This window comes from Zalophus californianus, chromosome 13 (assembly GCF_009762305.2).
Source record: "Zalophus californianus isolate mZalCal1 chromosome 13, mZalCal1.pri.v2, whole genome shotgun sequence".
Lineage (NCBI taxonomy): Eukaryota > Metazoa > Chordata > Mammalia > Carnivora > Otariidae > Zalophus > Zalophus californianus.
In genome coordinates, this window is record NC_045607.1 from 35,060,061 (window position 1) to 35,346,723 (window position 286,663).

Here is a 286,663-nt window from a genome sequence, read left to right on the forward strand (position 1 = left end):
TTAGTCCATTTACATTTAAAGTGATTGTTGACAATGCAGGTCTTACTTTTGTCATTTTGTTATTTGTTTTCTATATGTCTGATATCTTTTTTGTTCCTGAATTCCTCCAATACTGTCTTCTTTTGTTTTTCATTTAATCTAGTGTGCCATTTTGATTCCCTGTTCATTTTCTTTTCTGTAAATTTTTAAGATTTTTTTCAGTGATTACTTTGAGGATTACAGATAACACCTAAATTTATACCAATCTAGTTTCAACTGATACCAACTTAGCTTCAATAGTATACTTAATCTTGCTCCTATCCAGGTCTCTCTGACAGCTCTAGGAGAGTATCCTTCCTTGCCTCTTCCTAGCTTCTGAGGTTCTCAGCAATGCTTGGCATTCCATGACCTATAGATACATCATTTCAAACTTAGCCTCTGTCATCACATGGCCGTGTTCTCCCTTTGTGTCTCTCTCCTCCTCTTATAAGGCCACCAGTCACACTAGATTGGAATAGGGGCCCACCCTACTCCACTATGACCATATCTATATAACTAATTATACCTTCAATAACTCTATTTCCAAATAAGGTCACATTCTGAAATACTGGGGGTTAGGACTTCAACATATCTTTTTGGGAGACACAATTCAACCTATAACAATATGTCTTCATCATTTTGAAGGACTCACCTTTACCTCACTGATTCATTGCAGTCCTAGAAGTCCTATATGTGCGTGCATGTGTGTGTGTGTGTGTTTCCATATATATATATATATATATATATATATGACTTTCTCTTCCAAGACTGCAATGAATATATATATATACACACATATATGTGTGTATATATATATATATATTCATACATCAGAACATTTTGTTGAAAGAAAGCAATAGGTGAGCAGAAAATAAAGAATCCTGAACTGGAAGTAAAAAACAGGGATGTGGTCCCAGGTGTGACATGGTTTTACTGTGTGAACTTTATCTCTATGTACTTTAATTTCCTCACCTATAAAATGAGGAGCCAGACTTAATGATTGCCAAGGTAGGTCACTTTGAATTCCCAGATTCTAAGATCTTCAGCATATGCGTTCAGTGTTAACAGAGTGTTCACAAGTGTTACCGTGGGCTTTAAATTGTTAAACTGATTCCTCAGACTCCTTAGGTCTCTCTGGGCTCGTTTCCAATTACCCTCCCATTGTCCATGAGATGGTTCAGTTTATTTTGAAAACACCTGGAGGATTCACTAGCCTTCATTCCAAGCGTCAAATATGAAGACCCCATTTAAAGCTCCATAATTAGAGCCGATGTTTCTTCTAACGCAATTAAATGCTCTCATTTAATCTTGGTGCCAGGAATGGTGTGGGGTTTCGTCTCAGAGAGATGCAGATAGAAGCATGTCAGAAGGGAGTGGGAAGATTGAGCGTTGTGCCGTATGATCTCCTTCATCATCCCACCCATGAGCTTCCATACATCCCTGCCCCACTTTATCTGCAGCAAGTACTCCTCCAGGGCAGGTACTCTGTCTTATTCACCTCTGACTCCCCACACACATGTATGAGCCCCCAAACCAGGAACTGGCCCAGAATCAGTGTTGGAGGGAGGAAGGAAGGGAAGGAAATCAGTCATAAGACAAGTTTTATCACTGCTCTATTTCCATCCCACTCCCTCCTCTGGCCCCCTAAACTCAGATCTAGGGACTCTCTTTCAGCTTTTTTTAAACTTTTTAAATTTATTTTTTTAAAGATTTTCTTTATTTATTTGAGAGAGAGACAAGGAGAGCACAACCAGGGGAAGGGGCAGAGGGAGAAGGACAAGCAGGCTCCCCACTGAGCACGGAGCCCCGGTCCCAGGACCCCAGGATCATGACCTGAAATCAGACCCTTAACTGACTGAGCCACCGAGGCGTGCCTAGGAACTCTCTTTAAACAAAAAATGTGGTAAATATACATAACATAAAAAACATACTATTTAGCCATTTTGAAGTGTATAGTTCGGTAGCGTTAAATATATTAACATTGTTGTGCTACCATCAACACCATCCATTTCCAGAATATTTTCATCTTTCCAAACAAAAACTCTGTATCCATTAAACGCTACCTTCCTATTTCCCCCTCCCCCCCCCAGCTCCTGGCAGCCACCACTCTACTTTCTGCCTCTGTGAATGAATTTGACTATTCTAAATGGCCTCATATAAGTGGAATCATATAGTATTTGTCTTTTTGTAACTGGCTTAGCATCATGTCTCACTTAGCATAATGTCAAGGTTAATCCACGTTGCAGCATGTGTCAGAATTAGGAACTAACACTTCCCAAGAGCTGCAGAGCCCTTAAACTCTCTTCCAGCTCTGAGATCTTCAATCTCTGTAGGAAGACACAGATGTTTTGGTTAAACATGAGTAAAGACTAGACTAATCCAGCCTTCCAATCTTTATCATCCCATCTTTCCAACCAGGTTTTTGGCCTGCTTGGCCCTCATTCATTTACTCACTTAACAGACAAGTTACTTGAGCTCCCGCTAGGTCCTATCTTTGCTCCCAGCTTCTAACATAGAAGTATTATGGAGTTCATGAAGACAAAGAGTGGAGGATTCATATGTAACTAAAATAATGAGAAAAGCCTCCAGAAGTGACTCCATAAATCTTGTAAGAGGAGTAAGTGGTAAAACCACTTGTGGAAAAACCAGGACAGAGGAGGAGCGGGGTGGGCAGGAGGCTCTGCCAGAGCAGAGGCCCAGAGGCAAGACCTAGCTTCATGTGTTGGTGAAATTGTACATGAGCTGTCTGACTGGAGCACAGCCTGTTGGAGGATGTAGGGAGAAGGGGAAAGCACCATGAAAGAATGGCCTGGGAAGCTACAAAGGAAGGCAGAAGCCAGAACTCAAAGACCATGTATGCTACATAGGGAATTTGGCTTTATTCTCAGGAAAAGCAAGACCCATGGAAGGTTTTAAGAAGGGTAACATGGTCAAATGCATACTGTATTCAATCTGTCTGACAATAGTGTGAGACTAGGGGTAAGACACCAGTTAGGAGAGTGTTTTCTTAGACTGGGTGAGGAGTAACACAGTCATGGTGAGATGGGACAGTAACGTGCTAGAGCTGGTTCATAGCAGTCCGAGAGAGCCAGTTGTCAAATTTTCAGGAATTTTGCAAGCCGGTTGTTAAACACAGTCATTGTTAAAAATTAAATTATGTAACCTTACAATTAAATAAATTATATATTTAAAATAGAAATAAATACTCAAAATTCACTACTTGCTAGTTAATACAACATTATCTTTGCTGTTACAGCAGTTTACATCTAGATCTGTACAGTAGAAACACTAGGTAATGTATGCTACTGCTTTTCTCTTCCCAGCAAAGCTTTCAGTGACATCACATTGGTAACTTGAAATTGGCCATCGAGGGAATATTTATACCATGGGAATTAGTAGCTGCTTTAAATCAGGACTTTTTTTTACCCCCTAAGAGCCAATTATTAAACATTTACCAGGGCACCTGGCTGGCTCACTCAGTAGAGCATGCAACTCTTGATCTCGGGGTTGTGAGTTCGAGCCCCACCTTGGGTATGGAGATCATTTAAAAATAAAATCTTTAAAAGAAAAAAACAACTATACACAGTGATTGGTTGAGTCATTGGGTAGCTGGTGGAATCATTTATTGAGACAGAGAAACCAGAGGAAGAACAGATTTTTTTTAAGGGAACCACTTTTAGACTGGTTGATATTGAGTGCCTTTGGACACCCAGGTGGTGAAGTCTGGTAAGCAATTGGACGTAGAGGAAAGGCACTCAAAAGGGAGAGACCAGCATATACATGTGTTGTATATTTGGGAATTTACAGCCAACAGATGACAACTGAAACACTGGATGGAAATGAGCTTATTCAGGGATGATGTGGAGAGTGAGAAGAGATGAGGACACAACCGTGGAGGTTGGACCTCAAGTTTAAGAGGCCAGCCAGCCTCTTAAAGGCTGACCTTAAGAAGGTCAGCCAGCAGCAAAGGATCAAGGGGGAAAGATCAGATACCAAGATAACATGGTAAGAGAAGTAGGAGAAAACTGGAAGGCAGTGGTGACTTCCAGAAGAGACTTTGAAAGACAGGATCGATTGTGGGGTCAGATAACACCAAGTGAAAACTGAAGAGTCCACCGAATGCAGCAGTAAGAGGTGCCCAGAATCTATCTTCAGAGCAGTCCAGTTGAAGAGGTGGGAACAGAAGCCAGAGTGCTCAGATTTGAGAGGAAGTGGGAGATGAGCTTACAGACAGACATGTGGCAAGTCTTCGAAGGCCACACTAGAGAGGAAGCAACATGAAGATTTGAGGAGGGGCACCTGGCTGGCTCAATCGGAAAAGTATGCAACCTTTTTTTTTTTTTTAAAGATTTCATTTATTTATTTGACAGAGAGAGACAGCGAGAGAGGGAACACAAGCAGGGAGAGTGGGAGAGGGAGAAGCAGGCTTCCTGCAGAGCAGGGAACCCGATGCGGGGCTCAATCCCAGGACGCTGGGATCATGACCTAAGCCGAAGGCAGATGCTTAACAACTGAGCCACCCAGGTGCCCCAACATGCAACTCCTGATCTCAGAGTCTTGAGTTCAAGCCCCACATTGGGTGTAGAGCTTACTTAAAAAAAAACCAAACAGGTGGGGCGCCTGGGTGGCTCAGTCAGTTAAGTGGCTAACTTCAGCTCAGGTCATGATCTCAGGGTCCTGGGATTGAGCCCCGCATCGGGCTCTGCACTTGGCTGGGAGTCTGCTTGGGGTTCTCTCTCCCTCTCCCTCTGCCCCTCCCCCTTTTTGCCCACGCGCACTCTCTCTCTAAAATAAATAAATAAATCTTTAAAAAAAGAAATGAAAAGAAACAGGAGAGACATGAGCACATTTATGGCTGTGGGAAAGAGAAGAAGAGGTCAGGAAGGCAGGAAAGACTGGGAATGACCGATGAAGTGACCTTCCAAGATAGACAGAAGGAATTGGAATTGGCAGTTTCTTGTATAATGTGCACATGAATCACTTATGGATCTTGTTAAGATTCATTTCTGATTCAGCAGGTCTGAGATGGGGCTTGAGATTTTCCATTTCTAACATTCTCCTGCTGAAGCCAGTGCTGCTGGTCTGTGAACCACACTTTGGGTAGCAGGGGGTCTAGAGTTCTGAATTGTAATTGTGTGTTCTTTTGTCTGTCTCCCTCCATGGACCCTGGAGCAGAATCCTTCCAGATAATCCCTATTGTCTATCACAGTCCCTGTCATATAAAAGTTTGTTGAGTGTATTGAATATGTGAAGATTTGTATTTGGCATTATCTACAATTATGAAAAAGTAGGGAAGAATACTAAAAGTCCAATAACACAAGAAGGCACAAGTAAATTATAGTACGAGGATACTTGGAAATATTCTTTTTTTTTTTAAGATTTTATTTATTTGTTTGAGAGACAGAGGGAGCGGGGATGGGGGGGAGGGCAGAGGGAGAGAGAGAGAAGCAGACTCCCCACTGAGCACAGAGCCCTACTCCGGCCTTAATCCCAGGACCCCGAGATCATGACCTGAGCCAAAATCAAGAGTCAGATGCCTAACCGACTGAGCCACTCAGACACCCTGACTTTGGGACATCCTTAAGTAATTAAAGTGATCATTGTGAAATCCATATGATAATATAGGAATTCCTATGATAAAACTTTAGAAAGTAGGTGAGTTTTTACTTACATTTTGATTGCCACTGTGTGACATTATGCATTTGGACAAGAACAAGAATGGCACAGAAAAGGCAAGTTAGATATATTGGAGCAACAGGATCATGAATGAATTTTTACATTTATATTTCTTTTTTTTTTTAAAGATTTTATTTATTTATCTGACAGAGAAAGACAGAGTGAGAGAGGGAACACAAGCAGGGGGAGTGGGAGAGGGAGAAGCAGGCTTCCCACGGAGCAGGGAGCCCGATGAGGGGCGCGATCCCAGGACCCTGGGAGCATGACCTGAGCCGAAGGCAGATGCTTAACGACTGAGCCACCCAGGTGCCCCTACATTTATATTTCTGTCAGTGTAAGAGTTCAGGCCAACAAACAAACAAACAAACAAACAAACCCACTGCTACACGTGTGAAAGAAAATCAGACATGGATATTCTTTGGGAAAATCAAAACAGAGAGGAGTAACCTCTACACATGATAGCTTAGATTTTGGATTGTGCGGATTCTTTTAAAATATGTATTAACTTTTCTTTGCACATTCTTTTATTCTGACTTGACAGCTTCTCTCTTCCTTTGTCCCTCTTTCCTTCCTTTCTTTCCTTTCCTTATATTTCCCTTCTCCCCTCCCTCTTTTTAAGACATCGCTCCCTTAAGGAATTCCCATTCCCAGTGATATCTCGTCAAAGGAGCACATGAATAGCTGACATTATGTAATGCTTTGACATTTGGCATTCCCAAGGCATTACCCCACCCCTGATGCAGAATAAGTTGTCAGAGCATGAAATTGGTATTTTTACATATTCTTAATGTACAGATGTCAGTCTGAAAACCATTCACTAGTATTATGATTACATTCTTTGTCTCATTTTCTTTCTATGCCAAGATCTGTTCCTGTGATTTCTTTTCTTTTGGGAGTTTTAAAGAGGGAAGACAAAACTTTAATAAGCCAGCTTACTGATTCTGCCAAAAGGTAAAAGTAAACTTGTAAGTCTCTCACTACTTTTGGCAATGATACTTCTGGCACAGGAGCAAAGATGTAACAAGAAGGACCAGATGTAAGCCAGAAACACAATCAGTGGCCTGCTTGATGATGGGGCCAGATTCCTCAGTGTGTTCCAAATCAAATCTGCTTGCGGTTTACAAGTTTGTTATTCTGTGTTAATCACAGAAATGAATGGCCCAGGCTTATGGGAGAAACAGCATGTCTAAAAATAATCACCTTGTAGAAAATACACAAGATAAGAATCGGGAGGGGTTTAGAGACAGTCCCATCCATCTTTCTATATATGCCCCTATAGGATTCCTGACAGATGGTAAACTGGTCTCTGTTTGAACACCTTCAGGGATGGACATCTCACAACCTCACGTAGCAACCCATTTCATATTTGGCAAATACTGTTCAGCATCCTTTCCTCTTTCCAGAACAGCACCAACTTCCTTTGGGGAAATGCTACTTCTTCACTCCATGCGGTTCTGACAGGTCGCAGGGGTGGTGTGCTGCTTCTCCTCGTCTGGCTCCGAAGGCTTCCCTCTCATCCTTGACTTCTCTCTCCAAGCTGTGATATTGGCAGCCTCTCACCCCAGGCGCTGGTCAGAAGCTCTGCTGACCCTCCCTGTCAAATCAGGGCATTTGATGACTTTTCATGGCACTTCAGGGACTGAAGGCAGCCTTTGTGTTTCCCTCACCTTCCTTTTCCTCTCAGGACCTTGAAACCCCATGGCCTTCAATCATGCCTTGCATTTTGAGGTCTCTGGTCCTAAGCAGCCTGGCACTCTCCACCCGAATGTGTTCCAGGCCAGATGTTATGTCCTCAAGAGATAGGTTCTACTGTGCCACTTGGCACCTAGAGCAGATGATCTGAAGATGACTGTTCACTGTTGAAGGCAGCAGCCCAAGCGACCACAAATCCACTAAAATGTGGGCATCTTCCCAATGATCCGGAGAACAGCCACCTGGGATGACCATTTACTATGTGCTGGGCACTCTGCCAGATCTTATTTACTTTTTCATTTTCTGAAAAGATTTTATTTATTTATTTGGCGCGCGCACACACACACACACACACACACACACACACACACACAAAGAGCACAAGCAAGGGGGAGGGGCAGGGGCAGAGGGAGAAGCAGGCTCTCCGCTGAGCAGGGAGCCCAATGTGGGACTAGATCTCAGAACCCTGGGATCATGACCTGAACCGAAGGCAGTCGCTTAACCAACTGAGCCACCCAGGCACCCCTACTTTTTCATTTTTAATCATTATAACACCCCCTGCAAAGTGGACATAATTGTCGCCATGTTTCAGACAAGGAAACAGACCTAGAGAAGTCACACAGCTTGCTCCAGCTTGCACAGGTAAATGGTGAGGCTTACACTGGGCTTGAGGAGCCATCCCTCACTCCTCTCCCTTTTCCACTACTGCATATATTTTTAGAAACCAAAGAGAGAGAGAGAGAGAGTATCCTTCCCAGCTGCAGAGCCCTGGTGTGTTCTGCTGGTTGTAGATGCAAGAGGCTCAGTGTAGGGTGACTGAGGTATTCAAGTGGGCATAGATATCTGTGACAAGAAGGTCCTAAAATGATGGGCGAGTGGGAAGATTCCCATTTTAAAAGTGTGAAGGCAAAATCATGGGCTTTGATTTACAGAGCACACCTACCTCAGAGCGTGTTGAGGAACACTCTCAACCAGTGAGAAACTCTCAGAGAGTGAAAAGGTTTACCGAAGACCACACAACAAATTAGAGCCTGAGCCTAGAGTGGATCCAGGCTGTTGACTACTGACAAGAGCTATCTTTGAATTGAAAGGAGATGGGTGGCTCAGTTGGTTAAGCATCCAACTCTTGATCTCGGGGTTGTGAGTTCAAGCTCTGCATTGGGCTCCACGCTAGGCATGGAGCCTACTTTTAAAAAAAATGGGGTGCCTGGGTCCTGGGTGGCTCAGTCGGTTAATCATCCAACTCTTGGTTTCGGCTCAGGTCATGATCTCAGGGTTGTGGGATCGAGCCCCTGTCCAGCTCCACACTCAGTGTGGAGTCTGCTTGAGATTCTCTCCCTCTGCCCTCCCCCACTCGCGTGCTCTCTCTCTCTAAAACAAATAAATAATATCTTAAAAAAAGAAAAAGGAATTGAAAAGAGAGGGGCTAAATCCTGGGCAGCACCAGTCCCTTCAGCCAACATCAGCTTTGGATGTTGATGTGACACTTCCAGTCCTCTCCCCATCCCACTCCACCCTTACACACATGTCTAGCCAGACTCCCTCAAGAATCTTGTTGCCCAGGGGTACCTGGCTGGTTCAGTCAGTAGAGCATACAACTCTTCATCTCAGGGCGGTGTGAGTTCAAGCCCCACACTGGGTATAGAGCTTACTTAAAAAAAAAAAAAGAATCTTTTTTTCCCAACATGCAGATCCTGGACTGTAAGAACCCTAGAAGCTTCTAGCTCAGATTCTTCAATCTACTGATGGAGACAGCAAGGCCAGAGAGAGGATGAGCATTTCATAGTCACATAGTGAATGGTTCACGTGTTCGCTCACCAAACATTTATCAAGAACTTACAATCTGCTGGGCCCTGTGCTGAGCGCTGAGAATGCTGTGCGGAACCAGCCTGCCCTGGAGCTCTCAGTCTAGAGGAGAGGCAGAGGTGACAAACGATAAAATAAGTTAATTGATCAATTATAAATTATGTTGAGCGCTGTGAATGAAACCATGAGCTGTAATCGAAAATAACTGGGGTGGGAGGAGACCTATTCTAAATAAAGTCACCCAGGGAGGTCTCTCCAGGAAATGACCCTTCAGCGGAGACCTATAAGATGATAAGGGGAGGGCGCCTGGGTGGCTCAGTTGGTTGAGCGACTGCCTTTGGCTCAGGTCATGATCCTGGAGTCCCGGGATCGAGTCCCGCATCAGGCTCCCTGCTCAGCAGGGAGTCTGCTTCTCCCTCTGACCCTCTTCCCTCTCGTGCTCTCTATCTCTCATTCTCTCTCTCTCAAATAAATAAATAAAAATCATTAATAAATAAATAAACAAATAAAATCTTAAAAAAAAAAGATGATAAGGGGCTAGGAATGCAAAAAGCCAGAGAACATTCCAAACAGAAGGGGTAGCATGAACTAAGATTCTGAGGTAATAATAATACATAAACATTTACATAACATTTACTATTATTCCCAGCACTATTCTAAACGCATTACATGTATCACCTCCTTTGTTCTTCTTTTTTTTTTTTAAGATTTTATTTATTTATTGAGAGAGAGAGAGAGAGAATGGTAGAGAGCATGAGAGAGAGGAAGGTCAGAGGGAGAAGCAGACCCCCTGCTGAGCAGGGAGCCCGATGCGGGACTCGATCCCGGGACTCCAGGATCATGACCTGAGCCGAAGGCAGTCGCTTAACCAACTGAGCCACCCAGGCACCCCTCCTTTGTTCTTCTTGACAGATGAGGAGATGAAGCCCACCAACACTATGTAACTTGCCCATGACTGAGCAGTTAGTAAGTGGTAGAGCTGGGATTCAAGTTTAGTAATATGGCTTTGGAGTCCACATGCTCAACCATTTTACTGACAAATTTGAGGCTGGAGCCCAAGTCTCCTGACTTCTATTTCTTTTTCTTTTCTTTTTTTTAAGATTTATTTATTTATTAGAGAGAGAGAGAGAAGGAGATAGAGAGAGCATGAGTGTGTGGGGGAGGGGCAGAGGGAGAAGTAGAGACAATCCCAAGCCGACTCCACAATGAGCACGGAGCCCAATGCAGGGCTAGATCTCACAACCCTGAGATCATGACCAGAGCCAAAATCAGGAGTCAGACGCTTAACCGACTGAGCCACCCAGGTGCCCCTCCTGACTTCTATTTCAATGCTTATGCCATAGTCATATCCATACATGTATGTGTTTACATGCACACACGCATGGACACACACACTCCCTAAATTTCCCCTTGAGGAATCTGAATATAAATAAAGGACACCCCAAGTCCCTTTTTCTTTCTTTCCTTTTTTTTCCCTTAAATCCAAGTCCCTTTTTCAACCAAGAGTTGTTAGAACTGGAATCCTAGGGGCGCCTGGGTGGCTCAGTGGGTTAAGCATCTGCTTTCGGCTCAGGTCTTGATCTCAGGGTCCTGGAATCGAGCCCTGCCTTGGGCTCTCTGCTCGGCGGGGAGTCTGCTTCTCCCTCTCTGTCTACCTCTGTGCTCTCTCTCTCTCTCTGTCTCAAATAAATAAATAAAATATTTTTTTAAAAAAGGAAAAAAGAATTGGAATCCTATATGGCATTCCCATGTTAGGCAGTGGGGATGCAAAAACATGGAAGAAGTGGTTCCTACTCTAAATTAGGAGCTCACAGTCTAGTGGGGTTGGAGAGGGCATGATTCAGAGCAGTCTTCCTGAGGAAGGTGATACTGAGCACTTTTTCTGGAAGGAATGGAGAGGGAAGGGCAAGCTGGATGAAGGGAACAGCAAGTACAAAGCCACACTGATGTGAGAGAGGTTGGCTCAGTTGCATAAAGCCTGTGGTATGGTGTGTCAGAGAGAAGTCCAGAGGGAGAGACACAACTGATAGCTGAGCCGGGCCCAGATTACCAAGGGCCTTGAATATTGTGCTGAGGAGTTTACCGCTTCCCCTGAAGGACCAGAGAGCCATAGAAGAGTTTCAAGCAGCATTTTGCTTTTCATCGTTTTAAGCCCACAACACCAACTATGTTCTTTTCATAGCACCGAAGGATTATGTATATATTTTTAAAGTCCATTTATTTAAGTAATCTCTACACCCAACGTGTGGCTCGAACTCATGACCCTGAGATCAAGAGCCGCAGGCTCTACCAACTGAGCCAGCCAGGCGCCCCAAAGGAAGAAATACTCTCACTTTTCTCTTTTCCCAGCCTCTGCTTCCTGTCTGGTGCCTCCCATCGGCCCGACCCGGAAGGAAGGACAAGAACTGGGTGGTGAAGCCTAAAGGGGTCAGCCTGTCAGGGCTCCGGAAAGGGGGGAGAGGGGTAGAGAGTGAGTTAGGAAGAGTACCTGTTTCTCTTGAAAACACTCAGTACCTTTCTGAAAGGTTAAGAATGACAAATAGAGGGGGCGCCTGGGTGGCTCAGTCGTGAAGCGTCTGCCTTCGGCTCGGGTCGTGATCCCGGGGTCCTGGGATCGAGCCCCGCGTCGGGCTCCCCCTATCCGCGGGAAGCCTGCTTCTCCCTCTCCCCCTCCCCCCGCTTGTGTTCCCTCGCTCGCTGTGTTTCCTCTCTCTCAAATAAATAAATAAATGAAATCTTTGGGGAAAAAAAAAAGAATGACAAATAGAGAAGAGAGAGGGAAAGGAATTCCAAACATGAAGACTTCGTGGAGGAGGAGCATTTGAACTGGGTCTTGAAGATCTTCGACAGGTACAGAGGGGAAAGGGGCCCTCCAGAAAAAGGAAAGCGCATGAGTAAAAGCTCAGGGTATATTCAAGGAGCCATAAGCTCTCAGTCCATCATTGCCAGAGCAGAGGGCAATGCACAAGAGGAGGGGAGGGTGGCATCCAGAAGAAAGGTGGACCAGGAACAAAAAGTAGATTGGGCTAGATTAGCAAAGCCCAGCCTCTAGAGCCAGACTGCCTGCTTTCTATCCCAGCTCAGCAGTTTGCAGTCTGTGTCACCTTGAGCATGCTACTTAACCTCTCTGCTTCAGTTTCCTCCTCTGTAAAATGAGCATGATGCTAGTGTGTACATGACAGTACCCACCTTGTAGGCTTGCTGTGAAGATTAAATGAATTAAAATATAGGAAGTGCCTAAAACCGAGCCTGGCACCTAATGAGTGTTGTTTGTGTGTTAGCTGCTGCTGCTGATGGTGGTGGTGTCATTATGAGGACGATCTGCCTCCAACCCCTGGGTTTGGGAGCAGCTCCTGGAATGTGACCCAAGATCACACAATATTTCTAATGCAACTGTGTGACACAGGTTCCTCCTTCCCAGCATGACCTGGCTTGCTCACATACGTCTGTGAAACCTAAACATGAAGAATGTGTGCATAAATGGGTGCAGAGCCGTCAAGAGAATGCATTGCCTTGTCTTTGTTTCAAGGCTATTGTAAAGCAATCAATGAAAAAATGGAAAGGACATTGGCCTGGGGTTCAGGAGAGCCAGGTTCCTACCTGAGCTCTGCCATTAATTCAGTAGGTGACCTTGGGCACGTCCCTTCCGCTCTCTGGACTTTCTTTTGACCCTCTGTAAAATGACAGGGGAGGATTATGATGATGTCTTAGGGGCTCTCTTCCAGCTCTATCATTCTGTAATTCTAAATCCCTTTATAACAAACTCTAGGAGAGGAGCTTTGCTCTTGCAAATGGAGTGTAAAGTTAATCCTGCCTGTGCTGAGGCTAACTAATGTGCGTGTGTGGTTTATCCTACTTCATTAAACACTGACTCCCCACAGAGCAATGCAGAAGGCAGCGCAGGCAGGTAATACTGGAGTGTTGCTGAACTGGGTCTCCTGATGGAAAATGATTTCCCCCCACTCTCTCAGGTTCATCAACACAAAGCCTAGAACCCCCATTTTCCACACTGTTACTTTGTCACATGTGTAGATTCAGACCCTCACAGGTATGGCAAGATGAGTTCTGATACTGATTTATGTGCACACAGCCCACAGCCCACCACCACCACCAGCTGCGGGCAACACCATCATTTTACACAGGAAGAAATGGCATCTCAGATCAGTGGACTTGCTGGGGAAGGTACAGGGGGTGGTGTGTGATGGAGGATGTGAGGGCAATCCTGCTGTTGACTAAATGTCGGAATGTTTGCCAAGAGGTGGGAAAAAAGGAAAGGTAATTGGGAAGCTCTGAGGCTAAACATTTGTAAAAATTCTTGTAAATTCCCAGGTCACTTTTTCCTAAGTCTAAAAAAGCCTTTTTCTAAGTCTAGATTGTGTCTTGAGGACAAAATTGAACAGTAACTGTCTTGGACTCCCTCAGTTTTTCTTCTTTTATTGTGAAATATAGTACAGATACTGAAAAATGCATAAAGTACTTATGATAGTTTAACGAGTAATTAAAAGCGAACCCTGGCAACTCCCACCCTAGTCAGGAAACAGAGTGTAATGGTCAGTGAAAGGCAAGACACAGAAAAGACATCCAGTACGACCTTATTCACATGAAGTTAGAAAACTGACAAACTCGATGTTTGGGCAAAGTAACCAAACTTTTTGCTCATTCCCACACTGTATAGAACTGGCAAGCCTTCTTCCTCTTTCACCTTCCTGAGCATGGAATCCACTAAGGACCAAGAGGCACAGAGATACTGAATGTTACAGCTGGAAGCCATGTTACGTGACTTGTATTCACTCATTCATTCATTCATTCATTCCTTAGATGCTCTGGGGTCTTACTATGTAGGGGGCTCTGGGCTGGGAATGGGGGGGTTTACAGCATGGAGGTATCTTGCACAAATACTGCCCCAAAGGGTCAAGAAAAGCTGGAATAAGCTGAGTCTGAAATGGGAGGAAACAATAAGGGTCTTGGAAGTACCTGGCTGTCAGCCAGGGCATACGCTCGTGCTCCCCTAAAAAAGAGCCAGCTGGAGCAGGACCCATCATGAGGGAGGGACCAGGAGAAACTACTTTGGCCCCAGAAAGAATGAGTAGGCCACTGTGGATGACCACAACCAAGCCTTTATGCCAAACTCTGTTTTCAAAGGTCAAGTAGGTGGTGGTTTATGCACAAATGGATGAGTGCCAAAGGGGTCAGAAATTAGGCTCCAGGGGTGCCTGGGTGGCTCAGTCGTTAAGCGTCTGCCTTCGGCTTGGGTCATGATCCCGGGGCCCTGGGAAGGAGCCCCGCATCTGGCTCCCTGCTCTGCGGGAAGCCTGCTTCTCCCTTTCCCACTCCCCCTGCTTGTGTTCCTGCTCTCGCTCTCTCTCTAACAAATAAATAAAATCTTTAAAAAAGGGGCACCTGGGTGGCTCAGTCGTTAAGCATCTGCCTTCGGCTTAGGTCATCATCCCGGGGTCCTGGGATGGAGCCCCGCATCGGGCTCCCTGCTCCGCGGGAAGCCTGCTTCTCCCTCTCCCACTCCCCCTGCTTGTGTTCCCTCTCTCACTGTGTCTCTCTCTATCAGATAAATAAAATCTTAAAAAGAAAGAAAGAAGAAAGAAAGAAAGAAGAAAGAAAGAAAAAAGAAAGAAAGAAAGAAAGAAAGAAGAAAGAAAGAAAGAAAGAAAGAAAGAAAGAAAGAAAGAAAGAAAGAAAGAAAGAAAGAAAGAAAGAAAGAAAAGAAAGAAAGAAATTAGGCTCCAGAATGTCAGAGAAGGATCCAATGCCCTTGTTCTGTGAATGACGAGAATGAGGAGCAGAATAAAGTGACTTTTCTGCACGTCATCTGGGATAGCTTGAGGGGAACCAGGACTAAAATCCAGGTTTCTGCCTCCCTGACCAATTCCTCTCAGCCCAGATGAGAGCAACAGTATTTTTTAGGATGAATTTTTAGAATCATGGGTTTTCATGGTCATGAAATCACGAAGAAGAGGACACAAGAGCTGGAAATGATCTTAGTGCTAATCTCTCTAGTCCAGTGGGTTCAAACTAAGCTGGTCATCAAATCGCCTGAGGAACTTATTTTTAAAAATACAGGTTCTGGGGACGCCTGGGTGGCTCGGGTGGTTGGATGTCTGCCTTGGGCTCAAGTCATGATCCCAGGGTCCTGGGATCAAGCCCCACACCAGGCTCCTCGCTCAGTGGGAAGCTTGCTTCTCCCTCTGCCTGCTACTCCCCCTGCTTGTGCTCTCTCTTTCCCTCCCTCTCTCTCTCTCTGACAAATAAATAAATAAAATCTTTAAAAAACATAACAGATTCTGGGACCCTAGTCCCCAGAGATTGGGATTTAATAAGACTGGAATTCAGGAAGACCTTGGCCATCTGTATATTTTCTTTACAGGCCCCCGTTGATGCTGATGATGAGCAGGTGGGACATTCACAAGCCTAGAGAACTCTCTCCAGTTGACAGAGGAAGGAACTGAGGCCCAGATTGGGGAAGGCAGAGTACTTGTGCTAGGTGACACCTCATTTCATCCTACACTCTTCAATTATCCAGGAGAGAACAGAGTCACACTGCATATCTAGGAGCCTTGATATATTAATAGTGTTTCCCCCAGTATTGTTTTTGTGGTTAACACACTGTATTTTTTGAAGCAGCTTAAAAGATTCCTCGCCACGCGGCAAGGCACTCGGCTTTGTGCAATGTTTACAATGACTTTGTTGTTCATTAAACAAATTTACCCAGACTAACCCAACATGGAAAAAATCATCTTGTTTACAGTGAGATCCTGACAAAAATATGTGTAGCAAAGACAGACAAACACACATAAACCTGGATTGCCGAGTGGGACATGATTTGCTGCCGCATCCAATTTTTCTCATTAGAACTTGTTTTATTTGAACATGACTCAGTACCCCGTGTAAATGCAAGGCTGTTAATCTTATTACTATATGGAAAACAAATTAATTAGTATGCATGCTATTGGAGATGAGTTGTAAGGTCGGTGTTGGAAAGATTAGGAAAATACACTCATTACTCCAAATGATATCTGATATACATGTCTGACTTCCACTTCAAGATTGGTTCCATTATATGGGCAACAAATATAGCTAAATAAAAATCAAGCTTTTGTGCTCAGCATCTAAATGTTGGGATTGGTCAGAACATGCATACTGGCCTTTGTTTTAAAACAAAGGTCAGTGTGGGGGCACCTGGGTGGCTCAGTCAGTTAAGCGGCTGCCTCGGGCTCGGGTCATGATCCCAGGGTCCTGATCCCAGGGTCCTGGGATCGAGCCCCGCATCGGGCTCCCTGCTCCGTGGGAAGCCTGCTTCTCCCTCTCCCACTCCCCCTGCTTGTGTTCCCTCTCTCGCTGTGTCTCTCTCTGTCAAATAAATAAAATCTTTAAAAAAAAAAAACCTCATTAAAACAAAGGTCAGTGTGATGAATGACTGCCTGTCACTCTCCCTCTGTCCAGACTCACCTGCAGCACGTACCTTCTCACGTACTAGCTCCTGCTCCAAGTCAAACCCAGCTAAGTGACCTTCTCTTTCTTCTACACGGTCACCACACTGCAGACACTCCTCCCTGAGCACTTTCTACCTTTTTGCAGTGATCATCATGAGCACACCTCATTTTCCCAGGGGACTATGCCCCTTGAGAGTGGAGACTGTATTCCAATGGGAGATTCAAATGCATCCTGATCAGAATACCCTGCTACAGTGGGAAAAAAAAATACAAAGAATGAGAAAGCTCTATATGTCCCAATGGGGAACAATCACCAAGATGTATTAAGTGTACACATATGGAGTACGTATGTGAAAGTATACTGGCAACATCGATCACCAGATTCCCAGAGCGGGAACCCTGGGGTAGTTGAGGGACAGAGGTAGGAAGAAACTTTTCCTCACGTTCCTTTTGTACCTTTTGAATTTGAGCCATGTGTATATATTACCAAGTCAAATAAATAAATAAGACTAATATTAAATTTAAAAATAAAATCCAGTGAAAAGGAAATATTTACTCAAAAGAAACCCCAAAACACCAGAACAAATAAATAAGAACAAATGTCATTTGGGGTATTAAAGACTTTGGGAAGCTCTTTAATAGATAAACCTGTTTAGGGGTACCTGGGTGGCTCAGTGGGTTGAGTATCGGACTCTTGATTTTGGCTCAGGTCATGATCTCAGGGTCGTGGAATCAAGCCCTGCATCGGGCTCCATGCTCAGCACAGAGTTGGCTTGTCCCTCTCCCTCTGCTCCTCCCCCCTCCCCTGCTCTCTCTCTCTCAAATAAATAGAATCTTAAAAAAAAAAAGTCTGTTTAATTTTAACTCTGTGTTACCAGACTTGTATCACCAGAGAGCTCAAAAAGAAACATAAAGTATCCAGCGTTTCCCAAATGATTTTGACCCTGAAATCCTTTTTAACATATTCACTTTTCAATATCTCACAAAACACAAGTGACCCACTAGTGTGCTCTAGGCAACATTTTATTTTTATTTTTTAAGATTTTATTTTTTTAAAGATTTTATTTATTTATTTGAGAGAGACAGAAGGAGAGACAGTGAAAGAGTACAAGTGGGGAGGAGAGGGAGAAGCAGGCTTCCCGCAGAGCAAGAAGTCCGACGCGGGGCTTAATCCCAAGACCCCGGGATCATGACCTAAGCAGACCCCAGGATCATGACCTGAGCAGAAGGCAGACGCTTAACTGACTGAGCCACCCAGGCGCCCCTATTTTTTAAGATTTTATTTGTAACTAATTTCTACACCCAACATGAGATTCAAACTCACAACCCTGAGATCAAGGGTCACATGCTGTAGCTACCAGCCAGTCAAGTGCCCCATAGGCAACATTTTCAATTAAAGGGTAGAAAAGAGTGGATACTGACTTCTGCTGTCAACTCCCTGAACAGACCTGGACAAGTCCTTTCTCTTCTCTGGGCCTGTTTCCCCACTCTAAAATGGATCAGCTGTACGGGATCATTTCTAACATTCCTTCTAGCTCAGGAGTTCAAAGATTCCCTGGCAACGATACATCAGAGATCTCCTCCAAAGCAAGCCCACTCTTTGAGTAGCAATTGGAGGCAAGGAGGTTTATGAGGCTTGCTAAAAGAACTTACAAGTGCATGCGATGTGAATGTATTTTCCCAGCTTCTCCCCAACCCACGGGGATAACAAAAACAAAGCAAAACAAAACAAAACAAAAAGAACCCCCCGAGAATAGTCCAGGAGGTTATAAGAAACCAATGCAATCATCTTCAATTCATCACGGCTACTGATATTGCCAAAGACTCAGCACTTCCATTTTTCACTTTGCCTCCTTGGGCAAAACTGTGAATCAAGACTATTTCCTCAGCTATAAAGTGGGTATAATCATTGCTTTGCTGCTTTCCTCAAATTCTTGGTAAACACATTTAATTTATGACACCAACAAAGCTAAGAGAATAGAGAGCCAACGACCGGTTTGTCAAACCATTTATTTGACGAGTAAGAATGTTGCTTATTAAGTTATCTTTTGTTTTTCAGAAGATTTCCCTTGGTTGGGGCAAGACTGTGGTATGAAAGTATCATACTCATCCATTACTGGAGGCAAAATAAATTTATGAAAGCCTTTCACAAAGTGATTTGTCCATATATATATCAAGAACTGGGCAAGTTCTTGAACCAACAAATCTAGATCTCAGGATTTTAGGAAATAATAATAATAAAAAAAAGGAGAAAGTGAGAGGTATGAAAATGTGTACTTTGAGATTATCTGTGATAGTGAAAAATAGAGTCTTTCTAAATATATAACACCAGGGAATGATATATCTACTTAAAAGCGTATTAAGCAGCCATTAAAATAATTATTAAAACATTTCTTTTAAAATAATTATGAAGACTATGTGGCATTATAATCATAAACTGTTAAGTGAGAAATGTGTGAATGTAAGCTGCAATTGCACTAACGAATTACCTATGTAAATTTTGCCATCATGTAAATAAGGGCAGAAAAGGAATGCTGAACAGTTCATTTGTTAGGATGGTAGGATTATGGATAATTTTCTCCCCTTCTTAATTTCCTTTATTGTTATAACAGTGTAAACCGAAAAAAAAAATCTGGAGAAAAAATACAATGAAAGCAACAGATAGGTACATTTTGTCATATCCTTTGTAAATCCTTTCATTGAAGAAAGGGATTAAATGTGGTTTACCATAGAAAATGATTTTAAAAAACCCCACATATTGCATTTTTTTCTAGACCCTTCTACCCTTCTGAGAATAAATTAAAATTTAAACAACAGAGTTGATTTTTTAAAATCCAGGATTATCTCATCATTCTATTTAAAACATATAAAGAAGGAAAATCCACTCTTTTCTTTTTGATGAAATATTTCCTCAGCCAAGTTCCATAGGTCTGTTCTTCTCTGTCGGTGGAGCTTGGGTCCTTACTCCTACATTATGCATTTCCCAGTCTGCAGGACCTCCATTAGGATGTATAGACACTGGTGGAGAAGGTCCATTTGCATTGAAGGAGCCCCAACTGCTCCTGCTTTGAGAAATGAGCACGCTAATTTCTGCCCACGCTGCAACCTGGGTCCATTGCCAGGATCCCCTGAGATAACGTGTGTAGGGTGACACAGAATTGCTTTGTAAATCCTCCAGAACTGCATACAGTTGGATCTTTTTTCTTTGGGAGTCAGTGCAACATAATGGAGGACACACAGGTGTAGAGTCAGGGTGAGGGTAGTGGCTGGGGGAAGACTAGGTTTTAGGAAAGTGGTATAATGTTAACAATTAAGAAATTTGACTGTTAAGTCAGAATGGGGGCTTTCAAATTCCAGCTCTGCCATCTCCTAACTTGGTGATCCTGGGCAAGTTTCTATGGCTTAACTCATGGTGATAATGTTGTAAACCATGATGCACAGTAAGTAGTGAGCACTCAAGAAATGTCAGGTACTCTCATCAGTACTGCCCATCCCAGTAACTCACTGTGGCACCTTTGGCAAGTCTATTTCCTTCTCTGGGCCTTAGTGTCTCCATCTGTCAAATGGGGCAAGGGCTTGGATTCAATGGCTTCTCAGGGCTGTCTTAGCATAGACAGGCCAAGCCTGCGGTTTCACAGTGGTGGTTGTACCAATGTCCTTTTAAAGATAAATATACAGGGACGCCTGAGTGGCTCAGTCAGTTAAGCGGCCGACTCTTGATTTTGGCTCAGGTCCTGATCTCAGGGTCATGAGATCGAGCCCCTGAGCCCGTGTCCAGCTCTGTGCTAGGTGTGGAGGCTGCTTAAGATTCTCTCTTTCCCTCCACACTCCCCTCCCTCTAAAAAAAAAATAAATTTACATAGGAATCTGTAGCCAGTAGGGATGCAGCCATGGGAGTGGGTTTTCAGAAGTCTTCTGCGGATGGGGCTCTCAGCTTCATAATCCTGCTTCTGCTTTACTCTTTTTTTTTAAATTTTTTTTATTTTTTAAAAGTCATCTCTGCATCCAACCAGAAAGCCCAGGATTAAGAGTTGCATGCTTCGCCAACTGAGCCAACAAGACACCTCTGCTTTACTTCTGAATGTGCTTCCTTCAGCTGACACTACCAAACCACTCTTTTTGGGTGGGATTATTCATCCAATGGCATAGAGGGGATGTTGAAACTCCCCTCCCACGGTTTGAGAAGATTCACAGGAACCTTCACTGTGTTACTTTGTTCTTTCATGAAGGCAATGACCCCCAGAGGGCAGAACTAGGACCAACGGACAGAAGTTACATGAAAGCTGGTATGTGCTCCGTGAGGGAAAGGAATTCCTGGCAGCCATTCCACAATGAGAGTAACTAGTGAGCTCACTGTCCCTGGAGGTATTCAATCTCAGCCTGAGTGTTTACTGGGATGCTGTAGAGAGACCAGCCTAGATGCAGCTCATACAATGTAATGAGGTCCTCTACCCCAAGCCCATGCTGTTAATGAACTATTTACAGATTTAACTAGCTGCACATTAATTGATAAACTACTGGTTGTACCATCTTAGAGATCTGGCCTATTTTAGTTTCTCTCTGAAGAGAATGCCCAGTGGAAGACTCCTGGGATTAGGGTTTTGTGGAGAATCTGACAGAACACAGAATTTATGACTCATCTTTCTGTGCCTTCTTTCCCACAGAGTGAAATTCTTTCTATAATGTACAAGATGTGTGTGTGTGTGTGTGTGTGTGTCTATAGCAGAGTTCACCTCATTAATGCACTGTTGACTGCAATTATGCCTTTTCATTTTCCCTCTAGGATCTGAGGATTTCTTACCTGTTCAGCTCAGCCCAGCTGTGTGTTTCCCCAGCAATTCTACATCTGACATTGTCTTTTCAGAAATTTAGCAGCAATATCATGACAGCTGTTAATCTATGGCTCTGGAATGTGCTTGAGTTGAATTTTGTTGGTCTTTGCTTTCTTTCTTGCAGTGCTGGCAAAGGATACTTTGAAAAGACCTGTACAATTTTGTAACATGAGTTCTGTCTGCCTCCTCCTATACAAACCTTCACTCACAGCTCCTGTCAAATGCTGGGCTCCTCTACCAAAGGAGAAATATATTTAGTCAACCAAACAAGATTGTCTTTCTTTTTCTCTCCCTCCCTCCCTCCCTTCCTTCCTTCCTTCCTCCCTTTTTCTTTCTTTCTTGAGAGAGAGAGAAAGGGGGGTGGGCAGAGGGAGAAGGGGAGAGAGAATCCCAAGCAGACTTCCCGTGAGTGCCGAGCCAGATGCGGGCTCCATCTCATGACCCTAAGATCATGACCTGAGCTGAAATCAAAAGTTGGTCACTTTACCGGCTGAGCCACCCAGGCGTCCCCAAACAAGATTTTCTTTAAACAGAGGCACCTGGGTGGCTCAGTCGGTTAAGCGGCTGCCTTCGGCTCAGGTCATGATCCTGCGGTCCTGGGATCGAGCCCCACGTCCGGCTTCCTGCTCAGCGGAGAGCCTGCTTCTCCCTCTCCCTCTGCCTGCCACTCTGCCTACTTGCGCTATCTCTCTGTCAAATAAATAAATAAAATCTTAAAAAAAAAAGATTTTCTTTAAACAGCATTGGGCGATGTAAACCCATCCTAACAGTACTTCATGAAGTAAGAGCCTAGCTATTCTGTCACTGGATCCTCACAACAGCCCAGAGACGTAGGCTGAGTGGATGCCAATTAATCTCCCCAACATACAGGTTAGCAAAGTGAGGGGCAGAGAGGTGACATCATACTGCTAGGATGTGGTAAAGTAGGAGTTAGAGTTGGGACTGCAGGGGCCCAGTCCAGAGAGGATCTCCCCTTTACCACATTTATCCATTCATCAGATTCTCAAATGAACATCTTTTATGTGCAAGTCCTGTGTTGTTCTGGGGTTTTAGAGACAGATAAATTACTGTCCCTGCTCTCATGAGAGAAAGGCAAGAGGACAAATTGCTAGGATAGTGTGACAAAGGCATTCGCAGAGGCGTGGGACCCAGAGGGACTCCAATATGGTCACTCACAGAGTGACTCTAGGCATAACACAGACACAAAACCTCACAAAAGCAGGCAATAGTGATGTCTGCTCAGCCAGAGAGGCTCAGCAAAAAAGAAGGTCTTGCAAATTTCAGAGGGAAGTTGATATGTTCCCATGGTACCACCTGGGAATGAAGGATGAGTGGGCCAAAGTTTAAGGTTGCTCTGACGCAGGGGTTTCTGGGTGGCTCAGGTGGTTAAACATCTGACTCTGATCTCACCTCAGGTCTTGATCTCAGGGTTGTGAGTTCAAGTTCTGTGTTGGGCTCCACATCAGTCATGGAGCCTACAAAAAACAAAATTGCTCTAATGAAGGTTTTACTGTATTTCTTAGGGACTTTGTTTTCTCAGCTGGTCCCAGTTCCATCACCAAGGAACACTCTACACTCCCACTCTGTCAGTTCCTAAACAGGCCAAGCAAGCATTTCCTACCTCTAAGCCATTGACCATGCTGAACCCTTGGCCTGTAGCAAACACCTTTCTCTTCATCTTTTCCACCTCAGTCTTCCAACCTTGGATCAAATACCAGCTCCTTCAAGAAACGTTCATAGATTCCCCCTAGCAAGGAAGGACTCTGCCTTCATTTTCCTCTTCATTTAAAAACCCAATCAGGTTCTACCTTATATTATAGGTTTATTTCTCTGACCTGACTGTGAGTAACTGGAGGGCAAGAGTCCCTTAAGACTAAGCACTGGGCTCTTTTTGTTGAATGGAACTGAATGAAAAATGGGAAGAGGAGACTGGTTCTTTAGGGACACATTGGGGATGGTTTGTAAATAGAGTTGCTGATACTTTGGGAATCTGGGTACTGTGATCCTGACAAGCTCCAGATTCTCAGTGTTTAGATAGGTGGAGGCCTGGTGAAGGAGGCAGGGATGAGTGAATCCCAGAGGTTCAGTCCTTGCCCTGGAATAGCTTTTAAGCCGGTGCTTCCCAATGGATGGCACAGGGACCATCTGACTTCCCCAAGGAAGTTATTAAACATTTGGGTTCCAAGCTTTGTCCCAGAGCACTAAATCAAGCTCTTCAGAGTTGGGGCCCAGGGATCTGCATGCAATTCTCACACTGAAGTTTAGAAATTAGTGGTATTAAGCAACAGAATGACATACCGCTGGAAGAGCTAGGGGCCCAGAGGTGGAGCCCTGCCTGAGGGAGCTCATAGCCTGGGAGGAGTGGTCAGGACTGGACACAAATGCCCTATTGCCAATGCACAGGGAAACAGGAAAGGGAGAACTCAGGGGAGGGTTTCCCACAGCTGCAGGATTTACTAAGATGTGTCAGGAACATTCCAGGCTGAAGTTTCTTTGTTTTTCCCCAGGCTGGAGGTTTTTTTTTTAATGAACTTTGCAAATTTCTCAGGTCAAAGTTGATACAAATTAAGCTTTCTTGTATATCTTTCCTTTGGTCCCATGACCTTTCCCTCACCTCTCCCTTTGACCCTTGGGGTCCACTCTAGTAAGGGGAGAATATCTGCAGCTACAGCTCTGGCCATGGTAAGGGAGGTGTGGCAGAGGCTTGTCCATCTTAAGCATCCTCCTTACTTTGCCCCACTCCCCAAACCACTCTGAACTCCCTCCCTCAAGAAGCCTTTGCCTGTCCCCCACCCAAGCCCTTGGTCAGCTCTTTTTGTAGCTTCTTGCTGATATGTTGGTATCCAGGCTATCTAGTAGCCTCATCTGCAAAATGGGAATATAAATCGTACTCTCCCCATCCTTATTATCTAGCAAAGTTCTACTCACCCCTCAACACTCATCTAAGTCCCTCCCCCAGAGAGGTCTCCTCCGACCTCCTCCCCTCCACCATTCCAGAGTCACCCTGCTCAGTTCCCCACAGCCCCCTCTGCTTACCCCCATCCTCACACTCTTATGGTCCAAGTAGAGATCGGTCTCTCCTCTGGATAGGGTCCGGGGCTCAAGCAACATTGTGCCCTGGCTCCCAACACAGGGTTGAGGGCTCCTTCCCAGGGTGGCTGTGAGGGTCGAATGACCGCCATGTTCACTCACTGAGGGCTTCTCCACAAATGTCCTTGCCCTCCTCCCTGACACCCATGACAGTGGAGGGCACTGGGCTGGCCCAGTAGGCCAAGGGTACAGGGCCCTCCACCTGCCCCCCAGTACCTCAGGCATCAAATACCCCCACGGGGTCTGGAGAAAGAACAGAAGGCTATGTACTTGGGGCATGGACCCTTTGGCCCCGGGAAGCACGCGGCTCCCCCTCCCCCAGGCCAGCTGGGCAACAGCTTTCACCTGGGTGGCCAGAAGGGCTTTTAGGGGCAGAGCTTTCCTCTGTGTTCCCGAAGCTGCCCCTGCTGGCACAACCCAGGCATTTAGCCTGCACTGAGAGCCTCAGAGTAAATGCAAGAACCAAGTGCTCCCTGAACAGGGGCAGGCTTTGGTGAAAGGAGCGCCGACAAAACCCAGCTCTGAGCTTAATTAAAAAGAGTGCTTAATCCCTCCCCCAACAAATGCAGATCTCCCACAAAGGAGAACAGGAATGCCAGTGGCCAGGAAGACCCACAGCCTTATAAACAAGCGCTTCGGGCTGTGCAGAGCAGCTCTGCCATGATCTGATACAATGACTATTGTCAAGGAGGGCTGTTTTTCCATGTTTTTGTATCCTTTTCTTCGCATCTTCTTTTGCTACCTAATTTCATGCATCAGAGGTCAAAAGACAAAAGGTCAGTCTTGGGGTAGTGGCAGCAAACTCCCCACCACCAGGAACGTGTGTCCAAAGAAGCGCTTTGAGGCACCGCCTGCCGACACCGGCAGGTTTTCATCTCTGCCTAATTCTCTTGTGTCACCTCACGGGGTACGCGAGTCTACGTGCAAATTGCATGAGAAATGAGACACCAACTGCTGTACCAAACTAGAAAAAAAATCACCCCCCTTTAAATTTACCAAACTATTTCCATCTCATACCTTGTTTGTAAGAATTTGTGCCTCACAAGAAGCCCATCTGGAGCTCTTAGCCTGCCTACCCACAGAACCTTATATATACACGTGTCAACTTACACTGTAAAGAAAGAATCTGAATAGATAGTCCTTAGTTGTTTTTCTAGGAGAACTTATTATGAAGATCTCTCCAAAAAATTACCAGTGCTCGTCCTAAAAATTGTTTTACTGAAATCTGAGCAGCATTTTTTTGTAAAAATAAATCGGTATGATTCTTCTCATATGCATTTAGTATGGATATTTTATTCTAGACCTCCAATTTTTTTCAGTGCTCCATTTTGGATTCTTAAGTAGTCGTGTACTGCTAATTTCCTTGTGTCAAAGGTAGACACATGTGATTATAAGGAAAATACAGCATCATGATTTCCCACTAGAAATATTTTCAGGAATTAAGGGGAAAACGACTTTCCTGTTCTATGTTCATATGCCCCAAATGGCTTTCATCAGATTCAAAATAAATTTAGGGGACAGCTTTAGTTTTTCCTTTTGTAGACAATTTTTTAGTCAATTGGCATTCAATGCCTGAAGGTCTGGCCCTCATGTCCAGGACAAAGTAAAGGATAAGCTAAACACTCTGGGAAGTGTCCCTGGTAACTAGACACTAGGGCTGGCTGCAGGGTTCACCTAGAGGCCCTCTGGGCCCACGCCCAGCCAGCTCTTCTTTTGCATCTCTCTGAGCTGGGTCCTGGAGGAAACTACCAGCAAACAGCTGTTCAAGTGCTAAAAATAGGTAATTGGAAGCAAATCTGGAAGATTTTTAGAGCCCAGTTTTATTTCAGGCATGTTCTCAAATCCTGTAGTTACCCACCCCCCCATGACTTCCCCTCAAAAGAAAAAAAACAAAAACAAAAACAAAAAAAGCCGTCCACAACCTGTCAGGAGACTGAGGTATTCACTTGGCGATTTGCAAGGTCACACTACAGGCTCCAGGGAAAGCGCTCCAATCCTGCTGTGATCCTCGGCTCCAGCTCTGAAGTTGTTACAGAAAAACGGGGAATGAAGTAAGTGAGAACATTGAAGGGCCTACTTATGCGCGCGCTTCACTTCCGTTTAACACTCTGATCTACGCCCCAAAACTAAAAGAATCGTTTAACTTGTGCACGCACTCAAAATCGCTTGTGAAGTAGGCTCTTTTATGTTCCAGTACTTCACGGAATCAAATTATATCACATTAAAATGTTATTACTTGAAAACATATTAAAGGGGATGTAAGTCTGGGCCGGCGCATGAATATTTAAAGCTCACATTACACGGGGAACTAGCGGAAGAAGAAGGGATAGGAGAGCTAACAGCTCATCGTATAAATATTGATAGAAATAAAACGTCCTACGTATAAACTTTCTTTAGCAAATTAGGATTTTACTATTTACAAATTATGGTATTGTTAAATTTAAAAGAAACTATAAGAAGAAATAAACTGATTTACACTTGTTCTCAGAAACAATCAGTGCCAGTAAATCTTTTCAATGCCCCGTTTTGGATCTTAGGTAATAGTGGATTGCTGGGAAGTGTAAGCAAATTTTAAATACAACTGACTGCCCGTTTTCCATAGTCACATATTGCGAATGTAACTTCAAGAGAGTAAGTTTTATCTCAAAATTCTCCAAGAATTGCCTTGAAACCTCGTCTCTGTGCATATGTATACGGTATACACTTGACGTCTGCCATGTGTACCTGTGCACTGGAAACCAATAGTGGAACTGAATTTAATTACTGGATTGAGTTGAAATGAACCCATGCAAACGACCCAGGTCTGCCCTCTTTGAGGCTTCTCTCTATAACGCTTTTAATTAAAGCAAGAAAAGCAGTAAAGTAAGACAATAGCGATAACCCACCATGAGCACCAGGTTCCCCGAACACAGCCCCATCGTGTTTTCCAGCGCTACCCGACTATTTCTGGGTGGCAAGCCGCTAACACATGGTGCTACCAGCAGCCAGACCTCGAAGCCCTTTATACGCAGAGGACCCCCCTGGCAGCAGAAATGGGCGTTTTGACCCAAACCATTCCTCATCCCTTTTCCGCCGGCGCCGCTAGAAAACTTGCCGCGGCGACTGGCCTGCGTTACGCGCTTTTTGCGCTCTGCGCCCGGGGAGTTGCCAGTGGAGGGGCGCCCGCATCCACCCGAGCGCCGCCCCTAGGCAAGCCCCAAGCTTATACCGCGAGGGACCTACTCGCCGCGCCTCGGCGTCCACCCTCAATCCTGACACCATCCAGACCCGGCAAACGAAGCAGGGCGGGGCTGGGCATTAGGGGCGCCGCCTGCGGAAAGTGCGGTGCCACGTGCGCGCTGCAAGGACCCCGAATCCTGCAAGTCCAGCTGCGGCCACAGCTGCTCCCAGAACTGGGCCCCCAGCTTTAGGGCGGGGCCTCCTCTTCGCCTCCAGTCTGGACGTCGGCTCCCACCCACCCTCAGCGCAGGCCCCAGCCGGGAGCCGCAGGGTCAGAGTCGTTCCCCGCGGCTTCTCCCAGGGCTCGCCCAGAGCGAGGCCCAGCGGCGGACCCCGCTGGTCCAACCTTTGCTGGATTCCGGGCTGGGGATCTCGGAGGGGAGCGATGGGTCGGACCGAGCCCCAGTCCCGGCTCCACAGGCTCTGGAGTCCCGGGCGTTTCCTGGAGGAGTGGAAGAGCCCGAGCTAGGCTCCTCTCCTCCCGAAGTCGGCCTCCCCCTCCCTAGACTGCAGCGTCTTAGCTGGAGGGAAGCTCACAGCGTGCCTAGGCCAACCCCTTCTGCGACTCTTTTCTTGTCCTGTCACTCTCTGTTCTCGGTTTCTGCTTTCTCCCTCTTACAGAATACCAGAGCGCGAGGGGGCCGGAGAAGCCTCCACACCAGCCCCTTCCCTGGGCCTCCAATCTGCCCTTCCCCACAGTCTTGTCTCTCCCTCGACATATTTCTGTCTCTATAGATTCTCCCCTCATTTCCCTGCAGGTTTAACCAGCGTGTCTCTCTGCCTCTCCCTTTCTCCATGGTGTAGTATTAAACAAATCCAGGTGTATCGAGGGTGGAGAAATTCCGGCAACGTGGACGGAAAGAATGCCTTATTCTGTCCTTGCAACATTTCCGGTCACTACAGTTTGGCTTCCCCTTGAGGTGGTGCCAGCGCCGGTAACGCCATGCAGGCCGCAGCTACCGCGGCGCCGGCTCGCTCTCTTTCGCTCTCTAGCTGTGTATGCGTATGTTCGAGTGTGGATTTATGTGTCTGTGGTTGCAAACCAGGGCAGGCTTTCCAAACCGAAAGCTGAGCGGAGTTGGGTTTCTAGGATTCTAGGGCTGCGGGCAAGGGAGGTGGGGGACTTTTCGGGGGGTCCCGACGCCCATCTGCGCCTAGACTCCACGCGTCCCTAGCCCCCTGCCAAGTATCTCTAGGGCCGAAGTATCAATTCCGCGTCGTCCGAAGAGGCTCTCCACCTGCTCCGCGGCGGGGATCCGCCCCTCGGGCCAACGCTGCTGGAGTCAGGGAGGTCCGAAGCAAGCTGGCCAGGCGCAAGGGGAGATCGACCCACAGTGGACAGGGTGCGCAAGGGAACGGCGGCTGGGTCTGGGTACCCCGCGGGGGTGGGGTGTCTCTGTGAATTCTGAGCCTGGCACTGGCGCCGCGCGACCCGCAGGGTTATGACTAGGGGCGGGCGCCCCCTCGGGAACGCTCATTTGTTTCGCCTTGGTCCGGAGCGCGCAGAGTAGGACAAGGCGGCGCTGGGGTCAGGTATTTCGGAGCACCGTGAACCCATCCTTTCTGATGCTTGGCCTAATCCTCTGCCCTTCCTGGGTGCAGACAGGAACAGAGCAGTACCCGGTGTCTCCTCCCTAATCCAAAAGCCCCACAAAGCCAAAACACACATGCAAAACTCACCAAAGCATCTCACAAATACAAAAACTAAAGCCAACACACGAAAATATAAACCAAAACCCCCATCCAAACGCTCGGCTCGTAAAAACAAGATAAAAATCGAAGAAAAACAAAACACAAACACAAAATTCACCCAACGCAAAACACACAGACGACACCCACTAATACAAAATCAGAACACATCAAAACACCGCGCAGAAGCAACAGCCTTCAAAACGACACACAAGAAGACACCCTCCAAGGACAAAGTACAAAACACATAAAATTAAAACCCACAAGACAGAAAACAAAAGCCACCAAAAAGACCAAGACCCATAGAACCAAACCCTCTAAAATGAAATCCACGAAAAAACTACACGCAAACACCCGAAACAAAAGACTCTCTCATAGATTATGAAAAGAAAATTCACGGGAAACAAACAAAAACAAAACAAACCCTCTAAATAGAAAACAACCCCAACAACTCCCGCCCCCAGCCTGGGGTAAAATGTCAATTCCGGGAGGGCTTTTGATCTCTAGGCGCGGACAGGCCGCTCCTCCTCGGCTCTGCGACCCCGCGCGGGCTAGGCGAGAGGGCGGGAAGCAGGAGCTGGGGCTGGATAGCGTAAGGAAGAGTCGGGCGCTCAGAGAGGGCCAAAAATCAAATCGCCGGGGCAGGGACCCCGACTCGAAGGCTGCAAGAAGGAGGCGGCGCAGGGGGACTGCGCAGATTACTTGGTGGTGGTGGGGGGGTGGCGGGCGCCGGGGAATCCACAGCCACGTTTCCGATTGTGGCGAAATCGGCTCAGTGGATAAGAGATGTCCGGTTCCCGCCAGCCTCCCCCACCCCCCTTTTCTCGAGCTCTGGGCTCTTCCCCCTAGGTTGCGGCCCAGCCTCGTGACCACCCCCTCCAAAAAACAAACAACACTCTCGCTGAGGACGATTCACTTTCCGAAACTGCCATTGTCCGGAGGGCCAAGAGTCCTCCCGCAGAGCGCTCCCCCGCCCTGGAGAACCTTGCCCCCGCGACCACCCCACAGCGGGGCCGCACAGACATCCAGTGGCCAAGCCTTGCAGCTGGACTCGGGACGGGGGGAGGGGGGTAAGGGAGTGAAGTTTTAAGCCTGGGTCGAAGAGAACGGGCTGGACATGCCACACCACTGCCCGGTCTCTCTCGGGCTGATTTCCCCTCTGGACTCAAGTCCTGGGGCTCGGGCACGCAGCAACGCCTCGGGGCTTGAGGGAAAAGGGATTCCATTTATGGGCCGGGGTAAGGTGTCCAGGACTCCCGCCAATCTCCAGGACCTCCTCAGCGGAGGCCCGGATTTTATTTCCAGCATTTCACATATGCACCGGGCCAGAATGGGACATGGTGTGGGAGGGAGCTCTGGCACTAGGAGGCTGAGTGGGAACCTGGGAACTTTAGGGTTCTGGCACTACCCTAAAGTCAGGGACCCGGCAAAGGTATTAGAGCTGCAAATTGGGGTGGGGGTGGGGTGGCTGAGAGCTCTGGGGGCGGGCGCCGCCCTAGGGGTGAATCTGAGGAAACTGGAACGCCCTCTCTCTGCCTGGCGACACTACTTGCCTTTGCACCCCCTTCAAAAACACCTGCTGGGCAGGGTGGTTAATTTTTTAAAAAACAAAAACCCGGCCTGCACCCGCCTACGCGGCGGGGCTTACACCTAGAGGGGTCACCCGCCTCGCGCACCCTGCGCAGGGCCGCGACTCCGAGACGCAGGGATTTGTAGAACGTGCGGCCACGAGGCCAGGGCTTCCCGGCTTGCCTTCGGTCCGCACCTTCCCGTGGGCGCGCGGGCTAGCGCCCGGCTCCGTTTAAAGCCTTCCTTCCCTCCCCCCAACCTATAAAAGTGCAGGGCGGCGCGGCAGCGGCACTGCTGCTCTCCCGGCCTCCCGCACTGCTCCGGCCCGGCCCGGCCCGCCCCGTCTGGCCAGCTGAACAGGCCCCGCCGCACAGCGCGGACACCCTTTCCCTGCTCCGGCCGGCGGTGCGGGGCGGCACGCTGGGGGCGCGGCGTGTCTGGGGACATCTTGTGATGTTGGCAAGAACAGGACATGATCTCACATGGCGAGAAGCTCTTTAGTTCCTTAATCATTTCACGGTGCCTTCGGACGCTTTTTTTCCACCTAAAACGTTTAGTTTCAGCTCAGTGATCAGCTACCCCAGCTCGGCGGGGGAGCGGAAGGCTTGAATTATTCCGACCTGTGAGCGGCCCCTGGCACCAAAAAAAAAAAAAAAAAAAAAAGAAAGAAAGAAAGAAATAAAAGAAAATAAAAGAAATTTAAAAGAAAATAAAAAAAAAAAACGGGAAAAAAATAAAAAAGAAAAACAAAAAAAGTGGAAAATTTTTTCCCCTGTCCACTTCAAGTTCTGAAAAATCAAAATGGATTTAGAGAAAAATTACCCAACTCCTCGGACCGGCAGGACAGGTAGGACCGCGATTTGGGCTCCAGGCGTGCCAATTCCAGGACCCGGCCAGGTCTGGTCCTCACGCGCACGTCGGCCCTGGGGGAGGGAGTGAACCGCATTTTCTCAGGGATTGACTGCGTGTCTATCTGCGGCACGTTTGTATGTCTTTTCACCAATTTGTTCGCACACTTCTGCATCAGCTCAAGTGTCTGTGAGTTTGTGTTTTTTTTTCTGTTTCTGAATGTTTATGTGTGTGACTATCTGGGGGTCTGAAAGTTCGTTTGGGTCTGTGTGTTTACATAGGGGCTCAGAGTGTGCATGAGTGACACTGAGTTTGTATGTCCCCGTATATGTATTTTCAAAATGTGTGTGTTCAAAAATTTATGTGCCTGTGTGTATGTGTATCCTTATATTCATGGGTGTGTTAGTGCATGTTTATGAGTTGGTGTTTCTGGGTACCGTACTCTGTGTATCCAAAACGTGTGTGAGTGGAGTATGTGTAATTCGGGTAAGTGTCTGAGTGTCCATCTACTCCTTTAAAGGTCTGTGTTCACCTGTCATATCCCAAGTGCTTTTGGAAGTGAGAATGCGGTGGTTACACTGACCCCTCCATTTTTGGATGTCAGCAGCTTTTCACTGTGTCTATGCCAACGTACACAAAAGTGCCTGCCTCTAGGCACAGAGATGGATCTAGGGCTGTGTGTGTGGTGGTGGGGGGGGGGTCTGTTGTGCTAAGCCTGTGAATAGTCAAGGTCAGGACACATTCTGTTGGGAGAACCAGGAGTGGAGGTGTGATTTCAGGGTGTGCAGTCCCTTGGTGTGTGGTGCGCACTGCTTCACTCTGTGGGCACTGCTGAGCCTACCATTTGTATAAAACTGTTTCCTGTGGCAGGCACAACCTTGGCAAGGGAGGGTAGGTAACCCATAGGCTAGTTATGACATTTCTAGGGACCTCCAACCTGCCTTCACTTTCACCTAGACATGCCTTTGACAATGGTGTGTGCGTGTATTGTGTGCTCAGGTTTTATCTTGTGGGTGCTGCTCCAAAGGAGGAGAGCACAAGTGGGTGGACATGTGTGCCCCCACCTGGGCATCCAACTCTGGTGCCTGTATGCACATGGGCCTTCCTGGCACAGGGCCTGGTGTGCCACCCACAGGCCCAGGCAGTGGGTAGCAGAGTGGGTTTATATCTAAAAGGAGGTGGCAGGCAGCAGGAGGCCTCAGTTTGTCCTGAGATTAAAGCTGGGTATAGGAGCCTCTTTTACTCATTAGGCCAAATGTACTAACCCCCACCCAAACACACTCCTGGCCCTGCTGGCAAGAATTCTTCCACTTCTCTTACCCCTATAGCTCTTTGAGGCCTCCACCCCAGCCTTAAACACAGGTCAAAAAGCAGAGAGAGAGGGGTGGACTTATACTCCAAACCCAGGACAACTCTGGGCATAGATAGCTTTTCAGAATTGTAACAGGTGAGGACAGAAATCTAAGAAGTGGGGAATTAAAGAGGATTCCCCAGGGTGAAGGTGTAAGAAAGGGAATCTGGGAAACTCCCTCTGCTCCATTCCCACCTCCCCACCCCCTTGGGTCCCTTGGTAGGTGGGACTCCCGGGGTTGCCGGCGCCAGATCAAGGAGTAGGTCTTCTGTGTATGTTGGGAATGGGTCAGAGGCACGTGAGGGTCTGGGGGGAGTGTCTGCGTGGCTGGCGGGGTTGCCTCTCCCTTCCAGAGCTGTCTACCAAGAATGTAATTCAGGGCGGTCGATGGGCTCTTTGATTAGTTCAATCGCCTGAATAATCGTTTAATCAATAAAGCATTTCATTCCTCAGTAAGGCGGACCTGGGTGGGGCTGGGGGGGGTCCTAGCCTGGCCCGAGTTTAAAAATCTGGAGAGCCACGCCTCCTCTTCTCCTTTGGGCTGGGGTAAGGGCCTCCTGCCCCTGGAAAGGGCGGAGCTCCCAGGTGACACTGCCCTTCTGCCTGTCTGCACCTGCCTGGGCCCCAGGGGTGGCAGGGGAGGGGGGGGGGGAGGAGAGAGCTGAGAAGCTGGCCAGGGAGGGGGCATCCATGTCTGGTTTTAGGGGTTTTGTGTGGGTTTCTCCCATCTCCCAACTTGGAGGCCTTTTTTGGGCCACTTGACCTCCTTTTCCTTCCTTCAGAACTGTTTTCCATTCCCTCTCACGACCTCAGTTTCCCCATCTGTATAATGGGGAAGGAGTATGTATACCTTTTTAGCTCTAAGCCCAAGATCAGGTAAGGTCAGCCTTAAGCACAGAGACACTTAAGGATCCTCCTGTCTAGCTTCTTCATTGTGGTACCAAAAAGGAAAAACTGATGTCCACCGAGAGGGGCAGGGACTTGTCTGACATCATACAGCAAGAGGTACGGAGGGAGTAGAACCAAAAGGTGACTTCTCTGCCCTTAACCCCTCATTCTCGCTGGGAGAGGAGATAGAGCCCCATCTCCCAAGGGCCCCCTTGGAGAAAAAGGACTATTGGCCAAGCTGGCTTAAGGAGTCCAAGGCCAGGAAGGCCAGGAGAGGCTGAACACTCTCTGGGCATTGGCATCCAGTCCCCCAGCTCTGGAATGAGCGTGTTGGAATAACAATCCTCCCTAACCATGGATCTTCATCTTTCAGAACCTTGGGAGGCCTCATCTCAAGGGTTCTCCCCATTAGACATATAGGGAAGCTGAGCCCTAGGAGAAGGGGTCCATAGCAGGAAGTATTTGGGTGAGAGAAAGATAGTGCCAGAGCCCCTGGCCTGCAGGGTGCACTACTAGTGATAACAAACCCTGACAAAAGCAGTTAACATGGTTCTTGAAAAATCTGGTTAAATTCTCCTATCTTTCTACCTACTTCAATGATGCCTACAGAAAATCTTGATCCAAGTGCATCAGTCACACTGGAATCCACTTTGCCCAACTCTCTATGTAACCTGGGTCAGTTGTGCTCTCTCTTTGATACTTTTTAAAATGAGGGTCAGAGAGGGGGCACCTGGCTGGCTCAGTTGGAAGAGCATGGGACTCTTGATCTTGGGTTTGTGAGCTGGAGCCCCATGTTGGGTGTAGAGATTACAAGACAAAAACAAAACCTTAAAAAAATAAAATGAGGGTTATAAAGAGAGGACCTATGAAGTTAGGACTGTGATGGCAGCAGTATCTCTGACTCTCACAAACTGAGCACCTAATCTGAACCCTGTAGGCCTTGCTTTGCCTGAAGCAAGACCAGGGATATGGGCTGGAGAAGTCCATTTCAGGCCCCTAGAGCCCTATAGCAGCCCCAACCCCCAGACACATGCTGGAGGGGTGGACTTGGAAAGAAAGGGGAGGCAGGGAGGGAGTGTGTTCTGAGTGAGGGCAGGTTGCTGACTGAAGATCAAGGTGGATGTTTCTCTGGAGGTATTTTGGCTTCTCAATTAATGCTCAATGGGCTTTCTTTCAATAGCAGAACTTGCAAAGGCAATTCGACTTCTATAAATTGAGTTTCTTCCCGGATGGTTTTCTTTCCCAGTATCTGCCGCCAGCGCTTAGCGCAGGGCCCTGCCCAAAGTTGTGCGGCTGGGGGAAGGTAACCCCGTGACAGTTGCACACAGCAAGGCCTGACCGGATTCAGCGCCAGGGCGGTGAGACCAGGTCCCTGCTAGTCTGGTCTGTCTCTCATTTGCTTGCCTCCCTGCTAGTCTCACTCAGACTCGTGGGCTCGTGAGCCCTCCGAGGCAGGACTGTGGCGCGGGGAAGCCTGGCTCCGTCAGGGAATCGCTGTGTAATCTGGCGCTAGTCATGTTACTTCTCGGGGCCGCTGTTTGGTGGCCTGTAAGGCTAGGGTAGGTGGCCAGGATGTCAGGTCTGGTGGCGCCTCTTGGCGTGAGAAGTTCTCCGAAGGCAGCCCGCTTGGAGGCTGGAGGCAGTGAAGAACCCCTACTAAGAGGGAATCTCCCCCTGTCCTGGGCACCTGTCGCCGCACACATTAGGCAGCCCAACACCGTCCTGAAGCCGCACACCCTCTGTGTGAAATGGGAATCCAAGCTATTCCTGCTTGGTTAATATCTTTGGTTCCATCCCACCTCAGCAGTACTCTGAGGATTCTGTCCAAGCCGCAAAGGTATTGGGAAGAAACTGGTTTGTGCCGGTATCTCCAACCTAACTAGATTCTTTGATTTGGCAGCATACACCCCCTCACTCCACCTCCAAACTCCCTGCCATCCCACGAGTGGCTCTGTAGAGGCCCTTCTGAGAAAGAGGTTCCCAGCCCACAGCCTTTCCTCTACCTTAGAGTTTCTAGGTGACCTTGGACAAGGCCCTGCTTGGCCTCAGGTTACGCATCTGTAAAATGGGTAAAGCATTGCCTCAGGATCCTTTTCGCTCTAAGACTTTAGAATTTGAGTTTCCAGGCCTGAAGTCAACGAGTGGGGCTGGAGGTGGAGGTGTCCCTGGCCACGTCCCTCAGGGAGCGCCCCCCTCCAGCCTCTCCAGGAACGCTGAGCCTCCACATCGAATTCTAGTCACTTTTAATCCACCGTGCGCCGTGGGGTGGAGAGAACATGGGAACCCTAACTCATCCGGGTTCCTTTTCGCTTTTATGTTCTTCCTGCTCCAAGGCGGAGGTGCGGTTGAGGGGGTGGGGGAGGGACGATGCGGGGCCGAGGTTCTGGACCTGCGGGGTACCAGACAAAGGAGAGAGAACGCAGCCACTCCATCCCAGTGCACACTGTAGCCTTCTGGGCCCCCAGAGGCCCGCCTGGGGCCGTTTAACGCAGCTGCGCCCTGGAGGGGGTGGGGACGGTGTCAGCACCGGAAACTTATCTACCGGTCAGGGGCAGCTGGGTCTGGGACAGTAACAGAAGGTGAGACTGAGGGCCGACCTCAATGTAGGGGTGTGAGAAATGGGGCAGAGGTAGAGAGAAGGGAGACTGAGGCAGAGAATGAACCAGGAGCCCTCTCAGGGTCAACCTGTGCTCTCAGTCTTCCTTATAAGCTCAGGTCTGGAGCGACCATCTCAGGGCACTCCTCCCCCTTTTTGTGGACTTATGTTTAATATTACAGGAGCATTACTTGTGAATTAGAAATGGTGGGTCTTGGGACCATGAGCTGCTGGGGCAGTAGTCCTCAGTCTTTGCCAGTGCCTCCTGGGTGTAGAATGGCTGTCACAGGCTTCCTTTACAAAGTCCATTCCTTTGATTGTGGTCCCAGGGCCTCACACCCCCGAGAATGTAAGACTCGCTGGTCAAAACTCTGCCCTTCTGGACCAGGAGAGTCAGCTAGAAATCCACCCATTTTGTCTTAAAAGCAACAAGAACTTCCCCGGAAGAGGGAAGGTGGAGTTTTCTCTACAGCAGCCTGGTAGCATGCCTGGCTGGGCGCAGCCCTTTTAGATAGAACTCGCTTACCTACCTGCCAGCTTCAGGGACCCTCATTAGCACTGGACTAACATGACTGGCTTCATTTAGTTCCCAAGAAGCCTTGCACCAGATGCAGAATTACCCCTGGAAACAGAAGTCTTCAGTTGCGCATCACTAGCCCCCAAAGCGTCTGGCAGCTCCTGGTCTGAGGCTGGAAAGAGAGACTTGGTGCTCAGTGCTTGGACAACCTGGTCCAAAGCCTCAATTAGTTTCCTCTCCCAGGAGCACCATGATTACTAACTTTAAAGGAGTGTGAGATTTCTTTCCCCTCAAAGTCTCTGCCTTTCTTTTAGCTCAGAATTGGGGTTCCCTGGGGGTAAAATTGAGGGAGGGGGTGGACGAGAAGGCGACACCAGCGGCTTAGTAGGCGCTTGATAAAATTGTGAAATGTTCCCTCTGGAAGGAGCCTCCATTAAAAACTAGGTAAGCCAAATCTACCCATTTTACAGATGAGGAAACTGAGCTCAGAATGGGGTAGATATGCGCACACTATGAGTCTCTCGCGAATCTGGTGGTGCTTAGATTGAAAACCGGATCTCTACTGCGCTCCTATTCTTCCTCCAACATCCGTGTGAATGTTTTCAGTAGACTATTCCTCCCTCCCCACCCGTCACCTCCCCACCCCCACTTCGGCTGCCCCCAGTCCCTCAGGATGTCCCAGGGTCCCAACGCTGCGGCAGGGAGGTCACGCTCCCAAGGCATCTGTGGCGGGACTCTCCAGGCCCTGTGTGGATCCCCTTACCCCTCCCCCAACCCGCGCTCCACTAGGCCTTTGCTCCGCGCGTTTGTCAATGAACGTGGCGCCGCCGCCTGGGCCCCGCCCCCCATTCTCTCCCATTGCCCAGGTATCCGCTAATCAGGCGGAGCCCGCCGGTTGCTCAACCAATGGGGCGGTGTCTCGGGCCAGGGCCGGCTGCCACAGCTCTGATTGGCTTTGTGAAGCGTGATTGGCAGGTTAGCCCCCGCCCCGCCCCCGCCCGGAGGGAGGCTGAGCCCCGGGCGGCGCTGTCCACACGCAGCGGGTCCTGAAAGCGGCTCCGGGGCGGCGCGGTGGCGCACTGTGCGCGCCGAGCAGGCGGAGGGCTAGCGCCGGCGGCGGCGACGGCAGCGCGGGCAGTCAAAGCCTACAGCGGCTCCATCTCAGCACCGGCAGTCTCGGCGGCCTTGGTGGAGGGGACCTTTCGCTATCTCCATCCCTCGCTACACGCCGGGGGCAGGCACGGCGGCCGTCCCGGAAGAGGCAACTGAAAAGCATTGGAACAAGACCCCTGAGAGAGGGCAGGGGGCCTCGAAGAGTTGGTGGGCGTGAGGCAGATACTCAGGCGAGGAGGAGACTGTCGCTGTTGTCTCCATTCCTGGTCCCAGCGATGGGGGAGTATCGGGGGCCGAGGGAGCTTTGAAGGCAGAGGGTCCGGGGTTGTAAGAGCTGCAAGCTCTTGGGGACTCGGGAGTCACGGCCCCAACGTCAGTGACGGAAGCGTCTCCGAACCCGCCCGGGGCCTCAGTGCCGCCAGAGAGGAAGTTCTTTGCAACTTCGTCCGAGACGTCGGAGAGCCGAGTGGAGAGAGGCTGGGGCTGCAACTCCAAGCCCCAGAGACTCAGAGAAGCAGAGAAAGGATCCGGTGGAGACCGAGGGGTCGAGGAGAGACTCCAGAAGCAGCGAGGCCGCGGAACCAGCCTGTCAGCCCGCGGGCCTGGCTGCCCCCTGAGTGAAGCCAAGGGCCGTGTGTCCCGCAGGCCTCCTCAAAGCCGCTCCTACCGGAGGCCGGGGGCTCCTTGCCGTCCCGGAGACGGGCCCCTACGCTATGCCCCGAAAGCCGCCGGTTCCTTGGCCGCATCTACTCCGGCCCGGGTCCGCAGCCGCTGCCTGAGACAGCCCAGGAGGGAAGCCACCAGGAGTTGGGCGCCCCACTCCCAGCCGGACTGCACTAGAGCCGTTTCCCGCCTCTAGGCTCCGCTCTCGGCGATCTCCAGCGGAGCAGCTCTGAGAGAGGCCCCGAAGCTCCAGCAGCGTTTTCTGAGCCCAGATCGCACAGTACCCGGCCTGGCGGCGCAGCTCCCTAGCCGCGCTGGGCAGCCCCTTGGCGCCGGGAGGCGGCGGCGTGGGCTGGCCTGCAGTCTGGAGCGCCCCGATGGAAATACACTGTAAGCACGACCCGTTTGCATCCATGCATAGTAAGTAGGCGGCAAGATCGCTTCTCTCACTCTCCGGCCGGGACGGGGTTGGGTGTGCCGGACCGCGGGGCAGGTACCAGGGCCGGGAGGACTCAGGACTTCTGTAGCAGCACAGTCAAGTTGGCAAAGTGCAATGTTCCCAGGCAGGGCAAGTGGAACAACGCGCCTGGTTCCCCGGCCAGAGCACCTGGCACCGGGAATCCCGCCTGCAGCAACGGTAGTGTAGGCTTCGAGCTGCAGCCTCTGGGGGGGCTCTGGCAGTAACATCTCAGCATCTTGGGAGAATCCTAGCTCGGACCTGAAGAGGGCTCCAGGACTGGCTAGTTAGAGGGCAGGAAGTTGTAGGGAGAGGTCAGTCTTAAGTCTAAGACAGTGCCCCACACCCCATCCCCCGTGGTGCCTTTTTCAGCCATGGGGCTGATGAGGACTGATGCTTGGAGGGAATTTGGGGCCCCAACCAGTGTCTGTGTGCTTATATGTGTGGAGGAAGAGGCTGAGAGGTGAGCAAGGACACCAAGTTCAGAGCTCTAAAGGCATCCTGGAGTTGAGTAGTGGGATTTTGAAAAATCAACAAAGTGGCAGTCCCTCAGCTGAGCTTAGAGGCTGCCAGTTCATACAGAGAGACCCTTATCAAGTCCTTCTCTTCAGGACATTTGCCACATGATGGCTTCTCCCCTTTAAAAAAAATCAAGAAGTCAGTCATAACAGGCGCCACCCCCCCCCTTTCTGAAAGCCAGGGCATGTGTAGGAGACGGGAAGGGTCATTCTGGGCACCGCCGAGGCCGATTGGGCTGCCTGACCCACAGAGATCTACCATTTCACCCTTTAGCACAGCCTCCGTGAGATGAGCGCTCCTCTCACGGTGAGTTAATGCCGGATTAGATTCGGAGATTTCAAGGAAATTCCAAGTGGAACGAATCGTGTTTCCCTTCTGCACGCTGCGAGCTGGGCTGGAGCAAGGCGCCAGGCTTTGGCGGCATCCAGCGGGGTGCCCAGCTCGGGTCCCCACGGTCGGCAGGTCAGGGAGTTGCTCCCGGACTGGGAGCTTACCGCAAGCCAGGTTCCCCTCAGACAGCCCAGGATCCTGCTTACCCAGCCATGAGTCCCCTCTTTAACAAAGGCAGCATAGACCCGGCTGGAGAGAAGGCAAGCTTCCCTGGCGAATATGTCAGTTTCTGCCCTGGAGGGCCGAGTGGCCTGGTAAGCAGGGAAATGCTGATCTAAGCCGCTGGGGCTGGTTGCGGGCAGGTCAGTTTCTCTTTGTGTCAATTTTCCGTATGCAAGGTAATCCACCAAAGCAATGAGGAGATTTGCGCAGAGAAGCCGCTTGCACCGGCCCTACCCCAAACGATTCCTCACCATTTGGGGCCTGTGCCAAAACGGTTTCCAGTCCATGGTGACCCCAGCGCCCCTGGCAGCTGGTTCCTGGGCAGACTTGAGCCATGCTCCGGGGAAGATCTGTTCTTGCAGAGTGAGAGAGAAAACAAACGAGTTGGGGTCAATACTCTGAGAGGGGGACAAGTCTTTAGCTCAGCCAAGGAACGAATGGGGGACAAAATGGGGGAGGGCTGGCTCCTGCACGTCTCTCCTCGTCAACCGGAATCCGCAGACCCTCACTCCTGCGCAGAGCCCGGAGCCCCAGGGGTTGCCGGACCCTTGGGGAGATAACATCAGAACCAGTGGTCTCCCGGCAGTGCATAAGGGTGGAGAAGGTGGTTCCTTCCAGGTGCCGGTTAGCCAACCGAAAATGCCTGTGTCTCTGTCCCTCCTAGTCCTGGCCTTCATCTGCCCCCTCCTCAAGAAGTGCTCCCTCCTCCTCTTTTCAATCTTCCTGGCAGCATGGTGGGGGCTGGGCCCCAGCCAGCCTAGCTTTCAGAGCTGGCTTCTCTGGAAGTGCCCTTGGTTCTGACGCCTAAAGCTTTTTGCTTGTACAATGTAGGCCCACCCTGGGCCCCAATTTGTTGGCAATTGAGGGGGGTGCACAAGTAGATCCCGAGAGGTTGCTGGTGTAGTAGCGGCTCAGACCGAGTCCCACTTCCTCATCTTCTTGCCTGGCCCTGGTCAGTTTCTTCCCCCTACTTCCCCGGCCCCCACCCCTTTGGAGCAGGACAGCTTCTATGCAGAGGTGATATTGGGGGAGGGGAAGGCACTGCTGGGAAATTGGCTTCTGTGTTCTCCTGCCCTTACTCCCTATTATAGATTCATCATTTTCATCAGCACAATGGCTTCCCACCACCTTTGCTTAGATGTTTCCTTCCCCTAGGTATGGTTTCCAGTTACAAAGCACTTTTATGGCCAGCCTCCTACCTGAGTGTCATCTAAACCCTCAGCTAAACCCATTGTACAGAGTATGATATTGAAGTCAGAGAGACAAAAAGACTGAGAGGAAGTTCACATGGGCAAAGCTGGAGCTGGTTCTTGGGTCTTCCAGGATTCACAGAAGGGGAGAGGGCGGGACTCAAGATTCCAGAGAGAGGGCAGTGGCCTGTCTGAGTGAATACACACATGTGCAAGGCATTTTCTCTGGTTTTACTATATCTTTCCCCATGACACGACTGTCCATCTGTGTCAGCGCCTGTCTGTTGGTTTGAGCCTGTTAAGGAGATTTCATCCCTGTTCTTTCCCTGTGTCCCTGTTTGCGTGTCTGTGTGTCCCTTCATTTATCATCTCTGGTGCCACTAGGAGGAATTTCCCTAACGTTGTGGGGTTTTAGAGTTGGTTCTTCCCACTGAGTCAGCAGAGACCCTCTCCCCACAACCTTTTACTTAGCCCTGGTCTTTGGGGTTTGGATAGGGCCCCTGGTGGGTAGTACGCCCTTATCAGAGCCTAAGGAGTTTCTGTGCAGGCCAGCCCTCAGAAACCAGAGCGACAAAGGCCTCAGGGGTATCTTTAACCCTTTTCCCCCAACCCTCCCCCAAACCCTGCTTAGCCTGCCCTGTGGAGGTGGGCCTGTGTTTCCCTTGTATCTGTGTGTCTGTTTCCTGGTCTTTGCCTTGATTTGTTTGTATCTGTCTCTGTGTCAGGCTCTCTGAAAATTCTACTTGGCCCTGAGAAGTATAGCTGGGAACATGCACTCCTCAGGGGATGAACCCTCACCCAACTGGAGTCCATAGGAAGTAGAGGCTGGGACTTGGGTTCTCTGAGGAGATGCAGGGCTGGAGCTGGGGTCCCAGAAAACAAAGATTCCTCTCCACAGATGTCCTCTGTCTTCTAGATGCCCCTTTACTGGGCTTCCTCCATTTTCTCTTCTGGACTTCTTGCCTCCCACTGTACACCACTCTCATCTTTCTTTTTGCCTGTACTAGCCGATCCATTCCTTTCTCTCCTCCTCTGCCTTTCTAACCTGAGGCTTCCCTTCCACACTCTCTGTCCTTGCTGTCTGTTTCATTTAGTTTCCACGCTTTGCATCCTTTCCCTCGCTTTTCCTCTTTTCTTTGCCCATCCTGCCTCCCTCTCTCAGGCTTCAGGCTTTACTTCTTTCCAATCTCAGGGTAAGTGGGAGACATTGCCTTCTCAGACCAGGTAAATTACCTCCCCACCATCCTTTAAATGCTCTATTGGATAGGACTGTGACTGAGCCAGAGAAGGCCCAGCTAAGTGAGTTTGGGAACCTTCCCAGGACGTTGAAGGAGATAGGGGGCTCCCAGGTCATCCTGAGTCTGGTGTCAGGTGTGGTTATATGGATCAGACTCCGGAAGAACATAGGTAGACTTGTCTTTGTGGTTAAAAGTAGAGGGTTTGGGGACCTGCTGTCACCTAGAGTGTCCAATCCTTGGGGTTTTTCCATGATGCAAACGGTCCCAAAAGCTCACAAATGTCCTGTAGGACTGCTCTTGGAATTTAAGTCCTCTGAAAGTTGCCACTGTGTTTTGGGCATGAAGTTTAAATTCCCAGGGGTGTAGGGAACAAGCAATTGCAAATGGGTTACAAGGCCTGGACCAATAGGTTATCTCAAAAGTGTGCTGGATGCTTTTAGCTTCCTTTTTGTCCTCTCAGATGAGCTTGTACCAATTTTGAATTTACTTTCTTCACTCCAGCCTGTTCTCTAAAGATCTGTACAATTCTTTTTTATCAGGTGCTCCCAACCCCAGAACAAAGCCTTTCTAAGGCCCTTGACCAGGGATGGCTGTCATCTTTCTGTTTTAGGTGAACTACGCAGTTTTGTTTCTAACTGCGAAATCCTGTTTGGGATGGTTTTCCTATTTCTTATGTCTGGGGTGTTTTAGAACGATCAAAACGGATTAAAGCTCATTTTGAAAATCAGAGAGAAATTCGGCTAAGAATTAGAATTAAGTACTGTCGTTACCTATAAAATTGTGTTTTTCCTTGAAATCAGCCTGAGCTCAGAAATTTTGGAAAATATTCAGTTAGGACCCTCATGGAAAACTTCAGTGAATTGCTTTGGCGGTTTTAAGGAAATGGGTTATGTTATGGGTATTTTTCTCCTTTTATTTCAGATGTTCGTAAACCTAGATAGTAATTGAGTGCTGGGCGGGTAGCTGAGATGAGGTGGCTATTTTATGTTCTAGAATTGGAGTGTGTGTGTGTGTGTGAGTGAGTGAGAGAGAGAGAGAGAGATGTCTGAGATGTCCTAGCTTCCCTGGTATAGTCTAATCCCAGGCAAGTCCCAGTTTAGATGGAGATTTCCCCATCGCTGGCCTCTGAGCTGCCAGCAGCATTGGTAAATAAATGCTTGCACTTGGATTTTGGCTTTTGACTGTGCTCAGCGATGTCAGTTAGTGGCTGATTAACAGCTACAAGGTCAATGATGTTACACTGGCTCACTCCGTGTTTACTGGTTTTGCTCTTCATTTACTTGGATCCCTGTTTCCCTCCAGATGGACTCTGATGTAAGAGAAGGGCGCTTATTGGGTGGAGAAGATACTTTCCCAGACTCCTTTTGCTTAAAATCCATCTCAGAGTGCTTGTAAAACCTGGGCCTCGGAAGCCTTCTCCAGCTTCTTTATTTCCCCCCTGAACCAACTTCATGCTGCTTGTCAGTTGCAAAATCACTTCAGAAATTCCAGGGAAACTCCTGTATAACAAACCCTGATGTAGTAGAGTGGAATGTGATCCTCTGACCCATTTCTTTTGTGTGCTCTGAGGGTACAGTGGTCAAGTCTGCATGTCAGCCTCACCTTTTTTGTTTATTTTTCCCCTTTATTGAGGGATGAGCCCCATCTTTTTAAAGAAAAGTTTTTTTTTTTTTTTTTTTTTTTATCAAGGCAGTGGTTGGATTTTGTTTCAGTACTCGGCAGACACTATTTAAACAAAAAATTTTAAGTCCTTAGCCCTTGAATCAGATTGCTGATTAAAAACAAAAAACAAAAAACAACCCATTTTTTTCCCCCTGAGATCTAGGTTTATTGGAGTAGTCCTTTTCACTTTCACAGATATTTGTTAAAAGGAAAAGAGTTTTGTTTGTAAAAATCTCTTTATATTTGGTGTATTTTAAAACATATTTTCTCCCCAGGATCTTCCTTAGACCTCAGCATCATGCATGTAATAAGTTATGTCTCTAGTGTAGATTGAGGTCTTTTACATATTCCGTTGTTAACAAAAAATTATAAGGCGGATGCTAGCAACTAAAGGAAACATAGTATGGGGATGCTTGTTATCAATAGCCCGATTGACTGGCTGAAGATGGACAAAGGCAAAGGTTAATTTTAAAAAGCAAGATGCTCGTGAAGCCTGCACGATCAGACTCCAGGCTCAAGACATCCAGCCTGCGGCCATTTCTGATCAGAGGGGCTCTGGGTGCTTGTAACAGCGCTTCTGGTACTATGTGACTGGTTCTAACCACCCTTTCCCTTGCCTTTTGTTTCTGATCTGTTTCAGGACATGGAGGAGTGAATCAGCTTGGGGGGGTTTTTGTGAATGGACGGCCACTCCCGGATGTAGTCCGCCAAAGGATAGTGGAACTTGCTCATCAAGGTGTCAGGCCGTGCGACATCTCAAGGCAGCTTCGAGTCAGCCATGGTTGTGTCAGCAAAATTCTTGGCAGGTAAAGGCAGGAGCTACAGGCTTCCCTTGATTTTTCAAATAATGACCTAAAACATGACCGAGCAGCTGTCCAATGTGCCTGCGTCATATTGAAAATCATGGTAGCACTTCGCTAACATGCATAGTACTTTGGAATTTGCGAAGCCCTTTCAAGGCCATTCCATTCAAAGTAGCCCTGGGAAACTCCCATTTCAAATGACATGTGGAATGGCGTGACTCAATCAGGAAGAATGACATGTTTTCTCAAAGCCTGGTGAATTATTCCAAAGGACCCACGAGTGAGAGGTTCTTGGGAATTTCCCTTACACATCTTGGGTGAGCCCGGGACCTGAGCAGGGCTGGGTGGAAAATCCACAAGTTACAAAATCACATTATCAAGTTCAATGTTTTATTTTAACGTTTTCAAAAAGCACATTCCTTTTTTAAAGGTCAGCTGTCATTTTCAGTTTTGGGGTATCATCAACCTTCTTATGTGGCTGTAGTATTTTTCTCCTTATATGTTTCGTTTCCTTCATAGTGACAGGCATCCTAAGTGTATATTAGAGAGGAAAAAAAAAAAAACAGAAAACACACACTAACTCTCAAATCTGACATTTGAAAGTTGCCACTTGACCCGTCGATTTGCTGCCAGCAAAATACTAACGATGCCAATCGATGCCCAGCCTTCGAGTACTCCTGTTTATTTTCTCAGGAGAACCTCAGTATGATCCAGGGAAGAATGTTTTGAGATGAAGAAACAAATCTACAGAGGTCAAGTGACTGACCCAGGTCCATCCAGCCAGTCAGTCCTCTCGGACTGGGAGGAGGCCTCAAGGACTCCTAGACCATCGGCATCTCACCATATCCCAAAGCCAAAACCACAGGGTTTTTTTCTGGGCATGTGAAGTTGTTAGAGGTCTGCCCTAGCAGCTGGAGTATTCTCAGGTCTAGCTGTTCAGTGCTCTCTCAGGCTTTTTCTCCCTGGGTCAGAAAACAACCTTGGTCCTATAGCTTGCATTATGATTTGAGAACAGTTGCCTGAATAGAAAAAAAAAAAAATTTGAAGTATGTCAATGACATTGTGATTTTCTGCATGTTCTTTCCTTTTCATCTGCTGGAATTTAAGAAATTCTCTTAGATGGAGGGAATAGCAGTTTCTACCCTTGGGGAGCTGTATTGGAGACCAAGGGAAGAAGTTTCAAGGCCAGGGGTCTGGCATCTCCTTTGGGGACCTTGATCCTTGTATTTATTCCTTATCCCCTGCCCACCCCAGGTCACCTCGCAGCCAGGGAGGCTCTGGGCTCCACTCCTGTTTAGCACTCGGCAGCAAATGAGCCCTAGCCAGAGTTCAAGGAGGAAGGCTGGACATCAGCATGGTGTTCTCATTTGATGGTGGTTTTAGGCAGGAGGATGTGAGTGAGAATAAAAGAAGAAAAATGGAGGGGAGGGAGATGAAGAGAAAAGAGAATGACTGATTTTAAAACAGAGAATAGACTAGAATAGAGCAGTGAAGACAAGACAGAAGGAGAGAGAGAGAGGAAAGAAATATTTTGGACTATCTCAGTGTCAAACTTTGAGAGCCAAGTGGATCTTAGCTTTCTTCTTGGGAAGCCTCTTCATTGCACTGAGGGAGAGAGAGAGAAAAAAGAAGGCCTTTCCTTTGTTTTTGCTGAGACGTTGTTGAGCCGACATCTTGCTTGCTATTTGAAATCTTCTCAGGGCAAGATGCCGAGCCCTTCTCAGAGGGGACGTCCAGATGCCGAGTCCTCATGTTCTGGTGCCCGGGAGCCCCCCAGATCTCCCCTGGAGACTGAAGGGGACAAGGACCCTCCCAGGCCCAGCCGCCAGCCTCCCGAGGCTCAGAATAGATTTGTCACTAGGTAGAGTGGCACTCGGAAGTTATGAGCCGCTCCGGTGCCTGGCCGTTTAAGTTGTCAACAATAAATTGGAATTTCATAGCTCATTATTTTCATAACTAAGAACCACAGTGGACAAAATGTCACTCTAATTAGAACTGCCTTTTAAGAAACAAGTTCAGGCCTAAAACAGTGTGACTGGGAATTTCTGAACTGGGGCTGTTCCATCCACTGACTTGTTTTTTTTGGTCACCGAAGAATTTGATAGGCGCACTTGGAGTGACAGATTATAGAGAGTGTGTTGTGTGTGGTGGTCGTGGTTTTCAGAGGCTGCATGACAAGGCAGGCAGAGTCCCTGGGGCAGGCAGAGACCCCCATCATGTTGGGAAGGTGGCGTTTTGCCAGGAGTGTGGGCATTCAGTCCACAGAGCTCGAGGCTCAGGATCCTGGTGGCATGTGAGGCCCATTTAAATCCACCCAGAAAGCCTTGTCTTCTTTCATTGGAGCCTGGCTTGGGGGGTTCAGACCGTTTGGAACTGGGTGGTATGTTACACAGTAATAAACACTCAGAGGATTTTAATCCGCAGCACGTGCTCTTTATGTTTTGCAGAGCTTTTTCTTACCCATTCTGCATTTCTGCCTGCGTCCTGTGAGGCAGCCTGGGCAGACGTCCTCCCCTTATTATACAAATGGAGCAACAGAGGCCCAGAGAGGCTGAGAGATTTGGCCAAGGTCACACAGCTTGTTAGTGTCAGAGGCACGGACTAACACGCCCAATTCTTTACTCCCAAACTAGCGTGCTGCGTGTTGGTGGCGGCTGGCTGACTGCTGTGTGTAAGCCAAGAGGCTGAGTGGTTGTTGTGCTGAGAGGAAAGAGCAATTCTTCAGTCCCGATTCCTCACTTTGCACAGTTGCCAACTGGGGTTTCCCCCTGGGGTGTCAGGGTTGCCTTCTAAGGGCCTGGCTGATGGGTCAGTCAAAAGGCAGACAGAGGTCTCATGTCAAGGCTGTGACCTGCTGTGGTTGGCCCTGCTCGGAGAGCCCTGGGTGCTGCCACCCCCAGCCAGGCCAGCAGGACAGGGGCTGGGGGGAGGGGCAGCTCCCTCCCGCGGCTCTCTCAGCGGCTGCGGGAATATTGCCGGCTCATGCCACTAGCATGTTTTGAGTACTCAGCCCAGGTTTGTCTCTGTGTCTGTAACCTCTACCCCAAGACAGTGCCTATAACTGGCACTCTGTAACTAGTGAGTGAGTGCGAAGATGCATGCGAACTGCCTGGTAAACGGGAAAGCTTTCTACAGTTGCAAGGGATCATCAACATCATCGTTGTTTTCATTTTCACAAAGCAGAAGTTTGCTCTAGTGGGAAGAAGACTGGGTTGAGATTCAGATCTGAAGGCTGGCACTGGCTCAGACTTCCAGAAGGAAGTTGGGCAAGTCACTTATTCTTCTAATCATCAGTTTCCCCGTCCATAAATAAAACCCACTGGCCTCTTAGGATTGATGTGAGGATCCAGATAATTTGAGGAAGAGCTCTGTATAAACTTTAGAGCACTGTGCCTAAATAAGGAGTTACTGTGTTGTTGATAGTAAGAAATAACTTTTTATTGTAAAATTGGAAGGATAATTGGAAGCTGCAGAGATTGCTGTGTGCCTTAATTTGGGTGCCTTTCTAACCTTCTGGCAAAATAACATTTTCTTGGATAGTTCTTAAAGCCTGTTTGTGATTAATTACAATTTTTTGGTCATTACAGAAAGAGGGAGGATAGGTTGAGTTTTGCCTTATGGTTCATATTTGTACATGACTCACTTTTCTCAATGAAAAACAGAATTTCCACTTCTGCATCACTGCTCCCAAATTATTTCATCTGTTCCTAGAATATCCACTAACTTGGCCCTAACTAGATTTACCCAGGCTGAGAATTTCAACGTCTCTTTAAATGTAACTAGTCATTGTTCTTGGGTAACACTTCCCATCCATCCCATGGGAGAATCGCCTCTTTCCCTTACCTGTTATAAACTCTTGGTAGGTTGAAAAATTACCAGTGATGGGGGCGCCTGGCTGGCTCAGTTGGTGGAGTGTGTGACTCTTCATCTCAGGGTCTTGAGTCCTGGCCCCACGTTGGGTGCAGAGTTTACTTAAAAAAAATTAACAGTCATTTCTAAAATGTCTTCTTGGCTAAAACAATTCTCAACAGCAAGATAATCTCCTTTGCAAGAGAAATCAAGAATTCCTCTGTAAATGTTGAGAGACATCCAGTAAAGGCTCAGATTCAGAAAAGGAATCAAGTAATATCTTTTCCCCTGGAATGATCTTTCACGGCACTCTTCTCCCTGGTCTCGGTTTTACTGTAAAACCCTGACATCCTATTTGTGTTAACGAGGAAGAGCTGATAGCATGGAAATGTCCTTAGAAACAGCGATTTACCTCAGGGGAGGTCCCTGGAAGAGCTGCAGTGACTTGTGGTTGGCTTTTTTTGATTGCTTGGGTTTTGACTTATATATATATTTCCAGTTAATTCTGGAATCCAACACTCCTTTTAATTTTATACTAAGGTTATCATTTTAATCTTACGGCAAAAAAAGTTGCATTTTAGGGGACAGTTTCACAGAATGCAGATGGAATCTGCTAGGGGATGGGAGTGCTGGTAAATTAAAGGCACAAGCCAACTTTCTGGGGGAAATTTTAGCTCGGAAGGCCGGGCCTCCCTCCTGGTTCGGCCAGTGGGTCTTGTGTGATCCTGGACAAGCCGTTTAACCTCTATGGATCTCTGTTTTATACCTACCAATAGGGACCTATTCATTCATTTTTCTTTCATTTGTTCAAAATATTTATGTGTTTTAGAACTGTTGGGGGGGGCGCCTGGGTGGCTCAGTCGTTCAGCGTCTGCCTTCGGCTCAGGTCATGATTCCAGGTCCTGGGATCGAGCCCCACATCGGGCTCCCTGCTCGGCGGGAAGCCTGCTTCTCCCTCTCCCACTCCCACTGCTTGTGTTCCCTCTCTCACTGTGTCTCCCTCTGTCAAATAAATAAATAAAATCTTAAAAAAAAAAGAACTGTTGTGGGGATCAAATGGGAAAGCTGACTTGAAAGTTTTCTGTAAACTGTAAAATGGTAGATAAATGTGATAGAATGAATTAACTAATTAATGCATAGCATCCGGACCAGCACTGTCCAATAGAAATAGAATGTGAGCTGCGTTTGAAATTTAAAATTTCCTGGTAGCATATTTAAAAAGGGGAAAATAAACAGGTAAAATGAATTTTATGTATCTTATTTAGCCCAGTATATGAAAAACGTGATCACTTCAGCATATAACCAATATAAAAATTATTAATAAGACATTTTATGTTCTTTTTTTTCTACTAAGGTTTGACAGTCTGGTGTGTATTTTATACTTATAGCACACCTCAATTCAAATGAGCCATATTTCAAATGTTCAAAAGCCCCGTATGGCTAGTGGCTGCTAAACTGGACGGCACAGATCCAGATGGTTTCTGGATAGAGTTAGCTATTTTGTTGCAAACATCCATTTTGCTGGTCCATTTTGCTGGTTCCTCATGGCTAAGCTCCTTTCTCCTTGGGTCCTAGGTATTATGAGACGGGGAGCATCAAGCCTGGAGTAATTGGAGGATCCAAACCAAAGGTCGCCACGCCCAAAGTGGTGGAAAAAATCGCTGAGTATAAACGCCAAAATCCCACCATGTTTGCCTGGGAGATCAGGGACCGGCTGCTGGCGGAACGGGTGTGTGACAATGACACGGTGCCCAGCGTCAGTTCCATCAACAGGTGAGGGGCTGGTGCCTGTGGGAGGGCTAGGGATCTGGGTGGAGTGGGGTATCCTAGAGGCTCTGCGGGTGCTTTTCCTAAGGATCTGGTCTCTCCATTCATTAAGGCTCCTTAAGGGTTATCAGACAGGAGGGGGGCTAATGGGGCCTCAATAGATCTCTCTATCGCCTTTCTCGTCTTTCCAAAGTGGGCAGGAGTTCTAGGCCCAGGGAGGGAAGGCCATGTCAGTACCCAGGCTGCTTGAGATTCTTCTGAGCCCAGAGTGATTTTTATCACTCGCTTTCCCACCCGCCTGTGTGTGTGGAGCATTTAGCAGGGAATTGTCCTGATCGGGCCCCACAAATGTCACTTCCTTGTAAGCCCATGCTCAAAGTCTTAGCACTGGCCTATATCAGAGCTTCCCAGGAAGAAAATCCCTGCCTTCAGTTTGGGCAGAGGTTGAGCCACTGAGTGTGGAAAACAGCCTGGACTTGAAGTTGGAGGATTTAGTTCTTGTCCCAGCTCTGCCACAACCTTCAAGTGTGACCTTGACAAAGCTCTTCCTGTCTCTGAGAGCCCCAGACTGGAGGTTCTGATGTGGGTCTGTGATCTCTAAGAGTGACATCCAGGACACTAAGATGCTGTGGAGTTAGGGGGCTGCCCTCTACCCAGTTGCCCTCAATCTCACTCATGGAGAGAAAGAACCAGAGAAATACCGTGAATACCAGGCATGGGATCTTCCTGGGAGCTGCAGAGGCACCTTCTACTCTGCAGTCTGATCCAGGAAGTATCTGACGGAGCTCTCAGAGCTTTAAAAACTCATGAAAGAAAGTTTTCTATTGTAGATGGTGCAGTCTCAACTCCATCTAAACCCACAGAGGTCAAGGATGAAGTTGTAAGATAAACAGAAATGATGGTTGTCTAAACTCCACAAAAAGAAGAGAAGCCGGCAGACCGATAACTTGACCAGTTCCCATTTCTCCAAGGTCACAGGCGACCCTTGTCAGTGCAGAGCCTATTTGGGCATAGGAGACCCCTTGCCTCCGGCAGAAAGAGGTGGTTAGACTAGAATGTCTCAGAGATCCCTTCTGGGCCTGCTGGTTGTTCCTTCTGTGATGACTCAAATGCACAGAGTCACTGTGTCAGTGTCTGTGTTGATGTTTTGAGTCCTGCTATTTCATTACCGTCAGCCTGTTTTCTTTCTCTCAGCAAATCTTTACCTTGGCCCTGACATCATGCAAGGTGCTGAGAAGAGAGAGGGAAATTGGGCACACTGTCTCTTAGTCTCTGTTCTAGAGGGCCTCCTTGTCTAGGACGGGATTCTGGTGCGGGTTAGAAGGCCGGTCAGCCCAAATTAGCTGAGGAAGTAGCAACTGTTGTGGTGGGTTTGGGGGGCGGAGAATACTCCTGTTCTTTTTCTGGATTATGAGGGGCTCCAATGTGCTTTGTGAGTCCCCTGCTTCTGGCTCATTGCAGGATTTCCATCACGCAAAGCAATGTGACTTTTTCCCCATGTCTCTAACGTGGAGTGAGGCATACACTGCCTATCAGCAATGAAGCAGCAGAAGTCTGCTCTGCAAAGAAACTTCTGCCAAACCCATGGTCAGGCTTTGGGGGCCCACGGATTTCCCAATGTAGGGTGTACATGTAATTGGTGGTTTGAAAGATAACTTTAGGTTGCCCGTGGGGGTCCCAAACTCTAATGCCTGTTGTGGCCAGGCAGTGAAGCAGGCCAGGTGTGAGGTGATAGGGAAAGGTCGGGTCTTTGGCAAACAGAGAGCACAGCAGTATTGAAGGGGCAGATGCTTCTCAGCACCAGCTGAATGCTGCCAGGAATGCAGGCCCAGGATTTGCCAGAATCTTTCCACTCTTAAATGGAATCTGGAAACTAGGATTAGTGTGTGCATGGATCTATGTGTATGTGTATATAAAACCTCCATATTTTTAAATGGGGGCGACTCATTTCAGTGAAAAAAAAAAAAAGCCTTATGGGGCAAGCATAACTCATTTGCAGGGCTCCAGCCCTTCTGTAATACAAGGATGAAAATTATTTTACGATGAATTTATTTTAATGGACTTTAGAAAAATATAACTGGAACACCAAGCCAGTCAGTGTGAACTTTATGGACTATCCCTCCTGTTTACAGTAAAGAACTAGTGTTGCCTCATAAAAGAAGGTCTATTTAAGTCAAAAAGTAAGTTACTTGAAAGGAACAGATGAAATAAATAGAGCACATAGCTTGGCAGAGGGGGTGAAGGCTGTAAGGGGTACTTGAATGAGTGTCTAGGGAAACCGTGGACCAGCCGATGCCTTGTGCTTGGAGCTTTTCTGTGCAGCTCTGACTGCTGGTCGCTCGTGGCTGGGACCGTGGCCGGCCTCAGGGCCTCCCGGGTGTCCCCAGCGGGGGCTGTACCTCTGAGGTGTTTCACACCTGTGGTCTCCTACAGCCCTTGAGGCTTAACTCTGTTCTGTGGCAGGTAAAGAAACAGGCCCAGAAGGGGAGTGCAGAGGAATGATGATTTTGAGGTGGAGCTGGGAGTCGAGCCTAGGTTCCCTGATGGTAAGAGGAGGGCCTGTCTCTTTGCACTGTCCTGGAGGACTCTGCCAGTGACAGGACTGAGGATCTGACAGAAGGGAGGCAGGGGGGAGTAAAACAGTCATTCCTACTCCGTCTCTGTGCACTTTGCAGCCTTTGTGCTTTGCAGCCTGTCTGCAGCTCCCTCGGGGACCTGTAGCCCTCTCTTGCGCACCCCTCTGGAGGCTCTTCTCTGGGATCACACTCTGGCTCCTTACTCCATTCCTCACCCAGAGCTCTTTGTGGTCTTTAGCCAACCAATGCAGCAATGCAGATAGATGAGGTGTGGGACACCGTCTGTTGCTGCCTGCCCACCCCCCACTGCCCGAGAAAGCCTGAGCCATCCCAGCACGCAGGTTCTGTTTTCCGTACGAAGGCAAAGCTGCTGCACTGTGTTCAAATGGATGCAGTTTCGAAAGAACCGTCTTGCAAATGTCCATAGATTCCTCTCCCAGCCCCTGCCTCCCTTGGGGGCAACTTCTCACGATTCCTTTATTTCAAACAGCTAAGGAGGGAGTGGTGGTTGGATTGGTAGCTATTCCGGGGGCCACAGTGTCATCTCCAGTGTCCACCCCCACAAGTATAAGCCTTCCTGCTGTCTTCTGGGAGACCAGCCCGGGAACCCCTGACCCACATGGAGTTAAGTGCCATCGCACCTGTTGTGCTGAGTGTGTGGGAGATTTCCTGGGACACAAGCCAAGTGTCTTGTTATTCTGTGGCTTCCTAAGGACAAGGAAGCGCTGGGATGCTGCCGAAGCTGCACCAAGGATTTTTAGAATCCAGCCTGAGTGCCCGTTGGAGGAGACGGTCCGAGAGCTGACAGAAACAGGTGGAATGGAGCCTGCCTTCTGTTCGAGACCTGTGGCTCTAAATCAGGGGCCAAGTAGTGGGCACCGTGGGTGGCATTCCCAGTTAGAAGGACAGTTCTCTTTAGCACCGATTGGTTGTTATCATGTGAGAACGTGGGGTCAGCATGGCTAGGTGTTCGGATTTTTCAAGGGAAGCTACAAATCCATGTATTTATGTAAAAGCTCCCACCTTGCAAATATTGGCAACTAATTCAAATGAAAACAAGTAACCGTGCAAGCCAAATAAAGCTTGTTCAGGGATGGACGTGGCCTGGGGGACGATAGTTGTAAACTCTACTCTTCCTCTGAACTTGGGCAGCAAGACTTCTGAGATTGTTTACTCATTCCCTCTTTCTTCTCCAAGTCAGTTGCTGGCCTGGGTGTCCCCTGTGGGTCCTCTCCCAGTATGGTCCAGTTGAACCCTTGGTTGTGGAGTCTTTCTTTCTTTCTTTTTTTTTTAAAGATTTTATTTATCTATTTGACAGAGAGAGAGAGATCACAAGTAGGCAGACAAGCAGGCAGAGGGAGAGGGAGAAGCAGGCTCCCTGCCGAGCATGGAGCCCGATGCGGGGCTCGATCTCAGGACCCTGGGATCATGACCTGAGCCGAAGGCAGATGCCCAACCAACTGAGCCACCCAGGCGCTCCTAGTTGTGGATTCTTAGCACAGCTGGTGGCCCAAGATTCTTAGTGCCCAGTGGCAGTTTGATCAGTTCCGTAGATGTGGGGATCTCTTCAGCCTTGTCTTCCTATTTCTTTTTTAAAGGCACCACGATTTTCTCTTTCAGTGTAATTGTGTGTGTGTGGGGGGAATGTGTCTGAGAAAACCTAGCCTTTCAAAGAAGTGAGGGTGATGTTGAAATCGGATCTTATAAATGCCTGTAATACCTGAAGTCCCTGGGACGTTAGTCCTTCAGCTTCTAAAAGGATTTGGAATCCAATATTTCCTGTAGGAAATATTTAGCAGGGGGATCACTTCCTTTGAATGTGGTCCAAAGGAAAGTGCTTAGGCATGGGACCTGGAAGTCTGGGCTGACCTGCTGTGTGACCCTGGGCAAGTCACTGGAGCACTCTAGGCTTTGGTTTCCCCATTTGGAGGAACTGGTTGATTGCTGAACTTTCTTCCCTGTTGGACGGTCTAGGATGTTCACATGGCACCCAGGGTCATGCTCATGCTCAGTAACGTAGAGGTTAGACCTTTTAGTGTTAAGTGCCAGTTAGCCAGGCTGTCTCTGGTTTAGAAAAGGTCTGGAGTGTGACTCTTATTGTGATTGCTTGTTAATTTTAAATTTTTAAAGAACTGCTATGATTCAGTTAGTCTTGTTCTTCCCACTACCATTTCTTCTCAGCGGAAGATAATGCTCTTTGTTCTTTTTTTTGGCAGCTGCTGCAAGCAGATGGGCAAAATCTCTATCCCTGGGGACAGCTTTGGCGTGTTCCCTATATTTTGGTCTCGCCTATAAAGGACAACTGCACTACAGCCTTAAAATAGGGTGTGGGGATGGCTGCTTTCTCCTCCCCAACTCCCAGGGGGTTCCCATGTGTTTTTAAGGCATTCGTGGAAAATACGAATTTAAGGTTGAAGCTGGTCTTTAGTCGTTATGAAGGTACTACTGAAAATAACAGCTAACATTTATAGAGAATTTACTATGCAGTAGCCACTATTCTAAATTATTAATTAGTTTAATTCTCATAATAACCCTAGGAGGTAGGAGTGATTCTTAGCCCCACTTTGCAGATGAAGAAACTGAGGCACAGAGAGGTTAAGTAATTTACTCAAGGCCATGCATTTGGCAAGTTGGAAAACTGGGATTCAACCTCTGATTCTGGAGCCTGTGTATTTATTTATTTATATAATTTTTAAAAAAAAGATTTTATTTATCCTTTGGGGGTGAGGGGCAGAGGCAGAGGGAGAAGCAGGCTCCCCGCGGAGCAGGGAGCCTGATGCGGGGCTCGATCCCAGGACCCTGGGATCATGACCTGAGCCCAAGGCAGACGCTTAAATGACTGAGCCACCCAGGCGCCCTGTGGAGCCTGTGTATTTAATCAATATGCTGCAGCTGCCTCTTGATTATTTATAACAGTTGATAATGTCTTACCAAATGATTTACAAGTATTTTAGAAGAAAAATAAGGAAAATATAATTTTCTTTGTTTGCTTAAATTTAATGGCCAGACAATACTTTGAAAAGTTAGGACTTTATGCTGAAAGTAATGGGAAATAGTTCTGATATATTTTACCATATTTTTGTATATACATAAACCATAACATAGATAAACTATATTTACATCTGGTATATCCATATATTCGCATCAAGCCATATCTCTGTAGACAAACACACATATATCCACGGAGAAGGTGACATACACAAAAATACAAAAATTAGGTCAGATTCTAGCTTAATTCCAGGTGGTTCCAAAAGACTATCTCATTCCTAGGTCCTTGTGAATATGCTCCATGTTTGCTGAGTTAAAATAAGCAATTCGAATATTGGAGAAAACAAACACCGAATGCATTTGATGCAACACTTACACTGACTCATAGAAAAGGGCAAAGGACCCTGGAGGCTCAAGGGGCCTGGACTCCAGAGGACCCCGTGGTTGGGCTGTGGTATGAAGGGAAATGTCTGTTCCAGGCTCTCAGCCGAGCATGCTGAGCAGCCTGGGTGCCCACCACTGAGCTGTGAGATCGTGGAGAGCAGAGGCCGTAACCCAGTGAGGGCATCCTCACCGCTCTCCATTTGTACAGGCTGGGGACCCAGTGCAGCTTGTAACTTGGACTTCCTGAAATAATGGTCTGGAATGTGCAAAAGCCTCTCGTATGGCATTGAGTGAAGAGAGAGGGATACAAACTGCGTACATGGTTTAATCTTGATTTTGCTAACAGAAAATGGATATTTCCTAATATGCATAGGAATGTTAGCATAAAGGAAATATACTGAAATGTGATTTTTAGATGTCTTCTTTGTATTTATTATCCTAAAAGTCTGCAATGAGTGGAGCACTGGGTGTTATGCACAAACAATGAATCATGGAACACTACATCAAAAACTAATGATGTAATGTATGGTGATTAACATAACAATAAAAATTATTTTAAAAAAGTCTGCAATGAGCACAAAGCGCTTTTATAATTAAGAAGAATTCTAATAAATGTTCTTTTAAAAGGTAATAGTTGGAGGGTGGAGTAGAGCTTTTCCAAAGAAGCTGAACATTGTATTACCACCCACACTTCTCCCGAATGCCAGGGAAGGAACTTTCTTGTAGAATTCACTGGGGCTTCTGGCCTGGCCAGGTTGGTTACTCTATGACACGCAGGGCTTGCAGTCTCATGGAGACCCATATGAGTGTGTTGTTCCAGAAAGAAATTTACAGACTAAGCTTCCCAGAGCCCAGCGTTCTGCAGAGGAACATCGGAGCCAGCAGGTGCAGAGGGAAGGCAGTACTGTTATTACCCCTTTTATACAGTGGGATTTTCTGGAAGATTTTTCCCCCCAAAAGAGGATTTAATTACTTAAAGCAAGTAGTGTGGTCTCTTCCAAATCCCTCGTTGTATTGAGGCCCACAACAGAATGGACTTGCCCAGGGTCACAATCAAGTTCATCATATTAGAACTAGAGCAAGGTCTCTGGAAAGACAAGCCAGGACACCCCTGGCTCCTGGCTCTGTTGGAGCTTAACCATGAGATTTTGTACAAGGCAGCTTTGGAGGGTTCCTCGTAGCAAAGCCAAGCCAGCACTTTAAACCCTTTTTAGGTTGAGAGCAACACACATCCGTTTCTTTGATAATTTTGAACAGGTGGGGGATGTGACTCCTCATGTGGCTCTCTCTAAGGCAGAGAAACCAGAGCACGTGGGCCCCCAGGGAAGAGAGGTCACCTGGTTCAGTCATTCTGCTGAGATGGGGCAGAGGTCCAGGGAAGGGAAGAAACTCCCTAACGTCACTCAGGGAGTTCTTTATGGAGCTGGAGCTGCTCCAGAGAAAAAGACGCCCATTCATAATACTAACATATCATCCTTTGTCTACGGAAGAGGCACTTGAATCCCAGACGGGGTGCAAGTTATCGTTATCCAAAGACACCCAGGGAGGTAGGGGCTGAGTTGGGACTAGTCCATAGCTTTTCTAACCCCCTAACTCCTGGTCTAGGGTATAACCTCCTTCCTCCTCTGCCCCAGCTTGATAAGGCTTTTCTGGTTGTCCGTGCATAGCTAGTTGAGATATCTTCTCGATGATGGTAAATAGCCATTTATTTTCTTTCCCAACTGTCCACAGGATCATCCGGACCAAAGTACAGCAGCCACCCAACCAGCCGGTCCCAGCTTCCAGTCACAGCATAGGTAAGAACTTTTAAAAAAAATTTAAAGATCTAATGGGTTCCAAATAGTCTAAAGAACTTTTAATCATTCTTATGGACAGATAATTCTGCATAAAACACTTCGGCACACGTACTAATGCGCCTTCTTTGTCATTCTCCAAGGGCTGAACCTGGTAAATGAATTTTATAAATACTGCTAAAAGGTTTTGAATTTTACTGATTATTATGATAAATAGCTTTCACCATGAGACAGAAAATTGAAATCTAAGCCAAAAAAAAAAAAAAATCCACTAATGGGGGTCTATAGAATGTCAGATAATTAAAGTAATAAATCAAGAAAGGGATACTTATTCATAACATTTTCTGCATCATTAGTCAGTAAGTAGTTTTGAATGTGTTTTTTCTTCTATTAACCAGCCCTTCCACAATTCTTTGTGCACTTGCAGTCTTGAGTGAAGATGTGGCAAAACTTCCCAAACTTTCTCTCTCTCTTTCTCTCTCCCCCTCTCTCGCTTCGATCTCATGTACTCCATTAATTGTTGAGGGCTACAGTGGGGTTTTTGACACTCACGGGGGTTAGTCTGAGCAAGAGCCACTTGTAAGCGTGGGGGTCCTATTTCCTACTATTGAAGAATTCGGAAGTTTCCGTGCCTTTCCCTTCCCCGCAAAGACTGTGAGATGTCAGTGACATGTGTCTATTTAAGGCACGTTATTTCTCCACTTGGGATAAAGGAAACACCTCTGGGGGGAAGGTTATTCTATAAGAAAGTGGTGGCCATTCAGTAAGCCTCTGACAGTCCCTGTCACTGTCACTTAATAATGCCTCAGACTATCTAATGTTTCCACATCTTTGTCACTCCCTCTTTAACTGCAAACTTGAACTCCCCGTGGTGATGGAGGATGGGCAGACGCCAGGCTTATACTTCCAGGTTTGCCATTAACTCATCCGGTGAACTGTGTAAGTCCCTTTGCTTCTCTGAGCCTTAGTTTCCCCATTTGTGGACTGAGGTGCACAAACTAGGTGCTCCCTGAGGTTTCTGTTCCTCCATGTTTGCCTCTTTGGATAAAGGTAAGAGAGAATTCCTCCTTACCATAAAATAATTCTTTTTTTCCTAAAGATCTTATTTATTTATTTGAGAGAGAGAGAGAGAGCATGAGCAGGGGGAGGAGCAGAGGGAGAAGCAGACTCCCCGCTGAGCAGGGAACAACGTGGGGCTTGATCCCAGAACCCTGGGATCATGACCTGAGCTGAAGGCAGATGCTTAACCCACTGAGCCACCCAGGCGCCCCTAAAATAATTATATAAGACTGATGAATCACAGCCCTGTACCCCTGAAACAAATAATACATTATATGTTAATTAATTGAATTTAAATTAAAATAAATAAATAATTCTTTAGTAGTCCATTCAAAAAGTGTTTGCTAAGCCCCTGCTTTGCAGGAGACTAGTGTTTTAAAGGAGGCAGGACCTAATCCCCATTCTCCAGGGCTTCTCAGTCTAATGGGGGAATGCAACTAAGAGAAGTTTGCAAAACACCTAGCTCAGGCTTAAGAAGAAGGTACAGGGTACTGTGTAACCCAAAGGAAGGAAACTACCAGCTCTGCTGAGCTGGGCCAAAGAGGATTGAGGAGGGTTCCTGGGGAAATGTTTATGGCTGAGATTTCACTTGTAGCTTTAACTATTTCAGATCACGGAACAGTGAATATCAGACTAAGAGTAACTTATGCTATTCTTTCAGTTGGGTTAGAGGAACAATTCTACTTGTAGGTCAGCAGAATGCTTTGTTTTGTTTCAGAAATTTTTATAAAAAAACCTATCTTACATATGTACAGCCCCTTAGAGTTTACAGATTTATCAAGGGCAGAGGAAACGGAAGTTGAGAGATTAAATACCTAGCCCAAGGACACCCTGCTCATAAGTGGTGGAGCCAGAATTGGAATTTGGTTCTTTTGCGTCTAGTGCTATAACAAAATATCATTGGCTCTGTCAGCGACATGGTGAGCCTTGGTCATACGTGGTTGTTGTTTTTTTAAAGTACCAAATGACTTGTGATCTTCTTCCTCTCTTCTTTGCACCTTAATACAGAAAAGGTTGTGAGATTTGCATAAATCTATTTTGAGGAGCTTCTTCTGGTGAAGGAAAAGAGAAGTTAACGATTTCTACTTCTGTGTCTCCTAAGGAAGATCTAAAAATCTAACTCAAATATGAGAAGAAAGGCACTGTTCCCTCTAGGTCTGTAGAAGTAAGAGCTGGATATGCTCCAAGGAAAGCACCAAACAACTTCTAACGCAATCACCACCATTTCTTGTAATTTTCTACACTTTAGAGCCAAAGGCGGCTCCACCTGCCTCCAGCTAGTTATAGCCCAAGGAAATGTGTCTGAGATTGGTTTGTAGGCTTTAATGAACCAAGAAAGAATTCCCACAGCCCAGAAATGGAAATTCAGCTGGATAGCTCCCGATCACCCTGACGACTGACTGACTGGTCTTTCCCTTGGACTCGGGTTAGGAGTTAATGTGAAACTTGCACAAAACCTCCCCTCCCCCGTGCTTATCCTTGGGAATGTAGAGACCTGACCTCAGTCACAATAAGTCACTATCCCTGGCCCCCACATTTCCGGACAGGGGAAATCTAGACTTCAAGTCTAGACCCGAGGCGAAGTCCTAGTGCTACTGCTAACTGGCTAGATGACATTGAGCAAATCTCTTCACCTTGTGAAGCCTTATTTATCAAATGAGGTAAATAATAGCACTTTAGGTTGTTGCAACCATCAAATAGAAAAGCACTGCACTAATGTGAAGCATAGGATTGTTTTTCATGATTCCTTAATGAGGAACAGATTACTCTAGGGGTTCAGACTTCAGCTTCTGAGTTCTGTGGCCTTGGGCAAGTCACTTACCTTTCTCTGAACTTTGGTTTCCTTACCTTTCCAATGAGATAATAACATTGCCTCCCTTATAAGATTGTTCTTAGAATTAAATAAAACAATGCCTCAGTAATGCTTGGCGCAGAGTAAGTTCTCAGAAAATGTTCGTTATCATTATTATGTATATCTATATATGATGTATGCACAATATATATTCTATTATATATCATATCATTATTACATAATTGATATTAAATATTAAAATCCAGGTAAACTGGAAGGAGAAAAGACTGAGGAACTATAAAAAGAAGGAACGGTCTGCCATTTGGAGTTTTGTTGGCTGAGTGTATGAGTGTGCAGGTATTTATGTCTGCACGGATGGGTGGATATGTAGCAGGGAATGAACCTGCTTAATGAGTAGTCTAGGTCTTTTTTTTTAGCACTGGCTGGTGGTGGGCCCTGGCTCCCCTCTCTCTCTCTCTTCTCCATTGCCCTGCTTCCTGCATCCTTGGACAGGCTGGGATTTGAGCTAGTGCCCTTCTGACACTGTTCTGTGCTCCCTCCTGCACTGCCAGTCCTCCTAGCTGCCCGTCCTCTCCCTCTCATCACCCCCAGCAGCAGGAAACCTGGGCAAATGGCCCCTGAGGGCAGCTCGCATCGCCCAGGTGTAGAGGCTGCCATAGGGCGAGTGTCCTCAGCACACGCTCGCCGCGCTCCGCACTCCCCGGCTCCGTGCGGGCAGGCAGTCAGTTGCACGCATCAGCCCAGTGTAGGGCGAGTGCCTTTGTTTGGGCCGAAGCGCCCGCCCCCACAGCCCTCCTGCCGGGCCCTGACCGCCCCTCTCCCTCTGTGCAGTGTCCACGGGCTCCGTGACGCAGGTGTCGTCGGTGAGCACAGACTCGGCCGGCTCCTCGTACTCCATCAGCGGCATCCTGGGCATCACATCCCCCAGCGCCGACACCAACAAGCGCAAGAGAGATGAAGGTAAGAGATGCACACGCAGCCCTGTCCGGGATGAACCCGACGGGCTCTGGTGTGGGGTGGATCAGTCAGAGAAGGAAGCGAAGATGCCCACTGAGCACCTGTTTGCCCGCAGAGCCCCTGAGTCCCCAGGTGGGGTGGACACGGGGAGGGGCTGAGTGCTCTGGGAGAGGCAGGCAGGCTGCTGGCTGGGACTGGGGGTTTCTCACTGACCCGCCCTCATCTTCACCTCTTGGGTGGAGGCAAGTGGGCCGGCAGAACCCTCCTGCCTGAGCTTTGTGGTGTGTAAGAAGACCCGTATGCAGATCTGATGCCTGAGGGCAGGGTGTGCAGGGTGTGAGCAAACGGTTGTCCCCTCTGCAGAGGGAGCCCGGGAGGAGAGGGGGTGCTGCGTGCCCTGCAGTGAGAGGTCAGCAGGTGGGTTCTTGAAGGGCTGTGCACAGTCTCCCAGAAGGCCTCCAGTAGTGGTGAGGGTGGGGGCTTTGAGGAAGTGAATCATTTCATCTCTGCCCTTGGGCCTGGAAGGAAGGAGTACAGAGGCCTCCTGGGGATTACCAAGATGGCAATCTTCCCAGTTCGTTTTTCTCAGCCCCTGTGTGCGCCTGCTGCCTGGGTCTCTGGAGCTGGCCGTCTCCGTCCCGGACATGGGCCCACCTTTACCCGGCTCTCTGTGGCCTGGATGGGCTGCCAGTGTTGCTGACCCCTAGGAGTCTGTAAGACATTAGTCAGGAAAGGAAAAAAAAAAACGCCTATGGTCTAGGGCCTGAGAGCCGCGTGACCGAAATCTTGATTCAATTATTCTGTTCCTCAGCACAATTCCCTTTCTCAGCTCCCTGTAAGGGATGTATGTTCTCGGGAGCACGTGCCTAAGTACTTAAGATCTGTAACTAGAAAAATGAGTCGGCCCGGCCGTGGATTGGCCTGTGGTCTGCGTGTCCTGGGCAGTGCAGAGGCTGGGCCTGAGGCCTCCGTTTGGAGCTGTGGGAGAGCGTGGGGATGGTTCACGGCTTCGGAACCCGCCTCACCTCTTTCCCCTGTTCTTGACACTCGGAGCAGATGTCAGAAGTGTTTAACTCAGCGGGTGCTGTGCTGTGTTACCGCAGGAGGCAGTGGGCCTACCATCTCTGTTGGTTTATGGGGTTGATGCTGTCATCTTTTCTCCCATTGTCACCTGGACTCGAAGCAGATGTGCCCAAGCTGGGGTCCAGCTGTGTTTGATTACGGTGGAGGGGCGGGTTGTGTGACGCTCCCTCACAGGCTGAGGGATCCCAGCAGAGATTTTTGGAGAAATTAAAAAAAAAAAAAAAATCTGGTTTGATGTTTACCACCAAACAGACAGGTCCTGATTTTGGCAGGGGGGACGCTGTTTTACCGTTTGCAGAACACTGTACCAACTTTCAGTCTCTGATCAGCGGCCACTGTTTAGCCTCTCAAGCTGCTTTAAAAGGTCTCCAGGGGCGTCTGGCTGGCTCAGTCGGTAGAGCCTGCCACTCATGATCTTGGGGTCATGAGTTCAAGCCCCACGTTGGGTATAGAGCCTACTTAAAATAAATAAATTTAAAAAAAATGTATTGAGTGGTCAGAATGCAGGTGTGTTGTTGGTCTCGACTGCTCTGTGCCATCAGATCATTTCTTGAGGATGGTGGCCCATTTGGGGTATTGACCTTTAAGAAGGACAGTGACAGATGAAGATGTGTCCAGGTGGGTGTAACCTGGATGGACAGGGGTCTGGATATCATAGCACCTGGAGAACACCTTGAGGCTCTAGGGTTGTTTTGATACAGTGAAGAGAAGAATGAGCAGGACTGGATCGTTGCCTTCAAATATTTGGGGGGCTGTCATGGAGGGTGAGAGGAATCAGACTTTGCTGTGTGGCCTTCAAGGCCAGCGTTGCAGCAGATGCAGAGGAGATTTCAGCTCAGTGTAAGAAAGAACGTGTAAATGTGAGAGTGGTCTGGGGCAAATGGGGGCTACCTTGGGAGGTAGTGAGTACCCCATCACTAGAGGCATGGAAGTGAAGCCTAGATGACCATGTGCTGGGGCTGCTGTACAAGAGTATCAAGAATTAGATGTAGGATTGGATAATCTTTGACATGAAGTTCTGATGCCCAGAAAGACCTGGGAAATGATCTAGTCTGTGGTCTGTGGCCTGGGGGCAAAGGGAGAATGATTTGTTGATGGTCCTGGAAGCTGGCAGGATTGGGAAGAGCGGGAGGCAAAGTTGAGGGAAGGGCCATGAGGGAGAGAGGCATAGTGGGCCAAGGGGAAGAGGCCAAGAGGAATCCTCACTCCCATTTCTCAGATGAGGTGACTGAGGCTCTGTAGGGTGGTGTCACTCGCTCCATTCCACTTTGCAGTCACCTCCAGCTAGGACTTGGCTATTTCCTGGTGCCACTCTTCTGCCCAGGCCTCAGGGCGGGGGGAGGGGGTGGTGGTGGTGGTAATAGAGTCTAGTCACAAAGGGCTTGCCCTCTAGAGCTCACGGGCTGGCGGGCAAAACCGACAAGCCCGAAGCCCCTCCAAAGGTGGTGCTGTGGTGACACCAGGCAGGGAGGGGTGGGCTGATTTTGACCAAAAGGATCCAGGAAGGCTCGTCCTAGGAACTGACCCTTTATCAAGGGAAAAATATTTTACATTGCTTCTGTTTTTAAATTTAAAATAATTAAAATCACATGAAATTTAAAATTGAGTCCCTCGGTTGCACTAGGCACATTTCGTGGTGTTCAGTAGCCTCCTGATGTTGCCCAGTGGCTACTGTATTGGGTAATGTGGCTTTAGTACAAGTGCTTGGCACATAACAGGTGCTCAGTAAGTGGACTGGATCAGTCATATGCCTGTAGAGCGTTCATAATTAGTAAGCAGGGGGAGTGGATAATCTCCTCAACCTGGAAGGTTTCTGTTTGGTATTTTGGGCTTCCACAGAAAGCTCTATTTGAATAAAGAGTTCTGTAGCAAAAACAAACAAGTTAGAACAACTGTTCAACTAGTGGATTGCCAAGGGCCCTTTCAGTCTAGAAATTCTAGGACTCTCCCCGGGACATTTTGCCTCTAAGATCAGCTTTGGGGGTATGGCCACTGTGTCCAAATCTCAGATGAGCTGTGTGTGGCTCAGGTGGCCGAAAAGGCCCTGGGGCCTCTGAGAGCAGAGCTGGAGCGGCTGCAGGAAGCTCCAGGGAGGCAGAGTACAACTCAGTGCAAGGAACAGCTTTCAAACTAACAGCCAGGCAGGGCCAAGGATGGGAGCATTAGGTTGGAAAGGTAATGAGCTCCCTGTCATCAGATGTGTGAGCAGGGGCTAGACAAAGGTGAGGCAGGAGAGGCAAAGAAGGCCTTCTGCTTTGGACTCTGTGACTTTTGAGGCCAGTTCCAATCTGGGTAGCACGTGGTTCTCTGACTGCCTGTCTGAAAGTGGTTCTACTACTTGTTTTCCCCTCCTGCCGCCTGACTTGAAGGCGGCCATCCACATGGACTTGACTGGGCAGAGGCCACACCACACAGGTTTCTCTCCCTGGCCTGCTCCTTGGCACAGGGCACAGCGCCCAGAGATGCTCAGGAGGCCTGTGGATGCTACTGAGGGTCAGGGGGCTGTGCTGCCCAGGCGGGGGACACAGCCTTCTCTCCTACTTGGGCCAGCCTGAGAGCTTGCACAGAGAAGTCTCTGGCATAGGCCTCAGAAATCCCACTGGCTAGGGGGACAGGGCCTGAAGCGCCCCCCCCTCCCCCCCCGCCAAGAAGGCCCATAGGAGGTGGTGGCAGGTCCGGACTTGGCCGGCAGCTGGAGCTGGGAAGAGTGGCCACAGGTGAAAGGGCAGCCCCACACCCTATTTCTTCCTGGGCCTTTGATCTCTGATGGGGCCTCTGTCCACCATCCCTGGGCCACCCATTCAGGTCTCTTCGACTTCCCCCTTCCCTTATCCCCCCGCCTGGAGTTTGAAAGGCCCTGAAAACACCAAGGTCAGCCGAGTGAGAATCCCTTTTCCTAGCTCAGAAAGCTGCCCAGTCCAGCACCAGTGTGGACTGTGGGGGCCTGAGCTGCTTTTTGGGGAGTAAAGGGCACATTGCAAGTGGAATTTCTGGCCTTCTGGACCCTGGACTGCTCTCTGCCTGAGAGGGCACAGTAAAGGCATCTAAAACCCCTAGGTGGCCTGTCCTTTCCAAGAGCTGCCAAGTCCAGCAAGACCCTCAAGGAGAGGTTTGGGAGCATTTAGCTGGACCTGTCATGACCAGGTCTACCCCTCTTTCTGGGGGTGCTTGTCTCCTCTATGTCTTTGTGTCTCTCCCCATGTCTTTCATTTTGGAGGTGCATCTCATCCAGTGTTATCTGCCTCTGTTTATGTTAATAGACTTTTTCTGTATCTGCTTCTGTCTCCTGGTCTAGCGCTCTCTCTTTCTCCCCCGCCCACACACTCTCTGTCACACACTGTCTCACGCACACACACACACACACACACACACACACACGCCCTCTCTCTCACACATTCTCACAACACTCTTTGTCATAAAATCTCACACATATACACACACTGTCACACACAAACCCTCTCTCTCACACATACACACTCTCTTTGTCACACACTCTCATACACAAATACACTCCTCCCATACCACACACACACTCTCTCTCTCTTTTTTTTTAAAGATTTTATTTATTTATTTGAGAGAGAGAATGAGATAGAGAGAGAGCATGAGAGGGGAGAGGGTCAGAGGGAGAAGCAGACTCCCCGCTGAGCAGGGAGCCCGATGAGGGACTCGATCCCGGGACTCCAGGATCATGACCTGAGCCGAAGGCAGTCGCTTAACCAACTGAGCCACTCAGGCACCCACTCTCTCTCTCTTTCACAACACTCTGTCACACACTCTCCTACATATACCTACTCTCACACACATACACACAACCTTTTACACGCTCACACACATATACACCTCTCTCTTATTCCTCTCTCTTTCTCTCATACATACTCACTTCCTGTCTTATATTCGCTCTTGCTCTCCCTCTTACCAACCCCCTGCTCCTCTCTTGCCTAGGTTGGAAGCCCCAGCTCAGCCCTGCTCTGCAGACCTCCATGGGAACCATTGCAGGGAGGGAAGGGCTTTCAGAAGCTCCCAGACCACACAAGGCCCAGGGCCCCTCTGAGCATGGGCAGACCCTGGTCTTCTTCTATTAGGACCCTTGTCCTTGCTGGACACTCAGACCCTGTCTGCTGTCCAGGGCTTGGGATGGAAGGCTGGAGCAGAAGGTGCAGAGACCCCTCTCAGATTTCCCAGAAGGGAATGGGATGTGTGGAAAGGTCAGGATTCCTGAGTTATGAGTTACAGGCAGCCTTTGATTCCACAGATCTCTGATCTCTGGAGAGCCCCAAATAAGATGGTGAGGTTATCGAGGCAAGGACAAGGCTCACAGGCCAGGGACAGAGTGATCTGAGGCCTCACTGTGGTGACATCCTCGGCGAGTTACTTAATCTCTCTGACCCTCTACTTTGTCATCTGGAAAGTATAGGTAGCACAAGCCTGGTGGGTTATTGTGAGGATAAAATGAAATCATACTCTTAAAGGGTTTAGCCCCAGGGCCTGGTCATAGAAAAAGCTTAATCAGTGGCCACTGAGGGAGACTGGGGCTGGAGGGTGTGAGGCCAGCCCCTGGCTGCAGGCAAGCGGGCTCCAGCCACAGTTCTCTTTGGTTGCTGAGACTAGATCTGCCCACCGCCCACTTCCTGCTTGTAAGACGACTGTTGTGGCAGGAAGACTGAACAACAGTGCCCCCACGTGTCAGCAGCAGAACGAAGGGCCACTTGCTTTGCTTTGCTTCCTTTCCCCAGGACCTTGGTCTTCCAGCCCCCTTGATGGAAGAATAAAAGGATCAAGTCTCAGTTGTCCACAAAAGAGGCCCTAGGTACACAAGAGAGTTTCCAAGATAGAGGGCGGAAGGCAGAGCACCTGGGCCTGGGAGGGCTGGGGGTCACCAGCTTGGACCTCAAGACCCCCCTGTTGGAGTAAAGGGCCTTGGAGAACATCTAGGACATGTCATGCCAGTTGTTATTCAGCTGGGAAAACAGGCTTGGAGAAGAGAAGGGGTCCGACCAGGTCACAGAGTAAAAATCTGGAAAACGCAGAGGGAGAGAATAGACTCTTCAGAATATCCTTGGTATCCTGTTGCTATTCGATGTGACAGGTCTCTTTCTTCTTTCCCATCTCTCCCATTCTCCTTGGTCCGGCTGCTGCCCCCACTGTTGAAAGCCACCAGCAACCCCATCAGCTTGTGCTGGGAGGGTGGGGGGGGATGGGGGGGAGGGAGGCCGACCCCTGCTGATCTCCCAGGGCTAACCTCGGCTCTTGACAATGAGCCCTGACCTTCCTGCCTTGCCTCCCATTCCTCTTCTTCATCCCTTCTGTGCTTCCACTCCCTGTGCATTTCTCTGAGCTTTCCTGTCTCTGGGCCATTATCCACGCAGGGCCCTCCCAACAGGAATGCCGTCCTTGATGCTGGTCCGTTGACCGGGCCTGGTTCCCAGTGCCAGCCCACTCCCTGAGGGGGATTTCCAGTGTTGGACCAGTAGTCCTTCACAGCTGGCTGAGGCCCTCAGATTCATCAGGCCCAGGATGGAGGCCACACAGGCTCTGCAGAGAGGGAAGGAAGTGACTACCATTTTGTCTCGATCTTTCCTGGGGCTTCACCAGAGCAGGCCCCATTCCCTAGCCCTCCATGAGGTGTGCCCTGGATGTCTCCTCAGGCTGGCCCTGCAGGGGGCCCTTCTCTGAGTTCTTTTTCTGTCTGTGGAGGGCTCAGGACCAAGGTTCTTGCTGGGAAGGGGATCACTTAGAACCCAGGTGGCAATGGCCAGCCTGGCTGTCATGCTTTACTTGGCTTGCCTTGCATTTAAAATAATTTTGAATTAGTTACTGACATTTAAAAATTGGGAGATTTCATATATGGATGTTTGGCTTTTCTTGGGAAAAAACCCCCAAAACCCCATTCTGGCCACACTGGACGGGCTTTCCCACATAGCAACAGTGGTCTGTGGCTGTTGAGTCTGCAGACCTCAGACTGCTCCCTACTCCACTTGCTGTCAGTTAGTCATGTTCCAGTTTTCTCTACCCAAAGGCTTTTGAGTTTTTGGAGTCCTAGGATGGACTTTGAAGAACAAGTCTGAGTTAGGTCTATGGCAACGGAAGCCTGTGGGAGGCAGCACCCTGACTGGGCCCAGTGTTGCCGTGTGTGTGTGTGTGTGTGTGTGTGTGTGTGTGTGTGTGTGTGTGTGTGTGTGTGTGTGTGTGTGTGTGTGTGTGTGTGTGTGTGTTGTCAGGGAAGAGGGCCCAGTGTTGCCGTGTGTGTGTGTGTGTGTGTGTGTGTGTGTGTGTGTGTGTGTGTGTGTTGTCAGGGAAGAGGGCCCAGTGTTGCCGTGTGTGTGTGTGTGTGTGTGTGTGTGTGTGTGTGTGTGTGTGTGTGTGTGTGTGTTGTCAGGGAAGAGGGCCCAGTGTTGCTGTGTGTGTGTGTGTGTGTGTGTGTGTGTGTGTGTGTTGTCAGGGAAGAGGGCAGTCAGGTTCTTAGGCCAGTGGGGGGATGGGGTAGGGAAGGCAGTAGGGCAGGGTCAAAGAGCCGTACCCCTTGTCTCCCAGAACAGTGAAATTGAGGTCATTCAGCCACACCCACCAGAAGAGGTAGTCCAGGTTTGGAGGGCATAGGCTTGGCCTCAGGGCATACAGGGGGTGCTTAGTGGCATTGACGATAAGGACCCAGGTTTCCATCTCCCAGCCTGGCTGGCCACTCTGCCCTGTCCTTCTGGCCTTGCAGACGTTGGCACTCTGACAAATGTCAGTCTTCCTTGGTAAAGCAGGGGACCTGAAGCCAGGTGGCCAATTGGAGGGGCTTCTTGGGCCTTTCCCTAGTGCCTAGGGCCTGTCCCTTGGGTGTTGGGGGGGTCAGGTTTCGGTTCCTCCTGGCCCCCGAGTCCCTGAGTTTCAGTTTGATTCAGTGAGTGAGAGCCTGTGTGAGAGCCAACACCATTGAATACCCCCTCCACCCCTCCCTACCCCTGTTTGCACACTTGCTCTGCCCAGGCCTTCCCCTCTCAACCCCCAGCTCCTTTTCTCATGAGCTGTGGGCATGTGTTCCAGAGAACCCTGGGAAATGTAAAGGGTGGGCTGGCAGTGTGAGGATCTCCATTCAGGGAGTTGGTTCTGAGGTCAACCAGAACAAGAGTTGTGGGATCAGCTGAGAGGACAGCTTAAGGGATATAGAGCCTCAGCCACAGGGGGCAGGCTCCCTGCTGGGAGCTCCAGGTGGGATGCACTTGCCTTTCTTTACCACTCTGTGTGTCTGAGGCCCTGTGGGCCAGAGGTTCCCATAGTTCCTTCTCTCTGGCTTTGGAATACAGTTGAATCCTTGGCTGCAGTCTGCAGTTCAGGGGCTTCACAGGGCTCCAAACTACTAGAGGCTTCTGAGACAGGGGCAGGAGCCCGGAAGGAGGGGTAGTAGGACCTCTGGGTTCCTGTCCTGATTCTGTGGCTAACTTACTGGTGACCTTGGAACCCCTTCCTCTCTCTGGGCCTCAGTTTCCTCATCTGTAATATGGGATCAAGGAATTCCTAAGGTTTTTTATGGCACCAAGAGTCCAACCTTCTCCTAATCCCATCTCAAGTTCTGTTGCAGTATTTTAGAACAGTGGTTCTCAAACTTTTGGTCTTGGGACCCCTTTAAACTCTTAAAATTTATCAAGGACCCCCAAAGAGCTTTTTAGTTTATGTGGGTTAATTAAAACATAAAAGTTTAAATATTGACTTACTAATTCATGAAATAAACAAGTAACATAAGTCATATGTTTGAAATAAGAGTCATATTTTCCAAACCAAAAAATTTAGTCGGGAGTGGCATTGCTTTACAATTTTGCGAATCTCTTTAGTATCTGGCTTAATAGAAGACAGCTGGATTCTCCTATCTGCTTCTGTATCCAATCTGCGCTGATACCACACATCCTATCACCTTTGGAAAACTCCACTGTATATTTGTGAGAGATTGAGAGTGAATAGGCCAATAAAATCTTGGTTTTATTGTGAAAATAGTTTTGGTTTCACAGGACCCCCTGAAAAGGTCTTGGGGACCCCTTAAAGGGGTCCCTAGACTAGACCTTGTGAATCTCTGCTTCAGGCTACTGCAAACCCTGAGCTTGCTTACTTATCACTCCTACAGAGAGGGAGAACAGCTAAATGGTTTTAGTTAAAAGGAAAGGTACCCTCAGTTTCCTCCATACTTAGCTCCTGAAGGCAGTGGGAGCCATGGCAGGTCTTTGAGCTGGGGAGGGAGTAACATGCTGGGCTTTGGAAACCCTCCCCTAGCACATTGGGGTATACAGTGCTTGCTTGTCTTCCAAGCGTGAGCTCCCATAGAAAGACACAGCTACTGAGGTTTCCCTCATTTCCAGCAGAGTATCTGTGGGGGTGGAGGTCTGATCTCCCTCCAGCAGGCTTCCTTCAGGGTAAATAGCAGCCACCTAGTGCTCTCTAAGAGCCTGGGGAGTGGGCATATTGAGACCCAACCACATCTCCCCATCCCGGCTCAGCTCTGCACTGGCTGGCAGATCCCTGAGACCTCACCCTGGGCATAGTTTTGGTGAGGAGAAAACCACAGAAAATATTATTGAATAGGAATGAAAACGAATAAAATGAAATAAAGTAGTAGGTTTGGTATTTATCTTGACTCTGCTATTTGAGGAAAAGAGGGTCTGAAAGGCAATTGAGACAGGGGAGATTTCTGTTTTGATTCCATAGGGGCTTCTGGGTGTTTCTGGAATGCAGTAGTTGGTCACTGGCATGTGTGTGTGTGTGTGTGTGTGTGTGTGTGTGTGTGTGTGTGTGTGTGATTTCACTTTGGAATGTCCAGTTTTCGTGTTCAGTGGTACAAGTTTATCACTTGCCTGTCTTTCCTTGGACTAATGGACTCACATGGAGGAGAGGGAGAAAAAGAGAATGTCCTAAGGTCATTTGAGAAGAATTGAGAGACGGAGGCTTAAAGGTGTTAGAGAAGAAGATGTGTATGAGGAGCAGATTGCTTGCAGTGAAATGAACTGCACTGTGTGTGAGAGGAACAGAAAAGCCCGGCCGGTGGAGAGACTAGAGGGGGCAGATGAAAAGCGACAAAGGGGGCAGACACTTCCTAGTACTCGCCACCAGGTGGCACCATTGACCCAAGACAGCTTAGTTGCTGTCCTGGGTTGGGGACTAGAGGGGTAACAGAGCAGTGTGTCCTGGCCATGTGTGAACTTTGTGTGCTTGTAACTTAGTGGGGGGTGGCAGTGGCCAGGGAAGTGGACCATTTCCCTGAGTCTCACTTCTTTCACAGCATTTAGTTAGGGCGGGAGGGGGCTGAACCGTCCTTGTTGGGGATCAGTCTGGTCCTTCCTCACCTCCACGGTGCAGGTATCTTGATATAAACCTTCCTGGGAGTCAAGTCCTTGGTTCTCCTCTGACCTTTACTTGCTGCGTGATCTTGGGCAAGTCACTTCTTTCTGAGTCTTGTTTTCTGCATGTCAAAATGTGGAGATTTGAACAAGAGGTTTAGGGGATCTTCTGGGCTCTGACATTCTGTGGTGTGCCTGAGGGAACGGGAGCGTTGGAGTTAGATTCAGGATCATTCTCTGTCAGCTGTGTGACCTTGGGCAGGTCACTTCCCATCTGCGGGGTTAGAGTAACCCTCCCTCAGACTCTTATATAATGTAGCAGGTGGGAGAGGCTTTGCCATCTTTTTTGGTCCTGTAGGACAGGAAGGGGTTGCAATGGATCGTTTTCCCTGGAATTTAAGTTGGCTGGAGGCAAACATTCCACAGCTTAGAAAGTTTGTGCCTCTGCCTGTGACCACAAATAAAGGCCTATCACAGGTGTTTGCTCAAGGGCACTGCGTCTCTTGAATCTACTCATTTCTGTCTGTCCCTACTGCTACTGCCTTGGTCCAAGCACTCTCTCCTCTTGCTTGGACTATTACTGTTGCTTCCTTGTGCATCCCCACCTCCAATGTCCCTGACTTCTCCAAAGAGTCCACTTTCACAGAGCAGCCCCAGCTATGCTTCTGAAATACAGTTCTTTTTTTTTTTTTAAAGATTTTATTTATTTATTTAACAGAGAGAGACACAGCGAGAGAGGGAACACAAGCAGGGGGAGTGGGAGAGGGAGAAGCAGGCTTCCCGTGGAGCAGGGAGCCCGATGCGGGGCTCAGTCCCAGGACCCCAGGATCATGACCTGAGCCGAAGGCAGATGCTTAACGACTGAGCCACTCAGGCGCCCCTGAAGTACAGTTCTGATCAGTGACTCTCCTGAAGGGTTTTCAGCCTACAGATCTGCCCATTGTTCTTGGAAGCCTACCAAACTTCTTAGTGAGGTTACAATGCCATCCTTCCCTGGTTCGGGCTCCTGCCCATCTTGTGAGCCTCATTCCTTTCCACCCTCCTTTTTTCATGCTTATTCCAGTCACACCAAACCTCTTTCCATGCCTTGTTATTTCCTGCTTGCAGCCGAAGGGATCTGAGCACGGGTTGTAGAGTCAGGCAATGGGGGCTCGGGTCCTGATTCCAGCCATACCTACTCATGTGACTTTGGGCCAGTTATCTGATCTCTCTGAACCTCAGTTTCCCCATATGTAAAATGAGGGCACTGACTGTGCCTGTGATTGGGCTATTAGGTGGATTGATGAGGAAGGTAATGCTTGAAAAGTGCCCAAGGTGACCCCTGTGCAGGATACGTGCTCAGTAAAGGCTGCTTTTTTCTATGATGCTTTTCCCACTGCTTGGGAAACTGTCCTCTCGCACCCACCATTTACCCAGGTGACAGTCCACATCTTCAGGATCCAGTGTGAATAGCAGCACTTCCTCAGTGATGGCTTGCTTGGTGCTCACTCCTGTTAGCTCCCCTGGCCCCACCTGCAGCACACAGAACCTGCCTCTGGATAAAAATACCACAGCTGTCAGTTTTCTTCCCCATGAGACTGTATCTGCAGTGGTCACCATTGTTGCCCTCGTACCCAGCACGGGGACTGGTTCCCGGTAGCCAGTATGTACTGAATGGCGGGGGTGGGAGTGGGGGACAGACTCTGGATATCATAGAAGACTGGAGCCCATCTGGTCAGCAGGTATGGGCTGCTGTGTAGAACCCAGAACCTTGTACATCAAACATCCATCTGCTCCTGCCTGACCCCAAATCCTCTGTCCTCCAGCCTCTGTCGTCCGGCCCCCAAGAAAGGATCTCATAGCAACCATTCTGGAGGGGAAGGGAGCTCTCTCATGGTCTAAATACACATATACACATACACGCGTGCACGCGCGCACACACACACACACACACACACACACACACACACACACACACAGACACCCATGCTGGTGCCTTCAGCCCTGGTCCTGCTTGCCTTCCCTGAGCATGTTATCCAGTGTGTATAGATCATGGCCCCAAATCACAACTGCAGTATGGCACCACTAGAATACCCAGCACTTATTGAGTGTTTACTATATATATTTGAAATTATTAATGCAGTTAATACTCACCACAATGGTACCAGGCAGGTACACTTATCATCCCTGTTTTATAAAGATTCAGAGATCCAGGAAGTTGCCCAAGGTCACATAGCTCCAACACTCAAGGGTGGCAGTGTTGGGACTGGCACCTGGGTGGGTGGTGGGCTCCAGAGGAGCCTCATCTGCCATCCTGATCTTCCTCTCACACAGTGTCACAGCAGGATGACATCAATGGGAATTCCCCCAGCTCTCAAGTCACTTTTTTTCCTTCCCATTTCTGCCATCCCTATTACCCTGCCAGACTGAGCTCAGGGGGTCCTTGGCTCAGAACATGCTTCATTACTCAGGTGCCCCACTTCTGAGTTTTCCCCCGACACTGCCATGCACACTTTGTTTTCACACCTTCAAGTTGGTCAGTTTCAAGTGCAATAATTGGCTGATGACATGTAGCCTTTAAACCACAGCAGGGTAGTGCAGTGGGTGGGCTAGAGTCTGGACCCAGCCCTTCCATTGACTAACTGTGTGAGCTCTGACAAGGACCTGCTTTGAGTTTCAGTTTCCTCACCTGCCAAAAGGCGATAATAATTCCTGCTTTTCCTGGCAATTAAAAAACGTTACTTGTGATATTTTGATAGACACTGGCACATGGTAAGTTTAAAAAACAGCTATTATTATTTCTGTCATCAGAGCAAAGGGTTTTTACACTGAATTCAGATTCCTTGATGACTTTGTTGAGAACCTTCTAGATTCCCAGCTCTTTTGCTTTCTCCTTTCTTTTTAAATTTTTATTTAAAAAATTTATTTATTTGAGAGAGAGAGCATGTGAGTGAGTGGGGGGGGGTGAAGGAGCAGAGAGAGAGAGGCATAAGCAGACTCTGCTGAGCGTGGAGCCTGAGATGGGGCTCGATTTCATGACCCTGAGATCAAGACCTGAGCCAAAACGAAGAGTCAGATGCTTAACCGACTGAGCCACCAGACGCCCCCTCCTGTCTTTTTTTTTTAATGATTTTTTAAATTTTTTTAAAAGATTTTATTTATTTATTTGAGAGAGAGAGAATGAGAGACAGAGAGCATGAGAGGGAGGAGAGTCAGAAGGAGAAGCAGACTCCCCGCCGAGCAGGGAGCCCGATGCGGGACTCGATCCCAGGACTCCAGGATCATGACCTGAGCCGAAGGCAGTCGCTTAACCAACTGAGCCACCCAGGCGCCCTTTATTTTTTAATGATTTTATTTCTATTGCTAGGACTAATGATAGGATTATTCAGGCAAGGGGTTAGGAGAAAAAGAAAGACATACCCACCAGAATTTATATTGGCAGAACTTCAGCTCTATATTTCAAGAAGCTACTAATTCAAATTGTGGATGAGGACAGCTTGCAGAGGCAGGATGAGCCTGACATGCGGCGGAGAGGCCTGGGTTCCTAACCCGGGTTCAGCCACTGTCTTGCTGTGTGATCTCAGTCAGGTCCCTCCCCTCCGGGGACTCAGTTTGGATGTAGTGAGCCCAGACAACCCTTCCAGCTCCTAATCCTTCCCTTTCCCTCCTCCCTCCTCCCTGCTGCCCCCTCCCTCCTCCTCCCATCTTCTCTCTCTCTGTTTCCTTTCTGTCTGAGACACAAATGCCATCCAGCACTCTTGAATGGGACTTTTGTTCGGCTAACATCTCTTTTCTGAAAAGGACCATCGGTCAGGTTTGTATCTGTTAAATGCGGGCACATTTTATCAGTTAAGAACCTGCATCCCGCCCCCCCCAAGACATAGCCTTAAGGAGCAGACAAGCTGCGAAGGGGAGGCTTATGGGAGACAACAGAGGAAAAATAAATAAAATCTCTTTGGGGGCCTAATGTGTGGTCCCTACAGAAAATGCCTTCTTTCCGAGGAGCCCACTTTCCTGCTCTTGCCATGACCTTAAGCATTTTCCAGCTCCACTCCAGTTATGATTCGTGTCCCCCTCTTAGCTCAGCACAGAATTGCGGGGTGGGGGGGGGAGGGCAGAGCTGTGCTTGATTGGTCTCCTCTTTGAGATGGGCTTTAGAGCACTGGACTTGGAGTGACAGGGCCCTGGGTGTGAGTGCTGGTGATCTGGGACAAGCCATTCTGGGCCTCAGTCTTCTTGGCAAAAGAGAACAGAATGCCTTCCTCAGAGTCTTGTGCAGACTGGGTGAGAAGCAATGTGTGAGAAAGTGCTTTGTAAACTGTAGAGCTCCCTGCAGGTGTGAGAGGGTTCTTATGCTTCATGTCATGAGCCTGTTCTGTGACCTTGAACAATTCCTTAACTTCTGCAAAGGTCAGCTTTGCCATCTGTAAAATGGGAACTACCTAGGTCATGCAATTACTGTGAAAATTCCGTAATGGGTGTGAAACCCTTGGCCCAGTTCTTGGCGGTGGCAGGCGCCCAGGTCGAGTTCAGCACCCTGTCCCTTTCCCTTTCTCATTTCTTCACAGCCCTACCCCTGCGAGTCCAGCGCACAGTCATTATGCGAAAGGCTTCTGAAATCTGGCTGCCCAGGCTGAAGGCCAACTGGCCGCTCCTTGGCTGGGATATCTCGGGCGACTTCCCTAACCTGGGCCTCCATTCTGGAAGGAATGGAAAAGAAGGATAATAGTAATGTTTCCTTCAGAGGGTTGTTGAGATTAGACTCTGCTCAAACACCGCTCCGCCCAGAGTCGGCGCCAGGTGAATCTTAGCGGCTCCGAACGGCCCGGCCGGTTGCGGGCCCCGGGCTGGGCGGCGTCTCTTTCCAGCCCCCAGGCCGGGGGAAGAGTGCCAGGCCTGAGCGGAGCGGAAAGGGGTTTACTCAAAGTTGCACCAGGATTCAGATGCCAGGATCTTTGAGGAATTTCCAGGGATTCGGTCAGAGCCCTCCCCGCCCCCCCGCCCGGTTCCCCTCGGCCGGAACGGAGGGCAAACCCCTTCCAGGAGGGCATTGGGATTGTCCTCCGCGACGGGGAAGGAGAAATAAATTCAACCGCAAATTCAGACCGCGGCGCAAAAAGAAGGGAGCGCGCGGCGCCCTCGGGAAGGAGGCGGCCCGCCGCCCGGCTCCGCCAAGCATTTGCAATTTAATTGACATTTGGCGGCAGGAAGCCAATCAGTATAAGTCAATTGACGTTCGGCGATAAAACTACGCGGCTGCCGGGCGCTCCCCCCGCCGGCGGCCTCGCCTGGGCCGCGGGGCACAGCGTGGCGGCCCCGGCAGGTAACGGCGCTGGCGCGTGTCTCGGCCCGCGAGGGGGCGGCGAGCGGCCCGCTGATAGCCGCGCAGCCCACGGCGGCCGGGAGAGGCCCCTAATGAATGACTTTATTTGCTGGGGCCCTGCTGAGAACAATTGAGTTTGTTACGGTAACAACGGATGCCAGCTTTCTGGGCCCCGGGGAGCGCGGGCGCGGCGGCAGCCGGGAGCGGGGCAGCGGAGCAGATGATGCGCGCCGGCGGCGGGGACCCGGCCCAGCGCATGTCAGGAACCCGGGGATGCTGTGCACCCCGCAGCCTGCGGAGGACAGGCCGCGCTGCCGGGGCGCTTGGGACGGAGGTGGATGCTGCACACCGCTCTCCCCTTGGACCACGGTGCAGAGTTGGGATGGCAAGATGCTTCTTGCATGTTGGACTGGCTGGTCCTCCTGCGGTCCCTGCGGCCTCTTCTCCCCTCGGCCCCTGGGGCCTAGGGGGTTCAGGTCTGGCTGGGTGATGCTTTGACATCCACTTTTTGTCTCTTGCACGAGTGGAAGAGTAGAAAAAGGCAGAAAGGCATCTCTGCTTCGAGTGCCATGGCTTGACAAATTCAGGGCTGGATTTCAGCCCACCGTATGTACTGGCATTGTCTCTATACCCTCCCGCCCTGGAGAGGTGGCCTTCCCTCCATTTCTATCCCCAGTCTGGCATCCCCGGGCTTTGTGGCATGGCACCTCCCACAGGAAGCCCTCCTTGCTCCCACAGAGAAGGCTGTCAGCCATTCAGCCTCAGTGCCCAGCATGGAGCCCGGCACAAAGCACAGAGGTGGAAGGAGTGGATAAGAGACAGGACTTCTCTCTTCCTTACAATCTCTTTCTTTCCTTCTGGTTAGAGACACCAGAGTGCCTTCTCTTTTTTTCTGTTCTGGTTCTCTTTTCAGACATGCCGTCATTCATTCACTCAACAAATAGTTACTGAGAGCCAACCATGTGTTAGGTACTCTGGTACTAACAGGTCACTGCTCTTGGGCAGCTTGCTGGGTCAGTGAGAGAAGATAATGCACTTCATATGATAAATATGTCAGGCACCTGCCGTGTGCTGCATAATGCCCCAAATTCCGAGTTGGCAACAGCTTAATAAAGGTTTGCTGAGGGCTTTTCCCTCTGTCGTTGCATTCAGTGATCCCTAGTGCCACCCTGTGACAATCACCCTTATTCACAGATGGACACACTGGTGCTTAGCGTGTGTAAGAAGCAGCATGCTGCTGTGGAAGGAGTCTAGCGTGGGAATCTAACACTAGTTTGGCACGTGAGCTCTATTTTCTTCCCTCCTGTGCCCCAGTATCCTCATCTGTAAAATGGGGGAGTTGCAGTTGATGATCTCTGAGGATCCGTTGAGGATGAGTGGTCCACAGGGGAGATGGAGATAGGACACGGGTCTCTGTTCCCAGCCCATGGCCCCCTGGTCTTGCAGTGTGACCAGTGGAGGAGAGAATACTCTTTTTTCTCAGCCTTATGAGGCTGGCAGTGAGACAGAGGCACTGACAATGTGGCAGGCACTTGCTCCCAGCAGCCTTAAGAAGTGCAGGTGCCGGGGCGCCTGGCTGGCTCAGTCAGTGGAGCGTGCCACTCCTGATCTTGGGGTTGTGAGTTTAAACCCCACGTTGGGTGTAGAGATTGCTTAAAAATAAAATCTTTTTAAAAAAGGAAGTGCAGGTGCTCTTCTATTTCCTTTTTGCAGATGGAAAAGATGAGAGATTAAATCACCAGTCCAGGGTCACACAGCTAGTACGTGCAGGGCCGGGATTCAGACCCACACAGTCTTGTTTCCGAGCCTGTGCACTTACCCGCTCTACTCGTGGCAGGAGTAACGCCTCCTCCCACCCTTCCCCTACTCTTACACCTCGCCCCAGGCTTTGTCCCACCTCCCCAGCTCTCTGAATTCCAAGCGCATTCTGCATGTTTGCAGGATAGCAGGAGCACTGCTCAAGGTGTCTTTCCTTCCCCTGGCCTTTTGGTCTTTCCTTTGTTACAGTCCCCCGACAGGAAGGAGAAGCTGCTGCAAAACCTGAGTCCCTTCTTGGCTCTGTCCTAGCTGGATTATTGTATTTGGGAAATGGATTTCCAAAAAGGATAGGGGTAATCCAGGTGTTGTCTTTTAGGAACAAGCTCTCACCATTCATGTTGAGGAACTACATTTATTTTATTATGTTTTAAAGATTTTATTTATTTATTTGTGAGAGGAGGGGGAGAGAGAAAGCATGAGTTGGGGGAGGGACCAGGGAGAGGGAGAAGCAGACTCCCTGCTGAGCAGGGAGCCAGATGCCGGGCTAGATCCCAGGACCCTGGGATCATGACCTGAGCGGAAGGCAGACTCTTAACTGACTGAGCCACCCAGGTGCCCTGGAAGTACATTTATTTTAGAGTTAATTTGGGCACCTGTCTTCCTGTCTCTCAAAAGGGGTCTGGAGAACTCCTTCTGTCCCTGGTTATATCCCTTTTTCAGGAAGACAGATTAGGGAAGAATAATGCCTAACATGGGACAGTCTTAACAGGCAGAACTGGAGGGGCCTCAGAAGACATATAGAGTGATTACCTGTCAACTCAGTGTCCCCTCTTTAAAACAAATATTTTGTAGTGCTTCCTTTGCTATCCTAAAATGAAATTTAGAAACAATATAACCTACCTACACATATAATTTAAGAAATCAATTCAGTGCCCCAATTGTGACAAAAGAGGGAAAGAAAAATAAAATCATAATAAAATGATGTATTTCATTATGTAAATGCTCAGGCATGACTACACCAGAAGACATAATAGTCAGTTGCACTTATGCATAGAATCACCATGAACGCAGCAGCTACAAATGTGGACAGCTGTGTTTTTTGGCAATACCAATTCTTCTGGTGGTGTTGCCATCAATAAACTGATTTTCTGAAATTGTGAACATGTCTTGATAAAATTCCAACCAAAACAAAGAATAATCTTTCCTCTATGTGGTGGTTGCATTCCTGGAAAAGTCAGTGTAAATTAAAACGCTAAATTTGTGTAAGCAAAACAGTTAGGTTCATGGTTCCGATATTTATGAAGAGAGTTTTCACCAACCTGAATGTATGATGGGTCATACCAAAGCGGTGTGGGCACCAGGCAACTCTTCACTGTGCTGGACCGGGCTGAGTGTCCCCCCCCCCGCCCCACCCACTAAATGCCATCATTTCTCTCCAGTAACAGAAACTCACAGATTCCCCACATTTCCTCTGATCCAATCATCTTTGTTGAGATCCACTGAAACAAACAGTTTCTCTCCGGGGTCCCTTCCTTTGGGAAGTTCTGTGACTCTGTTAAAAAAACAAAATCTGGGGTGCCTGGGTGGCTCAGTCGTTAAGCGTCTGCCTTCGGCTCAGGTCATGATCCCAGGATCCTGGGATCAAGCCCCGTATCAGGCTCCCTGCTCAGCGGGAAGCCTGCTTCTTCCTTTCCCACTCCCCCTGCTTGTGTTCCCTCTCTCGCTGCGTCTTTCTCTGTCAAATAAATAAAATCTTAAAAAAAAAAAAACAACAAAATCTGCATTTGTTGTGCACCTACTGTGTGCAAGACCTGGCACTGGGAAGATAGAAACGTGACCTGCTTTCTATCTGGGCTGTGAAAGATGAGCCCCTACACCATGGGTGCCAATCTTCCAGGAGGCCTCTGTTCTCAGGCACAGTCCCCTACCTCTGATCTCTGTTTGGGATACTCTCTGTCTCCTTCCTCATACGCGCAAGCCCAAATCCTGGCTCAAATGCCACCTCCACCCTCCAGGAGGCTTTCCCTGACTGCCCCCCTCAATACCAGACGAGTTCTCTCTATCTCCGGGCCCCCATTGCCTGCTGTTTGGGGTCCTCTAGGGTCCTTGCCCATGCTTGAATCAGAGCTCCATCTCCAGGCTTTGTGTCCCTGCCAGAGAATGGGTTCCCTTGAGGGCTAAGACTGGGTTCCCTTGCGGGGCTATGCTTGCGGTCAGAGCACAGGCAAGAGTTGGTTGAATGCTTGAACCAAGAGATGCAGCTTAGCCAGGTACCCTTCTCTGTGTACATCTTGTCCTTTTAATTAAGCAAATGAAATGGCTTCTCCTGTCCTCACGCCCTGGTCCTCATCAGCTGACATGAGATGGTTGCAGTGCAGACAGTCCTATCTCATTTGGGGTCTAACAGCCTGCTTGGTCTGACCCAGTGCTTAGACTCGACAAAATTTATTTATTTATAAAGATTTTATTTATTTATTTGAGAGAGAGAGAGAGTGTGTGTGTGCACACGCACGAGGGGGGAGGGGCAGAGGGAGAGGGAGAAGCAGGCTTCCCGTGGAGCAGGGAGCCTGACACGGGGCTCCATCCCAGGACCTTGGGACCATGACCTGAGCCAAAGGCAGACACTTAACTGCCCGAGCCCCCCCTGGTGCCCTGACTCAGCACAATTGCTTGAGCCCATTGCACAGATGAGCTGAGCCGTGTAAAGTCCCCCGGCTGGCGAGTGGCAGAGCCCGAGCTGGTGCATGAGGCACTACTATCCGTGTCATCTAAACACTTCCAAAGCTGGGCCTCCCTCCTAGGAAGTCATTCATCCATTTAGTGGCTCCTGACTCAGTGTCGGGCACTGTGGCCTCCGTGGTAGGCCAGGCCTGGTGGCCCCCTTTGATTTCCCTGTGGGGGCTCTGTCTCCCTAGCCCCAGGCCAGGCACGGAAGGGAGTGGCCAGCCTTTACCAGCAGGTCATCGAGCAGTGGCCATCTCTGTACTTGCTTAGTTTTTCACTTTCAGTGAAATGTCCACTTTCATCCATTCATTCCACAAGTATTTATTTTGTGCCTGCTATGTGCTCTGGGTCCTGGAGACACAGCAATGAACAAGATAGACAAAAACCTCTGCCCTCATGAGCGACATTCTAATAAGGGAAGAGAGAATAAGTAAATAAGGAAAATAAACAGCGTGTTGCTAAGGGCGCTGGAGGATAACAAAGCTGGGGAAGGGGACAGAGCGTGAAGCTGGGGAGGGGGGTGGGTATAGGCTGGTGTGGTAGTCATAATGATGAAATGACATTTGAGGAGAGACTCTCAGGGAGGGAGGGGTGAGCCAAACAGATATCTGGGGAGGAACGTTCCAGAGAAAGAGAACAGCATATGCAGAGGCCTGAGGCAGGGGTGTGCTTGGCATAATTGAGGGACAGCAAGGAGGCCCGTGTGGCTAGAGCAGAGTAAGTGGAGGAGAGTGGGAAGAGGGGAGGTCAGGAAGGACCGGTTGCAGGGCGGGATACCCAGAATCATCCATTTAGTGGCTCCTGACTCAGTGTTGGGTACTGTGGCCTCCGTGGTAGACAAGGCCTGGTGGCCCCCTTTGATCTGGGTACGCAGATGCTATAGGGCCTTGTAAGCCACGATCCACTGTGGATTTTGCTCAATGTGAGATGGGGCATCAGTGGGTGGCAACCCAGAACGTCTAACGGGGAACTGCAGAGGTGTGTTTTGCGCCCTGCCAACAGTGAGTCACTAAGTCCAGCAGATTTTCCCTCCTGATCATCTCCTGAACCTGGCTCTGAACCTGGGTAGTCATTCCCGTCATCAGCTCTATCCTGGGCAGGAACCTTCCTCTGGCCCCGGGGGCCTCGGTCACATCTCGCTCTGATGGGGTCTCTACACTGTGGCCAGATCTGACCACGTGAGCCCCTCCACTCCACAACCCTTCTGTGTCTGGCATGAACTGTAAGTGTGTGAAGAGGGTCAGACAAGGGCCCGACTATTTGGAAACCAGACTGGGGGATCTGGGAGGTGGGGATTGGGGTTACTGGAAGGTGGACTGTCATTTTGTGGGTAAGGGAGGCAGCGTGCTGCAGGGGGAGGCCCAGAAGCCTGTTCCCCACCCTCAGCAAGCCCCTCATCTCAGCCCTCTCTCTGGCCTCAGCCAATGGCTCCCCCCAGAGGCGCCCTCTTTATTTATTGTTTCTCCCCAGCTCCCGGCGGGCAGAGGAAAGTCCATTAGTGTGTTTGCAGACTCTGCCAGCTCTGAGCAGATGCAGGGCTGATTTGCAAACTGTCATTGCCCTGGCCTCCTCCAGAGACCCGCATGCTGGGCTGAGCCTTGTGGCTCCAAGAACCACCTCCCCCAGGCAGACAGCCGGGCAGAGCCCCTGTGCCCTGATTTCCCAAAGCGCAGCCCCTTGGCATGCAGTTGGGAAATTTAAATTAAATGCCACGAAGGAACCATAACAGCACATTGGGCATGTTGACAGTGGAGAATGAAGTTCTCTCTGTTGATAGGAGCTCATTGGCTCTGCACAAATTAGAGAGGTCTTGAGACAAAGTGCAAAGAGTCCTGAGCTGAGCACCTGGGATCCAGGTTTGCATTCTGGTTGGGCCACCGAGTGTCTTGGTGACTTCGGACAACTGTTTACTGGCCTCTGGGCCTCAGGTTCCAAGCTGTACACGAAGATGCAGGCAATCTTAGAATCCCCCCCTAAGCTCTAAAATTCTCTGAATCAAAATTTGAGGATGTTTCTTTCATTCAAGAAGCCGAGGACGGTGGTGTGCCCGGCATGGCTTGGCAATTCTGGAATTGCCCGGAGCTTGGCAGAGGCACTCGGGAGTGGAGACACTAGGGCTCTTAGTCTCCCCTGGCCTGATAACTCTGCGGGGTGACTTGGGCAAACCACCTCCCCCTCTTTGAGCCCATTTTCTCATCCATAAAATGAGAATGATAATCTCTTGCGCTACTCCTTAGGTCATTGTGAGAATCAGACAAACTGATGAATGTGGAAGGTCGGCGTGAATATATGCCCGAGTGGCGGTTGTTGTTACCATTTGGGGATGTACCTTACCCTGTATGGGCACATGCATTAGCCAGTATAATACAAGAAGATGCCCCTGCTGTGTACAGAGTCCAACCAGGTTGATTCAGCTATGTCACAGGGAATGACGCTTCTTCCATGCAGTGCAGACCCCCCGAGGGGTTGTGCTTGCTCAGTTCCGTGCCATCCTAAACCCACCATTGATGTGTGTGTGTTTGGAGGAAAAACACACCACAGATAGACACAAAAGTCTCTCGAGTTCTTTTCAGCTGAGACAGGAGATGACACACATTGGCGGACAGAGGCTGATCTCTGTGTATCCAAGAGGAGTCGAGCCAGTCCGAGTATATCTAACAGGTCAAGCTCTGAAATGAAGAAGCAATAAGCCAGTGAAATGGTACTATCACCGAAACATGATTGATCAATTGAATTCTATCAGAGACAGTGGACAGTGAGATTAACTCAGGCCTGATAGGTTCAATGAGTTAAAGCATGATGTTCATTTCAGCTTCATTTCACCAGTCTTTGCTTGTGAAATTGGTCAATCAATAGAGGTTGAAGATCATATATATATATATATATATCGGGGACCATCTTATGGGGAATATAATCTCAGTAGTTGGCTCCTGGCTGGGGCTGCCTGCCTCGGGTAATGGAGACAGAACAGGGACTCCATCAGCCCCATCGAAATGGCCTGATATCTTCTCCAAATGAAAAGTATTTTTGGATCTCTGATGATTTATCTTTTTTTCTCCCTCTCACTTTGATCTATGACAAAACCCATACCCATCTTGGAGAAATATAGTGATTTCTTCTGAAAACATTTGTGCAATGATCAGATAGATACACTTCAAAATATGAACCTTCTTTTTAGTTATATTGTCCTTGGAAAAAAATAAAGACAGTAATTTAAAAACCCAAATGGGGGTAATGCAAAGATATCAGTGTAAATATGATTTTTAAACACTTTTATTTATTTATTTCTGTGCAGTGGAGGATGGGGGACAGACTGCTATGTGCGTGGAAGCCAAAAAAGGGGGTGCATGCATAAGGAGGCCTTCCAGGTGTAATTAAAATGAAGCCTTTAGCATTCTTTGATCTCATTTAAAAGCACAACTCATAGAAACAAATCACCCTTTTGCTCCTGGTAATATTTCATTTGCTTTGGAATATTTTCACTATGGTGGTTAATTTAACATCCCTCCTAATTAACGTAGATCTCTCTCTGTAAGGTGGAGTAATTAGGTACTACTGTACAAGGTAATAGACTTGGACAGTATGGATTAGAGAGAACAGACTTGTCCCGTGGCAATGCACAAGGTATTCCTTCCTGCCTCTTCCTTGAGGTCATCTTGATTCAGTTAAGCACAAAGAAATCCCATCTCTCTCTCTTTTTTTTTTAAGATTTTATTTATTTATTTGACAGAGAGAGAGACACAGTGAAAGCAGGAACACAAGCAGGGGGAGTGGGAGAGGGAGAAGCAGGCTTCCCGCCGAGCAGGGAGCCCGACGCGGGGCTCAATCCCAGGACCCTGGGATCATGACCCGAGCCGAAGGCAGACGCTTAACGGCTGAGCCACCTGGTGCCCCAGAAATCCCATCTCTTCATATCAACGCCACAAGAGCTTCAGTTGTGTATTGGTACCATGTACAACCGAGTATACATTTGGCTCTGGATGACGTGGAGCAGCGCTGAGCAGCTAGCAGAGAGGAAAGAGCCTTGTGTGCTTTGCTCTCTTCCCCCACCCCCGATTCTTGCATTCCAACCCTCCTGAATTATAGCCATTCCCCCACATTTTCACTTGCCTCTGGGCCTTTGCATATGCTGTTCCCTCTAGTCGGAATGCATCTCCTCTCCCTGCCTCTTTCTTTGGCTCACTCCTTCCTACTCAATCTTAAGTCTTGAGCTTCATTTTTTTCCAGGTGGCCTTTTTGGATCACTCCTGCGCCCAGCCTGGGTTAAGTGGCGCGATTTAGTATAGGGTTAGGAGCAGACTCTGGAGTCAGACTGCTTGGGTCTGGATCCCAGCTCTTCAGTCTCTTAGCTGTGTGACCATGGGCAAGTTACTTAAGCTCCCTGTGCCTCAGTTACCTCATCTGTAAAATGGGAGGGGCAATCACAGACCTGACATTATGGGATTGTTATGAGGATTAAGCAGATATGGCTTCCTTTTTTGGCTTCCACGCACATAGCAGTCTGTCCCCCATCCTCCACTGCACTTAGAATAGTGCCTGGCACAGAGTAAGCTCTGTATAAGGGTCGGCTACCATCCTTTGGCTTCCGGGACTGCCTCCACTTCTCAGGCTCCTCACACTTACCTTACCGCATTGGAATTACTCACTTCTCTACGTCCTCCACTCAAGGGCAGGGGCCAGAATTTAGACCCCTCTCTGGTTCAGGTGCCACTCACAGGGCCAGACGGCCAGCAGGAGTTCGGTGCACGTTGCTCAGGAATGAATGGATCCACAAGGCTTGGAGTGGGCATCGGGGGCCTCGTGTGTTCCCAGGCTCAGCTCACTTTGGACCTGACCAGTGGCCCTTTGCCATCCCGGAGTGTGGAATCATCAGTCCCTTGGGGCCTTTCCCTCACTGACTCATTGGGTAACACACGGCACAATCCGATTCACTCTGGTTGAATCTGAACATACTTGGCAATTTGATAATTTTGCGTTTTTCTTCTCTGAGAAGAAAGATTGAGTGAGACTAATGGCTGAATAATGGTAGTTCCAGTGGAATTTCCTGCACGCAACTTTGATTTTTCTCGGCCCAGTTTAAGCTGGGATTTATACAATCACCCAGAACATCAATTTTGTTTCGGGGCTGCCATGAGACATTTCCAGCCCTGCCACCCTGGTGCCCAGCACAGGGCCTGGCTCACAGTAGATGCTCTAGAAATGTTGCTGGCTGAATCTTGTCTGTGCCCGGAATCCTATCTCCTTTATCTCCACGCCTTGTCTCCTCTGCGTATCTGGGGCCTGGCTTGGATGGGCCCTCCTGCAGGGCCCCCTCCCTGTTGTTAGTCATCTCTGGGTCATTTCATGTGTATTCTCCTTGCATTCTTTCATCAGCCCCGGGTCTCATGATGGTCCTATTTTACAGATGACAAAATTGAGGATTCAAGAGGCTAAAGGAGTATCTCAAATACAGGCTCAAGAATCTCGTAAGAGACAGAGTGAGGATTTGGCCCTGGGCCTGCCAACGTTCGGGGTGCCCAGGCTTCCCTGTTGTGTGCGCCCCGTCCACCACAGGGCCTAGCTTTACTCTTAAGACATGGTGAGACGCATGCAGGTATTTGCTGTGGCCTCGAACACGTTACTTCTTACCTTTGCCAGGACCCTCAGCTGGAAAATGGGGACTGACGTGACAGGATTGGGTTGTAAGGAGTAAAATCCAGGCCATAGTGGTGGCCAGTGCAGCTTGCTGAGGAGACCCAGAGGAAAGGGCCATTCGTTTAGCCTGTGGATTTAGAGGCAGGCTTCAGAGACGAGGTAGTTTCTAGGCTGAGCCTTGATGGGCAGGGGTGAAGGCGAGCCAGCAGAGGGATGAGGAACGAGGAGAAAGCCTGCTGGGATGGTGCTGTGGGATGACTGGGGGGTGACTCTGACTGCAGGGGCGGACCATGGAGGCCCGGAAGGCTGGGGCTTCTTGAGGAAGCCTTGGAAGGGTTTTTGTGGTGAAAGCGATGGTGATGGCAGCTAATGTGGGTTGGATACTAACTTTGAGCCAGGCACGTTGTGGGGATGATCTCATTAATCCTTACAAAAGCCCCAGGGATTGTCCGGCAGACCACGGTCCCCGTTTATAGATGAGGAAATGGAGGGTGTTAGTTTTAGTGGCTGACCCGAAGGGTGAAGGGGAGTGGAGAGAACACTGCAGGTACCAGGCCTAGGCACACATTCCATCTGAGTGACCTCAGTTACTCAACCTCTGGAGTCTGACGTGCCAAGACCTGGCTGTGCCGCATCTTCACTGGGGGAGGCAGGCCTGGGGGCATGGTGGGTGTCAGAGAACCAGGCTGAGAGGCAGCAGACTGGCTGGGTGTCACTACCATGGAGCCCTGCCGGCCAGATCAGGAGCAGACCTCGGACCCTAGGGTAAGGGTGGGGGGCATTGTAGTGCATAAAGCAGTAATGGGATCTGGGACTTCTCACAAATTCAAAAAGATTAAGGGCAAATGTATCCTAGTGAAGAAGAATGAGATTTCTTCCTCTCTGACTTCCTCACAGAAATCCCCAGCAACCGCCCACTACCCACATGTCTGTTCCTAAACCAAGTATTGGCAAAGAGAATAGGGTCCCCCGGGTAGGCTTGGGCAACTGTTTAGGGGTGGAATGGATATTGCAAGGGGGTGGGGGTCTGCCCTACAAAGACTGTACAGAACAACCAAAATGGGAAAATAAATTAATGCTCATGTAATACTATTTAATAGACAAAATCTAGGTGGATTTTGGAGGAAAAAATGGTTAGAAATGACTGACTCAGCCTCCGTGGTGGGTGATAGGGCCCCTGAGGCCCAGAGAGGGCTCACACAGCACGTCAGGGCAGAGCTGGAGCTAGAACCCCCGTCTGCGGGCTCTCAACCCTCTTCCCACGGGGCCTTGCCTCTGTCCTGCCATGCAGGGGAGCACCTGGGAGGATGGAGGGGGTTCTGTAAGGGCTCTGACTTTGGCTGGGTTCTGGAGAGAAATGGACCCGAGAAAGGCTGAAGACTGACCCACTGGCTCCAGGCTCCCTTCCTGGAACTCCCTTTGGCTAGGGTTGCGTCCCAGAGGCCCATGGAGATTCTTGTTGTTTTTATTTTTTTCCCCTCCCAGTGAGCATCTGCAGACATAAAGTACATGACAATTTTTAAAGAAACAAACCAGAACCCTTCAAGAAGAATGCAAACCTGAATCTGCTGTGCTCTGAAGAAAACGCAATGGGTTTATGATCTTTGAAGACACACAAGAGACAGCTTTCTCTTGACAGATGGGAATCTGAGGCTATTTTGCTTCCTCCCCCTTTGCGTGACCAGACCCAAGTGTGTAAAGCTTTTAGCTTCAAAGCCGGGTTGTGAATAACATTGGTTTAACCTGAAATTTAAAGCCAGCATTTCTTTGCTCTCTGAGACGGGGCTTCCTGCCCCTTGCTCCCCTGAAGCTAGCTTCCAGAATGTTAATTCTACGAGCCATGGTTGACTAAGCCCAGCACTGGGTCTATTACATATTATTTGATTTGGAGTAGAAAAAAAGATTTAAAGATACCATGCCCCCCGTATACCTTTGTACTTTGGCTCATGTCTGTCCATATATTTAAGCATACCATTCACATTGCAAGTTCAGATTTTTCTCCCTGGAATAAAATGGGTCCAAGCGTTTCTGTAGCTTGTCTCCAAGACTACATTCCCCAGTGAAGTCAGATGGCATCTTTGCAACACAGATGAGAAATGCTATGGAAACTTCCACAGGAGACTTGGAGGTTCAGACCTGCCCTTGTGCCAGCGATGGTTTTCGGGTATTCATTTTTGTAGCTATATCCGAGCATATAATTGGTTTGTTTGACTCACACTCGCTGTGCACCCACTATGTGTGGTACCCAGAGGCAGGTTGTCTGTGTCCCTGGCCTAAGAATTGGGCCTCTTTTTGTCAGACTTTTTTTTTTTTTAAGATTTTATTTATTTATTTGACGAGAGAGACACAGCGAGAGAGGGAACACAAGCAGGGGGGAGTGGGAGAGGGAGAAGCAGGCCTCCCTGCTGAGCAGCGAGCCCGACGCGGGGCTCGATCCTAGGACCCTGGGATCATGACCTGAGTTGAAGGCAGCCACTCAAGTGACTGAGCCACCCAGGTGCCACTTGTCGGAGGTTTCATCCTGGTTGACATGTGTGCCTTTTCTGGTCTGATTATTTTTCAATTAACATTTGCCTCCTCCATTGAACAGAAGTCCATGAGGGCAGGGCCAGGCCAGCTCTTGTCCATCACTGATGCCAGCATTAGTGTGGCACCTGCTCACTAAGGTTGGTTAAGGGAAGAGTGAGTGGGGGCGCCTGGGTGGCTCAGTCGGTTAAGCGTCTGCCTTCGGCTCAGGTCATGATCCCAGGGTCCTGGGATCAAGCCCCGTATTGGGCTTTCTGCTCTGGGGGGAGCCTGCTTCTCCCTCTCCTTCCCACTTGTGCTCTCTTGCTGTCTCTCTCTCTCTCTCAAATAAATAAATAAAATCTTTTAAAAAGAGAGAGAGAGGGCGCCTGGGTGGCTTAGTTGTTTAAGCGACTGCCTTCGGCTCAGGTCATGATCCTGGAGTCCCAGGATCAAGTCCCGCATGGGGCTCCCTGCTCAGCGGGGAGTCTGCTTCTCCCTCTGACCCTCCCCTCTCTCGTGCTCTCTCTCTCTCTCTCAAATAAATAAATAAATAATCTTAAAAAAGAGAGAGAGAGAGAAGAATGAATGATTGAATGAATGAGGTCAGATAGAGGGATGCTGGCATTTGCAGACCAGACCTGCAGAATGAAGGTGGTCATCACAGTTATTACTGACTTGTTCATTTATTCCACAAATATTCCCCATGGAGGAGACAGAGATGAATTAACTGTGGCTTCCCCTGAGGTAGCTAATAGTGCAGTGTCAGAGTGAGGGGCCCGGTGGGCTTGACTCCTAAGAAAAGGGAGAAAGTGGTCAGAGCCCAAAGAGTAGGAGATGAAGCAGCTGGAGCAGAAAGAGAGGCATCCTGGAGGAGGAGGCACGCGTGCTCACAGGCTGCGTCTGTCCTGGCAACAGTGCGCATGTGCAGCGGGAATGGCTTCCCTTCCGTAGCGGCCGGGTGGATGACCTGTGGGTGACTGCCTGACTCCGCGCATCACATTCAGATGCGCACTAGTGCATACTTCACCTTGCCAGCCCTGAGTCTTGCCAAAGGATGAGGCTTGGGAGCAGGGCTTCAAAGGCACAGCCTAACCTAAAGGAACGGGCAGTTCAGGTACTGGGACTGAGAAATGGGGAGGGTGATTGCTCCCCAGCCCCTTCCGTGGTCCGGTGGTGCTCCCGTGACAGGACTCAGATCCTCCCCATGGCCTTCTGTGGGCTCCGGGGCTGCCTGGCCATCCCCCACCTGCCTCTCCGCCATCCCCCTGGGGTCTCTTCCCCTCACCGTCCGGTGCCTTTCGTCTCCTTCTCATGTCTAAGCCCTTTGTGGGGGGCCTCCTCTGCCTGGCACGCCCTCCCCACCCCCCGCCCCCACCCCCACCCCCCTTGCCCAGCTGACTCTTTGTCCTCCACTCTCCGTTCAGGCATTGTTTTCTGGTGGAAGACTTCCCTGACTCCTCCCTGCGCCGGTCACAACTCTTCCTCATTCTCCATAGTCCTGTACATGTGTTTCTAGACACTTTTTCTACTTGGCAGTAACCACAGTTTGTAGCCATATGTCTGTGTGAGTATCTACCAAAGCGAGCTGCTCTTTCTAGTTTGAAAAGAGGGGTCTGTCTTAGTCATCACTGTATCCTCTGTTGTTTTTTTCCAAACATCACCTGGTACAGAGTAAACACTTCATCCGTATTTGTTCAATGAGTGATTATATGGGTAGAAGTGTCCCAGCCTCCTCAGGAAATGACCAATGTCAGGCATCAGTGCAGAGTGACAAGGTAGACCTACCTCACCTCCCTCCCTGATGGAGAAGCAAGGGGGATGCTGGAGGGGCAGGGACAGCGGCACACGCCTGGGGAGGTGGCTCTTTCCAGCTCGCTGTCCTCCACTAGGAGTTTCTGGGTCACCAAGACAGTCTGGACCCTCTCCCAGACTTGGCCCATGGGTGCTGTGGTTGACTTTCAGAAAGCCAAAGCAGGATGCAGTAATTCTTCTTCCTAAAAGATGGCTTGGATCCCCACTGGGCTGTCTGTGCTTGGAGAACGTGAACCTATCCTCAGAGAGCTGGGCTTCCAAGGACCCCCGGTGCAGACACTTGAGTTGGCCCATGGGCCCTGAGCCTTTACTCAGTGACCAGACGGTGACCTTGCCCACAGGAGCCCTCCGCAGAGCCACTGTCAGCGTCCTCAGTGGGAGTGAAGCTGTGCCCTTCTAGAACTCTGAGCTGTGCAAAGAGCCCAGTTCTGTGAACCCCATGGGGGAGGGATCGAGCCTGAAGACATCTGGGGGAGGACGGCCTGGCCAGCGTGTCTGATGGAGCAGCCTGAGGCGGAGGGAAGAGGTGGGCACTGCCCAACTGGGGGCAGGGTGAAACCTTGGTGGGAGTCATCAGGGACTGGCTGACAGGAAGGACCCTTCCTTAGGAGTTTGGGCCTGGCTGGCAGGTTGCGGCTGGGGAGTGTAAGTGAAGTTGGTGGACAGAGAGAAGTCTTTTAAGAGCGGGTGTGGTCTCTGACAGGGAGAAACTCGATGCGAGCACTGGGAACCCAGGCAAGGTCACGGTTCAGTAGGAGTGACTAGGGCCAGGATGACAGGCCAGAGCAGTAGCTGAGGAGGAGCAAGATGAGTGTCCTCCTGTGCGTGTGTACCTTTGATAATGGGGTCATTTGGCAGGTGCCAACCAATGGGAGAGCATGGACAGGGTTCTGAGCTCCCACATTCTGCTAGTCTCGATGCCCTTGTAGGTATGGTCCCCACGGGGATAGGCCATGATGGTAAAAGGAACTCGGAGGATGATGTCCCCTGGGCAGGAACAGGGACCAGTCTTGTGGAAGACTTGTGTCATAGGTAGCCAGAGGAGGGGCCCAAACTCTAGGCTGGAGGACATCAGCCAGCGAGACCAGCTTCCATCGTGGCCCACGTGTTGGGGTATCTGGTCATTCAGGCTGTAGCCTATACTACGGAAAGAATCCTCTTGGGTCAACATGGAGGTGCAATCTGTTTTCTCGGGGTTTTATGAGCTGCCTCCGAAGGCCCTTCCTATAGAGATCCTGGGGTGCTCGGAGCTGTCAGCCTCCGTGGAAGGACTCTAGAAGGCCAGTATTCATGGGAACACCCACAGCGATGTCTTTGCTCAAATGTCAGACCCTGCATTGCATCTGCCCCCAGACAGGACAGTTGGGGAAACACCCACTTTTGGCAGCATCTCAGTGACACCAGCACCCCACTGCTTCAAGCTCCTTGGTTTGGCCTCCTTCCTCACATGGCATGATGGATGAAGTCTAGGGCAACATGTGCTGGCAGAATGGGATGTGGGGGAGACTCGGGCAAGGCCTGTGTGAGGGCACCTGCCAGCGAGAGGTCTGATGAGTGCTGGTCTCCCCTGGGGCTTCCCAATGGCCAAGGCAGAGGCCTGGGGTCCAGCAGTGTCTGCTCAGACCTGCATGCGTACCTGGGTCCTAGAGGTCAGCCCTGCATGAACAGCTGGGTCCTAGAGGGCCCCTGGGGATGAGAGCCCTGGAGGCCATTTCCTTGCTGGAAACTTTTCCCTCCTTGCTGTCTTTCATTTTGAATGGTTCAAGCTCAAGGCTCACCAAAAATATTTCATCCGATTTTTTCTTTCTTTTTCTTTTTAAGATTTTATTTATTTGGGGGGGGGGAGAGAGAGAGCGAGAGCGAGAGAGAGAGAGAGAGAGCACACATGAGCAGGGGGAGGGAGAAGCAGACTTCTCCCTTGCTCAGGGAGCCCTATCCCAGGACCTAGGATCATGACCTGAGCCAAAGGCAGACGCTTTACCGGCTGAGCCACCCAGGCACCGCCCCCCCTGCCCCGCAATATTCTTTTTTATTGGTAATTCATAATACTTTATTTGAAATGTAAGCATCATTCCCAGAGCCTGTAACAGTGTGAAGAGCTAACAATACATCTGATCCTGTAGTTTCTTGATAATTCATGTTTTTGAGTAGGCAGTAGTACATTGAAAGTTCTGCAGTAAGACAAAACACAACAAAAAGCATGCTATGAGGAGTGTCCCTCCCTTCACCTCCTGCCTCCGGGAAAGGAAGAATGAGCACTCTCAGTGTTTCTCATGGTGCCTTCCAGAGTTCCTTTGGCAATATATTACAAAAGGCACACAAAGTCTTATTTTCTTCCTTTTTCTTACACAGGAGGTTATACGTTATACATGCTGCGCTGTAGCTGGTTTATTTTTCATATGACGGTGTATCCCGAAGATCTTTCCATATTGGCTCACAGCGGGAGTCCTCGTTCCTTTATGTAGTCACCCAGTATTCCACCGTGCGAGCACACCATAACTTATTTAGCCAGCCCCTACAAATCAATTCTTGTGTTGTTTCCAGTCTTTTGCTACTAGAACCTTGTACATAGATCACTTCCCATATGCGTGAGTCCAGCGGTAAAATACATTTTCAGAGGTGCAACTGCTTTATCAAAGGAAATGTGCATTTGTGATTTTGATAGCTTTTGTCAAATTGTCTATCATGGGTGTGTGACCAATGGGCTCCCACCAGAATTGTGTGAAGGCTATTTCTCTATAGCTGTCCTGGCACAGTGCTTTACTGACTGGTCATGTGGTGTGGTGGCAAATGTCCTGGGTGAGGTCATCAGCTCTGGGACGGAACTGTACCTTCAAGGGGTGGGGAGCTTCAGTCTAGAAGAGGCAGTGGCCCCTGGTGATTAAGACTCCCACTCAGGGGGGTGCCTGGGCAGCTCGGCCAGTTCAGCGTCCAACTCTTGATTTCAGCTCAGGTCATGATCTCAGGGGCGTGGGATCAAGCCCTGAGTCGGGCTCCGTGCTGAGCGGGGAGTCTGCTTCTCCTTCTCCCTTTGCTGCCCCTCTCCCCCTGCCACACACTCTCTTGCTCTCTCTCTCTCAAATAAATAAATAAATCTTTAAAAAAAGACTCCCAGTCAACCTGAGCTCCAATCCTCAGGCAAATTACTTGACCTCTCAGGCCTCAATTTTCTCATCTGCAAAACGGGGGACATATTATCTACCGTGGGGTCATTGTGAGTTTCGGATGAGATGACGCATATAAAAAGGGCTTGGTGTGGTGCCTGGCACGTGGCTCTGGGAGGCTGGCTCCACAGTGACTGGCAGGGTGCCCTTGGCTGAGGAGCCTCTTGGCTGAGTCCCTGTCTGTTTCCTCTCCTGTCAGGGGAGGAGGTGGGTGTGGGGGTTTCTCAGGCCTTCTTCCCAGTCTCACTGTCGGACATGCCGTTCTTCAGCAACTCATGTAACCTGCACTCCCCCTTCGTGTCTCCTGCTCATCCAAGGTATTCAGGAATCTCCAGTGCCCAACGGTCACTCGCTGCCGGGCAGAGATTTCCTCCGGAAGCAGATGCGGGGAGACCTGTTCACGCAGCAGCAGCTGGAGGTGTTGGACCGCGTGTTTGAGAGGCAGCACTACTCGGACATCTTCACCACCACAGAGCCCATCAAGCCCGAGCAGGTATGCCCCACGACTCACTGCCTGCTGGACCTCCGGCTGGACGCAGGCTTGGCTTGCCCTCCCCAGGCGGTTGGTGGGGTGTGGGCGAGGATGCCAGGTTTTACTCCGAGGCAGGCTTCTCGTTGTTCTCGGCCAAACTTGGATAGTTGCAGCCTCCCACAGGGTCAGGAGGACTTGTCTGGGGTTCTGGTGGCTTCTTGCCTCGGTGCTTCTATCTCCCCGGCCAGCCTGGTGGGGTGGGGGTGAGGGCAGTGGCATGACTGGTCGGGCTGCTCTGCCATCACTGAATGGTGTCCTCGCTGAGCTTCCTGTACATGCTCATTAGATGGCACTTCTGAAGTTTTCCCACAGAACCATTCAAAGCCATGTAGGCTGTCTGCACAAGCTCCCGTGGAGGGGAAGGATGCCAGAGGGGATGTTGAGTAGTGAGGACTGAGCAAAGCCTCAAGGGCCACCATCTTATGACAGTCTGGCTGTCTGAGCAGTTCCTGTGAGGGCTTTCTCAGACCATCTAGCCACTTTGTTTTCAGATGGGGAAACTCAGGCCCAGAGAGGCAGAGAGACTTGCCTGAGGCCACACAGCAAGTCATGTATTCACTTAACAAACATTGAGGAGTATCACCTATGTGCAAAGCATGGAGCCAGGCACTAGGTACTTCAGTGAACAAGACAGGCTTGGACCTGCCCTCAGGGAGCCTACAGGTATGTGGAAGAACCACAATCAGTAAGAATAACCCGAAAGGTCATGGATTGCAGATGTCCTAGGTGCTGGGGTGGGGATGTCTGAGGTTCGTTGAAAGAATAAAGCAGAGGCTGAGCCAGCCTGGAGGCCACAGTGGCCTGAGCCCTGAGGTGTAGGGCAGACCCAGGAGAAGGGATGTGGAGGTGGGGAGGAGTGTGCCTGACAGAATAGCAAGTGCGAGGCCTTGAGGTAAGAAGGGGCACGGCAGGAGTGAGGAATGGAAGGAGAGCCAAGAGAGCCAGCGTGGCTCGGCTTCAGGGCACAGGGACGGGGGGAGAGGGGACAGTGATGTTGGGGAGATGGGCCAGGTCTTGTAGACTGTGGTTGAGACTTTGGTCTTTCTCCTACAAGTGAAATCTCGTCCGGGGGCAAGGTGGTCCTATGTGCTGGATGGAGCTGATCCCACACACTCTAGATCTTGAGCTTTCAGGAAAAAAGTCTGTTTCCATCACAAACAGACTTTCTGAGTGATGGCCGAAGCCACATTCCATCTGACGCAGGAGGAGAAAGAAAAGGAGACCCTTGGATGTGGCCTACCTTTCCCTCCAGAATCGGGGAGAAAATTTATCTTTTAACCACTGACAAGGTCACGTGATTTTAGAGCTAGCAGAGACTGCAGAGGCAAGCTGTCAGCCCCCTCATCTTGTAGAGGCCCCGAGAGGGGACAGGGTTTGTCCGAGGTCACCCAGCAAGTGAGTGGTGAAGAGCGAGGGCTCAGGCCTCTACACTCAGTCTGGCCTCTACCGCATGAAGCCTCCGGTGCTTATGTTAAGCTCCTGTTAACTTAATGCAGATGTTCAGTGTTAGACACCGGGTTTCCCTCCGTGTTTCACGTGATTCTCATGGAAACTCAGATCTGTATCATATTTCATTTAACTTGGAATGACCAGGAAATTTGGGCAGAGACTGTAGGGCTTCATAATTGGTAGAAGTCCAGAAGCCATCCATGTATTTACTCACTCGCTCAGACATTCATATGCTCATTTATCCAACGTATTTCTTGCATGCTGGCTATGAGGCTGGCACAGTACCAGGCACCCACGGGGTGGAGGGATGAGTCATGCATCAGCTCTGTCTGCCCACAGTCTCCCAGGGGCAATATGACGTGGATTCAGAACCTGCAAGGCGACAGAGAAGGTTCTGTGTTCCCTGGTGAGTGGGGAGGTTGCCTCAGTCGGGAGCATGGGGTGGGTGCGGGGAGGTGGTACAGAGGAGGCAACATTGGGGGACAGGTCTGATAGGCTCATGTAGAGATGGGGCCCGGCGGGGAGGAAACCTGCATTACAAACCCTGCAAGGGCCCCGTTCCTAGCAGTCTTGTTGTGCAGTGTCCTTCAGAACGGCGCGGGACGCAACCGCGGGCCTGTGTCTGTGTCGGCTCTGAGGCGGGGCCTGCAGGCGAGTGTGTGGCGGGGTAATGACTGACTCAGTGCTTTCTGGTTAATCTGCTTCACCTCCCCGTAATGTGCCATAATGAGGAGAGATGGAAGGTGAGGCCGCGGGGCTGCCAGGCACACACACAGGCACTGGACTATGAATGACATACCCTCGCTCCCGGTTCCCAGTCACTGGACAAAATGACAGCCAAAGCAAGGGGCCACAGCCCGGGAAGGGGTGCATGTCAAGGGTATGAGCCCACTCTCTGTCTGGCCTGGTGAGCCCCGGAGCAACATGGCCTGGTGGTGGCACCCAGAAGGGGGCCTGGAGCTCTGGCAGCCAAGGGGGGCATCTCTTCCATATGTGAGCAGACCTGGGTCTCCATGGTCTAGTAGCCTGGTGGGGTCTTGCTGTCAGTTTCACGGAGCAGCTTGTGGGAAGAAAGAGTCTTTCCTGGCCTTGGGGTTGAGGGAGTTTGACTTGAGTCAAACTGAGTCCCCGCTCTGGCCTGTTGGGCGGGATGTTTTTTCTCTGGACCTCAGTTTCCACACCTGTGGCGGCAGGAACTGGGATTTTGCACAGCAGCTGCTCGACAGCAGTGGTCTTCCTCACGCATGCGTGCTACGGTACAGTGTCCAAAGGGCTTTCACATCCATGCTCTTCTCCTTCGACTTGCAATTGAAATGCCCACAAAACAGTGTGGGTAAGAGTGGTAGAGCCCCATTTTACAGACTGGAACATTTTTTTCCCCCAGATTATCCTCCCCCCCCCCCCCCCCCGCTCCCCCGCCGTGTTCAGCCCAGGGAGCTTCCAGGACTTTGTGGAGGCCACAGAGATGGAATTTGATTTTAAGGTCTTCTGTTCTCATCTTGTGCTGGATGGTTGCACGGACCTCCTTATCCCCGAAAGATTCCAGGAGTGTTTCCTAACTGGCTGGTTCTCAGAACTGGCCTTTTGCAGCCAGAGTCTGTCTGTTATTCCAGAATCCTCAGAGTTTTGCCATGGGCTTGGGTGGTCAAATCCCCCTCAGTTAGCCAGCCCACCCACTGGCGGGAAGAACATTCCTCTTAGGGGCCAGGTGGGGTCCTGCCAGTCACGCCCACCCCTACCTTGCCGCTCTTCCCACCAAGATCTACGCACTGGGTGGATAGCCGGGGCCTCTCGCTTTTATATGGACACTTAGTAAACCCTTGGCCTGGGTGTCCTGCATACACACTTCCGGAGCAAAGAAACACTTCCTTCTCAATGTGGGTTATTGAAAAAGCAATTCTGTTTTCCCTCCATGTGGAGGGAGTAAGCATCACCCTGAAGGAGAACGGTAAAAAAGAAAGATTAAATGGTGCTGGTGGCGTGCATGTTCCGAACAGTGGACTCTGAGTAAAACTCGCGGTGACGCTGTCACTGTTGCCCGAGCACTGCCCCTTGCGGGAGCCGCTCCCTCCTCCGGCCTCCGCAGGAAGGCTGAGGGAGGACAGCCTGCCGTATTTACTCTCGGCAGACTATTAACCAACACCAGGCTATTAATCTGGCTTTTGAGCCTTCACTAAAGCCCATAAAAGCTCACAGTTGTCAAATGGAGTTCGTTTTAATTTCCTTTCAATCACAGTAAATTATTCAGGTGATAAATCAGCTGGAGCAGCCTCCTGGCTGTAATAGAAACCCTAATTCCTGGCTAATTATCCAGCCCATTGCTGCCAACAGATCAATACGGGCGCAAAATGGAACCGGCCCAGGGCCCTCCCTCCCATCGGGCCAGAGACAGAAAGACAGCTGGGGAAGGGGACGTGCTGCTGACCTCCCGGGAAGTTCAAAGGTCATGGGGGTTAAACCGGGAGAAAGCTTGTCCCTTGTCTAAAAGAGAAAGCCACCAGAAATGCCTCCCCCTTGCTTGTGCTGCTTTGCCCTCTGCGTGGTGGCATCTCTCCAGGCTAGTGGGCCGGGGCCGGGGCCGAGCGTGGCCTGTGCCCGTGGGTGTCCTACTCCGAGAAAGGGACTGGTGTGTGGTTTTGAGCATAATTGAGCTTGGTCATCGGGGATGGTGAGTCAGAAAAAGGTCTGGGATGGTGGGGAAAAAGATGAGGTGTGGGGCATGGTTCCTGGCTTCAAGGGGCTCATTTTCCTCTGTAGTGGGTCTGGGCCCACCAGAAGGAGGTGGCGCAGGAGGAGGAGGGAGTGAGGAGACAAGTGTGAGGTAGGCTGAGAAAGGGGAGAGGCTTCCTGGAGGAGGTGCCATTCGTGCTGTATCTTGAGGGATGGGCAGAATCCAGATCTGTGGAGATGGTGGAACTGGCTGGAGGGGGCGTTCTGGGTGGAAGGAACAATGTGGGCAAAGGTATGGCAGGGAACTGGGAGCCGGTCTGGGCGGTTGGGATGTAGGAGGAGTGAAAGGCAGTCAGGGACAGTGGGGGCTGGAGCAGTAGGGGGTGAGCAGACCCCAGAGAAATGTGGAGGTGAGGAAGTCTGACTTTGCTTTGGGGCAGTGTGCCCCCAAGAGCCCGGTGTCTGTGGCCTGGAACCACTCTGCTCACTTGGAAGCTGCCTTCCTGGGGCCTCCTGCTTTCTGCCCTGGTCCCTATTGCTCCTGTTGGATCTCTCTTCCTGAAGCCCATCCTCACTTAAGAGCCCCTCACGGTTTCCCCCACTTGAGACCCCGGCCCAGCCCTTCATCCCCTTCACGACCCTTCACCACTGCCCCATGTCCCTCTGCTGGCCCCCAGGATACTCTGGCTGTGGCCAGACCTGACCTCTTACTGCCCCTCGTGTGCAGGGCTCCTCCTCTGTGCGAGGGGGCCACAGATGGCGGGCTGGTGGGTGCGCAAGCCTGAGCACGTGAACAGTGGGGCTGGCTGTGAGCATGCAGGGTGGCAGGTACTGCAGTTACTGTGACTTTCTTAACGTTGTTGTTCTCACTCCAAGCTCCTGCTCATTGTTTCCCTTCAGTCTGTTTCTAAATCTTCCCTGGCCAGGCCCACCAGGAGTCCTGCCTGCCCTGACACACTTCAGTCCACACGGACTTGCTTTGTGTGGGAGTTCATGAAAGCATCAGGTTCTAATCATTACCACAGTGGTGGTTGTTGCGACGGTGTATTCACTGCTCCCCACATGCCTGGCTCTGTTCTGAGGGCACCTTCTGGCCCCATCTCATTACAAAGTCACAGCAACACTACTATCCGCATTGCACAGGCGGGATGGCTGAGGCTGAGGGAGGTCAGCAGTGACTCCGCACGGGTATGCAGTGAGTGCAGGGCCAAGAACGGAAGCCAGATCCCTGGCTCCAGGGTCCAGGCTGGTGGCTGCTGGGGCTATCCCAGGTGTAGCCCAGTCAGGCTGCCCCACTGATTCGTACAGGTGGCCGGTTTCCTGGGAACACACCTGCGGGCTCAGTGTACTCATCCTGGGAGGCAAGCGTGAGTTAGAAAGTGGTGGGGCTGCCACAGGAACCAGTGGAGGGATGAGCAGAAGTCTGAGGGCCGTGACTCTGCTGTTCTACTGTGACCTGCTTCTGCTCCGCTCGCCCCGGTCCTCCCCTCACGAGGCTGTGCTCAGGGCCAGGCTCCTCCTTTGCAGATGAAGTAGAGAGTGATTAGAAGAGATAATTGGTAGTTCTTTCCTAGGAGGGATAACTGGAGAAATTAGGGCCGTTTGGTCTGAAGAAGGGAAGACTTGGGGATGTGAACAGGGAAGGAGGCAAGCTAAGAGAACTTCCTAGTAGTCCAAGCTTTATAACCAGCTGAGTGGGTGTCCGTGTTAAGTAGTGAGCTTCCTGTCACCAGAGGCATGTAAGTAGAATCTATCCTTATTCATATGTGCTGTATTAGAAGTTTATGAATCCACTGAGGACTTGATTAGCTAAATGGTAAGGCTCTTCCAACCTGAAAGAATAATTCTAAGGTAAGAAGAGCAAAAGGGGTTTGATGGGAGGAAGGGAAGGAATAGGGGAGGCAACAAAAGGAGGCCTTTAATGCTGCAGAGTGGAAGGGACACTTAAGGGAAATTGCTCCCCCCTCCACCCCAGGAACTCTCACCAGGGTGGGCCAGCCAGGGTCACTGGAGCTGTGGCCCTGAGCACAAGGGGGCTGGAGGCTGCAAGGTCTCGGGAGGCTGGAGATGACCCCAGCTCCCCTCATGCACCGAGCAAGGTGGGGGCTCCTGGTGAAGAAGCCAGGGCCAGAAGTCTGGGTGGTGGCGGCCTTCGCCAGCCTTGCTGCTCACACATGGTACTGGACCTCCTCTGCCCAGGAGCTCAGGGTCTCCTCAGGGAAGGAGCATGGAGAGGAGGATTAAACAGACCCACATCCTACCAACAGGTGCCACAGGTTGCAGGGGGGCTGGCGGGGTGATGTGTAACTTAGGATAAAGGAATTACTAATTGAAAACCCCAACATAGGGTTACACAGGACTCTAGCTCACAATGGCTCTGTGAAGTAGAGGATGCCTGCAGTACGATCTTCATGTGGCAGATAAGGAAACTGAGGCAGAGAGAGACTAAGTAATGTGCCCTGATGATGTAGCTCAGCCGCATTCTCCGCTCCCTGCTGTTTGTGGGTGTAGACAGTCCTCCGGAGGAGTCCGTGCCCTTTCCTCTGCGTGGGCAGACACTTCTGGTTGATTGAGTGGTTTCACTCAGTAGGTGTTCATTGAGCACCGCCCCTGGGCCAGGTACTGTGCTAAGTGCGGGGACACAGCAGCAACAGAGACAAACGTGCTCCCCAGAATTTACCCCACAGCAAAGGAGACAGATGTGGACAGAATGATTATACCAGCACAAATGGTGTGTCATTACCAAGCATCACAGAGTGTGATGGGTGCTCTGAAGAGAAAGACCAAAGGGTAAAGAGTGGGACCTCATCTAGATGGGGGGTCAGGGAATGTCTCTGTGAGGAGGCACCTTTGAGCTCAAGAAGGGCAAGTGTGGCGGGAATAATGTTCCATGCAGAGGGAACAGCCTATAGAAAGGCTTGAGGCTGGAAAGACTGTGGTCCAGGAACCACAAGATGCCCCGTGGGGCTGGTAAGCATGGGTGGCAGAAAGCGGCCTGTGTGGTGGGGTGGTAGAGGCCAGATGGAGACTAGGGCCAGGGCCTTGGATTTTGTCTCGAGAGCAAGGAGAAGCCTCTGCAAGATTGCAAACCAGGGACTATCAGGATCCAATCCAATACAGATTAGAAGATTATTCTGCTGCTATGGGGAGACTTGGAGGGTCGGGAGACCAGGAGGCTGTTGACAAGGTACAGATCATGTCACTGTACCCCTGGAGGTCACTTACCCCTGGGGACAGTTGTCAGCCCTGTGTGGGGTTGGCCTGCTCTCCAGTTTGGAACCCAGACCAGGACTTGTGGCCTGTGATGCACTGCTTCTCTCCCCTCCTTTCTGCTTCCCTGCATCCCCCACCTACCCCCAAGCCCCCCAGCTCTGCAGCCAGGCCCTCAGGTCACTAGAGTTGAGCTCAGATTTGATTCTGAGCTTTCTGATGGTCCAGGCAAAGTGGGAAGCTGTCAGTTGTGTGCTTCCCATCGTCCACCAGGGGGAAAATAGGACGATTCCCCAAAGGAGGCCATGCCTTTTCTAACAGAGTGGAAAGGAAATTGTCACTTGGGGTTCCACTGGGGGGGCCCTGTGGAGACCCTGGGCTCGGTCCTCAGCAACATGCACAGAAGAGCCATGACAGGCTTCACGAGGCTCCGTCTTCCGGGGGAGTGTGATGACCACATGCTCGACAGTACATTTCTGCGGGGGCAGGCCTGCTCTGACCACAGGGCTTGAGAAGGCAGCCTTGCTGGTAGCCCAAGTTAAACTAAGAAAAATCCCAGACATTCTGGGGCATCATTCCTAGATTTTCCAGTTTGATGCTTGGAAGATGTGCTCCTATCTTGGGGCTTTGTGGCTTCCTGCCACCCCAGGGTACCTCAGGGAAAATGTCCTATCCAGAGGGTTTGGTCTCTAAGAATGTACCTCAATGGGATGCTGAGTGGCTCAGTCGGTTAAGCGTCTGCCTTCAGCCCCGGTCATGATCCCAGGGTCTTGGGATGGAGCCCCACAACGGGCTCCTTGCTCAGCGGGGAACCTGCTTCTCCCTCTGCCTGCTGCTCCCCCTGCTTGTGCTCTCTCTCTCTCTCTGATAAATAAACAAAATCTTAAAAAAAAAAAGTGGGGCACCTGGATGGCTCAGATGGTTAAGCATCTGCCTTCAGCTCAGGTCATGATCCTAGGTCATGATCCCAGGGTCCTGGGATCGAGCCCTGCATTGGACTCCCCACTTAGCGGGGGCGGTCTGCTTCTCCCTCTGCTTCTACTGTTCCCCTTACTTGTGCTCTCTTGCTCTCTCTGTCAAGTAAATAAATAAAATCTTAAAAAAAAAAAGAATGTACCTCATCATTAACTCAGCTCTTGATGAGGAGAAGTTAGTAGTTTTGCATTTGACTTCTCTGATGTGGGTTTGGTGTGCAGGAACTTGGGGATGTTGAAGAAAGGAAGAGGCATATGTTTTAGAGATTAAGGAAGCAGATGGCTTACCCACACGGTTGCAGATGGACAGGATGGAACTGAGAGGGCACAGCTGGACATTCTCATGGGAAGCAGGCACTCTCTGACCTAGTTGTACCTAGAAGTCTGATGCCAGAGGAGGACTTTTTTTAATAAGATTTATTAGAGAGAGAGGGAGAGCATGACTGGGAGGGACAGAGGGAGAAGGGAGAAGGAGAGAGAATCTGAAGCATACTCAGAGCTGAGTGCAGAGCCCGACGTGGGGCTTGATCTCACGACCCTGAGATCATGACCTGAGCCAAAACCAGGAGTCAGACGCTTAACCGACTGGGCCACCCAGGCGCCCCCAGAGGAAGACTTCTGACCCTAAGGCACAATGGAGGTGACCCGGTGAATGTCCTGGGCTTTGACCTGTCTGATGAGTGACTCTTTCCATGGAAGGAGCCATAAGAGTAGAGAGGGTGGTAGGAGCAAGGAGAAGGAGAGGAATTCTCTTCCCAGTTCTTCCAGCATATGGAGAGGGAGTAGAAACCCCTTCCTGAACACTGAGATGCAAGCGAGATTTAACTTGGATGTCATCTTGCCTTCGGAATGAGGTAATTGCAAGGACTATGCTGGAATTCTTGCTCCCTAGATCTCCAGAGGAGTTGGGTGCCTCTAGACCAGCTGTATTCCCCTTATCCTTCAGCTGTCATCATCTTAAAGTGACCCAATGGTGAAACTACAGGGACGCTGGGGCCTCAGCCTTTTTCACTTTTGCTACTCCTTAGAGTCTTGCCTGGGATGCCCATTTCTTCTGAACAGTTTTTAAAATATTTTTTAAATAATGGAATAGTCTGATTATTCTTTCTCTTCCTGTGGGTCAAGCAGAAGGGTGGCTTCCAAGAAAAACCATCGTGCCTGCTTTGCAAGATCGAGGTATGTTTGAGGGAGCGTCCCCTGCTTGTGCTTTCTCTCTCTCTGATAAATAGAGAGCGAGTTGCCATAGTGTAAAAGCATGGGACAGGCCCCTGGGCTTGCGTGATGCCTCTTGGGCTAGTCAGTTCTCTCTGGGTCATGGTTTCTGCACTTGAGGTGGGGGATTAGACTGGGTCATCCTTGAGATCCATTCCAGCTCTAACATTCTGTGTTGAGAAATAAATTGGAACTCCATCTCTTATTTTGACTTGTTTAGTTTTTCTTCCTGTCTCTTCCACTCTTTTAGATGACAAGTGAGTTCTGTGTATGTGGAGTTTAAAGATTACAAGCAAATTGTCAAAGAGCTGCACCTTGCCTGGATGTTCTTTCATTCATTCATTCATTCGTTCGTTCACCCAGGAAATCTTTTCAGATCCTTCATGTCAGTGACATTGACCACCTGTGCGGTGCCGTGTGGCATAAAATAACAGCAAGAGATGCAGCCAAAGGTACTATGTAAAAATGGAATTTGGGGATGAGATATTTCCCCCTGCCCAGGGCCAAGCAATATTTGCAATTAAAAAAAAAAGACAAAAAACAGAAGACTACTCCATTCCTATAGCTTGTTTGTGTTGAGAGTGCACTCACTGCAAGTTTGGCTTAAGGAATTTGGCTATTTAAAAGCTCTTAAGAAAGCCAAACTTTATTGTTCTGTAAATTACAACAACAACAACAACAACAACAACAACAACAAAAACCAACCAACCAAACAAACAAACCCATACATAGATTTCTGGTTCTGATAACAAGGTCTCAGCTATTATAGGCACCCCTTTATTCTCCAACAACAGAAATACTGGATCAAATATAACAATAAAATGTTTTTGATATATATCTGAGGTTGAATTAAATATAGGGAAATCCTTGGGAGCTGGAAATTAGGAAGGAGCTCAGAGCCAGAACTTTAAGTGTGTGAGCTAATGTCCCAGGGGCCCAGGGTACTTAACCAGTCCTAGACATAGTTCCTAGTGAAGGAGAGGGGCTGGGGGCATTGATGCTGGTGCTGAGACTGAAGATATGCCCTTAGACCTGTGTGATATGGGAGTTGGAACTGAAACTTCTGCAAAAAACTTGAAACCTGGAAGGGTGGCACTTTCCACGTAATGAGCAATGGGCACATTTTGCCTCCAGGCTGATGAAAGCACAGAAATTTTGATTCTGTATGGGACTCAGAGCAGAGCAGAAGTTTCCCATGGGAGGTTAAAATCCCAAGTTTGTGCCATATACAAGTGTGGTATCTCACTTTATATTATTCCCAAGAAACTCCAGAAGAGAAATTAATATAAAAACTGGGCTCCTATCAGTGAAATCCTTGCAATGCCTAACAGAAGCATATGAAAAACCCTCCCCCGGATCCTTCCACAATCTAGTCTACACAACATATGCCTACAGAGCAAACAATAACCACTGAAGATGAGCTCACAATTTAAAAAGTTGCAAACCACACAAGGAAATGAGGAAATGGAGACATAACCAGAGGAATTAGTACTGAAAGAACCTAAAATTAGAACAGACAATCTGAAGGAAACTATAAAATGTCTACAGAGATGAAGAAAGGACTGGAAACACTGCAAAAGGATAAAATACCATGAAAAAGGAATATGTAGATTAGAAAAAGAACCAAAGACATTTTCTGGAAATAAAAATTTTATTAGTCATCAAAATTAAGATTTGAATTCATGGATTAAATATCTGATAAGACATAGCTGAGTAGAAAATTAGTGATTTGGGGGACAGAGCTGAGGAAATTGCTAGGAATGCAGTTTAGAAGTCTAAGGAGTTGGGAAGTAAGAGAGGGTTACATGGAGCGCCTGGGTGGCTCAGTTGGTTAAGCATCTGACTCTTGATTTTGGCTCAGGTCATGATCTCAGGGTTGTGAGATCGAGCCCTGTGTCAGACTCCATGCTCAGTGCAGAGTCTGCTTGAGATTCTCTCTCCTCATCTCCCTCTGCCCCTCCCCGCCATGCTCTCTCTCCCTTTCTCAAATAAATAGGTCTTAAAAAAAAGAAAGAAAGAGGGTTACAGATAAAGCAGAGTTTATGAGAAGGTCCAACATGTATCTAAGAGTTGCTCTGGAAAAATAAATAGGAAAAAATAGAGGTGAAACAATATTTGAAGAAATAATGGCCAAAGAATATATGGAACAAGACGTGTCATTAGATTGAAGAAGCATACTAAATTCCAAGCAAGTTAAATAAAAATAAACATACATCTAGGCAAAGCAGTAGTGAAACTGAAGAACATCAGAGCCAAAGAAAAAGTTATAAAAGCAACCAGAGAGAAAGTTTAAATTTTAGATTGACAAAACACTTTTTTTCCAGCATCACTTGGAGTCAGAAGATAGTAGAAGATATCTGTAAGTGTTAAGAGATAATAACAATTGATCTGTATTCAGATAAATGTTCATTTAACAGTGAAGGCAAATACATCTTCAGACAAGTACACAGAAGGTTTACCACTCACAGACTTGCTAAATTGCTGAAGGATGTACTTCAGGAAAAAGGATATGAGAAACATCCAATTTTAGCTCTGGCATATGAAGAGCTTGGAAGTCATTACTCCCATGTTTACAACAACAAGTAAAGCTGAGCAAATTGAAATCAACAACTTTTCTTGACCCACCAAAGAACTGAGGTTGAGGGCAAACAGCTACTGAAATCTGCAGAAATAGGAGCATACAGAGTTACACCAGGTATCTTCCAGATTAACATAAAACCTCTACTAAAGGCCTGTTTACCTAAGTTTCTGTTACCCAATGCATTATGTCCAGCTTTCAGCAAAAAGTTAGGGAAGAAAAAACAGTCTGAAGAGACAAAGTAAGCATCAGAAACAGACTCAGATATGACACAGATTTTAGGTTCATTATATAAGGAATTTAAAACAAGGATGGTATGTTAAGGGCTCCAATGGAAAAAGTAGGCCGCACAAAAAGATAGATGGGTAGTGTAAGCAGAGATATGGAAACTCTAAGAAAGAATCAAAGGGAAATGCTAGAAACAAAAAGCACAATAACAGAAATAAAGAATGCCTTCGATGGGTTCCTCAGTGGATAGGACAGCCAAGTAAAGGATCAGTGAGCTTGAAGATGTGTCAGCAGAAACTTCCCAAACTGAAATGCAAAGAGAAAAAAAAACAAAAACACAAAACCAAAGACAAAACCACCAAAACAGAACACCCAAGAATTGTGAAATAATTTTAAGAGGAGTAACATATGCATAATTGGAATACCAGAAGGAGAAGGAGAGGTTGAAGAAGAAGTATTTGAAGTGGTAATGGTTGAGAACTTTCCAAAATCCATGACCAAACCACAGATTCAGGAAACTCAGAGACTATCAAGAGGTTTCGATATCTACACCTACACACAGTCATAGTCAAACATCAGAAGACTAACAACAAAGAGAAAATCTTGAAGAAAGCCAGAAGGAAAAACTGCCCTACTTCTAGAAGAACAGGGATAAAAATTACAGTGGATTTCATGTCAGAAACCATGCAAAGAGGAAGAGAGTGGAGTGAAATATTTAAAGCATTGAAAGAAAAAACCCACCGAGCTAGAATTCTATGTCTTGGGAAATTATCCTCCAAAGGTGAAGGAGAAAGGAGCGCCTGGGTGGCTCAGTTGGTGAAGCGTCCTCCTCTTGATTTCAACTCAGGTCTTGACCTCAGGGTCATTGAGTTCAAGCCCCGCATTGGGCTCCATGTTGGGCATAGAGCCTACTTAACAACAACAACAACGAAAAATGGAGGAGAAATACTTTCTCAAACAAAAACAGAGTGAATTTATGACTAGAAGACCTATCGTGCAAGAACAAAAAGTTCTTCAGGAAGAAGGAAAATAATATAGGTCAGAAACTCAGATCAAACAAAGAGTAAGGAGGGGAGTCAGAGAAGGAATAAATGAAAATAAAGTCTTTGATTTTTCTTATTCTTAATTGATTTAAAAGGTAACTGTTTGAAGTAATAATAGTAACAATGTATGAGATGATTATGACGTACAGATAAGTGAAATGAATGACAGCAATGTCAGCAGGGGCAGGAAGGGGGAATTGGGAAAACTCTACTCTGTTAGAAGGTACCTGTACTACAATTGAAGAGGTATAGTGTTAATTGAAGGTGAACTGAGATTAGCTATAAGAGTGTATTGAAAACTCGTAGGACAACCGCTAAAATTTTTTTTAACTTTAAAATTTTTTCTTAATTGTAAAAAAACATGTAAAAATTACCCTCTTAAACATATTTAAGTGTACTTTTCAGTGGTGTGAAGCAGATAAAGTGGAATCCTATAACATATTTAATTAAACCCAGAGAAAGAAGAAAAAGGGAGGGGAGTGAAACAAAGAACACGTTGTTCAATGAATGGGAAACAATAACGAACATAGTAGATATTAATCCAGCTAGAACAATGCTTGCTTTATATGTGAATGGTCTAAATATACCCATTAAAAGACAGAGATTTTCAGAGTGGATTGAAAAAACACAAAAGACCAAACTATATGTTGCCTACAAGAAGAATATGAAACACAGAAGGAAGGGGTGGCATTTAGGGAGCAATGGTAACCAAACATGTCGATAAACAAAGGATAATCTAAATAACTGCTGATGGTAGAGATAATGACTAATTTTGGTGGGTTTAAAAACCAATAGAAGAAAGTACAATAATATGTAATATTGAGAATGGGTTGAAAATTCTAAGATCCTTGTATTACCCAGGAGGAGGATAGATACACTGATAAACTTTAGATTTGGTTACGTCAAGGGTGGAGATGAGCACATGAGGGTAATCACTGAGATCATGGTAATGGAATGTATAACTTCCAAATCGACCGAGGCAAAGAGAGATATATAGAATACCCAGTGGATCCAACAGAAGACAGGAGAGAAGAAGAAAGAAGAAAAAAGCCTGGTAAATTAAAAATACAAAATTAGACAGTAGATAGTAAAAATAAATACAAACATTTGAGTAGTCTCAATAAATATAAATAGATTGAATTTGTCAGATAATACAGAAGATATGAAAAATAACCAAAACCCAGAAATACGCTGTTTATAGGAATTAACCTAAAACAAAAGGGTACTCAAAGGTTGCAAATAAGTAGATAGGAAAATATAGACCAGGCAAATACTAACCAAATCAAATGTATTATCACTCTCAGATGAAATAAACTTTTAGGCCCAAAGGATCTGCAAAGATAAAGAGGATCAAGAACTATTCACAGGAAGATACAGCAATCCTGAAACTGCATGTCCTTAGCAAGAGTCTCAAAATTTTTAAAGCAAAAACTGTCAAAGAACTGATTTTAAAAAATCCCATAATATATTTTGGGGACTTTAATATACCCCTCTTACTAATGGATAGGTCAAGCTGACAAAAAATGGGCAGGCATATTTATAAGCTCTGTACAACATAATATGTTTGATCAAATAGACATATAAAAGGCCAACAATTAGCGACTACACATACTTTTTAAACACATGTGGAAGGAGCACTTACAGAGATTGACTATGTGCTAGTTGTGAAAGCACATGTCAACAATACCAAAAATTTGCATCATAGACCATGTTCTTTGATCAGACTGTGCTAACATTGGAAATTAATAGTTCAAACAAATTATGGCCTCCGATCTTCTGTATGTTTGAAAGTTAAGAAAGAAAATCAACTTTCTAAAAAACTCCATGGGTCAAAAAAGGAATCCTAATGGAAATGATGAAATATTAGCACTGAACAACCAAAAAAAAAACCCAACCCCCCCAAAAATAAGTGTTGCATTTTAAAACTTGTGCAGTGAAGCTAACGTGGTACTTAGAGGGAAATGCATAGCTTTAAATGCAATTTATTTATTTATTTTTTAAAAAGATTTATTTATTTTGAGAGAGTGAGAATGAGAGAGAGAGAGTACATGAAAGGGGGGAAGGTTAGAGGGAGAAGCAGGCTCCTCGCTGAGCAGGGAGCCCGATGCGGGACTCGATCCCAGGACTCCAGGATCATGACATGAGCTGAAGGCAGTCGCTTAACTGACTGAGCCACCCAGGCGCCCAAATGCAATTTATTTTTAAAAAGATAAAACTAATGAGCTAAGCATTCAAGTCAAGCAGTTACCAACAGAGCAGCAAATTCAATAAGGCAAAGCAGAAGTAGCATATACATATTGCAAAAAATTCAAACAGGACAGAATCATACTAAAAAAATTGGAAGGCTCTCTTCCTCCTGCTCGCCTAATCTGTGTCTCCTTAGAGAGCTAACACTAACTAATGAAAGAAGGTTTCTAGACTTGTATGTTCTCAAAATAGCCGTAGATGAATAGTTATAGTGATAGCAGGGAGTGGACTGGCCTCGGGATAGGAAAGGATCAGTGGTTTCATAAATAATAACTTCATAGTTATATGAGTGGTATTTCAGAAAATTGAAGCAAGAGGACCTGAAGATAAGCAGAAGCACCGGTGAGAAAGATCTAGGGCTTTCCGTCGTCCGTGAGCTCAGTCATGTGGCCGCCAGTGAAAGCTTGCTTTTGTGTTGGTCAGACCACACCTGTGGTGTAGGACTCCAGGGGAGTGCCTTGCCTTAGGAAGGAGGGCAACTAATTGGAACATGACCAGAGGGGTGACCGGATAGGGGAAGGGATAGACCTGAGAGCTAGCATTTTTTTTTTAATTTTTTTTAAAGATTTTATTTATTTATTTGAGAGAGAGAGAATGAGAGATAGAGAGCACGAGAGGGAAGAGGGTCAGAGGGAGAAGCAGACTCCCCGCTGAGCAGGGAGCCCGATGCGGGCTTGATCCCGGGACTCCAGGATCATGACCTGAGCTGAAGGCAGTCTCTTAACCAACTGAGCCACCCAGGCGCCCTGAGAGCTAGCATTTATTAAGCCCTCAGTATGTGCCAGGGACCGTGTGGAACTCTTTGTGTAGCTCCTTACTTACCCTCTCTGTGCTCTGTGAAGTAGGTAGTGTACAGTTGTTCCCATTTTACAGATGAGAGAACCGCAAGGAGAGAGGACAACTTGTCCAAAGACCATAGGTGGAAACATCTGCAGTCACATCTTCAAGCCAGGCAGTCACAGTCCAGGGCTTATACCTTGAACCACCACTTGCCTTAACCCCCACCTTCACCCCTCTTGCTTCCCCACCCCCAGACCCGTCTTGTGAGGCACTTGTGGAGGAACTGGAACTGGTTGGCTTGGAGAAGAGAAAACACAACGGATACATGAGAGTGTAGTCTGATCTTAGAAGGGCTCCTGTGGAGGAGGAGCAGATTTATTTGTGGGTCTAATGGACAGGCCCAGAACCTAGATGGAAATTACAGGCAGCTTTCAAATCAGTCAAAGGAAACCTTCCAGACAGAGCTGACCACATGTGGGTTGGGCTGTGGGTTTCCTGTCACTAGGAGTGGCTGGCATGGGCAGTGTGGCCACTTAGGAGGAAGGCTAAGGAAAGTTTTCAAGCATTGGATGGGACCTTGGAAGAGATGACCACCAGGGTCCCTTCCAGCTCTGAGCTTCCGCATTCTGTGACTGATGTGGTTGCCTTTCCTCTCGTCCATTTTGGAGAAGAGTTGGATTTGCTGATTCTTTTCTGATAACTCGGCTATGAGTTATTCAGAATAAATTCACAAGGGTGAATTTATTGAAGACCATTACATCATCCAGCTCAGTGTCAGTGCTTTTTAAGAAAATACAGACAATTCTAGGGTTGGGGTAGGGGAATTGGCCATGCTATTATCATTTCAGGCCACCAAGAGGGCAGATAACTTTATCCACCTGTTGTAACTGTTTGGTGTCCCTGGCAGGAGCCAGCTCGTTGGGATGAGAGTGTGTTCTGAAGACGCTTAGAGGTTTGAGGTCTGGAAAATGGACCAGATCTAAATGACAGGATTAGGTCCTACTGATGGCCATCCATGGGGCTAGAGCAGGGGAATGGAGGTTAAGATCAATGGAGTCAAAGCGGTATACTCAGTAAGGTTGAAAGCAAATGAAGATGTCAGTGGAGGGCCCCCAGAAGGGGGTGTCTGTCAGGAGGGAGGTAGGCAGTTCATTAACACTATGGAAGGACTGTCTGGGCCAGACGGTGAGGGGTTCCAAGGAGGTGTCATGGCTGGGTAGTGTGGTGGCGCAGTGGTGTGGATGGGATTGGGGCTGGGGCACAGTGAGCACGCAGATCCCTCTGCCTTGTCCAGAAGGTGGTAGGGAGAGGGGAGGGGGGCTTCCCATTGCAGAGGGCGTCAGGGAGCACCATGGGGAGGACTGCTCTAGGCAGTACAGCATGGTGGTGAGGAGCGCAGGCTTCCAAAGCAGCTGTTGGTGACTTTGCCACCTGTTTTCTGACTTTTGAGCCTCTTGGGAGATCCTGGTAATACGTGAGTGCAGGCTTACCTCCAGAGTCTGTGGGACTCTCTATTCCTGGGTTTGAGTATACAGGTCACCATCACTTCCAGAACAAACATTAGCTTTTCTTCCTTTGTGTGCAAAGTTATTATTTTTACACTAATTTGGCCTTGCCACTGCTTTAACCTCAGTTTTCTCATATGGAAGATGGAATAATAACAGTTCTTGTGTCATTTTGGTTATACAGATGAAATAAAATGGACATGGAGAGAATTTAACAAAAAGTCCATCCCTTAGCAGGCACTCCAAAAATGTTACTTCTATTATGTTATTTTTATCATTATCGTCCAGGAGCATTTGCCACAGCAGAGGTTCCACAGGGCAGAGATGGGGTTATGACGGCTAAGGGACTGGGGCTGGGCAGGGTGGAAGGTCGAGAGGAGGCAGGAGGGCTTTTGCTCCGGAGGGGCAGAGAGGTTGGACTTGTCAGGTGGGAGGGATGGGAGATGCACCTGAGGTGCTATGTGACCTGCAGCGGCGGGACATTTGCACTGCCGAGTTGCTGCAAACTTTCTCTTCCCTAGGCTCTGTTTTTACTGTTTGCCTGGCTACAGATTACACCAGCAAATGAGCTCAGGCTTTGAGGGGAAAATCCCATTAAAGTAATCAAAATAACAATTTGTATCACTTTTAGAACTTCTGCCTGAGGAGCTAAGAAATCTTTGTAATAAATTATTAATTCTGGGTTGTATTATAAGGATTTTCCCCTACAAACAAGTAAATTAATATTTCCCTTTTGGTGCAACAGAGGACAGGAATTCTCCAGTCTCCTAGGTCTGTCTTAAAGAGAGAAAGGGGTATTCAAACCCAGACTTTGATACTTCTGAGCTTGTGAATGTCCCTCCTGGGAGGAAGGGCTGGGACTGGCAGTGCCTGTGACCACGCTCTCTGGGATGCCCACCGCCCCCTTCATGCTCAGCCTGTCTGGGAACTCAGGTGGCACCATGCTGGTCACCCGTGTTGGCTACATGGCAAGGCAGTTTGAGTGAGGTCTCTGGAGTTTGCTTGGTTCTGGAACCTGGTGCCCGCACTTACTGGCTGTGTGATCTGACCAAGTTGCCCAGCCCCGCTGAGCCTCAGTTTCCCCATCCACAAGAGGAAGATGGAGATGCTAGTGTGCCCTATGCAGAGTTGGGGTGAGGACAGAACGGGAAGCTCGCGCGTGAGGTCTTGGACAGCTCCTGGCACATGTTGTTTATCCTCATTTTTTACATCCTCAGAGAATGCCTGAATGATAGAGATGAGGCTCCTGCTCCCACAGGGCAGTCCGGAGGGCTGCACAGGGAATGGGTGGGCAGGGGTGTGAGTAAGAGGGCGCCAGGTGGAGAAGAGGAAGACCAAAAGCCGGGAGACCCGTGCTTGTGTGGTCTGGGGAAGGGGCAGTGGTTTCAGGTGGCTGGTGTGTGAGGGGGTGGGTTTGATGACTCTGGAAAGCCTGTTTATTTATTTATTTTTTTTTAAAAGATTTTATTTATTTATTTGAGAGAGAGAATGAGATAGAGAGAGAGAGCATGAGCAGGGGGAGTGGCAGAGGGAGAAGCAGACTCCCTGCTGAGCAGCGAGCCCAATGCAGGACTTGATCCCAGGACTCCAGGATCATGACCTGAGCCGAAGGCAGTCGCTTAACCAACTGAGCCACCCAGGCGCCCAGGAAAGCCTGTTTAAACACACACACACACACACACACACACACAAACACACACACCGAAGCGCACACAGTACGGTATAATGAAATGTAATACAGTATACATGCTTGGTGGTTAAACTTGGAGAAAGGCCACAGACTAAAAATAAAAAAAAAATAGTATAACATATAATGGTATGATATCTGGACAGTGTACCAGTTAAATACTTTGACTTATTTAATCTTTGTAACAAACCCTGTCTGGTTGCCATTCATTTTCCTCCTTTAGAAGATGAGGAAGCTGAGGGGATGATCGTTGATAACACAGTGAAGGCTCAAATGTTGACGTGACTTTTGCCCCTGCAACACACATGCGGTGGGCTTGCTTACAGTGTGATTCGCATCCTCTTTTCAACTTCAGTGCTCATCACTGTTGGACGCTGGAGTGTGAGGATGGTGGTGGGGCTGATGCGGCTGCATCTGGAGCTGCCAGGAAGGGGGGCCCTGCTTCCCTGTGGGACACCCTTCAAGGAATAGGTGTATCCATTTATATAGATTGTTCTCAATAAATTCATTATGAACAGGTCTGGGTGTTGAATTATAACATGGACTAAAACTGGAGAAATCCTTTGCTCTCTGTGCTCTGGGGACAGCGCTGTAGATTCTCTTGCTACTAACCTAGGCTTCTGATCCTCTCTAGAATGGGTAGTTATTTCTCTCCTGTGTTGGCTCTGGGCATGGCTCACTCATCACTTCATCCTTGTGGTTTGGGAGGGTAGGAGCTAGGAAGCAGAAAGTGGGTCATGGGGCTTTCAGATGTTGTTGGGGACCTGCCTACTGGTAAATAAGTTGCCTCAAGTGTCTCCTGGGGATGCCTCACAGCTCACCACGGAATTCCTAATATCCTAAAATGGGCTTTAACCACAAAGGGCCTTGGTGAGCCTGTGACCTATCACTAGCACCCAGTTTTCTCTTCCATTACTCGAGAGTCAGAAATCCACATCTGTGCTGGGGGTCAAGAGAACTCCAAAATGTTTACACACAACCTTGAACCATGGACACTTCATTGCCTTGGAGAAGCTTAGCTACAGGAAAGTCTTATGGGAGGACCTAAGACTGGCCATGAGATCCCATGCTGGGGCAGATTTGGGGTCCCAGTCTCTAGAGGTTTTAACCCGGTGAATGTGGGCCCAGGTTCTGGCTGGTTCTGGAGAAGTTTATTTTCCCAGCTCTACAAACTGAGGTGAACTGTTTGGATTTCTCCAGATCTTGGACAGGTTCCCAATAACAGCTAGTTGATATAAAAACTCAAGCTGGCCATCTGTGCACCCAAAGATGCATACAGGAATGCTCAGAGCGGTGCTGCTTGTCATCGCAGGGGTCTTGAAGCTCCAGGGAAATGGGGGGCCTTGTGATGGAGCAGAACAGAGTTTCTGGCACACTCTTTTTTTACTTTGCTGCTTTTTTGGGATGGGTGTGTGTGTTGCGTGTGTGTGGGTGTAGAGAACACAAAGTTGGATCTTCTCGAGTCCACGACCATGCTGCTTTATAGTAACAGAGCACTTACGTTGTGCTATTGTGGTATTGACTCATTAACCAGGTATTAACTCATTTCATCCCTTCTACCGCCCTGTGAGGTGGGGACTCTTATTATCTTAATTTTAGAGATGGGGAAACTGAGCAACAAAATGGGTGAGTCAGTTTCCCAGGGCCATGCCGCTGGTGACTGAGTAGCGGTGTTGGGATTTGAGGACAGGCTCTTCTGTCTCATTCAAGGAGTGACCGCACAGTGGGTTCAACTGATCCCATTTGCCAGAAAGAATGGCTTTGGGCCAAGGCTTCTAAAGTGAAAGTTACTAGTTTTAGGTCCTGTTTCCCGTTATAAATAGCAATCCCTTTTAACAAGCTCCTTGATTTGGTTATCTTGGAATAGGTTTCATCTTGGAAGGTACGGGAAGCAGCACTGATCAAGCTAGCTGTCCAAAGGGAGTTTTATTTCCTTTGTTTTTTGATGACAGAGATGGGAGTGTGGCTACACCTACCCCCGGCTCTTCTGGGGCCTACCCCGTGTCAGTGCTACCTGGAGGAGAACTCCCGGGTCTCCATCATCTAGATATCCGTGTGTTGGAGTGGATCCAAAGCAATTTTCTAAGGAGACTCCGGTCCCTGCTGCGGGGTCTCTGCTCTGCTCACCTCTGTGCGGCTCCAGCCCAGGTGCCTGCCCAGCCCCTCAGTTCCAGAAGCAGGTGTCAGGGCTGCTCCCAGCTCCCAGATGGGTCTGTATTTAGCTATGGGCGCAGAGTGGCTTCCTTCCTGCCACTTGTTAGGAATCAGACGCTTTCCATTGTTATTAGTTTGGCTCAAGAAGCAATATTTAGGGAGGATCGCTTGGAGAACATGTAATCCTTGAGTCTTCCATTTATTAAACTTATTTCCAGATTAAACCATTCAATTGGGTAACTAAACCACACATGTGGTCCCCTTAGAGTTGCCTTTGCTGCATTGCATTTTGGGGTGATGCCTGAATCTTCATGAGGGGCACCCTAAGAAACAGCCTGCGGCAGTCATCCCGGGGCCTGGAGGGCATTCACAGTTTCTCAGCTCGCTCTTTAGGGAGGGCTCAGGGAGAGCCACTGCTTGGTCTGCGAGTCCGAAGAAGAACCTGTGAGCAGCGGACAGTTTGTGTCTCGTGGACTCTGTGAAGTATCACACCAGCTCTCTCCTCTCCAGCTGGCAGTGAGGGGGCCCAGATGTGGTCATAAGCCTCTAGCCTCGATCGTGGCTCAGAGGGTGTTTGAGAGCATGGGCTCTAGAGCCACACTGCCTGGGCTCAGTCCCAACTCCATCGTGTACCAACTGTGTGGTCTTGGGCAGGTTACCTGGCCTTGCGGAGCCTTCGTTTGTTCATCTACAGAATGGGGGTAGTGGGTCCTTGCTTTGTAGGCTCGTGTGCGACTTCAGCGAGGGTCCTCGTGTGGGGCAGAGCCCGTGCTGAGCAGGTTGGATGGGTCACTGTTGGCCTGTTCCGCGCTCTCCTCTTGCTTCCCTGTCTGCCCCCTCGCCTCCTTGTATTTTTTGCATCTTTGTGAACTGCCTTATATCTTTTCTGGAAAGTGATGAGGTAGGAAAGAATGAGTGAATGAATAAGTTAAGTTAATATAAGAATTGCTAATAGGAATGGTTGTTTGGGGATTCATTTACTACTCTTCTCAAAGCCTTTCATGTATCCCTTTCTGCTTTTATTATGAAAATTCTCTGGCCATATTATTTTACCCTGAATCCTCATACAGAGATCCCCCAGGCCTTCTTTTCGGGTATTAAATAACTTGCAAAGATGCGGCTTTTGTGTGTGTGTGTGTGTGTGTGTGAGTGAATGTTGAACTAATCCACAAATCCTCAGCAATGTCTTCAGTAGAGCTGAAGTAAGCGAGTAACATCAGCTTTATCTCACCATGAAGTTCTGATTTTTGAAAGAAATGTGTGGTAAAACTCCAGGCTCATGTTCTGGAGACCAGGCATAACCATTTGAAACGAGGGATGGGAAAAGATGGAAAATGGGTTGGAGCTAGTGCCTCTGGGATGCTAGGAGCCAGCCAGCCAGACCCTGGGAAGGGCCTGGGACCCCAGACTCGCTCTCTCTGCCAGAGCTTACCCTCGGACTATACTTACCTCAACACAGTGTCCCTGGGGAGGTATATTCAGTCATTCTCCAGACAGACCAGAGAACCACAAGGCAAGATGTTCCTGTTCATGTCACAGGGAAGGGGGAAAGAAGAATGTGAAGCAGTTGAGGTGGGGATGGTGGGACTGAGATGGAGAATAGACAGGTTTGGCTGAGATGGGGGGGTGGAGGAGGGGAAGCCTCAGGACAGAGAAGGCCCTGGGTGGGGGGGACCGAGGGCTACGTGCAGAGGAGGGGAGTTGGGAGAGGCCAGGGCACTTGCAGGCATCCATACCTCCCTGGAGTAGAGTTAGCTGTGCTGAAGGCAGGTTTTCATGGCACCCAGGGCTACTGTGCCCATGCACTTTGGGGAAGAAGCCAACCTCTCCTACCCCTTGCAGCTTCTCTGCTAAAAGCTCTGCCTCCAACATCAGCAATTACAGCCGCATGATCTCAGTTACAATTTTATTGTGTGACCATGGGAAACTCACTTCATCTCTCTGTGCCTCGATTTCTGCATTTGCAGAAAGGAGGAATACTAATGATAGCACCTCCCTGATTGCGTTGGAACAAAGCTCAACATAAAAGGTGGATCAGCAGTTAAGCACAGCATTTGCAACAAGGAGGGCTTGTAAACCTACCAAATGCATCCATCGTGGAGCTTCCTCAAGGCCCACCCAGCACATCAGTAGGGATTTCTGTCTGTGTAAGGTGCTTGGACATTCTCCGATGGCTTTCATATCTGTGACCTTATTTGATCCCTATTAATACTTCTGGGATATTAAGGGCAGGCAGAAACTCTTACTCCCATTTTGCCAGTGAAGCAATTGAGAACCAGAGAAACCGAGCTGGTCATTTTTCTTCTTCCCAACAACAAGTGTCACTTTTCCTGAGACCCTCACTCCGATTTGGGCCCAGACCCTTGAACACAGCTTTTCCTCTCACTTGGCCTCAACTTCCTGAGAATTGGTGAATGGGGACACCCCAAATCCTTTCCAGCTTAGATGCTGTCTGGAGCTGTGCGTCTGATGTAGGAGAGCCTTCGGTCTTCCCCTGAGCTGAGGAGCGGGCCAGGGTTCTAGATAGGTGGTGGGCTGCCTGCTGCTCAGCATGATGCCAGAGAGACTTGTGCCGGACCCACTGGGTGATGCAGAGACGTGCAGGGTGCCCCTCAAGACAGAGGAGGTCCCAAGGGGCCAACAGGCATGGCCATGGCCCTCTTGAGGTTCAGGCAGCACAGGCTCATAGCCACTTCCCAAACACTGTTTTTTGTTTGTTTGTTTTAGTTTTTTAAATTTTTTAAATTAACATATATATTATTTGTTTCGGGGTACAGGTCTGTGATTCATCAGTCTTACACAATTCACAACACTCACCATAGCACATACCCTCCCCAATGTCCGTCTCCCAGCCACCCCATCCCTCCCACCCCCCTCCACTCCAGCAACCCTCATTTATTTCCTGAGATTAAAAGTCTCTTATGGTTTGTCTCCCTCTCTGGTTTCATTTTGTTTCATTTTTCCCTCCCTTCCCCTATGATCCTCTGTCTTGTTTCTCAAATTCCTCATATCAGTGAGATCATATGATACTTGTCTTTCTCTGATTGACTTATTTCGCTTAGCATAATACCCTCTAGTTCCATCCACGTTGTTGCAAATGGCAAGATTTCAGTTTTTTGATGGCTGCATAATATTCCATTGTATATATATACCACATCTTCTTTAGCCATTCATCTGTTGATGGACATCTAGGCTCTTTCCATAGTTTGACTATTGTGGACATTGCTGCTATAAACATTGGGGTGCATGTGCCCCTTTGGATCACTACATTTGTATCTTTGGGGTAAATACCCAGTAGTACAATTGCTGGGTCATAGGGTAGCTCTATTTTCAACTTTCTGAGGAACCTTCAAACTGTTTTCCAGAGTGGCTGCACCAGCTTGCATTCCCACCAACAGTGTAAGAGGGCTCCCCTTTCTCCACATCCCCACCAACATCTGTCATTTCCTGACTTATTAGCCATTCTGACTGGTGTGAGGTGGTATCTCATTGTGGTTGTGATTTGTATTTCCCTGATGCTGAGTGATGTTGAACACTTTTTCATGTGTCTGTTGGCCATTTGGATGTCTTCTTTGCAGAAATGTCTAAACATTGGTTTTTTATTCAAAAAATGTTAATAAGTAGTACATGCAAATGGTAAAAATTTCAGACAATACCAAAGGTAGACAGTGAAAAGGAAGTCTCCGCCCCACTCCTTTCTTGCCGCCACCCAGCTCCCCTCCTGGGAGGCAGCTACTATTAACAGTTTCTTCTGCCTTCTTTGGAGATTTACATACAATCCTTGAATGAGGGTAAGGTATATGTATGTATATATGTGTATTACAATACAGATAATTCCTTCCTTTTGAACACAAATGGTAGCATTCTGTATGCACTGTTCCATTTTTGTTCCTTTCCATGAACGAATGTTTCTTAGAAATTGTTCCATATCAGTAGAGTGCTGCTACATTCTTTTTAACAGCTACGTAGTATTCCACGGTATGGCATATCATAATTGATTTAACAGGTCGCTTGTTGGTCACGTTCAATCGAAAGTTGAAAAAGCCTGCATTGAGCATCCTTATCCATATTTATTTTGCACATGTGGGACTATATGTGCAGGGTACATTCCCAGAAATGGAAAGGCCGGATCTGTCTATATGCACTATGAATTTTGAAAGATATAATCCCTGCTCAGGTTCATCCCCTGAAGTGAGACCTGTTTCCCCAGCCTGCCCACATAATATAGTATCAACCTCTTGCATCATTGCTAATCTTATAGATGAAAAAGGATACATTGTGGTTTTAATTTGTTTTTCTCTTATTATGAGTAAGGTCTGGCTTCCTTTTTTTTTTTTACACATACTTTTTATTTTGGAATAATTTTAAATTTAGAAAATTTGTAAAGGTAGTACAGAGAGTTCCCATATGCTTCTTACCCAATTTCCCCTATCATTAACATCTTCTATAACCATGGTTCTTTTGCCAAAACTGAAGAAACCAACATTGGTACAATACTAATAGCTAAACTCCAGATTTTATTTAGCTTTTGAGCAGTTTTCACACTTTGGTGAGCATAAGGTAACTGTGACAGTGACGGTCATGGTGATGGTGGCCTTGTAGGTGCCAGAGCCACTCCCCCGCCCAGAAGTTGTGGGTGTCTGTGATTTACATCATTCCCTGCACAGAGCAGCGCACGGCCCCGGCCTCTGGGCTAGAAGGCAGACTCAGTGGAGAAATGATTGCTGTTTCTCTAAGTTCTTCTGGAAGACAAATGCAGTTGTGGTTAACTCACTGACTCTTTGTGGCTGTTCCATCAGCATTTCCATAGTTTTTGATATCTGGCTGAGGGAATAGTATGTGCCAAGGCACAGGGTATGAAGCTTCACAGGGTTTTTTTGTTTTTTTAAAAAAACATTTTATTTATTTATTAGAGAGAGCTCATGGGAGAGAGAGAGAGAGAGTGAGCGCACAAGCAGGGTAGTGGCAGACAGAGGGAGAAGCAGACTCCCCGTGGAACAGGGAGCCCGATGTGGGGCTTGATCCCAGGACCCTGGAATCATGACCTGAGCAAAAGGCAGACACTTAACTCACTGAGCCATCCAGGCGCCCCTGAAACTTCATCAGCTTTAAAAAATCCCATGACACAAGTAGTTCTTCTCTTCTAGTAAAATTAACACATTACAGATAAGGCTTAAGCTAACAACTCTGATCTCAGGCCCTTCTTTCCCCTCCCAGAGGCCACACTGTGGTTGCTTTGGTGTGCATCCTGCCAGGACTTTTCTGGAAAGCATGAACCCAGGGCTGAGAGTGGCTGGTGAGGACAACTGGCAGGGGTTGGGACTCTCTCTCCCCTTCTTTCTTTGTTCATGTTCATCTCTCCTGTGCAGACAACACTACCCCCCAAAATGATGCTAGCAAAGCGTGATCGAGGACTAGTCACTTTGCACACATGACCTCATTGGCCCCTCACAACAGCTCTGTGGCCCAAGTACTGTTCTCAGGCTGGTTCTGCACAGCGGAGGTGGGGTGTAGAGGGGTGAGGCAGGGGGCCTGAGATGGTGGTGCTGGGATTCTAAGTCAGCTGTGTCTGCTCCGGAGCCCACAGGTTTCGCCGCTCTGCTCGCCAGCCCCCCATCTATGCCTTTCTCTTCCCCCGCAGCTGCCTTGTGACATGGTTTAGAGTTCACTGGGCATTTCCGCTCTCTCACTCACAAGATCAGTGGTACCGGTGCTTCTGGGGGAGTTCCTGCCTTAATTCCCGTGGGGCCTGCGCCTCCGTCTGTCTCCCCTTACCCTGGTTTCAGTGCTCTTCTCACCGGCTCCCTGCCCGGGCCCAGGTACTCTCTCTCCTCCTCTCTTTGCACTTCTTTAGGATATTTGCAGAGCACCTGTGGGGTACAAGGTGGTGGTGGAGGTAAAGCAGGGAACAGAGCAGACAAAGATCAAAACTGGCTGCCCGCAGGGAGCTTCCATTCTCCTGGAACAAAGACTGTTTCTGACCTGAGGTCTCCGGGGTCCCCCAGGTCCAGAGCCAGTTCTCCCAGGCTGGCTTTCTGAGCATCCCGCCCTCTTGCCATTTACTGGCACAGCAGCACATGCTGGTGGCCGTTCTAGAGGCCCCACATGTTTCCCCCTCAAGGCCTGCCGGCCTCCTCCCGTCGTCCCGGGGATGTTGCTGCAGCTTGGGACTGGTCCCCTTGTTGCTCCTGGGGATCGTGTGCCCGCGTGATTTACCGCGCCTCACAGCGCCTCATGTCTTTAAAATTACAGTGCCCATTTCCTGCTGAAATAATTTCCACAAAGAGTGGCTCCTATTACCGCAAGAGGCGTGCGGACGTCATGATTTATTATTATTTATGGTCCCAAGGCCTTGTTTATGCAAGACGGGTTAGGTGCGTGCGATAGAAATGCCATTATGCAAATGACATTGAATGTCCTTACTGCGCCTAAATAATTTCTGTGTTGGACGATTAAACCTCATCTGTTATTGATATGGGCTGCAGTCGGGCTATTACAGAGTCCCAACAGTACTTACTCCCAGTAATGGGAAAATTGAGAGAGAGACACCAACACAATTGCCTCAAGTGGGCCGTGATGGTCAGGAAGGAGTAGAACATCTCGGAGGCACGTGCCCAGGGAGCCTGCCGACTCCTCTGGATAAATAAGGAAGGCAGCGCCCAGCAATAAATTAAGCCCCGGGTTTGAGTGGGTGCCTTGGAGGATTTGCGGCCTTCCAGTTGTGTGATTTAGCTATTTGATTGAGCCAGGGGACTAGGCAGCCCCACCACGAGTTCCAGGGTGCCCCTTGCTGAGGGAGCCCCCAGCGTGGAGGGGAGGGCGCAGGGGAGGAGAGTGGCCTGCGCCAACACCACCAGCTGCCTGCCGCCCAGCCCCTTCACACAACCGCCTGCCTTCGACATCTCCCTCTTGCTCTTGCTCTTTCTTTTTTTTTTGACACAGCTGTGAAGTCCCATTTTGATCAGTGTTGATAGCTTATGAATTCCAAAATTGACAAAATTTACAGAAAAATGAGGATAATCCATCTTCCTTAGCAGCCTGTCAGGAGCTGGCCATACTTCATAATCTCCAATTACAGATGCTATTTTCCGACATTTACATGCAGATATTAGAACCAAATGAAAATGAGAAACAAAGAGAGAATGGAAATGCAGCTATTTATATGTATAAAAGACAAACAGGTAAATTCAAGACATTTAGATTGGATTTGGGGTCCCTTTAGGAGGCTGGAAAGAGACAGCCTGGAGCACATGGGGTTTCAGAATAAAACGGTAAGACACATGGCTTCACCAGGCCTGCCCATGGTCTCGCGTTTGGGTTCAAAATGGGTCAACTCTCCCGGAACAGCTGGGGATGCTTGATTTGGGTGGGGCACTTAGGGCATCCCTCAGGGTTTTCACGGGACTCTGGGGACCACCCCTAGCTCAGGCTAAGCCATCGAGTCCATACATAGTTCACAAACGAGTGAGTTAGACCCTTCAACATTCGCTTTAAACAATGGTTTGTGTGTTGCAGTTGGGGGGACAGGAAATGCCACCGGAGTCAGCTCTTTCTCCTGGGCACATGGCAAAAAGTTGGCACATTCTCATGATCAGCGCATCCACTGCTCCTGAGTAGGAGACGCGTTAAGGTACCACTGTCTATCAGAAGGGCTCTGGCCAGGTGCACTGGGAGTTGCACCAATAAACTTTTAAAATGGGATATAAATAATAAAATTAATGGGGAGAGAAGGAGTTCTGATATATGGATCATCCGCTTCCTTCTCGAGGCTAATCTGGCTGAGAGAGGAGAGTCTGGGAGGAGGCTTTGTAATGAAAATGTTCTTCCCATAAAATTGAAGGGAGAACAGCCTTGTTGCCCTCACAGCTGTATGTGGCACTGGCTTCTGGAAAGCCGGGGATATTAATTAGCACTGCTTTGGATTAAACTCTCCCAACCATGTCGAATGGTACGATTTTTTCTCTTTGTGAGCTTGACTCGGGTGGCAAGGAGAAGTCTGCCTGGGTTTTCCCTGCTTCCTATCATTGCTGAAGTTTTCTTTTATTTGGGGATCAGAACTCTTCCTCTCCCAGAAATGAAAATGAGGTATTTCAGGGCTTTCCAGGGCAGTTGGGCAGAGAGAGCCTGTTTTGTTGGAGCAGGCAGAGGAGGCGGAGATGGTTGGACCGGGAGATGGGGCTTGAAAGCTTTTGTTTGTCCCTGTGAAGCCTATTTCTAGCCAGCAGTTTTATATTATTTGAGGTTTGATTTGTGGGAGAGAGGTGAAGGAAATAAAACCAGGAGGCTAAATTTAATGTATATGTGTGTAGAGAGGAAAAGGAATTGTTAAAAATCAGACTCAAACCAAACTCTCAGAAGTGCGTTTGTTTACACGTCTGGTCTCAAGGCCAAGGGCTTGCTTATTTAAGTAAATTATAGGTATTAAGACACACAAAATTATTATTATGCTTTGTTTCCAGGTACAAAATGCGAGATTCGTGAAATTAACACATAAGTGCAAAACACAAACATATTTTCAATATAAAAGCAAAGGCTCTTAAGTTAATCCTGATAAAAAGTCACATAAACAGAAACACTGTTGTCACTGTGCTAGTTTTTTCTCTATTGTCTACGTTAGCTAAATTTGGGCTTAGACATAATAGCTAAAACCTAAGCCTAGGGTCTACTTCCTTCCGTTTCTGATGTCTCTAAAAGCCAGAATGTTACCTTTGGTAAAGAACACAGTGCTAGAACTAAGCAGTCTGAGGTCGGATTTTTCCTTAACAAGACTAACAATGTCCCGTGTTCCTGTTTGTTTCTCTGTTGGTTCTCACTAATGTTAAGATTAAGTGCTAGTTCTGACATCCATCTGAGCATGGCTGTCCTCTGAGTCTAACTGGGGAGAAGAGGGAATAAAGTTAATGGCGTCTATGGCTGAATCCATCTGCAAATGTGTCCTGCAGGAGGTCATTCTTGAGCCAGGCCTTGCAGGAGTGGGTAGACAAGGGTGGAAGGAGAGAAAGGGAAAGGGCCCTCAGGGAGGGGAAATGGCCCTGTGACAGGTGCAGTGTTGGAAGCAAGCAGGTGTCCGAAGGGGCTGTGAAGCATGTGGGGCCTCACCTGGCCTGAGAGTTGGCATCTCTCTCCCTGGGCCCCAGCACCTCCACGTGAGGCACTGGGAATCATGGTGAAGAACACAGATCAGAGAGAACCGAGTCTGATACCCCCCTCACCAGCTCACCCTCCTTCCCTACCCTTGGTTTTCTCACCCACCCCAGGATGGGGTTGATGATAGTGGCAGAGAGGTGGTGTGTAGCACTGTAAGATCTTGGACTTGGGGTCTCCCTGCTTGGGGATGATTGGGACATGTTAGTTGGGCTCCTTGGGCCTCACTTTCATCGTCTGCCAAGAGGGGAGGAGATGATTATTCCCATTGGGTTGTTGTAAGGATGAAAGAAACGACCGTGTTTTAACCCCTGGAATAGTACCTGGTGTGTAGTCAGCATCCAGGGAGTTCATGTTATTCTGAGGGTTATTAAAAGTGTGTGAGGGTTTAGGTGAGATCTGGTAGAGGCTTCAGACCTACAAACCAAGGAGTCCTGGTCTTCTCAGCTTTTTTTTTTTTCTTTTTCTGGTACTTCTCTTGCATCCTTCTGTTTGGCCCTAGCAAACCTCGGGGACAAAGAGGGCACTCCCTCCCAAGGCTGCCTGTGTTTGCCTTTGCAGAGTATTGCCCTTCCGAAGGTTCTGAGAGGGAGCAGACAGGGCGGAGAGGTGGCCCGTGGCCCGGGGAGGATGTGTTTGTGCGTGCACGCATGTGGGTTACCATTCAGCAGCGGCAGGCCAGAGGCCGCCTCCCTGCCCTGACTTTATTGATCTTGCAGTACAGAGGGAAGTCTCCTTTCTTTATGGCCCTAGGATAACCTCTGTCCTCCTGCAGCTGGAAAGTCCATCCAGAAGAAAGTGAACTATGAACGTCTTGAGGTGCCCCCTCCACTCCCCTACAAGCCAGTTGAGGATGGGGGGAGGGTTCCCTTTGCATGCCCCTCTTCCTGGCCCTTGCTAGCCAGTAGGTCTGCATTCCTTTGGGGGTAATGGGCCTCCCTGCCCTGCCCCCTTTCTAGTCCTATAGCAGGATGGGACAGCTAGGGCCACCTGGGAGAAGCCCATAGAGTTTGGCTGTCTAGAGATGGGGCTTTTTGGGGGGGAATCTCTCTCCTCTTCTTCATGTCAGGTTCTGGAGCTGCTCATCACACAGACAGGCAGAACCTCAGCAGGCCCTGGGGCTCCCAGGACAGGGTGTCCTCCTCCCCCCCCACCAGCACACACGCCCCACACACTGCTCCTTCTTATCACTTAGGAGGCCTTGACCCCTGGCTTTCCTCCTCCAGAAGTGGAGCTTAGTGCCCCAAGCCTTGTCATCTTCTTCTTGCATCTGGGAAGACAAGAGCCAGAATGCTCTGAGCCCAGGGCCTTCTCTTGCCCCTCTTCTTACAAAACTCGTAAGGTGCAGGGTGAGCCCTGGATTCCTCTGCCCCTTCTCTCCCTCCCTTGCTCAATTTCACTCAGGATAGGTCCTGCGCAGGCCTCCTGGCCTGCTTCAAACCAGGCAGGATGCTGCCTGTAGGGGTCTCCCCATCTCAGAGCGGGAACAGACACAGTCCCAAATTACTAGAGTAAAGCAGCAGGGCGCACTGTCCCGAAGGAAGCCCAGGGAGAGCGCCGTGGGGATTCAGAGAAGGGAATGATCTGTTTCAGCCACAAACCTGAGGAAAGCGTTGGGAGGAGATGCCGTTTGATCTGGACCATAGGGGACAAGAATTCCGACTGGGGTGGGGGGTAGGAAGAAGTATGAGCAAAGGTACTGACGTGGGCTTCCAGGGCCTAGTGTGCGTGGTGTGGTTGGTGTAGAGGACGATGTTTTAGAAGTAGGGTAGATTGGAGTGGAAGCTGGAAAAGTAGGGTTGGAATTTGGACTGGGGCCTGTACGGTTCAGGTCAACATTACCTGGAGGCAGTGTGAAGCCGGGGAGAGTTTGTGAGCACCAGGGTAGGGGTGGGAGAAAGTGAACACTTAAGCAAAATCATATCCATAATCACTTTCCATTTCTAATGAACTTGTAGTGAGCTCTGCATTGATTGAGAACAGCATGAATCAGCCAGGCGATGAGGTCACCAGAAAAGCAGAAGCAAGCTTCTTATGCCCCAGTCAAAGAAACGTGTTCAGAATGAGGAGTGGAGGACGTGGGGGGCCCTGCATTGGGTCCAGGAGGGGACAGCCCTGCCACCGGGGGCCCAAGAGGACATTTGTTGGAACTGGAGCCACCGAGAACACACCTGAGACCAATGTAGGGAGGCCTAAGAGGACAGATTTAGCACTTCCTCACAGCCAAGCTGGGTGGCCATGCAGTGGTTGCCTCAGGAAGTAGTGAGTTCTCCATCACTGGTGGGGTTCAAGCATCAGATAAAAGATCAGCCTTCATCATAGCTCCTGAGCTCCTTTGGGCCCTGAAATTTGGGGCTCACTAAAATTCTCTAAGTGGTCAGTGGGGAATAGGGGGCCTCCTGGTTAGTCATTGCTGGAAAAGTTTCTCTTGGACCGAAACTACAATATCTAATTTCAGTCCCCCCCCGGGGTTTCCCCTGCTACTCCACACCACCTGGGAGTGTGTCTGGAGGTGTGCTGGAGGGGTGCCTGGCAGTCTGCCAACAGTAGGGGAGATGAGTCCGTTAAACTTCGCAAATCTCTTGATTTGATTCCACAGCAGTCCATCGTGGCCCAAGCACGGGCACAGATCTGGAGAGCCAAATGAATAGAGAGCATGTCTCATCCATGCCCCCGGTAGTTTCTGATAAATAAAAGCACCCTGAGATCACTTATCCTCTCAGTGACCCTGGGAAGCACCTCTGGTACTGTTGGCAGAGCCGGGCGGTGGTACCTGTCCCAGTTCATTTGGTTCCACAGGCATTTATGTCACATCTGTTCAGAGCTGGGCATTGGGCCAGGAGCTGCTGTGACAAAGAGGGGGGGACACAGCTCCATCCTCACGAAGTTCACACGCCAGTGGGGGGATGAGGACCCTAAACCACTAGGTGTATGATGCAAAGTGGTAAGTGTAGTGGCGGAGGTATGACCACTTAGATGTTCTAGGAATATGGAGGAGGGGGAATCGGGGAAGGCTTCCTGGAAGGCGGAGGTCATTCAGAATCCTTGGCAGTTCTTTCCCCCCAGTCAGTACTAACAGTACCACTGTAGGATTATGGAGTACTTTTGCAAGCGTCATTATAGCACCCCCTTACAGCAAACTGTTTTTTTTTTTTTAAGAGAGAGAGAGCACACATGCAAGCAGGCAGGGGAGGGGCAGAGGGAGAGGGAGAGAGAGAGAATCCCAAGCAGGCTCCATGCTCAGCTTGGAGCCAACGCGGGGCTCGATCCCACAACCATGAGATCATGACCTGAGCCAAAATCAAGAGTCAATCAAGAGTCAGATGCTTAATCGACTGAGCCACCCAGGCAACCCCAGCAATCATTTTTTAATTTTACTTATTTATCTTTAAACATGTATTTATTTATTTGAGAAAGAGAGTGCGGGAGCAGGAGGAGGGGCAGAAGGAGAGGGAGACAAGCAGCCTTACGCAGGGCTTGATCCCAGGACCCTGAGACCACCACCTGAGCGGAAATCAAGAGCCGGATGCCTAACCTACTGAGCCACCCAGGCGCCCCAGCAAACATTTTTTTGGAAGTTTAATTCATCTTTATTAGGTTTAGTGGGGATGGAATGCTAAAACCTCGTTTTTTGTTTTTTACTTTTTTAAATTAAACTTTGGGTTTGAGATCACTGTACATTCACAGGCAGTTATAAGAAATAATACAAAAGGATTCTATATACCCTTTTCCAGTTTCTCCCAGTGATGATATGTTGTAAGGCTGTAGTACAATATCACATTGGGGTATTGGCGGTGATAGACTTGAGACACAGAACAGTCCCCCCACCACAGATCCCTCCTGTTGCCCTCTGCAGCATTTTGCAAGTGTTGTTTGTTTACACGTCTGGCCCTGAGAACCCCAAATATGAGAATAAAAAGACTGCCCTCTAGGACTTGACATTCTTATCATCGACTTTATGCTTCTCATGACCTTGGGAGGAAGGTCCTATATCCCCCATGTTACACAGGAGAGAAGAGCCGAGAACATGAGGCAACCTGGCCTGGTTCCACACAGCACGAACTTGGCCTGTCAGATTTGAACCCTGTCTTCCTGGCCTCAGGGCTGGTGGGCTTCCTTAGCCATACTCCTCCCCTGATGGCGGCCAGGCGTCTGGATTCAGGGGCTGAGTGGAATGGGCAACACCTTCCCTAACCCACAGAATGTGGCCTACTCTCCCCACACTTTGCTTTATTTTTCAACAGCTTATATTGAATTTAATTTTTATATCATAAAATTCACTCATTTGAAGTATACAGGTCAGTGATTTTTAGTAATTAAGGAGCTGTGCCACCAACACCAACAGTCCAGTTTTAGAATAGTTCCTTCCCCTCCAAGAAAGATCCTTCATGTACGTTTATAGTTTAAAGCCCGTTCCCGCTCCAGCTCCAGCTCAGCCACCCCTGCTCTGCTTTCTGTGTGACAGTTCGGGGACACCCCACTGATACCTGCCGCCTGCCTGTCTTTTCTTTCTTTCTTTCTTTCTTTCTTCTTCTTTCTTTCTTTCTTTCTTTCTTTCTTTCTTTCTTTTCTTTCTTTCTTTCTTTCTTTTCTTTCTTTCTTTCTTTCTTTCTTCTTTCTTTCTTTCTTTCTTTCTCTTCTTTCTTTCTTTCTTTCTTTCTTTCTTTCTTTCTTACTTTCTTTCTCTCTCTCTCTCTCTCTCTCTCTCTCTCTCTCTCTCTCTCTCTCTCTCTCTCTCTCTTCTCTCTCTCTCTCTTCTCTCTCTCTCACTCTCTCTCTCTCTCTTCTCTCTCTCTCTCTCTCTCTCTCTCTCTCTCTCTCTCTCTCTCTCTCTCTCTCTCTCTCTCTTTCTTTCTTTCCTTTCCTTTCCTTTCCTTTCCTTTCCTTTCCTTTCTTTCTTTTCTTTCTTTCTTTCTTTTCTTTCTTTCTTTCTCTTTCTTTCTTTCTTTCTTTCTTTCTCTTTCTTTCTTTCTTTCTTTCTTTCTTTCTTTCTTTCTTTCTCTCTCTCTCTTTCTCTTTCTTTCTTTCTTTCTTTCTTTTCTTTCTTCCTTCCTTCCTTTCTTTCAGATTTTTAAAATTTATTCATTTGAGAGAGAGAGAGGGCGCATGAGCGGGAGGGAGGGGCAGAGGCCAGAGGGAGAAGCAGGCTCCCTGCTGAGCAGGGAGTCCGTTGCGGGACTTGACTCCCAGGACCCTGGGATCATGCTTGAGCTGAAGGCAGATGCTCACTGCCCTGAGCCACCTAGGCGGCCCGTACCCTGGCGTCTTTGACATAGCATGTTTTAGGCTCCCTGTACTACAGCACGCATTGGTGCCTTGTTCCTTTGTACTGTGGAGTAGTATTCCGTTGCATAGATAGACCACAATTTGTTAATGGCAGCGAACTTCGTTAATTTCATTTTGAAGCAGATTCCAGACATCCTGTCATTTTATCTGTAAATGTTTTAGAATGACTCTTTAAAAAAATGAGACCTTAACAAGCATAACCATGATACCATTATCACCCCTAAAGAGTTAGCAAATCTATAATGTCCTCAAATATCTCAAATTTACAATCTGTATTTGCATTTATGATAGCTTCGTAATACACCATAATATTTTTTTTACATTCATATTTTTTACAGTCTATTTGTGGGAGTCACTGTCCCACGGTTGCGACGATTGATATGTCTCAAATGTCCTCTAACCTGTCGGCTCCCCTCCATCTCTCTTTCCTTGCATTGGAGCTCATCTGTCGAAGAGGGACTCCCTACTCTGTCATGTGGCCACTTAGAGAGGCAAAGAGCCATCAGCAGTGGTAGGGGACTTGGAGATCACGTGCAAGTCCTCAGACAGCTGGGGAAGCAGAGGCCAGAGAAGGGGGACAGCTGCCCCCAGGCCCCGGCTCCACCCCAGCTGCCCAAGCCATCCAGAGCACTCTGCCTCCTCAGTCTCAGGTCATCAGGCCAGGCCCTGGGGACACAGCTCCCCCACTCCAGCTCATGTCCTCTGCTGGGTAGGTGTGTCGGTGGGCAGATGTCTGGTCCCTCAGGATGGGAGTGGCTGGTCTGGCACTGGCCCAGCTCCCGAGGGCCACCTGAGGCTGGGGCAGCGAGCCTGGAGGAGCTCAGCAGGGACGGGGAAGCCTCTTGGGCCGAGGTAGCCGTCTGAGGTAGCCAGCCCTGCCGTCTCATCCCCATGCCCTGCCCTCCTTCGTGCTGCCCTCCTTCTCACGTGTCTGTGTTTCTTTTCTCCTCCATGCTATGGCAGTGGTGCCCCGTGCTGATGAGACAATACTTGGTGCAGCCCCAGGCAGTCCTTTTCCAGGTAATTTCCTAGGGACCCAAATGACGCCCAGCACCCACCTTCCTGGGGCATGTGCCTCCCGGAGTCCCTTCTAGGATTCCTTATCCCTTGTGTAGCTTCGCTTCCCAAGTGCCACCCCTGTCCTTACCCTTCAGGTCTTCACACCCGCTCTGGCAGGCAGGCAGCAAGGAGTTTGACTTAAATCTCATTTTATTAATGAGGAAAATGAGGCTCCAGGAGCTGGCCTGGCTTGCCTGAGGTCACACAGGGCAGAGGGAGGCAGAGCTGGGGTGAGAACCCCGTGTTATCACTCCTGGTTCACAGTTCTTTCTCCCACAGGGTCAAAGGCTATACATGAGACAGATAAAAATAGCTGAGAAAGTCCATTCCCCTCCCTGTACCCCAGTTTCTCCACGTCGGGGAAAATGACCCTGAGTGTCTGTCTAGCTCAGACACTGGAGAGTTCAAGACTTTCCATCATCTGGAGCCTGGTATCTGTGAGGAGGGTGTGCATACTTGCTGTCCTGATCTTGAGGCCTTATCAGAATCGGTGGCTGTTGGGCAAAGAGTTTTATCCCCGTTGGTTGCCCTGGATTGGACAGTCTGTGAAATGCTGTCCTCAGTTCATTTCTCTTTCTGGGTCATGGTCAAGGACGGCACCAGGCGGCCCTGATGGGAAGGGAGCAGAAGCCCCAAATAGCATCCTAAGAAAGAACCCCAAGAGCTCAGAGGAGTCAGAAGTGGGCAACACAGCTATTGGCTGTGACCGCCAGCGGTGGGAGGGGAGGAGGGCCCTGTTCCCGAGCACGTGGGTGCACCAGCACACTTACGCACGTGCGACCCCTCCCGCCCCCCGGGTTCCGTCAACCTCAGCGCTCGGCCCCCCAGATAACTGAGAGAAGTGGAAGTGCACTGTCGCGGTTACCAGAGGCACCGATTATGCCCTCTCTCTTCTCTTCCTGTCTCCTGACCTTCCTTTCCAGGTTTCTTTTTACTTCGTCCAGATCTCCACTTTCACAAAGGACCCGAGGTGTCCTGCAAAACAAACAATTGCATGGACCTAAGTTAGTACATTAAGGCTGAAAAAAAGTTCGTGGCGGAAAGAGGGAAAGTCCTAACACCAGGGCCAGCAATGCTGTGGTTGCAGTGGTTGAACACTGAACTTGACTGAGCTTCTTGGCAGCCAAAGCAAAAAGGGGCAAACCGTGGTTTCCAGTGTTCCTCTTGCTCAACCACAGGCAGGCCAACTACTCATCAGGAGAGAAAAACAAAACGTCAGGGGCACTGAACTGAAGGAGGGATTGGCAAGGACTTGAATATTCTTAAGGGCAGTGTCTTCCGAGGTAAAAAAAAGAAAAAAAAGTTCTTAGTGTGGCTCTTTTATTTCCTCTAACTAATGTTGAATGCCTGATATTTTCTCACAGACCAGTGAAAGCACTTCCCCCAGAGGCTTTAACACATGGTGGCCAAGGACGTTGTTTGCTGGTCACCTGACTTGATGAGGGGAGAGGTGGGGGAGGGGGAGGGGAAGGTTAGCATATCACTTGGGGTTCTTGTTCAAATACTTCTCAGTTGATTTTTGAGTGTTGTGGCTAATGTCATGCTACTGGACCTTATATTCATTCACCAAGTGCTTAGCTTCCCCTGTTCCATGATCTCAAGGCAACCTAGAGGGAGATACACAAACGGCCATTAAATATGGTAGAAGTATGGTAATGGAGGTCTGTGGACATAAGGAAGCATAGACAAAGAATACTATTTCTCTATAGACGTAGGGGACCCAGGAATGGCTTCCCCAAGGAGGTGACAGTGGAGCTGGGTCTTGTGGACGGTGTAGGAGTTCTCTACGTGACTGAGTGAGACGAGTCCTCCAGGCTGGGGTAGGACTGCCAGGAGTGGCTGAGGAGCAGGGGAGCCCAGGAGATTGGAGAGAATCATCAGCAGCTCCAAGGGACAGGCAGCGACAAGGACTCAGGGAATAATTACACACCAAAACTAAATGTCAGCATCCCCTGGCTCACGCAGGAGCAGAGTAAGAGCTGTGGAATCCTACCCAAGAAGAGAGTCTAGGCTTGGGCCAAGCCCTGCCATGTGGTGGTGGTGGGAGGTACAGATAGCCAAGGGTAGCTGAGGGAGGGTTTCCAAGTCCCCTGTCCCCAGGGCCCCCACTCTTTAGAGAAGTTCACTCTACCTTCTGGCAGCCAGTGGTGGTTGGGAGACTGGATTTTTGGACCTCCTACCACATGTGTAACACAAGTTAAAGATTTTTATCTTGGAAAGGTGATCCAAACCCAACGGTCAAAGTGACTGGACAAACTTTGACAGTGAATTTGTTGACCAAAACAAAATCAAATAGCTAAAAGACCCTTCCAACTGGGCATCAAAGACATTAAGAGGCATACTATTCCCAGTGGCCACCCTCTTGCAGTTTTCTTAAAGCCAGGTTGGTTCTGCTTTCTTCGGGGAGATAAAGGCTTTCCCTTGCAGACCCAGCTCCCCAGCCTGGAGTCCAGGAAGCGGGTAGGTCTGGCAGTGGGGTACAGAGGGGCTCAGGGATGCTGACTCTTGGTTGAGATTGCTGCCTGGCCCGCCTAAGGATGGCTCATTCATGTGTTCATCCATGTGTTCCCTGTGCCAGCCCATCAGAGTTGAATCCCAGCTCGACTACCTTTCCGTCTTTGCCTCTTCTACTTTCACTTCCTCCAGCGATTGGCATGTGCCCTGTTTCCAGATCACTCCTGTCCTCCTACCTCTGAGCCTTCCTGCAGCACTTATCAGCCTTGGGGGTTGGGGATGGCTCAGACCCAGGTTCAGTGCCACCTGCCCAAGAACCCTGTCCTGACCACTTCCCACTCCATGGTCAATGAATGGTTCTGCACTCCTGTTCCTCTTGGATAAAGCTTCTGGGCCATGTGTCTTTTCCCTCGGGGTTTATGGATGAGGGTCAGAGAGCATGTCAGGTCTTCACATGTCTTTTGCACGAGAAAGGCTCAATAAACACTGAACATTCATTATGCTCAGGCCTCCGTAAGGGCACTGGTAATACAGAGAGGAGGGAGGCCTGTCCTCTATCCCAGAGTCCCAGGAGCTCCAGAAGACACCATCTTGGAAGAGACCCTTACAGATTTGTTTTGACCTCTCTTTTTTTTTTGCTCACGACAATGCACTGAAGGAGCCATTCCAGTGAGCTTTACTTCCAAGTTCCTTTTTTAAGCAAATTAGGCAGCTAATGCCACGACCAGGTCCAATTCTGTGGGGGATGAAGTCTAGACAGTGACCGTTTCCCAACAGCTCCTTGCTGCATGGAATGAAAACTTTGCTGGTCCTGACCTGAAGCAAGAAAGACATCCTCATCTCCACCTAGTATACCTGTATCCACTTATATGTGAAACAAAGATTTCCAAAACAGGATTTACTCTTGCTGTGTGTGAGAACCTTGGGTATTTTCTGTTCTAGTCCATTCTAACTTCATTTTTTAAAGTATTGGCACTAGCAAATTGATTTCACATCTGTTAACAGATCAGAACTCACAGTATGAAAATCATTAGAGTCATTGTCAAGACTTTGGAGTCAGATGGATCCAGGTTGGAATCCTGGCTGTGGCACCTAGAAGCTGTGTGACTTTAAGCAAGCTGCTTCCCTTCTATCATAGGTCTCAGTTTCATCGTCTGTAAAATGGGGATAACATAGAACCTGCTTCATGGAATTACTGTGAGGATTAAATGGAACATTCAGGTAAAGCTCCTCACACAGAGCAAGTGATCAATAAATATGAACTTTTGACATGGATGTGAAGATTGTGGTTCTGATTGCCCTCGCATGACCACTTGGTGGGGCCAGCAGAGCCAAGGTGGGTCACCTGCCTCCTATGGAATGGTAGTCAGGAAGGACTTCCTGGAGGAGGAGGCATCGGATCAGGGCGGCAGGATGACTGGGACCCACTCCTGTCCTCAAAGTGACCAAGAACCCTGTGTGAGCATCCCAGAACCACTTGTTCCCAAGGATTTTTGGCTGGACCTAGAGCCAACCACGTTAGATGCCTTTGCCTTTCCCATTTAGGTCTCCAATCCACCTGGAATTGATTTTTGTGTCTGGAGTAAAGTAAAGATCCAATTTCTTTTTCCCCCCTTGTTTCTGAGTGGATAACTGGTTACCCCCGCACTGTTGATTAGAGTTCATCCTTCCCTGCTGATTTGTACATCCCTTCTCTCATATATCAAGGTTCCATATATGCACAGATCACTTTCTGGACCTCGCTTCTGTTTCATTGATCTATTTATCTGTCCCTGTGCCAGTCCCACACTGTCTTAATTACTACAGCTCTGCAGTGATTCCGGATGTTGGGAGGCGTGTCCCTATCTTGTCCTTCTCCCTTAGAAACCTGTGCTCTTCTCTGCGTGTTTCAGAATCAGCCTCTGCTGGAGATGATTGAGAGCCCCCGGGAGCTCCGGATAAAGCGGTCCTCAGTGAGGCTCATGGCAGGGTGCCTGGGCCTGCAGTACCTCGCAGACTCCTGGCTGCCAACCACCCCAGTTTGAGCTGCCCAAGAATTCTTTCTAATTCATAGGCTGAGAGAAGCACCAGGAATATGCCTGAGTCTGAGTCCCATCCCGCCTGCCACTGGCCCAGGGGCTCCCCTGGTTACATGCCCTGTGACTCAGTCCTCAGCATGCTACCCAAGGTGCCCAAGACTGCTTGCTTCCCTGTCCCTGTCTGCCAAGGACATAAGCCTGAACAGACAGGGATATGCCCTCCATTGGCAAGTCCAGGGTCCTGGAGGGAACTGCTCACATTAGAATTTGGCATGCCCCCCCAAAGTCTTTGGCTTAGGTATTTGTAAATATTTTCTTTACCTGAAAATCAGCCTGGGGGTTGGGTGGAAGGAAGAGAGCTGGCATTCATGCTTCTCATTTCGCCTGTCCCTGAATGTGAAGACCCAGGTTAGCATCTTCTGGAGACCACTCTGATGGTGGCTTGGATACCAAGGAAATGACTCATCACAAGCTTTGATTTCATGAAATGGCTTAACAAAAGGAGCACAACTGTGGGCCAGGCGCCCATGGTTGGGGTGGCCGTGCTCAATCTGCGGTGTGTGCCCTGCAGTTCTCAGCAGACAGGTGCTCACAGGCTTTCTGGACTCAAAAACACTCGCCAAACCGTGGTTCGTTTGGTTTTACTGTATTGGATTTTGAGTGAGAGTTTTTGGGGGATGACTCTCTGGCCTGGAATTCTGCCCTGTTGGCTGTGGACAAAGCCCTCTTTGCCTTGGGCCTCAGTTTACTCATCTGCAAATTGAAGGCCTGGCATGATGATGTCTCAGACTCCTCTTAACCTTGTTTCTGTGATTCTGCATGTGTGGTTTAAGAGCATTGAAATCGGACACTTTTCTCTCCATCCTCTTGGCAACAAGACTCTTATTTCTGCCTTGCTTTTGGTTACTGACCTCTCTCTCTCCCTGCATGGAAGAGGCCGTCTGTGGCCGCTGGGGCTGGGCTGGTGGCACCTGCAGCCTCAGGAAGCTAGGGTGAGATTCTCATGCAACTGCTCTGAATCCTGCCCACCTCCTCCCCCCGGGGGAGAACTGCTGAGTTTGGATACCGGTCTTGTTCTATTGAGCCGGACCTGCCTTCTCAACACTTGGGGTGGCCTTGGCACCGGCATGGGCTAACTCAGCGAGGTGGCTGAACCCCAGAACGTGGTGCTGGCCTTTGGCTGAGGTGCTCTGGAGTCTTGATACTGAGCTTTCTCTGTTTTGTTTCCTCTTTCAGACCACTGAGTATTCAGCGATGGCCTCGCTGGCTGGAGGGCTGGATGACATGAAGGCCAACCTGACCAGTCCCACCCCTGCCGACATCGGGAGCAGCGTGCCCGGGCCGCAGTCCTACCCCATTGTGACAGGTGAAGGCATCTAGGGTGGAGGAGAGAGAGAGAGAGACTGAGATTGCCTGTGTGGTGGGAAGAGTGGCTTGGTGCTTTTGGACTTGACTGGCCATTTTTTGTTTTAATAAGGTTACAAGGTCCCAGAATTGGTCAGGCAGGAGACTGCTGGGGCGGGGGATTGTGACTGTGATGAGATATGGCTTTCTGTTGCTCTGATAAAGCCAGAGGAGAGCGAATGCCAAATGGACCATGGGTTGGGACAGACGGCAGGGGAGGCCCAAGACAGAGGGGCCTCAGTGATTTCGGGATCTCCTGTGGGTAGGGCCTGGCGTTCAGTCCCTCTCATGAGAGGGGCAGCTCTGACTGGTGAGACTTGAGAAAAAGCAGACTTCTGGCAAACTGTCACTGACATTTCAGATTTCCAGGCAGAGGCTGAGTCAAGAAGGGCAAGAGGTTTAGGCTGGAAGGTGCTTGGTGGATGCAAAATAGCTGCCTTTCTAGAAGGCCCAGGGCCAGCCTCTTTAGCTATCAGTATAAAGAGTTTGGACCCTGGAGGCACACTGCTGGATTTGAACTTGCCATTGACTAGCTCTCTAATCTTGGGTAAATTATATAAGAATTCTGGGCCATGTTTAAAAAAAAAAAATCCCTAAAATGGGATTAGCAATAGCACCTGACCCATAGTGTTATTGCGAGGATTAATTTGTCAACACATATAAGATGCTTAGGCTCTTGTTTAGCACATAGCAAGCACCCAATACATGTTGCTGTTATTATTCCTCTCAAAGCCTTCTCATGATGGCTGGTCATCATTGTGGGGCTTGGTGCTGCAGAAGGGGCTGGACTAGAAGGCTTGAGTAGATACCTTTTTCTCCTCCAGCAGCAGTGGGATAATATGGGAGGACAGACTCTGGAAGTTTGTCCAAGTTGGCAGCAGGAAGCAGTCTCAGATACTAGACAGATAGATAGTGGGAGGCTTGGGGGTGGTGCTTAGGCCAGAGCCTAGGCGTCCAGCCCGGGGTAGCAGGATGTCCCTGTAGGCTGATAGGCAGGACATGGTAAGAAGTAACAGAGACAGGAGTTCTTAGAAGTATAGGTGGGCTATGGTTATGTCAGGGAAGCTGGGAACTGGGCTTAGGTTAGAACTTTTGGGGAGGGGGCTGGATGTCACAGAGGCTCCAAGACAGTGAGAACCTAACTCTAAGACCGGTGCTGATAGTTTGGCACTGGGGCTCATGGGGCTCAGACAGTGGATGTCCTGTTTGCCCATCCCGACAAGTACCTGGAGGCAGCTGAGCTGGTGCAGGTGGGGAGGTGTCAGCATTGGGACAGGCACAGAGGCTGGGGAGCCTCAGTTAGAGCGAGGCTTTACTGACAGCACAGATATCCCATGAGGTCCTCCCCCAGAAGGCTGCAGTTGGCCCAGGCAGCAGGTCTGGGCATGGATTGGGTTTTCAGTTAAACCTTTGACCAAAGACTTACTTGTACTCCAGAGTGAAGTCTGAATTATGCTTGATCTTTAAATTTTTTTTTAATTTTGGAGATAATTCTCGTCTCTGACCCATTCTTACTCTCTGTGTTGCTTTTAACTTTCATCTTTCCTGGAAACACATTAAATTACCTGCTGTAGAATATTAAAAGCACTCAGGTAGTGGATGGTATAGAAATGTACCTTTGGAAGAAATATTTTCTCCCCTGTTCTGGGAAAAATAGAGAAAATGGGTTTTTTGGCATGCCCTTCCCCAGAGGTATGTTTTTCTGGGTGTTCGTTGCTGAAGGGGTATTTCTGTAGAGGACATACAGGGCTATGAGAGCAAGATATAAGGTGGCAGACAAAAGCTGTTGGGAAAAATCAGTATTACATGACATGAAGAGCTCTTACTATATCTAAGACCACTTCGTGATCATGTGCAATTCTGAGCTATTTTATTTTATTACAAATTTTTTAAATTCAGGGGCGCCTGGGTGGTTCAGTCTGTGGAGCGTCTGACTCTTGGTTTCAGCTCAGGTCATGATCTCAGGGTTGTGAGATTGAGCCCCATGTTAGGCTCCACTCTTAGCAGGGAGTCTGCTGGAGATTCTCTCTCCCTCTCCCTCTGCTCCTCTCTCCCCCCCCACTCTCCCCTCTCGTGCACACTCTCTCTAAGAATAAATAAATAAATTTTGTTTGAAAAATTCAATCAATTTTTTAAAAGTTCACCCATGTCTTGATTTTGCATAACCATATGCTTGATTTTGAAATATTAGAAGTATTCTAATTATAAATACAATCATTAGCTTTCTTGTGAGTAAACAAATAGTTAGCTAGAAAAATAATAGAAGAAAAGAGTCCTTTAACAATAGCACCAGAAAAACCCCAAATGCTGAGGAATAAACCTCACTTTAAACTCCACTAAGGACATAAAAGAATAAATGGAGAGATATAACTTGTTCTTGGGCAGGAAAACTCAATATCATAAAGATGTCAGTTTTCCCTAAGTAATCTACTCATTCAAAGCAATCCCAATCGAACTAGCAGCAGAATTTTTCTTTTTTTTTGGAACATGTCTAAATGATACAAAATACTGGAAGAATAAGCACTCAAAGATAGCTAAAAAATTCTGAAATAGAGAAGTGAGCAAAAGTTGTAGCCTATTTAAAAACATTATGATAAAACAGCAGCAATTAAAACTATTTTTGTTTTTTTGTTTTTACAGTTTATTTATTTATTTATTTAAGTAATCTCTATACCCAGTGTGGGGCTCGAACTCACAACCCAGAGATAAAGAGTCATTCCATCTCCTGACTGAGCCAGCCACGCGCCACTAAAGCTATTTGTAACTGAATCTAAAGTAAACAGACAAATATAATAGCATAGAGAGTCCTTAAATGGATCCAAATTATATGTGGGTGCTTATAAATGTAGTGTTTCTTTTTTTTGTTTTGTTTTTGTTCTTATTTTATTTTATTTTATTATGTTATGTTAATCACCATACATTACATCATTAGTTTTTGATGCAGTGTTCCATAATTCATTGTTTGCGTATAACAGCCAGTGCTCCCCTCAATACGTGCCCTCTTTATCAAATCAGTAAAGATAAATCATTCAGTTAATGGTGTTTGGACAACTGGATTTGTTGGATAGATACCTCACTTTTTATATTAAAAAAAATTCCAAGTTGATCTACACTTTCAATGTAAAAAATGAAACCAATAATAAACTAGAAAAAAACGAGGGATAGTTTTTATAATCTTAGAGTGGAGAAAGCTTTAAAAATCTGTTCCAAATTATAAAAGACAAAGAAAAAATAATATAAATGACAGTTAAAAATGTAAGTCTTTTGTATGTGATGTAAAAACATCCAAAAGACAAATAATAAAATTTGGGGGGAAATATGGACCATAGATGACAAAAAAGGTAATTTCTTTAATATATAAAGAGTTTTTAGAAATGAATAAGGAAAAAAATCAGTAGAAAAAACAGGTCAAGAATATGGGTAGGTGATTCATTGGAAAAAATGCAGATGCCCAACAGCACATGAAAGATACGCACCTGACTCATGATTTTAAAACTGCAAATTAAAACAATCATGAGACACTTTTAAAAACCCACTAGCTTATCAAAGATTGAAATGTTTCTTGAGGGCCAATTTTGGAGAAGGTATGAGAAGCAAGTATTTTCATATGCTGCTACAAATCAGTGTAACCAGTTTTGGAGGGAAATTTAGCAGTATCTATCAAAAGTTTAAATGCACGCACCCACCCTCTAATCCGGAACTTTCATAAGCAGGTTACAGATACATTCACGTAGATGCACAGTGATACTTATATCTGTATAATAATTATAGAATTATAGAATTATTTATAATGGCAAACAAATGGAAACAATGCAGTGTCTGTCAATAGGAGCTGGTTAAATAAATTATGGCTCCTTCATAGCACAAAATACTATGCAAACAATTAAACCAATTAAAAAGAATTAAGTAGAGCTGTCTATGCTGAAATGACTAAATGTCCAAGATATATTTTAAGTAAATAAACTCTTTGTAAATTACTGTGTGAAGTATGATCCTGTTGGTGTGGAAAAATATAAAGGACACATACACAGAGGCACGGGCGCACACAGGCAGGTTGGAGGCTTGTATAGATTCCCTAGTCCTTCCCCTGCTTTATGGGGCATTGTGATGTTGGGGTTCTCTGCCCAGTCCCAGCCAGCATCCCCTTGGGATAGCAGATATTAACAATGCCCCTTTACTCTCCTAAAATAAAGGTCATAAAAACAATCTTCACATCTGATTTCAAATAAAATAAAAATAATGCCTTAATTATGAGATACAGGAAGAATGAAAGTGCAATTGTTTATAATTAAATACTATGTACTTTGGGGGCGCCTGGGTGCCAGTCGGTTAAGCCTTTGGGGATTGAGCCCCAAGTTGGGCTCCCTGCTCAGTGGCAAGTCTGCTTCTCCCTCTCCCTCTGTCCCGTGGCTCGTGCTCTCTTTCATTCTCTCTCTGTCTCAAATAAATAAATAAAATCTTTAAAAAAATACTATGTACTTTGATAAGTAAATACTCTGCCTGATTAAACTGCAAGACATAATGAAGTAGTTCGGGGCCTGCCCCATGCACAGAATCACTGTGAACGCCACAGCCCTGGGCAGGCTTAGAGACTTGTACTTATTCATACAGTGAGCGTGATTTATGAATAGGTGAGGAACTCCTGGCAAAGTTCCAAGTAAAATAAGGTACGAGGTTTGCTCAGTGTACATAGTCGTTGCATTCCTAGAAAATTCAGTGTATATTAAGACCGTGGAAATTGCAAGTTCACATTTATATGCAAATGAAGTTCAGTGCTAGATTTAAATAATTATAAACAGATTTTTCACCTGTCCTGTTGGGCAGGACATGACAGTCATGCAAGATGAAAGGAAACTTCACAGTGGGGACTGTTCCACCGCAAGGCAGTGATGCCTCTCAATCCTTGAAAAGCCCCAACAAATTTTCCAAACACCCTCTAGGGGGCAGTTGCTGACCCCACTGAGAAGTGCTAGAACACCTTGAAGGGATGCCCCCAAGAGCTGTTAGGATGGGCCTCCATGTGACCACGGGGCAGTGATTGAATTCCACTTGTGTTCGTAGATGTGTTCACACAGTTCTGAACTCTTCGGGGAGACCAGCCCCACGCCTTACCTTCTCTGCTCCCCACAGAGCCTAGAGAGTAGTTGGTGCTCAGTTGGATTGTGAGCCAGCCCAGGGCTCTAGCTGGAGTCCAGGGGAGGGGTCAGTGAGGGTGGGGTGGGGGAGGTGGCCTCCATCCTGCTCCATCTCAGCCCTTACGCTCCGTGCTGTGCAGGAAAGATCTCATTAGAGAACGAGTCGATTTCTCTCCATCGTTTATATGCCACATTAAATATTAAGTTAAACTCCTGCTCTACCAGCCAGGGCCACGGTTCAGAAACTGCTCACCATTTGCAAACCAGTGACATGGCCAGCTCGTTTCTGCATCATCAGCAGTTTGGGACCATCCTGATTGGGACTAATTATCTGCAGGTGTGTCCTTGGGCCACAGGCCTGCCGATGGAGCAGCCACTGCGCCTCCCTGCCAGGGAGGCCAGCGGGTGGGATGCCAGGCTCCCTGCTTCTGCTCACCTCCCTACTGGTGAAGAACCCAGCAGTCTGCCCTCAGCGGTGCCCACCTGACCTTTGCCTGGAAGAACAAAGGAACGGGGGCAGCCTGTATCCTTGCCGGCCTTCTTCCCCTGAGGACCATCTTTTTGCATCAGCTGTTAGAATGGAGGGAGGAGACCAAGGGAGGCTTCTTCTCCTCAAATAAGTTTGGTGTGGTGGAGGACCAGGGGGAGCCCTGGGCACTGTCCCCTCTAAGCAAAAGAGACCACTAGCGGGGCTGCAGATGAGCACCCACAAAGACAGATAGAATGATGCCAAGTCCCTAAGACCAGCAGCTCTGATTTGCTGTACCCCTAGGTTCAATATCTGGAGCCTCAATACCCCAGACTTGGCAGCCCAAGAAAGCCCTCTGCCTCTGCCTTTTTCATCAGCAATAGCTGAAGACTGGAGGAAAGAGCACTAGATTGGGAGTCAGAAGAATGGGCGTAAGCCTGGACTTTCCCACTTATTTGTCTTACCCTTCAGCTAAAAGATCGTCCTCTGAGCCTCAGTTTTCCTGTCTATGAAATGGGGATGGCGATTCCTGCCCTGCATGTCTCCTTTGGCTGTTGCAAGGATATAATGAGACAGTGCGGGGAGAGAGTTTGAAAACCTCGACAGGGGCATCTGAGGATGTGTGGGTAGTTGAGGGAGAAGGTAATCTGGAGGGTCCAGGAGCCCGTGTTGGCACTTCCCAGCCTCCCTCAGGACAAACATCCTGACCACAGATGGGCAGGGTGGGAGCGTCATGCAGTCCAACTGCTCACCCGACAGCTGGGGACACCCAGGTCCAAATAGGGGAGGTGACTTGCTTAAGGTCACATCCAGGGAGTTAGAGCTGGAACTAGGGCTCACTGAGAGCCCTGACCTTTGTGGCCTGCTGCCATTATGTGGTGTGATGGACAAAAACAAAAAACAAACAAAAAAAAACCCAGTCTAAATTTCCAGAGGGCATTTCTTCTAGCATGTAATTGAGAATGTCAGCAGGAAAGCCAGACTGCTTAGCTTGAAGTCCAGTGTCACCATATTCTGGCTGGCTGACCTTGGGCGGGTTACTAACCTCCATGCCCAAGTTCCCATCTATAAAACAAAGCCCAGACAGAACCCGCTCATAGGCTTCCTGTGAGGATAACATGCATGGTCCATGCAGAGTCTTAGCACTGTGCTTGGCATCTGTAAACACTCAACAGATGGTAGTGATTAGTGTGTTTCTGGGTTTTTGTACCAAAAAGTCTGGCCAGTGTCAAGACTCTGAATGGCTGACCATTTGTTCATCTGTCCACGGGGAACACTTCCTCGGATCTGTTTGTCATGGGCCTTTGAGGCTCAGTCAGACCCAACAAAATACCTCAGAGTGAAATCATAACGAATAGCAAAAACTAAAATATGAGAAATTCCTTATGTATCCAGTCTGCCAAAGATGCCTCAAAAATATAATTAAAGCTACAATATAGCATCATATCTTATAACCAAGGGCTCAGCCCTGGAGCTTGCCTAGGAATCCCATGGACAATGCTGGGGTGTCAAAGTTGTGTGTGCTGGAAAAGAGCAAAACATGAATAGTTACTGTGTACTGGACTCCCACCATGTGCCCAGCTGAAGGACGATGGTGGTCCTGGTGGCCAGTCCCTGCCCTCACCTGGCTTACCTGCTGGGAAGAGCCAGACAATTCACAGCAACCAGAGGGAAGAAAACTTAATTTCGTCATGGTTCGTGTTTTGGAGAAACCAGCTGGTTGAAGAGTAATGGTGAATGGGGGTGGGGGAACAAAGCAGAGCCTCTCTAAAAGGGTGGCATTTGATCTGAGATCCCAGTGATGAGAAGCTTTGGGAAGATTTGGGGGAAAGGTATTCCTGACAAGATCCAGCCTCGGTAGATGCCTTTTAACTGTAAAATGAATGAGTGAGTAAGATTTGGAAAGGATGGGACTGTTTCTTAGTTCTCTCTCTGCTGCTAGTGGGGCCCAGCCCATAATCAGACTTTGGGGGCTCTTAAAATCAGTGGAAATTAACTTCACAGGTTGGGCGTCCCCTCTCTTCACCCACCCAAGGAGTTTTCTACATCAGGGCTTGGTCACCTCTGGTGATGGTGATTTCACCACCTCAAAGGCAAAGAATCTTCAAGCAGTACTTACCTGAAGTCGTTCTCCACTGAAGTGATTTTGATTTCTTTTCCCACTAGCAACCCCAGCCTGAAGGGTCTGCAAAGTCCAGATAGGCATCTACGCTATGAACTCATAGACCCAGCCACGGCCCAACACCTCCTTCAGCTGGCATTCTGTATACCCACAGTGCAGCCCAAAGGTTGTTTGGTCTGCATAGTGTTTTTTAAACTTAAAAAAAAAAAGCTTAGATTAACATTTTAAAGATCAGAGGAGAACAACCCAGATGTCCATCAGGGAACTGTTGAAGTCAGGAGTAGTTTAGCCATCCAATGCACTGTTGTGCCGCTGTAGGAAAGAATGAGGGTACTCTCTATGTCCTGGTAGGAAAGGATCTTCAAGATACATTATTCATGAAAAAAGCAAGACTAGTGTGTACAGAATGCTGCCTTTTGTTTAAAGAACAGAAGGACAATGGGAATGCATATTTGTATTTGTGCACACATGCATAAGGAAACCCTAGAAGGATAGTCGGGAACTTAATAACCATGTTTAGGCAGAAGCTGTGAACTGGGTATGGGAAGAGGACTTTTTACCAAATACCATTCACATGTTCAATTTTTCAAACGTTGTCAATATGTGACTATCAAAAAGTTAAATTTAAATGTGCCTGAAAGTCAGGATATTTAACATAAAGATTAAAACGTCTCACTTGTCTTGGAAAATTGAAAACCTTGTCCACCTTGGATCCACCTTGGGTCCACATTGCCATGTAGCCACACTCAGTAGAGCTGTGAGTGGCGGCCCCTCTGGGGGGTGTGGCGATCTCCCGTTTGCCCCGGACTCCTGGGCAGCTCACTCATTTACCAGACTGGCCGCTGCTATGGGCTTATGAGTTCTTGACTTTGCTCCAGCCCCCATCATTCCTTGTCTCCTCTTGTTCCTACTCCTGCCCCCACAGAAAATCCCTCTGTGAAGCCAGGAAGGGCTGACCACAGGCTGTCCAACTGGCCTTGCCTTTGTCTGACTCCAGGCCTTTGCCCAGGCCGTTCTGCCTGCCTGGAATGGCTTTCCCTAAATGTCAGCTCAGCGTGTAACCCATCCCGTGGGGAAGGCCTGGGGTGCTGAGTATAAAGTTCTCGAGCACATGCAACAACATGGTATTTCATCCCAGTGTAGTGATGTCACACTCTCTCCAAATGAAATGTTGTGCTTCAGGGGACCACAACCTATAGAGAAAACTCAGCATGTGAGATTGGAACTTTCCCCAGAGATACAAGTCTGTTTGCATTCCAAGAAAGATTCAAGGTGAATCCGATTGGGGTTTAAAGTATTTGGTGTGAGATTGTTAAATAGACTTACACTTATAGATTCTATAGACACCTGGGATTTTGGAATCTTAGTGTTTGGAAGGATATTCAGAGGTTCGGAGAAGCTGAAGGTCTGATCATTTTGAAGCCAAAATGAAATTCAGGTACTCCATAATTAAAATGCACATCAAAGGAAAATACGATTTGCTTTCAGGTTAGCTCAGTGTTCCTAAGAACTATTTGTTGAATAAATGAATTAATATTTGTGGAAATGCAGTGTCAATTAAAAAAAATAATTTCAGCAGAAAGTACTGTAGTTGTTTCTGACCTTGTTTTCGTAGGATAAAAATAAACAAAGCTGGATGGCCGTCCTGGTAATGCACTCATAGATTTTTACACTTGCGAGCAGCTTGGAAACCGACCTTTCCAAATAGCCTTCGGACATGTCTCTGGGCCTCCAGCTTCCCAGCCCACCCCGCTGTGATCCATCTTCCTAAAATAGCGATTTCATTAGCTTGTTCTGATCAGAGATCACACTGCCTTGCCATTATCTGGAGGAGAAAACATACCAAACTGTAGTGCCTGGCAATTTGCAGAGAGCTGCCATTCATCATTCTATCGCTTGCTCACTCATCTCTATCAAAACCCAGCATCTCCTTCCTGTCAGACCATAGCCTAGCCTGAGTCTTGAGGGTTGTAGAGTCCTTGCTCTTAACATGCTCATAGTCTGATGGGGGAGGCAAAGGCACAAAGCAAAACAAAATAAACAAGAAAAAGAGAGATACCATGGGAGAAGCCATGGTATGTGAGGGCACCAAGGAGGGAATGGTGGCCTCTCTTTGACTGTGGGCTTTGGGGAACATTTTGTGGAGGAGGCCATATCTAGGCTGTTCTGGGAGAGCCTGGCACTCCAAGTTTCTGTTCTGAAGCTTGTTTTTTTCTCTTGCAATACCCCTTTCATAATTCCTTTAAAAAAAACAAACATGTATTTATTTACCTGAGAGAGAGAGAGCACATGAGCAGGGAGAGGGGCAGTGGGAGAGGGAAAGAGAGAATCTCAAGCAGACTCTGTGCTGAGCGTGGAGCCCGATGAGGGGCTCGAGCTCAAGACCCTGAGACAAGAGTTTCAACCAACTGAGCCACCCAGGCGCCCCTCATAATTCCTTTTTAATCACAACATAATACATGTCCATGGTGCAATAAAGCCAAGTGGCACATAAGTGTATATAGCTGCATGTGCGCATATCCCCTCACCCCATTCCTAACCTATTCTGCTGATGCCATCAGAGTCGTTTTGGTCTGTGTTCTTCCAGAAGCTCTTCTCTGCATATATGTCAGATTATATACATGTGGTTTATTTCCTACAAATGGGTTTTTACTGCTCATACTGTTCAATTTTTTGAAAATTTTATTCCATGTTTTATGGACACCCAACATGTCAATAGGGACAGAACTTCCATCCTCTTTAATGTTCTGGATGAACCATCATGAACTTTTCTCAAGCAATATAGGCTGGAGAGTCCATGTTTTCAGGGCTAAGGGGTGAATCTCTATCAGCATTTGATACCAGGGCTTGCAGACAGAGAAGGACAGGGTCCAGGAAGGAGGGCAGGCAGGGTACCTTGTCCCCCAGCGCTGGTGGCTTAAGACAGCTGACTTGGGGCCCTGCAGCATCTCCTATGCTCAGGGCTGTGGGGGGTGAGGTGTGGTTGCTAGGAGCACATCAGGGAAAGCCACAGGGAGGCAAGCTTTAGTTGAGTGCGAAGAAGAACTTTTTAACAGTTTGAGCTCTCTGAAACTGGAATAGGCTGCCTCAGGAGTTAATAACAATGATAGTGAATATTTATTGAGCATTTGTTATGTGTTTTGCTTCATTTCATCCCTTATTCTGTGGAACATAGGTACTCTTTTTGTCCCAGCTATCAGTTCAAAAAACTGCTTGAGGTCACACACCAGCAAGTAGCAGAGCTGGTTTTTCTCCTAACTTCTGCATTCTATGGTTTCTATTGGTAGTAAGCTCCACGTCATCAGAGGTATCCAAGCAGAGCTCTCCACGTTCACCCGCAGCACAGTTACACTAGCAGCCCCTGGGGTCCGTGGAAGCTGATCAAACTGCACCATTTCTCATATAGACTCTGGAGCCAGACTGCCTGTCTTTAGATCCCAGCTCTGCCCCTTGTGAATTGGTGACCTCATTTGCTCAGTTGTTTGTGTGTGAGTGTGTATGCCTCAGCCTCCTCATCTATAAAATGGGGATGGAAACTTGTTCTGTGATAAAATGAGTTATTTTCAAAACCACCAAAAACACTGCTTGGAACACCGTAGTGCTATGTAAGTGTTGATTTAAAATTTTTGATTAAAAATAAAATAAAATTTTGGAACTCAGGAAAGCAGCCTGAGCCAGAGAGTCTCGGGGTCCTCCACAGCAAGAGGATGGTGAAAGAGCTTACTAGGGGTGGGACCTGTCCAGCCTGGAGCAGGCCGCGTGGCTCCCCTCTTCTGAGTGTTCCACTGGCCTCCTGAATTAGTTTTTAGCTGCTGCTATAACAAATTACCAGAAGCTTCGGGGCTTAAAATGACATACATTTATTATCTTAACCATTCTGGGGGGCAGAAATCCTAAAATCAAGGAACTGTATTTCAATTTCTGGAGGCTCTGGGTGGGGTGGGGGGAGGGGAGGAATCCTTTTATTTGCTTTTTCCAGCTTTTTCTAGGGGTTGCCAGCATCGCCTGGCTCATGACCCCTTACACCATCTTCAAAACCAGCAAGGTAGCTTCTTTTTCTCCCCTTTGATTTCTGCTCCTGTTGTCACATGTTCTCTCTGTGACTCTGACTTTCCTATCTCCCACTATAGAGACCCTTGGCTATTACACTGGGCCCACCTGGATAATCCAGGGTCACCTCCACATCTCAAAATTCCTAATCTAATCACATCTGCAAAGTCCCCTTTGCTTTGTAAAGTAACATATATATTCACAGGTTCTGGAGATAAGGATGTAGGCATCTTTGGAGGGGTCATCATACTGTCTGCCACACCTCCCCAGTGCTCAATAGAAAAGTCTCCTTGAAGACTCTACATCCCCTCACACCTGGCCTGACTCACCATCTGGGAGGGAATCAGGCACCCCCTTCGCTCTATGTCTGCCTGACCTGTCCCCACGATGTCTGCCAGTGCTGCTGGTCCTTACTCGGTCTCCATCTGCCCCACTGTCATGACAATCGTACCCTCCCTGGGTTGCGCAGGGTCAAGAGACTGGACTTTTGGTGCTGGATGGGCCCTTAGGGATCATCTAGTGCAACTCCCTTAGTGAGCAGATAGGAACACTGAGGACTGAGAACTCAGGGTCTCTGAAAGGAAGACAGATCTGGATTCCACATCCCTTGACTCCTATTCTAGTGCTCCTCCCTCCATGCCAGACTTAACCTTCGATCCTTCCAGAACAGGACTATTTCCCTTTCCCATCCTTGTTTCTCAGCCCAACTGGTCACTGCCATCTGTCTACCTCATCTGTGACTCTGTCCAGTGGAACCCATTATCCAGGCCTGTGTTTTTTGTTTGTTTGTTTTGTTTTGTTTTTTTAACCGCTGTCCAACCCAGCCATGCCTGGCATGACTCCAAGCCTTTTGCTTCTGCTGATTTCTCTGTTTAGAATGCTTGTCATTTGTCCAGAGGTGGCCGCAGTCGCCTCAAAAGGAAGAGCCCTGGCTGACTGGATTCAGGATCACAGGTCTTCATCCCAGCTCTGCCATGCTCCTTGCTGACTTTGGGGACACCTTCACCTGCCCAAGCCTCAGTTTTCACATCTGCTAATGGGAATTACAATCTGGGCTCATCCCTTCATGTGGGACTGTGGTGAAGTGCACATGAGCCCTAAGTTGTAAGCTGTGCCCTTTCTTGTGACTTCATGGAGCCTGTACCACCCTGACTGTGCCAAGTGCTCACGTCCCGGTCTCCCAACAAGAGGGAAGATGTGAGCTGATAGAGGGCTTTGCCCGTAAAAGGCTTTTGTGACACCTGCTGAGGAACTGAGGAGCCAGCAGGCCTGCCAGCAGTCTCTGCCCGAATACCTTCAGGGATTGTCCCCGGGGAGCAGTCCCCAGGTGCTACCTCCTCCAGGAAGTCCTCCTACTTACCTCACAATCAGAATGATGTCCCCCTCACCTGGCCCCTGGGGATCAACAAATCTGTTATTCTGTTGTGCCTTGATAATATGATTCTTTGTTACCAATGAATCTGTTATTCTGTTGTGCCTTGATAATATGATTCTTTGTTACCAGCCTAACTTTCTCCTTAGACTACGAGGTTCTGAAAGATACCTGCTTTCCCCACAACAGCCTAGCATGGAACTTGAACATAGCAGGTACTCAGAAAGTGTTTGATGCATGGATGGATGGATGAACAAGTGAGCTGTCCACTGTGATTGGTTGTTACTAATTGCCCCAAACACTACCATCCTAGGTTATTACAAAGATTATCAACCTCATAGGTTATGATTCATACATTCATAGCACTCTGATGAGCATAAGGCACATTTGAATGCAAGGTATTATCACAATTATTTCTTTCCAAATGCATTAACTTCTACTGGCCTGCCACTTTTTTCCCCCAGTGTTCACAGCTCAGAAAAAGCCTCTCTCTAATTTATCTCAATTAGCTCTTACTTTCATTCACTGAGGGGCTGTAGAATTCTACTCTCACCTTAGATCTTCTATAAATGTTTGGTAAGGCTGGTTTCAGCACGGATCCTTAAGGGCACCTGTTGTATGTCCAACTTGCCCATCCAGAGATGTGTTTTACCTTTTCAGACCCACTGCTTCCTTTTGTAAGTCTCTGTTCACCCAGGCCTGGGAAGGTGTCACATGCTCACCTCAAGGGTAGGGTGGTCACATAGTCTATCTGGGGAGTTGGCTCTAGGGTGGGGGCAAGGGTAAGAGCCTTCTCCCCAGAGCTCATCTCAATCCTGAACAGGATCCAAGAAGCCAGAGTCACCAGCAGGAGTGATAATACTTGCCTCCCACTCACTAGGCACCAGGAATCATTCTAAGCACTTTATATATGTTAACTTGTCTAGTCTGCCTAACTACCCCATGAGAGAGTTAGTCTTATTACCCCCATTTAACTGATGCAAAAACTGAGGCACAGAGGAGCACAGAAATTTGCTTAAGGTCACACAGCAAGTACGTAGTGGAGCCAGGTTTCAAAGGCAAATAGATTCCAGCAGCCACACACTTGACCACTGTGCCACACTGTTTCTCACCAGAGTGGCGTCAGTGGCCAGCAGGAGATCTGACCAGAGGAGCTCTGAGTCAGGCAGAGCCTCACGTGGAGAACAGACCACAAACAAGATTGATGGGTGGGTCAGGGCCACATGGGGTGGTCGTGGCTGACGTGGCTCTTTCCCAGCTGGCTTGGCAGGATTACAGTATCTTTTATAACCAGGAGTGTCAGTCTGGATAGTTGCTCAAAAGGTATTATTGCCCCAAAGAAGACCGTAGCTGGCACAGCTAGCCATCTGTGCCAAAAAGGGGAGAGATTAAAAACAACAACAACAACAACAGGGGCGCCTGGGTGGCTCAGTCGGTTAAGCGTCTGCCTTCGGCTCAGGTCATGATCCCAGTGCCCTGGGATCGAGTCCCACACCAAGGCTCCTTGCTCAGCAGGGAGCATGCTTCTCCCTCTGCCTGCAGCTCCCCCTGCTTGTACCCTTGCTCGCTCTCTCTCTCGCCCACGCTCTCTCTCTCTCTAACAAGTAAATAAAATCTTTAAAAACAACAACAACAACAACAACAAACACCTGTGGTTCTATTATTATCTTTAAATCTTTCTCGTACTAATGAGGCTGATGGAGTAAAAGACTCCCATAGAACCCAGCCTGGAGCCACAGAGGCCAGGGTATGGCTCCCTGTCCCTCTCCGGTCCCATAGCCCGTTTCAGCTGGCTCCTACCCCAGGCTCAGCGAGCCTAGCCTGTGTGGGTCTGGGCTGCCTGGAGCATGCCCAGCAACTGCCCAGCTCCTCTGTGGGCTGAGCGCACGTCTGGCAGGGAATGGCCCAGCCCATGGCACCCCCTGGAGGAATCCCTTCTTTGACCTTTGTAATTATTTCTGCTCAATCTTCCTTCGTGTTTTTTTCCACCCCCCCCCCCCCCCCGCCCTTCCGAGGTGCTCGACTCCTGCACTCTCTCCAGTGTATTAAGGATGTGAGTGAAATTGATGACTGGGATGTCTCAGGTCTTTATGATGATGAATGACTTTCACTGCCAAAGCTTTTATTGTCTGTGATTTGGGAAGAAGGGGGAACTGATATATCAAGGCTGCCTGTCACACCATTTAATACAGTTATAAATCCTGACGTCACTAACTGGTGGTCAGGAGCTGGAGAATTCCACCGGCTGCCGCTTGGCCGAGAGCCTTTATGGATTTTTTTCCCCTCGCCTTTCTTTGCTTGACTGTCACAATTGTGTTTTGGGAGGGGGGATGGGAACAGCTGGATGATGACTTTAAATATCCCAGGGGCAACCTGGGTCAGAGTGGAAAGTGGGAGTCCTCCCTACCCTAAAGGAAGGAGGAGATGGCAGGCCTTTGATTCTAAGGTGAGCAAGGAAATTGTTCAGTGAAGCCAAATTCTAAAAGTACACAAATATCTTCCTGCGTTACTGTAAAGGGTGAGACACGCTTACTGATTGATTTCACATCTGTTATCTTCAGATCTTACTTCCGTCCTTGGGAGGGTGGCAGGGAGAGGCTTGAACCCTTGTTAAAGAGGAAACTGAGGCTCACTAAGGCAAAGTGGCCTGGACAAGGTTATGCCACCCTAGGCAGATGCAGAAGGCAGCTCCCTGGGTGAAGCCAACAGAACATCGCTGTTAGGAACTTCGAGCCTAGCGTCAGACAGTGCTGGGTTCCAACCCTAGACTCCCTGCTGTCTGGCTGCTGATCTTAGGAAGGCCCTTTCAATTCTCTGACCCTCAGTTTCCTCACCTGGAAATGGGAATAGCACTTTCCTCATAGGGTTGTTGTGAGAATGACAGGAGATGATGTGTGTAAGATTCTTACGAGGTTTCTGCCCCATCAGAAGTGCTCGGGAAGTGTTATTTTAAAGGTGAAACTGGGAGATAAGGGTGTGGTAGGTGTCAGAGGAGCATGAGGAGGGCCACTAAGGCCTTCCTGAGGTTGTGCGGGGAGGTGACCAAGGAAAGCTTCCTGTAGGAGGTGAAACGTGAGCTGATTGGAAGGAGTAGGAATTAGCCAGGCTGCGAGGGCAGGAAGGAAAAGCATACGAGGCAGAGGGAACATGACTGGCGCAGAAACCACATAGGAAGTGCAAGCAGCCCCAGGAAGGGGGGAGACCCCTGCTGGACCTGGGAGAGGGCTCAGACCAGGGAGGCTACCATGACCTGAGATCGTAACCTCCGGATGTCGGATGTGCGGGGAGCCTTGGACTTTAAGGAGGGAGTAGCATCTTCAAAGAAATCTCTCTGGGGTCCTGACAGAGGGCAGACATAATGAGGACAAGACTCAGCAGGAAAGCCCAACCCCTTGAAGGTGGTTGTACACGTCCAGGAGAGAAAGGGTGAGGACCTGGACCCAGGGGGCAGAGATGAGGATGGAGAAAATATTTTGAGGGGTAGAACTGGGGACAGGTGAGGTGCAGAAGGGAGGGTGGCTCCCCTGGTTGGAGTTTGGGGGACTGGGTGCATAATGGAGCCACTAGCTGAGACAAACGCAACTGGAAGAGGAGCTGGTCCGGATACTCCGACTTTGCGGGAACCCCCAGCGGGCAGTGGGGGAGGGGGCAGGGCCGGGGATGAGGATTTGGAAGTTGTGTGTGCCTGGAGGAGACGAGTCACCAGGGAAGACGGGCAGAGAGGAGCAGAGATCTAGGAAGAGGGCGTGGGGAAACACCGATGACTGGAGAGAGGGAGCCATGGAGAAGCCATGCCTCCAAGCCTCCACCCCCGGGAGGAGGTGATTTACGAAGGACGAAGCAGGCCACCATTGCCTTCCACCTTGGGGGCTGTAGCAGTCACAGCTCCTTAGTGGAGACCTACAGAATTTTCTCTGGCTGCTTAAGCAGAAAAGGGATCTTCCAGAGGATATTAGGACACTCAAGAGGCTTGGAGGTTTCACAGCCAGGAACCTACACCTCAGGACTGCTCCTGTGGAGATGCCACACCGTGGCCTGTGGACACGCCACACCGTGGCCTGTGGACACACAGCCCTCGGCTTACACTGCTCTCACTGGACACCGGATGTTGCCACTAGAACCTGTGCCTCAGCCGGTGGACTTGTATGGGCGCCTGCTTCCTCGTGTCACTAGCGTCTGGATTAACAACTCACACCATGTGTCTACTTGGCACAGCCACGACGGTGCCTCTGCCCTGGGCTGCAAGGGAAGCTAGGAGATCAAGCTTCTGGCTTCTGCCTCAAGGAGACTGAACTCTCAAGGTAGAAAATTCCCAAAAGAGAAGTGTTCGGTGGTATCAGGTCGCCAAAAACCTTTGAAGAATTAGGGAGTGAGAGAGATCCAAGATAACAAGAGCTGAAAAGCCTCCCTTGACGGTGGCAGTTAGGAGGGCCTTATTCTTTGAGTCATTTATGGACTGTAGTCAGCCCCTTCCCACAGGATTTGAGGTATCATTAAGTTCAAACCCAAGGACATCGGCAGACCAGGCCAGAGACTGACAGGAGGGGGAAAGGATTGTAGCTGATGCCAGGAGAGCCCTGGTGGGGAGAGGCAGATGGACCTGGAGGTTGTGGGGTCAGGCTGTTTTTTCTGGTTTTGAGTGACCTTTGGCGAGGGGCTGGCCTGGGAGGAAGGAGTTGGGCAAGGGGCCCAGCCCCAACCCAGGGGTGGCTGGGAGGCATTTCCCTTTGCTAGAACTTGGGTAGCTTCCGAGTGTTGGCTGCTGGCTTATCTTCAGTGGAGAGGATCAAAAGTATCACCTGTCAGGCTTGATGAGGAAGCTTCTTGTTCTTAAGAAACAGGGCACAAAAATCCCTGGCACCTGACATGCTGGGCCCAGAAGAGTGGCTTGGAAAACATTTTCCGAGCAAATGAATGAATGAATGAACCAGGAAGCACTTGTTTGGCCTCAGCTCTGTGCTGAGCTTTGTGCCAGCACCGTGGGGAACCGTGAACAGGGCCCAGTCCCTGTCCGGGAGGGCTTCGGTCTAGTGTCCATGTGGAGCCAGCCCGCCCCAGGCAGTCTGACAGGTGCTGTGACGTGGCTGGGCGCGGCGGCTCCATGAGCACTAAGGAGGGCTTGTATAACTTCGGGTGGGCAGGGCAAGGTGGGGCATCTGGGAAGTTTTTCTACAGGAGGTGACATTGGTGGAGTTTGCCGGTGCTGCAAGGGTGGGCCAGCAGCGTTTGTGCAGGCATGGAGGTGACGTTGGGAAAAAGCAAGCTGTTCAGGGCTGGAGTGGGGGGTGGGGGCTGGAGGCTACACTACTCCATTAGGAATGGAGGGTAGCAAGGGGTTTGGACTTAATCCAGAGGCGGTGGGGAGCCATTAGGTGTGGGAGCAGAGGGTCTGGTGTGTTGGAGGAGCCTGGGGCCAGGCAGGGAGACAGTGGTGGGGTGGGGGGCGGCGGAGTCTGAACTGGGGCCAGAGTTGGCTGTGGATGCAGGGAGGCTGCGAGTTGGTCCCCCTGGCGGTGTTGGTGGGAGAAGTTGGGCCTGTGGGTGTTGTGGGTGCCAGGGTGTCCAGGCTGGGCCTTCTTGCCTAGGGCCACTCGGAGCCTGCTGGGTGCCCTCATTATGCCGCTCACGGGCGGTGAGAGACGAGAGCAGCAATTGAGACGCCGGCTGCCTCCTGCTGGTGTGCGGAGCGCCGGGCAAACCACATGAGATCCCATCTCGCGCATAATGTGCATCCGAGGACAAAATTAGATTGAGAAGTAAATGGAGCCGAAAATTTCCAAAGCATTTCCCGTCAAGAAGCTGTTTGATTGCGTATTTTAATTCTCAGAGTCCTCCTGCCTGGTGAGGTTCATTTTGGTGGGGATGGCTGGAGCCTGACCTGGGGCCCGGGACGGAGGTTGGGGGAGAGGCCAGGCTCCATGTCCTGGGTGACCTGGCCAAGGTGGCATGCACTGGCCCGTCCAACTTTAAAACTTGAATTGATGGCACACTGGGGTTACACATGTGAGTGTTTCCTTTTTTTTTTCCCCCAGAAGGCTCTGCCTTCCTCCTCCTCCTCCTCCTCATTCCCTCCTTTCCTCCTTCCTCCATTCCTAAGCCCAAGAAGCCAGGGAGGCAGGGCAAGAGTAACTACTCCACTTTGCAGATTTGGAAAGCAAGGCTCAGCCAGGTGCAATCATTTGTTGGTAGCACAGAGGGAGGAAGTCAGTGGAATATCCTGTGAAGTCTGATTCCTGTGTGTGCTCCCCTACCTGTCCCTGACCACAAAGGTCAATAAACATAAAGATGGGACGAAATCTCTCTGTCTCTCACGCATGCGTGCATGCACACACATATACACAGCAAATTTTGAAACACGGAAACGCTGGGTGTCTCTGGGCAGAAGCCTGGCTTGTCCTCTCAGTGGCTGCCCCTCCCTGGCCCCGGTCCACTTGCTGCACCTGCTCCCCCGAGGAGGATTCAGCCCCTCTGTGGAGCAGATGAGGGTGCCTGCATCTTTAGGCATATTCACCGAGGAGAGCGTTCTGTTCACTTCATTAGGAACATTTGGGCTCAGACTAACTGGAAGAAAAAAAAAATGGAGGATCGTTTTCTTGAGCTTGAGGGGTGTTCTGAGAGAGGGAAAAGGCAGGAAGTGAATAGAGAAAACAAGAAAAGGAAATTTGGATCAGGGACCATGGTGGTTCTGGGGCCCAGGCCTGGCTGTGCATGGCTCTCTGGGCAGGGCCTGGCCCGGGAGCCTCTTCACTAACCTGCAGGATAGGCAATTTGTGATTTTCCACCATTGTTCAGTCTTAAAATTTTTGCCAAGAAGACTTTTGTTCAGATAAAACCTTCATGGGAAGCTCTTTATATAAACCAGTTAGAAACAAGATTCACTGATTAAGGGAGTGAGAGTCCCAGATGCCCTGAAGGCCCCCCAAGAGGACCAGCAGAACACAGCTGGAACCCCCTGCCCTGGTGCTTCCCGCTGCCCAAGTGGCTTAGAGCCAGTGTGAAGTCAGCTCACAGAACAAGTGCGCCCTTTGCTCAAGTTGGCTCTCAGTTCCCACCTCTGGGACCCCGCCTGTCTCATATTGCACCCCAGCCGCCTGCCCACTTCACCCCAACTTCTCTACCTGTGTCTGAGGACTCCCCGACCCAGTCTCAAGCACCTGGTTCCCCGAGGCTCGCCCACGGGTGTGAGGGGACCCACTCGTACTGCCCACCCCCCATGACTCAGCCTGAGTCCCAATCCCGACCCCCCTGCAGGAACCCTACCCACGGAGGCACAGTTCCAGCACCTTCTCCAGCGAGCCTGCAGTCCTGCTGCTGGAATTGAATCTCAGGTCTGCTCTTTGCTATGTGTGGGATCTTGGGCAGGACTCTGAGCCTCTCCGAGCCTCAGTTTCCTCAGCTGTGGGCACTGAGATGGTAAATAACCAGCAAATTGAACCCAAGCCTGACTGACTCATGCACTTGCCCCCAAATAACGCACCCGGCTCAGCAGCGCTCCCTCCCCATGTTACACGAAGCACTCTCACTTCTGTGATCCCCTGGGGGTGGGGAGAGGAGCTCACGGAGGAGTCAGGGCAGGGCAGGGCCGGTTCCAGAACTGGCAGTGGCTGGCAAGCAAGAGCCCGAACTACCATGGGCCTCTCAGAAGCCCTGGCCCTTGATTCAGCCTCTCTGGGAGGGGAGGGCCGGGGAGGGAGGGGCTGGTGCCTCTGCAGCCTGCCGTGCCAGCAGTGCAATGTAATGCGTGTTCTCTGCAGCACATTAATTTGCCATGCACCCTGGGAGGTGGCTCTGTGGGGTGGGCTTGGTTCCCTCTGACAAGCAGTGCACCTGCCCAGCCTGCCTCTAATGTGTGGCCTCGCTGTTTGGTTTGGGGAGACAATTGGAGGGGCGGGAGGCTTGTCTGGTTGGGGCTTTCTCAGTTCCAGGCCTGGATTCCTGTGACGTCCACTCTCCTATTACCCTCTGGACCAGAAGTGGACCGGCTGAGGCATGGGTTTAGGATTTGTGATGGGCCTCTCAGTCCCTTTACAAGAGATCAGAAGCCCATCTGAGGCTTTTTCTGGCTTAGGCATTTGCCTATTGACTATTAGACTAAACAGCCTGTCAGCCAGGTATGAAAGTAGGGTGGAGACCCTGGTCATATGCATTCCTCACATCTCTGGCATTGGTTGGTCTCCCAGGTGGCTGGCCTGGGATTGAGACTCAGGTTCCCAGATGAAAATGTTCAGAGAAGGGAGAGGACCTGCCTGAAGGCACCGTGAGGAAGTGGAGGGCTTTCTGACTCAGTGCCAGGCTGGCTGTGCCTATCTTCACACCTACGACCCTCCAGCCCTGACCTGACCCCCTAGGTTGAAAGGTCTAGGAGGTTCCTCCCACCATGTTTTTCTTCACTTCAAACCCATCCTTGATGAAGAACTTGGTGGTGGCTGCTGGGGGATTCTAATCCTGCCGCACTGCCTCCGCCTGGCCCTGTTCCCACCTGTGCAACCTTGCTTACTTAACCTCTCTAAGCCTCCGTTGCTTCCTCTGAATACTGGAGGTAGTGACAGGCATGGCGAACATGTGGGAGCACTTCCACGTCCTCACTGTTTTAGTCCTTTCAAGCAGTCTCGGGAGGTGGTGTTATCATTAGCACCATTTTATAGATGAGGAAACGGAGGTATACACCTCCTTGCTCAGAGTTACAGAGCAATCAGTGAATAGCAGAGCGGGATTTGGATCCTGGCAGCATGCTCCCGGAGTCTGTGCCCTTAATCGCTACGCTCGGCCTCTCAACACCACCACCACTACCAATAATAGTAATGATCTCTCTCTTACAGGATTGTCTTCATTAAAGGAGATCATGTGCACAAAGCGCTTGAAGGAACGTCTGGCAGCGCTCTACTGAGCTAGCTTCTGCTGTCTGTCCGTTGCATGTGTGCTCGTGATTCCGCGGGCATGCGCAGTGGTGGGTGGGTGAGAGGTTCTGAGGCTTTCCACCTTCATGTGAAGTCCTGTTGCCTTCTTCACTCGGCCTCTTTCACATTTTGGTCTCCGGTGTTTTACGAGGGTGTGGGAGTGGGCAGGAGCAGGGCACAAAGGACGATGGCGGCAGGAAGGTGCAGTGTGTGCGTGGCGTGGGGAGTGGGCAGTGGGGGGGCTCGAGGCCAGGCCCCGGGCTCCCCGGGTGAGCACAGTCACCCCACTGGAGGGGAACTGTTGGGGCACTCTTCCCCCTTCCTTCAACATGCGAGGAAAGGGAGCCTGGGGCATCTGCCCAAGGTCACACAGCTGGAGAGAGGCCGCGCTCGGGACCTGGTGCTCCTGGCTGATGGCGTGCCCGTTGCTGTGTCAGCAGTGGGGAGCCACCGTGCGTTTGACAGCAGCCTGATGGGAGCGGAGCACACTTTGGAGACTGATCTGGTTGCACGCTCAGGGAGCTCCAGAACGATGATGGCATTATTGAGTGCCCACTTTGTGCCAGGCCCTGTGCCAGGGGCTTGACGTACATTTGTTAACTTGATCCACTCAGCAACTCTATGAGGCAGATCTTTGTTTATAGATGAGAAAACTGAGACACAGAGAGGCTAAGCAACTCTCAAGACCACACAGCCAGTAAGTGTGGAGCCAGGGTCTGGATCAATATGCCCCCCTGTGCCCTTGTCCCTAACCACCATTCCACACTCCCCCCTTTACAGAGATGTAATGCTCTCCCCGTCCAGAAGGCCACCTCAGGGGAACTCAATGCTTTCTGTGTATTTCATTAGTTCATTCCATTTTCCATTTAGCAATCATCTTGGGTTTTTTTTTTTTTTGTTTTGTTCTGTTTTCTGTTTTAGAGAGAGAGAGAACATATGACTGGGGGTGGGTAGGGGCGGAGAGAGGGGGGAGAGAATCTTGAGCAGGCTCCATGCCCAGCACGGAGCCCAACGTGGGACTCGATCTCACAACCCTGAGATCAGCTGAAATCAGGAGTCGGATGTTCAGCCGACTGAGCCACCCAGGTGCCCTGCAATCATCTTAGTTTATGTAGAATCCAACTCTCAGGAAGACAGACTTTCCCAGCCGTTAGAATTGGGAAGTGTGTTCTGCATTAGCAACCTGGGGGTGGGAAAACGTGATGAGATTGCTCGTAGCCCTGAATCGGCAGTGTGTGTGTGGCGGGGGAGGATTGGGACACCTCCAAGTTTTAGTCCAGCCATGGGACTCCATGATTCTGAAACGTTAGGAGGCCAAAGTACATTTTCAATATTCTCCAGCAAGCGTGGGTGGGCGCACACCGTAACCAGGAATGGATGCACGGTGGGTCTCTATCAGCAAGCTAATCTCTTGGCGGTGTTTTCTGTTACCCTGCACTCTACAAGGGTTCTCCAAGGACCCATCCTGGACTGGAATGGACAACTGGGCTTTTCTCCATCTGCTCCATCTGATTATATAGGTCCCAAGCCAACTTTCAAAACACTTGTTTGTCATATCAGTTTCTCAGATAAGGGATGCACATAATCATCCTAGAGGAACATAAGCTCACCCTCCCCCAGTGACAGCACCCAGCTTCATCTCTGTGCACCGGCCGCCCTGCTGAACCTTGCCTGATGTGGCGGCAAAGCCCCTGGAGCTCTGTAAGCAGGCAGCTTGCCCTTCTACCAAGCATCCCAGACTGCTGAGGTTTGGACGTTGTGTCTGATTATATTGTCTTCCTGTCTCTGTCCTTGCTGCTCACCTGTCACCTGTCAGTTTGCCTGGCTCTAAAATTCTATCTCCCCCTTTTTATTCTGCTGTTTTCAATCTGCTGGGGGCTGGGCAACCAAGCCACTGAGCTCTTTGGAACTGTGTGCCAATGAGGATTGGACCTTCTAGAGCTGGACCTTCTAGACCCTAGGGACAGGCTGTGTGCCCACCTTTCGGCTACTCACAGCCAGATGGTCAGAGCTGAGATTGTTCGATGGCATGTTTGAGCATGGCAGGACATCATGGTATTTCCTGTCTATGTGAGGGCCGGATGCCGGCTTGGGGGTAGCCTGGTGGGACTCTGAGCTATGACTATGTGACTTGGCCAAGGTGCTCCTGCCATCATGATGCTGTCCTCAAAAGGAAGAAGTTCCTTCTGATACAGCTCTAGCCGGAGACCTGCTGAGGTGGGAGCAGAGGACGGGGAGGAATTGTGCTCTTTGTGCATCTTGGATTCATTATTATCTCTCCTCGGAGACCGTGAGTGGGCCCCTGGGGCACAGACAGTGTCTGGTTCTTTAGAAAAAGTTAATTTTAAATCAAAAAGTTAATTTCAAATAAAAAAGTAATACATGCGTGCAGTTAAATATTCAAACCATACAGAAAAATATAAAATGAAAACTAACTCTCTCTCCCCCAACCTCAGTCCTCTCATCCATAGCCCCTCACCCCAAAGTTAAGTGCCTTGTGTATACTTTAACGTTTTAATGCATGTATCAGCATATAGCTTTTATTTGCTTTTTACTAGCACAAATGGAATCATACTGTACACAGTGTTCTTCTGTACTTCGTTTTATTCACACAATAATGTGTCTTAGAGCTCTTTCCTCAATCTACACATTCGCATCTGCCTCATTTTTCAAAACTCTGTAACTTCCTCCATAGCGAAGCATCATAATTTATTTAACCCAGGCAGTATGATAGACATCTGTATTGTGCCCCCCACCCCAACCCCAGTCTCCCTTCCTTCCACTAAATGTAAATCTTGGTCTACTTTTCTGTGTATTTCCATCAGTAGAGTTCTAGAAGTAGACTTGCTGGTCAAAGGAGAGGTGTGTTTTGTATTCTGTAATTCGCCTATTGAAGGAGAATAATGAGGGGGGGTGGTACAGGTATAAGACTCTAGCATCAGGCGGCCTCAGTTTGCATCCAGCTCTGCCTCTTTCGGGCTAGGTATTGTACCTGCACAGTGGGGATTTTAAAGGTTTAGATCTCCCAGGGTGGCTGTGTAGCTTAGATGAGATATTACATACAAAGCACTTAGAGTGGTGCCTGGCGCATGGCAAGAGCAGAATAAATGGTAACTGTTATTGTTGTGGATATTTTTATTACTATTATTATGCTCTCCGGGGTCCTCTGGAGCATTTGGGAATGTGCTTCGAAGTTAGTAGGTGTCAGATAATGCATGCATGAATGAGTGAGCACACGAATGAATGAAGACATGAGCTAGCCTGCAGGTGCCCTCTCCATCCTCCTGCTGTAACTCTTGGCTTCCATGTATCCCCGGAGCAGTGCCTATCCTGGCAGGGAGGCCGGGAGCCAGGAGCATGGCAAAGTTGTTTTGCAGCCGCTCATTAGAACCCTGCCTTGGTAGGTTTATTACGTTGGATCAACAGTTGCTAGTTCAAGGCAGATTGTGTCATAAATGTACATGGAAATATTGACTGAGCCCCCGTGTCTGCTCTAAAATGCCAGGCAGATAAAATTCAAGCACTCTCTCAAACCTGAAACACAGTGTTGGAGTCTGGAAGCTCCCAGGGATTCCAGGGAAGTAGATGAGGTTGGTTCAAATGAAGGCATGGGGGCGTTGAGATTTGCAAAGTAAGCAAGCACGCTGTTTAGTGATTTCTCAGCGTTGTCTTCCCTGCTCTACAAAGCCAGATTTGATCTTCGGCCAGGGCGATTAGAGGAAGGGGCCAGTCAGAATTAGTGAAAAGGGGGGATTAAGTAATTTTGGGAAAAGAAATTTAGGTTATTACCTCTAAGTAAGTAATATCACCTAAACCAGTGGCTAATGAGCCTGTTCCTAGGAGCTGGCCGGGCGGCTCTATGGACTGGATGTGGCTCATCTGCAATTAGCGTGTCCATTGTCTGCAGGCGGGTTGGGCTGTTGCAGCTCGGCCAGCCTTTCCCCTCCAGGTAACACACTTCCCCCTCTGCACCACCCGGCTCAGTGCACCCTGTACGCATGGCAGGTCCGAACAAAGGGAGACTTCAGAGCAGCCCTCTTCAAACTGTCCCATATTTCAGACACCAGCTGGAGCAAACAGGCCTGGTGGTGTGTGCGCCGCGTGTACACATAGGGCGGGCTCTGCGGAGCAGGATTAATCCCCTCCCCGTTACCCCACGTCCCGGGCGTTGGGCTGATTCTCTCCCCCTCCCCTTAGGTGGCAGTAGTTCACTCTCGTCTGCTTTGACGTTGGCTGAAAATCTTCAGCTCATGTCGCTCAGGCACGGCGGACTTTTTCCTATAACAAGTGTCAAAGTATAATTTTTAAAAAGTTAAGAAGATAGCTCATGTACAAATATAGAAGGAACATGTGAAGATTTTATTCCACTCATAAATTAACAAGGGAACCTATAAAAAGGTAAAAGCAGTTCCAGCAGCATTTGAGCATCAGGGGTTATATCATCTATCGGGGCAGCATTAAAAAAAAATGCTGGAATGTAAACTTGCTAGATTAGATACAAAATTGGTTAATGTCCTATGGGACAAAAAACCCCCAAACCTTTGGGTTTATCTTTTCTATCCGATAGAAATCTACGCATTAACCCCTACCTTCCCTGTGCCTGAGCTCTATTCAAATAGTAAAGAATCATCAGACGGGTATATTCTCTTACAGATATGATCCTTGGGTGTACCTGTTAAAAAGTGCCCTGTGGGGGCACCTGGGTGGCCCAGTCGTTAGGCGTCTGCCTTCGGCTCGGGTCGTGGTCCCGGGGTCCTGGGATTGAGCCCCACATCGGTCTCCCTGCTCACTGGGAAGCCTGCTTCTCCCTCTCACACTCCTCCTGCTTGTGTTCCCTCTCTCGCCGTCTCTTTCTGTCAAAATAAATAAAATCTTAAAAAAAAAAAAGTGCCCTGTGACATTGAAAGGCTATGCTTCCCACCTCTACGACCTTTTCTAAAAAAAGGTTTTAAATAATGTTTAAAGAGTGTTTCTTAATACACAAAAAGGTTTCTCATGGTTCTGTGACAGAAGAAGGGTTTTCTGGGAAAATACTGGAGAAGGAGAAGTGTCTGCAAGTTTTGGTTTAATGATTGAACTGAGAGAGATTCAGAAGCCTCGGCTTTGGAGCCCTCAGGGAGCTCCTAGATGATGCTGAGTTGTCCTTCATGGGGGCGCTAAGTGGTTCCATGGCTGGGCCTGGGCTGCTGGAAGCGGAGCCTTGCAGGGCCGTCCCAAGTGGCAGGGCTGAGGCACAGGGCCTGGGAGGAGGTGGCCAGGAAACGGGAAAGGGAAGAACCGTCTAACCTGGGCAGGTCAGGGCCACAGAGGAGGGGGCGCTGAGGGGGTGGAGAGTCAGGAGGGGCTCGGGGCCTGACTGGGCATGAGGGAGGAGGGGTAACTTTGAGGCCGGCATGGCGGGAAGGCCAGGGCTGGCACCAGAGAAACAAGGAAGATGGCAGGGGTTCAGGCAGCCCTGGTGACTCAGGCCCCAGTTTCTCAGAAATCACCTTTTGTTGTGCTTCTACTCTATGCTCTGGCCTGTTTCACGCTGCAGGGTGGTTTCCTCTTCGGCAGTTATCTGGACGCCCAGGTAGGGCTGATGCCCGGTAAAGGCCTGGCAGCTGGTGAATCTGGTGGGGGTGGTGACGGTAGGGTTCTTCAGACAGGACCCGAGGGCCGGAGGCTGGGTAATGGGAAAATTGGCAGCGTGAGGGCTAACCATGACCCTTGGACAGGTTTTCTTTGGCCCCCGGTGTGTATTTAAAAAAAAACTGGATGAATGTCAACATCCACATAGGCAGATTTCCAAATGAAGTGAAACCAGAGTTCCAGCTTCTTTTCAAAATTAGCCAGAGCCCTGAGAGGAGGCAGAACTTAACCTGAGGTCACACAGCAAGTCACCATTGCCCCCATTTGGGATGTGCAGGTTTCCTGGGCATTAAGAGCCGCCAGTTGATGGGCTGGTCAGTTTGGGACTTTGCCTTTCCCAGCCAGCTCCACCATATCCTTCATAGCTTGGGTCTTGTGTGTGGAGATCCCTCTCAGGGCAGAAACTCTGGCCCAGAGCTGTCAAGGCAGGCAGACACACACTCTGGCCATCGAGCCATAGCCAGCATCCTGCCCCCACCTCCCGTCTTATTCCCAATAATTCGTGCTTCTCAGTGGCTTTCTTTCTCTCACTCACACAGTCAGGTAGATAGAGGGGGAGTTTGGTGGGTGCCCTGTGGTATTCAAAGTGAAGGGTTTTCATACTGTCAGGGTAATGAATTCTGTAAGGGTTTGAAGCAAGGGGCTGGGAGGATCTCTGTGTCATGTGTCTGGGAGTGACAACCCCCAGTGGTTAATTACTGCCACACGATGAGAACCGAGCTGGTAGCAAAATGAGATAAGTTCATTATGAGCTAAATTTGAAGTTAATTGGATTCACATTTCCCCCCATTAGTGTACATAGAGCCTACCTAGAAATGGGCTGAATAAAAAATAAAAAGTTATATCCAAGCAAAAAAAAAAAGGATAAATCAGGCCTGGTTATCTCGTGGAGTTCATGGTGAAAGGCTTTCTGAGATGTGGGTGAGCCTGGACCAAAGTTTCTTTGAGATGGTAAAACCTGTGCCATTTGATTCATTTCATCTTGGCAGACATTTTCTGAGCACCTGTTATGTGCTGGACCAGTGCAGGGGAGGGAGGGACTCAAGTAGCTCTTGCCTACCTGGGGGACCTCCAGGCCAGAGGCAGAAAGAGGCCAAGTGCCTCGTATGTTGGGGAAATGTGAGGGAATCTGGTGCCAGAATGCGTGGGTATGGATATGGCTCCATTTCTTACTAGCGGTGGGACCTTGGGCAGGTACCTCATCTCTCTGTGTTTTAACTTCCACATCTGTAAATTGGGGATAATAATAGAATTTACCTTTACCAAGTTTTTGAGGATTAGTCAATACCTATAAAACACAGTGAACAGTGTTTGGAACACTGCCTTGTGTTAGACCAGCGCCTGGTTGATAGTAAGTGCTACAAAAATGTTAGCTGGCACAGCTTTGGGACCTTGGGGGGCACATCAACTGCTTGGAGGCTTCATTTCCTCATCTACAAAGTGGGGATAAGAACAGTACCCTCCTTCTGGGGCTGTTGTGAGTGTTGACTGAGATGAGGCACAGGAAGTGCCCAGCGCCTGACGCATAGGAACCTCTCGGGGAGCTGTTGCTCTGTTGGTTGACCAGTCACCAGAGTGGCCCAGATTCAAGGCAAAGGGCCACAGACCCCACTGCCCCCTGAGAAGGGTAGCAGAGAGTTTGCAGACACAGCAAGCATCATTGTTTCACTCCCAGTAGATACCCTCTTTTCCTAATTGTAAAAGGAAGTGCGAGATTTGAATGATTGTATTCCTTGCCAGAGGTCACACAGCTAGTAAGTGGTGGTGCCAAGATTTGAACCTAGGCCCATGGGACTCCAAAGTCCACCTCTCCTTCTTTCCCCGCCTCCCTCTGCCGCCAGTCTCAGGAGTCCAGATTTGGCTCTGGAGGCAGCTGGGGGTAGAACAGGTATGGGTGGCTTCAGGCCCCCTCAAGCCTGACATACCCTCGGTGCTGGCTTGAGCCTCTCCTCCCCGGGGCTGGATCTGCCTTCTGGAGGTCACTTCCTCCACAGTGTCAGCCAGGGCTTGCCTCACCCCACCCTCTCCCCAGAGGCATCGGAGAGCTCACACCTTCCCTGCCCTTCTTTGTATTTCCATCATTCCAAAGTCAGGCACCTCCAGGATCTGTAATCTGCATTTGTCCCTTCCCTACCATTGTCTCCCTCCAAGGCTTTTTCCATTGGTCATTTAGAACCTAAACTTGAACTTCCCTAAGGACTCTGGCCTGGAATTGTGTATGGCTCTGTGATCTACTGCAGGGACTTGGGGAGGCCAGGATTTAGCTCCTGGGCTTCATTTGTGCCAGAGTGATGCCCACCAGCTCCTCATTCTTTTGTACAGCTGCACAGAACCCAACTGTGTGTACATGCCACAGTTTATTCACCTGTTTCTCTCCGTTTGCGCCTTTAGATACGGTTTCTAGGATTTTGCAGTTACAGATGTGATGTTGCAATAATTAACTTGTGTATATGCATTTTGTGTATTGCTGAAAGTATACGTATGTTCAAGGTAAATCCCTAGAAGTAGAATTGCTTGTTGAAAGGGTAGATGCACGTACACAGCCTCCATATGGATTTGTACCATTTTGCATTTAATTTGCATTTCTAGTATTATGTGTGAACTTGCACATCTCTTCAGTTTAAGTGTCTCTCCCTGACCCCTTGTATATTCTGGTGAGTTTTCTGTTCATGAACTTTGCCCATTTTTCTATGGGACTTTTGGTCTTTTCCCTTTCCTTCTTACAAGTTCTTGATACATAGGGATAGTAGCTATTGATTCCACTTTTTGGCTATTATGAATAATAGGGCGTTGAGCATTTGTGTATGCGTTTTTGTGTGGACACAAGTTTTCGTATTTCTTGAGTGTATACGTAGGAGTGCAATTGCTGGGTCACATGGTGACTCTACATTTAACTTTCTGAGGAACTGCCAGGCTTTTCCAAATGGTTGCACAGTTTTACATTCTTCCCAGCAGTGTGTAAAGGTTCCTGTTTTCCACGTCTTTGGTCAATGCTTGTCATAACCTTTTCTGATTATAGCCATCCTAGTGGGTGTGATGTGGTGTCTCGTGGTGGTTTTGCTCTGCATTTACTTGATAGCTAATGATGTTGGATGTCTTTTCATGGACTTATTGGCCATTTGTACATCTTTTTTATTCAGATGCTTTGCCCATTTTTAAATTGGGTTGTTTTTCTTTTTATTATTGAGCTGTAAGAGTGCTTTCTATATTCTAGATACAAGTCATTTATCAGATATATGACTTGCAAATATTTGTTTCCATTTTCTGGGTCATCTTTGTACCTTCTTGATGATGTCCTTTGAAGCACAGAAGTTTTTAATTTTTATAAAGTTCAATTAATCTAATTATTCTATTGTTGTTTGTGTCATATCTAAGAAAGTATTGCCTAATCCGAGGTCATGAAAATTTATGCCTCTGTTTTCTTCTGTGAGTTTTATAGTTTTACTGTACACTTTGGTCTTTGACCCACTTTGAGCTAATTTTTTAGGTGGTTTTTCTGTTCAGAGAGTTGTTGCTATTCTTTTCTTTGATCTCCTGTTGAGTTCGTAGGTGTTCAGAATGGTTTGATCCCTATTCAGCTGAATTCCTGAGACCAGACGAAATCCAGGTCTCCTAATCCTCCGCCATCTTGCTCCGCCCCCCATTTTTGTAGGTGGTATGTGCATCTTTTTGGTTTTGAGTCATGGTTAGAAAGCATGAGAGAGAATTCCTCTCTGCAAATGAGAGAGGAATTCACCTGTGTTTTCTTCTGGTGTTTGCATAGTTTTTTTTTCACATTTAGATCTCAGATTCATTTGGAGTTTATTCTGGTATATAATATGAAGAATCCATCTATTTTATCTTTTTTAAAAATTGCTCTCCAGTCGTCCTAACACCATTATAATAAAAAGTCCGTATTTGCTCAAGTGATTGGAGAGCCTACCTTTGTCATATGTTAGATTTCCATATATAGTTGGGTCTATTTCTAGACTTTCTATTCTGTCCCATTGGTTTTCTGTCTATTCATGTGCTGGTATCACACTTGTAATTATGAAGACTTTGTAGAATGTTTTAACATCTGGGAGGGCTTGTTCCTTTGAGAGGAACATTTTGAGTAACCCTTCAAGAATAGCATTTAACTAGAAGTCATGTGTCATGAGTTGAAGTCCCTGTTCTACTATTTACTCTATGACCTTAGGGCAGTCAAAGTTCATCTCTGAGCCTCGCTTTCCTCATTCATATAACAGGGCTAGGTTCCTTCCTTTCAGGGTTGAAAAGGAGTTATTTTGAACTAAGTCTGTCTCTTCTGGAGAGCAGTCTTTGTCTTGATGAAAGTTCTGTGTGGACTCAATTGCTAATAGTGAATAAGGCCAAGTCTTGATTATTCTCTCTGGAAAGAGGGAGCAACACATGAGTTGTCCAGGATGTACTTATCTGCCATTAATAGGAAGAATTATGTTAAGATCCCAAATCACTTATTTGCAAATACATTATATGCCATCAGTAACATTGATGAATAACAGTGCCATTGCAAATGATATAAACCATTTCTTCCTTGGCAAAAAAATGATATAAATATGTGTTTTGAAGTCATTAAATTCAGAAGCATTCATTCCGGTATCCTGTTGGGTGTAGAGGCCGGAGAGCTAAAAGGAGCAGTAACATCTTAGCTGTCTCGTGTTGGCCAGTTGTTAAAGCCGGCAGCACTGGAGACGTGCCTGGAATGTGTTGGGGCGGGGACTGAGAAGGGGAAAGTGCCCATACACTCCAGAGTCATAGCATCCCCGGCTCAGTGCCAGGAGAGTCCTTTTAGGCATCAAAGCAAATGTAGGGTTTAAATTTACTCTGTGGGTTCCCACCAGATGGTGTCCATCCTTCACTCAGATTCGGACAAGTGTCCTTAGAAAGCCCCAGGCAGAGTATTCTCAAGCAGAGAATAATGATGAAAACAAGAACTGTTAACATTTATGAAGTTTAGTACCTATCAGCTATTGCCACAGTACTCCTGCTTAGCAAACTACGCCGAAGTTCAGGGCTTAAAACAACAATCATTTCTTCTTGTTCATGTACCTGGGGGTTGGCCAGGGGTTGGCAATCAAAGCTGGGCTTGGCTCCATTTGTAGGCTGGGTCCGTCTCTGCTCCACATGTGTCCTTCCTCTTGGTAGCAGGCTAGCCAGAGCCCGTTCTCAGGGTGATGGTGCAAGTGCCAAGGAGCTCAGCCAGCCACACGAGCACACGTGAGCTGCTGCTTGCTGCGTGTCTGCTAACATCCCATTGGCCAAAGCAAGGCACATGGCTGAGCCCAAACCGAAGGGGCGAAGAAGCCCACTGCGCCTCTAGGTGGAGGAGGTTTCTTTTTACTTTCTCATAAAATGATATTTACCTGGTCTAAAGAAGCTTAATATTATGCTTTCTTCCCAAACGACATTTTTGCTGTTGGATTACCATTTCTTTTCCAAGATGATGGTTACCGCCGTGGGGTTAAAGGGCTGGGGCCCGCAATCCAGTCTTCGGCAGGTGCTCGCTGTGGGCTGACAGGGTGCCGCGCCAACCCCTCACAGTGCCCGTGGAAGACACATGTTCCTCTTACCAGTGCAGGGTGTCACAGGGTGGAGGGGGAGTGCAGACTGGCCAGCCACACTGGCTGGGGTTCAAACCTGGCTTCCTTACTTACTAGCTGTGTGACTGTGGCAAGACACTTAAACTTTCTGTGCCTTGATTTCCCCCTCAGTAAAATAGGGATCATAGGTAGCTCTCGAATAGGGTTATTGTGGGAATAAATGAGTTTGGGTGTGTCTGGCTCTCTAAGTGTTAGCCACTGTTTGCTCTAAATAAAGGTTGGCTACTATTATCCTCATCTTACAGATGAGGAAACGGAGGATCAGAGTGGTTAAGAAATTCTCTCAAGGCCACACAACTAGTAAGTGGTAAAGCAAGGATCCAAGCCCGGGCAGACTGGATACTCTTTATTTATTTATTTGTTTGTTTGTTTGTTTGTTTGAGAAAAGAGAGAATATGGGGGGAGGGGCAGAAGAAGAGGGAGAAACAGACTCCTTGCTAAGCAGGGAACCTGACTAGGGCCTCAATCCCAGGACCGAGAGATCGTGACCTGAGCCAAAGTCAGATGTTTAACCTACTGAGCCACCCAGGTATCCCCAGCCTGGATACTCCTAATTGCTGTGTTCTGCTACCTTTCTATATTGAGCCTCCCTGTGACTTCCCCACAAGATCTCATAAAGTTTATTGGGACTTTTGTAAGTTGTGAGGATTAAATGGAATAATGTTTCTGAACAGCCCACCCCAATTCCTGGCACAGAGTAGGGAGGGTTCTGAAGGCTGGAGATGTCACAGACACGGTCCGTCTTTCCCTTTGTTGCCCACCACAAGTAACTGAGACTCTCTGCTTTTGTGGCCAGTCCAAGGAAGGTAAATGGAGCCACAGGCCTTTGATTGTAGGGACATTTGCTGGGTGAAATTGGAGCCATGGACAATGCAAAGGAATCCCCCAGCAACAGGAACTCCGAGGCAGGGGTATTTGTAAGATAAATGTAGCCATTTGTCAGCTCCTCACGTGCATGCTGCCATCCTCATGGGCTGGGAGGAGGGACTGGGGATGGCATGAATCCATGGCATGTTGGCCCAGTCCTGAACGCTTGCTGGACTGACCCAAGTCCCCACTGAGGCTAGAAGCTTGGAGAACTGCTTGCCATTGCCCTAAGGAGTATGGATTAGTCCTCCAGGCAGCAGCTCAGATTAGGGGATTGATTGTGGAGGTTCTAGAGCTGAGGGTGCAGTTGGACCTTAGGGTAGAACAATCTATTCAGAGCTAAACTATCCTTCATGTATATGCACACAGAGACCTGTATGAGCTTTGGGGACTCTTGGAGATCACTGAGCTAAGAGCTCTCTTTTAAATTTGGGAAAGACTGAGGCTCAGGGTGGAGTGGCTTGCCCAGAGGTCCATGACAGCTCAGTAGCAAAACCGGTAAATGGGCCCTGGATGTTCTTCGTGTCCTGCTCCCCCACCGGTAGTTCTGAGCACTTGCTACCTGCCAGGCACGGTGCAGCCCCACCCCCATGGAGCATGTAGTCTAGGTGGTCTGGCAGACTGAGAGATTGGCGAGTTTCTTCCCAAAGGGGCACTGACAGCTGCTTTCTCTCCTGACTTCTGGCAGCCCGTCTTTGACCCTCTCTTTGGGTCACTTTGACACTCTTCCTTGCTCCAACCTGCTCACCCCTTCCAGCTGCGAACCTGAGTAATTGACCCTCCTAGTTCTCCATCCTCCCCTCCTCCGTGGGGCTTGTTCTCTCCCACCCACACACCCACCCTCTCCCGCCACCAAAGAAGCTCAGACTGGAGCCCAGACACCTGGGTTCAAATCCCAGCTCTGTTTCCTCCTAGCCATGTGACCTTAGACAAGTTATTTAACCTCTTCGTTCCTCAGTTCCTTGGGCATGGTGGTTGTTTGAACCTCATGGAGTCGGCAGGATGATAAAATGAGTTAACGTATGTAAAAGAGTGTCTGGCACAAAGTAAGTGCTGTCTTATCATGACTGACATCTCCCCCAGCTTGTCTGTTCCCCTGGCACGATGCTCCCTTTGCGCTGGGACGGGGTGGGGAGCAGAGGGACCTGCAGTAGACGCCGGTACCACAAAGACTCGAGGGGCCTAGAAAACACTTCGCAGAGGAGCAGGCTCTTGAGGGCAGAGGTTGGAGACTGGATACAGTGTGGAACTATGGAGAAGGGCAGTTAGGGAACAGCTTGAGCAGAGGCGTGGGGATGGGAAAGGGTGGGGCAGATTTGGGGAATGGTCCCGGGGGTGGGGGTGGAGTCAGGGTTGATGAGGCTGGAAAGCTCACAGGTTAGGGGCACAGACTGAGGAGGGCTTTGGAAGCCAACCTGAAAAACCTGTACCTGATGGGAGAGGTGGTGGGGAGCTACTGAATCTAGAAGGATATTGATTCTAGACACTGTTCCAGCTATCTCACCAAACCTTCTCACTGGCTCTGGTAGATGAGCTGATTTTCCAGGCTCACAGTATACCCAGCTCATGACAATTTCCCTCACTGTCAGTGTTTATCAACCTCTTGGGTCTCTGTCTTTTCTTCTTGTACTGGCTCAAACTTCCAGAACAGTTTTCAATGGTAACAGGTTTCCTTGACATGTTTTTGATTTTAGTTCAGAATTTTCAAGTATTTCACCAATTAAGTATGACGTTGACTCAAGATTTAAGACTGATACCAGATCAAAGAAGTGTACTTCAGTTCTTATTTACCAAGAGGTATTTTAAGGAATTAGTATTGAATTTTAGCCAATGCCTTTTCCACAGCTTTGATATAATCATATGGTTTTCAACTTTTGATACATTACTATGATTTCCCAACCAGTGCTTTAATACTGAATCATCCTTGCATACCTGGAATCAACCTTATTTGTCCATGGTATATTATTCTTTGTAATATTGTTTGATCAATGAGAACGTAGATTTTTTTTTGCATGGATATTAATAAATTGTGACACTAGCCTTTAATTTTCATTTTTATACACCTTTGTTAAGTTTTCATATCAGGATTATGCTAGCTTGGAAAAAAATGAATTGGCAAGATTTTCTTTAGTTTTATATATCCTGGAACAGTTTAATAACAAAAGTATGTGTCCTTTGAAGGTTTAAAAGAACCTGCCCCAAACAAAAAGAAACAAAACTTGCCTGAAAGCTAAATGGACATCTTATATAAAAAAATTATTTTAAAAAAGAACCTTTTCTATTTCTGCCAAAGTGATTGGGCTGTTTGTGTTTTCTCCTTCTCAACTTAATTTTGGTAATTCATGTTTTCCTGGAAAATTGTACCTTTTGCTAAGATGTCCATATGTATTAGTATAGAGTATCTTTACATTTTTTAATATCTTTTCCATTGTCTCTGGTTGTATCTTCTCCTCATTCCTTTTATTTTTTTAAAGATTTTATTTATTTATTTGACAGAGAGAAACAGCGAGAGAGGGAACACAAGCAGGGGGAGCGGGAGAGGGAGAAGCAGGCTTCCCACCGAGCGGGGAGCCCGATGCGGGACTCGATCCCAGGACCCTGGGATCATGACCTGAGCCGAAGGCAGACGCTTAACGACTGAGCCACCCAGGCGCCCCTTCTCCTCATTCCTTATCTTGATATTTGTGTCTTTTTTTTTGGATCTTGCCCTAGGTTTGTCTGTCTTACTGGTCTTTTCCAATAACAATTCTTGGGTACATTTATTGTTGTGTGTGCTTTTCTCTGTTTCCTAATTCTTTATCTTCTGCTTTTTCTTTATCGATTCCTTCCTCCTCCTTTCCTTAGGTTCTTTTTATTACTTTTTTTTTTAGAGAGGGGGGAGGGGCAGGAGAGGGAGAATCTTAAGCAGGCTCCACGGCCAGTGTGGAGCCCGATGTGGGGCTTGATCTCAAGACCCTGAGATCATGACCTGACCCGAAATCTAGAGTCAGATGCTTAACCAGCTGAGCCACCCAGGCACCTCATTTTATTACTTTTTTAATCTGGCTTCTTGAGTTGGGTGCTTTGGTGAGGCACTGTATTTTCTGCTTAAGGGGTCAAAGTTTTAAAGCATGTGTAACACTGGCAGAAACTGTTGGGGTTCTGACCAAAGGCACGGCTTCTTGTTGAAGAAAGAACCCAGTCCCAGGAGGCAGGAGAGCTGCATTCCCGTCCCAGCCTTGCCTCCAATCGGCTGAGTGTCCCTGGGCAAGCCCCTTCTCTTCCCACGACCCTTTTTCCCATCTCAGGCAACCAGACGTGGACCTCGTGAGGCTTGGCCCCCATGTGCTCCCTGCACCAGGCAGCCTCCTATCAGGATAACGCCATCTGTCTTTCAGGAGGCAGATTTGGCCTCTCTCTGATGTGGTTCTGGCTCCCACCCCTACACATATATGCACAAAAACTGAGTAGCTAAATTTTCTTCTGCACGACAGAGCCGATAAGCAATGGTCACGGTGTGGCCTGAAGGCAAGGCTCAGCTGAGGTGACGTAGAGCCTCTGGACTCACCGTCAGACGCCCAGCCAGGTGTATGTGTGTGGCAGTGGAGCAGAGTGGCTAAACACGTGACCTTTGTCACTGCATTTGTGGTTTGTCGTCATCACCAGGGGCGTGAACCTGGGGATGGTGCTGGGGCTGGAGCTCCAAGCCCATCAGACCAGCTCCCGCCACGGCGGCTTTCTCTGCATGTCTCACAGTCTGGCCCCTGGCATTTTGATCTTGTACCAGCTAGCCTGACATGTAGGCTCACTCCGCTTCCTCAGATACCTTCTCAGCAGCCCTCGGGTCACCAAATCCCTGTGACCGTGTGCAGAGGGCTCCGTGTTGGGTGTGAGTGCTCTTCCCACCCCCGCCAGGATGCTACTTGAGGCAGAGGAGGGTCCTGGGCTGATGTTAAGAAACGTGGGCTGACGCACCTGCTCTGCGGCCTGTTCCCTGCGGGACCTGAGCCTGTTGCTCCCCACCCACCATGGGTCTCAGCTTTGCCATCTGCAGAATGGTGACAGGGTTGGTCCAGAAGAGCTTCAAGGGCCTTCCCTTCACTGATTCTTGACCACAAGTGGAGGGAATTTTATGAGCTCCCGAGAGATCAAGAGCCCTGTTGGAGCCACTTCTTTCATTCACTTAACAAATATCTGCAGGCCTCTGCCATTCTGACATTGGGTACAAAGACGTGACCCTGGAGACAGGAGCTGCCCTAGAGGGCTATGAGCGCAGGGTCAGAGGAGGAGGAGAGGGGGAGGCATACGAGGGCTGGGGAGAAAACCTTCTTAAATGACCTTTATTAGAAGTGGTCAGTTCCATCGATTCCGGTTTTTTGTTTAATGTCAGCTCTTGTGGGGGCTCAGAGGTAGTTCATTTGCTCCCCTTCCAATGCCCCATATGAAGAGACACGAGCAATGCTTGTTTCAAGTTGGGATGCCCAGTCTAAAGCCAGGGAGGTGGTGAGCGAGGTCAGGGGAGGCCACATGCCTTCTGTTCCATAAGGTTCTGGAAGGTAAGCAGAACCCCGTGAAATGAGGCAGCCTCTGGCTGGAGGCTGGACAGTCTTTGAAGGACTGGCACTAGAAAGGCTGTTGGTTTATCTGGGGAACGTTCACGGCCCATACTGTGTCCTGGCTTGGATTCTTTGGGGAGTGTTGATCAGAGGTGGTCTCTCTCCTTGGGCCACCTGCTAATGGGCTGAGCTCAGAGTCATCTATCTGTGGCAGTGCCTGCACCAAGTCGTTGGGCTCCAGGAGACGTTCCTGGGACCTGGCCTGGCTCTTCATGGTCGGGAACTGCCCTCACCCAGTCTCCAGTGTCCCTAATCAGAGGAGGTCAAGGTTCCACTTTCCCTCCCTTGTCCTAAGACCACCTCATTTCCCTCCTGCTTCCCAGGACGGCTGAAGCAGGTGTATCTCCTCCTTCCAGGAGCAATTGGCAATCCCACCCATCGGGTGGGGTCTTGTCCTCAGGGCCCACCACCTAATCACTGAACAGTTGGATCGCCCAAGATCTGGGTTCCTGAGCCCCGAACACCCTGTTACATACACATAACTGGCGGTGCTTGAAAGGGCCGGAGCTCTGCTTTATCCCTAAGAGACGGCCAAAGCTCAGTGCCGTCTCCCTTACAGAGTTCTGCTCCCTGGGGTTTCTTCCACACAACATGAAACCCAGCAGGCTTGGACACCCCATTCCTTCTGCCTTTAGTCAGGACCTACCAGGTGCCAAGCCCGGTGGTGGATGAATGAGGTGTCCCCCCTGCCCTCCAGGAGCCGGCAGCCTGCAAAGAGGTGAACACATACCCACCAGAATGTCTGCCCCCAATGGCCGAGGCCTTAATCTCCACGTCCCAGCTCCCAGAACAGTGTCAGGTGTGAGGAGGTACACTTCCTGCACCTTTGTCGAGTGAATGGCGAGCTCTAGGGCAAAGGAGGAAGGACTGAATAAGGACCAGACACACAGCTGAGGGTCTGAGGAGGAGGAAGAGGGAGGTGTTGGAGCAGGCCTTCGCGGGGGCGCGTGGTGTTGGGCTGCCTGCGGCTGGAGCAGAGCGTGCTTTGCGCAGAGGCGCGGCGGAAGCAAAGGTGTGGACGGGGAGAAGTCCAAGTCCCCCTTCAGCTCGCGCGCGGTGAGCTGGCCGGAGCTCCGTTCTCCCAGGGAAGCAGCAGAGCTGTCCTGGGTCCCTGCTGAGGGGAGCCGGGGTGGCCGGAGGGGTGGGTGTCTGTGTGCGTGTGCGCGCGCGCGTGCGCACATGTCTGCATGCCTGAGTGACGGGAGGGGGGTGGGGGCACACTGGTGTTCAGCGCCCAGACGTGACAAATGTGCAGATGTCCCAGGAGCTGTGGACATGAGCGGCTGGCCACGGAGACACTCACCCCGTGATTTGTTGCTTTGATTCCTCAGGCCGTGACTTGGCGAGCACGACCCTCCCCGGGTACCCTCCGCACGTCCCCCCCGCCGGACAGGGCAGCTACTCAGCACCGACGCTGACAGGGATGGTGCCTGGTGAGTTTGCACTGTCGGCGTCTCCACAGCAGGCAGCGGACGGGGTTTCGGGGGGGGGCTTCCCCCCAAACAGCCCGGGTGACCTCTACGCTTCTGAGAAGTGGACCTGAATAAATCAGGCAGAGGTCTGCACTCTCAGCCTCTCTCTCTGCAGCTGGGCCTTCAGTGGGGCCGGCAGTGAACTCGGGAAGGGGGGTGGGGACTGTCACTCAAACAGCCCCTTGGTGGCCACACAGATAGTCTGAACACAGAGGGGTGCGGGACCTGAGCAAAGGTTGCCCAGCCAGTGCTCAGTCGGGGTCCTCCGTCCTCCCCGACGCGGTTTGTGTGAGGTGAATACCAGGAGGCTTCCCCGCCCCCCCCGACCCCCAGGGGCTCTCAGCAGCCTTACTCCTTGGGGTTGAGGACCATGTGCTCAGAACAGAGAGGATGTTGGCGGATGGGTTGGTGACTTGATTCTGAGCTGAACACCCCGTGGCCACGGAAGGAAACCGTATCCCCTCGGGCCAGCGATGGGTCCGTTTCTTTAAAGACATTTAGAAAGGAGGCCGCCCTGTTCCTTCCACTGTAGGATGGGGTGGGAGAAAGAGCACATCATCCTGGTGCTGGCTGGCTCTGTCCTCAGGGCATGAGAATAGCAGGAAACCCAAAGTATCATTTTTTGAAAGATGTTTAAAAAAATCAGGGGGTAAATCAGGACTGGGTTGGATGTGGTTACACTTCTTTTATTCTTTTAAGGGTTAGCATTGTTTCTTGTTCTGAGTCATTTACCTGGTGCCCGAGCCCCTCTTTCTAGCCCACCCTAGGAGTCCTGCCTAAGTAACCACATGCCTCTGCCAGCCTCCTCCATAGCCCATGTCGTGGGCGTGTGCGCCCCAGGCTGAGGACTGGTGGGAGATGGACAGAACCGAACCTGAGACGGGGTGTTCCCACCTCCATGTAAGGTCCCACAGGATGATGAGCCAAGCCAGGGGCGGGAAGGGACGCAGGGCGAATCCTAGCCTGGTTGGGCTTTCCCCACGCAGCCAGGTCCTGGCACAGATGCCAAGGAGTCCCAGAATTCTAAATTCACTCCTGGCCTTCCCAGTTGTTAACAAAGATGTATTTAACAAGGTAGGAGGACAGAGCATATTTCATTTAACGGTTTGTTAGCTTGATTTATGACTTTTAAATATGAGACATATGGGAAATGGCCTCTGTGTGTACTCGTGCCCTGGGCCTCACCAGGGCCAGGGAGGCCTGCCAGGTTCACACCTGCAAAGAGCTTTTGCCTCTCTGCTGGGGGGATGGGCGCATGGCAGAGCATCGGGAAACACTGTGCACAAGGCCAACAGAGGTGGGGGGGACCCAGACTCCTTCCCGCCCCTACTCTCAGGAGATGGAGCCCAAGTCCTGCCCCCCTCACAGCCCCTCATGCTTCCGTAGCACTTTATAAAAGGCAAAGTGCTTTCCCGGGAGCCCTTTATGGTTCCAACCCTGTGAGGTGGGCTGGGTAGGAATCGAATTCCCATTTTCCAAAAGGGGAAGCCGAGACTCAGACCAGTTGGGGAATCGCCCAAGGCTGCACAGCCGGCGGAGGGGAGGGCTTGAATCTGGGGCTTTGCCCAGCAGTTCAGCGCTCCTTCCTCTGTACTCCGCTGCCTCTGTGTGCTCTCATTCCATCAACACAAGCTTCTGCCGGATGGCAGGGGCCCAGGCAGCCGCCCCAGGCCCTCTCCCAAGGGCACACTGTCCGGTAAGGCTGAGGCCACCAGCTGGCCCTGCCGGCTCCCCACCGCAGACCCCAAAGAGGCCAAGTCTTGAGAAGCGGCTGAGCTTTCTTGAGTTTATCCAGAGCCCGCCCCTGGCCCCCGTGATTTCTCCAGGCCTAATTACTAGGCTCAAGATACAAATGGCCGTGGGCCTGGCAGAGACCCCAGTGGGAACCGAGGGCGGTTCCTCACCCATTAACGGCAGCCGCAGGAATCACAGGGCTGAACAAAGGTCCAGTCTAACCAAACCAGTGGCGGGACCGGTACTAGCATGAGGCATGATCAGTCAGTCCCCTGGCACAGAGGGACGGTACACCACGTGGAGGGAGGAACACAAGCATCTTGGCAGGGAGCCCAGGTCTGCCTCCCACTCTCTCCCTTTCTTCTCCGTTTGTTTTCTCTTCTCATACAGCCCCGCGACTCAGTCCCTTCCAGACCCAGTGTCAGGGCTGGGACCCCATGCTCAGGGGTTCCTGTTCCTCAGTGTCCAAACTGTGTCACATCTTTGGGATTGTTTCCAACATGATCATCAAACCTATTTTTGGAAAGGCTTCATGGGGGCAGTGCTGGCCCACAGGCATGGTCTTCGCTGAACTGTCCCAGGACTGGCACACAGCACAGGGGGCCCACCTTATGGCACTGCGGGTCTTGGGCCTGCCATTCAGGCGTCACATAATCTGGCCTCAGCCTGCCTTTCTGGCCAGCTCGCCCAGCTCGTCCCTCCCCGTGACCACCCACTGGTTCCTTGCACACCTCACAGTCGCATCCATCAGTGTCACTCCCATCTGTGCCCTTGGTTTCTGCTACTTCCTGCCCCTGCCTGTTGGGATCCAGCTTTACCCTTCAGGCGATGTGGAAACATCACCTGCCCCGGGAAGCCTTCCGGTTTGGCCCTCCCCCGGGGGGATGCTTGATACTTGGCTTTGTTACACCCCATGGCCCAGCCTGTGTGTGGCCCAGTTAGCTGTGCCACTGGATGGTGGGTCCTAAAGGCCAGGCCCTCTGCTTTGTCTTCTGTAGCCCTCACAGTCCCTAGCACAGAATAGGTCCTTCTGTGTGTGGTGGCTAAGGGAGGGAGGCAGGGAAAGTTAATATGGAACCATGCATTAGTTCCGGTGACTGTCTTGCAGTCCTGGGGCCCAGGGCTGTGCTCCCTCTGGGGGCTCTAGGGAGAGATCCATTCTGTGGGTCCTGGTGTTCCCTGCAAGTCTCTGTTCTACCTTCACAGCACGGAGGGGGTCACGTCTCCCTCTCCCTTGTTAGGATACACAGGACTGCATTTAGGGCCCAGCTGGATAATCCAGGGTACTCTTCCCATTTTAAAATCCTTAATCACATCTATAAAGGGAACCCCCCCCCACACACGCTCCTCCCTCCCTTTTTTTTGGCCCATAGAAGTAACATTCACAGGTTCCAGGGATTAGGGCATGGATATACCACAACCTGTTTGAGGATTTCCACTTTGTTCAGATTTCTGACTCAATCTCTTGGGCTTCTGAATCTGGGAGGCCTTCATTCAGTTGTGGCCGTGCTGAAGGGGATGCCATTTCACAGACCCCCAGGGGCATGTTGGTAGAGTTTGGAGAAACAAACTGAGCAAGACTTTAGGAGATTGTTTATCCTTCTTTTGTCTGAGGCTGTGACTTGGTAATTGTCTGTTTCACTATATGGAACAGTCCGTCTGCCTCCCCTAGCCGTGAATCCAGAGGGAGACCGACATCTTCTGACTTGTTTTTCCACGCTAGGTTTTTCGGAAATTTGGCCTCCCCCTCTTCTTTTAAGGGAAGACTTTCAGGTGTAAGGTTTCCTTGTAGACACATTGAGGAGGGACTGCCCAAGTGTAGTTGAACTTTTGGCCCTGAAAAAAAAAATAGGCATCCCGTTTTTCCATATTAAATTCTAGCTTGTTGGCCTGGATTCTGTATTTTCCATCCTGATTCTGCCATCAGGGTGCTGTCTGATGTTTCTGGCTCCAGGGTGTTCCCAGGTCTGCAAAATGGGGCTTCTTGGTCTTCTCTGGTATTTGTAGATTCCATTTCTGCCTTCTGCCACTGTGCAAAATCTGTGAGCGCTTCGTCGATCACTTCCACTGAATAAAGCAAAGAGGGCACATTAATCAGCTTAGAATGGGAACAGTTGAGTCTTGTTTTCCTCGAGTCCCAGCAAATGCCACAAGTTTTGTACCGAAGATTCCGTGGTGTCCTGATCGGTACAACTAGTTGATTCCTGCCTGGAGATGTTTGTACAACCTAACAGATATCAACATGGTTTTTGAAACTCTTAAAATTTCCAGGCTGGGTGAGAAGGAAGGGTGCTCACTGCCCTTTGACTTCAGTAAGTCTAAGCAGCAAGGAGACCATCTTTGAGACGACCCAGTCAGGGACGCGCCCATGTGCCCTCCACATGTCATCCCTCTGGGAGCTTTAGGCCCAAGTGCCAAGAAATCCCGACTGTGTCGTGTTTGCCTTCCTTGGGCTGCAGCAGACAAGAAGCTTGTTGGAAGCCCTAGAAGGCACACAGCAAGTTCCTCCTGTCCTGGGCGCTCTACTTGCCATGGGTTGGTGTATATCGTTTCGGGGTGCTTTTCAGTTACATTGCTCAGTTAACTGATGGATTTTCTTTTCATAAAGAAGGACGAGGGTGAGTAGAACAGGAACCTGAGGCCAGCGAGGAGGTGTGGAATGACGACAGCGAGAGATGGGCAGGCGTGGGGCCCGAGGGACTCTGGCGGTGGGAATGAGAGGCAGGTGCAGTTCTTCTCAGCCCCTCTCTGCTGCTCTTATGGGACTAGTCCTCGGCTCCCTGTGGGGTTCACCTCAGAGGGGTCTTCCCCGTAACCAAATGCGTATTAATTTCCTATTGCTAGTGTAAGGAGTTACCGCAAACTAGTGACTCAAAACATAAATTCATCATCTTATAGTTCTGGAGGTCAGAAGTCCAGAATGGGTGTCAGAGGGCCAACGTCAAGGTGTCGGCAGGGCTGTATTCCTCCCGGAGGCTCTAGGGGAGAATTGTTTCCTTGCCTTTTCCAACGTGTAGATATTCCCTGCATTCGTTGGTTGGTGGCCATGCTAGGCTGAATCTTTATTGTGATGCCATGTTTCTACTTCTCTCCAGCCTCCCTCTTCCACTTTTAAGGACTCGTGGGATTTTATTGGCCCTGCCTGGATAATCCAGGGTACTCTCCTTAGCTTCCAGCTAATTAGCAATTCCTCTTTGCTATATCACCTGCCAGGCTCACAGGTTCCAGGGATTAGGATGTCGACCTCTTTGGTCAGGGGTCATTATTCTGCCTACCACACCATCTAAACCAGGACCGCCCCCCCATCACTCCTCTCACAAAGCATCCTAAGCAGATACTAAGCACAGGTGAAGGACTTTCCTCAGTGGTTTACTCCATCCTCATCTACTTTCCCATCAGGTTGTGCAGTACACAAAGCTAAGTCTGTTTTGTTCACTGCCGTGTCCCGGTTCCCAGCCACATGGGGAAGCATGGAACACTGGAGCCCGATTGCCTGGTTTTGAATCCCCATTCTGTGTCTCACTAGCTGTGTGACTTGGGGCAAGTTACATAACTTCTTTGTACCTTTGTTTTCTCCTCATCTACAAAATGGGGGTGATGGGAATAAGAGTGAGCATTAAATGATGTAGCTTATGTAATACTCTTAGAATTTTACCTAGCACATAGTAAATGCCACACAAGTATTGACGATTACAGTGATGACTGTTGTTTATTTAGGGGCCTCAGCGGGATGTGGTGGTGAGAAAAGACACCTAGCTGCATGCCTCTGAGGCTGGCCTGACCTAGGCTGGCATCATATTGAGGACTCTCCAGTGGAGTTCATGGCCCATGGAGCCCATGGATCAGTGGGAGAAATGGTTCGAAAAGAATCCAGTCACAAGCAAGAATGTTGCCAAGCAGGAATGGGGGTAGAGGGGTCCAGCAGGGAGGCAAAAGCCTGGATTGTGGCCAGATTCAGCCAGGGAGTCACTATGTCATCTGAGAATGCCATTTCCATGTTCTGGGCTTCATTTAGCATGTGGACCATGGGGAGAATATACTCTGCACAATTCTGAAAGGCATGGCTAGGACCAGTGAATGGGAGCCAGAGGGACCCCTTCCCCAGAATTAGAACTGAAGACAGGCAGATGGGCAGGCTGGGGAGGGGAGGGGCTCACAGAAACCAGAAAGGACATGTTGGAGGGACTGAAGCATGAGTGGAGGGAGGGAGACTGGACCATTGCTTGTCAAGTGCCTCCCAGGCCTAAGCATCAGGCTCAGGGAGTGTTTGCTCAGAGAATGAATGACTTTTGGTTTCATAGCTCTTTTTTCTCCCTCACCGGGGCTTCTGGTGGTCCTGTGGCCTGGGTACTTTTGAAGCTCCCTCCACACTTTTCAAAGCTCACCCTGGGCTCCCCTGTGGCCACCTGTTGCTCGTTCCTGACTCTTTGCTGCCCTCTAGTGGCCTCTAGTCACTCTGCCACAGCAGGAATGGAACTGACTGGGGGGGAATACCAGGCTCAACCAGGGGGAAACAGCAGGTGGCTAGTCGGTTGTTCATTCTTCACACATTTCCTGAAAGTGCCAGTTCTAAGCTAGGTGTGGTGTTGCAGACACAGTCCCTGCCCTCAGGCAGCTCACAGAGTGGTTGGGGAGATAGATATAAAAAGTCATCCCTGCATGCTGTGTTAGGGGTTTAAATGTAGGAATGTACCGAGGAAGTGCGAAGGAGGGGGCTGCTGAATTTGCTGGGGCCGTGGGGTGAGGTGGGGGAAACCAGGGAAGGCTTCCCAGGGGAGGTCACTTGGGCTGGACCTTGAAAGACAAGTTTGCAGCCTGAGAAATTGGAAGGGTGTTGTTGGGTGAGAAGACCCAAGGCCCAGAGAGCCTGGGTATCCAGTAGGGGTTTTGGGGTGCAGGCAGGGACAAGCAGGAAGGCCAGGCTGGGCTGAATGAAGAAGGGCCTCTCCAGCACCCAAACATCAACCCCTGGAAACCTCGTGTGCATGAGGTGGTACAACCAGCAGTTGCACTCTGTGTCTAGGTCTCCCCGGGCTACTCTGTCTAGCTCTCCCCATCTCTGTGCCTTCTGACAGCAGTTATGAGAACCAGTCGTGAGTGAGGGAGACCATATGTCTGGGCTCCTGACTTTTCATGTTTCTCCCTGATGTGCCTCTGCAAGTGGTATTTTTTTAAAAACAAACAAAAAACTGGATTGTGATGCCTTTTTAGGAAATTAGGGGATACAGCCAGGATTTGCTTTAGAAGAAATTGAAGTATGTGGAGGGCATCTGAGCTTTGGGTGAAATGAAGTGGGGGAGATTGAGGTCCCAGCCCCAAGAGGTTGGGTTCCCTTGTTGGTTCAGACAGGAGTGCAGGTGCACAGCCCTCAAGTGTGGGTGTCCTGAGGAGAAAAGGCGGCCTCACCGGGCCCGGGGCCTTCATCCTCCTTGATCCCGAGGTCTGAGTCAGATTCTAGGAGAGGCGCCCCCAGTGGACAGGGGCTGCAGCTCACGTGTGCACAGGCCCTAGAAGAGCGGCCGCAGGGGAGTCCTCCTCAGCACCTGGCCACACGGTAGGTGGTAGAGCAGCCCGACTCCAAGCCCCGGGGATGGCAAGCCACTCTGTTGCATTGCCTCCCAGTACCACTTCCTGCCTGAAGGCCCGCCACAGGGCTGGGTGACCGTTCCCTCTGGATAAGTGGTCGAGTCTTGGTTAGGGGAAAATGAGGAAAAGGTGCTTTGGGCCTGGCTCAGCTGGGTGGGCTCGGAAGGGAGAGGCTGGGAGGCAGCCCTCCTGGAAGGAAAGGGTCCCCATGCAGGAGCCAGTGTCCCACAGCGTCCAGGCCATCTACCCACTGGCTCTGCCCACTTCTCCTGGCGAACTTTCCTCGTAGTTTCTATGACATTATCTGTGAGTGTTTCTTAGCCCCTACCAGACTTGAGCTCCTGAAGAAGGAGGTTGACATCCTAGCCAGGACTTCCTACGGGACAGTAATGGGGAATGCAGGGTCCCTGAGGGGTCCTGGGCTAAAGGGCCCAAGAGCTTTTCAGGAATTTACAACAATTTACAACTGTTTTTGCCTCAAAAATTCAGAAAGGAAGCTGGAAAACTTGCATTAATAAATGTTAAGTTTAGTGCCTGCAAATTGTAATATTATGTTAACTTCATTAACTATTAAATTTAGTGCTCATAAAAATTTCATTACATTTGAAAACAATTTTTAAGTTGGATTTTCTCACTTTGCAAGAATTCCCTGGCCTGTATCTTGATTGCTGAGAAATCATAGCCAACCGTAGGTTACATAAATTGCTTGTGGCCAAATAATTTCAAAAGTAATATTATAAAAATAAGCCTTTTGTACTTTTAGAGTGAGAAGTCTCATTATTTTGGTACCTTTATGCGTGAAGTACTATAAGTTGGGTTGGAGAGGTGCCCCATAGTTAGGCACTTGGGGCTCTGGGAAAAAGCAGCGTGGGAGACACCCTGATGTCCTGTTGAACCATACTGAACATAAAAAGTAATGGTGGGACCTTGAGCTGATCAGGTTTCAGCAGCCAGCCACCCATCCATCCATCCATCAGTTTTTCTTTCCTTTTCTTCTTCCTCCCTCTCTCTCTCTCCCTTCCAACTGCATGTACCAAGCATGAACGTAGGCATAGAAAGGTGAAAGCCGTGCCCCTTGTCCATGAAAAGCTTAGTCTATAGTGCAGATGGGCAAGTCGGTGAGGATCTAGGGGGACGAATGTGGTAATAATACGTAAACTCAGGGACTCTGGGAGCACAGAGAAGGAGGGTGCAGCCTCTACTAGGGATGTCAGGAATAGAGGGCTCCAGAATTTCTCTGTAGGAGGGTTGGAGGGGGGAGGGCATGTCTGAAGCTGATTTTGCAGAGTTTTTCTAAAATTGTGAAATGCTGTCCACATCAAAGAAAGTAAGAGGTTAGGGGTGTAGCTAACCCTGGGTCAGGGGAGGAATCTAGGAAGAGAGGAGTCTCTGGCTTAGCTTGTCACTGGGGATGAAGCATATGTTAGTCAGTGGGAGGTGGAGTGAGGAGGGAGACAATGAACGGATGGGGGGTGGGGGGCAGTGAATATAAAAGGTATGCTCTGCTTCTACACACACTGGAGTTCTTCCAAAAAACCAGATTGAATCTACTGGGGTTGTCTGGGTTTTCCTTCCTTTGATTTGCTGGAATCTGCAGCCCCCATCTACAAGACCTCATTAGCTGTCAGCCCTCAGCTGTCTTGACCACCGTCTCTAAGCCTGTGGCTCACTCCACCTGGGACTTCTCTCCAGAGAACTTCTGGCAGCGCTCCGAGCCTTCTGGGGGCAGGGAGAGCCAGTAGGGCTTGGCGCCTGCTCTCCAGAAGGCTTCTTAACGAGGCCAAAATGCTTATGCCCATAAGCTGATTCCACCTGCAGGCCTCCCGCCTACCTGCATGGTGGTATCACAGAGCCCTCTCTATTATCCCAGGTTGCAGTTTGAAAGCACCTGGGGAGGTTGGAGCGTTTGTGCCCACTTCAGGGGCAGGCTAGGTGAGTTCAGAGAGGTACCATGCCTTGCCAGGGGTACACAGCCAACAGGGGAGCAGCTGGGCCTGGCACCTAGCGCTCATGCTCAAGTTCACCCAGTCCTTGGTGCCCGTGGAGAGAAGGAATGGGCTCTGGGCCGGGGAGACACTCTTGGTTTCCTTGGTGCTCTGGTAGGGCTGCCGATGGCCTTCCTGACCCAGAGGCCTTTTTATGGCCCAGAAGAGGCTCTTCCCAGCTGGGACACCAGAGAACCACACTTCACATTCCAGTACCCCATCTTCCCCTCTCCGTGCTTGACCCGTCCTTCTAGGCGCCAAATCAAATGCTCTTACAGAAAGCCTGCCCCTGCGCCTCCCCCACTCCCTGCCCCCGCGGGCCTCCTCTCTCCCGTGAGCACACCCCAGGGCAGGGCCCCTGGTCTCCCTCGGTCAGAGCGGTGACAGAGTGCTCCCATCCCCTGGTTGCTCCTCTTGGAATCCTCCGCCTGCTCTGTCCCTGAATACAGTAGGCGCTCAGTGGAGATGGGTGGAATCCATTTGCATCAGGCCCTCTCCCCTCCCTACCTTGTCCGGTGCAGAGTCAGCGGCTTAGGGCCCAACTGTGTAATTAAACAGAGCTTCAGCTTGACTTCCATGCCCCTACTCTTTCTTCCAGTATTTGCTCTGGCTCCTCGCTGGAAGACGCCGAGACAATAGCCCTTGTTACCCTCTGTTTGAGTTATTTATTTTTTTCACTTTTCCCTCCTTCCCCTCTCAGGGGACTCGCCTCTCGCCCTCATCCCTCATGTTTTCCCTTTCACTTGACTGTCACTCTCATTGTCCTCCCGGGGCCGGGAACGCGGGGTGACAGGCAAGGGGAGCCCAACCAGGCCAGGGAGGCTGGAAATATAGTCATTAATGGGACCCGCGAAGCCCAGATGTCCTCCCTGAATGTGGGTAATTTGTTTTTAATGAAAAACCACGCGGTGACCCTGAACAAATGAATTTTCTTTATAAGGAGTCTATGTGCAACGGCACAAATAAAGGACCCAAATCAGGGAGACTTAGATCCAGGGTTGGAAGAAAGAGAAAGAAAGAGGGAAGGAGTGGAAAAGAGAGCAAGAGAGATAAAAGAGCGAGGAAGGGAAATTTAAAAATGACAACTGTGTTATCCTGTCCTTTTGTCTAAAGAGCAATCACAGGTCACAAATGCCTTGGGCATTGTCCCGCCAGCACAGGATGCATGACAGTGTGGCCATTTTGAGGTCTTGTTCACAACAATGTGAAGAATACGCACCACCATCTGGATAGATCTTTACAATTTACAAGCCTCTTCTGTGTGTCATCTCAGAGGGTCCACACCATAGTGTGTGTGGGGGGGGGGGGCACAGTTCGTAGCCCCATTTCACAGAGATGAAAACTGAGGCTTAGGGAAGGTGGTCCGCATCAGGTCACACAACAGGCAGGTGGTCCAGGCCAGGTGACAGGAAAAGGACTTTGCAGTTTGGTGTCTGACTATTAGAAACCTTGGGTTAACATTTAGAAGTCGCTTTTTAGAGAAGGGCGCACGTGAGCAGATCTAGGTAAGGGGAGGTGCCGTGTCTGTGCCCAGGAGTCTGGGACTGAAGCAAATCCCCACAGCCCCGGGAACTGGCTGTCTGTCGGGGCGTTGTCAACGTGCAGACTTTCTGAGAGCACTGTGAGTGGGGGATTTCTGCGGACAGGACTCCCCAGCAAGAAGCTGGAGACACTTGGGGAAATGGCTGCAAGGGAATCGAACCTGGAGACCAGCCATGTATCAGCTGCCATTACCCAGGACTTTGTGGTGGAGGTGTGGAGCGGGTAACGGGGAACAGCGGCAAAGGCACTGACTCAGTGGGGGCCCCAGCTGCGGGTCCCACCCCTGGCTTTGGGAGAATCTGCCAGTAGGAAAAGCATGGGAGGCGGTGAGCCCTGGTCTAGATTGGGGTGTGTCCCTGTTACGGGGAGGGTTCTGTTCTCACACATTCCTCACAGAGGGCTGGAGACAGCCCCACACCGTCTGTAGCTGCAGCCGCCTCTGTGAACGGATGGACAGGACCCGACTGAGCCTGAGAAGTCAGCCTGCAAGTGTGCAGATGAGGTCAAGGAGAGCACTTGTTCGGGGTCACGCAGCCCATCAGAGGAAGAGCCAGACCGGCTACTACTTCTTGCTGTGGTAGCTGCCTGCCCTGTTGTTCCCACTGGGGAAATACCAGTGCCCCCTGCTTCCCTCACTCTCAGTTCTTCGCTGAAGCATTGTGTCTCCTGACCTCAGGCAGGCCTGGTATTCCTGGGGTGGGCCCTGGGTGCCCTAGCTTCTAGAACAACCCGGAGCAGGACTCCCACCCCACCTACCCCCACCTTGGCGTGTTCTTCCCAAGCCCACATCTCTCCCCCAGCCCTGGGCCCCAGCCAGCCAGGGGAGAGACAAACCCCGCTCCCAGGCCCATGAGAGCTTCTGCCGGGGACCTATAGGCCATGCCCAGGTCCCCGGCTCTTCCCGCTCTCTGCTTTCCCCCCAGAGCCAGGCAGCTAGACAAAAAGAAATGATTGTTTTCTTTTCCTGGGTTCAGTTTCCCTCTGGAAGTTGTGACCCAATTAGAAAATCAGACAAATAGAAAAATCTGGCCACGACCCCAGCTAAGGTTATAAAGTCTCTGCTCGCATTTCAGTGTCTGCTTCCCTTGCTCTTCTGCAAGTCCCGGCCGGCTCGGGGTCCCTCGGCCGCGCGGAGCGGGCCTTCTTCAGTGCCGTTCTCCTCCGTAATTGATGATTTATTCCCCACTGGCTTCCCAAATGCATTTGAGACAGCTTCTTGACCTTTCAATAACATCAGCCCAAACCTGAAATCCCTGTTCTAAAGTAGGAGGGCAGCTGGTGGGTCGCACGTAGAGGCCCGGGAGAGAAGCCGTGGCTGTGCGCCCCCCTTCATGAGTGGACTGGTTTTCGACAGGGTCCCACCGTCAAGCTCGTGCTCTGTGGCCAGCTCTGCACCTGGAGCTGCCTCCCTGCACGGCTGGGAGCAGGGAGCTCTTTCCTGGAAACAGTTTTTGTCTGGATGTGTTCCAGAGCATGCTTCCAAAACATAGTTTTAATCAAGAAGAAGATCACCAGAAAAACTGGGACAAATTGTGATTTTTGACAGTGGACAATTATAAATGCCGGGAGGGGTTGCCGGGTGCCAGTTGGCAAACAGACGCCTCTGATGAGGTCTTAGATTAATTACCCCACCAGTGAGCGGGCCAGGGGTGCGGTCTCTTAATTGTCCTCACTTGTGGGATGAGTTCTGGTCTTCCTTGCCTCCCTCCCTCCCTTCTTTCCTTGCTTCCTTCATCAGACAATCCCTTGGCTCTTCCTGGCTACTGAGCCCAGTTCACAGAGTGGGCACAGAAATAATTGCATTTCTCAAGTCCTTGGAGCATCTACAGGGAGAATCACCCATGTTACCTACCTAGAATGGAAAGAAACCAGCTCGATTGTGGCAGGTTTGTGGGATTGCTAGGCCCAGAGACTAAGCAGAGACTCCGGGGGACAAGAAGGTGAGGTTTGGGGGAGGTAGGAGCTGAGGGCTTGCCTGCTGACAGGAAGGGATGCTCTGGCCTGTGGCCAGCCTCCCCAGGAGGGCTCCGAGGGAAGCCTGGCCCCTGGAAATCTTCGTCCCTGAAGTGGGTGCCAGGCCCATGTGTACAAACAGGGGGCTCAGTATTTAGGAGTGGGGAGGAGCAGGGAGCTGCCCTGAATGGCTGCCTGCTTTGGAAATTTCTATGCATTTGTAATAACAAAATTACCATAATTTGCTCGTTAACGCAGCTAGATCAGTCAAGCATTGTTCCATCGCGGGCAGGGAGGCCGCGGCGCCTCTCTCTGCACACTCTCCACACCCCAGCCAGCCTGCCAGCCCGTTAGCGCTGGAAATTAGCATGCAAATGGTCCTAATTCGGTGGGCGAGCTGTCAGGCAGCTCCTCTCCGGCCTCGTCTCTGTGAAGGCCCTGACAGCCCGGCTCCAGCGCCGGCCCACCCTCCTCGCTCCAGCCAGGAGGGGCTCCGAGGGGCACCTCCAGACTGACAGCTTGGCGGCCTCCCTCCCTCCATCAGCGCCATCAGGCCTGGCGGCGGACTCCCCAGGGAGCACGCAGGGCCTGCCACCATGCCGGCTGGCCAAAGGAGGCAAGTAGGCAGGTGGGCTGGTGGGGGAGGCTGGCCAGTGCTCAGGTCCACCAGCCTTGGCTGAACTGGGGTAATGGGGGAGAGTCAGGGTGGAGCTGTGGGCCCCCCTCCAACTCGGGGCCTGGTTGGGCTACAGGAACCCTCACTGTAGGTGGGTTCTGAGAGTGGGGACTCTGGGGCACCTTCTCCCACATGCACATCCACGAGGGGCAAATTCAAATCCTGCCTTGCTCTCCCTTCTTTGTCTTCCTGATCCGTCTTAACACAGGACTCACCCTCCCCACACCTGGAACATCTCTGTCCAAATGATGCGTGGAATTCCTTCAGCCATAATGGAGAACTGGGGGAGGCTGGAAGGTGTGTGCTGTGGGCAGGATGCCCTAGATGGGGATTCCGCACCCTTGGGCCTCAGTCCTGCCTCCGGGTTTACCAGCCTTTGGGGGAAGTCACCTTCCCCTCTCTGGACCTCAATCTCTGCATCTTTATAGTGGGGGCATCTTTATGATTGTCCTCCCAGGGCTGCCGGGAGGGTAAGAGAGGGAGAAGGCCCTGCTTTATAAGAACAGGTGCCATCTAGTGAGATCCTCTGTATGCTGGCCATTCCCCAACCCGCGTGCCCTTCACAATAACCCCACCGGGTTGGCGTTGATCTTACCCTGTTTCACAGAGGAGGAGGCTGAGGCCTCGGCTCACACAGAGTAACTTGTCCAAATGGGAGGGCCAGGATAGAGTCCCGTATTGCTTGCTCCAGAGTCCTTTGAACAGGAGAAAGTACAGAGCCCTGAGAGCCAGATCTGCTTTTGAGAGATGCATAATGACGCCACCTTGCAGGCGACTGGCACTCTTACCGTGCTTGGCACATCCTCAGGACTAAATAAATGTGGGTTGAAGAAAGAGAACCCGGGTGGGCCCTGGTAGGACTGTCTTTGGGCATCTGCCGCATCCATTCTTATGTTTCCCTACTAATCCGTGATAGCAGAATGAAGAAGCTGCTGAGGAGAAAGGGGGAGCCACAAGGCTTGAGGTTCCCCCATGCTGTTTCTCAGGAGCTTGCTCCCCATGAGCCAGATGCAGCCCCAAGCCAAGATGCAGGGTTTGGTGAGTGCAGAGCGAGATGGATTTCAGTCCCCACTCAGCTGATCAGCTGGTAGCTCTTACGCAGTGAACAACCCACTCATTCCTCCATGGCAGCCCTGCCCCTTTGTCTGTTTTAAGGAAATCTCACTGGGTCTTTTGAGCCTTCAGATAAACGCAGACGTCAGAGAGACCCTGAGAAATCCCAAACCCCAGCTGGCTCCTGGCTGGCTGGGGGACAGAAGAGGGCTCATGAGCCTGAGTCCCTGCTGCATCACAGTCCCACCCACTGCTCGGCACAGAGCCTGGCACAGAGCAGATGCTCAGGAAAGGTTTAGAAGCCACATTTAATAACATGTGGACCAAGAGAGGAAACAAATATGCAGGTGTGTTGCCTGGGTGAGCTAAAAGTCATCCAGCTTGTAGACCTCAGACCACACGCCTTCAGCCAGCTGTGGCTTTTCCTTTCTGCCTAGTCTTTGGTTTGTTTATTTGGGGCCCAGGGCATGAGCCCAATGGGACTTTAGGGTTCTGTGTACCAATCTCTCAATAGCTGCTCTTGAGCTTTTGAAGAGAACGAGTCCTACCAACCACAGGGTCCCAGACACGATGAGGACAGCTCAGGGGCACATGCATTCCCACCCTAGAACGCCGTCCTGGAGACATCTGAAATTCCCTGGGTGAGACGGGATGGATGCCTGCAAACTGCATTTCTGCTCTAGGAAGAATTGCCCAGGCTCCCCCTAGTGGAGAATCGGGGTGCAACACCCTGTGGCATTCCTGGTCTGTGGCAGTACAGGGCAGGAGTGCCTCCTGGCACCACACCCTTTCTCAGTTTCCCCACCGTTGGTACGTGCATACTCTCCTGGAATCCTCATCACAACCCTGTGGGGACCCTTGGTTACCACTTTTGTTATAGACTCAGTGAGAGGAAGGGGCTGGCCTGATGTCCGGTAGAGCCAGGTACTTTCCTTTCCACCCAACAGCCCACATCTAGCCTCCTTCCATAGGTGTCCTTGGCTTTGGCCAGCTGCCTGTCTGCTTGCACGGCCACACAGCCTGGCCCCTCTCCACCTCATGAGGTTAGACTCCAGATGGCCAGAGGGACCACTCTGTAGATAGGTCAGTCTTCCAGTACGTTTGCAGTAGCCTCCCCACTGCCGTTCTCAGCATGGTCCATTCTCAGCATAGTGGCCAGCGTGAGTCATTAAAATCTGAATCAGGACGTGTCCCCGTTTTGCTCACTTAGAGTAGGAGCCAAAGTCCTTATATCATCTCCCCCTCCCCACTTCCCTCCTTGACCTCATCTTCTGCCTGCTCCCCTTCACTCCCCTCCGCGTCCATACAGACCACCTCCCTTCTCTTCGGACACACCACCTACACTCGTGCCTCAGGGCCTTTGCATTTGCTGGTCTTCTGCTTGGAGAGCTCTTCCCACAGATAGGCACATAGCTAATTCTCACTTCCTTCAGCTTATTATTCAAGAGTCACCTTTTTGGGGCGCCTGGGTGGCTCAGTTGGTTAAGCGACTGCCTTCGGCTCAGGTCATGATCCTGGAGTCCCGGGATCGAGTCCCACATCGGGCTCCCTGCTCAGCAGGGAGTCTGCTTCTCCCTCTGACCCTCTTCCCTCTCGTGCTCTCTATCTCTCATTCTCTCTCTCTCAAATAAATAAAATCTTAAAAAAATAAAATAAAATAAAAAAGAGTCACCTTTTTGGTGAAGCCATCCCTACTCACTCTATCTAAAATCTCACCACTTTGTTTTTTCTTTAACGTATACTATATACTGTATTTTTAATTATTTGTTTTGCTTGTTGTCTGTTTGTACCACTAGAGTACAAGCTCTATGAGGGCAAGGTCTTTTGTCTCTTTTGTTCATGGCTGTATCCTCAGTGTCTAGAACAGTGTCAGGTATGTAGTAGGCCCTCAGTCACTATCTGGTGAATAAGTAAGTGGATAGACTATCTGCTGGCTGCCTTGCATCAAGGTAGACACAGGCCAGCTCTCCCCAGCACACCTGTGGTGCTCCCCCACCTACCCCTGCATTTGCTCCCTTAGGAGGCTTCTCCACTCTTCCTTCCTTGACCCCCAAAGACATCTCCCCTCCTCCCCCATAGCCCCAGGGTGTTCCCCACAAAGCCGCCTCTCAGCCAGGTCTGTGGGCTGGTCACAGAGGACACGGATGAACATGTCAGTCGAATTTAAGAAGGAAGAGCTCTCCATCAGCAAGGCCAATTCAGGGCTGGCCTACTCACTACACTCCTGGGGAAACTGAGGCCTGCACTGAGGAAGGGCCTTGCTGCAGTGAGTTTGTGGTAAAGAAGAGATGACCCCCTGGTCCTTGGAGTTGTGAGGACTGGCCTGAGGGGAAGTCCTGATGCAGCTCCCTGTACGGAACGAGCGCCTGATGGAGCTCACTGAGTCATGGTGGTGGCCGTCATGACCAGCCTGGAGTTCATCCACACCGGCCAGCCCTTCTTTGGGTTCTTAGAGGTTGGCCTCCTTAGGACCTGGGGACCAGACACTAGTGTGCCCCTGAGGACACTGGGAAACTCCTTTGCGTGTTGGCAGTGCTTCTCAAACTTTACTGCAGACAAGCCACCTGGGGATCATCTTCCAGAGTAGATTCTGGTTCAGTAAGCCCAGAGCGGGGCCCAGGAAGCTGCATTTTTAACAAGCTCCCCAGTGATGCTGATGCAGTTACACTCGAGTAGCTACCCACTGTTTCTTGAACTCACTGCACACTGCAGTCACCTCACAAGTTTGGACACATACTGGTATCTGGCCCCAGCCGAGATTCCAGTTGAACCAGCATGGGGTGTGTCCTGGTGTTCTGGGTTTTTCAGAACTCCCCAGGTGATTCTAATAGGCAACAAGGTTTGAGAACCCCTGGCCTGGGTCACTGCCCATTATTCCTGCCCCGAGGGCAGCTCTGCTCTGGGAAAGCAATACGGCTTAAGGAGAAAGGCGTGTGTTGGCACAGTGAGGAAGGGTGAGGAGCTGGGGGGCGCAGGTACTGGAGGGGGAGGCTGTGGAGTCTGGAGGCCAGTATAGGGGAGAGATAAGAGTGAGCCCGGGGAGCCCTTCCCAGCAGAGAAGCAACCGGAAGAGGTGAAGCAGCTGAATGGCCCCTCAGAGCCCCAGTCTTTGGCTTCGTTCTTAACCCTGACTCTGAGAGAGAAATAACTCCCTTCCCCCTCTTCAGCCTCACCTGCCTCTCTACCTGTATCCCCACATGGGTCCCCAGCCACCCAGCATCCATGTAATTTATGTGTGCGCTGCCCCCTCCCGCAGACTGTGGGCTCTCGGTGGGCAGGGACCGTGTCTGATTCATCTCTGCCACCCCAGGCCCCAGGCCCCGCGTGCTGGAGGTAGGGAAGGTGCACAGAATTGAGCGGATTCCTCGGGGCGCACTGGTGCTCAGGGCCTCTGTGCTATGGAGTTCTCAGCACACAGCAAAGCCTGCGCATCGTGGTAGTAATTGTGAAGGTAAATCTTGTCTGGTGTCCTCGCAAACACTTGGTGAGGCATTCCATAAATATGTCAGCAGCAGCATTAAAATTTGATGGCAGGCGGCTCAGGTCGGGACTAGCACTGTGACTTCCCAGCAAGGTATGACACCACCACCTCCCTCTCATTAGTCAGCGGCAGGATGCTCAGGCCTCTGCACTGAGCTGGGCCCAGTCAGGGGGAGGCGATTTCTTCCGAGGAGGACCCCTGGCTGCTCTGAGGGACAGGCCAAGGTCTAGGCCACAGAAAAGTAAGTCAGCTTTGGGCTGACTTTGGGCTGAGAGGCAGAGTCCCTGAAGGCTCTGGGAATGTGCCCAGAGGCTAGAGGGCCCCCGAGCTGGAGGAGGCTGGAGCCCCTTTTGAGGCTGGGAGCCAATAAGAAGGGCTTTATAGTCAGCCTGGTGGAAATGGTCGATTTGCCCCCAAAAGGGCCTCATAGAATACTTTAAAGAGGCATGGCATTAGACTCATCATTTAAGCAAGCAAAGGGTCCTTTAGACAGGAGTCCGGGATGAAAAAGTATTTAGTGACAGAAAGATTGGAACCCAATCTTGCCTACTCCCCCCCCACCATTGTCCATCTGGGGAAACTGAGGCCATGTGAACCTGAAAGAGACATGTTTGAGGTCACACCATGGTAGAGACAGAATGAGATCAGGGGCCAAACTCCTAAGTTAAGGCTTTCTCTACAATCAAGCATTTGGGGCACTTGTTGAAATAAGAGGAAGCTACCTAGAAATACAATTTTCATTAAAAACAAGCCCAAGTGCATCCACTTTTTCAGCAATCGCACAGAGCATGTGCTGTGTGTCAAGGACTGAGTCAAGCACTGAATAGCCCCTCACATTTGTAGAACACTTTTTGATTCACAAAGGACTTCGAAATGCATCAGTATCATTGATTCCTGCAAGTGTTGTAATACCACGTTGTACATGAGGACCTCAGGTTCGGAGAGCTAAAGTGACTTCTCTGAGGCCACTTGACTCCGTTACTGAGAGGCTTAATCAGGGACTGACTGGCCACAAGCCCCCGGGCTCCCCATCCCCTCGCCGCTGCCTGTGCAGAGCATCAGGTCGCTGCTTTACAATTACTTGCAAAAATCATGACATGGTTCCGAGCTGCTAAAGAGTTTCTGGGTTTATCTGGCAGTGTGCTAGGTTAGCCGTTGCGTCGTTGGGGTCTGTGGCCTGTCCCAGGCCAGGACACACTATGTCCTGCTAAACTGGCCTCCTGTTTGGGAGGGGCCAGAGACGAACCTCGTCCGCAGGCTACCCTCCCTGGCAACAGGGGCAGCACGCCTGGACTCTTCTGAAGGCAGCCAGGGCTGACCGGAGGGGCACAGGGACAGGCCCCTGGAACCCGCTAAATGATGAAGCTTGAACATTCACTGAGGCACACAGCTCAGCCATTTCCTACAAGAAGCCCTTCTGGATACCCCAGCTAGAATAAATTCTAACTTCCTCCCTGCTTCCAAACCTGCCTCACCCTTTTCTTGCACCCAAATCTCTAGTTCTGGGTCTAAGAACCCCATAGATGCAGGGAGTTCCTGGAGATCCGGAGCCTGAGACCCACTCGGGGGGCCTAGCCCAGAGCTCTGAATGGAGTAGGGCCCCTGTGAATGCTGAACTGAGTAGATTTACCAAAATCCATCATAGGTGTGGGAGCTCGATTCTCTTGGGAGTCCAGTTCAGTGTTATTCCAACTGAACTGTGTGGAATCAGGAGCCTAACAGTCTAGATCATGGACTGGGGGCTTCTGGCAAGGTCTCTCAAGCAAAACCTTCAGGTTTCCAGACTGAGCATTTTCTGATGGCCACGTGGGTGGTAAGGAAAAAACAACCCTTCCCACTTATCCATCCCAGCTGCGGCCCCAAGGAATGCAGTTTGGTCATGCTCTCTTCTGAGCTATAACTATCAGCGGGTTTTGCTTTGGCCTTTTAAGAACACAAAAGCAAAACCACAATGACGAAACTTAAACTCTTTTGCAGTGAGCCAGGCTTGGTGCTGTGGCTGTGTGTCAGAGAGGCCTGGCAAGGCCTGGAGGGGGCCCGGTCCCTCAGGAGAGCCCGTGCAGCGCTCCTTTCCCCCTGCAGGGCCCGCACCCTAGCCCTTGCAACAAACGTGGCCCTTCCCTTCTCAGTGTGTTTTGCTGCCTTTCTCTGTCTCTCTGTCTCATGCTTCTACCAAAGATCGAGAGCCAGAGTTTTAGGAATGCTTTTCCAGCATGATCTCGTGAGCCGTTTCGGTCTGACACTGAAAGGGGCTGGCCAAGCCATGCTCACTCAGCGAGCCTGTGTGCTGTGGCTGGGCCCCAGCGCGGGGGGCAGCCGAGGTTGTCACGAGCTGTCCACCACACGTGGTGACCCGTCTTGGTTCCCGCCCTCGAGGAGGAGCCAGACTCAGCAACAGAGGAATGGAGATAGGGGTTACAACTACCCCTGAGTCTGAGCAGGGGCCTGGGCCATGGGACTGAGGGCTCAGGGGAAGGTGGGGGAATGCTCCTAGCTGGGACGAGCAGTCCAGAAAGCAGTATTTGAGCTGGGTCTTGACAAGTTGGGAGATTGGACATGAGGAGGAAGAGGAAGGTGGCATTTCAGATGAAGGACACTGCATGAGTGGATGGAGAGGGGCCCCATGGGGCATGCGGGGCATGACTGATGGCCTTTGGAGCAGGGAGGCCGTGGGAGGTGTGGCTCAGAAGCTCGCTGGGACCAGACCCTGTGGGTCCTTGAATGGCACAAGGGGGCTTCTGGTCACTGCCTCGCAGGCTTGTTTCTCACAGCTGTGCTGCGTGTGGGCCCCCCCCGGGGGAGGCACACCAGAGACCGGGACTGCCGTGCCGCACACCCATACACACAAGGCAGGCGTTGTCTTGCACCCAGTGAGGCTGTGAGAGCCATTTGCACTTTGCACGTTGTCTTGTCCATTGTGTGCGTAGATGAGGGCATTGGACCAGAACTTTGGGATAATACCACAGCAGGAGAGTAGATTAAAACAGAACCGGAACGGCTCAAAGGGGCCATGGCATAGTCAGGGGTCTCCAACGGAGACATATCTACAGGGGCCAGTCTGGTACAGGAAGATGGGAAGTCAGCCTCCGGGGACAAGACAGTAGTTGCAACTCGCTTGTGGCCGATGACACCCTTGCCCCTTGAAAACACGGGGCTGACGATCAATATGTTTTGATTGGCCCCATGTGGCTCGAAGGCCCCAGTTCTTGCCTCTGATGGAGCCAGCTGGTGGGGTCTGTCATGGGTCCCACAGCCCACGGTGGAGGTGCTGAAGATGCGACGGTAGTGTTGTTTCCCTTGGGTTCCCCAAAGCGTCCTTGCGTTCAGGTTCCCGTGGTTGCAGACAGCAGGAATTTGGCTAAAGGCACAACAGGCTCCTATCTACAGGGGACCAAGTTGAGGTCCACCATGGTCACGCAACTGCCTCAAGGCGGGCCAGTGGTCTCGTGAGGGCTCACCCAGCCCCTCCGTCCAACTGCGAGGCCCACGGCTCTCTCGAGAAGCAGAAACAGGAGACACATTCTGCATTCGCTCCCTCACTCTTGCCCTCTCTCTCGGTTTTTCTCCTCTCTGTTTTTCTGAAGGCCTTCGTGGCTGGTTTGAGCTGGTGAGAGAAGAGGTTTTTCCCAGGAATGGATCGATGCTGGGTGCCAGGCTGTCCCGGCTGACAGGACTGACCTTTACTGAGTCTGTTCGGGTTTTCGTCTCCCTGTTGGGAGCCCACGGAGGTCTTCCTCTGGAGAGAGGGAGGTTGAGAAGCGGCGGCCTTCCAGGGGGCCCGTCTGGGGGTGGGTGCAGTGAGGGGAGGAAAGGGGAGAGTGTTAGTGCCAGAAGCCATTTGAGGCCCCTTGTTCGAATCTCTGAAGTCACTCAGAGGCTTTGACAGAGCCCCAGGATCCGGTGTGTGTGCACACACCTCCCCCGACGCACATCCGTGTGTACACTTGTGTATACACGCATATGTCTGTCTGCATGTGTGCGTGTATATACGTGTATGTTATACATCCAACACCTAAAATAGTAATATATATGCAATCATACCTAACGTGTATACATTTGAAAGCAGGTGTCCTCTCTCTAGCTATAGACGGCCATGCAGAGTACCCGCTGACTCGGGGGCGTGGTACGTCACAGGGCTGTCCAGGACCACGGGGAGGGGCTGGCCTTTTCACATCTTTCCTTCCTCCTCCGCAAAGCTTTGCTCTCAAAGCCCAGCTTCAATCCTTCAGAAATAGAACTTGGCTGGGAAATAGAAAGTCACTTTGAAAGACTTTCCGTATGTTAATTACAGCCGGCCAAGGTCTCGAGCAGAGGTGGGAGCCCACCATCTGCAGATGGGGTCGGCCCCCGGCGAGCTCTGCAAATCCCCATCATCTGGCAGGTGTCGTTTTGGGTTAATTAAGAGCTACACTGAGCCGGTTTACCTGTCACTTCTGAGAATTTTAGGAAACTTCGACTTTCTTGCCATCTCTGAGCTTTTAGCAAAGGAGAAAGAAAACATCTCTGATTTCTGACAATTTTCTTGGCCCTGGAATCTCCAGGAAAGCTGCCTTAAAATAAAAAAACTTTTCATTTTAATCAGTCCTTTCTAGTGAATTCACTGATCTTCACCACTCGTTCTTGTATCTTTGGAAGATAGCAGTGTTCTGGGGAAACCCACCATTTATCCTAAATTTCTTAAGCCTCTGCTTTCTTTCTCAGTCTTCGAGGAAAGAACATACATTCCTCAGCTTTATTCTGTTTTAGCAGCTTTGGAAGGACTTTCGATTTGTGTGTCAGGGACCTCTGTCAGCAGTCAGGGCTGTGGTCAGAGGGTCTGGGCTGGGAGCAGGAATGACGGAGTTTTCTCTACCATCAGTGATGAGAAGGCACCAAGTCCTCCCCACACCAGGATTTGCAAAGATCTGTAACTGCTAAGTCATGTGATCTTCACAAGCTTCAGGAGTAGAGATTTTTTTCTTCCTTCCATTTTACAGACAAGAAAACTGAGGCTCAAGAGGTAAATTCATGTGCCCAAGGCTACCCAGCCTACGAGTGGCAGAGTGTGGCCTGGTCCACGGGTCTTGGAGTCTGACTTCAAAGGTCATTCTGTCATCTCCCGGGTAGACGGCTCGGGGCAGGAGTGAAGGGTGGAGCTCACCTGTGGGTGTGGCCCTGGACAGGAGCCTGCCAGGGGGCCAGCCCTCTGTTCTCAGGCCAAGGACGGGGTAGTCTGCCTCCTGTGCCACAAAGTCCCGTCATGTCCCAGCTGCCTGGTCCCACCCCCTGGCTTTTGCTCATGCAGTTGCCCCTCGGGCCCTACCACTGCTTTCCCCGGTGCAGAGAGCCCACCAGAGCCAGCTGGTATCTTCTGGCACCATGAGATCAAGTAAGCCGGACTCAAACCCTTTATTCCCTGCCTCGTGGAAAAGCCCTATCTCCTCCCCTAGATTTCTGCCACGTTTCCGGGCGAGGCTCCCTTTCACACCCTCGGGCTCAGGCTCCCTACATCACCCAGTGCTCAGGCTCTGTGATCTCTGTTGCTCTTGGGCCACATGCTTTCATCTCAGGCCCACTGGCCACCCAGACACCGCCCTCGGCCACCTCTGATTCTCATGTAGGAAGAAAGCACCAATCGAGTCGGCTTTACCGAATGTGTCTGGGATGGTGGCTGGCGGAGACGGTGGTTACAGACCCCAGGAGGGACAACTTAAAATGGGAATCTAGACAACCACTTAAACGTTCCTCACCCCCTCCCCTCCCCACACGGTGGCTTGTTAACAGCTCCTGCATCTGCCCTTTTCTCCTCCGGTAACAGAACCTCCCAGGATACAGGGCCTTTCTTATGCACAGCGCTTGGGTCTCTGAACTCCACCCCTAAGCCCGGTAGGGGCTTTCTTTTGCATATGCGAGAACTCAGTGACAGTGGTACAATCCGTTTCAGGGCCTTCTTGGTTTCTAGAAGGGGCGCTTCTTCCTCCGCCTCTCTCCTGCTTCCTCTGCGTCCTGGGTATGGGGAGAGGGGAGTGCTCTTCTTGGAGTAACATTACCTGGCCTCCCCTCTCACCAATCCTATAATGTAGGCCCATGTTCAAGATGAAGATACTCTGCCCAGAGAGGTTCAATCACTTACCCAAGGCCGCACAGCCAGTAGGCGGAGGGCTGAGTGCAGCGCCTACCCCTGCCCAGCCCTTCCACAGGAATGCCCGCAGCCTTCCCTGACCCCTCCCTGCTTTCTGCTCCCACAGCATCATATGGGGAGGGGGGGGCCCACCCTGCAGTGCTGACTCCGAGTCTGTTCTCACTGCAGTCCTGGTTTCCCCTCGGGACTGCTCCCTCCCAAGAGGCTGGGGATGGATGACAGGTTTTGTTGGTGAGAGTTCCTAGGGGCTTATATGTGACCAACTCCAGACGCCCAGGAGCTGTCTCTGAGGAGGGCCCATGTGCTGTCTGTGGACAGTGAGACCAGATGACGGTCTCACTGTCCACTGACTGACAGCCGTCTAGGCTGGGCTGGCACCCCAATCTGCCTCACAGAAACTTTTCTATTAATGCATCAAGAACAGTTTGCCCAGTTTAGGGGGTTGGTATTTTTGAGAGATGCCAAAAGTATGGGTCGGTTAGTGGAAAGAAACAAGGGGCCCCTGTTGTCCTTTGTGCTGGGCAGTCAGAAGAGAAGGTGCTGACTTATTTAATTCATCTTTGTCTGTGAGTGCCGCTGAAACACAATGTTCCATTAGTTTCCGGCGTGCACCATGGTGATGCCACCGTTTACACGTTATGGCGCTGCTCACCTCCAGCGCGGCTCCCTTCTGGGAGGTGTTTATCGTGTGATCTTTGTGTCTGGCCAGCCAGCGGTACTGCGTTGTCTCCCAGGCTTGGACTGTGGCGGCAGTCACCTGGCTGGTTTCCCTGACCGCAGGCTCCCCTTCTCCAGCTTCTCCCCCAGATCCTGGCACTGCCTAGTCTCCCCTGGGTCCCAGCTCTCATGGGAGAAAAGCGTCATGTTCTTGCCCCACCCAGTTCTGCTCTGGGGCTTGCCTCTCTGCTGGGCCTCACGATGACCCCGCCACGCAGGGGGTCACACTCGGACCAGTCCCACCCCAGACCTTTGCTTGTGCCTGGGAGATCCTCTCCCTTCCTGGCTCGCATGCTCCCTGGCACCCCAGAAAGTGCCCCCAGTGCTTCCCCCCACTTCCGCTTGGTCGGACAGGATTCACTCTTCTAAGCAGCTATTGTAAGGTGTGAAGGAAAGAAGGTGAATGTTCCTCAGGTGTCATGAGTGTGGTGAATTTAAGCAGGGGAGATGAAGCAGGAGATTGGAGCCTCCAGGCCCGGAGGAGCCAACAGCAGGTGGGACCCGCTGAGCCCCCGAGGACAGGGCCTCCTTCCTTGCTAGAAGCATCACGGCCCCTGAGAAGTGAAATTCAAGCTCTGCTGACAAGAAGGGCCTTTTTAAAAAAAGAGACAGAGGCCTAAGATGGGAAGGCAGAAGGCCCTGGGCGGGCAGGTGCGCGGCCAGCCTCAGAGTCCTCCCACCTTCCTGAGCCTCCATTTCCTCACATAGAAAATGCAGACAGTTACACCCATCTTGTGAGCGTCATAGGATTGTCAGGAGGGTTAAATGAGATGCTGGATGCCAGGGAGGCTTTGGTGAATAGGATCAGGTCATTGTCATGACCGACATTTGCTGAGCATTCGCTGTGTGCCAGGCACTGGGTGTATCACCTGTTCAGTCTTCACAGTGATCACATGCAGTGCGATCTATTAATTGCTCCTACTTTACTGAGGAGGATACTGAGGCACAGAGAGGCTGAATGATCCGCCCAAGGTCACAGACTTAGGAAGAGGCAGACTCGGGAATTAAATCCAGGCAGTCTGGTTCCAGAGACCTTGCTCCCAGCCTCTGTGCCAAACTGACTGAGGACCGCTGGGCTCAGTGGTGACCTGTGGGCTTGAACCTAGGCAGTCTGCTGCTTCCTGGCCACCTCTGGGGTCAGGCTAGGCCAGGTCTCTAGACAGGCAGCTTCCTCGGTATTTGACGATGGGCCTCCCCACATCTCATGTGCCAAGGACTCTCTACACTAGCTTTCTGTGTGGCACTTCAGATAATCAGCATTCCAGAGTGTCCAGCAGGCGGCCGGACTGCCCGCACAGGTCAGCCTCATGCCCCGAGGTGCTGAAGCTCCCCTTACCCTGAATGCTCACTCTCCCAGGGCATCTCATAGAACAGGGCTGGCTAAGGATGCCCATAAAGTCCCCACTCAGCACACCAGCGGCGGGGCGGGGGGGGGGGGAGGTGTTCCTGGGGATTCTCATCTTCCACCAAGGAGCAGGGTGGTGTTGTGAGTGGAACCCACCAGTGGATCATATAAACTGGTTTGAATCCTGGCATGCAGCAGGTGCTCAATACACCCCTGGCTCTCAGTACCAATAGCAGAAGTAGTGGGAGCCATCATCCGTGTCCCTGGTTCACTGAGGTGTACCTGTTCATTCATTCAACAAAAGTTTTCAGTGCCTGCTAGATTCCAGGCCCTGTACTAGACCTTGGGATGGAGACGTGAATTTGACAGAACTCCCTGCCCCCATGGAGCTTCCATCGTACTAGAGGAGGCAGAATTAACAAGATAAGCACAAAAACAAGAGATGTTGGGTCGTGATCAGTTCTATGGAAAAAAATAAAGCAGGAAAGGTTGGGGTGGAAGGGGTTTCCATCTTAAATTCAGTGGTTTGGAGATGAAATTGGAGCAAAGCCTAGGAGGAGGTGAGGAAGAGAGCCGTGCACACATATGTGCGGCAGCGTCGTGCATCAGAGGCAGGCAAGCTGCCGGCCATCCACGAACACCGACCGTCTGCTGTGGATGGGGCATTACAGGGGGAGCGCGGGGGCGGGGGTGGGGGGCGCACAGGCGCAGAGAGGACTCAGACCCAGACCCGCAGGGCAGACACTCCCACGTCACAGGGGACTCCCATGTAGGTGCTGTGGGATGCTGCAGGAAACGGAGGGCACCTGAAGGGGGGCTTCCCAGAGAAAGAGGTATCAGAGAGCCAGCTTGGGGACCAGGTGGTGGTGGAAGGTGTAGGGTGGATAACACAGACACGGTTAACTCCAGCTGAATGGACCCAGGACCTGCACTTCCGGGGGCTGGAGATCAAGGAGGCTTCCCGGAAGAGGTGGCCTTGGAGCTGAGCCTGGCAGACAAGCATGATGTTGCTAGACGGAGGAGCAGAGACGGCCTTTGCCAGCACAGCCTTGGTGCCCTGGGTCCAGGCACAGCGCTGTCAGGAAGTGCCTCTGATGGGGCAGCCTGGAGCCCTGAGGGGAGGGCAGCTGTCCCCCTTCCCCAGGCTCCTCGGTCTCTCTGATCCCTCTCCCTGTCCCCTAGGAGGGGGAGGCACTGATGGATATGCGGAGGCTGGGCTGCTGCGGCCCAGCACTGTCACCACGCTCTCCCTCCCGCCGCCGGAACCTGACACCCTGACCACTGAGGCATAAAAAACAGAGAATTGGAAGGCTCAGCCTGTCAGGCTGGGAGTGGCCCCCAGAGAGGCCTGAGGAGAAGCGTGTGTGTGTGTGTGTGTGTGTGTGTGGTGTGTGTGCGCGCGCGCGCGCGCACACACAAGCATGCACACTCTGCCTGTGGTTGGCTGTAGAAATGGGGAGGAGGCCAGCTGGGCCCAGGGGGTGGGAGCGGCTGGCCCCTCAGGCCTCCTTTATTGTTCTTGCCCTACCTGGTGGAGCCCCAGGGACCCTACATCTGGGGCCCGGATGCTGGGGCAAGAGCAGTGCTCCAGGTCCTGCCTTCTGGTTGGTCCTTCTGGAGGCTCCTACCCTTTGGCACCCTTGAGAGGAATCCATGGAAGTACGTCAGGGCTGCGGGTGGTCTCCTGGGGCTGTGTAACTCCCATCACCACTGCCAGGGAGGGGCCCACCTGCTCTGTAACCAGGGGCCTACAGGGCCACTCACCAGCCAGCTACCAACACAACCAGGGTCCGGCCCAAACCAGGCGCTCTGGGAATCCCAGCCACAGGGAGGAGACAGGCAGGGTCCTTCCTGCTGCAGGGCCAAGGCAGCAAGGTTTGAAGGCAGGAATTCTGAGCTCCTTTCCTATCACTGCCTGGTGGTAAACAGGCCCTCCTGGGGCTGCAGAAAGAGCACAGGGAAGTGCCAGACACAAGGAGCAGGGCCCCAGGAGCAGCTGGGCCAGACCGAGCCATCCTCAGGTCCTACTGTGCCTTTCCCCAACGCTGCCCTTACCCTGGCCCGGCTCCTGGTTTCTGCCTGAGCACCCCAGCCGCAAACAGCGGCCCCCCTCCCAATGCCTGGAAGTCCCCGACCTTCTGTGCTCTGCTGTGCTCCCCAGCCCTCTGGCCTCCCTTCATCTCAGCAAAGTGCCATCTGCCTTCTCCTGGGTCGTGAGCATCTGTCTCACCCTCCCCGTTAGACCCATGCTCCCAGGCCCCCGGGAGCAGGCCCCTCTGGAGTCACAACACAGAGGGCCAGACTAGAGCTGAGGTCACCTTTGGCTTCTCAGTTCAGAGCCACTCAGGAAACACATGGGCAGTGGAATTGAAACCACACTGGGGCACTGGAGTGCCTCAGTCAGGGCTGAGAGCCAGGCCGGGTGCCACTTTGAACTTGGATCAAGGCCATTTTGTGAGAGACCCTGGGCATCAGTTTTCTCACCTGTAAAATGGTCCAATAACCCCAGGGAACACCTGGCACACGGTAGTTTCATGGTATGCATGTTGGAGGCTGGGATTCACTTCCTCTGCTAAGAAAAATGTTACAGGGGGAAATACGAGGCTGGTGTTAGCCATCCACTTGATTAAGGACGTGGGCCAGACTTGCCTTTACTGATTATGAGAAGCAAACACCACTGGCATTTTCCAAACCTGACCTGACATTTGGTTCCTGTTTCTCTCCCCGCCCACCACATGCAGGGAGTGAGTTTTCTGGGAGCCCCTACAGCCACCCTCAGTATCCCTCGTACAACGACTCCTGGAGGTTCCCCAACCCGGGGCTGCTCGGTGAGTACTGGTGGAGGCCCTGTCGGGCCCCTGGGCCATCAGCTGCCCCATTAGGGCCCCTCTTTGGGCCAGGGCCCCTTGACAGCCTGAGGTATAGTCCCTGAGTGGGGGTGGGTAGCTTGCCTCAGGTACCTGCTATCCGGGAGTTGTGATGGGAGCCTCGGACAGGAAACACCACGCCAGCTCCGCTCAAGCCCTCATCCCTCCCCCAGATGTTTTGGTGGATAAGGGAAAATGGCAGAGAAGGGAAACAGAGAAAAAGGGGCATTGAAGGAATAGGGGGAGTGTAGGAAAAGTGCCTGCCTGGGAGTAACATATTTCTTAAGAATCATTGAATCTTCCAGTGAGAAATCTCTAAGAGGCAACAAGGAGGCAGCAAGTTGGCAAGAGCCAACTTGGATTGATTGGTAGCGGCTACCTGTCTTGATAAGGACTCTGAGGCTTAGTGATTGATTAGTGATGCCTGCCGTGGACATCAGCAGAGCTCCATTGGAAAGTTGATGGTTCTGTGCCTGAAGGCCTTCTGCGTCTTGCCATTCCCAGCTCAGCGGGGACCCAACCTCTACCCAGGCCTCAGGCTGGCATATTATCCATTGTTGGGGCCAGCCTGATCTGTGTACATCATCAAAGATATTTGGGCCACTCCAAAGACCAAGCAGGGATAACTCAGCCCTCAAAAGGCCAAGGAGAACCTTTTGTTTTGTTGAAATGAACTGACATGAAACCAGCTGGTGAGTGATAACAGGAGCTGAAGGTTCTGGAGCATGAAGCAGGGGCCCAGGGCTCACAGATGTCACTCACCACCTGGGGGCAGAGCTAGCCAATGAGCCTGCACACGGATCCTGCCCTAGCAGTCAGCTGAGGAATTCCTACACAGGTTGGGAAAGGCTCAGAGACCACCCAGGCTTGTCTGTCCAGTTTAACAAGGCCAGCTTAAGTAGGAGCCTATTAATTCCTGGATTCGGAATTTATTTTAGGACTGGGAAACAGACTTCACCAGAAAAGCAAGAACGTGGTCCCTTCAGACTCAAGTTGCCAGGTCATGGGTCTGTGATTAGGTGACTAAGGCAGACAACGTGACAGAGACACCATCCCTTCCTGGCTACCACCCTTCTGTGCACTTGGGTCTCAAGCTGCCCCCAGCTGCCCCGAGCATTCTGGCGTGTCATGCAAAACTTGCTGGTACAATAAAGAACGATGCCAGTTAGTACTCCAGGTCCCTATGCCTGGAGATTTCATTTTATAGAAGACTAGGATCATACTACCTGTGGCCTCCTGGAGGGGCTGATCTGTGGACTTTTTTGGTTATGGTAAAAATCAATTCTAAGTATTGGACCACGTCTCCACTTACCTAATGCTTTTCCTGAAAACAGCCCCTCTGAGAGGTCCTGGTCTCTGAGGTGGCCCAGCTGTCAGCCCTAGGAGGCAAAGGCTAATCATAGTCTCCTTGAACCAGAGTCTTTCAGAGGGGTAGGGGCAGAGTGCTGGGTCTGGAGCCTGAGCAGGTGGCAAAGGGAGGGTGGGGCTAGGCGGCATCTGGGGCCTTTGCTGTTCAGCTGGAGTGAAGGCAGTTCACATCCCTGGGTATTAGGCGTGGGCTGTGTGCCTGGTATGGAAAGATGTGGACTCTGTCTCAGGGAGCCTCCAGGCTGGGAGTGAGGGAGCCCCAGGCAAGGCTGTCCGTGCTGGGAGGGTGCTCAGTGCCTTGAGAGGAGACCAGAGCTGGTACGGAGAAGAGGAACTCTGTCCATCTAGACTAGTACCTGCTCATTGTGTGAGCGCTGGGCAAAACTCTTCATGTGGGTTACCTTACTTTATCAACAGCTGTTCTCTCTATTATACAGATGGAGACAGTGAGACTCAGGAAGGGTTATTAACTTACCTGAGGTCACACAGCATGCAGGTGGCAGAATGAGGACTCAAACTCAGATTGCCCTGACCCCAGGGTATGATGTGGCACTCTTACTCTCCCTGACCAGTCGAGTCTGAACAGCCAGGAAAAGAGGCCTCATCCCTCCACAGAAGTCTTGAGGGGCCCAAATACTCCGACCATGTATGTGATGAGAACAGCTCTGATCAATTTTTGAAAGCCAGGTTGTTATTCTATTTATCTGCCAGACTTTCTGTTGCAAACCACAGAATCCACTCTGGCTGGCTGAAGCAGAAAACCAGTTTATTAAGGGATATTACAGGCTTCCAGAATCTCCAGGAGGACCAAAGAGGCAGGTGTGGGACACAGGGCCGGGAACATCACCCAGCCACACCACCAGCGCTGCCGGAGCCCTCCTGCTGGTGCCAGTTGGCTCTCGGCTCTCTGCTGCCACTCTGGCCAGGGTGCGGGAGAGCTTGGCCCCGCCCCCCAGGAGCTGGGCGTCTCTGCCATCCTAGCCTACCCACTTCCTCCTGCTGCCCCCTTCCCAATCCAAGTCGCATGCAGGAGGCTCTAACAGGCAGAGCCCAGGGGACACACTTGTGCCCTAGCAGCCAGCGGAATGGGAGAACGAGTTCATTCAAAGAGGCGGGCCTCCCACCACAGGAAACCCTGCAAACACAGGAAAAGTCGAAAACAATGTTGGGCAGTTACAAACACGAGAAATGGCCCCTGCACTTCCAAAGTCTGTAACCTGGGGAACCACAGGTCATCCCCCAATTGGGGCCTCAGTTGCCTCGGGTGTAAGATGAGGATAATTACCACTGGCAGCTTCGTTCAGGCAAGAGCTGAATATGACACTCTCCTGAGGCCCACAGCTCTGAATAAGCAGTGATCCCACTTTCTTGAAGATGAGTGAGATGCCAGGCTCACTGTGCCATAGTCTTGCAAATAAGTTCCAGGCCCATCACACCTACCAGACTGCCCTTTACCCAGAGTGTCTTCAGGCCGTTAGCTACAAGAATCCCACTGGACCAAAGAGGCAGACTGATTATCTCTCGGGAAGGTACCAGGGGTGGGGAAAGCTGCTCTGAGGCTCCTTGGTGCTCCTGCTAGATCAGTGGGAGCTGCAGAAACAGGTGAGACCCTACACACACACACACACACACACTCTCTCTCTCTCTCTCCCCCCCCCCCCCGTGTGCTCACATGCAGTGCCCGCACCCCAGCCAGCGTGGTTGAAGTCCCCTTCACAGAAACACCGCCAAGCCAGGCTGGGCAATGCTGCCCTGGTGAGGCTGCACATTGACTTCTCAGGAGAACTCCCCTCCCCCTGAGCCTCCTCTGCCGGAGCGGCCTGCACGTTGTGCACACAAGGCCCAGCCAGGCCCAGCGAACAGGCTGGGAGGGCACAGAGGCAGGAGGGATGGGGAAGAAAGCGGTGGTCAATTAGGATTAGAAAGGGTGTGCCCGTGGCCGCTCTAAGGGGATGAGGAGTGAGCAGGAGCCTGGAATGACTGTGTCAAGAAGCAAATTGATGATACTGTGAATTAGGAAAAAATGACAGAAGAAAAGGACAAGTTTATTCTAGATGGAGGTCTAACAGGCACCAGACAGAGTGCTTTGTACGGTGATGTGTTCATTTCTCACGGTAAATGCAAGCATTTTTGATTTTTCGGGACAGGCTGGCCAAGAGATTAGGCTTTGGAAGGGGAGTGAGTCAGAGCCGGGGGGGGGGGGGGGGGGGGGGTGTGCGGGTGAGAGGTGGCCTGTTGGGAACTCGGAGGGCTGAGCTGGGATTGGCCCAGGAGCCTTACTTCTATTTGCTGCCCCCGGAGGCCCCTTTGTGAGGGCAGTCCCTGCGGTTTTCCCGCTCCTGTGCCATGCCCAGGCCTGCAGGGATGTCCCCACCACAGACACACACACATTCCTCTCTCCTGGGCTCATCTGAAGGCAGGATGCAGGGCTGGTACTGCAGATTCTCTGTGGGTGACTGTCCTAATGCTGTCCCCACCCCAGAAGAAAAGAGCAGAGGAGGCTGGCTGACAGGCATCTCTGACCCAGGGCTCCAACTGGGAAGGTGACAGAGGAGGCAGCAGAGAAAGCCATCTCTGTGAAGACTTAGGCATGGGATTGGTGTCTCTGCCTCTGGAACAGCACAGCAAGGCATTTCCCGCTCCTCCTCCATTGTCATTGCTGCCTGAGTCATACTCCCTCCTGGGGGCAGGGGCGGGAGGGGACAAGGGAGGAAGTAGTGTGTCTGTTCATTGGGACTGGGTTTGGAGGGCTAGTGGCACGTGCTAAAGTGCCTCCCCCATCCTGCCCTCTAGATTACATACTAGCTGTGTGATCTTGGGGAAGCTACTTAGTCTCTCTGTGCCTCAGCTTCCTCATCTGCTACATGGGGACGATTCTAGTTCCTACCTGGCGCAATTGTTTTGGAAATGGAAAGCGTGAATAGCTGTAAGTGGCTTAGAAAAGTGTCAATTTCCAAAGCACTTTCACATCCTTGTCTCAGGGTGCCCTCATATGGCCCCATTGTGACCCCCTTTTACAGATGAGAAAACAGACTCAGAAGCCACTTGTTCAAGGTCACTCAGCCAAGAGTGATAGAGTCCAGGCCTTGGTGCTCAGTTATGGTATCTGGGAGAATCACGAATAAATATGAGTCCACTCCCCCAGGGAATTAAGCAGCTCACTATTCCCACCCCAAGAGATGCATGGTCTAGTGGCTACCAGGGCCCCCACTGCTGTCCACCTGGACAAACACAGCCCCCCAGCGTTGGGTAGACTGCACTGTGGTGGGAAGAGTCCTGAATGCAGGCCAGGCTCTGGCACTGAGAGGCCCTGTGGCTTTGGGCACTTGGTGTTGGTTTGTTGAGCCTCGTTTCCTCACCTGTAAAGGGAGGCAATGGCCTAGCATCTCTAAGCTTTGTGGTTCTGAGAATCTGCTGGTCTCCCTGAGCCCCCCAGACTCTTTCATCCCTGGGGAGGAGTTCTGGCACAGCGTAGGCCTCCTGGAGGCCTCGTCCGAAGCAGGTAGTCCCAGAATGAAGCCTTGAGACAGTGGGAGGAACCCAGCTTGGCTCTCACCCTGGCTCTGTCTGGAGGTCACAGGCCGCAGGACTCCACCTTGCCCTTCTCCCATGGTCTCCCATACCTCAGGCTCCCCATGTCTGTCTCTTCCTATCCTTCAAACCCAGCCCAACCCACATCCTCCAGGAAACCTGACTCTGCCAGACTCATCTTGCATTCCCCAGAGCTCTTTTCTCAGAGCTCTAATCCCCCTGCAGACTCTGAACATTGGTCTATGAGGGTTGTGATTATTGCCCCTTGCTGTCCCCAGTAGGGCCAGAAAAGAAATGAGTGAATGGGCAGGGGTCTCCGCTATTGTTTGTTTACTCAGTGCTGCTGTGATTTACTCATCCAGCCTGGCTGTGAGCACGTGCCACGTGCCGGGCTACAGACTGGGGACTGACGGCAGACACGGGGAAGAGCAGGGCCCAGCCCCTGCCTGTGTGGGGCTCTCTGTCCAGGGGTGGGGCGGGGCAGGGGGAGACGCAGTAAAAGAGGTGATTGGAGCCCCTGGTCCAGGCTGCAGAGCAGGGTGAGCTCAGGGCAGGGGCTGGGGGGTCTGCAGGAAGGAGCGGAGGAAGAGGCAGAGAGGCCCGAGAGGGGGATGAAGTGGGCTGACTCCCCTGCCCTGGAGGCGGAGATGAGACAACACGGGAAAGAGAGCGGTGCGAGGCCGAAGAAGTGCTTCTCCGCGGGTGGTTGCTGTTAGCGTGAGGGTACCCTTGAGACCTCTGCGGGGTCCGAGTTCACGGGAGTGTGGTATGTGCGTGGTGTGGGGCGGGCGGGGGGACATCCCGAGAGGTGGGCAGAGCTAGGTCACGAAGTATCCACAGGGCGAACTAAGAAGTGATGGCTTTTCACCCTCTAGGTCAGAAGTTGGCAAACTCGCTCTACCAAGGGCTGGATGGTAAATATTTGGGGCTGCGCAGGCCATGTGGTCTCAGCTGCAGTGTTTAGCTCTGCTATAGTAGCGTGAGAGCACCCACAGACAGCACAAGGGCAAGGCTGAGTTCCAGTACGACGTTATTGACTGAAACGGGCAGCAGGGAGGATTTCAGCCGAGGGCCCCAGTCTGCCTACCCCAGCTCCAGGTGGGGAGGAGGCCTTGAAATCTTGTGAGCAGGAAGCCACCCTGATTAGGTTTGCAATTTGGGGAACAGACTGGGACAGAGATCTTGGTGGCCTGGGAGGAAGGGGAGGAGGAGGGGGACCCTGGTGGAAAGGGGACCCCATGTATGGGGTGGCAGGCACAAGGTCACCCTCGAACCTCCGTGCCCTTTTCTGTCTCTCCCAGGCTCCCCATACTATTACAGCGCCGCGGCCCGAGGAGCCGCCCCGCCTGCAGCCGCCACTGCCTACGATCGTCACTGACCCTCGGAGCCAGGCGGGCGCCAAGCACTTGCAACACATATCACTGAGGGCGATAGCCTCTCAGCCCCTCCGAAGACAGCCAGAGGGGCCCAATGAGACCATCCCCCAGCAATCCTCTCTCGCCTGAAACTCCCTCCCAACCTTTTCCTGCCAGGGAACTGGGGTTCTATGGTAAGGCTGTTGGACTTCTAGACACACACATTTCTAAGTCAATCAGTGTGCTTCTCCCAACAGCAACTGGGTGTCTGCAAAGCCACAGACTACTCTGCAGACAACTGTAGCCCCAGCCTAGCCTGCCGGTCCCCAGCTGTCTGACCATCCACCTGTCTTCTTGCCCCAGGCCTGGGAAGGAGAGCTTGTTTTTGTCACTTCAACAACACCCGTGTAAATACCTTCTTGCTTTTGGTGGGTGTGAGGGTCCAACTGAGCAGACTGCCCACCCATTATGCATCCAGTATTCCCAATGTGTCACAGGACATCTTAGACCTGTGTGCAGAGCATCCCCTCTGTCTTGGCTGCCCCCCCCCCACAGGTGGGCTTGCAGTTGTCCTCGAGACTAAGGATGCCCACCTCAGGTCCCAGCCTCCTGCTCATTGCTACTTCTTTAACATCTGGACTAGGAGTCTCATTGGGCTGGTTATGCTTCAAGCTTGCCCCCTGAGACCCCTCCTCAGGAGAAACACACTGGAGAGATGCCCTGGCTTCCTGACTCCATTTTCCTGGGCCCAGTGCAGGGTGCAAAGCTCTTTTCCATATCAAAGGACTCAAAGAGAACAAAGGACTGTCTGGGAGATTGCTCAGCTATGATTCTAAAGATGCTGTCGAAGGTGCTGACTGCATTGTGGACTTTGAAATGCTGGGGCTGGACAGGACCCAGAAGACCATAGCCCAAGGCAGGGACTCCCAAGCCCCTGGAACCACTGAACTGCACTGGGATGTGTTTTCTGAGGCGTGCCCAGGCTCATATCACACTGGACACCCACCATGGACATTTCTCCCACCCTCCAGGATGCCAGAAAGTGGATTCTGGGCAAGCCTGTTCCTGCCACGTAGACAATAATTAACAAAAAGGACATTCTTGCACTGAGGACCACAAACACCTAGAGCAGTCAGCCAGAACTTTCTGATCAGCCCCTCCCTATCCTCGTGGAGCCTAGTATGCAGCTGGAAATAAGAGGTGCTGGGATGGGAGCAGATGCCTAACTTTGCACAGTGGGTATATACCTATTGATGCAAGGGGTTGTAGTGGCCAGGGCCATGGCCAAGGGCCCCAGGAGCCTGGAGGGGGGCTTGGAGAACTCACTGGAGGCTGGAGTGGTCAGAACAAACCACCTGGGAGGATGCGGGGGACAGAGGAAGGTCTTCTGGGAGAGGAACAAGATGAGCAGTGAGGAACTGGCGTGTGAACTGGGAGTGGTTCTGAAATAGGGGTGCCAGGGGCCACCATCTCTTCGCCTGGGGCCTCAGTTCCTTCAGTAGTCTCTCTTTTGCCCACTCAGAACAGCAAGGTGGAGGCCCTGTCCCAACCTGGACTGAATTACACTGATGACCATGGACTTTGCCATTTCATGTGACAGACGTTTGCATCCCCGATGTTTGCATGTCACCAAGTTGGCAAAGAGCTAGAGCAGAGCAGGGCCTGGACTTGAGGTTATTGGGCCTGAGAGGTCTTGTCCTGGCCACACTGCTTCCTTGCCGTGGGACCTCAGACAAGACCTTCATGTCTCTGAGCCTCGGTTGCCTTGGTATAGCAGGGTCACCTGCAAGGTCATCCTCCAGCTCTCTCCTTGCCTTCCTTTTTCCCAGGATGGGGAACAGACTCGTAACTGGGTCATCTGGGGGCAGGTCTTCTACTTCTGAGCAAGCCTATGGGATGGGTATCTATTTGGACCAAATGGGAAATAAGAACACCCAGAGGGATGGAAATAAGCCTTGAGGACAATCTAGTCCAGCTCGCCTCGGGGGAAACTGAGGCCCAGCTTGGGGAAGCCTGGGACAACACAGGGAAATAGAACAGACCTCCTCTGGCCACCACCAAGTGTTTTCTCCCCAACATCCTACAAGGTGGTGGGAGAGAAGAGGAAATGGGCTCAACCTGGTGGAGTCCCCAGGCATTGACTGGCAGAGGCGGGCTGGGATTCAGCCTCCCAACCCCTGGCACAAGGTGATCCTTCCATCCCCGGGGGGGGAAAGTTGACAGCGAGGGCAGTGAGAGATCGTTCTGGGCCCACTGCCACAGATGGAGTGTCCCGGGCTGTTAGAACTGACAAGGAAGCCCAGCCATCCAAGGCAGAAGTGGGGCCAGGGAGCTCACTGCAGGCACACCCACCACCTTGGAACTTGCTGGGCAAAGAAGGGAGGCAGCTGGGGGCAGAGCCCACCTCCAGGAACAGGATGAACCAGCTCCAGCCTCCACCTGCCAGGCAAGGTAGGAGAAGGTACGGGAGCTGGCCTCTCCTTTCCTCCTTCCCTCCCTCCTTCCCTGCTGCAGGAAGTGGTGGGCTCAGAGGTTTGCAGATGAGGCCTTTGGCCTCTTACACCCACACCTTTGGTCCTTGTCCCTCCTCGTGGTCTCAGGCTATTGGGAAGTCAGCTTTCCCTGAACCAACTGCCTAAAGCACACACTGTCCTTCCTCATCAAAGCCCAGCTGGCCCCATTCTGTTCCTTCTCTTGCTGTGATGAGCTCCCTCCATGCCTTTCCTCTCTCTCCTGAGGCTCTGCTCGTGTTCAGATTGCATCTGTATTTATTAGACAACCCCTTGATTCCTGGGCTGCCAGGCAGAAGCACAAGAGCACACGGATGTACACATATGTTCTCACACAAGTACCTGCTCTCCCCAGCTCAGAGTCTGCGCACTGCTGGTGGAACTGCCTGTGAGCCTGGAGAGAGAGGTTCCAAAGGACACAAGCTGCTGAGTGAATGCCAGAGAATTCTGAACGGACAACACAAGGCCAGGGCTTTCACCAGCATTGTGGCTGGAGGCCTAGGGTACTCCTCCACAGGCCTTCAGCCCTATGTTCTGGCTCTGACTTTTGGAAAGGACCTTGTGGATTTTATGAAAAAGTTTCATACCATTAGTCTAGTTCCAGCCCTGAAAAATCTGATGACATATCAAATCCAACCTCCCTTTCTCAAGGCGCCTTAGTTAGGGTTAGCCCTTTTATAACTCACATTTGTATGGTGCTTTGCAATCCTTGACCATTCCCTGGGGCAAAGATCACAATGCCCATTTTACAGATGGGAAAACTGAGATTTGGGGCTTGCATGGCAAGACAGAGGTGAGCTGAATTCTCAGATCTCTGGGCCCCATTCTCTCTCCACAGAATTGTGCTCTTGTCATGGGAGCATATGGCTTAGACATACCCTTCAGTCCCCTAGAAACCCCCTAGACCCACGAGGAAACAACGAACAGGGACCCAGAGGCTGGCCTGACCAAATGGCCTGAGGCTTGGTGGCTTTGCTGGTCTGCCTTGATTCCCATTAACACCAAACCTGCAAAGTCTTTGCTCAGATTCATTCACATCAGTGCTTCTGAGGTTTCATTCATGCTTCTTCCCTGCTGGGTCCTGAGACTCCGAGGGGATCAGCACCCGTCCAAGACTACACCCGCAGCCTTGGCGGGGCCTGGGTGTGAGCCTGCCTCTGACTCCGAGGGTCTAAGGTCCTGGGGTTTATGAGATGTCTCCTCACTGTGGCTCAGACTCCAGACCTGTCTGTGGCAACATGTAGGCATCCCCCAGCCGGGGCCCTGTGGGCGGCCACAGGCCTGGGAAACGCAGATCACAATCTCCAGGGCCCTGAACTGCTGCTTCCTGGGCCAGGCAGGTGACCTTGCCACTCAAGCAGGGTGTGAGGTGGCATGGGGGTGTGGGACCCCAGACAACCAGAGGGCTGGCCCCATCCAGTGGCACTGAAATGTGAAAGCTTTTTAAATGCCCTTCCAGCCAAAAGAATATGTTTGTGGGCCACATTTGACCCACTGGCTCCTAGCTCATGACCCCCAATTTTTGGCCAGTGCTCCCTTTCTTCACCTCCTTACCCTTCATTGAAGATGGGAACCCAGAGAGATGGGAGATGAGCTTCGACTTGTTAGGCCAGTCACTGGGTAAGGCATCCCCAGTCCTTACCCCTTCCCTCCTCGCCCTGGGCTCTTGGACCGTTTGGGCTTTGACGGTGGGTGGGATAGAACAGTTGGGGGTGCTGGAGGTAGAGGGACTGCTGGCTCTGAGAGTCCAGTGCCACTGGGGTTTTTTCATGTGTGCGGGGGAAGTGCCCCAGATGTGGCCACGGGGCACTGAGGGGTGAAATCCCTTTATGAGAAGTCAGAGCCCAGAGCAACTGCCCTGCCTTTGGCAGCCTCTGGCACCAGCTTCCCCCCCTCCCCTTTCTGGATGACATTTCAGCTAGACTTTAGCTCCAAGCCATGGGGAGCAAATCTTAAAATCAAACCAAGCACTCCTGACAAATACCTAGAAACAAGATATGTCTGAGACGCAGCTGCCCTGAGGGTAGAGGAAAATCCAAGTCCCTGCATAGGCCAGGCCCAGGCTGGAGCGGGTGCACCCCCACAGCACTCTGGGCTAGACCAGTTACTGGGTGACCCCGCTGCTAAAGAAGCTGGCTTTGCGGCCATGGCCCTGTCACCCACCTAGGAGCCTGCCTCTGATGGCTTCCAGGCAAGCACATCGATGCTCCTGGAGAATTCATTCCTTTAGTTCTTCTGGCCTCAGAGAGGTCCAAGGCAAGTGCATTTCTTAAAAGGTAACAAAAACATTATCAGAAAGTTGGACAGTCAGGCCATGACTCCTAGCCTGCAGTCTGCCCCACCTCCCAGCAGCCCCTTCAGGCCCTTGTCCCCTGATGACCCCTTACCTCAGGATTCCCTCTTGCATATTCATGGTGGAGTCACAGAGCCGCAGTGTTGATCCGCACTTCCCCACTGTCAGCTCGCGGCTGCGCTCCGGAGTGGCGGCCAGGTCCCGAGGGGCTGCCGCAGAGGACTGGAAGCAAGTCCCTGGCCTGCCTGCTCTCTTGAGGAAGGGTCTGCAGCTTCTCAGACATGGGCTGCTTACCAGGAGCAGCCAGCCACCAGACTCTCTTTCCTTTGCTGTGATTTCTCGACACGGGGATCCCGTTCCTGGGCCACCCCCCATCCCAGGATCAAAGGAGACCTCAGGATCATGTCCCTGCCAGTCCAGAGTTTGAGTCCATGTGTTCCCAGGGGTCCCCTTTAGCCCATGTCTGAGTTGGGGGTAAATGTAACCACCATGCAGTAAGTCTAGATATTCTCCTTCCCACATCTTAGACCCCTAAGCGGCAGGAGAAAATGCAGCTATTTATTGAGGAAACCGTAATGAATTCTAAAAGGGAGTTGGTCTCAGGTAGTGTATTTGGCCTGTGGGCAGGACAAGGGGGGGCAGGAATCCCACCTTTCAGCTTTAGACAGCGCTGAGCACGGCTGGGGAAGGAAGCATGCGAACCAGCAGGGGGTGGGGCAGATCGGGAGTCAGGGGCCCCCTTGCCCGACTCTAAGGCCTGGCTGGAGGAGGTCAAGCTGCGCCTCACCCACCCCAACCACAGGCCCACCCAATCCTGCAACTATGGCCACTGGGCCACCCTCATCCCTAAAATCACCACGCATAAGGCCACGTCCCTCATCTTCCCTAAAAGCACCATTAAGAACAAGTGATTTGGGATGATGGATTTTTGATTTACAATCGGTGCATTTCCCTTGGAGTGGAACAGAAAGGAAACGACTTAATGGCTCCCTTATTTTCAAGCATGAATACATTTTAATGAAACTATTTTATTGTATTTGAGGAAATGGAGAGTTGAACATTCCAACCAATCAATAGCCAATTAATTGCTATAAAGCTAAAAATAAATAAGTCCTGAGTCTTTTGGAAATGCCCCACAAAACTCAGAGCCTCTGAATCAGGCCTTCCCCTCCATATGTGTGCATGTGAGTGTGTACATGCACACACATGCACACCCCTGCATCTCAGACGTACTTGAAACTCAGACATAGTGCTGAGTCTCCTCATGCCGATTCTTGCCTGCTCTCCTCACCTTTGGTCAGAGATGGTGAGCAGACCTGGCAGCAGTCCATCCTGGGGCTCAGGAAGAGGCAGGCCCATCCCTTGGCCCCACGCCACCAGCTCAGTGTGGGATAGAGTGGGCAGTGGGGGCCCCCTGGTTGCCCCCCACTGCTGGGCTTCCAAGTCTGGGCCGAGGGTGGAAATCTGATTTGGGTTTTGCCCTGACTCTTGCTGGCAGATGCTGCCCTGGTTCTTCACCCTCTAGTGGCCTTTGGACATTGAGTATTTATAGAAATAAATGCAGATTACATTGCAAGTGGAACTCTTTAGCTTCTCATTCTTTGAGACAGTTGACTTTGTCTTAGGGAATGACCTTCCAGCATCAAAGAAATACATATCTACTGTATCCACCAAAGTTTGTGATGCCTGCATAAACACTTACTTGTAAAAAAAAAAAAAAACTACAAAAAAAAAAACCCCGACAAAAAAAAAAAAAAACCACAATTGAATTGCCTTTGAAAGTGGGAGATGATCTGTCTCCAACAGATTGAAAACAAATGCTTCTTAAAAACGTGTATGTTTTGTATTTTTTTTTCTAGTAGAAAATAACTGACTTGAAATATTGGTGGTTTTTTTTTCTTAGTGATGTGTGTTGCTTTTGTGTGTAATAATATTTGAATGTAATTACAGCAGTGCCAATTTGCCAAAGATGTCCGACATATTTTTCTTTTGTTGGGAGGAGGGCAGGGGCTGGGGGTGGGACTTGGGAGAAAACAGGGGTGGGATTTTGGTTTAATTTTTTACTTTCTTTTCTCGTCAAACCTGAAATTCGTGGTTTTATTCTAAGTTAAATGGTTGATTGCAACACTTTTATTTTAGATTAGTTGGAGAAACTTGCAATAAGATTGGCGTAGTTTTAATATCTGTGTGTCTTTTCATGAGTGACTGTTACTTGTGAAGAATTGATTTTATGTAACCTTTATGTGAGATAATTATTTGTAAATATTTGCCATAATTTTATTGGTTCCTAAAATAAAAGTAATTTTTTAAGTTCAGAAAAAGAATTTGATGTCGTTTGTCCTTACAACTTCAGGTTTCTGACAACTTTGACAAAGCCACATGGGGCCGTGGGGAATTTTATTGGCTCCCCCGAAGGAATCGGGGCCAAACAGATCCATGCAAGTCCAGCAGTGTGGTGCGGTATCGGACCATGGCCTGGGCAGGGCAGGAGGGGTCCCGGACGGGCAAGCCGGCAGCCTGCAGGGCCGGGTGGAGCCCCGCCCTGGATTGGACACCTAGCTCTGATACTCAATAGCTGGAGAACCTTGGTGAGTTCTGTCACTCCACTTCATTAGCTACAAAATGATCAGTAACACCCACCTCATTAATTCATTCAACAAATAATGTTTGAGCATCTCCCCTGCCCCTAGCACTGGAGACACAGCAGTGAACAGGGCTATCAAGAACCCCAGTGACATGAAATTCACAATCTAATGGGTTCTTGTGAGGGTAACAGTAACACACATTGAATGTGTGCTCAGTGATGGTGTGTGCATGCACACACGTGCCCTTAACCTGGATCTTCAAACTGCCTGAAATCAAAGATGTCTGGGTGGGACCCACACACCTCTAACGTGCAGACAGAGCTTAGGAGCCCACCATGCCAGGAGACCTTGTCTTGGGCTCCAAAGCCACAGGCCCTACCCAGCCAGGGCTCGGAGCCCAAGAATCCACGATCCTTCTGTGGAAGGTGCCCTATCCCTACACCTGCAGAGCAGAGCCGTTTTGACTGCATGGGAGCCCAGGAGTGGCTTTCCATCAGGGGCAGTTGCAGACCCGAGCCCTGCCCCTGCTGGGCGGTGTCAGTCTGCAAGGGCAGGCAGGGACCGCTGCGCCCCTTGGCACAGTGTGTGCGACGCAGTAATTGCCAGAGATGGAGTGGGTGAATGACCACGTGGGGCCGTGGGCTGCGACTCATTCATATTTAATAAAGCCGGCTGTGCAGCCTCCATTCATTTTGGCAATGGATGGTGACGAAGGTGATTCCTGAGGGAGAGAGACATGCTGGTGCAGCAGAGCGCCCGCCCAACGCCTTTCTTCCCAAGGCTCACGGCTTAGAGGCACGAACTTCAAAGGGAAGTGGCAGCATTTGGAACTGAAAATGGGAGTCTCTGGTGAGGCAGAGCAGGTGCCACCGTCCCTGATGCCACAGCCCTCGTCCCTGGCTTCCCTGGAACAGAGGCCCCAAAGCCTGCCCTCCTCAGGTGCGGGGCACCAGTATCTGCCATAGCCCAGGCATGTGCAGCCCCCACAGGACGGCGGAATGGAGACCATGGCAAGGCCTCCAGGGACGAGGGTGGAAGTGCCAGCCTGGAATATGCTCAAGTGGCCTCTGGCAGCTCCTCCGACCTCAGTGACCATCACAGAGAGGAGGAAGGGGGATGCCTGAGGTCTGCCATGGGAGACTTTAGCCTTAGGCCCATCTGTCACTCAGACTCCTGCTGGAGCCAGGCCCCATGCCAGGTGTTGGGTGCAGCAGTGATCTGTGGAGGAATAAGGCTGCACCAGGGCTGTAAAAAAGGCAGAAGGATAAAGGCTCCCAAGAGCCTGGGCTGGGTCTCAGCTCCAGATCTTGGTGGTCAGTCTGCAGATATAAGTAGTCTCTTAACTTCTAGGAGCCTTGGTTTTTTTCATCTGTACAATGGGTATAAACCTAACACTTATTTCCAAGATCTTGTGAGGAATGCAAGCATTGTGGGACATTTTTTCCAAATGGCCAATGTGAGTTTTGCCAAGATATTTTCTCAGCTGTAAAGAAGCCAAAATTTTACATCCAAAGGTCAAACTCTAGCTGGAACCTTCTCTGAGCCAGGCTCAGTACTGAATGCAGGATGGGGGTTGCTACAGACTAAATGTGTCCCAGCAAAATTCATATATGGAAACCTAATCTCCAATGTGATGGTATTAGTAGGAGAGAACTTTGGGACATAATTAGGTCATGAGGGTGGAGCCCTCACGAATGGGGTTAGTGCCCTTATAAAAGAGACCCTGGGGAGTTTCCTCATCCCTTCCACATGGGAGGACATAAGAGACAGGCCTTCGCTAGATACCAAATCTGCCGATGCCTTGATCTTGGACCCCCCAGCCTCCAGAACTGTGAGAAATCAATGTTTGTTGTTTAAGCCACCTAATCTGTGCTATTTTTGTTATAGCAACTGGAAAGGAATGAGACAAAGGTAGAATGCAGAAATGAACCATCAAAGAGCCTACCAAAGCCCTAGGAAGATCTTTACCTCACATCTTCCACTCAAATAAGCCCCAGGTGGATTAAAAAGTCATTTATTTTTTATTTTTATTTTTTTCTTTTAAGTAGGTGCCATGCCCAATGTGGGGCTTGAACTCACAACCCTCAGTTACCCACTGAGCCAGTGAGGCACCCCTAAGCAGTTACTTTTTAAATTTTTAATAAAAACTAGTGGTGTTTATAGATAAATATATCTCAAACCTCTATATGGAATGTGACTTTGTAAGTTTAAAAAGATGGAAAAGCCTCAAAGGAAAAGACAGAATTTTGACTACTTAATTTTTTTCAACTTCAAATGTACAAAAAAATTAACAACAAAAAAAGGACAAATCACGTGGACAAATAAACCTATGAAACGTGAAGAGGTGCACTGGTCTAATACATGAAGATTTTATATGCAATGATATGAAAAATACTACTGTCCCCAATAGAGAAATGGATAAAGAACATGCATAGACCATAAAGACATGGGAAATAGGAGTACAAGTGCAACCCAAGATTAAAAACATGATTCAGTTTCACAAAGATCTCTTTTTAAAATACCCTGTTCTGGTGAGGGTATGAAGAATTGGATACTCCTCTATGCTGCTGCTGGCTGGGCTGACAGTATGAGGCCCCAGGCTGGTGCTGGCCCCAACGACACCCGGAGGAGCAGGTACTCCGAAGCAGTGGTTCAGGGATCCTGCACCCATGCCTGCCCACGCCCAGGTCTGTGGTTTTTCCACCAGGCTGGCTGGCTGCCTGCAGTCACACAATGACATCGACAGCCCAGGTCAAGTGAGAAACATGGCGTTTCAAGCCCAGCAGTGTCATCAGGAAGGGCACGCAAGCAGCAGAGTTTCCCACATTATCCACAAACATGTGTAAATATCAAGACGGCTCGTAATGTAACCAAGAAAATCACTTCCCATTGTTTCCCCTTCAGTGATATTTTCTGCTTGGCTGAGTTTGCTTAGCACACTGCAAAGGCCAACTCATCAGTTCTTGTTGTTAATCAAGAGCAGTAATTGTCCGAGTTCAAAGCCTCCTGACTTAGACTCTGCCGAATAGGATAACAAGTTCCAAAAATGCTAAGTAGTAGTTTCTATAAATGGGCTTTTTAATGGGAAAGGCCCCTGAAGAGGGTTTGGGAAGAAAACCTTTCTGTGAAGTGGAATTAAAACATGGTGCAGACTTTATAGAGCATGGCAGATAAATGCCTGAAACTCCTAGAAGTTCTACAAGCAGGGACAATGTGGGCATGGACTAATTCCCTCATTTACTCTGTGAACTCGTGTGTTGGGTAAGGCAATGCCCGCTGATGTAACAAACATACCCTATAACTTAAATGTCTAAACATAAAATGGTATGTCTTTCACTCACATAACTGCTAAATGTGGGCATTCCTGGTCGGCAGGCAGCCTTCTACAAAGTGACTCAGGGATCCAGGACCCTTTTATCATTTGGCTCTGCCAGCTTCAACGTGAAGCCTCCTAAGTCATCTTGTTTGTTTTCATCAAGCCTGTAAAAAAGGTAAGAACATGGAAGATCATGCCTTGGAAGGTTTTCATGGGCAGGGCTGGAAGTGGCAGACATCATTTTCACTCACATGCTTTTGGCCAGAACTCAATCTCATGGCCGCACCCAACTGCAAGGGAGGCTGAGAAATGTAGTCTACCTGTGTGCTGAAGAAAAAGAGGAAATGGGTCTGGGGATAGCTAGCCAGACTCTATCCTCATAACACCATGAACGGTGGAGAATTTCAATCTCAGCTTTATTCAGTTCTTTCCTACCGACTCTGAGGTGATGAAGGACAAATAGGCTGAAGCCAAAGAATGGCATGAATCCTGCCCTCCCTGCCCTTCACCTTGGCCCTGCCCTCAGTTGAACTCAACCTGATAGCAGACTTGGAGAACAAGTGTATTCCTGGCCCGGAGGAACTGAAGGAGTCCCACAGCTTGTCATCTGCAGCTTTGCTCCTGGTCCACTCTGATCTTCTGCCCTGCTTCTAAATATAAGACTCTTTGGGTTGAGCTCTGATCAATAACACCTTTTAGCATTTATTGAGCACTGTTTACCAGGTGCTGAGACTTAGTGGAATTTTTCCTGCTGTCCCAGAATTGCACAGCCAAGACCCAAAGTTGAAAGCAGAAGTTCTTGGAGTTTCTGACAGTTGGGTCCAGTCACCTTCTGCAGTGCTACCTGAGATTCAGAGAATGGCCCTGACTATCCAGTAACCCCCCCACCACTGCCTTCACCCCTCCACCATAAATATAAGAAGACAGTGAGAAAGAGGTGCTCAGCTTGGGCAAAATGCAGGTTCAGGAGTCCTGAGGGCAGAGCTGCTGCTTCTTGTCTCCAAAGCCAAGGGAAGGTAGCTTTAAGAGCATCCCTTAGAAGTTTGGAGGTATTTTCAAGGAGGGGAGACTGGAATATCACTCCCTGTAAGGCCTGCAGATCTGGTGACCTGTCCTTGTGTTTACTGAAGCAGGGGAGAGGAGACCAGGCAGAAATATGGGTAAGCCTTATGGGTTGTGGGGCACCGTAGTTGCTTGCCACCTTTACACTGCCCTACTAGAACCCTGCCCCAAAGACCCTCTGCCCGGTGAGGGGACATCTGAAAGCTGGAGGCTGTGTGGTGGTGGGCCTGACACAAGCAGATTTCTTTAAGACTATCTAGAGATCAGAGAAGCAGATGCCCGACTTTTTTGGCCTTGAAGAAGCACAGCGTCATGTTGTAGAGAGGGCCACGTGGCAGGGAATGGTAGGCAGCTCTAGGGGCTGAGGGTATTAGTTGTATAACCACAAGGAACCAAATTCTGTCAACAATCAGTGAACTTGGAAGAGGACCCCAAGCCTTAAATGAGATGGAAGCCCCAGCCAATACTGGATTTCAGTCTTGGGAGACCTCAAGGAAAGGACCGAGCTAAGTCATGCCAGACTCCTAGCCCACAGAAACTGTGAGATAATAAAATTCTGTGGTTTTAAGGCACTGAGTTTGTGGTAATTTGTTATACAGCAACAGAAAGCTAATACAGTCTCTTTGCAGGTTGTGGGAGCCACAGAAAGATCTAGTCTACTCGGAGGGATGAGGGTAGAATATCAGCTTTATATTTGAGACTAACGTTTCAAAAAGAACAGAATTGAGTATTAAGTTCAGAATGAAACGGTTTTTTAAGATTTTTTTTTTTTTTTGACAGAAAGAGACACAGCGAGAGAGGGAACACAAGCAGGGGGAGTGGGAGAGGGAGAAGCAGGCCTCCCGTGGAGCAGGGAGCCCGATGTGGGGCTCGATCCCAGGACCCCGGGATCATGACCTGAACCGAAGGCAGACGCTTAACGACTGAGCCACCCAGGCGCCCCCAGAATGAAACAGTTCTGATTTACTAGAAATTATTTGTATTATCTAGTAAATGATGGTATTTACTAGAAAGTTCTAAAACATGACCGTGATGTCAATAAAGATCCTGCTGCCCCACCAGAAAAGGGAGAGGGGATAGTTCTATATAGCACAGCTGGAGGAGCTGGGGAAAAGTTAAATCATGTTTATAACTCAAAGAGTTGTGACTTCTCACGTGCATAATCTCATGAACGCCTTACATTAACCCTAGGAGGTAAGTGCACTTACTATCATGCTCACTTTTATGGGTGAGGACACTAAGCCAGGAGGGCTCAGATATCTTGCTCCAGCTCACACAGCTGGTGAACGGTGGGGTCAAGACATGAAGCCAGGCTGTGCGACTGCAGAGCAGAGTCTCTAGAGTCCCTGCACTTAGGCAGCGGGCTGAGTTTGTGAGTGCTTAGTGCCCTGGCCCAGCAACAGACGGTGAAGTCCTCATGGAGATGCCAAGAGGATTTTCTTATTCCTCATTAGAAAAGCACTCACTGGGTGATACCTTGGGGCAGAGTTCCCAGAGTTCCCTTCTCCCATCATGCCTCACTCTGGCACTCCTTGGGTTCGGGTGACTGTTGAATCCAGGAAAAACTAAAAATCCAATAAAAATCATGAATCAACTGGAGTTTCTGCTAATTGTCAGGATCTGCATTTTAAAATGAATTGCCAGTTGTTTTCTCCTTCCTTCAGCCAGTAAATGCTCCTTGATCTCTGCTCCACGCCAGGGTCTGGTCTGGGCACAGGGGCCAGGAACAGAGAGGAATGGAATACAATCCCTGCCCTTGGGGAGCTCCCCCTTGGGGGTGAGGAGGCAAGCCACAGCAGGACGACTATATGAGCGAGCGGGGTCTATGAGGTGCTGTGGGACACGCAGGAATGACAAGCTGGCGTGGGCTGTGCCAGCTCCTGGATGTTGTCACCACAGCCCTACAAGGAGGGCCTCTATCTTCCCCAGATGCAGAAACAGGTTCAGAGGTTGGCATGTTTGTTGTTCTTCTCCTTTTCCACAGAGAAATTAAGCTATTTGGGGAGGAGGTAGGCACCCTACCACTAAGATGCTGAAAGAGGAGCTGGATGTCCATTTGGCCACACTGAAAACATTCCTTTGACAGTGGGTAGACTAGGGGCCTCTAAGGTATAAAATGGGTATTTCATTCATTTTTAGATTTTTGCATTAAAAAAAGATAACACATACATGGTGAAAAAATTCAGAGCAAAAAAGTAGGCGGTGAGTCTCACTCCCACCGCAACCCTGAGGCTTCCAGTTCTTTCCCATGACTACAGACCCTTCTAATTCTTCCAGAGATAATTTATGCATATATAGAGTATGTGTATATGTGTATGTACACATAGCTCTTTATTTCTCTTTATTTTTAGCTAGAGAACCTAGTTTCTTAATAAAATTTTCATTTGAAAAAGTCCAGTGTTTTCCTGGCAAAGCTAGAAAGAGTGGAAACAATTTAAAAGCCCTTAAGTATTTATTTTACTACCCACGATGGAATAAATGAGCTCTGAATGCCTGAAAACCCCAGAATAACAGTGGCTTAAATAAGCAGATCACCTCTCTCCCATATGGAGTCTTGAGGCTGCTGATTGGGGCTGATGGGGCGACTTGGCTGCAGGAGACCCCCAGGGCCCTCCTTCTAGTCCCTCAGGCCCCAAGGTCTATGATAGCAGCATCAGGATCCCAGGGAGCCGGGTAAAGGGCACAAAGAAAAGAGAACCAGCTGTCTCTTAGGTGAGGTTCCAGGAAGCTGGTACCTGGCACTTCTGCCTATAGCCCATTGGCCACAACTAAATCACATGGCCCACATCGAGCTGCAAGGGAAACTGGAGAATGTGGTCTTCATTCTGAGTGGCCCTATTTCTCCAGCTACAAATTCTCTTACTATGGGAAGAGGAGAGAGTAGATATTGGGATATAAGCAGCCGTTTCCGCCACACTACCTGGCCTCCACTGCCTACATCACTCTGCCTGGTTCAGAGTAGAGATTCCTTCCTTTATTTATTCAGCTAGTCCATACTGAGTAAGTGTTTGTTGAATTGAACTGAAGGAAGATGGACGACAGGGCAGACTTGGATGAGGACAGCAGAGGACCCAGAATTTCTGCTTTAGAATCTCAAGAGGGACCAGCTGAGACCCCCTTCCCCACTGAGAGAACTGTCATCTTCCTGCCTGATTGCTCTCACACTATGTCAGAAGGTCCTTACTGGGGCTCAGCCTCTCCATCTGCACAGTGGTGTAGGGAACATAAGGTTTAACTGCATGCTCTCCAGCCCTTCCATCTCAAAGTGTCCATAAGTCCATGGTTCTAAGTGAATCGAAGGCAAAGGACCAAGTAATGACCATGAGGACTCAGAGTCAAAGATGAGAGATCAAAGAGACTGAGGGTTCCTTGGGTCTGCCCTTACCTGGGGTGATCTTTATCCCTCAAAGGTCTGAAGCCCCCCAGACGCTTGATCCTGCATAGCCAATGAGCTGGATCTCAGTCAACACTGGCACCCACCCAAGGACTGGGAAGAAAGTGGAGAGTGAAACTGCAGAACTCTGGCCACAATGAGGTACCTGTCATTGGAAATTACCCCCCAAGCCAAAGACGCATCAGGCTGCCATGGCAGCAGACTGCCTGTCAACAGAAGGTGTCTGGGGGAAACTATCGAAAATAGTGGCTTGGGGGGTCCATGAAGGAAAACCATGGGGTGTGGGGAGGGAGGCTTCTGCAAAGAGAAACCTGTCTGCCTGATCCAGGAAGCTTTTTTGAGGAAGAATGATGCTGGATGAAAATGAACCAAAGGATGTCATTATCTAGTCTTCAAATGGTTTGGGGACATTCCACAGCAAACACCCTAAAAACAATGAGATTTTAAAGAAGTCTTGAGACATTTCCTCATCAGCAACAAACTAGTTTAGGGAAAGGGAAACCCAATGTGAGGATCAATAAACACTTTTCTGAATAGAATATAGTAACATTACCTAATTCTCTAGGGTCTGGGGTTAACCGGCTTTAGTTAATATTTGATAGTCACTGGGGAGAATCCCTTGTGAGGAAGATGTTAAGCCATTTGGGACTAAAGCATGGGAAAAGCTCCTGGGCTACTTGGAGATTTGAAATGAATCAAGTGAACTTCAGTCGGAGGAAAGGACAGACTACAGATCTGGGGGAGTAGAAGGCACATCCCAGGAGCTATGTGCAGATTACAGCTGCTGGGGGACTCCCTAGAAATTGAACCTATCAAGGAATCTTTTAAGTAGAGAGTTTGCCTATGGAATGTCTGGCCAATCACAGCTCTGGGTGTGCGAACACACTGATAGCAGCTCTAAAATGTAGAGGGAGGCCAGCTGAGCCCTGTTGTTTGTGGTCCTGAAGCATCCTTCAGCCCTTGACCAGCCAACAGTTGCTTCTCCTTTTGCCAGGACACTAGGCTTTCTATCTAACTTCCCCAAGCAATTCTGAACCTGGTGAGGATTTTAATTTTCTATCCTATTGAAAAATGTGTGGTTTATACACTGTCACAGGACAAATGGAATTGGGATTTATGTTTCACAACTTACATGGTTTGTTTGAGCTTTTTCTATATGTCTTCGGCAGTCCTATCACATTTCTGACAGTTACATTTTTTTTTTCTTTCTGAGAAGTTGGGGAGAAGCACAGAACATGTTTTTCTCCTTTCTTCGCTGACCTTTACTTGGGAGTATTTGTGTGTAATCCATGGATTTACCCTTGCGTGTCTCTTGTGAGAGAACATTTGCATGTAAGTGCCCAGAGGGTGGGGTTGTATGTTTGAAGGTGGTGTGCTGGGCTCCAGTGTGTGTACATGTATGTATTCAATGTAATCCTATGTGTTTGGTTATGTTTTTGTGATGTGGTAATGGTGCTGGTGGTGGTGGTATACAATAGAAACAATTAGCCAATTAATTAGATGTTATTCCAATTCAGATGTCATTAGTAACCAAACCTTTCTCTTCACAGCGTCATGCACTGATGTGTACTGGGCCTGGCAGCAATTGGGAGGAGTTGAATTATTCTCCATGTCCCAAATTCCATGTGTTTTTAATTAATTTCACATTATGTGTTTGCAAGGGCAGCACTTTAATTAAACAGGTAAAGACAATACTCTCAGTTATTAATTGAGATACATTTCTTCACTTTGTGCTGCAGAGTCTTCACCAGGAAGTGCTGTTAAACAGGACATTAATCCCACTACTTTAATTCCTTTTTCATCATTAAAGCAGATTTACAACTTTGGAGTCTGGATGTTGGTGTGGGGTTTTTTTGTTTGTTTTTGCTAGAAAATTCATCTGTATCCTAGAATCAGCTTGTAGCTCAACGTAAATTCAGTGTGGAATTTAGTCAGTTATTAAGTGGATTTAAGTGGCTGAACCCTGGCGTAATCTGACCAGCAATGCATGAAGGAAAGAGTTGAAGGTGTAAAAAATGTCAAATAGCTTTCTCAGATGCATTAAACTATTAATAAAGATAAAACGATCTTTATGTTTGGGGTTTAGAACATCTCTTTTATGATATCGAGAAGCCACTTTGATTCACGACTCGTTGGCTTCAAGGTCCGCTGTCATTATTCAGAAGGTGTCAGGAAGAAAACAGAGACAAGCTGCTCAGCAGGGGGCGAGGTGAAAAGAGAAACAGTTTAGGACTGCCTGGGTCCGGCGGGGCTGAGCAGGGGCAGGTGCCAGTGAAGGGATGATGTACAAGGAGCTGGCTCTCATGTCCCTGGGCTGGGGAGCCCTCTGTAGAAAATCTCCACTTCACCCAGAGGTGGGTTTGCTTGTGGCCCTTCTGGGGTGGTCCTGGCCTCTCTGTGGAGGGGCTGGCCTCTGGCAATGTTGGGGAGTAGGGGGTCTTCTCCTTTTGTCCCATACCCTGACCCCTACCAGGTCATCCCCCCACTTTTTTTTCCCTCTTCCTTGCTCTGTATCCCAGGAGGTTCATCTCTGTGGACCCCAACACTGAGACCCCCGGGCCCTCTGGGAGGCCCCAGTCAGACGCCGGAGGGAGAGAAGAGCGGGAGGTCAGAGGACTCACCCCCAGTCCTTCCTTGTCTCACCCCCACTCTGTAGTGACTGCTTTCTATTTACATCTTCTTTCAACCCCTCTTCAATGGGCTCCTGTTTTCTCCAGGTTCTGGCAACAACCTTCCCTCCCCCTTGCCCTTCAGGCCTTAGGGTGTGACGGCTCCCCACCCATGCCTCACCATCCCATGCTGGTCTCCCTAGCTCTGCTCACAGCTCTGCAGAGTCCCGTCAGTAAACCCTCCTCGGCTGAACTTTTTGAGTGGGCCAACCATTTTCTCAACCATTTCTTCTCATTCTCAACCTTTCTCACACTGCTTGTGCTCTGCCTAGTCTTTCAACGAACACTGGCTGGGCAGCTTCCAGGGCCAGGGCCAGGGCCAGGGCTAGGCAGGCCCTGCCCTCATGGAGTTTACAGCCCAGTGGGGGGACGCAAGCAAGCCGACAGTTTGATCACAAGTGCTAAGTGCTATTGTCGGTGGGTTCAGGGCTCCGAGATACACATAGGACAGACAGTGTGCAGAAGGGCCCAGGGAGGGAAGGTTTCCTGGAGGAAGGAACATCTAAATTAAGAATTAGAAGGATGAGAAAGATGTCTGAGAAAAGGAGTTGGGGGAGAGGGCACAGGGAGAGTGGTATTTCTGCAGAGAAGACAGCATGCACAAAACCCCCGGGGCTGAGAGAGGGCTCCAGGCATTTGACAAGGGCAAGCAGGGAGGCAAGGAGCTGCGTAAACAAAGGAGGGGCAGCCTGAGGTAACGCTGGAGGGTGGGCTGTGGCAGATCTGGGAGCCTTGCTTTTCCCTGCCTTCGCCCCAAGCCCTAGTAAGGGCTTCTGCCTTCATTCTGAGGGTCATGAGGGCCTTTGGAGCAAGCATACAGCCAGGTTTACCTTTCGAAAGGGGCCCTCAGTCTACCAGATAAAGAAGAGAAATGACTGGACACTGGGCGATCCCATCAAAGGAACCAAGGTGAGGGGGTCTTGGCGGGAACGGAGAAAAATGGGCCCGCCGGATCCAATCTGAAACCTCCACTTTCCAGAGGGGGACACAAGGCCCAGAGAAGGCCAAACCTTGCTCAGGTCGCACAGGGTGACAGTAGCTCAGGGTGTCAAAATCAGAGCCGGAGAGAGCAGCCAGAGTCTGGAAGCAGCCTCGTCCTGGAAGACCACTTTGGGAGAGGTTTCAGGGGCCGACTCTGGGGCCCTGGCCACCCACATGATTCCTTGCAGGGTGGGTAGTCTTTGAACCAGAGGAACCCTGCCCTGGCAGGACCTGGCCCCTCACCTAGGTACACCCTGGGCACCTCCGCCCAGCGCCAGGGGCTTGGCACAGGTGACTGGTGCTTCCCACTGAAATCATGTGAATATTAAGCTAATCAAAGCCTTGCCTGGAAAGGGATGGGGCTGGGAAGGCGGCCCTAACGAGCTGCATGTCACTCCCTCCACCCCGCGCGTCTTGCGCTGTCCCATTTGTCTGGCTGTAATCTACATTTCAAATGATTACATGGGAAGCTGAAGTGGTAGTGACAAGGATAAACGAAGCTTGTTAAACTAATAGCTGCACTAATGCCCAAATATGTGAACTTCCCGACGCAGGCCGCATCCCAGCCTGGCGGAGCTGTCAGCCCCGCTCCCCCGGGCTCCGCCGCCAGCCGCGGCCACATGATGAATGGCCCTGTCGACCAAACTCATCCGGGGCCCAATTAAACAGGCAGAAATGAACTGGAGCCGTCAGGCAGCCGGGGATGGGGGGAGGCAGGGAGGGGGTAGGCTGAGCCAGACGAGGGGGGTGGGGGGGTAGTTAAACCTTACACAGACTGGGAGAAACGGAGAGAGGGGCGGTGGAGTGGGCAGGGACTAGGGGGTGGGGGAGCGAGAGAGCAGCCTGGGAGAAGAGAGGGCCAGAGACCCGAGAGAGAGGCAGCCACAAAGAGAAGAGATGCCCCAGTGGGAGGGGGACGAGAGACAGGCAGAGACACGCAGAGATAGAGGGAGACAGGGACACCAAGAGACACACAGAGACACACACACAGGTACGCAGAGAGAGGCGGAGACAGAGAGAGAGAGACACCGGGGACAGTGGCTCAGCAGGGAAGGAGAGTCAGGGGGGAGGGGGGCGTGCGGGAAGGGAGAGGAGGAGAAAGAGAGGGCCAGAAGAGAAAATATGTCCTGGCAAGCGGGGAAGTTGTTCTGTCAGAAAATGGTCATTTAATGGTTTGCCGAGCCCGCGACAGATATGTCATCTGAGGCAGCTCGGCAGCAGTCCCAGGGCATTTCCTTTATTAATTACCAGCTTCCAGCCAGCTCGCTCTGTCCCCTGCCTCATGCCCATCATCAGCTCAGCCCCCTGGCTGGAGGCCCCTTACGCGCCTCGCCCCATTTTCCAGAGGAAGAGGCCAAGGCCAGAGAGGGGCAGCGGGCCAGAGCCTGGCGTTACAGGCTCCAGATGGAGGGCTCAGGACACCCAGCAGGGGGTGTGGCCTTCCCAACCCTGCCGGCTGCCCAGCCTCCCTCCCCACCCTCACTGGACTCAACCTCCGGGGCCAAGGCTGGGGAGCCCAGCCCTCCTCCTCCCCCACAACCACCCGAAGCAAAGTGGGGAGGGCAGGAGGCTCCTTTTCTTCAATACACATTACACTTCCTATTTCATAAATATAATCACATATTGCTTGTACGATCACTTTTTTTCTTTTTGTTTAAACTCATTTTTACAGCCCTCTGATTCGATCTTTTCCCCTCTCAGCAGTTCCTAGGCCTTTTAAATGGCTTTGACACTAAGTTTCTTTAAATTTAGACCCAAGGAACTTGATCCCCATTCTTAAGCGGAGGTGAGTGCGAATACCCTGTAGTGTGGCCCCTTGTGAGAAATACTTCACCAGGAATGTTTAGTAAAGCAGGAACGCACACTCACATACCGTGTTGGTGCAAGCCCTGCCCCCACCCCGCCCCGGGCAGCCCGCACACCTGTGCACCTGTCTTCCTTCCCCCACAGCCTCCACCCTCCTTCCATGCTGGCCTGGAGCAGGGAAACTGCAGGGGCATCTCGTTGTCCCCAGCAAGTCGGGAGCCCCTCAGGACCCTGTGATCAAGAATCTTCCCAAAGGAAGACAAGCACTGAAATCCCTGTTCAGAAACGATGGCTCCAGCTAGAATTGGACCACATCTTTCCATCAGATGTCCGGTGTAGGTAAGGCATCACTGCGGCCTCCAGCCTGGCATGGATCTGGGGAGTTGGTCTGAACCTCCCACCGCCACTGCCGTCCCTAAAATCCCCAGATGGCCAGCCAGAAATTTCACATGCCCTATGCCTACCAGTGAACTCAGTGCTTCTCCAAAGCCGCCTCCCTGGGTTCCCATCCCAGCCAATGGCATCCTCTGGTTTGGGCGCCACCCTCCAGCTACTGGGTCACCAAATGCCACTTAGTCAGCCTTTCGGCCTTCCCCCCATCAACTCCATAGTGTGGGCATCCATTGTCTCCCTTGGGTTTAGGCACCAGCTTGGCCCCACTGTCCTCCATACCAGTTTGGGGGCCTTGCAGATGGGCCAAGTTTCTCTCTCGCCTAATATACTTCAGAGATATCCTCTTGCCCTCAGGGCAGAACTCAGACTCCATTTTAATCTTTAAGCCCTGCCTTCTTTTGCCGCTCATCTCCTCCTCCGGCTACTTCCTTGCTCAGTGCTCCGGCCATCCTGAGCTTTTTGTTTCCTGTATCTGTGACGGGGATACTGTCCTCTGCCACTGGGACTTGTAGCGAGCTGTCAGGGCAAACTGGACTCTGGAGGGTCCAAGGATGGAAGCGTACCCATGTCATGGAAGGTGTGCAGCAGCAGCTAGAGAAGTACTCTCCGGGCTGCTGGGGAGGAGCCTCCAGCATAGGATGGCAGTCTTGGCTCAGGGACCTCTTGGGATCTTCTAGCCCAGGGTCTCTGCGACTCTGTATCTGCTTCTTAGAAACCATAGTTGGGTAAATGCCCTCTTTGTGAGCCCCTGTCAGTGGGGCGGGGCCAGGGGCTTCAGGAATACAGAACTTTAGTTCATTCTTAACCCCAGCATAAGCCTCTCTCAGTCCTCAGAGAGAAGCTTGTGGGGGCAGAACTCATGTGCTCCCTGCTGAGGCATCCTGTGCTTGTGGGGCCCAGGAGGTCTCCCCTGCAATGTGATTTAAGTAAGAGAGGACTAAAAGTGCAGGAGTGGGCTGCAGTCCATGAGCTCTACTAGCAGACATCAGGCCTCTCATTGTAAAGATAGGTAAACTGAGGCCCAGAGAGAGGAAAGGACTTGTCTAAAATCACAGAGTGAGCTGTGAGCAGGTCCAGAGCCCCAGCTCAGGTGACCTGACCTCCCTCTGAGGCTCTTCCCCCCAGAATAACAGAGCCACCTAGCCCTTGGCATCAAAACCCTTTGGAGGAGCAACTAAACCCCTACTGAAAATAACTCTACAACTTTAATGAATCTTGTCATATGGAAACTATCGACCATGCCTGTTTTCAAAATCCCACTTAAATATATATAATTAGTATTATGCTCTCCTTAAATGATCCAGCCTCCCAGATTTCTAGGATGGACAACCTAAGAAAAGAACCGTATGGCTCTGGGTGATTTTTGTCCACTCAGGTTTGCTTTCACTAGGGCTGTGCTCTCCTCCACTGTGCGTGATTTGGCTGGGGCTGCCAGTCAATCTCAGGACAGTACCACCTCTGTGGCAACAATGATTGGTCCAAGAGATGCGCATGTGACCCATCAGGGCCAATCAGAGTGCTTCCCTGGGATTTATATACTGACACAGAAACTCCCTCTCTCTGCTGCAATGTAAGACTAGGACTTTCAACAGCTCTTTTCTTCACCTCCATAAAGGAAACCCAACTGCAATGACAGATGGAAACAAACACAAGAGATGGAGAGAGAGGGAAAGAGAGAGAAAGAGAATCCTGATGATTTGGTTTAAGCCCTGTATTCAGACATACTTGAAGCCACTACAATCCCCTGAAGGTATCCAGTTCCATGGCTCAATTACTTCTCTGTAGTCTTTATTTTAGATTGAATTGGGATTCTTTTCCTTGCACATTAAAGAGCCCTAAATCTAACACAAGGCCCTTTCTCGTGTCAGCCTGTTTCACACAACAGTTGGCACACCCACAGCACTCTGCTCTGAGCCACTTTGGATGCTCACTTGCCATTCTCACATGCATACATTCTCTTGCCACTAGGGACCTCCCAGCTTCAGGACCCTGTGTCCCCCATTCCCCTGCTCTCCTGCACCGTCTCCTCAAGATCTTGCGGGGTTTCTCCTTGTGGGTAGAGGAGAGCTGAACACTGGAACCCCTATCTGGGCTCCAGGGAGGTTAGGGGCTCTGATGTCCTTTTGGGTTACAAGCAAAGTTGTCTCCAGGGGGACAAAGGAGCCTCTCTCACTCAAGTGCTCTGATCACATTGCTATCCTGTTCTGACACCTTCAGTGACTCTCTCCCAATGGGGGAGGTTCGAGCTCCTTAGCCTTCTTCAGGACTCGTTACAGTCTGCCCCAGACTTTTCACCCTCTACCCTGTTACCTCTGGGTCTTTGCTTGTACTCTGCCTTTCCAGGCCCAGCCCAAGCACCGCCTCTTGTAGGCAGCCTTTCTCATTCCCCTAATAATAATGAGACTTGTTCTGGGACCTCCTGTACCATGTTATCTGTCCCTCTTTTGTAGCCCATCATCTAGTCTGCCTCGTATTAAATGTATTGTTTCTTTTGCCTGTCGTTTCCCCGCCCCCACCAGCCCCCAGACTGGATAACTGTTAATTCATCCTTTAGGTCTCAACTCAAAGCTCACTTACTCAGAGAAGTCTTCCTTGGCTGCTCCTCCCTGACAAAGTCTATTCCTCTTGTTTTCTTGTCCTCACAGCACTCTAAAGTCTTCTTCAGGAGTGTCTATCACAGCTTACAATAAAGTATCTATAACTGTAATTACTTGATAAAAGTCTGTATACCCCTATTAGAATATATCTTCTGTGACAGCTGAGACTTCGTTTTGTAGCTAGAATGGTACCTGGAATATCAATCAATATTAGTGGAATTAGTGCTACTAGAATCAATGACTGAACAGGTGAATGGATGGATGGATGAATGAACATCTCCCTTAACCCCTTACAACTGGAAGCTCACTGGGATGGGGGACTATGTCAGTAATCTTTACATGCCTCATAGTTCCCAGCATGTGGTCCACAGTAGGTGGTCAGTGAACATGAATTTAACCATCAAATCGGAGTTCCTGGACTCTACCCCTGGTGCTATAACATGAACCAGAAACCTAGGGTCTCAATCCAAGCTGGGTCAACAATGGAAAACAATTAATAACCATAGAGAACATTTCCCTAATTCAGGCACACTAGGGCTGCAGAAATGACTTGAAACAAGCTCCCCTGCCCTTGGGGAGCATATAGCACAGCTGCCCTGAGTGACCTGTTCTGATCCATCTCCTCTCCAATGGAGTATGACATTGTTCTCAAGTTTTATTTTATTGCTACAAGATAGGCTTACTCAACTCCTCAGTAAACAGCATTACACAAACACCATGCACACACATGCAAATCCAGAGTGGACAATAACCCTAGGCATGTTAGAGTGTTTGATGGGATGGTCACTGGAAAGCAAGCCAGGAGCTAGCTTTAAAAACAATATTTATTTATTACGATTGGCAGAGCAATAGAGAAAATTGCCACTTAGATAGGATTTTACATTTTGCAAAGCGTTTTGTAATCAGCACAATTTTTCCCAACAATTCATGAGGACAAGTTGTTTTTGCCGTTCCTATATGCAGGCAAGAAAGTAGCGTAGGAAAGTGAAGGAAAATGCTGTGCTTCTACTTTACCAAGCACAAGTTAAAGGGAGAACCCTGGCTTAACTGAATGCAAGCAAGCATCTTTTTTGAATGTATACCAGGTGCTGGGCACTGGGGATCTGGTTGTATGTAAGACCTACATAAGATTCTGGGCTTTGGCTCACTGCTGGTTTCTCTAGGGGTATATGTCCTTTGTCTCACTGAAAGAAAAATAAAACAATGTATTTTCTTACATTGCTTCCACTTATCAGTTTGCTTAGTCATCTCTCTTTTAAAACTTCATGCACGTTGTATCAGTCAGGATGGGCTAGGTAATGCTGCTGTAACAAAAAATCTCAGTGCCTTAAAACAATAAAATTTTATTTCTACCTTAAGTCATATGTCCATTGTGGGTCAGTGGGAGTGGAGGGAAGGGGAATGGAGGAGGAGTGGGAAGACTCTGCTCACTGCAGACATTCAGAGCTCCAGGCAGATGGAGTACCTTTCATCTGAAACATCATTGGTTAATGTGCTAGAGGAAAAAGAGAGTTCTGGAGACTCTTGCATTAGTAGTAGTTCAATACCCTGATGCAGAATTGACACATATCATTTCAGCACTCACACACTGGCTGAAACCAGTCACAGAGCCCCACCAAACCATGAGGCACCAAACAAGTGCAGTGCTACCTCCTGTCCAGAAAGTGGAAAGACTAGGAGCATTTGGCAAAGAGCTTTGAAAACTACGATGCAAATTAAATTTCATCCCATGACAAGAAAAAGAACCAAATTGCTGAGTTTGTTCTTAAGTCTGGAAAAATACGAACCCTGTGAGTAGAAGGGACTTTTGCAACTGATTATTTGTGCTTTTTTTTTTTTAATGAAGGCAAAAACCACTGACACCTGTGCAAAGACTTTTACCAAAATCAAGAGTTTCTGAAGATGCATTAAAGGGAAAAAGTCTAGCTAATGCAATAAGACAAGAAAAATAAATAAAAGGCATATGGATTGCTAAGAAAGAACTAAACTTTTCTCTATTTGCCAATGACATGACTGTGTACATAGGAGATCCTAAGTGGGAGATCCTAAGTAATCTACAAAGAAAAAAACTACTAGAACTAATAAGTGAATTTAAGATATCACAATATATAAAATTAATATGAAAATCAACTGCACATCTGTATATTAGGAATGAACAATTAGAAAATGATATTAAAAATAAATACCACTTATAATAGCATTCAAAAGCATCAAACAATTTAACAAAAGATGTGAAATTTTTGTACACTGAAACTATAAAACAATACCAAAAGGAATCAAAAAGACCTATATAAATTGTGTAAATTAAAAATTGAATGAAAAAATCATGGATTATGAGTTAATGTTATTATAATGTCAATTTTCCTCAAATTGATCTAAAGATCCATTGTAATCAGATGATTACAGCAAGATGATTTTAAAATTTATTTAGAAAGGCAAAGGACCAAAAATAGACAAAACCACCTTGAAAACAAATTACAAAATGGGAAGACTTAACCTACCAGATTTTAAGGTTTACTATAAAGCTATAAAAATCTAAATTGTGTGGTTTTGCTGAAAGGAAAGAGATAAATCCATGGAACAGAATAGAAGATTCAGAGATAGGTTCACACATATACTGTCACTTGATTTTTAACAAAGATGCCAAAGCAATTAAATGGGGAAAGGGAAAAGTCTTTGACAAACAGTGCTGAAACAAACAAATATCCATATGAAAAACAAAGAACCTTGACACTGTGTCACACTTTACACAAAATAAATTTAAGATGGACTAGGGACCTAAAAGTAAGAGTGAAAACAGAAAACACAGGAGCCTATCTTTGTGAACTAAAGATTTCTTAGAAAGGACACAGTATAAATCATAGGGGAAAAAATGAGAAAATGCACTTGATCAAAATTAAAACATCTGCTTATCAAAAAACACCACCCAGAAAATAGGGAAGCCATAAAATGAGAGATGTTCACAACATATTTATCTGACAAAAGATTTGTGCCCAGAATACCTAAAACCCTGCAACTCAATAATAAAGACAAGCAGCACAATTTTTTAAAAAAATGGACAAGACGGGCGCCTGGGTGGCTTAGTTGGTTAAGCAACTGCCTTCGGCTCAGGTCATGATCCTGGAGTCCCTGGATCGAGTCCTGCATCGGGCTCCCTGCTCGGCAGGGAGTCTGCTTCTCCCTCTGACCCTCCCCCCTCTCATGTGCTCTCTCTCTCGCTCTCTCTCTCATTCTCTCTGTCTCAAATAAATAAATAAAATCTTTAAAAAAAATGGACAAGACTTAAATGGGCACTTGACAAAAGAAGATATACAAATGGCTAGTAAATACATGAAAAGACTTTTAACACCATTAGTCATCAGGAACACGCAAACCACAAAAGCAGTGAGCTATCACTGCGTACCTAGAATGGCTGAGAGGACAAAGGCTGACACCAGATGCTGGAGAGGATATACTGCAGGTGTAACGCACGCACACTGCAGTTTGGAGTGTGATACGGTACAACTACTTTTGAAAAGTGTTCCGTGATTTCTTGAAAAGCTAAACATATACCTATCCAATGACCCAGCAAGAGCCGATTACAAATTTCTGACTATCACAGGGAAAGGGGATCAGACTTCTGGGTGGCTCCAAAGGGTCAGGCTAAGATCAATGGAAAGAAGAAACCAAGTGTCAGGTTCTAGTTCCCTGAGAGGAAAAAGTGTTCTCCTAAGCACAGCCACCCCTTCCTCAGAGCTCCACCAGAGCCCAGTGAAGGAGATATGATTGATCACGTCCCCACATTCCACAGACCAGGAGATCGAGGTTGGGAGAGGTCTCATGACTGGGAGGAGGTACAGCTTGGTGGGTAAACATGGAGACTCTGGAGTCACACAGACCTTGGTGAGTATCTCCAGCAATAAGTGAGCTGGGGACATTGGGTTAGTGAACCTTTCTGGTCTTTAGTTTTCTCATCTGTAAAATGGGAATGATAATAATAGTTATCTCATCAGATTGATTTGAGGACCGACTGAGATGATGCACATGAAACAGCACAGCATCTGGCACATAGCAAGTGCTCAGTAAATAGTGGTTATTCCTGAACACACTGGTGAACATGCCAGAGATCCAATCCCATAGCACCCGGCACCAGGGGCTTGATGCAGCCTTAAGTTCACATCCTGTAACATGGAAAACATCTGGATCTTGTGCCATGTTTGCCACACCAGGAAGGACTGCAGGCCTAATTAAAATTGCAACTCTGTTTGCATTATCAAATGTCAGGGTTTTTTTTCTACCCACAGAGCAAAGATTTTTCTTATCAAAAATCTATTCACTAAAATGCTAATGATCGTCAGTGATTAGAAACTGCTGCTCAAATTTTGAAAGTTCCCAGTGGGCCTCTCAGACATGGCTTGTAACTTGTCAGTTGAAGAAATGTTCTCAACAAATCAAACTTTGCTGTATATGTTATAAAAGAAAAAAAAAAAAGATTTCATTTCCTTAACGCTTCACTGTGCGGGTCCAGGAGGGACTTTTGAGTTAAGTGACAGAGACTACATTATTAGTTGTGGAGTCAGTTCTAATAGAAGTCTCTCAAGGCAAGATATTCTCAGATAGGGCCCAAAAATGCTAACAAAAGTCTGTCAAGCTTATCTTAATTTCAATAAGCATTTAGTTTGCCGAAGAGAAGAACAGTGCACGATGTGCTTCTATTATTCTCTTTCTGTCCTTCCTCTCCGCTTCCTTCTTCCTCTTTCCTCTTCAGGAGGGAGAATCGACAAGGCTGTGTGCCTGAAGGCGCGGCCAAGCGTATCAATGCCAACAGCTGTCCTCTCTGGACAGACCTGGGTAGCTGGGGCCTCCTGGACTGCGTCTACACAGCCCCAGAAGAAGCAGACAGGCCAATGCGGGGGTGGGTCTATTCCTCCTGGGCTCTGGGGTGTCCTGCCACATGCAGGGAGTCAGAAACTGGAGGCCTTGCCTCTCAGAGTACCCCCAGCTGTTCACCTGGGCTCTCGGCCTCTCTCAGTTCCAGGTAGTTTCCAGGATATACACGACCAGACCATGGCAGAACAGTCACTTTGCAGACGATCAGAGATTTGGTGCTGATTTACGCAGGCACACCAGCCCAGCTGGAGGACTGAATCAGAACCTCTAGGATAGAGCCCAGCCATGTGTGTCTTAAGCTCTCCAGGAGCCTTCTGGTACATGCTCAAATTTGAGGACTCTGGATATAGAATGATGGGGTAGCCGGGGGCCTCTTGACTGAGGGTGGTCCAGAAGGCTGGCCTGAGGAAGTGATGTTTGAGGCTGAGACCTCAGGAATGAGAAGGATCCATGTGAGGGGCCAGAGGAAAAGCATCCCCGGCTGTCTGGATAGGGGCATTAGTTCTCTTATCTGTGAAATGGGAGTGACAATAGTTCTACCACCATAAACTTGTGACGAGGATTCAGTAGGTAAAGAGCTTAGCCTAGACTTCGCCAAAATGTAGTCACTATCAATGATTATATATGTATTGTTTAGAGCATGATATCAACAAGTCCCAGCCCTTGGGCTTCCAACACCAAGAAGACGGAAAGGAGGCTTCTTGGAAGCTCTCCAGCCAGCCCAGGTGCCACCCCCCAGGGGTCTGCTCTGTAGTGTCAACAGAATCAGGGCCATAAGTGGGAGACACAAAGCTTCCAGGGGTCTGCATTGCAGGGAATGATGGGGTAGCTTCTGCCTAGCACACACCCTCCCCCCATGTGGACTTTTTTCTATTTGTAAGAAGTCCAAAGTAGCAGGGCTTCTGTGCATTTAAGCAGCACAGACCCTAGATCTTCGCAACAAAATAAGATGGGACATTTGGTTGAAATCAGAAGTTCCATCGTGCAGTCAGCCGCCTGTACCACAAATCTCACCTGCACGGTTGCTAACCTCAGGAGGCTCAGGACCTCATTGCTGACTATAAGACACATAAGCAGCTGCTTGAAATACCAGGTAGAAAATGCTATTAGAGGGATGTTGGGCATTCAAGAGATAGGGAGACTGATTGGGCATTCAAGAGATAGGGAGACTGATTCCTGCTGGGGGTGGGGGTGGGGACACCCTCCAGGATATACCCTCCGTTGGGGACATCTATCATTTCTTGCAGGAGCTTCCAAGTCAAAAGAGCTTATTATTCCCTCCTGTACCACCTTGCTCTTGGGACTGTAAATCAAAAACTCTAGTTTATAGAAATCCTCGATTCTTGAGCAGAGGAGCAAAAGACTCACAGTTGGTTTAACCTCCCTGACAGCCTTTTCAAAGGGGAAGAAGATGTTTGAGAGCCACCCCCACCATGATTTAGAACTGGGAGGTGCTTGAGGGATATGTAGACTAATTCTCCCACTTCAGAGATAAAGAACTGAGGTAAGGATCAGAGATTTGGTAAGGATCTTGCCAAAGCCATGCGCTATAGGAGCAGTGCTGGGACTGAAATCACGTCCCTGGGCCCCACCCTGCACCCCCACAGGGGTAAGATCTGGGGAAAGGAGGAGGTTTGCTTGCAGACACTGGTCTGGACTTACTGCCAGAAGCTCCTGGGACCCCTGTGCTGGGTCTTTTTGCTCCTCGATTACAATCAATTTCTTGTCCTTATATCTAGATAGACCTTATGCCCATCCCCCTGGAACTGCCTCCTGCCCCAGGGGACCCAGACAAAATGCCAGATGTTGAGGCAGGGCCACATTTTATCCATACAATTCCTCCTGCATTTGCCCGTTTCATCACCTCTGACCAGTTCCTTCTCACTGCCCTGGGTCTTGGCCCCAAGGGGCTGGGCCATCTTGTGGGATCACTGCCATTTCTGCCGACAGCTTGACTGCTCCTTCCAGACTCCCAAGCTCATCTGACCCATGTTCCTGTCAGGTCTTCCCCACACACGGCTTCTGTTCACCAAGGAGGTCCTTGGCCTTGGCCTAGCTCTTCCTGTCCAACTAAGGAGTGATCCTCCACCCCCAAGCTTCTCATCCTCTAATGGCTTCTCTAAGAAAGATAAAAACCTACAAATCCTACAGAGCATCAGGAAAAACTTCCAAATTCAGCACTGCTTTAAAAGTCAGGTAAATTAATAAAGCTAGAAAAGAAAAACATAAAAAATGCAGGTTTGACTAATGAAAATGATACTACTTAGAGTCAATGAAGTGAACTTAGGTTAATTGATCATCCAGGTAACAACAATTATTTGCATCATTACCATGTGTCAGAGTAGCTTTGCAATGAGTTTAATTTGATGATACTACTGAGCTCTGGAAAAGTATCGTGGGCCTTCATATTTGCCACCCATGTAGCTTTGTCATCTGCTCTCAATTTCAAGTAGGGAGAAGATACAGTAGTTTAAAAACTTTCTGCCATATTCAGACATCATGACAGTTGTCATGTTAATAACTCCTTATGTCAAAGGATTACAGGAGCCATTTGGGTCAACCTAGAGCCTGAGGAAGGAATTTTACCCATGTCTCTCTGGAAGACGTCATCACCCAGTCTGTTGAGGACTTCTGGTGATGGGGAGCTTACTACCTACCAGCAACTCTGTTTAATCTTTGAGCAACATTAATTGAGGACAGCTCTTTCCTACGTGGGTTTCAAATCTGCCTCTCTGTGGCTTACACCACTGGCCCTGGTTCTGCTGATCTAGAAGTTAGTGAAAAGCCTTCCTGTCATCTTCCACATGACAGTCCCCACAGTAGTTTAAGACACAGGTTACTAGACCCCAAGAGGCAGTATGATGTAGTGGTTAAGAGCCTAACTATTTGGGTTCAAGTGCAGGTTCTACCACCTGTTAGCTATGTTTATGTTTAGAGAGTTATGCAATCTTGGTCTACCTCAGTTCCCACAACTGTAAAATGGCAATAATAATATCTGTTGCATAGATTATTGAGATGATTACTAGGCTCATACATGAGAGGCACTTAGGATGGTGCCTGGCACGTAATGAGCTCTACAGGCACGCCAGCTCCATTATTTTTTTTTAGTCTTACAGGCCAAATGCTCTCCATTGATTCACCACTTTCCCCTTAAAAACTACTTAAGAATCCTTCATATGGAAACAACTTGGGAGATCCATGAGTTTCTTAAGTCATGTACCAGAAAGAATATAGCGTTGTTGTGAAAATTAAATGGGTTACTTCAAATGAAGTGCAGAGTACAGTTGCTTAGCACCTAGCCCCGGTAAATATTTGCAATTATGGTTATTGGTGCTCGTTCGACTATTCTAAAATAGAGAAGAGAGATTGTTGGATGACACACATGTCTCAAATCTAACTGACTTTTGAATAACTTAGATGTGTACCTAAGTGAAATATCTTAAATAAAGATTAGGCACGTGTGCAGAAAACTGCTCTAATTACTCAGCTCGCGCAGACACACTGCTGTCTTCGGAGACTCGCCAAATCTCAGTTACCGTTGCCCCCCAGGTATCGCGCTTCACGGTGATGAATGGGAACTGATTCTTGGAACAGAAATGCCATTTCCACAGGGCCTCGGCGGCAGGAGCGAAAACATGAGGTCGGCGTTTGAAATGCACAGTCTTGGAGAGGAAGCCTGAGGGTGCCTTGGAGAGCACCCCAGCTCAGCCCTGAGACTCACAGAGAATGGGAAAGCCTTTCACAAGCAGGAGTTCCTGGAGCCCCGGGGACTCCTGGGGTCACAAACGAAGCAAAACCTCAGCTACAGCTGTTGTAGGGACAGTGCCTTTTCTGGGCAAATCGACCATGCTGTCTAGGAAACTCCAAAAGGAATAAATGCCTCACTTAGTCCCCTTTTTGCCCACACCTTTATTTCCCCCCAGCTGCCATTACTTGGTGTGAGCAGACCTCCACATTCATTCTCTCATTAGACTCACAATGCCTACCCGAGGCTGGTAGTTTAATTCCCATTTTATAGATAAGGAAGTTGAGTGAGTGAGTGAGTGAGTGAGTGAGTGAGTGTGTGTGTGTGTGTGTGTGTGTGAAGTGTTCATCACTATTCCAATTCCCATCCCCATACACTCTATGAGGATAGGCACAGGCAGACAACCTTTGGCCAATAAAATGAGAGTTGAAGTGAGGTGGCTCATTTTAAGAACTAGTAACTGAATCACCACACTTGCTCCACAGCGCCTTAGTCATTATAGAAGCAGTACAGAAAAGGAGCCTCCATAAACCTGGGTTCTGGAGTCACTAGTATGAATAGAGCCTCCAGCAAAGTTTTAATGAACATGTAACATGAACCAGGGATAAACCTCTGTGATTTAAAGCCGCTTAGGCTTTGGAGTTGTTTGTTACCGCAGCATAACCTCGACTGCCCTGACTGACACAGAAATATTAAAAAAATGTACCTAAAGTTACACAGCTGTGGAGCTGGAATCGGAAGCCAGGTCTGATTTCAAAGCTTGTGCTCTGACCAGCGCATGATTACACCACCTCCTTTCTTCCTAGCTCTCTAGTTCTCCACTCACTGCCTTCCCCATCCCAGCCTGCAGACTGAATAATGCTGTTCCAAGGGTAAAACTCTCTCTCCACTCTATCTAGCAGAAAGTACTTCCCTGCCCCCTGGAAATTCTCCTGGGCTCCACATGATTTTTTAAAAGACAGCCTGGGCCCTCAGGGAGAGGAGGAAGTGAATGAAGTCCTCTCAGACTCAAGCCCTGGCCATCCTCTTGTGCCCACTGCCCTCCTGCCCATCCGGAGAGACCTTTCCCCTAAAACTCCAACCTCACTGGTTGCTCACTTGATGAAAACCACTTCATGTCTCCCCATTTCCTCCAGAGAGAAGCCTGGCACTCAAGGCCCACCATGCACGGGTTCCTGCTTCCTTTCTACTTTTTATTCCTGTCTGTCCTCCACAGGACACCCTTGCACTGGCCACCAACCATAAGCAACCTCTTCTCACCCAGACCTGCCAGGCACAAACGTATAGGAATCCCCTCCTCTCTGATCTCTGCCATCTGCTGCTGGTCACACATACACATCAGTTGTCCCCCAGCTCCCTATACCCACCTCCATCAAAGCATGAATTACTCTGCATCATCCCTGTCTGTGCATGCCCAGTCTCCCCCTGCCCCACCCCAGACTGAGGCACTTAGACCAGGGACCACAGCTGACTTCTGCCTGCATCCCCAGTGACCCCACAAAGCCTGGCCCAGAGTGAGGGCTTCTGACACTGTGGCAGAGGATGCCAGCAGGCTGCTACCCAAGGCCTGAGCCCCCATGGCAGACCAAAATGGGCATTTTTGCAATGTCCCATCCATCTCCCTTGAACGAGATCCAGCGGAAACAAGCAAAAACAAACAAAACGTGCTCTCTTCCCTAAGCCCCAGGCTGGTTTCTCCCCGGCGCTGTGCTTTCAAACATCATCTGCTTTCCCGCTCCAAGGTCTATCTATCATCTTCACCAGAATCTGTCCCTGCGGGGCCATGGTACGAGAATAGTCAACATTTAACACAATCAGAGCTTGTTCCATCCTGGGGGTAGTGGGGGCGGGAAGCTGGCAGGGCTGAGCACAACCGCCTACAGGCAGGATTCTCTCAGGAGACTCTTCTTCTTCCTCCTCCACCACCCCCAAACCCTATTTTCCTTTTATCAAGGAGGTAGGGCAGGACAAATGCAAACACTGGCCTCATTTGACTGTCCCCCTCTCCACCCTCCCTGGCCACACATGTCAGCCGCATTCAAGTGTTCTTACCTACCCATCACTACACAGCAGTCAGTGGCCAGGGACTGGGGAATATAGGTCATTTTCACTTCTTCATGCCTTGAGCAGCAACTGCGATACCTGAATATTCAGCTCATGGTGGATAATCCTAACTTAAAGAACCCTGGCGGAACCTGACACAGCCCAATATGTTTGGAAAGGAGGAGAGTAAGGAGAAAGACCGCAAAGGGACATGGAAGGTTGTTGTAAATGTGATCTATGTTTAGGATCTCCCTTCCTTTCAAGTTTCTGGTTTCCAGCCTTTACTTACGGGCCAGGGCAGGAATGACAGGTAAGTACTAGAGACCCAGTTCTAGATTCCTCTACAGCGATGTCCATGTCCAGAGAAATCCTATTTCTGGACATGACCATGGCCAGGAGCATGCTCAGGGGCAATTCAGGTTAAGTATTATGAAACAAAGGGAAGAAGGAAGGATCAAGAGGAGCAGTGGCTGCTTCCTGGAATGCCCCACCATCTACTCTTTGCCTTTCCCGGGTGGACATGTCCCCGTTGTGCTGAATGGGTTATTCGCAAGCCATTGTTCTGTGGCCCCAGGAGCAGCCGTCGGATGCCCTCACTGACCCTCTGTAAATGCTCCCCAACACGGGATTGAGACACCTTTGCAAAGCTGCTTTTTAGAGGTGCCCGGTTTGGGAGTACAGAGAAAGAGCAAAGCAATGATTAAACACGTGCTATTCCCAACTCGCCACAAAGAAAACAACCAGGTTCCAGTCACTCCACTCCAGGTGGCACCAAGCCTCCTGATGCTTGGAGAGAGGGTGGCATACCCCCGAACCACCCAAGAACAGGCTGATGATTGAGATGAATTCAATTTTCCTTCCCAAATACAGAGACAAGTACTTACAAATTGAAAAAAAAAATTGATGCTATGTCTGCAAATGAAGTTATTCAATTTCTAACGGCCTCATTCTCTTAGTGTGCTCCTCGCAGTTTTAGGGCAAATACTATTTGTTTTCTCCCTGCACAAATATGAAAATGTTTCCAGCACTCTGAAAGCCCCACTCTTGGGTATTTGCACTGAATTCCATTTCCGTAAGCATTTGCCAAGGTGTTATTGGCCCTAATACCTGGCAGTTGGCTAGCGTTTCTTGAGTACTTAGCACGTACCAGGCATTTTTACACGTATGATTTCATTGAGTGGAATATTAAACTTTTATTTAAACCCTCTGAGGGGCTATTACCTCCACTCCACAGACAAGGAAGCTGAGACTCAGAAAGGTGAGAGGCTTGTCCGAAGACACACAGGCTTTCCCCAAAGTCATGCCTTTTCTCAGGCCCCTGTCACCCTGAGACTGTAGGACCCTAGAAGGTGGTTAGCCAGCAACTTGAGCTCCTGGTGAGTCATCAGAGTCCCGCTCAGGCCCTGGCAGAAAATGCTTATGAATGAATGAATGAATGAATTGCATGAATCACTGCCACTTAGGACATATGCTCCAGCATTCTGCACCCTGCTCTGGGATCCCTGGACCCAAGACCTCCATCCCTCCCCCCACAGCCATATGTGGTTACACAGCACACAGGACCTGAACATCAACAGCCCCATGACAAGGAAACCTCTGAAGAACTACCTCTATTCCTTGGAGAGTTCACTTGTGCATGTGTGCATGCCAGTGCCCAGGACAACCACGACCACCCAGCTGGCATGACGGCACTCCACAGCCCCACAAGCTCCTTCAGCCGTGACCTTGACCATCATCACAGCCTCAGCTGGCAGGCTAGGAGGGGCTCCCACTTGAACAAAGGGAACCAGACTCAGAGAGGGAGATCACAACTGGCTTCCTGACACCAAGCCCAGGGCTCCTTCCTCTGCCCTATGATTTCCAGCATCCTCTTTTCTGACTACCAAAATTGTACACATCCACTTACTTGAGGCCCTGGTTTGCAAGTAGGTTTTGTTTTGAATGAATAGCAAAGAGTATATGATTGATTAGTAATGTCTGCTATGAGCCAAGATAGGAGCCATACTATAGGTGAAGTGTATTTATAGATCATTCCCCAGACCCCAACTAATATGCCTTTTCCTCTTTAAAACAAAGCCATTTTGAAATTAACTCCTTTTTACTGTCTCCAGCTCAATAAAATTTTCTGACTTAATGGCCAGAACTTGAGAAATTTCACCTGAATGCTACCTGGGAAGGCAGAGTTTGATAAACAATTTAACATAGGCTTCAAGATTGCAAGGGGAGTGTTTAATTTGCTCAAGAGACCCACTGTCCTCAAGGACTCCAGTCCATTAGCTTTTGTCCAACTAATGACAAGTGAGTTTTCTATATTCATTAAAGCAGACTTGGGATTTGGCTTGAGGGGCAGTGAACTGAAGAGGAAATAGCACTGGACTCAGGAGGAATGTTCTTGATTACTTGCTGTACGTTTTGAAAAAGAATAAAATGGTGTTTTCTAAAATCCTTTTAAGTCGGTCTTCTCTCTGATACAGGTTTTCATCTTCCAGTAAAAACCAGGGGTCTGCCCCAAAGGAGGTTTTCGGGCCAACTCAAGCCAGCTCCACTCAGCTCGGATCACTTCGCCAGCCACCCCCGTCTGCTCCCCCGGGGCTGTGCTGGCAGAGGTGGAAATGGGAGCGGCACAGCTTTGCCCTCAGGGGGCTCACAGTCTAAGGAGGCACCTGCAGGTGAGGGCAGCAAGGAATGAGCACCTGCAGGTCACTATTACTAATGCCCTAAGCCCCTGCTTCTCCTGCCCCGGCTTGCAGAATCCTTCTTATCTCAGCACCACAAACATTCACAGGGATGCTGCTAGGTGCCAGGAGTCTTGAAAAAAAAAAAAAAAAAGGCAGAAAATGTCCCCATGTCCTGCTATCCCTGCACTTCTGTTTTGGCCACCCCATAGGTGATGGAGTCTGGGTTGCGCCCTGATCCCCTTGCTAGGAATAACTCCCCAAATGCCAAAGAATAAGGTCAGAAGGCTTTCAAAGCTGCTGCTAGTCCAAATGGCATCTTTGTGTCAATTAGGAAAGAGCCCTGTATTGGCAGGAGACAGATGGTTCATTCAAAAGGGTGATTGGAGAGACTTTAGTGAAGAGATTGTTTATTAAGAAAAACCAGCACGCGATGGTGAAATACTGTGGTAACAGAGGGGAGCCATTACCACTGTTGGGCCAGAAGGACAGCAGGAGAAAACAGTTACGAAAACCTCACCAGAGCTGCATCTCTAGTAAGGGGTACCAAACAGGAGCAGAGGTCCCTGATAGAGGGGCACAGCCCCCACCAAGCCAGCAGGGAGGCAGCAGAGGGAATAAATACCCCTGCCTCTCTCTCTCTCTCTCTGCCAGCACCCCCACCCCGTCTCTTGCTGGTGCCTCCCACTGGCTACATAGGAAGGCAAACAGTAGGAAGCCCGGTGGATTCAGGCCACAGACTTCGGCCTTCCAGGGCACAGAGAAGGAGGAGAAGGGTAGACAGAAGATCTGTGCACAGAGATGGCCAGTGGAGTGCCCCTTCCTCCAGACATTTGCTGACATCTGCCAGAATGTCATGAGACACATTCTAATCTGTGATTACCATGCAGATCGTGGCCCTGAAGTTGGTCTGTGCCACCATCAGTGGTCATCCTACTGTCATCAGATCTGATCCAGGGTCTCACCTTTCCCCCAAACAGCCCACGCTCTGGCTCCGCAACAACCTGAACAGAAGCCCTGGCTCCCCAGAAGGCTTACATGGCTCCCTCCTCCGCAACTTCCTCCCCACCAGCCACTGTACATCGGATCCAGAGACAGGGAAAATGTTGTCTCCTCCTTGCAGCCTGCCTGATACCACCAACTGGAAGCCATGTCCGCTTCCTCCGGGATCCTCACAGAACCTCCCCTGTCCTTCTTCCTCAGCGAGTCAATACCCTGGGGCTTGTTCATCCCTGAATTCACCCTGAGCGCCCTCCAACAGCCAGTGCTGTCCCCGATGAAAGCACCTGAGAGGCTGCTGACCACGTGCCACAGCGGTTTAGAGTCCAGAAGACTGGACATGAAGACTGGCTCCACCCCCCACTCGCCTTCAGTTTTGGACAAATCACTTCACATTTCTTTTTTTTTTTAAAGATTTTATTTATTTATTTCAGAGAGAGAGAGAGAATGAGAGATAGAAAGCACAAGAGGGAAGAGGGTCAGAGGGAGAAGCAAACTCCCTGCCAAGCAGGAAGCCCGATGCGGGACTCGATCCCGGGACTCCAGGATCATGACCTGAGCCTGAAGGCAGTCGCCTAACCAACTGAGCCACCCAGGTGCCCTCACTTCACATTTCTGAGCCTCAGTCTCCCCACCCCAGCCATGAGATTAATAATCCCTACCTCAGGGCTGTAGTGAGAACTCAATGAGACCATATATGTGGGCACTCACTAAAGGGTAGCCTTCCTTTTCTTCTCCCAATAGACTAGATGTTCTTCGAGAGCACATCGTGTCCATCCTGACCCAGCTTGGCTCTCAGAGTGGGCCTGGTGCTCTGGGGGGTGGGGTCGTATAGTTAGGAATACAATCCTTAGGGAATCTGCCAACCTGTGTGACCTTAGGCAAATTACTTGGCCTCTCTGTGCTCTGTTTACTGATCTTTAAGACAAATAATAGATAAAGTCATGGTGTTCCTAGCTAATATCCATGCAGGGCTTTCTGGGGGCCAGGCACTGTTTTAAGTGTATGATATATATGAACTTGTTCAATCCTGAAACCACACTAGTTGGTAACATGGTAGCCTTTTGTGGCTCACGAAATACTCCAAATACTTCCAGTTCTCCTTCTGGGCACTTACTAGGGTTACAAATGCCCCCATCCCTTGGAGTTAGAGGCAGTCACATGAGTCGCTTTGGCCAATGAAATGTGAGCGGCAGTACTGTCCATCACTGCCAGGAGGAAGCCCTATGAGACAGTGCACGATCCAATCTCTCACCGTCTGCGAGAGGCCAGTAGTGTTCCACATGATGGTTGTTCTCTCAGTCTGGGCCCCAGGGTGACAATGACAATCGCACAGACTGACCCAGGAGGGATTTGCAATGTCACTGGGGAGACTTCAGGCCACTGAGATTTAAGAGGTGCTCATTACCACAGCATAACTTAGCTGATCCTGACTAATGCCTGTGAGGCCTCTTGTTCCCATTTCACGTGAGGTCCCTAGTGTCTGTGTCACGGAGAAGACCGGACGCTAGAGCGGTCTATGTAAACGAGCACACAGGAAGCCCTTAGGACACGCTGGCTGTGGTAGACACAGACACAGGCGTGGGCACAAACACGCACTCAGCTCACGGCTCCAGGGTACAGCTCTGGGCAGCCCCGGCCTGGAAGGAAGGCCAAGGTCTCCACAAGCACATTTCTGCTGCTCCACCACAGGCCAGAGCTTGGAAATCAGCAGCCTCAGCAAATGCCAACCCTTCCCTTGGTTCTTCTTGTCTGTCTGGCCATCGACCTTGACTCATTAACAATTGCTCCTGGCTGCATATGAGCTGGCAGCCATAGATTTTCTTTCCTTCTGGGTTAAATTTCTGGCTCTCAGTGGGTGAGTATCTGTCACCTCCAACTCCCCCGCATCTGGCAGAGGCTGGAAGGGCTGGGAGGCTGAGGAGTGCTGGGACGGCCAGGAAGGGGCAGGTACCGGGTAACCACCCGGGCCCACGCTCTCTGACCACCTGCACCCTGTCCCAATCATCCCCGTTTGACGAAGGGTAACACGACTGAGCATTCTAGCTGCACAATGCTCCCCAGGCTAGAAGGAAAACATTTTCCTTTTTTGTATACTCGACACTCACTGGCCACTGGGCACTGTCCTGGGCTGATACGGCTGCCCCCCCACCACCACACAATTTTAATGACAACAATGGCAATAATAATAGCTAATCTTTTGAGTGTTTATTCTGTGCCAGGCCTATGCTCAGCCCTTTATGTGCATTACCCCATTTTATCCTCCCAACAAGTATATGGGATAGGGCTCAGGGGTTATCATCATCATCATCTTACAGATGAAGAAACTGAGGCACAGACAGGTGGCAACAGAACTGAAGACACAGCTAGAAAATGGTGGAAACCAGGATTCAAAGCCAGGTCCATCTGCCTCCAGAACCCCAGTGCCCTAATAGTAGTTAGTGGGTACAAAGGGTTGTGAGGCAGAAACGAGAAAGCTAGTATCTCATTTATTCCTCATAACAACCTTGTCAGCTGGGTCTTACCTTCTTACGTTGCAAACAGAGTTGCTGAGGACCAGAGTCATAAGGAGTGTGTGCAAGGTCACACAGCAGGCAAGTGGGTGAAAAGAGTCATTCCCCCAGCACATCTGTACAGAAGCCTCCTCTGTATAGGAAGTCACCAGCCACTGCAAGCAGAAACAGGCTTGTAATGCACAAGGGCACCAAAGACCAGTAATACACTTAATGGGGACATATGCAGAGTTTGGGGGAAGCACAGAGGAGGGGCAATCAAGGAAAGCTTCCTGGAGGAGACTGTATTTGAGTAAAGACAGAAGAGAAGAAAATCCCAGAAGAATGGTACAAAGGCTAAGTGCTATTTTCCTGGCAACCCAAGATATGGGGGTGTCATGATAAGATCTCCTTGCTGAATTTCTCCTTTCTTTCAGTCAGGAGACTCAGACCACTCTAATGTGGGAGGAGGAATTTTGGTCACTCTCATTCCCCATTCTCAGCCCACTGAGAGGAGAGCCAGGCTGGGGGGTGGTGGTCGTGGTGGCCTGTAAGCCCTCAGGGGACACACCCATAGGGCCCTAGACAAATTTTCCAGCTACATCTAATTTCCCCGCTGCATCCGAACCTGCCTTCTTGCGACTGTAATTCCAGCCCCATTTATTTTATACCCACCTGTCCCCATCTGGAAGGAAATTGAATGAGAGTAAGAAGGGAATAAAATAATAGGACCTTTTCAGTCTGGAGCAGTCCTCAAATGCTCTCTTTGCCCATCAGACTGGTATTTAAATGGAGGAGGGGTCTGGGGTGGGCAGAGGGCATTGTTAACAACTGCCTCGGTGTGGCAGCAGGAGACAGGAATAATAGACTTGGAGAACGTCTTCCAGATTGTGAAGTGATGAAAAACAACGGGTCCCCAAATGGAAGTTGTGGCACACGGAACCTCTCCACGGATGGTGCGGGCGGCAGCAGGAACTCTGCCTTCCTCCTTTTCAAACAGGACTGAATTAATTCAGGGACCGTGCGAGGCTTGGACTCCCATTTCGATTACAGACAGACCTAGTTTTTGCAGAACTCATTAACTAGCAGGTCCATGGGGACCTGGGCTTCCAGGCCTTGCTGGACAGGCCCTGGGAGCTGGCTTCTGAGGAATCCAGGCGCCTGGAGTGTGGGCAAGGCCTGTGCTGTGAGCTGGACCTCGGAGGGAAGCTCTCTCGCTGCTCCTGCGCATCTGAAGGAGGTCAGCGCATGGAGGAGGCAGGAGGCGCCCAAGCAGCGTGCTTCCTACCAGCACGCCAGGCTGTGATGACTGAGGGACTCTGCACATGGGGGAATGAAACTCTGGATGAACCTGAGTTCTGAATCTCCTGTAAGAGGTCATCCTCCCAGCAACAACGCATTTTGTCAGTGCGCAGCAGGAGGGCCCTGAAACCAAAAATGGAGACACGTGGATGTGTTCAAATGCTACCTGGTCCTCAAGCTTCAGCTCCAGGGCCCCTCCTCCAAGAAGCCTTCCCAGATAATCCACCTGGTCAGGAACCCTTCTCTCTCTTTCTGGCCCGATCCAAGACACTCAGTCCTTCATTCCCCGTATAGCAGGTATTTCTGTCCATTTCAGACCTCCCAGCACAGGCTCCTTTGGTCCTTCCTATCCCTATCCTCAGCTTATAGATGTTCCATGTCTACCTGTAGCATTCATGAACGCATAAATGAATGAAAAGTGGCTACAGGCAAAAAAAAAAAAAAAAAAAAGGTAAGAAGAATACAATATTTCACGTAAACCTGCCCCAACAGCTTCATGCTAAGATAATCCAGGTGAGCGGCAAGATACTTATACATTCTAGGCAGGGCTAGAACCACGGAGAGGCAAGCTCCTCGTGGGAGTAGTGGAGCATAACAGTTAACCCAGACTCTGGAGCCAGTGGTTTAATTTACTTCCTAACTATGAACTCCACTGCTCTGTGACTTTGGCTAAGTTACCTATCTCTTTTGTGCCTTAGTTGTCCTTCTGTAATATGGGGGTGATAAAAGAGTATGGACTTACCTTATAGGGTTGTGATTTGTAAGGTACCTGGAGTCGTGTTTAGCACACAGCAATGAGCCATCACCCCCGCTCTTCTCTGACCCGCTCAAGGGCTGTCTTTCCTGAGTCTCATCCTCCTGCTCCCCTCTCTCTCTCTCTCTCTCTCTCTCACACACACACACCCCTCACCTCAGCAACCAAACTGTGCTGAGTCAGTGGGGGCCCCTGGTGGCCACGACGTGGAACTGTCTGACCATCCAATTTAACCCCATGCAAGAAGACTGAATATATCAAGCACCCCCTTCTCCTTGCCTCTCACTGTTAACGGCTCAGTTTACACCACCTCAGGTGCCCTCTCACACATAAACATACTTCCTCTCTAATTTTCGTCCAGTTGCCTTTAATTAAACATCTTTCTTTGTCTCTGTTACCTTTGCTCTCCCCATCCTAGCCTGTTTTGTTCTGCCTGAAAGCTCCAAGTGTATTCTGGTTAATAAGCTTCATAGTAACGCTATACTGCACTGTCCACCACAGTAGCCACTAACCACGAGAGGCTAGTCACATTTAAATGTAAATTCATTAAGATTAAGTAAAATTAAAAATGCTGTTCCTCTCCTACACTACCTACGCTTCCAGTGTCCGATCGCTGCATGTGGCTAGGGGCTACTGCACTGGACACAGAACATTTCCGCCATTTGTGGGAAGTTCTGTGTTTATACAGCACTGCTCTACATTCCTCTAGACGAGAGGGAAACGTAATTTCAACTTCTAGAAGGAACAGACAAAATAAAGCACTAGTTGTTTCCTTTCTGTATGTGTATGTCAGATGCAGCTATCTACCTCTGTACACCTGTATACACTTTATGTAAGGTTATCTCAATCTCCAGCAATCTAACTGGAGAGAGATGAATGAGAAAAGGTTTTCATGCATTATAACCTTGAATTTATTTAAAAGGATTTGGTATTTGGAAGTCTATTAGAACTTCATGAAGGTATCTGACCATCATCTACCATCTAATCCAACCTGCTTTTTCTCAAACATCAATATTCAAGACAAACAACAGCCTACTTGTTACACAGTTTGACGGACTTGGAATTTTGTTTAGTTACCAGTGATGCAGCGACACTGTGAGTTCAGCTGCCATCCAGCCCCTGAAGAGCTGTGTGACTCTGAATACATCCCTTTTTCTCCTGGGCCTCCCGTACAAGGCAGGATTGCAGAGAATTACAAAGAGTCTCCCTTCAGCTCTAAGAAAAGTTTTGCTTCTGGATCTGTTTTCCATCACATGAATGGAGAGAAACTTGTATTAAATGGACCTTAGGGTCCACAAAAGGTTTATTACAAATAGGCTTTGTGGGCTGGCTCAGGAGCAGAACCACCACTGACTATCTATTTCTATGGGAATCTGCGCTCAGAGGTCCAAACTCTGGCCACATCTCCATCGGGGCAGTCCGTACATAGACACCAGCCCCCACCCAGAAGCCTAGGAGAGCTGATACTGACAATTAAAGACCTGACCTGCCAGGGAGGAGAGAGAATACTTTCCATCATCCCTTTGCTCAGCAGCATCATAAAATGTTCTTTAAAAATTGCCTGATTAGGGCACCTGGGTGGCTCAGATGGTTAAGCGTCTGCCTTCGGCTCAGGTCATGATCCCAGGGTCCTGGGATTGAGTCCCGCATCGGGCTCCCTGCTACTTGGGAGCCTGCTTCTCCCTCTGCCTCTGCCTCTCTCTCTCTCTCTCTCTGTCTCTCATGAATAAATAAATAAAATCCTTAAAAAAAAAAATTGCCTGATTAACTCCAGGGGCACCTGGGTGGCTCAGTCGTTAAGCATCTGCCTTCGGCTCAGGTCATGATCCCAGGGCCCTGGGATCGAGCCCCGCATCGGGCTCCCTGCTCGGCTGGAAGCCTGCTTCTCCTTCTCCCACTCCCCCTGCTTGTGTTCCCTCTCTCGCTGTGTCTCTCTCTGTCAAATAAATAAATACAATCTTAAAAAAATAAAAAATAAAAATAAATAAAAATTGCCTGATTAACTTGAGAGAGAAAAGGTGCCAGGTAGACTGTGTTGGAAAAAGACAACTCTTCCTGCATTTACTCAGCTATCAATCACATGATGGCAGCAGGTCGAGTAGCCATGCGCCATGCGCCATGCACTTTAAGACCTTACAAGGCTGGGCATGGGAGCCTCTGCAACAGTCCCGGAGAGGGATGCTCCTCCTGCTGGAGGAACCCACCATTTTCTGGAGGAACTCTACCATTTTCTTGGAAAAACAGCTAGAAAGCAGACATCCACGGTGTGTGAGGGTCATGCCCCTGCTCCCAGCTGACTGGGCAGACTTGTCATGTAAGCTGACACCAGCAGATCCTCTCCTGGGACTTCGGAGTCAGGACACAGACACTGGCCAATGAGCCACAGGGGGTGGAGTGAGAAGACCTGGGAAGCTTGAGGGCTAAAGGAACCATTTCGGGGAGGCCCTGATGGGTCACTCATGAGAAGATGAGCAGGCAGAAAAGCCAGTCTGCAGAGCCAACAGAATGTAATAGAAGTCCAAGAGACGGAAAAGAAGAAACCAGACATTCTGTGGCAGAGTGGGGAAGGGGCAGGTAGCAAAGTGGAATATCTAGACCCCTAAGGTCTCTCCAGTTCCTGGGAGGTCCATGCTTCTATAACTGGAGGCCCTGAACATTTCCACTGTCTTCCTAAGTCCCTCTTTTTACCTGAGCTCCAAGTAGGTCTCTGTACCTTGCCTCCAAATGATTCTGACCAGGCTCTTGATGTCTCAAAACAGAGCTCTGACAAAGTGATGGATTGTGTCTGTCTGGATTGCCTTTTGCCATCCTGCTCCCAAAATTATTTTTTGTAAATACCGTACGATGGCCTGAGGGAACCAAAGGAGGGAACTAGATGTGCAGGGATCTGGCAGCTGGTTATCAAGCATTTCCTGGGCATCTCCAGTGTGCCAAGCCCTGAGTAAAGGATGGAGCGGGCATCTTTTCCTCTGCATTTCCAAACCCTAACCAGCTGTCAGGGGTCTGCTCAGTGCCACTTCCTTGAAACCGTCCAAGATCTATGCACACACGCATGCACCCACACATACACACACAGCTGGGCTCTCCTGACTCCCATGAGAGAGTGTCTACACCTCTATTGGCCATTCTGCCTGTATTACAACCCTGCATATCCCAGGCCCATCCCTGACTAGTATGTGAGGTTCCTGAGAGCAGAAACTTCTGCTCACCTAGCCCCCCTGCCCAGTGCCCAGCACCAACCAGGTGATAACGAGTTTTGGTGGAGTTACTTGATAAACATTTAGACCATATTTTTGGTCTTCAACAGGTCTAACCTCTCACAAGTGCTCATTCAAAGCCGCGGAATCAAATACCAGGTCTCCAGAGTGCCCTGGAGTGTGATTGGGCACAAGTCCTCATTTTACAAAAAAGAGGACACCACAGCTGAGCGAAGTAGCTGACGGACAATGCACCTTGACTCTCTGGCTTTCCAACCCAACCACTCTCACTTTGCCAGAAAGCCACCTCAGGGGCCTCGGTTGTAATAAACACCTTCCCTCTCCCAACACACCCTCCTCTTTACAATGTTATTCGGAGCCATGGTGGCCAGGGGAGCCCATTTCTATGGAAATTGCCCGAGGAAGGGTTTGGACCAATTTTACCAGCTTGATTCCTTTGTTCACTGAAGTGACTGATAGGACATAATCACCTACATGTGCAGACCTCTCATACGGGGAATTCAGGTATTTGTCCATATGCAGTTTCTCGTAGCGTTAAACAGCTAGGGAGTGGTTCAGCCCAACCGACCTCCAGGAGGATGGCTTCCCCACCAGCCCCTCCAGTCTCAGTGGTCGTAATTAAAAACATCACACAGAATGATCAATGCTCCTCACCAAACAGTTACGAAAAACTTCTGATACCTACGGCGTAGGTCTCATGTCAACTAAATTCCACTATCACGAAAACACTAACGCCGGTTAAGTTTTAGTTCCTCTTTCTAGATCAGGGATGTTAAACACGTTTCATTTCTCTTGCCAATGTTCACTGGTTAGTGGCGATTGCTTAGAGCCTGTGTTGAGAAGGATTCCGAGGCCCAGAGTAAGGTGCTGATGGGTGACTTGGGTTTCACAGAACGGAAATTGGGACACTGGGGAAGGTCACTCCAGGCCCAGGGCCAGGAATGGGCCAAGGTTCAACCACCGGCCCCTCCGCGGGAACAGGTGCACCAAGTACCCTGGGAATACTTGGCTCCTGATCCAAAAAGAGACCACGAGCCTGCGTGTTGGGGTGAGGTCCAATGAACAACAGCAGGGAAAGCTGGAGTGAGAGCATTCGGACATGGGAGGCAGGCTCTGAGAGCAGCGGTGGCCCAGAGGCCCCAGTCAGCTATGACTGCAGGGAGCCCTGAGGACAGTAGCTGCAGTGTGGTTCGGCAAGGTCACGGTGACTCCCCCTCCTACCAGTGGCTCCCTCTTCGCACCCATGGGGGACAAGCCTGTGTCTGTTTCATCAAGGAACTCAATGTTCATTAAGGCTGTGATTCCCAGCCTGGCGGGCAGTGCCAATGTGGTGGTCCCCTAAGCCTTTTACACGTCTGTCTCTCCGCCCATCCCAGAGACTCCGGAGGCCCCCCGACCAACGGAAGCCCCAGGACATGGTGCTGTGGCCCTGTCCCCAGAAGGCTCCTGCAACGGGGGCATTAAATCTTGCCTTTGGCCTGCAGCCCCTCTCCAGTCCTCCTCATCTCCCACCACTCCCTCACCTGCAGGTGGATGCTCGACTCCAGGATTTGAATGAAATAAAAACTGACAGTGTGGAGCCATGTTCGGGGCCGAGCTACAAAGGATTCACGCAATTATCTTTGTCAGAATTCATTTTGTCAACGCCCCTCTCTTCTTCAGGTTGCATGCTACTAATATCTTTCAAAAGTTTGAGGAGACTGGGAATATAACGAGGGAAGTGCCAGGCACAGCTCCACATGAGAACCAACTGGGCACAAGGCAGGGCAAGGGCAAAGTGTGTGAACCCCAAGCAGGGGAGTGGGGAGGAGCCCTGGTGCTGCAGAAAGTCCCAGAATCGCAGCGGGAAGGGACCTTAGAGGTAACTTGTCCCACCCCACCCCCAAAATCAAGACCACTCCTCAGCCCCCCCCCCCAGTTCAGGGATGGGGGACCTATCATTGTTGAGCTCGTTGTGGCATTCTAGGGGGCACGGGGGCAGCCCCTGAAATGTTCCCTCAGCATCTGGCGCAGAACAGGCCAGGAAAGGGCAGCCTTTCTCGGATGGGTCTGAGAAGCACCACAGGTTATCCCAACATGCCCCCCCCCCGCCCACATCCTTCACACACATGTGTATGCACACAAACACACACCCCACCAAGAGAGAATCTCTATGCTGATCAACCTAGCCCTGGAGGGCTCTTGCCTTGCCCTCTGAACCTGGGCGTCCAGGTCACTGGTATCAGCTATGGAGGGCTAACAGGCTCTCAGCCTTAACTTGTATAGACCTGAGCACCTGCTCTCCCCCCATCACCTCTATACCTAGGCTTCCTCGTCTCAGCTCATTGCAACTCCATCCTTCAAGTTGCTCACACCAAAATCCTCAGAATCATCCTTGCTCCCTCTCTCTCAAACCCCACATCAAATCTGTCAGCAAACTGAATCGGCTCTGCTTTCAGACTCTGTCCACAATCGGACCACTTGTCACATCGTCACCCTGTCTGAGCCACTTCCATCTTCACCTGCTCTCCCTCTGCTTCTTCACTGACTCGCAGTTTCTCCACACAGCAGCCTGAGCAATGCTTTAACAGCATGAGTCCAGTTACCTTCGCAAACCCCTCCAGTGTCTCCCTGTGCCACATGGAGTCACGGCGGGGCTCTCACGTTGGTCTACAAGGCTTGGTTCCCAGACTCCACTAAGGAATGTGGATTCATCTCCCACCCCCCGCACCCCCTGCAGAAGAGGGGCATGGCACTGCCCCTGGCAGGACAGGGAGAACTTGGAGAAAGGAAGAGGGAGGGAGGACACCCAGGCTGAGGGGAGGGTGGGACTGGGGGTATGGGATTGAAGGCCTGGGTATGGGGGAGGGGTGCTCAAAGGGGACAGAGTTTTGGGCAACAGTGGGAGAGATTCCTGGGAAAGTTGGTGTGTTCAGCAGATGAAGACATTGGACTTCTACCCTGTGGATAATGGCAGAACCCCTAAAGATCTCTGGGCAGAGGGCTGATGTGGTCACAAATGCCCCATTTCACAGGCTGACAGAGCAGTCATCCGAAGATGGAGGAGAGGGCCCAGAAGAACCATCAGAAGTCAGCCTGCAGGTAGTGAGAAAGGAACACTAACTTGGTTGTCCAGGGAGCTGGGCCCCAGCCCCCAGTGTCTCCACTCGTTACGCAGGTGATGTTCAGTAATACCAAACCGCATTTCCTACTGCTTGGCCCAGTGGTACCTGTCATCGAACCCCAGACTCACAGAGCTGCCAGGGACCTCAGAGGTCATCTAGTCCAGGTTTCCAAACTCTGGACTGGGAAATCAATTTACTGAGCTGAGAGTGTTTTTAAAATAAAATCGAAGAGAAGGGACGAGGTCAGAGTGCACTGCTTGTAGGAAAAGTAAAATTGCTTTATGAAACTTTTGTTTTGAGGGTGTGTGCGTTGGTTCAAAATATAAATCCATTTCCGTGGGTCACAGTAATGAATGTTTGAAAGTCACTGATCAAGTCCACTCCCCCTGCACTGTGCGAACTGCCTTTACAGCATTCTCAATAAAATGCACGGCCGCTCCTGTTCATCTCTGGGAATAGGATGCCGACCCCTCCCCAGGGCCAAAACCCCTTCCGTTGTTGGACTGCCCTGTGCATCAGAAGCACTTCCTCATGGAGAGCTCAGATTTGCCTCTTGCCCTCCTGCCCATCAGTCTTCCCCAGCTCTCTGACCAGCCTCCCCCAAATAAACCCAACGCAACTTCAGATAACAGCATCAAAAGAATTGAGGACAACTTTACAGGACTCTTGACCGGGTTCTTTCAAGGCGTTAAGCTCATCTATTTCTCGCGTCTGCCCAGCACCTCTTCTCTGAGAAGCAAGATACGAGGAGCCCATTCTCTGTATGCTGCCACCAGGGGTATCCTTCTTAATTCCTGGCCTTGTCACAAACTAAGGTTCTTAAAAACGACACATGGGCTCTCCGGTGGTCCTCAAGGCAGAGAGGGGCTAGCAAGGAGCAGCAAGAGGGCTGAAGAAAGTTTTCTGAAAAATTCTAGGGAAATTCTCCCTCCTCAGTTTAAAGCAGAGAGAAGTAGAAGAAAGAGGAATGAAGACAAACACACAAGAAGTTCATTGTGGGGTTTAGGGTACTAGGCATGCACAAAGATTTGAGGGTTGACTGGGATGTAAAGGAGGGGAAGGAGGGGAAGGAGGGGAAGGAGGAAGGGGGGGAAGGGGGGAAGGGGGAGGAGAAAGGGGGGAAGGGGATAGGATTCCTCCCCAGTGTCTCCCTTTCCCACAGGCCTCTCCAGGTCCGGTCAACCATCTCTCCCCCGGCGTGTCACCAATTGGCCCTTTATCTCCCACAAGAAACCTCATGACGGACAAAGTCTTGTAAAAAGATAGTTAAAGTGCTCAAAGGGGAGGGAGGCTTCCGACGAGCAATAGAACTTCCCAGTCTGAAGCTGAGAGAACATAAGGTCACACTCCAGAAAACCCAGAGAGCCAAGGAGAAGGCCCGGGACACCGTGAGCGCTGGACCAGCGCTGCAGCAGCACTTAGGAGCCCGGAGCAGGTGAAAGTTTCGCACCAAAACAAGAAGTGCTATGAACAAGAAATGGGTGATAAACTTCGATAACTCAGCATCTCATGCTGTCAAATTGCAACGTGTTGAAGAAGGATTTAGAGGATTTGGGAGGCCTCTGAGGGGAGACAGTTTGGTAAAGCTTGGGGGTCTTCATGTTGGTGGCAGACAGGGCTTGGTACATACCAAAGCGGGAGACAGGCAGCAAGCTGAACGGGAGACAGAAGAGCGGGACAGGAAACAGAGGGGGTGGGAGGATGAGAACAGAGGATGAGAGGCAGACAGACGTGGGAGGCGCGGGATGGGAGAGAACAGGTGGGGGACCGGCAGAGTGGCGGCCACGGCCGTCCGTGGGGCAGGGGTGCCCACACAAGAGGGCCCAGCACCTGGCCCTCCAGGCACCCCGAGAGAGGCCTTGGCCGGCTCCCCACCCCCCCGCGGGAGTGGCAGAGGCCCAGGGGGCCCACACAGGGGTGGGCTATGTGGGCTGCTAACAGCCCACTCTGGCAATTGATAACCCTCATTAAACATAATGTCACAATTGGCTTAATTTTAATTTCCAATCCTTGACAGATTTCAAATCCGTGACAATTACCTGATGTAAAGGATCAATAAATAGTTTCCTGGGCTGAATCCCCCCAAAATGGGGACACTTCCAACAGGGTTGCTAGGATTAAAACTCCTTCAAATGCCAAATACACACTGACTTATCTCTTTTTAAAGAATTTTCTGTAAGGCAAAGGTTAGCTTTGTAAGGAAAGGCTGGATGAAAATTAATCTAACTTCCTGTGACCTCCTCGGGCTGGGTTTGAATTACATTTCCACATGGCCTGTGAAGATCTTTCATGTCTCTCGCTCCATTAGTTGGTGTACTTAGCAAAGGTCGGGTAATGAGCAGACGTACTTTCTAGTCCAGAACATGATCCTGCCGCATGGCCCCTTCCTGCCTTCCTGGTGTGTCTCTCCTGGAGGTCACCGCGGTGGGTGTGAGCCATCTCTGCAATGCCTCATCCTGAAGGCTCTTGAGAACAAACGATGGACATTACCATTGTCACGACAGCTCTGGGATGGCAGGGGTCTCACGTGGCTCCCCATGCTCTGGGGTCGAGAGAATTTAACAGAAGCCCTCCAGTTTCTTATACTTACGCAAGGGGAAATTGACATGTAGCTTTCGGGGAACTGCTTTGTTTCCAGCGAAACTGCTAACTAAAAGTCAAAAGATGGAGGATGACGACAAGGGGGAGGGGAAGGACTGGACAAGGGAAGCCAGTGTGATGGGAGAGCCTCATTCATATCCCCTAAAATCCAGAGCGTTCGTTTGGTCTCAGACATGGGAGCTTCACATTCACGCGGGCCCCTGAGCTTCTCTGTTCGCTTTGTTCCTTTCCCTTCAGAGTGGGATCAGAATTCACTCCTTTCAGAAGATGGCCAAAGCGCCAAAGGAAGCTTGCACTGGATAATAATAATACACACTCATATTCGTTCGGCAGGGGCTGGACCTCCCTGTTCTGGGAACATAGAGAGATGAATTGGGTCTGACCTTGCCCCCAAGGAGTTTAAAATTATGGAGTAACAGGGGCGCCTGGGTGGCTCAGTCAGTTAAGCACCTGACTTCGGCTCAGGTCATGATCTCAGGTCCTAGGATGGAGCCCTGCATCGGGCTCCCTGGGAGCCTGCTTCTCCCTCTCCCTCTGCCCCTCCCCCACTCATGCTCTGTCTCTCTCTCAAATAAATAAAATCTAAGAAACAAAAAATTAAGGAGTAACAGATGTTTAGGTCATTAACTGGCATACATGTGCACTAGAGGTGCCTCCCCACCCATCAGCCTCCTGAGAGAATATGCCCCCAGGTTTACTGGGACCGGATAAGAATGTCCAACCTGGTTATGAAATGAAATTCAACTTGTTCTTTCTCTCTTTCCGGCTCTCCTTTCTCACTTGCCATATCGTGAGGCATCTGACCACCTGTTGGGCTATGTTTTCTCTAGCCCTTCCCCTACTACCATTTTGGAAGTTGTACATTCTACTCCCAGTCTTTTAGTGTTGACCCTTTAAACATTGGAGTACTTGCTCACCTTTATACTTTGCTAACAGCCTTGAGGGAACTGGTGTCTTTATCCTCCTGCCCCCTATCTCCCACACTGCAGGCTTCTTTGTCTAGAATGGAAGCCTGTTTTCCAATGTGAAAAAGGCATTGTAGTTGCTTCCCAGTTGGTAACCGTGTGGAGGAGTAAGGAGGGTGTGGTGGGAACTCAAAAGGCTGTGGGGTTGCTGACAGAGGGGAGTTGCTAGGTCCCAGGGCAGGACACCAGAGCCAGTCACAGACGATTGCCCAAGAGTGGGCTGTGGCCAGGGTCGTGCCGGGTGGGTGACGGCAAGAACCCAGGCATGGCCTGAGGGCCAGGGGGTCTTGCCAACAAGGCACCCACTCTTTCTGAGAGCTTTGGGCCACCTGCTCCCTGAGCACTGGCCACCAACAGCCCAGGGACCGAGCAAGGGGGTGTCTTTGCCCAACTCACTGGGGGGCTCCCCTGCTACACCCCCTCAGAGGTTCCCAGCTCTCTCTTTTCCTTCCATTCTTTGCCTTTCCATTTAACTGGGCCAAAAATCATGCCAGTGACAAACCAACCCAAGGGAAAGAGAAACTAAGATGAGACCTGAAATCAGAACAGTCAGAACCAGAGCCTGCAGCCTTGGCAGGTCCGCGAATCCCAGAAAGCCCTTCAGAGGATCTACCCAAGGTTCTCCCCACCATGCCAGCCTGTCGACTTACATTTGTTATTCTTCTGGAACCAGCTAGCCAAATGAATATAGAATGTTTTTTATTCCTTACTCAGGACCCAGCATGATCTTTTTAGAATGTAAAGTGGGTCTTGTCCTTCTCCTATATGAAGCCCCTTGATGGCTTCCCATGCCCCCTTACCATAAAGTCCAAATTCCTTACCGTGCCTCACAGGGCCCTGTGTGCTCTGGCTGCTGGCTGCTTCTCTGGCCTGACGCCTGACACCTGACTATGGTACCATTCTTCCCTTTCCACGGCAGCCCAGCCAGCCCGGCCCGCAGCCCTCTGCTCCCCCCTGGAACTGCTGGCTTCGTTGCAGGCTCTGACCCAGAGCACCCCCTCTCCTCTTGCCCTGGCTCGCTCCCGGCTTGTTTCTTCTCATCTTAAAAATTTCAACTTTAGGGGCACCTGGGTGGCTCAGTCGGTTAAGCATCTGCCTTCAGCTCGGATCATGATCCCAGGATCCTGGGATTGAGCCCCACATTGGGCTCCTTGCTCAGTGGGGAGCCTGCTTCTCACCTGCCTGCCACTCTCCCTGCTTGTGCTTGCTCTCCCCTCTACCGTGTCAAATAAATAAATAAAATCTTAAAAAAAAAATTTCAACTTTAAATGTCGCCTCCCTGGGGAAGCCTCCCTCTCCCACCACCCACGGACACGAGGCACCACTGCTCACACGTTTTCTTTCCCCAGCGCCATTTCCTGCTCTTTGTGATACTTCCCCCAGTGGGGACTGCTTAGTGTCCGCATCCCACAAGGCTGTATGTTCCACTGAAAAGGACCCTGCCTTGCTCACTGCCGTTTCCCCAGCACCTTGAACAATGCCGGGCTACCTACCGGCTACTCAATAATTATTTGTTAAATGAGTGAACTGACTTATTAAATAAACATTTATTGAGCATGCCAAGGTGGTGATGAAAACAAGTGAGATAACGCTATGCAAATATGAATGGTTATCACTGTCAGCATCATCACTATTTCTCCCCGAGATGACCGTGCAGACCTCATGGGCCAACCACCGGCCGGTTTTGCCAGGCTGGTTAGTTCCAGCACAACCTGAACAACAGCAACCATTGAAAAGGTCAAGGTTTCACCACACTTTGCACAGCAAGGATCATTTACAGTCCAATCATTTGGATTAATTTCTTGACTTAGGTTTGATCTGTTTTTGTCAAGCAAGCAAATATATATTGATATTTGCAAAGAGCTTCATGCATGTGGTGCCCACTAAAAAATGGCTGCATTTTCCATAGTAATTGTCTCTAGAAGCTCATTCCCAGCTGTGCTGGCTCATTTAGCTAATCTGCAGTAAGTACGGTATTGATCCAAGCAGCAAGGGAGAAGCACATTAGCCTGGCCCACAGAAAGGTGGTTATTTTGGCTGCATGGTCACTTCACAGATTTGGCTAAAGTCTAAAAGTCACACTGAGATGGTCTGGAAATCAGCCCTGTGCCCTGATCTCGCCCCCAACCACCACCACACGTCTTCGCAGAGGCAGTGGCATCTGAGCTGGCCACAAGGAAAGCCGCGACAGGATGACAATATTTCAAGGAGACCTTATCACTCCCAAGAAAGAGCTCTTACCATTCATTCTTTTATTCATTCATAACGGACAATGTCTTCTAAAAAAATTTTAATACTCAATGCTTGCCAAGATGCATTAAAGTTGATACTCTTATATGCTGTTACATATGCCTATAAATGTCCAAAAATAGGGGATTGGTTCCTGGAATAAGCTATTGTACATCTTTCCAAAGAATGCTCTTCAGTCATGGAAAAGTATGTGTTATTTATGAGCTGGGGGATGAGGAGGAAGCAGCTTTCAAAACAGTGTGGACATTCCAGACTTCAAGCTCTATTACAAAGCTATAGTCATCAAGACAGTATGATACTGGCACAAAAACAGGCACATAGATCAGTGGAGCAGAATAGAGAACCCAGAAATGGGCCCTCAACACTATGGTCAACTAATCTTCGACAAAGCAGGAAAGAATGTCCATTGGAAAAAAGTCTCTTCAACAAATGGTGTTGGGAAAATTGGACAGCCACATGCAGGAGAATGAAACTGGAACATTTCCTTATACCACACACAAAAATAGACTCAAAATGAATGAAAGACCTAAATGTGAGACAGGAATCCATCAGAATCCTTGAGGAGAACAGAGGCGGCAACCCCTTCCACCTCAGCCGCAGCAACTTCTTCCTAGAAACATCGCCAAAGGCAAGGGAAGCAAGGGCAAAAATGAACTACTGGGGGGCACCTGGGTGGCTCAGTCGTTAAGCGTCTGCCTTCGGCTCAGGTCATGATCCTAGGGTCCTGGGGTCGAGTCCCGCATCGGGCTTCCTGCTCAGCGGAAAGCTTGCTTCTCCCTCTCCCGCTCCCCCTGCTTGTGTTCCCTCTCTCGCTGTCTCTGTCAAATAAATAATAAAATCTTAAAAAAAATGAACCACTGGGACTTCAAGATAAAAAGCTTTTTGCACAGCAAAGGAAACAGTCAACAAAACCAAAAGACAACTGACAGAATGGGAGAAGATATTTGCAAATGACATATCAGATCAGATAAAGGGCTGGTATCCAAAATCTATAAAGAACTTATCAAACTCAACACCCAAAGAACAAATAGTCCAATCAAGAAATGGGCAGAAGACATGAACAGACATTCCTCCAAAGAAGACATCCAAATGGCCAACAGACACATGAAAAAGTGCTCAACATCACTCAGCATCAAGGAAATCCAAATCAAAACCTCAATGAGATACCACCTCACACCAGTTAGAATGGCTAAAATTAACAAGTCAGGAAATGACAGATGTTGGTAAGGATGTGGAGAAAGGGGAACTCTCTTACACTGTTGGTGGGAATGCAAGCTGGTGCAGCCACTCTGGAAAACAGTATGGAGGTTCCTCAAAAAGTTGAAAATAGAGCTACCCTACGACCCAGCTGGGTATTTACCCCAAAGATATAAATGTAGTGATCTGAAGGGGCACCTGCACCCCAGTGTTTATAGCAGCAATGTCCACAATAGCCAAACTATGGAAAGAGCCTAGATGTCCATCGACAATGAATGGATAAAGATGTGGTATGTATATATTTATACACATACACATAATGGAATATTATGCAGCCATCAAGAAATGAAATCTTGCCATTTGCAACAATGTGGATGGAACTAGAGGGTATTATGCTAAGCAGAATTCCACTGATATGTGGAATTTTTTTCAAAGATTTTATTTATTTATTTGACAGAGAGAGACAAAGCTAGAGAGGGAACACAAGCAGGGGGAGTGGGAGAGGGAGAAGCAGGCTCCCCGCTCAGCAGGGAGCCCGATGCGGGGCTTGGGATCATGACCCAATCCGAAGGTAGACGCTTAACAGCTGAGCCACCCAGGCACCCCTGATATGTGGAATTTGAGAAACAAAAGATCATAGGGGAAGGGAGGGGGAAAATGAAACAAGATGAAACCAGAAAGGGAGACAAACCATAAGAGTCTCTTAATCTCAGGAAACAAACTGAGGGAGGGGGGTGGGAGGGATGGGGTGACTGGGGGATGGACACTGAGGAGGGTATGTGCTATGGTTAACGCTGTGAATTGTGTAAGACTGATGAATCACAGACCTATACCCCTAAAACAAATAATACATTATATGTGAATAAAAAAAAAACAGTGTGGACAATTTGTACAACACCATCCCAGAATGTTTAAAACTAAATTTGCACATATACATAGAAAAATTATTGGGTTGATCAAAGAGGTGGTGGGTGCCCAAGGAAATGTATTATTCTCTATCCTGCATTTGAAATATTTCACAATTTAAAAAATGAAGACAAAAAAGATTGAACACATATATGCCAAAACATTGATAGCAGATGCAGGATCCCAGGCTGTTTTTATTTCCTTCTGAGAGAGTGTCTATATTTTTTGAATATTCTTTTCTTTCCTTTTCTTTTCTTAAGTAGGCTCCACGTCCAGCATGGAGCCCAGCACAGGGCTTGATCTCACCATCCTGAGATCAAGACCTGACCTGAGATCAAGAGTCAGCCACTTAATCACTTAACCAGGCACCCCTATTTTACAAATTTTCTTAAATACACTTGAATTCTTTTAGGATCCAAAAAGAAAAGCAATGAAGCTTCCTTTACAAAGAAAGCAACTATTGCACATAGCACCCCGTTGGTTAGTGCTTGCATGCTGAGGGTCAAGGAAGGTGTGATGGAGGAGAGAGCCAGCTGGGGAAAGAGAACAGGCATTCCAGGAAGGAGGGGTGCTCGGAGGCAGGGAAACACCTTGTGTGGAAAAGGTGGTGAATCCTTTTGTTTGGCTGGTTAGAGCCTGTGAAAGGTAGACCAGACTAGAAGGGTCAGGAGGACCCAGAATCAGATGACTGGGAACCATAAGAAGGGGAGTGGGGAGGCACATGAAGGGAGTGGTGTGAAGGAGAGCTCTCGGCATTAGAACAGTCCCTGCAGGCTGGAGTCACACCACAAATGTGGCATCCAGCTGAGAGGCTGGCATATGGCCAGGTGGGAAACAAGTGGGCCAAGCCCAAGGCAGTGGCAGGAAACATCCCCCAAGACCCAGCACAGGCTCTCTGGGGGCAGTGATTAAGAGCTCCAGCTGAGATGCCAGATTGCCTGGCATGATTCTGGCTTTACCACTCACTAGCTGTGTGACCATAAGCAAGGACAGAACCTTTCTGTCCCTCAGTGTTTTCATCTGTACAGTGGGGATAATAATAGTACGGTATCAGAGCCATTGAGAGGCTGCGTGGACAGATGTGAAGCACTTGGCAACAGAGCCTCATAGAGAGTAACTGTGTTAGTTGGCATTATTTCCTCTGACCTGAAGCCTACCCACAGTGCCCTGTGCCGCCGTGGGGCATGCTGCCTGTAGGACCACCTGTACTGGCGAGGAACACGAGCCAAGGCATAGTGCAGGCTCCATCTCCTATCTTCCCCCCAAAAATTGTCCAAGAGTTACAATGTTGACAAAGTCAAGATTAGGAGAGACTAGAAGGATGTCATCGAAAGTGTCACTGACCCAGCCTCTGGTCCCAGTTTTGGCATTAACTCCCAGAAGTCAGGGTGAAGATCGTTGTCCTGGGACAAAATTCCTACGTCCCTGACTGATGACAGTGCCCCCAGAAAGAGCCTCCTCTCCTGGGCCCAGGACCCATCTGTTCTGACTCCACCTGCAGCCTGTGGCCGGGAGGTTATTGGGGAGCAGTTTCCCTCATCTAAACTGGCTTTTAACAGCACCTGTCCTGGGGTCCAACTGTTCATAAGGAAATAAACAAGAATTCCAGCTACCCACTGCACAAACTTTGCACCCACCCATTCCTAATGCAACCTGTAAGTGGCTTCTTTAAAAATCAAAGCTGGAGGCAGAGCTGCCTTTGGTCTGAGCTGACTGGAGAGGCTGGTAGGAGGAGCCACGTCCCCAGCATCCCTACCTCCTCTTCTATTTTCAGACCCTCAGAAGTGATAAACAGGCTCATTCCAAGGCAAAGGAAATTCACAGTCAATCCACGCCTTTAAGGGCTGGGCTACAATTTAAGGAGAGGAGGAGAGAAGATAAATAAAAAGGCCTATTTTCGAGAGAGCCACTTAAACCCAGGGAGAGGCCATAATAACGTGCGCACCAGCTCTGCTTAAATTCGTCCCTGGCTCTCTCAAAATTGCCCTGAGATAATCAAAAGGAAGTGAAGAACAACAACACGGGCTCCAATTCAGAAGAGGATGTGGTAATTAGCACCCGAAGCCGGGACCCCGCTGTCAGCCAGAGCAGTTGGTCACCCTGGGGCCTCCTGCTGTCTTCCGTGGCAGAAGACACGTGGGCTTGTCCTATCTCGTCCTGAAGTTGGAAAGCACAGAATTGCCACATCCATGACTGTATTTCTAAAATCATCTCTCAAAGAGATAAATGACTTCCTCCACCCGGCGTTGTCCGACCTGGGTCTGGGAATAGATAAATTCATTTACTCGGGAACTAGATCTCCATTTTTCTCCCGGTGCTATCTATAATCCCGTCTCTTTCACTGTTTGAGACACTCGGGGTGATGAATGTGCTCCAGTCATGAGGCGAGAGCTAAAATCCTCACTGGGAGGACCGAGCAGCCAATCTGAGAGCCAGGCCCACATGACAACCTTCTCTGGGGCCAACTGAGTTCTGGAAGCCACCACACAGATGGGTCCTCTGGAAGAATGGCCCTAGGCTCCAGATAAGGAGTTCTTTGGTCCCCACATCAGACCTGTCTTCCTGGCCCTGGATAGGCTAAAGGCTACCCCACAGAACAGCAAGGCCTCTTGCATGCCCCTGCAGCAGGAGACAAGGACAGGCTGGGATCAGAGGAAGGCAGGACGGGCAGCCTGGCCCCACCAGACAGTCCAAACTCGGCTCCTACAGGAAGTCTAGAATTGGGCCTCGAGAAAGATTCTCTATTGCCAGTAATTCCTCCTGGGGATCTTAACAAAGCCAGACCGCAAGAGTTACCCTCTTCTGTCTCTTCGCTGCTCTTCTAGACTGGTGGGTCAGGATCATCCAAATCCCACAAGCCACAGTCTCCTCATCAAAAGGGGATCTTAATTCCTATCCTGCCAGGATTCAGAGAGGCCAAGCACAGACACCGGTCAGATGTATGGGTCATTATTATTCTGTCCTAACCAATCAGACTGCAGCAGGACACCTGGCCTGGTGTGTCTCAGCCCCCACTGCACGAAGGCATCACTGGGGAGCCATACAATAAATCATAAATAAAACACGAGGCCCAGCCCCACTCTGCTGGTGGAGCTGGCACTGGTATTTCTCAGTGTGCAGCCAGGGCTGCGAAGCTGTGGTCCAGTTTGCTCCCTCGCCCACTCCTGGGGTCAGCTCCTTGTCACACTCTAAATGATCAGCACATGCTTGCTGGCACAGGGGCAGCCCCTGCAGTGGTCCTCCCAAGAGAGGCAAAGGAATGATGCCACACTGGTTAAGACACAGCAGCAGGGACTCTAGCTGATGACAGTGAAGCAGATGTTTACTGAGGCTGTTTGAGTGCTAGGTGCTGTACTGAGTGCTGGGCGAGGACTGTGTCTCGGTCCCCATCACGACCCTTGAGGTGGCACTGGTAGGAAGGCAATTTGCCCGATGGGAGCCCTGGGGCTTGGAGGATCCCATGTGGCAGAAGAGGATTTTGCCTCTGGCCTGGTGACTGGGGCACATTCCTCCCCTTCCCTCTCTGTGTACCAGTTCCTGACTCGGTGGAGGAGGGGACCCCAGGAGCCACAGGCCCAGTTTTGAAGTCACTCAGGTGTTGTGTGAAGGGTGCGTGCTTGGCTGATACCTGTGCTTCTAACCCTGCCCGGGCTCTGGCTTTCAGGCGGGTGACGGCAGAACGAGGTGGGCTCCCAGGATGGTGACCTGGATGGCAAGGGGCCTGACCCCAGAGTCCGAGGTCTTAATAATGGTAATACACAGGCTTGGCCTGAGATGAAGCTGCAGAGTTTCTTCCCCCATGGAAAGTTGCGCGTGGACGTGTACGTGTATGTATGCAGGTGAGCTGTCCAAGGTCACTCGCCAGTGACTGATAGAGCTCAGGATCCCAAGAGGCTGAACTCGAAGTACAGGACTCCTTTTCCTAAAAGAGGGACACTGCAGGAGCTTTGACCAAGAGCACGTTCTTCTCAAATAAATAAGCCTCCTGTCCAATTTGGATCTGGACTCTTGGCCTTAGTTCAGCCTCATGGTTGCAGGGTGGATGCAGTAGCATGATGCTCAACATCTTGTCCAATTCCCAGTTGGCCTTCCTGTGCCATAGAGTCTGGTCTACTTCCTGGCTGAGGGTCCAGGTGTGATTTAGGTTCAGCCGGTCAGATGAACTTGAATAGTGCATGCGGCAGGGGAAGGTGAGGCAGGGGCCGCATGTCTGCTGCTTCTGCCCCTTCAGCTTGCGCTGCACTATTTGCAGGGGCCATCAAATGTCAAGAAGTACAGCCCAGGCACCACTGCTTTACAGCTGTGGATCTAGCACATTCCCCCACTCCCCCGACTCTGGCAGAAGTGGGGCTCCACTGGCAGGCCAGTTCTGCAGTGTTGTTCTGGGAGTCATTTCTGGAGACCCGGCCAAGGCTCTACTCCTCTTGCCCTCCAAACAAACAATAAGCACCTAGTTCCCTGTCTTAAATCCTTTTCTTCTTGAACAGCTAAAGTCACTTCTGTTATCTGCAACTAAACGTACACTCTCTCCAACTTACCTGGCCTCTGCAGCAGAACCTACATGAATAAGGGGGAGGCAATACTGCCCTCAACCAGGGACCAGAGATGGTGAGCTCTGCCTCCAGCCTGCAGGGGGCGCTTAGGTGAAACACTTGCCTAATTGGAGCCTCAGTCTCCACATATGGAAGATGAGGACCACAGGGCAGCCCACCCCCATTGGGCTTTCAGCAAATGCTGGTCCTTCAGAAGCTTAGTTTAACCAAGGAGAGGAGCTCTTGATAGGGAAATGGAGGCTAATGTCTCAGTTGTCCTGACAGACGATCCTGCAGAATAGTGGGACACAGAGGAGGGACGGTTCGTGGGGGCAGGGATGGGGGTGGGGAGTCAGGACAGCATCCAGAGAGGGAGTCAGCATTGATAGGCTGAGGACAGGGAAGAGGGCAGTTATAGATGGAAAAACCATTTGAGCAGAGATACAAATGTGTGAAAGAGTCTTGGGAGTTTGGGGAACAGTAAAGTGTAAGGCAAAGGAGGGAAGAGCCAGATGGGAAAGAATCCTCAGGAGGACAGGGCCAGACCCTCTGGGGCCACGGTGGTACCAGCTAACCGACCACACCTGCTGCCATCCCAACTCCTGCCTCTTCACAACCTACTAAGTGTTTCGACATCCACAGCCAACCTGTGAAGTGGGAGGCAAGTCATGTTTGTCCCATTTTATAAATGAGGAAGCTGAGGCTCAGAGACAAGAAGCCCACCCGGGAGTGGGCACACAGGGAGTTCGGGTGGTGGAGTGGGGGAAGGCCGGTTCTCTGCCTTTGAGCCCAACTCTTCTGCCCCATGACCCCTGTCAGTGGGGTGGAGCCTGACCTAATGGAGCAACCACAAGCTGCTGCTTTCACCTGCTTGGCAGAAAACTGGTTTGAGGGCTGAAGAAGGGTCCTGGGCTTTTGCCAACAAAGACAGAAAGGCCTAGAGCAAGGGCAGTGTGGGGCTTAGCCCACCCCCCCAACCCCCAAGTCCTGCCAGTTCTCATGGTTTTAAGGAAAAAAGACACAGGACCTGATCCCAATCTGATCCCAGCTCTGGGAAAGGCTCATCACCTCACTGAGTCTCAGCTGGCTCATCAGTAAAATGGGGATAATAAACTTTGCTTTGGTTACCCTCAGGGTTTTGGGAGAAACAAATGTGATAAAGGATCAAAAAGCCTCTGGTCATCCATAGACCCAGCTGTCTGGGATCTTCACTTGAGGAATGGGGGTGCAGGGAGGGGCCTCTTCCACACACTCACCCCAGGGTGGGCATTTTCCTCCCATGCCCCTTGTTTCCTGTCTCTAACTGGTCCCCCCACTCCCTGTCCTCTCTACCCAGCGTGTCTGGCATCTCCCTGACATCTCCCCACCCTAGTCTTGGTGCCAGGGGGCGGTGGGGGGGGGGTGACCAGATACGGGAGGAAAGGCCCTCAGCAGTGAATCTCCTTCCTGTTCTCTCGGCAGCGGCGTCTGAAATCCCCACAACCTGGGTTTGGCCGTGACCCTGCAGGGCTGAGGTGCTCACCCTTTGGTTTTGGTCATCTTCACGTGTGGAGCTGCGGCTGCCATCCCACCGCCTGCCCTGTGAGGAGTTCCATCCCATTAACTCCTCCATATCACCATGGCAACACAGGCTCCTGCCGCTTCCAAAGATAGGAGCAAGAAGTGTCCATGCCAGGGCAGGCCTGCACCCCTTCTCCAGACATGCAGGAGAGTCAGAGACCTTGACTCGTGCCCACACAGCCTGATCTCCTCCGCGCCCAGCGCCGGCCTCCCAGGACCACCCGCACGCCCCCATTCAGCCCCAGCTGCTGCGCATGTTAGCCGATGGCTTTCAGCTTGTTTTAGGTTAAGTTTCTCTGTGACTATGTTATGTGCCTTTTCTCCCCATAGCTCTGAAATCCAAGCAGGCTCATAGAGGAGCTGAAGTTGGCACAGTAAGAATACATAGCAGCCATACGCTCCCATTTTCTCACTGACTCCCCAGTGTAAACCTCTGGAGTATGTATGGTGATTCCTCCCATTTTATAGAAGAAATTGAGAGGTTAAGTAACATGTCCAAGGTCACAATGCCATTAAATGAAGACAATTATTTGAATTCAGGGCTGTTTTAAACTTGGTATTTTTGACACGTAGTTCTTACAATAGGCCAAGCACTATTCTACACTGTATGCATATTCACTCTCTTAATCCTCATAACAATGCTATGGGGTAGGTACTGTCAATAGCTCCACCTTACAGATGAGGCTATCAAGGCACAGAGAGGTTAAGTAACTTGCCCAGAGTCACACAGAAAGAGGTAGAGCCTGGATTCAAGCCCAGGCAGTTTGGCTCCTGAGTTTGTGTCCACAACCACTATACCATGTTTGATTATCATTCTAAGGCTCCTCACTCCCTGCTGTACCCCACCCCACCCTGAAGTCAAGAAATTGACCACCTGACCACATCTAGTAGCCACACCTGGCTTCTCTCACTGAACCGGCCGGCCTCTCAAACCAAGCCACTGGCTAGTTTTGAGGATTTTATCTTCCCAACCGTGCTGCATCTTTCTTTTCCAATTTCCCCCACTCTCAAAGTAATCTCACGTTTCCACTCATTGCTCTGGGCCTTAAAAGGCTCCCATTTGGAACAACAGCTGGGAATTGCCTTCCTTTAGAGAAGAGCCTTCCAGTACCCTCACGAGGGAAGTCCCCCTTGTCCTCCCACACTCAGCCTGTCTCCAAAGACCATTAATGCAATCACTTAACAAGAGGCCAGCTCTAATAGAAAGGAAGAAAGAGGAGGAGCATTGTTAGTGGTTTGAAGGGGAGAAGAAATCATAAAATCCATCAAACCTGTATTTGTCTCATTAAAAGTGTTTCTAATTTATAATGTCCTGGAATGCAGATGCCGCCCAGCTGTGCGGGCCTGGTAGTGCTGCCTGGTGCACACCCCCCACCACCATTCCTGGGCCCCCTCTCCCACCTCGCTGGGACTGCCATCAATTTCTGCTCATCAGCGGCACTTACAGTAAATGGATTCATTTGTGGCAATGGGAGCTGAGAGACAAAGGTGACAATATAATTAAGGTTTTTAATTCTATGCCTGAACAGTTAAGTCCAGAACTCATGATAATTAGCTGGCTGTAATGAAAGATCTTTAATCGTTATTTTCCCTTTGTTTCCTATAATTGTTCATTTTGGCCAACTACATTTGTCCTTTCATTTGAATCTGGTTGCACAGTTTTATGTCACTTCCATTATTCCTATAAAGTCCAAAGAAAATATGTTGCAGAGCCGGTCCTTTACAAAGTCCCGGCAAGATGCCCCAGGGGGCTCATCCGTGCACAACTGCTGCCTAGGGGCCATGGCTACTTTCTGGAGGAAAGGAAAACTGGTCAAAAACCCCACAGGCCTGGGGATATGTCTGCATAAAAGCAAGCACTGGCCCTCTTTACAGCTGAACTGGCCACACGAGCCGGTGTCTGGAAGGATGAGAATCGCCCAAGTTCTGGATGCATGTATTGTTTTTCACATTTTAGCATTCCTATTGTCGGGACACATCTTACAACTGAGGTGTGTATTTAACATCATGACCCTCCTTTCTATGTCCGGAAAAGTTACAAATGAATTCACAGTGTTGCTTATAGCTAATGATGCCTTAGACTTGAAAAAAACATGGTAAGGCATCATCCATACAACAAATACTTATTAAAGATTTACTACACTCCAGGAAGGGTGCTGGGAACGCAGTGATGGGAAGAAACTGACCAGTCTCTGCTCTTGTGGTCTCCACAGTCCGGAGGATTGTCAATGCAGCCTCCTGTCCAACCACAACTGGCCACCAGACAGGACATTTTTCACTGGCTGTGGATTGTTTGGACCCTGCTTCAACTAAGGATCTAGGTAGCCAGATTTCTGGTAGGCAAATGACTCTCAGAAGCCAGAACATCAAAGCAAGAGGTTGGGGGCTTATGGCAAGGAAATGGAGGAGCCCAGACACTTGAGTCCTGTCTCACAACTAACCAGGACTAAAAAAGAACCCAGCCAGGAAATTTGGGTGGCGGTACTGTAATAGGAAAGGAAAACCGGCCTCAGAAAGGATGTAAGGAATGCACCTGGATGTAGGGGGCACATGGGCAGGAGACCTGTGTGGCTTGTGGCACATTCCATGTCCTTTCTCTCCTCCCTCCCCTGCTGATCTGGGTCCGGAAAGTCGCTTTCCCAAAGCCAGGTGGCAAACTCATGTATTTCTGGAGAGGATTAGAGCTAATCTGTGCCTCCTCTGATGCACTTCAGCTCAAGGTTCTCAACACTGCCTTGTCTCAAACTGCATTTAGTGACCACAGTGAAGAGGGAAACTAGGCCATCCCCATAAAAATCCTTTTCCTCTTCCCCAATCCATTCTACACACAAAGTTAGAGTGGTTGTTTTTAAAAATAGATGGCCCTTCCCAGTAAAAAATCTCCAGTGGCTGCCTAGTATCCTTTGGGAAAAAACCTAAACTGAAAACAGCCAGTCCTGCATGACCTGCTCTCCTCTTGGGCTTCCCCTGCAGCCCGGCTGCTCGGCGCTGGAGGTAGCAAGCTCATTTCAGTTCCAGTGCCTTCTCCAACCTCCAACCTCCAACTGCCTTTTGCTTTTACTGCATGGAATCCTTTCAAGGCCAGCTCAAATGTTGCCTTCAATTAAATTATGCCCCATTATTTTGTTTCTTGTCCCGCTTATAATAGTGTGTAATTATCGAGTAAACTGAGAGTTGGTTTACTTCCTTCTTCCACTCATACAGACTGTAAGGCCCCCAAGGACAGGGTCTGAAGCTGTAACCTCCATACCTAGAACAATGCTTGGTCCTGGGAGTGCAGAATACGTTTTGTTACGAAAAGAACTAAACCAGACTCACAAAACGAATCCTTGAAGGCCTCCGCCCAAATGAAAAAGGGCGCAAGGCAATGGAGACTCCCTGAAGAGTGAGGTCTGGCCCCGTCGCCCAGGAAAGCAGCAGGGGAGGGTCCACGTCGGCCACCGCGGGCAGCCAGGTGGAGCGCGGCGCGGCTTCCTGGGCGCGCTCAGTTCCGGGGGCGGGCTCTCCTTAGTGCACCTCCTCATTGGCCACCCACCCGGAAGTTCCACCTCTGCACTCGACAGGGCTGCACCCACCTGGGAGCACAGGGTGGGGACCCAGTGGGCATGCTGGGAGCGGACCTACTTACTCCTGCCCAGACTCCAGGAAAGACCACGGGTACCTCTGAGGCAGCCTTACGGACGCCAGCTCACAGGCTAACCCTTGCTCCCTGCTCTCGCCTCTTACGCACAGGAAGATTCACTCCTGGCTGAAGAGCACGTTCACACATTAATTCCGTCAACAAACACTGAACACATAAGTGCCAGATTCTGTACTAGGCGCTGGGGAACAACCAGTGAACCAGTGTCCAGTCAGGTGCCCTTTGTCCCAAATTAGTGGCCAAGTGACCACACACACACACACACACACACACACACAGGAATTTCCTCACAACCTTCCACCCAAAGTTAATCCTCAACCTCTGCTTTCTGTCCATTCTCTCTTTGGACCACCTCAGACACTCCACGCTTAGGGCTGCTGACCCCCAGGTGAGGGAGAGTCTTGTTTGCTCAGACGGCCTTCCTGATGTCCAGTCCAGTCCCATACTTTTACCACAGTTCCCCTCAAACATGACACATGTCATTCATTCATTTACTTAGTCAAAAAAATAGGTAGTGATCACCTACTATGAGCCAGACTCTGGGAATAGTGCTGTGAATAGGGCTCTCCTATAGGCTAGTTGGGCAAAGACAAAAAACAAATATGTGAATATGATTATTTCCCATAAAGTAATCACTGTTGGCAGGAAAGAAAGCTGAGCCCCACTGAGGAGGTGGTGTTTGAATGAACGGTTCTGGCCAGAGAAACATCAAGTCTCTCCAAACTAGTTGCCCCCTTTTCTGTCAGTGGCATCTCTGGCCTCTCAGTTTTCTTGACCAGAAACCCCAGAGTCCCCAGCTCTTCCTGGGCTGGCCCTGTTGACCCTATTCTCATGTCCCACTTGTGCCAGTCCATTCCTTGCTCCCATTCAGGCCATCCCTCTCTGATCTTGACACTTGTCCCCTTCTAATTCATCTTCACCCATCGCTACCAGATTGGCCTTCCAGAAACACTTCAGACCACATCACTCTTCTGCTGAAAGACCTGCAGTGGTTACCAAGTACTCTCAGAACAAATCCCATTATTCATAGCCTAATAATCAGTGTCCTCCGCAATCTTGCTCTAACCAACCACTCCTAACCTTATTCCTCATGACAATACTTTAAACCCAACATCCTAACCAAGTGGTATATTCACAGCATTTTACTGCCTCTGTACTTCTGCTCATGCTAATCCCTTATCAGGAATGCCCTCCCCACCCTCTGTGTCTAAGAGCCCATGGCACCTGCTCCATAACTATACACACACACACACACACACCCCTATCATCATGGTCCTATTTCGTTTTCTGAAGGCCCACAGTACTTCACCTGTTCCTCCCTTAGCCTCCTAACAGATGATGAGCTGCCTGAGGACAAGAGCTCTGCCTGATTCATGTGGCCCTCTGTGGGAGGGAGTGACCTGTGAGTGTTAGGAGCAGACTCCAAATCCCAACTCTGCCCCCTGTGAGCTGTGTGACCTTGAACTACTTAATCCCTGTGTGCCTCAGTTTCCCCATCTGTAAAATGGGGATTGACTTGATTTATATATATATATATATAAACAGGGCTTGACTCATCCTGTTAACGATAATTATGGGAACTAATTGTGGGTAAACAGATGAGTCAGATAGGTTCAGCAGAGGCAGGTTCCAGTTCAGATCTCAGGGAGGACGTCAGGGTGGACCCCAGGTCATTCCTCCCCCACCAGTTTTCCCCTCCTGGCTGACAGGACCCAGGAGGAGACCAGGGCCAGCTAAATACCCTCCTCCCCTCAAAGGATCTGGGGAGATACAGCCCCTCTACACACATGGTAGCCCTGCCTCCATCCTGATCGAGCCCTTTTGTCAGTCTTCCAGGTTACCCACTCCCCAAGATTGCGCAGGTGGCTGGGAGGCAGGCAGCATCCTCAGCTCGCAGGTCCCGAGCAAGCGGGTCATCACACTCTTCTCACTCTTCTGGGAGCTCACGTATACGTACCACACCCCTTTATGATTAGCTGGCCCCCTGTACCCCACCTGCCTCCACAGAAGCAGAGACCAGCCTATCCACCGCTGTATCCCCAGGGCTAGGACAGGGCCCAACAGATCAGGAAACACTTGTGAGAAGAATAAATGAAGACAGTGAGGAGCTGGCCAGTCCAGAGGCAGGAGCACCCCACCAAGCTGGGCTCTCCAGTCCTTCAGTAAACATCGCATGAGCCCCTTCTCTGTGCCAGGCCCTGGGCTAGACACGGAGGCACTGAGTCATGTGAGAAAACAACCCTGCGTCAAGGACGCTCACAGGCTTCCACGGAGCCCATAGGGTACAGCGATTATGAACACAAGTTCAAGTCCCAGCTCTACCACACTAGCTGTGTGATTTTGCACAAGTTTCTAACCCTCCCTGCGCCTCAATTTCTTTACCTACAGAACAGGAGCAATAACAGCAGCTATGTCAGACGGTGATGCGAAGAACCAATGAAGTGATGTGTGAACATGGTTTAGAACAGCGCCTGGCACCTCACAAATGCACACATACTGTCAGCTCTCTAGCTGGCTGCTCGTCCCTGCCCTCGCAGCAGCCTCCCTCAGGTGGGTGCCCACCCCCTTGTGCTCCTGACCCCTCTGGGGGCCGGGAGGCAGAGCCAAGAGAGCCCAGGCTGAGAAGTCACCCAGATGGGAATGCAAGACCCGGCTCTACCAACGAGCTGTGTGACTTTGAGAAAGATCTATCTGAAATGGACCATTTCCCCCAGAACCCAGCAGAGCCTCCGTTCTCCCCTAGGACAAGTAGGGAGGGAACGAATAACTACTCTGCCTGCTTCACGGAGTGCTGTGAGGCTAGAACAAGAGAGTGGATGCAGAAGTCCTTTGTGAGCTGCACAGGGATTATTCTAATCAGAGCGCTGCATCTAGAGAGCCAGCTGGGCAGGCTGCAGCAGGCTCCCGTGTGCAGGAGGACAGACACGCCAAGCCAGAATCCAGGGACAGGGAGCTACTGGCAGAGGGAGGGACAAACAGAGGGGGACAGACACCTGACACCTTCCCAGGCTGGGCTTCAGGGCATTTGGGGAGCACACCCTGAGGAGGCCCCACCCTCTGACCCCTGAGGGCTGATATCTCGTGCCCTTTCCCCCCCACCCACCCCCTTGCCTGCCAAGATCACCACGGCAGCGAGGGCCCCTCCCAAGGACTCACCCTGGCTGCTGTTCCTATGCCCTTGAATCTATTAAACAGAGCGATGTGATTAATTATTTTACTGTCTTTATGGCATCAACTTTAACTTGCTTCACATCCAGATTTCCAATTACATAAGCCAGAATCTTAAACTCGGGAGGACATGTATTATTGAACTATTTATAATCCGAGTTTTTCAGAGCAGAAAAAGCTCTGCCAGGCAAGTGCCACCACCCAAAATTAATGATTCAGAAACCAGAAGACAATCTTTCCATAAGGAGAGGTGTGGGATGCAAGCAGGAAAAGAACAGAGATGTTGAGTCTGCATCAAGGATGGCAAACCATTTCTAGTGAAGGGCACAGACCCCCAAGGGGGAAGGAAAACCATTTGAGGGGTGGGAGTCAGGGGCAAACACCCATGCAAAAAACAATCAGATTTGGTTGAAGGAGCTATTTTTTTTTCCTTTAAAATATTTACACAATTTTTTATTGAGATCATTAATATATAACATGATATTAATTTCAGATATAAAATATGATTTGATATTTGTATATATTGTGAAATGATCACAGTGAGTCTAGTTAACATCGATTGCCTCACATAGTTATAATTTTTTTTCTTGTGATGAGAACTTTTAAGATCCACTTTCTTGGGCGCCTGGGTGGCTCAGTTGGTTAAGCAACTGCCTTCGGCTCAGGTCATGATCCTGGAGTCCCGGGATCGAGTCCCACATCGGGCTCCTTGCTCAGCAGGGAGTCTGCTTCTCCCTCTGACCTTCCCCCCTCTCATGTGCTCTCTCTCTCTCAAATAAATAAATAAAATCTTAAAAAAAAAAAGATCCACTCTCTTAATGACTTTCAAATATACAACACAGTATTGTTAACTATAGTCACCATGTTGCACATTACATCCCAGGACTTGGTTATTTTATAACTGGAAGTTTGTACCTTTTCACCCCCTTCACTCATTTCTCTCACCCCCCAACCCCCACCTCTGTGAACCACCAATCTGTTCTCTGTATCTACAAGTTCATTTTTTGTTTGGGGCTTTTTTTTTTCAGGTTCCACATATAAGTGAGATCATATGATATTTGTCTCTCTCTGTCTGGCTTATTTCACTTCACATAATGTCCTCAACGTCCATCCACGCTGTTGCGAATGGCAAGATTTCCTTCTTTTTTATAGTTGAATAATATTCCATTATATATATGTACCACATTTTCAGGAGCTATTCTTTGAAGAAAATAATGTAACCTGGGTTGGCCCACCACACCAGCTCTGCATTTAAAATGGAGTCACATCATCACCGATGTCCATGTTTGACTAATGCATTGTGCCCTCCGCCTGCTAATTCCAAATTTCTAGCTGCTTTCAGCACCTACTTAATTGGTTCTGGAAAGCTCCTGTATTTTTACCAGTCAGTCCTATCAGCTACTGCTTCATCTCCTCCTTCAGCTCCCACCAAGTCATGGGAGAATACGCCACCCCTGTCCTGGGGGCCACCTGTAAGCCACCTTCCATTGGAGCATGACTTCACCACCCCAGATGTGCTGGGAACTGTAGGTGGTCCACAGCCAGTCTCTGTCTCTGTGGGGACTGTCTCTCCCCCATCTCCCACTGCAAGGAGGCTTGTGTTCCAGTGATTTGCAGAGGTTGGATTAGAACAGGCCTTCCCATGCTTACCCAGCGCATCTCCCTCCCCACAGGTCCCAGACATGAGTCCATGATGGACTCGGACCGGGAGAAAAGTCCTCAGATACTACTCCTTGCTGATGATTCTAGGCTTATTGCCAAGCTGAGTTTGTCAGCTCGCCTGGGTGCTGCAGGCAGATTCCTGGAGGCCCTCTCATCAGTCGCCCAGATAGGCTCAGCTCAGGATCAAGAAAAGGCCCTGGTACAAGAATATAGAGGGGACAGGAGCAGGGATGTCACTCCTGTTTGTTGAGCTCCAGTGACCTGCCATGTGCTGGACCATGCTGTGTCCTCAGAGAAACCAATT

General features: G+C 49.6%; 1 protein-coding gene across 6 annotated transcripts; it reads left to right on the forward strand.

Moving 5' to 3' along the window:
• Nucleotides 1-31,207: 31,207 nt before the first annotated feature.
• On the forward strand, nt 31,208-221,632 carry PAX5 (paired box 5). 6 transcript variants are annotated; one of them, XM_027616734.2, is made up of 10 exons: nt 31,208-31,883; nt 45,272-45,437; nt 50,859-51,056; nt 58,730-58,794; nt 62,495-62,623; nt 96,231-96,406; nt 139,380-139,509; nt 179,617-179,718; nt 208,692-208,778; nt 217,937-221,632. In XM_027616734.2, exons 1-10 carry the CDS (start codon nt 31,838-31,840, stop codon nt 218,239-218,241), a joined length of 1,404 nt encoding a protein of 467 aa, XP_027472535.1. In that variant the 5' UTR covers nt 31,208-31,837; the 3' UTR covers nt 218,242-221,632. The 6 variants fall into 6 exon arrangements, with proteins under 6 accessions (XP_027472535.1, XP_027472537.1, XP_027472538.1 ...); XM_027616737.2 differs by having other exon boundaries at nt 31,215-31,883; nt 215,018-218,069; XM_027616736.2 differs by lacking the exon at nt 179,617-179,718 and having other exon boundaries at nt 31,211-31,883.
• Nucleotides 221,633-286,663: the final 65,031 nt, after the last annotated feature.

What these genes read in the sequence shown, in the direction of transcription:
- PAX5 (XM_027616734.2), top strand. Translation starts at nt 31,838, where the DNA reads ATGGATTTAGAGAAAAATTACCCAACTCCTCGGACCGGCAGGACAG. An exon ending in AGCGTCAGTTCCATCAACAG is followed by an intron (nt 51,057 to 58,729) that starts GTGAGGGGCTGG and finishes AACTGTCCACAG; the next exon opens with GATCATCCGGACCAAAGTAC. An exon ending in AGCCCATCAAGCCCGAGCAG is followed by an intron (nt 96,407 to 139,379) that starts GTATGCCCCACG and finishes TTCCTCTTTCAG; the next exon opens with ACCACTGAGTATTCAGCGAT.